The sequence below is a fragment of the Mustela nivalis genome (genome assembly GCF_964662115.1).
Source record: "Mustela nivalis genome assembly, chromosome: 1".
NCBI lineage: Eukaryota > Metazoa > Chordata > Mammalia > Carnivora > Mustelidae > Mustela > Mustela nivalis.
The window spans coordinates 118981600-119240541 of NC_139020.1; the positions used below are offsets into that span (position 1 = coordinate 118981600).

The following is a 258942-nucleotide window of genomic DNA, read 5'->3' on the forward strand; positions in this document are numbered from 1 at the left end:
AGATCACAACCTGGGCTGAACCCAAGAGTCGGATACTTTACCGACTGTGCCACCTAGGCACCCCAAAGCTATTGTTTTACAAAAGACAGTTTGAAGTATAAGGAGGGGCTGGGAATCGGGACAGAGAAAGTCTTTAGAGGTGAGATTCTGGTGAGAGAACTATGAAGATGCCAACTGTGCAGTGAGATTTGAAATGAAGGAGAGACAGGGCTGGTGATAATGGATACGCAGGAAGCAGGACAGGGTGAAGTCAAAGGTGCCACTAAAGGCCACATTTTAATATAATATAATATATGCAATATATTTAATGTAATATAACATAAATGTAACAGGTTTTACATTGTCTGGTGTTTTTCCAGGAAATAAAACTGAGTTTCCTCCTCTATGAAAGAAGACCTTCAAACAAAATGCTTCCTACAGTCTCTCAACACATATGCCAAGCAAACAAAGCTGCTGAGTGACGTGCTAGATCTTTTCAAGGCTCTCTCTGGCCAGGGTGGGAAGCTGCATGGCCCTGCATTGCTTCTTAGGGTGCCCGGCTTCCCTTTTTGTTCATCCTTACTAACTTCCCTGACCTGGGCTTGCATCTCCCCCCAAAACTGTTAACAATTGATCTTTTCCTTAAGGCTCTGTGCTTTGGAGGACTCAGGACCCCAATCAGTAGTAAAGGAAATTGTGCCCAACTCCCATAGGGAAATCAAAGCAAAAACAGTACTTATCCATAAGGTAAGTGTAAAGAAGCCCAACAGAAGGTTATGTTTTTCTCCTAAGGACTGCCTTAGTGCTCTCTGTATTGTGATTTATTGTAACAAATGTATATTTGGTGGTCATCCCTCTTTCTGGCACAGAGCTCCTAAAATCCTTGCAATCTCCTAACGGCTGAGAGTGATAAAGTTGTCTTTTGTTAGTGAGAGGACCTAAGGCTGGTTGCCAGAGGAATCAACTACATGATTAGACGGTTGGAACTTTTAGTCCCAACCCCTGACCTCTGGGGAGGTGGGGAGGGTGGAGGTTGACTTCAATCACAAATGACTGGAGATCTGATCAATCACGCCTACATTTTGAAGACTCCATAAAAACCTGGAAAGGATGGGGTTTGAAGAGCTTCCAGGTGAATGAACAGGTGGAGATTTGGACATAGTGGTTTGCTTGGAGGCCCGGAAGCTCCATGTCCTTTACCCACACCTTGCCCTATGCATCTTTTCCATCCGGAAATCAATGAGTCATATGCTTTTATAATAAACCAGTGATGTAATGAGTAAACTGGTTTCCTGAGCTGCTTTAGCAAATTAAGCAAACCCAAGGAGGGGATCATGGAGGACCAGAGATTTACAGCCATTCAGCCAGAATCACAGGTGGCATCCTATGCTTGCTTTTGGGATCCAAAGTAAACAGCAGTCTTGTGGGGATGCAGCCCCATTAGCCTGTGAAATCTGATGCTATCTCTGAGTCCAGTGTGCCAGAATTGAGTTGAATTATAGGACCCCCAACTGGTATAAGAGAATTGGTTGGATGTATGGAAGGAGAACCCACACATGGGAATTGGATGCAGAAGACGTCTATCTTTAAAAAAAACATGAAATATCTTAATTTCAATTCTCTTTTTCCTTCGGAGAGAAGGTGCCCTGATTTGCTGGTACCCAGTGAGCCGTCTGGGTAATCCAGCACTGATGTTGGAAAGGTGAAAAGGAAACTCTAGGAGCAAGGAGGGGACAAAGGCTATTTAATAGGGTCTGGCATCCGTTTTTCTCTAGAAGGAGAGAAGAGATGAATCCTGTAGCCTACTTTTATCTTATGATACCCTTTGTGTTAAGGAAAAAAAAAATATTAAGGATTGTGATTTTCACAGCTGAAATTGATGGTAGTGAAGTCAATCCTATTACATTTTACTGCGATACTACTTAGCAAATAGCTACACAGAAAATCAACAGCGGACATCTGCTCACATGGCATATTGCTGTACACTGGTGGTGGTGTACAGAACTCACAGAATCTCATCCCAAGGGAAGAGAAAGAAGGAGTACGGGGAGGAACATAGACAATCTGTTCCTCTATGGATATAACTTTCTTTCTTTGTAAGATTTTATTTATTTAATTAGTTATTTAATTTGAGAGAGAGAGCAAGCAGGGGGTGCAGGGGGAGGAGCAGAGGGAGAGGGACAAGCAGACTCCTTGCTGAGCTTGGAACCCTACTTGGGGCTCCATCCCACAACCGAGAGATCATGACCTGAGCCAACATCAAGAGTCAGACACTCAACTGACTGAGCCACCCAGGTGCCCTTATTTAAAGCAGATACAGGTGATAATACCTTCCACAGAATGAGAGCAGTAATCCAAAGGCTCACCAACCAGTCTCACCATGAAACTTTCCTTTGCACACACATTGCAGCCAAGGATCTGGAACTTAGCAGGACCCAGACTGTAGCTTTTCTGAAGCAAATTCAGCTAAAAGATCGTAGACATAAAACCATCATAACAGTAAAGACTTTAATGAATCACCGAAAACTAAATGTATAATCTGATTTTTTTAAAAAAATGACCTATCACTTAACTTAAGCTTCCTCAGCTCTCTGGATAAATGAAAAGATTCTGGGTTTTTAAATTCTTCATACAGGACGTCCTTGGAAAAAATCTACTTTGAGTACTGTGCAGGAATGCATTTCTGAAAGAAACGCAAAAACATGGGAATTCCTCAGCCAGCTCCAGGCAGAAGTCCCCTCTAGGAGACAGGGTGACTCTGTGCGGGGGAAGCCTTAGGGCCAGACTATCTTCTTCAAATCCCAGCACGTCTACTTTTAAACTATGTGACCTTTGTCAGCGTACTTACCCTCTCTATGCATAAGTTTTCTCAGTTACAAAATGGGGATAATATTAAAGTATTAATCACAGATATAAAGCTCTTATAAAGAGGACAAAATAAATCCATAATAAATATTAGCTACTACCATCTGATTAACAAATGCAGACATGTGTGTATGTGTATCTTTAGGAAAAGAAAAAGACTTCTTTTTCATCTTCTTTGGTGAGGGGCTGGGACATGGATAACCAGATAATTTGCTCGTATGATTTTCTTCAGACTTAGAGAACCACTTAAAAGTACGTTTTGACATGCTATATATCTCTAATAGTAGGCTCAACTACAACCTTGTCTCTGTCTACAGAGAGGATCATGGAGAGACTTTAAAGGAGAAAACAGGACTTGGTGGGACTTCTTAGTAAAAAGCATGGAAAAACTGCTACGGTGGAGGCTACACCACTGAGGAAATCATGGTCTATGGAAACTGAAACTAATTTATTTGTTGAACTGGAAGCAGGGAATACTTAAAAAGTACAGTAATATCCATAAGAAAAAAATGTTCAGAAACATTTTTGGTAGCATTAGTATGACAGGGAAAATGCACCCCATACAGCATATTTTAAGTCAGGAAGGAGCAAGGGCAAGTTAGAGGCTGGTCAACAACATTCAGAGTTGAGAGTTCAGAGGCTGAGTGGAGTAAGAAACTCAAGTTTTCCAAATGAGTGGTGAGGTCCCCAGAAATGGCTTCCTAACTCTAGCCTCTGTCAAAGGTTTAGGGAAATATATCCCTCTGTTGGGCTATTAGCAGCCTGGGCAGGCAGCAAAAAATTATGAAGCACCAACTGTGTATCAGGCTCTGTACTGTGAAAAATAGTAGCCTTACTCTATTTATTACCAAAGGTTGCCCAATCTCTGCTTCTTGCCACTTTTCTGGCCATGAGGGAGGGAGGGAAATGTGTGTTTCTACTTTTCCATAACCAAAGCCCCTCCCCCCAGGCCCCCTTCACACTAGGATTTTACTTTTAGGGTACTTAAGGAACAAAGAAAAAACCAAAAGTCTACCTCAGAGATGGCAATAAAAAGAGGATTGATAGACAGCTACTATTTCTTTCTTTTTTTTTTTTTTTTAAGATTTTATTTATTTACTTGAGAGAGAGACAGTGAGAGAGAGCATGAACGAGGAGAAGGTCGGAGAGAGAAGCAGACTCCCCATGGAGCTGGGAGTCCGATGCGGGACTTGATCCCGGGACTCCGGGATCATGACCTGAGCTGAAGGCAGTCGTCCAACCAACTGAGCCACCCAGGCATCCCGACAGCTACTATTTCAAATTAAGAACACAGAATATGATTTCAGAACCACAGCACTCCCTCTACCCTCACCGAAGATGACCCAAGAATGAGGCCTAACACCTACAAAATCACACAAATATTTGGAGCTTTTATCTTCCATTAAAAGTAACATTCCAGAAATGATAGACTAGCACATTCTCACTCTTACACAGACCACTTCTTGAGACAAACAAAATTTTTTTTAAGATTTATTTATTTGACAGAGAGAGAGAAAGAGAGAGAGAGAGAGCAAGCACAAGCAGGGGAAGTGGGAGAGGGAGAAGCAGATTCCTTGCTGAGCAGGGAGCCTGACTCAGGGCTCCATCCCCAGACACTGGGTCTTGACCTGAGCCTGAAGGAGATGCTTAACTGACTGAGCCACCCAGGTGCCCCATTGAGATGAATTTATTTATTTATTAAGATTTTTATTTGTATATTTGACAGAGAGAGATCACAAGTAGGCAGAGAGGCAGGCAGAGAGAGAGGAAGAAGCAAGCTCCCTGTCAGGCAGAGAGCCCAATGTGGGGCTCAATCCCAGGACTCTGGGATCATGACCTGAGCTGAAGGCAGAGGCTTTAACCCACTGAGCCACTCAGGTGCCCCAAGAGGAAATAATTTAAAAAGTGTTTCTTCAACTGTGTCTTTTGAAAGCTTGGCTCAAGACATCCCTTCTTACTCAATTCCTTTACTTTTCAGCTCCAATTTGACACGTTTCAGGTAATCTGGATCAGGGTAGCCATACCTGCAGAAGGAAAAAGCTCCTTAGTTTCTTCACAAACGGTCTTGAGGAATCTGTACAGTAGATCCCTGACATTAACATTCAGTGTTGCAAACATTCAAAAACAAGACTGCAAGCAAATGAATTACAATCACTTGTAAGTGTGCAGATGTGCGTCATTTAGCTGATAATTGAGCCTAGCTCTCTGCCCAGTATCTGCCTTCCAATAAGAATTTGTTTTTAATTTTCACCTCATGGTAAGCAATGACTCTCCTAAAGTCGTACTACACTATATATTATGAAGGGTAATCATATTCTATAGGAGAATTTTCTAATTTGGGAAACCTTCAAAATTCTCAGGGCACATTCCCTTTTGGACACTAAGGGTTTGAGGCATTCTGTTTGAATTTCATAAAGAGCAAGTAAAGACAATTGGATTACCTATAATACAACTTCCACCACCATTAACTGAGACTTTTCCTAGAGTACTACTGGCCAAGTGAATTTAGGATCTCTATGGACCATTGGGAAGGGAGAGTAAAATAAAGGGTGATTTTAAAAGAAGGCAAAGTAAATAACATTGCTAGGATCTATCTTCCAAACAGACAGGAAACCCCAAATTAAATCGCCTTAGATACCATTCATCCTATATTTTGAAGTTCCCTCCCTTTAATGCAAAATTTAGTAACTGTGTGACACTTTGTGGTTTGGAGGGTAGAAGGTGATAGAACCAATATTTCTGCTTTATATTATCATTCCAGACTAGCATCTCTCAAAATCTCAAAAGCTGGTAACGTCACAATTCCAGATTTACTGTAGTTAAGAAATGAATTCAGTAAAGTTGCATGATACAAAATTTATATATTACAAATCAGTTGTATTTCTACACACTAATAACAAAGCAGAAAGAGAAATTGGGAAAACAAGCTCATTTACAATTGCATCAAAAAGAATAAAATAACCAGGAATAAATTTAATCAAGAAGGTGAAAGAGCTGTACTCCAAAAACTGAAATCTGATGAAAGAAATTGAAGATGACACAAACAAATGAAAAAGTACACCATGCTCATGGATTGGAAGAATTACTACTGTTAAAATTTCCTTACTATCCAAAGCAATCTACAGATTCCATGCAATCTCTCTCAAATTACCAACAGTATTTTTCATAGAACTTCAACACTTAATCCTAAAATTTGTATGGAATGACAAAAGATCCCAAATAGCCAAGCAATCTTAAGAAAGAGGAACAAAGTTGGTAACGTCACAATTCCAGATTTCCAAGCTATACCACAAAGCTATAGTAATCAAAACAGCATGCTATCAGCACTAAAAAAGACCTAGATCAATGGAGCAGAACAGAGACTTAGAAATAAACACACATTTACATGGTCAATTCATCTACCACAAAGGAGATAATAATATATAATGGGAGAGGCAATCTCTTCAATAATTGTGTTGGGGAAACTGGACAGCTACACGGAAAAGAATAAAACTGGGTCACTTTCTTAAACCAGACACAAAAATAAATTCAAAGTGGATTAAAAACCTAAATGTAAGGTTTGAAACCAGAAAATTCCTCAAAGAAAACATAGGTAGTAATCTCTTGGACATTGGTCTTAGCAACTTCTTTCTGGATCTCCTCCTTGGGCAAGAGAGACAAAAATAAAAATGAACTATTGGGACTACATCAAACTAAAAAGCTTTTGCAATAAAGCAAAAAGGAAACCTACTAAATGTGAGAAGATACTTGCAAACAATAAACCTGATAAGAGGTTAATATCCAAAATATATAAAGAACTCATTGTAGCTCAACACCAAAAATCTCAAAAATAACCGGATTTAAAAATGAGCAGGGAATCTGCATAGACATTTTCCAAAGAAGACATAACATTTGTATGGAATCACAAAATGAATGGAATCATTTGATGGTCAACAGACACATGAAAAGATGCCCAATATCACTAATCATCAGGGAAACGCAAATCAAAACCACAATGAGATATCACTTCACACTTCATATCAAAAAGACAAGAAACAAGTGTTAGCAAGGATGTGCAAAAAAGGGAATGTGAATTGGTGCAGGCACTGTAGAAAACAGTATGGCGGTTCCTCAAAAAGGCAAAAATAAAAATACTGTATAATCCAGTAATTCCACTGCTGGGTATTTACCCAAAGAAAATCAAAGCACAGTTCTAAAAGATATATGCACCCCTATGTTTATTGCAGCATTATTTACAATAGTCAAGCTATGGAAGCAACTTGAGTGTCTACCTATAAATAAATGAGTTAAGAAGATTACATATATAATATATATATATAAAATATACATTTATATATATGTACATACGTGTGTGTGTATATATACGCACACACGGTCCATATAATGTAATAATACTAAACCATAAAAAAGAATGAATTCTGGCCATTCACAACAACATAGATAAACCTAGAGGTTATTATGCTGGGTGAAATAAGTTAGAGGACCAAAACCATATGACTTCACATATATGTGGAACCTAAAATACAAAACACACACACACAGAAACAGTCTCATAAATATAGAGAACAAACTGGTGGTTGCTAGGGGAAGGGGGCTAGAGGTTGGGAGGATAGGCAAAAGAGGGGAAGGGGACTAAAAGATACAAATCTCCAGTTGTAGAATAAATGACGGATGGTAACTACACTTACTGTGGTAAGCACTGAGTTAATGTACAGAATTGTCAAATCAACTGTTGTACACCTGAAACTAGTGTAACATTGTAGTCAACTTTACTTCAAAAAATACTGTATCCAATGCCACTGCTATAAAGTCTCCTTCTAGCTACCCTCTCAAACTGCAATCATTATGTTTCAGAAGTTTCTCACATTTGTGGTCCCCCAAACGGAGACGTTTTGTGGTGGATATCATTCCATGTAATGACATTGGAGATTCCTAGCATTCGAGAATCCCCCACTGTGAAAATCAGCTTTTGATCAAAGGCTCTACGAAGCAGTCTCAAAACCTCATTTCCTTCCTCATTATCAGGCAAGTAAGCTCTTCGTTGTAATCCATTGTATTTCTTTCCTGGGTTTGGGTGCTCTTTCTGTATGAAGACAAGAAAATAACACATGAAAACACTCAAGTCTAAAGTTTACTGTACAGATAGATGTGCTCATTTGCAGATAGGGCAAATAAAAAACAACAAAAAAAATTTTTTTGGGAGGTTTGCACTTATTCCCAATAATTCATATTTCTCTCTTTGCCTAAATTCATGCTGGAAACACTATCCATCTTCTAACTTGCCCTATTCTTTTTTTTTTTTTTAAGATTTTTTATTTATTTATTGAACACAGAGAGAGAGAGATCACAAGTAGGCAGAGAGAGAGGGGGAAGTAGGGGAAGCAAAGAGCCCGAAGTGGGGCTTGATCCCAGGACCCTGGGATCATAACCTGAGCTGAAGGCAGAGGGTTAACCCACTGAGCCACCCAGGAGCCCCTGACTTGCCCCATTCTAACACAAAATCATCACCTGCTCTTTCTCTGCCTTAACAGACACAAAAGATACCTAAGTTACAAGCAAACATTGCTGCCTTTACTACTGATATTATTCTTATTCCCATTTAAAGCCCTTGCACATGGAAATACACATGGAAATTATTCCCTGGGATATTCAGTAATCTGCACCAGAACAGTCTCATGAGTCTCTGCTCATTCTAGCATATTGAAAAGAAACGCGTGTACCTCAGAAACACTTACTGTTTGTATGCCTCCTTTCATCTTATAAGTAATCATAATGGAGCCACAGGATTCATAACCTGGAAGTGAGTCTTTTAGGACGGTAACAGTCATGGTTCCCTCTGGCTGATTGCCTTTCTGGATACCATAGCAAGTCTGGCACACAGGACAGACCGGCTTATAGGAAAAAGCTTTGTTAATACAAGAGGTGCAGAATGCGTGCTTGCACTTCGATAGCACTTGTTTGTCTCTAATGATGTCAATACAGATGCTACATATGTCCTCTTCCTTCTCCCCTCCTGACGCCCCGGAACTGGCAGAGTGCTGGAATGTCGAGAGAGCTACTTTTGAGTCATTACTATCAATGTCCACGCGTGTTTCTTGGTCCTCATTCTTTTGATCTCCAGCTAACAGGGACATTCCCACTTTTTTAAAGATATACTGCTTTGCCTTTGCAAGGTGATTTGGCAACCCAGTCAAAGTCATTGACTCTTGATTTAGTACAAAGTGTACATGCGGATGGTTTTCTCTGAAGTCATCTGCAAACTTGTTCTGATGTAAGTGCTTTCTCTCTTTGCCCAGAGGTTTCAGTGAAAGAACTTCTCTCATCAGCTGACTTGACACATATTGATAGGCATCGATGAAACTGGAATAAGCATGGGCAGACAGATCGAATTCCTTGTCCTTAGGTTCAAAGAGAATGTGGATTTTATTACTGTCTCCCCAAACCTCACAACGAGTATCGTACTTTTCTTCTAATTCTGTCATCTCCTGGAGTAATTCAGCTTTTACAAGCATATAGTGAGCTGTGTCAACTTCAATTCTATTCATCAGGCATGTGGGAGTCGATATTTTCACAGGTCCCATGACAAGACTTTCAGAGGCTTTTAGGTCAAAAAAATATCTGGCAGCGAAAATGTCATCTTGGGTCCCAAGGAGAGTTAATTCTCTTCCTTTCTCCTTTATAGGGAGCTTTGTAAATCGTTGATTCAGTTTCTGTTTGATCTCATTGGTCTGTTCAGTGTCTGCAAAAGCAACACATTTCTGCTCCAGAGATCCCACGGTTTTCTGAAATTCACTGATAAAAGACTCTCTAGCGGCTTGGAGATCACTTGATGGATTGGAGGTGAAGTCTAAATAGACAGTATTCGGAGAACTCTCCTGAGTTATTATTTTAATTTTTACACCAAATCTTTTCTGTATCGAGTCTATTTTATCAGGATAGGTATACTGGAAATACTCAAAGAAAGGCAAGGGAATTTCAAGACGGTTGCTTTCGTCTTCTGCCTTGGTTTTTGGTTCCAAGGGAGAAATACAGCTGTTCTTCTGGTTCTGCTGATGGAGTGGCTTCCTCTCCATTGTCAAAGGGGAAGATTCAAATTTGCACCCACTTTCTTGGAGTTGCTTATTCAAGAAGTGATATATTTTTTCAATATCTCTGAAGGTGCCGCACACCTTCTCAATTCCATCGTCCCCTTCCATCTTTTTGACCTTGGGGCATATAGTGGTTATGTGTTCCCTTTGCTCTTTAGAGAACAGCTTACAGTTCAGGTCTGCTGTGACACTAAGAAAGATCTGAAATTTTAAAAGGAACAAATAAAATCTCTCGGACATCAGTCCTCCAGTCTCTTATCAAGACAAAGTCTATTATACTGAGTGAAATAAGTCAAGCAGATAGAGTCAATTATCATATGGTTTCCACTTATTTGTGGAGCATAAGAAATAACATAGAGGACATGGGGAGATGGAGAGGAGAAGGGAGTTGAGGGAAATTGGAGGGGGAGGTGAACCATGAGAGACTATGGACTCTGAAAAACAATCTGAGGGGTTTGAAGGGGTAGGGGGGTGGGAGGTTGGAGGAGCCTGGTGGTGGGTATTATGGAGGGCACGTATTGCATGGAGCACTAGGTGTAGTGCATAAACAATGAATTCTGTTATACTGAAAAGAAATTAAAAACAAAACAACAAAAAAACCCACCTAGGTTTCGGGAGCTTGGGAGCCTCAGTTAGTTTAAGCAACTCTCTTTGGCTCAGGTCATGATCCCAGACTCTCAAGATCGAGTCCCTTGGTGGGGAGTCTGCTTCTCTTTCTGACCCTCCCCCACCTCATGCTCTCTCTTCCTCTCAAATAAATAAAATCTTAAAAAAAAAAAAAAAAAAAAAAAAAAAAGACAAAGTCTAGAGACCAGAGCAACAACCAGAGGGTGACTGCTTTCAAATCCTTTTGGCAGAGGATGCAGCAGGCTATAGCCTAGAGGTTCCCAGCTCCTTCTGCCCATTAGAATCACCTGGGGAATTAAAACAAAACAAAAGCAAACAAACAAAAAAGCCAAGGCCCAGGTCCATCTCTAGAGATTTTGTTGTAAATGCAGAGCCTGAGCATGAGCATATTTGAAAAGTGACGTGGACACAAAGTCCGGATTCTAGAGCTGTCCTCTATGTCCACTATTGGGGAATGGGGTGGAGGGAAGGTACATCGGCTTTCTGGGAAAGTTGCTACGGTTCTCAAAAGAGCCTATGAGCTTAAGGGGAGCCATAAATCTGAAAAGGATATGTTTTCCTATTTGCTGGCGTTAGTCCCCCTCCCCTTTTTAAAAAAAACTAAATACCTAACTGCATGCCATATTGCTGGGCTCTCTACGTTCTGACCTTTAGAAGCTCGCATAGAGGACAGAAACACCAGATTAGGCTAAAAAGGACAGATGCATACTGAATGTAACAGAAAAGCAAGATTTCTCTGGCTTTTGTACATGCTACTTCCTCTGCATACAACATCCTTCATCCAGATCATCCTTCAGATGTTGCCCAAATCCAGCCACCTCTCACACCTCCATCAGGACCACCCAGACTCCAAGCCCCTGTCACCTTGCTCCCCTCCTGCTGCAACCCCTCCTATCTGGGCTCTCATTTTGTTTTCCCTTTGGCCCCTTCCTACATTCAGTCCTCCACACAGCAGCCAAAGTGAGCCTCCAGAAGTATAAACCAGATCACCCCACTCCCTTGGCTCAAAACCATCAGATGGACCCCCTAAGATTGAAGTTAAAATCCTAAGTCCCTGCCTTCATCCCCCAAAGACCTGACTTCTGGCTACCTCTCCAAGTTCCTCTCCTGTCATTCTCTTCCCCCCCTTCCTGCCTTCTAGCCACAATAGTCTCCCTCCTTGAAGCCCCTGGGCTTCAGGATAGAAGCTCCTGTCTCAGGGCCTTTGCACTTGTACTTCCTTCTGCCTCAAACATTCTTACCTCACTTAGCTTGCTCCCTTACTTCATTCATGTCTCTACTCAGACAGTACCTCATCTGAGAGGTTTTTCCTGGTATGTTTAAAATAATGGTCTGAATAAAAATAAAACAATGATGTCACTGTTTATCATCTATCCTGTCTTATTTTTCTTCCTAGCACTTACCACTGGCAAACATTTTATTATATATCTATTTTTTTTTTAACTATTTTTATCTGTTTCCCTCACTAGAATGTAAGGTCCCTGGAAGCAGGGTCTGTGATCCTGGCTATATTCCCAGCTCCTGTGACAGTGCCTAGCACACAACTGGAAGTTGACATTCATCTGTCAAATGACTACATGGCTGGCTCCTTCTCATCACTCAAGTCTCAGGCCAAATGTTACCTCCTCAGAGAAGTTGTCTCTGACTTCTGGTCAGAAGCAGCACCACTCCTTCCCCTTCCTCACTTTGGCCCTGTCACCCTCTAAGGCCAAACCCTATCCTATTTTCTTCTTAGCACATATCACTGCCTGAAACTGTATCTTTTATTTTGTTTACTTGCTTGTTGTCTTTCTGTGTACCTCCCCATCCAGCAGGGACTTTGTCTATTGTGTTCACTTTTGTGTCCCCATGCCCAGAAGAGGGCCTGCCTCCTAGTACATCATCAGCAAGTGGTGGTCAGATCAATAGTGAAAGGTATGGTGAACGGAGAGGAAGGTGCAGGAACATACCCCTCCCAACTCCTTCTTTCAAACCTTACCTTTTGCAGACAGGAATCCATAACATCAGGAATATGTCCTTCGTTTTGATGCTTCTCACCAGACCTCACCCGTTCCTGTGACTGTGGCAAAAAAGATGTTCTGGGTCTTGCATTCTTCTCCATTGGATTCTTAGTGGGTTCCAGAAAAATAGTCACAAGTTTGTTTTCAACCATAATCTGATGATTTTCTTTCTTCAAGACTCTCTCTTTAGCTTTGGTGGAGACATTAGAGACACACATACACATGGGGAAGACTTTATGTTTATTTTTACTTGTTTACTTACTTTTTAATATTTTATTTATTTATTTGACAGACAGAGATCACAAGTAGGCAGAGAGGCAGGCAGAGAGAGAGAGAGGAAGAGAGGCAGGCTTCGCGCTGAGCAGAGAGCTGGATGTGGGGCTTGATCCCAGGACCCTGGGATCATGACCTGAGCCGAAGGCAGAGGCTTTAACCCACTGAGCCACCCAGGCACCCCAGTTTTTTTTTTAAGATTTTATTTATTTATTTGACATAGAGAGAGAGATCACAGTAGGCAGAGAGGCAGAGAGAGGAGGAAGCAGGCTCCCCGATGAGCAGAGAGCCCGATGCGGCTCTCAGGACTCTGAGATCATGACCTAAGCCAAAGGCAGAGACTTAACCTACTGAGCCACCCAGGCACCCCAGGAAAGACTTTAAATAAACCTCTTCCTCATGTGTACCCTGCCCCAGCAGCTTCCCAAGAAGGCAGTTCCCTGCATCCTGGAATAGTGGGTTGGGGACCAGCGGTGCAGGAACTATTCAAACTCTAATGTGGGCAGCTTATGCTTTTGTTTGTTTTTAAAGATTTTATTTATTTAAAAGAGAGAGAGAGAGAGAATGCACGCTCCCCAGCACGAGCAGTGGGGAGGAGAGGAGGGAGAAGCAGAGTCCCCACTGAGCAGGGAGCCTGATGCGGGCTGGATTCCAGGACCCAGGGATCATGACCTGAGCTGAAGGTGGATGTTGAGCTGACTGAGCCACACAGGTGCCCTGGCTTATGTTTTACTGTAGAAATGAAAAGCTCAGGATAAGGAAATACACTCTTTAAAAGTCACATTTCTGAAATTGTCTCCTGCTTCCCATTGCAGTGATATGCAATAATACTCATTATATAAAGTTAAGTGAAAAAAGCAGGAATCAAAGGTATAGCCTCAGAATTTTGTAAATATATGTTGATTGACTGACAGTCATAGAAAAAAGGCTGCAAAGAAGTATGTCATATTGTTTATCTCCAGATGGTTTTATTTATTCTTTTCCCACTTTGCTATAGTGATCATATATTACTTATGTAGTTCTCAAAAACAAATCAGTGTTGTAATTAAAACATAAAAATAGAATACCTTAATGACAAGAGTATACAAGTGTCTGGCGGGAGGGAAAGGTGTCCTTCCCAGAGCTGAGAAATTTGAGTTAGGGTCAGGATACCGGAAAGCATCAACTTTAAAATGTGGTCAGACCAGATGGCTGACTGGGCACTTCTGGGGTCTACCCTCCTCATCGGGCTGTGTCTTTGGGCAGCAGCAGCCCCCGGGTCCCAGCCCCATCAGACGGTGCCATACTTTCTCCCGCCCTCTCTCCTAGGTCAGCATGAGCTGGGTCTGCCTGGAATCCCGCGGGGCCAGGCGCCTTGGCACGCGCAGCCCCGGCCCACCGCTCACCTGCCCGTTCCGCGAACTTCACCAGGAAGGTGACCTGGTCCCTGTGGTAGAGGGGCTGGACGGTGCACTCCCCGCCGCCGGACTGCTGGCTCTGGAAGTAGATTTCCAGCTTCCAGCGTGTTCGACGGCTGGACTCGGACACCCGCACGAGCAGCGGGGACGGCGGGGAGAGGGCGGAGGCCATGGCTCCGGGCTTGGGGCTCCGGGCGTTGGGGGGCAGCGGGTCCGACCGGCGCCCGGCAGTCCTGGGCCCTCAGAGTTTCAGTTTCGCTTTCCCCGAAATCCCTCCCCGCGCCAGGCAGAGCCGCTCCCCTCCCCTCCCTTGGGCGCCCTTCCTGCGGCGGTCAGCCGGGTGAGTAGGTCCGGGCCCCCAGGCCCCTGACCCGCGCCCCGCGGCGGCGGTGGTCGCTGCCGCTGCCGCTTCTCTCCTGCGGGCTCCGGCGGGGAGGTGGGGGTGGGAGTGGGTGGGAGTGGGTGGGGGGGCGGATGAGAAGCGGGTTTCCAGGGCCGGCTGCCCCCTGTGAGGATGGGGACGGCTCAGAGGTCTAAGTCAAACTGTCTCCTGTCTTTATGATTCCTTTACTTTCTTCTTGTTGTTACTATTATTTGCAACGAAAATGTAACTCACATTCGGAATTCAGGTGAAACGCACTCACATTTGTCTTAAAATTTGAATTCGTTCACCTGCATTATCATAGGTCATCAGTGACCTCCCTCCAACCCTATCCTTTAGACTGGCTCTCGGGACTTTCCTCCGATCATGCCTTCATTTGGCTAACCGTGCCCCCTCCCCCCCCCACCTCCGTGTCTTAGGGAAGAAATGTGAGAGCAGAGGCCCTGCCCTCAGGGCTGGTAAAAGAAGGTGGACTTGTGAGTAAGGAAGCAAAATCTCTTAAGGCCTCCAAGAATTAGTTTGAAGCCAAATGTCAAAAAGCATGAGAGGTGGGGAGCGTTGGAGGGGCTAGAATCCCTGAGATCTGAAGCAGAGAAAAGCACTTGGCCTTGGAGGAAATGATAGGGGACCTAGGAAGGGTCTAGATCAGTGCTGACCATTAGTAACATATGTTACTTCAAGTGTTTTAGTAGCCATATTTTAAAAGTATATGCCCATTCTTCAGTTAACACCTGTGTGAAGTGACCTGTGTACACAGTTGTTCTTTACATCCTTTATTACAATAGCAGAAGATTGGAAACTCCTGAAATGTCCATAAATAGGCGGACCTAGAAGTTTAACAGCCTAGAGTGCATCTATACAATGGAATGTGAAGAGCAGTGAAAAGAATGAAGAAGCTCTTTATGTGCTAACACGGAGAAATCTCTAGGATGCATGATGTGAGAAAGGCAAGATGCAACAGAGTGTGTGAAAGAGGCTACCTTGTGTGTAAAAATGCCTCTGGAAGGATCCAGGAGAGGATAATGACAGTGACTGCATCTGGGAGGGAAAGGTAGTGAGGGAGGTAGAAGGGAGGCTTTCAAGTTTTTCTAAATTTGAAGCAGTAAACACTCTACTTTTCAAACAATAAGATGTAAAATTGAATACATTTCAATCCTTAAGAAGAATGTATGGCAAGAGGCTCTGAGGCCCTGAAATGAAATCGTGTCAGTACAAAAGGAGGGTAGGGGCATATTTGAAAGCGATTTAGGGGGAGCCCGGAGGCTCAGTCAGTTAAGCTTTCATCTCTTGATCTCAGCTTAGGAAGAGTGGAAAATTGAGGATCAGGAGAAGCATAGCCTAGAGAGAGGTGTGGGATTCATCTTGGCGGCTGGTGAGCTGGACCTTTGACCTAGGTGGGGCTCCGAGCTGAGCGTGGCCAAAGCTCAAGACTCTCTCTCTCCCTCTGTCTATGCGCACCGCCTCCATGTGCTTGCTCTCATGCTTTCTCTCTCTCTCTCTCTCAAAAAACAAAAACAAACAAACAAAAAAAACAAGCAGAAGAGACTGAATGGGGCACTATGCTCCTTTTTATTTTGGGAAGGTTAAATGAATGCTGCCCCCACGCTCAAGTCTCTCCCTGGGTCTTCAAGGAACATCCCCAGGTCTGAAGGAAAAAACAAGTGCAACCGCATCTAAAACAAAAGCCCATTGAACGCCCACAGCCAAGCAGGCAGGACCTTATCCTCCTTTTGTGAAAGCAGCAGTGCCCTCTGGAGGCAAAAGTGGGAGAAGAGGGAGAAGGAGGCTCCCCACTGAGCAGGGAGCCTGATGGGGTGCTCAATCCCAGGAGCTTGAGATCATGACCTGAGACACCCAGCCCTCCCCCAACCTTTTAATGCTGTGCTCAGTACCTCTTGGTATTCTCCTCCTCTCCTAGATATATAACAGGTTTGCTCCATCCTTCAAGCCTGGCTCTGCCCTCCGCTCCTCTCTAAAGCTTTCCCTGCTTTTGTCCCCGTAACTCTTTTCCTTCTTTGAACAGCCCTTCCGGTTTCAAGGGGATCTTCTTTGTAAAGGATGGAATGTAAACAGCAGTAACAACAACGTGTGCGATTTCATCAAGGAAACTGAAAATTACTCAACATCAGAAATCACACTTACTCTTCCCACAGTGTTTTCTTTCCTTTCTTTCTTTCTTTTTTTTTTTTTTTTAAGATTTTATTTATTTATTTGAGAGACAAAGATCACAAGTAAGCAGAGAGAGAGGAGGAAGCAGGCTCCCTGCCGAGCAGAGAGCCCGATTCCATGCGGGGCTCCATCTCAGAATGCTGGGATCATGACCTGAGCCAAAGGCAGAGGCTTTAACCCACTGAGCCACCCAGGCGCCCCCCCCCCCACAGTGTTTTCTTACCAAATTCCCAAAGACACTAGCCTATGCTTATTGCATCCTTTCTATTCATTCCTAGAAGCAGACAACCATACTGGGAATAACAGTTTACACTGGGAAACGCCAAATGGAGTGTAAACATTTAAAGACCCCAGGGACTTGGAGAATGGACTTTCCTGAGGTAAAAAACATTAAGTGTGTATAAATGTTGAACCATGGTCTTACGACCAAAGAGTTCTTCCTGTAACAGCTAGAAACCTGCGGTCTTTAGTTGTACTTGTCATTCTTCTTTGGTTTGAATAACCCAAGGGCAGTTTTTCTTGTGCACCATGTGGGAGATGGGAAATCACGAATATGCTAATGTAAGCAACAGAGTCTACTTGAGGATAGGTGATTTTTTTTTTTTTTTTAAATGTGACCGTGGTGTCATTTTGATTGTGTCTACTTACTCAACAATTCTGCCTTTGCAGGGTAAGGGGAGGAGTGGGAGGAATGAAAACAAGGAAATAGAGAAAAGGAACCTCATTTGTTTAAGTGGAAAATTCCACGTTCAGACTTATGTCTTGAAATAAGCAATTGAAAGTAGGTCCTATTGGTAGATGGGGAAGTATGGCTGATGAGGTTCCTGTTCCCCTGTCTCCTCTTCTGTCCAGAGAAACCCCACAAGCCTTTGGAGACTGAAGGCCTACCTGAGAGTTTGGGATCATTTTGGTCTTTGACCTTTGGGCCTTTTCAAGTGTTAATCTCCTACTCTTCATCTCATCCTGAATTAGAAGCTCACTGGCCTCCAGTGAAGGGCAGGGTAGTGTTTGCTGGGACATTGAGTATTTCAAGTCTGTCAGGTACACAGATTAAACAAACACGAGTTCCCCTTCTCCCTGAAACCTAGTGTATTTTGAAGGGTTGTTGTAGCTCTGTGTTTATTAGGCTGTCTTAGCTATCAGTACTCTGTAGTCATTCCGTTGCAATTTTTTTTAAACTGCTTTTATTTCTTGTAGGGTTCCTATGGAGCAGTGGCTCACCAAGAGACATCAGGTAGGATCATCTCACTCCTGTTTCAGAGGAGCTCAGGAAGGGGAATATAGAAGCAAAATGTCTGTCCCGCTCCCCAGGTGCTCAGGTGTGTGACTGCAGAGCATTGTGGGACCCAGTGCATAAAGGAGACTGCTTCAGGGGCAGTGGGACACCTGCAGATGTGCTCTCTCAGCACTCCCACTGATCCTTGCCTTTGCCCACTCAATGTGATAATCTTTTGCCTACAGCCCTAGAGCTGATACAGGCCAGAAGATGTGACTCTCGATGTCCCTTTGCTAACAAGGGTTCCATGAGCCAAATGGAACCCACCTAATCAAGTTGGTGACCAGCTTGGGGTTTTCAGCCAGAGCACGGGTCAGCTGGATCTGTCTGTCCAGGTACAGCTTCTTTTAGGTCATTGAGGCCATCAGAGATCTTTCTAGGTGGCTTAGATTAGAAATGGAAGTTGAAGTAAAATGTCATTAATGACCCCATTTTATCTATTTCAGGACTCCCGGTTTTTTCGCATCTCTGAAATAGGGCCACTCCTCCCTGTCAGTCCGTAGAGTGCCATGGTTTAATTGGCATAGTTTTTCCTCTCGAAGTAGCATATGATAATGATGCCCTAAGCTCCATGAAATACAGTGTCACAGGGTGGGTTCTCCAGGAAGCATAAACTGACCTGGAGTTGGGGGTACACAAGGTTTATAGTGAAAGGACAAGAGAAGAAACCAGATTGGGCAGGTGGAGCCATCAGACCATAATGAAAACCTGACAAAGTTCTGCCAGCCCAAGAGCGCTCATTTCTGGAGTCCCACATTGAACATGAATGGCCTTGCTCAGCCACGGATGAGGGCCACCCCTGAGAATAGCGTGACCTTGTCTGGAAAGCGGAAATAGACCCTGAGTGACTAACCACTGGACGCTGTTGCCTAGCGGTATTGCCCCTCATAACTGCATTGGGGTATGGGGGTAGGGGTCCAAGCAGCACACCTTCCTGTCAGCCACATGCAAGAAAAATAAGTTTTAGTCAGTTTTAATTCTACCAGAATTGTGCCATGAAACTGGAGTATGATGAAGAATTATTTACTGTAGCCCCATCAGTGCTCCACACCCTTGCTGGACCAGCCCAGTGACTGATGGGCAGTTGGAAAAATGGGCCCCAATTTTTTTACCCGCTAGTGGTATAGCTATGAGACATATGATCTGCACTGCCCCCTAGTGGAGTCAGTCAAAGCTTCATTTGCTTTGTAACACACCTTTTATTCATTTCCTTCCTTGTCCTGTCTCTTTCCCACTCCTCCCTCCTCATCCTCACCCACCCATAGTGTTTTCTAGGATCACCTCCCAAATACACTGACCCTCAAATCCTCATCTCAGAGTCTGCTTCTAAAAGAACCCCAAACCGAGACAATGACCAAAGGAAACAAGTTATGAATAAAACCTCCGTATATATTTGGGTGACCTACCATGAAAAACTCTTGTATATCCTTGGTCAAATTACACGTCCAGTTAAAAGGAGGATAGGGAAGGGGGTGAGAGGACCGTCATCTCACTTTTGCACAAGGCAAACAGTCTTCTGGTGTGAAGTGAAATGACATCCTTTTCAAAGGAACCCACGCTCATTTCTTTATTTTTTGTCTTCTCTCTTTTTCCAGAGATGGCCACTCCTGAAGAAGACCACAGTTGGCAGATTTTCATTAATCACAGTGACTTCACAATTTTAAAAAACAATAAGAGTCAGCTGTGTGAAGTCCTTCAGAATAAATTTGAGTGTGTCTGTACCCTGGTCTCTCCATCCGTGGAAGGGAACAGTGAGTCTCTGCAAGTCTTCAGAGAAATGCTAATTCCTGGGCTGGAGTTATCTGTTTGGAAGGACGACCTCACCAGACATGCCGTTGATGCTGTGGTGAATGCAGCCAACGGAGACCTCATTCACGGGGGAGGCCTGGCTCAGGCCCTGGTGAAAGCCGGGGGCTCTGAAATCCAAGAGGAGAGCAGAAGATTCGTTTCCAGGTTTGGTAAAATACCAACTGGTGAAATAGCTACCACAAAAGCAGGGAGACTTCCCTGCAAATTAATTATCCATGCTGTTGGGCCTCAGTGGATAGCGAAAGATTATCAGACATGTACCTATAAACTGCAGGAGGCCATTATAAATATTCTGAATTATGTTACCTTTCACAATCCAGGCATTGAGACAGTAGCAATTCCAGCCCTCAGCTCTGGGATTTTCCAGTTCCCTCTGGACTTGTGTACAGAGATCATTGTGAAAACAATCAGCTTATATTACCAAGGGAAGCAACTGGCCACTAATTTGAAAGAAATTCACCTGGTAAGCAATGAGCACCCTACTGTTGTTGCCTTTAAAAATGCTTCAGAAGTAATCCTAAGGACGAACAAGCTGGGATCCCGGATGAGTGAAGAAGCCACCCCTCCTTTCAAGACAGTTCTTGTGAACAATGTGACTCTCCAGATTGTCCAGGGTTACATCCAGTTGCAGGAGGTAAGTATTTGTTTCTGTCCTCTTGTACTGCCAAAGGAGGTCCCTGAACTGTTTATGACCTATCAGGTATTTTTAAAGAAATTTGTACTATTTCAGATGCTGTTTAGAAAGCATGTTGTTGAAGCTAAGAGTACAGACTTGAGAGAGACCCTCCGGGTTTGAATGCTGGCTTTGCCATTTGTAACTGGGTGATCTGAATCAAGTTATTCTATCTTTCGGACCTTGGTCTCCTCATCTGTAAAATAAGAACAATAAGATCACATGTATCAAAGAGCTGGAATCAATACACCTAAAGTGCTTAGAAAAGAGCTTGGCACATGGTAACTATTTATGGTGATTATTGCCACTATTCTTGGGCACCAGGAGGAAATAGAACAAGCTTCTATTCCAAGGAACTTAAAATCAATTAGACTTCTTTTATGTAAGAAAAAATTCTAGATTTGAAAAAATCCCATTGGGGAAGCAAACCATCTGAACATTTCTATCAAGAGTAAACAAAAAAGTCTTAATAAAAAATGAACTCATAGTATTTAAGAGTATGTAAATTTACAACAAGAGGGTAAGGCAGTGGACCAAGAAAGATTAATTCAGAAGCTAGGAGTTTGATTATGACCTCAAGTTATGATGGGTATGAACTGGGTGGTTAGAATGACTTGATCAGAGAGACACAAAAGTGGTAAGAGCCTGAAAATCATGGACTGGACCAGTCAGGAGATCTAGGTCGAGCTATAAGTTGTATACTTAGTATACTGCTCTCTGTCAGGGGTTGGAGAGATACAAAGGGCAAGTTAGGGTTTAGCCAGCACTTATGGAACACCAAGGCCAGAGCCCTGGCAAGGAGGGGAGAGAATCATGGTAACAGTGAACTTGGGAATTTCTGGGTTGGTGCAACTCTCCTGCTAGGCAGAGCACCTTAAGGCTAGGAATCAAGCCATGTTCATCTTTGTAGCTGCAGGCAGGGCCCTGTCTCAGCATGCATCTGGGTGTTCAGCAAATTATTGATGCCAAAGTGAAGGGGGCAGCAGGGAAGAGAAAGAATATAAGGCTATATTCTTTATATTTCTGCATCAGAGTTGTCACTCTTAAGCTTCTCCTATGGCCACAATCAAATAGACTTCATCATAAGTGAAAAAATGCCACTTCTTTTCTTGTTCTTTTTTTTCTTTTAAGATTTTATTTATTTATTTGAGAGAGAGAGAGCACTTATACACACATGAGCAGGGGAAGGAGAAGTAGACTCCCCTCTGAGCAGGGAGCCAGATGTGGGGCTTAATCCCAGGACCCTGGGATCATGACCTGAGCCAAAGGCAGACACATCACCTACTGAGCCAACCAGGCACCCCAAAATACCACTTATTTTCTGTAAGACACAATTAGAAAAGAAGACAGGGGACCCCACAGGATGAAACATTGGTTTAGTAAGTCATTAATACACCACTTTAAAATTAAGGTGGAAACATCCTAGTTGAATAACTTACCCTTTAACTAAACTTTCATTATATTTCTTTGTTGCCAGCAACATTGAGAACCTTAAAATTTTTCGAGGGTGCCAGTCCTCCCAAACTGGAAATTCTGATTGCACTTTCGAAGTGAAGCATTCATTAACGTCCATTAGAAGTACCTGGGTTGCCCTCAAAGGGAACCAAAGCAATCAGGATGACTTAGGGGTGTTTGAGCATGGGGCAGAAGCAAAAGGAGACCTTCTCCTCTAGCCCAGGCCTGAGGGCTAACTAGGAGGCGATACTACTGAAAACACAGCCCATGTGTATGCAGTCCATTTCCAAAGGGACAGATGAAGAACTGGTAAAAGTGGTTGCCCTCCAGACCCGTGAGTGCTTGGAGTATCCAAGGAACTCACCAAGAGGGAGGCCTATTTCTACTGAAGACTTTTTTGTCTCATTTGTATTTTCTTTGACCATGTACTGCATTTTTTTAAAAAACAAAAGCATTAGGAGGTAGAAATTTCCCAAGAAATTTTATTTCCACTCTCTTTAAACCAAACAGAAAATCCACACAGAAATAGCAAAAAGTGATAGCACTGGGGGAGGGGATGAAACCGTGTATTGATGACGGTTTAAACAAATCACAAGGAATGCCCAGAATCTTGGAATATGGAGGATATAAAGCAGCAAGAGGCTGACAGACATTTACAGTCAGAACTGTCTTATCCACACACTTTGCCTAATTTCTGAATAGGACAAATGACTCATGGCAATCAAATGAGATTATGAGTTTCTGTCCACCGCTAAATGATAACCTTGTGCAAAACAAAGACACAAACAAAAGATGTCTTGTGAATTTATGATCTTCAAAAGTATTTTTCAAAGCTCCTCAGCAAACTAAAGATTGAAGAAAAAGTAATTTAACAATGGATCCTCTGTTTTTTTTTTGTTTTTGTTTTTCCTCTTCAGACGGATGTAATTGTTAATTCTGTAAATCCGCTCTATGGTTTGGGATTTGGAGCTGTGTCAATATCAATTCTACAACAAGCAGGAAATGAAATGGAATTGGAATTTAATGAAAAAATTACTGAAATACTAGAGTCTCAGTTGGTACTGGTCACAAGAGGATTTCAGTTGTCCTGTCAGTACGTATACCATGTGTTGTGGGATTTAGGACATCACAAACTGACTGAGGTAAGTTCAACATGAGTTTATCTTTATGTAGCCCCATAGACTACATAGTCTTTATTGAATTTCATTATGTCATTACATTTATGAAAATTTGATAAGTGAGATAGTCCTCATTTTCTACCATTCTGAAATATAGGAAAAGCATTATTGTCACAAGTTATCTTAAGAAATTTAATTTTAAATATTACCTAACTCATGTCTAAATTTTAAGCAAGAGTACTGCAAACAGACCTGGAAAGAGTAGGTTCCCTCAGTCCACACATCTGTTCACCTTACCCCTCTGTGACCCTGTTGGCCTTTCCCTAAATGGACCTGGAATTCAGCCTCTCTGTATTTCCCTGCATCAGTTAAGTGCCAGGGGCACCTGGGACTTCCCTTCCAGTACTGCTCCAGGTAAATCTGTCACCTGTGGTGTCTTCCCACCAATGCCTGCGGTAGAGATTGACAGATTGGCTTTCTGGCCAACTCTTCACCCAAGACACATAAAATATACACATTAAAGAGTTGGGGGACCCATTCAAATGTGGAGAGAGGGAAAGAGTCTCCTTCCCTGCCTTTGTTTATCTTTAGTTTGTCACCATTTCTGGGCCTTCTTTGACTAAGAGCCCTCTAGTCCCAAACTGGCCCTCCAGTCACTCTCTGCCCCCCAGTTTTCCAAGGCCTGTCCACAGACAACTTTTCTGTACTTCAGTTTGGATGTTGAAATGTTGATGTAAAGTTTAAATCTGCCAAATACATTAGCACTTCCTGAGAAGAAATGACATAGGACATTAGGACATATCTTAAAGATGTTGGATAAAACTGCTTACTTATTTTTCCCTCTGTCTCCTTTGTTAAACTTCTGAGAGCTCTTTGTTTCAACCTGGAAGCAGCAGGTAAATGGGAATAAACTGATGGTTGGCTCATAGTCCCAGGGAGATGAACAAGGCTATATAAACTGGGAGAAATCATGGCACCCAAACAGACCCCTCAGTGACTTGTGTTTCTCATCATCTAACCATGTGGCTGTCATGGGCTCTCTAAGGAGGCATAACCATGACCCTAAGGGGGAATAGAGGTGGGCATTGTAAGATGTGGGCAGGATCGAGAGGTGAGGGAAATTTTATTTTGACTCAAAGGCTGATCTGTTTTTCCTACAGATACTGAGAACTGCAATCAAGGAATGTTTGGAGAAATGCCTTGAACTAAATAAAACTTCTATTTCCTTTCCTGCCCTTGGGACTGGAAACTTTGGTATACAGAAGAGTGTAGCAGCCGAGATTATGTTTGATGAAGTTTTAACTTTTGCCAAATGCCATTTGAAAAAGCAATTAATTGTAAAGTTTGTGATCTTTCCAGAAGAACTGGACACCTACGTGGTAAGATAGTATTTTAGAAATGTCCCATTCAGGGACGCCTGGGTGGTTCAGTTGGTGGAGTCACTGCCTTCAGCTCAGGTCATGATCCCAGGGTCCTCGGATCGAGTCCCGCATCAGGCTCCTTGCTTGGCAGGGAGCCTGCTTCCCTCTCCGCCTCTGCCTGCTTGCGTGCGCTCTCTCTCTCTCTCTCTCTCTCTCTCTTTGACAAATAAATAAATAAATAAATAAAATCTTAAAAAAAAAAAAAAAGAAAGGTGGCATTCTGTTACCTATCCATCTTAAAAAAAAAAAAAAAGGAAATGAATGTCCCATTTATTCATTCATTCATTCCATAACATCTGTGTAATATCTCCAATGTAAGACATGAGCTAAGCACTGGACAGCACGGTATTGTTCTAACTTGGTGAATTTATTGTTTTTTTAATTGCTCACCTCTGACCTAGTGAAGAATGTCATTAAAGCAGCCACGTTACCCTGCTCCCTACATTCTGTCTTTTCCTTTGTTGGCCTTTATTCTCCCCTCTGCTCCTCAAAGATAAGCAACCTTCCCATTTCAGTGTGGGCGTCCTCTGCTCCTCTGTCTTCTCTCCTGCTCTGAGAGCACAAGTATTCTGACAATTTCTGCAAAGTCCTGTCTTCTGAGCCACCTTCAGACCCATACACTTAATCCTGTCTCATTTCCACTTGGTTATCCCATTGTCATCTTAAAGCCAACATATTTAAAACAAATTCTTTGTCTTCTCCTCTCCGATTGATCAACTTCTTGGGGCAAGTTAATATACTTTTCCGTGCTTCAGTTTCTTCATCTTTAAAGCGGGATAGTAGGGAAGCTTGGCTGGCTCAGTCAATAGAGTACGAAACTCTTGATGTCAGGGTCATGAGTTTGGCCCCACTTTGAGCATAGAGCTTATTTGGGGAAAAAAAAAAAGTAGAATAAAGTGAGGATAATAACTACCATCCTATGGAGCTGTCGCGAGCATTAAATGAGTTAATACACATAAATACACTTAGAACAGTACCAGGCATGCAGGGAAGCCCTCCGTGAGGGCTAGCTGTTGCATCAGCTGTAATGAATTGTAATTCACAGAGTGCTGACCTAAAGAGGAAACCAAGTGACCTGTTTGTTATCTTTTCTTCCAAATTAGATTATTAATTATTTCACAGCAGAGGTATCTTTGACTACTTTTGCCATGTCCCCAGTACTGTCCCCAAATTCAGTCTATTGTTTAACTTCTCTGTGGGTGACCCCAGAGGGAGGTCAGTTGTGGTCTTATACAAAAACCAGTGTGTAGGGGCATGTGTCCGTGTGTCTGAATGCAGAGATCTGTGTGTCCATCTGCTTTAGTTTTCACTTCATCTCAGCTTTTTGCTTTAGAGTGGGCAGATTAAGTTGAGTTTCTAACATGTGAAAAGGTCCAGCATAATTAGTATATTGTGCTTTATCAAGTCCAGCAGGAGGTGGTCCCCCGTAGAAGGCACTGCTGACATCTGTCACTGTTATAACAAAGGCTGCTGTGGCCTTCCAGGCCGTTCCAGGAGGCTGTCCCGTCTAGAGAGAAGGGGGCGCAAGTCTGCGTCCCAAACCCGAAATCGCAGGCATGTGACCTAAGAAGCAGAGATCACCGTGGGGCCTCTGATCTTCCTGGGAAAGGCTGGTGTGGGGCGGAGGGGTCCACGTCCCCTCACGCCTCTGTGATGCTGGGCTTATATTGTTCTTCCTTTAACGTACCATCTCTGGGCTTTATGCTCACTTAACTGGCACTTCGAGAAGGAACTTGTCCTGATGTTAAGGAAGAATTAAAAAGGAAATGAAATAAGATACAGTGACTTAAAACAGATTTTCAAGACAGGTTTCTGATTCTGCCAGTAGCAACATCCAAGTGCTAGCACAGCCTCTCAGGCGTGGGTCCAGGTATTGGGTATAAAGAGCCTTGCTCGGTGCCTGGCAGAAAGAGTGGCTCTGAACAATAGTCCTCTGACTGCTTACTCTTCCACCCTGCAGCCTGTCTCCAGGTGGGTGGTTGCCATTTTCTCTCTCCCGACAAGAAAATGAACTTATTCTTGTTCCAGCTTGCTCTTTCCTGGAACAAGTATTAAGGTTCTTTTTCCTTTTGCTGCTTGACTAGGCACAAGGAAGTTTGTAGCATTTGCTGATATTCATTGCTGACATTTCTGAAGATGGAGTTGGGAAGAGATGCCCACAGTGAGCTCTCATTAGCCCATGTCAGCCAGCTCCACCAGGGACTTATAAGCCAGTTACCCCATAAAGTAGCTCACCTTCCAGACACAGGGAATCATCCAGTCTTGCAAATGAAGTTCTCCCTGAAGCAGAGCTCGATCGATCAATCGATCGGCGGGCCCAGGTAGGTGCTTCGGGCACATTCCAGAACAGCTCAGGAAAGACCATCTTCCTACAAGGGGAATGAACTACATGTAGAAAAGAAGGTTCATTCTCTTCAATACACAAACAAAAATGTACGTGGCAGTTCAAAAAACATAGAAAGATCAACCACAATCTGAGGGCTCCCCTAAGCAATGATAATAAAAACAGCTGCCGTGTGTTGCATCAACCAGGCCCTGGGCTAAGGCAAAGCTGCAGAACAATCCTCTCCAAATGAATTTCCATTTTATTAGCTAAAAGAGCACCTGCCTAGTTCTCCAGTGAAGTGTCCACAGACTTGGTTCAGTGCCTCACAGGCAATAACCAGAGCATTAATGTTTATGGAATGAATAAATGATTATATTTTGCCTTGGGATATACATATATATTCTCTTTATTTTAAGACCAGATTTCGGTTTTCTGTCTAGTTTTTCTATACTTGTTTCCCCTAGGTGTTCTAATAGATCGTGGTACTACATGATTTGGTGCTGTGATCGCTGTTTCTTAGGACTTTCCAAAAGGCTGCTATAGATTTGTGGTAATGAGGATGGAGACTGACAGAGTGGATGAGGCCAGGTGTGGTTTGTGCAGGTAGGAAGAGGGATTTTGAGGACTATGGCCAAAAGCCCCACTTATGACTCTGCTCTGTTTTGCTTCTTATAGGCTTTCAGCACTGAAATGGAAAAGACTAAATTCAAGCTACGTGGTTTCAGTAACTACAATGGTGAGTAAGAAATTCCCGGGTCTAAAAGTAGAGTCCATGGGACGCCTGGGTGGCTCAGTCAGTTAAGCCACTGCCTTTGGCTCAAGTCATGATCCCAGGGTCTTGGGATCGAGTCCTGCATCGGGCTCCTTGTCCAGCAGGTAGCCTGCTTTTCTCTCTGCCTCTGACTGCTTGTGCTTTCTCTCTGACAAATAAATAAATAAAATCTTTAAAAATTAAAAAAAAAAAATAGAAGTAGAGTCTGCTCACCAGAAGCTCATCCTCTTCATCATCTTAACTAATAGAAGGGACAAAAGGAAGAACTAAGCCCAGTATATTTTCTCCTGTTTGGATACTAACCGGCTTGGCATCTGAACATCATTCTGGTTTTGCCTAGTCCAGTTTCATGATATGAATAGAGAGAGGCTAAGCTGCAGTGGGTAATTCACAGTGTGGTTATTTACTTCACAAATAGCTCTCTATAATTTTTCTCTAAGAAAAGTTCTGTCCTTCATAAGATGACTGAGCCAGTTACTCTTTCTGCTCTGAATGGGGTCACATCTAAATAGTCATTTTAGAAAACATCTCAGTCATACCAGATAATAATAAATGGATTCACCTGATGCTACTCAAACCTGAGAATCACTAGGATCATAATAGAAACTTTAAACAAATAAACAAACAAAAATATGTATGGCCCCCAACCCTACATATTCTGACTCAGGACCTTTGGATCTGGGCCAAGCATGTGTATTTTTCAGTAGCTCCTAGTCAGTTTTGCTGCTGAACTAGGTTTGGGGATCCCTGGACTTAACTAACCATGGCCGATGTTGGAGAAAGATGAACTGTGTCATGTAACTCCTTTCCTTTAGTGGAGTTGGAGTTGATGGGGTTGGAATTGCTTCATGACAACCAGGATGCGTACTTGTGAAGTGGTCTTTTGATCTACAGTAGTGTATAAATGTCAAGAACACTTGACATTCAGTGAGGAATAGAAACTGTTGGGGTATTTCCCACTAGGGTCACAATGATTTGCTTATACCCTTTAACAGAACAGTTCACTTATAGATGGGCTATGGTCCAGCAGTGCTGGAAACAAAGGAGGGGTTACTTGGAGAGAGCTGTGGTCTGTCACTTTGCCTCTTATGAACCTCTTTATTTATCTGTAAAATGATGATAAAGACAGACTTTTGTCAGCATAAATAGAGATTATGTATGTAAAAATGTTCTGTTGCAAAGCATTGAATGAAGGCCAAAGAATAATGAGTGAGAGGATGGACAAACAACCCAGGGGAGAAACTGCCTGGACAAACTACCCAGAAGAGGCAGAAAGTCCTACTGACCTAAAAAGATCGAGAGTGGCTTCCTGGTCAAGTGGGTCTAAGTTGGGCTTTATTGAGGATGGCAGATTTTCAGTGGCTCGAGCTGCTGCGGTGGGGCACCCAATGTGAAGAAAATGCCTAGAAGCAAACAAAAGCAGTGCATGTGGGGGGAATCACACTGAACCAAGGGAAGGTAGACCGGAGTTTTAGGCGAGGCTAATATGGAAAACGAACATACAAATGTCTCTGTTTTTAGTCCAAATAATAGGGCCATGTGTTACCATTTACTTCGGTCATTTTATAGGACATCTGTAAAGGAATTATAATTATAGCGCAGGACAATAATTGACCTTAATGATGGTTAATGGTGATGATCTCAGATTATCAAGGAAAAGCTGAACTATTTAGGAAGGCAGGGAAATGTGTTTTCATTAGAAATATTTAACTAATAAACTAAGTAATCTAACTCATAAATATTTAACTAAGGTATTTGGTGCTAGAAGTGTATCCCCTAGTGATCTGAAAAATTAGTTTCCCAGAAGAACAATTTTTCCCCCCAGTAATGATGGGTAAATGAAGTATCACCATGTATTGCTTCTCTTTTCTCCTAAAAAGTAATATAAACTCCCAGGGAGAAAAAGGGTTAAAAAATAAACAAATAAACAAAATCCCCGTGTCTCCAGTTTAAGAACTTTTATCACTTCATTGTCCAAAACATTGGCTTTTTTTTTTTTTTTTAAACTCAGACCCTCTTCCTTCTGTCTCTCTCCTGGTACTGTTTCAGAGTTCCTGGTACCACTCAACTATTCCAGAGGGGAAAAGATGCTAATTACCACTACTAACCTCAGATCATTTATGGGGAGGCAGAATTATGTGAGTGCTAGAGTCAGACTGCCCATACCTAGTAGCTCCACAGCTCCTACTAGCTAGGCCTTTAACCATGGGCAAGTTACTTAATAACTTTATTTTTTTTTTAAAGATTTTATTTATTTATTTATTTGACAGAGAGAGATCACAAGTAGACAGAGAGGCAGGCAGAGAGAGAGAGAGAGAGGGAAGCAGGCTCCCTGCTGAGCAGAGAGCCCGATGTGGGACTCGATCCCAGGACCCTGAGATCCTGACCTGAGCCAAAGGCAGCGGCTTAACCCACTGAGCCACCCAGGTGCCCCTACTTAATAACTTTAAATAAGTTTCTTCATTTGTAAGATGAGGCTGTTATTAGTACTTATAAGGTTGTGAGGAGTGAACAGAATAATTTTTGTGAAGCATTTAGAAATGCCTAGAACATAGTAGGTGCTCAATTTACTTTTCCCCTTATGTTATGTATCCCCATATTCTTGTGTTTTTGAGATTCATCCAAATAGCTAAAGTTCACTCCTTTTCATTGCTTTAATAATATTCCAATGCTGAAGGACATTTGGGTCATTTCCAGTGGGTTTTGCTGTTACAAAGGAGAAGGTGAATTTTCTTGTATATATCTCCTGATGCACACATACAAAAATTTTTTACAGAACATAATTATGGGAGTAGTTGTTCCAGTTTTACACCCATCATAAATATATACAGAAGTTCTAGTTCCTCTGTATCCTCCCCAACACTTAATATTGTTAGACTTATTTTTTGCCGATCTGTTGGATAATTTTTCATATCCCTGATTGTCAATGAAGATGAGCATCTCTTCACACATATCTGGGCCATTTGTATTTCCTTTTCTATGAAATCTTTTGTCCAGCTGAGAATCTTGTCTATCAAGAAAAAGGTTCTTCCTTTTTCTTGATAATTCGAGAGAATTCTTTATATATTCTGGATACTGCTTCACCTATGAATTTCCTCAGCTAGTTCCCACAATTTCTTTCTTTCTTTCTTTTTTTTTTTTTTCAATTTCAGTTGAGAGTTACCCTAATCCATCAGAGATTCTAATTCTTTATATATATCTTTGCTCCTTATACACATGGGTGGGTTGGAATCAAGTTCCATGGCCTGTTCTGCTGGGATATACCATGTCAAGTAGTAGAAGCTGCTAAGCTGCAAATTCTGTGGAGATGTAAATTGTCCTGTTACATACAGATATGAAATCAAAAGGAATCCCAGGTAATGAGGTTATGGCTATTTCTTCTTTTCATTAAACTTGGATAATTTTCTAATTTTTCCAAAATAAATGTATTATTTTTATAATCAGAAGTACATATTTTTCAAAAGGAATTTTTGCCCTTTAAGCTCTATGGCTTTCAGAGATGTTTGATTTCAAACTCGATAGTAGTCTCAGTCAGCGGGACACAAAGGCATACCTCATTTTATTGTACTTTGTTTTATTGTGCTTCACAGATACCACTGGGTTTTTTTGTTTTGTTTTGTTTTGTTTTGTTTTGTTTTTCCAAATTGAAGGCTTGTGGCAACCCCGCATCAACCAAGCCAACTAGTGCCATTTTACCAACAGCCTTTGCTCACTTCATGTCTCTATATCACATTTTGATGATTCTTGGAATATTTCAAACTTCTTCATTATTACTGTATTTGTTAGGGTGATCTGTGTTCAGTAATTATGACTCATGGAAAGTTCAGATGATAGCTTTTTTTTTTTTTAAGCAACAGAGTGTTTTTAAATTAAGGCAGGTACATTGGTTTTTAGACATATTGTTATTGCTCCCCTAGTAGACCACAGTATAGTGTAGACACAAATTTTATATGCACTAGGAAACCAAGACATGCATTTGACTTGCTTTATTGCAACTGTCACTTGATTGCGGTGGTCTGCAACCCGACTTGCATCTCTGAGGCACGCCTATAATCATTGGTTAACATCCATGGTGATATCACAAGGTGAGCTCATCCATGAACTGACAAATGCAACATAGCAGGGGCGAGGCATGATAACACCAACCCCTCACAGGCTAAACTCTGCTCTCAAGGAGACTGTAAACCATACATTTAGATTTCCTTCATATCTGACACAGCAATCAGAGCTAGACACTTAATTGAAGCTGCTGCCGCTGGCAATGGTCATAATGTCCTCGGGACAAACATTGGCCTTGGTGTTTTGTTCAGCCCTGGTTTAAAACCCACCTGCCTTCTGTGGATGTTTATGACAGTCTTTTCAGTCCCCCAGTTGGCCAGAGAGGAGAAAAGAGAAAATGGGCTCCAAGCTAAGTCTCCTGCCATCAGTCTAATGGGATCCAACCTGGAAAAGATGAAGGAGGCCCAAGCGTGGATCCAAAGGATACTGACCCCCCAGGACCACCATATCATTGAGAATAATCTTATCCTCTACCTTGGGAAAAAAGAACATGACAGTTTGACTCGGCTTCAGAATACCTTGAGGGTCTCTATCTCAGAGATTATCAGTCTGGAAAAGGCAACTTTAGAGATCAAAGGAGCCCAAGCTGACGTCATTGAGGCTGTTATGAACATTGAACATATGTTGTGTGAAGTTCAAGAGGAAGTGGCAAGAAAAAAGGAACTAGCCCTTTGGAGCTTGTCAGGTGAGTGACTTTAAGTTGAAAAGTCAGCTCTTGCAAACTATTCCTTATGGGTGTGAGGATGTCTGTATTCATGTGGGTCAGAAATAGCATGGAAAAGAGAGCAGACCACGCTGCTTCTGTGTTAAGCGGTACCCTTTTATAACCGTTTTTTGGCTGTCTTTCTACCAGCAAGATTAATTAGTAAATGAAAACACACACACACACACACACACACACACACACACACACACACTCACATGCACCCATGTGATTGGATTTACTTACGATGACGTGGATTGCCTAAGAGGCAATTAAATAGAAAGCCTCCAGCTACACAAGCCCAGGCTCTGGGGGAAATTGTACATCTCTAATTCCACAAATGGAGCGTTCGAACATAGACACGTCCACTTGATCAATTCATTTCTTTGAGTTTTATTGCATTTATGTATTTATTGCTGGCAGCATTAGGAATCTTGAAATTACTTTGAGCTCTCTCATCACAGTAAATTATTCATTCACAGTGTGAAGTACACTCAAGTATCTCCCATTCAGTGGGGCAAAAATCATCACAATGACTGGGAATTTGGGTCTGGAGAAGTCTTTTCAACATGGCCCTAGAGCTAACTAGGAAAATTACACTGTTGCAAATGTCAGCTTGGGAAACAGAAGCTTCTTTCATTTATTTACTTGACTAATGTATATTGTATCCATGATATGTGTCAAGCATGTGATGGGTGCCTGGGGATACACTGATAAGGTGGACGTTGTTTCCACTGAAAATCTAATTGAGAATACTGAGCAGGTTATCTATGAAAGAGGGTGAAAATGCTCTGTGGGAGCACCTCAGACAGGCACTGTGATGTTGCAATTTAGAATATTTCTTCATTCATATGATCCAAACATATTTGTGATATATATTTGGTCTTCCTCCACATTCCTGGCTTACAGCTATCAAACCCTGTGGATTTCCTAAGTGTGGAGAGTGATAAAGTTGTCTTTTGTTACATTGAGGAGGTGACTTTGGAAAGCACCTAAGGATGGGGACTGGTCACCAGGAAACTTGACCTGTGATTGGAGGATTTGGGTATCCTCCAGTGCAACCTCTGGGGAGGGGGCTGGAGGTTGAATCAGTTGCCAGTGGCCAATGATTTAGTCAGCTATGACTAGGTAACAGACCTCCATAAAAATCCAGAAGGACAGGTTCAGAGAGCTTTCAGGTTGGTGAGCATGTGGAGAGCTAGAGAGTGTGATTTGCTGGGAGAGAGAACAGAAACTCCACACCTTTTCCCCATTCCTTCCCTGCCTTATTCATCTTTTCTGTCTGGTTGTTCCTGAGTAATATACCTGTATAACAAACCAGTAATCTGGTGAGTAAAATGTTCCTCTGAGTTCTCTGAGCTGCTCTAGCAAATAAATTGAACCCAAGGAGGAGATCATGGGATCCTCTGAAGTATAGTCAGCCAGTCAAAAGTACAGGTAACAACCTGAACTTGCAACCAGTGTCTGAAATCCAAGGAGAAGTTCATTGGAACTTTCAGTTTGTAGCTAGTCAGCCAGAAGCACAGGTAATAATCTGGTTTTTGACTGGTGTCTGAAGTGTGTGTATGTGTGTGTGTGTGTGTGTGAGAGAGAGAGAGAGAGAGAGAGAGTGAGCGAGCAGTCCTGTAGGACTGCACTCTTAACCTGAGAAAATCTGATTCTATCCTTGGGTAGATAGTAGCAGAATGGCTTGGTTGCATACATGAGAAACCCTCCTACTTACACAGACATTGGAACTAGGTCTCAGAATACCAGTTTAGACACCTAACCCAGACTTGGGAGGTCAAGGGGAGCCTTCTCAGAAGAGGAGTCATAAATGGAGAATGAGGAATAGAAAGAAATTAGTAAGGTAAAGATACTTTCAAGCAATCAGACCATGGCAGGGTCTAGATTAGGAAAGACTTAATAAATTCTATGAGAGTTCAGAGTTTTTCTTGAAACAAGGGAGAGCCTTAAAAGATTTTAGCAAAGATAAGGTCATTTTCACTGTAATGTTCATGGGTTTGGTACAAAAATTCAGATGCAAATTTTCAAAGACACCTCATTTTCACCTTGTGTTTATAAAAATAATTCAGGCAGACATGGTCAAAGTGAGTGGGAGTTTACAGTAAGTAAAAGCATGGGCAAAAATAATACATAAAAGGGGTACCTGGGTGACTCAAAAAAAAAAAAAACCAGTAAAAAAAATGGACAGGTCACCTGGGTGGCTCAGTGGGTTAAAGCCTCTGCCTTTGGCTCAGGTCATGATCTCAGGGTCCTGGGATAGAGTCCTGCTTTGGGCTCCCTGCTCAGCAGGGAGCCTGCTTCCTCTTCTCTCTCTCTACCTGTCTCTCTGCCTACTTGTGATCTCTGTCTGTCAAATAAATAAATAAAACCTTTTTAAAAAAATGGTCTCTCTCTCTTTCTCTCTCTCTCTCTCACACACACACATTCTCTCAATCAAATAAATAAAAAATATTTTTAAAAAATTAAAAACATTGAACATAAAGAAATAGAATTCAAAAGTAATACACAAGAATGAGACCAAAGATGTGATTTCTACTTAGCTTTTGAAAGGTAATGACTATGGATATTTAAACTGACACAAGAGTACACTTCCCAAGAGAACAAGAGACAAAGAAACACTGTTCTATAAAGCTTGTGGCATTGCTTTAAACTAACTGCATTCATAGGGTTGACCTATTCTCCCAGCTATTGACAGTTAGTCCTGTTAAGTCCCTGGTTCTGCTGCAAGATGGCACTTTTGATAGTGATGACTAAGCATATAATTCCACAGCTGTGTTTCAGAGGCTCCTACACACTCTCTCTCAACCAGATTGGGACCTTAGTTAACAAAATTAATACATTTTCTTTTTTCTTCTTTTTTTTTAAATTTAATTTAATTTTTTCAGTGTTCCAAGATTCATTGTTTATGCATCACACCCAGTGCTCCATATAATGCGTGCCCTCCTTAATACCTACCACCAGGCTTACCCAACCTCCCATCCTTCTCCCCTCCAAAACCCTCAATTTGTTTCTCAGAGTCCACAGTCTCTCATGATTCGTCTCCCCCTCCAATTTCCCCCAAATCACTTTTCCTTTCCTTCTCCCAATATGTTATTTCTTGTGCTCCACAAGTAAGTGAAACCATATGATAATTGACTTTCTCTGTTTGACTTATTTCACTCAGCATAATCTCCTCCAGTCCCGTTCATGTTGATACAAAAGTTGGGTATTCATCTTTCTGATGGAGGCATAATATTCCACAGTATATATGGACCATTTCTTCTTTATACATTCGCTTGTTGTAGGGCATATTGGCCCTTTCCACAGTTTGGTGACTGTGGCCATTGCTGCTATGAATATTGGGGTACAGATGGCTATTCTTTTACTACATCTGTATCTTTGGGGACCCAGTAGTACAATTGCAGGGTCATAGGTTAGCTCTATTTTTAAATCCTTAAGGAATCTCCACACTGTTTTCCAAAGTGGCTGCACCAACTTACATTCCCACCAACAGTGTAAGAGGGTTCCCCTTTCTCCACATCCTCTCCAACACTTGTTGTTTCTTGTCTTGTTAATTTTGGCCATTCTAACTGGTGTGAGGTATTATCTCAATGTGGTTTTGATTTGAATTTGCCTGATGGCTAATGATGATGAACATATTCTCATGTGTCTGTTAGCCATTTGTTTGTCTTCTTTGGAGAAGTGTTCTGTTCATGTCTTCTGCCCATTTTTTGATGTGATTATCTGTTTTGTGAGTGTTGAGTTTGGGTTCTTTATAGATCTTGATATCAGCCCTTTGTCTGTAGTGTCATTTGTGAATATCTTCTCCCATTCTGTGGGTTGCCTCTTTGTTTTGTTGACTATTTCCTTTGCTGTGCAGAAGCTTTTGATCTTGATGAAGTCCCAAAAGTTCATATTTGCTTTTGTTTCTTTTGCCTTTGGAGACACATCTTGAAAGAAGTTGCTGTGGCTAATGTCGAAGAGCTTACAGCCTATGCTCTCCTCTAGGATTTTGATACATTCGTGCCTCATGTTGAGATCTTTTGTAAAACGGATACATTTACAGTGAGTTATTACTACAAGGAATGTCAGCTATCCAGCAGAGCGATAAAATTTAAATACGGAAGTTAGACGTTTCCTCTTCCATGCTGCTATTGTAATCCTTCCTGGGGAGCACTTCTGACAGCAGGAGTTTGTGGATCTTTGAGTCTGCAGTGCTCAACCCAGGTGCCCAACCCAGTGCCAGCAGGTGATAGGAGCTCAGCGAATGGTTGCTGAACTCAAGTGAGCTGAACTCTATTACTATACCTTATATATGTCGGCTGTTGCTCTTGAGATTTAATTTATAATCTCCTCCTTTGAAATTTCCTGGCTCTGAAATTTCTCTGCTATGGAATTTTGTTCCCCCTGCTTTCCAGATTTACAGCTTGGCCCCTCTAGTGAATTTCTTTGGATTTATCATCTGCTTTCTGTGGTTAGATTGAGCACATTCAATTAAATAATGTGCTGGGAATTATGTCATTTTTGTTTACTTGGGTTTAAGTCAAACTGAAAATAAACTGAGGGGTGCCTGGGTGGCTCCGTAGGTTTATCCAGTGCTGCATCAGTCTCCCTCTGCCCTTCCCCCCTGCTCATGTGAGCATGCTCTCTCTCCCCCAAATAAATAAAATCTTAAAAAAAAAAAAAAAAAGAAAAAAGAAAAGAAACTGAAAGAAAAGAAGTCTTTTTGGGGTTTTCTGTTTGTTCACATGTATGTATATTTATTCCAACAAGCAGTTGGTAGGCAGTAACAGGTTGTCCCTTGAATTTATAAAGGAAGGTAGGAAAGTTAAGGAAGAAGGAAGAAAGGAAGGAAGGGAGGAAAGAGAGAACATAAACTCTTAATCTCCAAAGTTTGCTTTTTGTGGTTGGGTGCATTTGAGTGATGTATGTACCAAATATTCTGCCTTTCCACTTGCAGAGAGCACTGGTGAAAGCCAGGTTTATATTAGCTGTGTGATATCAGCCAAGTCACTTAACTTCTCCGAGTTTGTTTGTTTGTTTGTTTGTTTAAGATTTTATTTATTCATTTGACAGAGAGAGATCACAAGTAGGCAGAGAGGCAGGCAGAGAGAAAGGAAGAAGCAGGCTCCCTGCTGAGCAGAGAGCCTGATGCAGGGCTCAATCAAGACCCTGGGATCATGACCTAAGCCAAAGGCAGAGGCTTTAACCCACTGAGCCACCAAGGTGCCCCTTCTCCGAGTTTTAATTTTGTTTTTTGTCAAGGTGTGTGTTAGTTATTTCAGTGGCAGTGTTGTAATAGTCAAATGAAGTTGAGATATGAAATCTTTTTGAAAATCTTTAAGTTTTATATAAATGTCATACTATTTTTCATCATTCCTTAATGTTTTACTCTGTCTGTGTATTTTTGTTGATGAGCATCCTGGCCAGAAATATAAGCATTTCCTATTAGCAACATACTTATACATTATCTTACAACATCGATGGGGGAAATATATACTAATGCTCTTTTTTCTCTCACCCTCTCAGGCTCGTGATCTAAATCATGTGAGGACAAATTTATTAACCCCCTCTTCTATCCCTCTTCTATGTGTTCTCGTTATACTGCATTTTCCTTTCATGTCCTAAACGTATAAGGCATACAATTTAAACTGGCTAATCCTTTTCTTTAAATTTCTTTAATTTGTTTTATTAAATTTCTTTACAAATCTTTTTCCTCTCACAGAGCACTGAAACAAAGTTTTATGTTATTCATTTTTAGGGCAGTGGACTAATTGGCAACCCCCAAACCAGGATGAAATGAAAAAGAATACGTTTCTGAAATGCCTAAAGCTTTCAACGGAGGAAATTCAGGCTCAGAAGAAACAGTTTGAGAGCTGTGGTTTGCAGGTTATAAAGGTATACGTAATTGAGGGAAGGATTCTACTCGTCTTGCTATTATTTGTTTCTGTAACTGAGAGAAAAATTCAGCTGCTGAGGACTCTAAGCCAGCTGCTCATTGACCTGGACCCGGAGGATTAAGACTGAAAGTAGGGCAGGGGTGGGCAGACACAAAGTGTATAGTTGGAATCAGGAGGTAGGAATGATGGCAGGAGGTACAGAAGCACCCATCAAGCATCAGGGCAAACTTGTCTGCCGATCTCAAAGCAGTATGAAAAAAAAAAAAAAGAATAGCATTTATTACACTGTATTATAATTGTTCACCTATTTTTTACCTCTTGTTAAACCATTTGCTTTAAAGAAGGCAAAGACTGTCTACATAGTTGACCCTTTCATTACCAGTGCCTGGCACGTAGGGATTCACTCAGTGAATTTTTATTACATGGATTTATCAAAGAAGGGACAGGGAATTTTGAAGAGCCAGAAGTCAAAGTAGGAGAGGGGTGGGAGCCAGGAGGACTCTTAAAGCACTTTATATGAAAAGCAAGTTGCATGCCTAGTAATACACACAGCCTTTCTCTTGGAAGCAGAGTATCAAGCAACATACATCGCGCTTCTCACTTTTTTTCCCAGTTTTTTTTCAGTTTTTCATATCCTTGGGTCATAGGTGGAGAAAATAGACAATGAGGTTCTCATGGCTGTCTTCCAAAAAAAGAAGAAAATGATGGGAGAGAGAACACAGGGGAAGCCTGTGAGCCACAGGCTGTTTCAGCAAATTCCTTACCAGTTCTGCGAAGCCGTAAGCAGAGTTGGCTTTCAAAGAATGTACTCGGCGCCCTGCGGTAGGTGTCAGCTCCTCATCTTCGGGGTCTCTGTATGTGGGGAGTGGTGAGCAGACCCCAGCAGATGACTCACCATTTGTGGTATTTGTTGCTTTGGTGAGGGGAACCCTTGCAACTGGGATATAGTGATTGAGTCATTTGGAAAGGGTCATATTTTTTGTTTGTTCTTCTTGTTTTGTTGCTGATGGGTTTAATGCTGATGAAAGCTTTTGCGGTAAGATGTACATTTCACTGTTTTTCTCTTTTCTGTGGTTATGTGTTTTATCTGCCAAAGCTGTTTTTTTTTTTTTTTTATGTGTTTATCTGCTGAAGCTGTTGTTTTTTTTCTTAGCTCCACAAAATAATTATCGACACTACCAAACCTCATCCCTTAATTAAAAGGGCATTTTCCTGAGCTTAATAAAGTTGCTCTTTTCTCTTCCATCTTCTTCATTTCCTGTAGCCTGCTAGTGAATGAATTAGATAGCATCTGGCAGGTGAAGTAAACAATCCTTTAAGATCCTTTTCAGCTATGGGAGTTCTACTGTGTGTAGCTTCCATATCTCTTTTCCGTTGTACAACAATACTGCATACTTAATTGCTGTATTGTCCCCTCTGGATCTCTCCAAAGGAGGCAAAGAAGTTTAGTAATAATCATGGAGGATAGTAGCCATACAGCTTGATTTTGCCTGATCCATTGATTCTGTTCTTGATTTTTACCTTTCAAAATATGTAGCTTGATCCTTGCTGTGAAAGCCAACTCCAGGTCTTGATTTCTAGAAAGCAACGGGTCTGGAAATCATCATCTCTTTGCCCCCAGGGAGAACATAAAAAGTACCTGGAGTAAAAACTGAACATGGGAAGTTCCTGGGGGTAAAAAAATTTTAAATGGATCCCTACCAAGAAGTCTTTAGCCAGAAGAGTGATATTGGTTAAAGTCTTAAAAATTCACAACTTCGGTTTGCTCCCAAACCCGTCATAACTGGCTGCTTCTCTGCACTCCTCCCCTCCCACCCCTATATAATCTACTCTCACTAAGACCATCACTGTCCTCCTATTTATCAAAAATCCAGTAGTGCCTTCTTTTCAGTCCTGTGGCAGATGCTGCAAATTGCCTGACATTTGCACACATCTTTCTTCCTAAAAGGCACACACATCACCTCCCAAGGAAGAAAGCCCCAAAGTCTCATCCTATCTCATCAGCCTCGAGTCCAGAAAGTCCTCTTTTAAAGCTTAAAAGCAAGGTAATTGCCCTAACCCAATCGTTATATAATGGTAGGAAGAGCAGGAAAACTGCAATTAAAAAACTCCCATTTCTAGGGATGCCTGTGTGGCTCAGAGGGTTGTGTCTACCTTCTGCTCAGGTCATGATCTCAGAGTCCTGGGAGGGAGCTTCACATGCTTCTTCCTCCCCTTCTGCCTACCACTCTCCCTGCTTGTACTCTCTCGCTCTGTCAAAAAATAAATAAGCGCTTTAAAAACAAAACCAGGGGCGCCTGGGTGGCTCAGTGGGTTAAGCCGCTGCCTTCGGCTCAGGTCATGATCTCGGGGTCCTGGGATCGAGTCCCGCATCGGGCTCTCTGCTCAGCAGGGAGCCTGCTTCCCTCTCTCTCTCTCTGCCTGCCTCTCCATCTACTTGTGATTTCTCTCTGCCAAATAAATAAATAAAAATAAACAAACAAACAAACAAACAAATAAATAAATAAAAACCAAAAACACTTCCATTTCTATAGGGGAGAAGGAAAGTCACTGGTCCATACCACTAATTGCATGTCGCCGGACAGGGATAGTGAAGACAGTATTCCGGGAGTGGACTAACACCGTGGTTTTGTACTCTGGGAAGAATCTTCCCTATGTATTGCCATCTTCGGTCATTTCTGGACCCATTGGGGCCCGTGGCCTATCAGGGGTCCCTGGATTGCCTCAGGGACTAGAATGCTCTCAGGCTACTGACAGCCAGGCTTACAGTTTCTTCAGCAATATAGTTCCTTTAAAACCGTAGCAGGCATGAAGCCTGTTTACTGCTGGTCAAAGCCCAGTCAAAGGTCTTGTCTCCATCTAGTCTTTAAGCCTCAAGATTCTAGTCTTTTACCTACTGGCCTCGGTGCTCTGTCCACATTCCTAGCTCTTAGCTTAAAGCCACTGCCTGAGGCGATTCAAATAATAGATTCACTGGGGAGATACTGTCCAAAATGGGACTTGAGCCAACATGTCTGGTGAGCGTGGGTAACCAAAGGTGCTTGAGAAACCCAGGAGACATTTGATCACCGCTGAAGTTATTTTGCAACTCTTCTTTTTTAACCTAGTTTTCATTTGGAGTACAAAGGTTCTTGGCTTTATTTATTTATTTCTTTTTTACCCCTGCAAGTTTCCCAGTTATGGGATTCTCGGTCAATTTAGATGGCTAACTATAGGCAAAGTGGGCTTCTACATTTTCTGTCTTGGCTTACATTCCAGCCAGTTCTGATTTCATCTCTTGCTTGCAGGATTTGCCTAAATGTAGCAAGAAGGAGCCTCCATGCTTGCAATATGTTTTATTGTGTTCATTCATTCATTCTTGAGCACATTCTGTAAGTCAGGCCCTGTGCTCGGTGGGAGGAATACAACAGTAAACACAACACAGAGTTCCTGCCCTTATAATTTATAATCTAGTGAGTCCATCTGTTGGGTGTTTTCTGGAGTTTTAAAGGTAGCTTTTTATTTTTCCCAACCCTATGATGTCCCCCTGGGTGATTGCACCTATACCTATAGCTTCAACTCCTACCTCTGATGACTTACAGATTTGTAACTCGAAGCCCCTTCTTCTCTCCTGACCTGCAAGTCCATATCTCCAACTGTCTTTGGAATATTTCTGCCTAGATGTTCCATAATCACCTTGGACTGAACTTTTTCCTTGGCCATACTTTTCCCTAAGAAATAGGTGCTTTTTCCTTACCCCCCCCATACCCCCTATCCTGGCTTATACCATCACCATCTATATATGAGGTCTCCTAGCTGGAAACGTTATCTTCTTCCATTCCTCCTTCCTCTTACTCTAGGTTCAGGCAGTCACACAGCCCTGCTGGTTTCCTCTTGAAACATTCTCAGCCCAGCCTCACCTCTCTATTCCTGTTGCCTTTGTTCTTCTTCCCCTGGGCCCAGACGATGACCAGGTCCTTTCTTGCCTCAAAACCACAACCCTAGGGCACCTGGGTGGCTCAGTGGGTTAAGCCGCTGCCTTTGGCTCAGGTCATGATCTCAGGGTCCTGGGATCGAGTCCCGCATCGGGCTCTCTGCTCAGCAGGGAGCCTGCTTCCTCCTCTCTCTCTGCCTACTTGTGATCTCTGTCTGTCAAATAAATAAATAAAATCTTAAAAAAAAAAAAACCACAACCCTATCCAACCTATCCTTTTCTCTGCTTCCGGAAATTGTCATGCTAAAAACATACATGCCTGTTTAATATCTACCTACCTAGCTGCCTGCGCGGTAAAACTCCAACCCCACTGGCAGAGCATGTAAGGACCTAGGCTCCCCTGCTCCCCCATCATTTCCCCCCTCATCACTCACTGTGTTCATCCACACGTCAGCCAGAAACTGCTTGGAGTTTCCTAAATGTGCTTGATATTTCATGCCTCTATGCCTTTGCATGTGGAATGCCTTCCCCCCTCACCCATTTTTAGCCCTGCAAAGTCCTATTCCTTTTTCCAGACACAGCTGAAATGGCATCTCCTGGCTGACACGTTCCCTCACGCCTGCACCCAGGGAGTGCTCTCTGCTCTGTGCTCCCACATGTCCTACATTCCCATGTTACCGCATCTGTAACTCCAACGGGTGCAAAAATCTACAGTTCCACACAACTCAGCTATGGAGCCTATCTTCCTTATTAGCTCTAAAATGGAATTTTACCTACCTTTCCTGCCCCCATGTCCACAGATGTGGAAAAATCCCATCTTGACTGTTCGAGACGAACTCAGTCATTTTCAGTTTTCTCAGTCCTTTGGGGGTTTAAACTCAGTTCCTGCATGTTTTTTTTTTTTTTTCTCCTTCTTCTCTTCTAAGAGTGTTTCAGAGGGTGGGACAGGCATTGTGGAGAGAATGGTCTGGTTCTGCATCTGTCTGTTCTCTGTCTTCTGATGTCCTCTGCTAGAAAAACCACCCTGGGGTTTGGTCATTAGCGCCCTCCTATGCTTAAATTTATGATGCCCTTTGTTCTCAGTGTCTTCACAGGGAACTCCAGTTTTCATACCAAGGGAGTTCCTTTCTAGGCCATTGTCTGTGCCCCTCCTGCAAAGCGGGAAATGTTTGAGTGTGCACATGCTCCAAGCTGAAATGCAAGGTCTTGTGTGGCAGTCCTCACCTGTTGTGGACATCTTCTCTGGCCATCGCTGCTTTCCATTTAGCAGCCTGGCTAGCTGAGGGGGCTGCACCCAGTAGAGGCAGGCAATGGTTCCTTCTACTCTGGAAGTCCCCTACTCCCTGTTTTTCTGAGATTCTTGTAGTTCTTCCCTATCTTGACTCCTCAGGCTCTCTTGAGGGAGTGGGGCAGTGAAGTGAGTCCCTTCTCAGCGTCCCCAACAGCTCTAGTCATGTCCTCTCTGATTCTTATCTTTACACCAGGTGAAAGGAAGAACTTTTACTTATTTTGAAGTGAGAAAACTATTCTAAGAATATCTTTTATCCTTCTCTCCTGTTACATATGGCATAAACTCCACGCTCTGAATCCTTTAGTTTTTTAGGCTTCTGGTTCAGAAAACCCTTTTCCTCTCCCAGAAAGCCTTTCAAGACCATAATCTATGCTTTGATTAAAAATAATTATCGGGGCGCCTGGGTGGCTCAGTGGGTTAAAGCCTCTGCCTTCAGCTCAGGTCATGATCCTGGGATCGAGGGTCCTGGGATCGAGCCCCACATCGGGCTCTCTGCTCAGCGGGGAGCCTACTTCCCTCTCTCTTTCTGTCTGCTTTTCTGCCTACTTGTGATCTCTGTCTGTCAAATAAATAAATAAAATCTTAAAAAAAAAACAATAATTATATATGATATCTGGGGTGCCTGGGTGGCTCAGTCAGTTGAGTCTCTGACTCTTGGTTTTGGCTCATCTGACAAGCTTAGGATCCTGGGATCAAGCCCTCCCCCGCCATGATCCTGGGTTCTGTGCTCAGCAGGGAGTCTCCTTCTCTGCCTCTCTCTCCCTCTTCCTCTGCTCCTCCTTCTGCTTGTGCTATCTAAAATAAAGTTTTTTAAAAATTATATAATTGAGGGACACCTGGGTGGCTCAGTTGGTTGGACGACTGCCTTCGGCTCAGGTCATGATCCCGGAGTCCCGAGATTGAGTCCCTCATCGGGCTCCCAGCTCCATGGGTAGTCTGCTTCGCTCTCAGACCTTCTCCTCGCTCATGCTCTCTCTTACTATCTCTCTCTCAAATAAATAAATAAAATATTTTAAAAAATTATATAATTGAATGTGTGTGTGTGTGTGTGTGTGTGTGTGTGTATTCAGTTGACTTTGTTATAAGCTTTATCTTTTTTGCCCCAATATAATGAGTAGCAAGAACTCAATGGGTGGAGAAACCAAGAGCAAGACGAAAATTCCAGGAAAGAAATCTTTGATTTTTATCTCAAAATATTTTCTCTTTACATAAAACTGTGCTGTACTTTACCTGTTTACATGTGGGGATTTCCCTTTGTGAATTTTTGAGAACAGGGATCATGTCTTAGTTATTCTAGAAGCCCGAGAGCTGAATTGTTCAACTGGTAGCCATTGGCACATGTGGCTATTGAGCACTTAAAACGTGGTTAATCTGAATTGAGATGGACTTTAAATGCAATATATACACTGATTCTAAAGACCACTACCCAAGGAGAGAATGTAAAATATCTCCTTAATAATTTTTTATATTGATTACAAGTTGAAATGGTAACATTGGATAACACAGATTAAATAAAAATTACTAAATTAATTTTACCTGTTCCTTTTTACTTTTTTTATGTGGCTACTAGAAAATTTAAAATTACATATATGCTTACATTGAACTTTTGTTGTTCAGTGCTGCTCGTGAGCCTGCAACAATATTCGGTTAAATCCGAAGTAAATGTAAAGAAAAAAATAGGGAGGAAAGGAAATAAAAAGGGAAGTAGGTATATACACGTAAGCTTTTATTAGGCTGATGATATCAGTGATAATTTGCCTCAGTAGGACAACTTTAGGTGTCTGCCTCAGACAGGGACTTGAGACCAGGAGGTAGTGATTACTTAGAGGACTAGAGAGAGATTACATAGTAGTACCCACATAGGCAATACGATTCATCAGATCCTAATAATCTTTTAACTTCTTTTTCTCTTTTCAGACCAAAAATATGGAGTTGGTATATACTTCACCAAGAGCCTGAAAAACCTAGCATACCGGGTCAAGGAAACATCGGCCACAGACAAACTGATATACGTGTTTGAAGCTGAAGTACTCACAGGCTCCTTCTGTCAGGGTCATCAGTTACAGATCACTCCCCCACCATTGAGTCCTGGAGACACAGACTACCATGACAGTGTGGTTGACAATGTCTCCAGCCCTGAAACCTTTGTTATCTTTAGTAACACTCAGGCTATGCCCCAGTATTTGTGGACTTGCAGCCAGGGTCATGTACGGCCACGGTATTACTCGTCAAGACCAAGGATGCTGTCTTCACAGCAGCCTAGAGCAAGATTCTCAAGGGGTAGCTCTGTTGACTAAATTCCACATCATTTAAACAAGTGCCATGTGCTTGCTTTGGAGGAACTTTCCAAATAATGACCAGTAGTGAGTCAGAGAGTGGTCTGAATAGGTCAGATGGGTTGTCCATGTGGACCAATTGGGTTATTGAAGGGACCCAGCACAAACTAGCATCCTGGTTCTTTTATCTTTGTCTTTACCTCTTGGGATTGGGATGGGTAGATCCCAACCCAAACACTCTCAGGTCTGTTCGCTCTCCTTCAAATTGTCCTTTCATCTGTTTTACTATAGGTAACAGCAAAAATGTTTTGCATATGATGAAGGGGAATTTCTAGTATATAATCCAAGCCTTTTTAAATGATAGTGTAACACTTGGGTGATTTTAGATTTTCCAGAAAATCTTATATAGCATTTTACATATTAAAATACACAAACTTTGTCTGAGTAACTAGCTTTGAAAAGTTCTGTGTAAAATGACATTATTCAAAGTGGAAGGACAGCAAAAGGCTGATATTCTACTGATACCCTATTTGGATTCGACCATATCAGGCAATACCACTCAAGCATCATGAGGCCAAATTATTTATTTTTTTAAGATGTATTTATTGAGAGAGAGAGAGAGTGTGTGTGTAAGGGGGCAGGCAGAGGGAAAAAATCTCAAGTAGATTCCTCGCTGAGTATGGAGCCTGACGTGGGGCTCAGTCCCAGGACCTGGAGCTGGAATCAAGTCAGACGCTCAACCAACTGAGCCACCCAGGTGCCCCAAGGCCAACTTATTAATTCATCAAATATTTCTTGATCACTAGATGAGTTTCAGTCACTTTCTGGATGCTGGGGATATGATGCAGGACAAGACAAATGTCTTCAGAAAGTTTTCAGCCTGAATCATCAGAAAGACAGCTATGTGATTGAGTATAACAAAAGAGAAAGTACAGATTCTTTGAAAAAACTTAAGAGGGAGGGGATAAATTAATCAAGGGTTGGGAGGAAGAAGAGAGAGTGAAACTCTAGCTGAGATCTGAAGTATTTATAAGAGTTGTGTGAATGAGGGATGCAGAGAATAGTACTTATAAAGGCCGAATCCTCTGTGACTTTGCCCAAACTTTACATCAAAGTCCTATAGAGGCCAACAAATCTCACCAGGTATCTCTTGCCTATTCTGAAACCCATATTTCTCTATATTCCCCAAATTTCCTGACCCTCTTCTCTTTGCACAGAATACTTCTTCTGCCTCACCTTACTGTAACCAGTGTTCTTCCTCCTTTTTTTTTTTTAATTTTTTAAAAAATCCCCTTCATCTATTTTCCCACCCCACCTACCTCTCCTCTGGTAACCATGTTTATTCTCTATAGTGATATAGTCTGTTTCTTGGTTTCTATCGGTTTTTTGTTTTGTTTTGTTATGTTTCTTAAATTCCACATATAAGTGAAATCATATGGTATTTGTCTTTCTCCTACTGACTTTCACTTAGCATTATACTCTCTAGCTCCATTCATGTCGTTGCAAATGGCAAGATTTCATTATTTTGGGGGGCTGAGTAATATTCCATTGTGTATATATACACCACATCTTCTTTATCCATTCATCTCTATCAATGGACACCTGGGCTGCTTCCATAATTTGACTATTGTAAATAATGCTGCAATGAACATAGGGATGCATATATCTTTTCAAATTAGTGTTTTTGTATTCTTTGGCAATAGTGGAATTACTGGATCATTTGACAATTATATATTTAATCTTTTGAGGAATCTTCATACTATTATCTTTTTTTGTTCTCCATACGGTTTTCCATAGTGACTGTACCAATTTGCGTTGCATGAGGGTACATTTTCTCCACGTCCTTGCCAACAGTTGTTGTTTCTTGTGTTTTTTAAAAATTTTTTAAAGTTTTTACTTAAATTCCAGTTAGTTAACATACCATATAATATGACTTTCAGGTGTACAAATTGTTTCTTGTGTTTTTGATTTTAGCCGCTCTAACAGGAACGAGTGATAGCTGATTGTGATATTGATTTGCACTTCCCAGAGAAGTGATGTTGAGCATCTTTTCATGTGTTTGTTGGTCATCTGTATGTCTTTTTTGGAAAATGCCTATTCATGACTTCTGCCCATTTTTAAATTGGATTATTTGCTTTATTGGATGTTAAGTTGTATATATATGCAGCTTTATATATTTTAGATCCTGAGTTGTTATCAGATATGTCATTTGCAAATATCTTCTCCCATTCTGTAGGTTGCCTTTAAGTTTTGTTGATTGTTACCTTTGCCATGCAGAAGCTTTGCATTTTGTTTCTCTCCCACACCATGTCCTTGCACTTCATCCTTTCCTCGATGTGGCCTCTTCTCTCCCTCTAGTTGTGCAACTTGTTCTGTCAGTACTCAGGTCATTTTTACAGATATTCCAAATGATTTGATAGTTATCTGGTTGTGCTCTAGGAATGAGAAGAGCATAGGGTCCTCCTGCTATGCCACCGTCTTAGCTGCTCAGAAGCATCTAATGTTGATGGAGTCTCAATAGGTTATTTTTGCCCTCGTTTCCCTTACCTGAGGAAACATATCTAGAAAAATGTCAAAGAAATTACTGCCTATGCTTTCTTCTAGGATTTTTAAGGTTTCAGGTCTCACATTTAGGTCCTTAATCCATTTTGAGTTTATTTTTGTGTATGCTAGAAGAAAGCAGTCCAGTTTTATTTGTTTGCATTTTGCTGTCCAGTATTTCCCATCACCATTTGTTGAAGAGACTTTTTCCCATTGTATATTCTTGCCTCCTTTATGGAAGATTAATTGACCTTATAATTGTGGGCTTATTTCTGGGCTCTCTACTCTCTTCTGTCGATCAATGTGTCTATTCTTGTGCCAGTACTATATTGGTTTGATTACTATAGCTTCGTAGTATATCTTAAAATCTGGGATTGTGATACTTCCAGTTTTGCCCTTTTTTTTTTCAAGATTGCTTTGGCTACTCAGGGTCTTTTGTTGCTTCATACAAATTTTAGGGCTATTTGTTCCAGTTCTGTGAAAAATGCTGTTGGTACTTTGATAAGGATTGCATTAAATGTATAGGTTGCTTTGGATAGTATGAACATTTTAACAATATTTGTTCTTCCTATCCATAAGCATGGAATATCTTTCCATTTGTTTGCGTCATCTTCAATTTCTTTCATCAGTGTTTTATAGTTTTCAGAATGGAGGTTTCTCACCTCCTAGGTTTAATTTATTCCTAGGTATTTTACTTTAAAAAAAAAAAAGATTTTATTTATCTGTTTGACAGAGAGAGAGATCACAAGTAGGCAGGCAGAGGGAGAGGGGGAAGCAGGCCCCCACTAAGCAGAGAACTGGATGAGGGGCCCGATCCCAAGACCCCGGGACCATGACCCGAGCCAAAGGCAGAGGCTCAATCCACTGAGCCACCCAGGTGCCCCAATATTTTACTCTTTTTGATGCAAGTGCAAATGGGATTATTTTCTTGATTTCTCTTTCTGATACTTCATTATTAGTGTATAGAAATTTGGTGAATTTCTGTGTATTTAGTTTGTATTCTGCAACCTTACTGAATTCATTTATCAGTTCTAATAGTTTTTTAGTGGGGTCTTTAGGGTTTTCCATATATAGTATCATATCATCTGTGAATAGTTGAAGTTTTACTTATTCCTTACCAATTTGGATAACTTTTATTTCCTTTTCTTATTTGATTTCTGTGGCAGCATTCTTCCTCTTGAAAAAAGCTTGCTTCCTGTCTTATATAGTACTGTCTTTGGATATGGACAAGAGAGGCCCTGACCTGAACCTCTAGTTTGAGAGGGCCCCACTCTCGCCTTCCTCCAGGTTTTCTCATCTTTACAAAGTGAGTAGTCTATAGGATCAAGAGAATATATCCATTTGAAGCCTGCATACTTCACTTCTAAACCACCTACTAGGTAGCTGGAACCCCCCAATTTCCTGCCTAAACAGCTCCAAGTCTATTTCCACGGCCTAAATTGAGTCTTTCTTGGGTCTGTCCTCTTGAGGTGGATTATCCCACAGTCTGCATCAAGAATGGCCAAAGGGTGACTGTTTGCAGGGATGGAGCTTAGACATGAAGGCTGAGTTGGTCACAAGGCTGTGTGTGAGTTTGTGACATAAAGCTAAAATAGTGTTTAAATTATCTATAAACTTAAAGTTGTATTAAGAAAAAATAAAGGTAGAAATTATTAGCTAAGCATCCAACTTAAGAAAGTCAGAGTAAACTTGAAGGGTTAAAAACAGAAAATAATGAAATAGACACAAAAACATACAACAGAGAGAAATAAAAAAGTCAATAGCTGTCTCTTTGTAAAGATTCTTAAAAATAGACAAATCTTTCGTAAGATTGATAAAAAAACAAAAGGTCAAATAAAGAATTTGAGGAATAAAAAAGGATGTAACTAAAATACATTAGATGTAACTAAAATACCTTTAGATCTAAAGGTAACAAGATAATAGATAATACTAGAAACAATTTCGTGCTAATAAGTTGAAAATTTAGAAAAAATAGAGATTTTGTTAAAAAAATACAGACTGCCACAATTGACTGAGGAACTAGAAATCCTGAATTTTCTAATGTCTATTAAATAAGTTGAATCAGGGCACCTGGGTGGCTCAGTGGGTTAAGCCTCTGTCTTCGGCTCAGGTCATGATCTCAGGGTCCTGGAATCGAGTTCCGCACTGGGCTCTCTGCTCAGCAGGGAGCCTGCTTCCCCCTCTCTCTCTGCCTGCCTCTCTGCTTATTTGTGATCTCTCTCTCTGTGTCAAATAAATAAATAAAATCTTTAAAAAATTAAGTTGAATTGACAATTAAAGTTTTACCTACCAAGTAAACAAATACAACAGGCTAAGATGATTTTGCTAGTGACTTCTACCAAATCTTCAAAGAAAAGATAATTCCAATTTCATATAAAATCTTAAATCTTCATGGAAAATTTTAATAAATCAGAGAGAACATTCCCCAATGAATTTTTCAAGGCTAGTTTAAACTTGATAGCAAAAATGGACATAAAGCTCAAATCTCAAACTGTTAATAAATATAATTCAGTTCTGTATAAATAAGTAAATCATGGTCAAGTTGGGTTTATTTCAGAAATACAATGATTATTTAAGAACATCTACTAGTGTAACTCACCATATAAGTGTATTAAAGAGTATGCTCTCTTCAATATACAGAGAAAAGTTATTTAATAAGCGATTCATAAAAGGATATTGAAAACCTAGAGCAAGCATAATATTTCATGGTAAAACATTAGAATGATTCCCTACAAAATCAGAAGTGAGACAACAGATGTCTTCTATCACTACTAACCTTCCGCAATGAGTTAGGACACATGTTCAACACAGTAAAGAAGAACAAATGAAAAACATAAGTAGTGGTGGTAAAATAAAAATGTCATTAATCACAGGAAATATGATTGTTTATAGAAAATCCAAGGAAATCTGGAGACAAATTATTAGGATGAATAAGAGCATTCTGTAAGGTTATAAATAGAAGTTTTAAATAAGTCAATTTCATTCTTATACATGAGAATAAAGATAATGACTTTTTTACCATTACAATAGCAATATCAAAAAAATAGAGGGACTAGAAATAAGTTTAACAAAAGATGTATAAAACTTCCATTAAAAAATTACAAAATATTATTCAAAGGCAATAAAGAAGACCTAAATAAACATAGAGCTATACTATATTGTCATCAAAAAGAAGACTCAATATAATAAAGATTTGTATTCTCCAAAAATAAATCTTATCAATACACTTTCAATCAAAACCATAACATTTTCTTCATAGAAATTGATGGAGAAATTTTCAAATTTATCTTAAATCTAAAGGCTCAAGAAGAGCCAAGTTAATTTTAAAGAAGAAAAACAAAGTAGAGGTCATTTGACTATAACATATCTCTTTTTTTGTAAGTCCTTTATTTTTTTTTAAGATTTTATTTATTTATTTGACAGAGAAATCACAAGTAGATGGAGAGGCAGGCAGAGATGACTATAACATATCATGACTTGTATACATCTATAGTAATTATGATGTGTTATTGGTGCAGGAATAGGCAAACAGACCAACTGGCTAGAATAGAAAGCTCCAAAACAGACCTATGTCCATGTAGAAACTTGGGAATACTTGGATATATATCCACATACATATATATCTCAAATATCTCTCTCTCTAATAGATATTAGTTTAATATACATAAAATACATATAAATTTATAAATATATTTATTTGAGAAATATCTCTCAAGTTTATATATTATAAAAATTATATACTATAGATATATACTATTATATACTATTAAAATTATATATTCTGTAATATTTATGACATAACTTTTCACATTGCAGGTTTGATGGTGTCAATATTTTTATGGTACATTTATAAAATTTTGCAGCAGATATTTCCAATTAGAAGCTAAGTGCCATTTAAAAGTCAGAACTCAGCCTGAGTGACTCAGTCAGTTAAGCATCTGCCTTTGGCTCAGATCATGATCCCAGGGTCCTGGGATCGAGTTCTGAATCAGGCTCCTTGCTCAGCGGGGATGCTGCTTCTCCTTTCGCCTGACACTCCCCCTGCTTGTGCTCTCACTCTCTCTGACAAACAAATAAAAAAAAATTTCAAAAGTCAGAAGTCGCATGATACAGAATACAGTTGATTTCTTATTCAAGTTTTCCATATCAAGTCAAAACTGGCTATTTGAGGCTTACATTTTTGCTCACTAGTTCTTCTCACTTTCTAAGTATCATGTGACTACATACATACTTTTCTCAGAATAGAGCTCTGAGAGTGTGTAGATATATGAATGAGAGAGGTAAAAACTATGGATTTCTGGGAAAACAATGGACCAGTCTCAATAAATGGTCTTAGACAACTGGTTAAGAACATGGAAAACCATAGATTTGGATCTTGTTCTAGGTCTAGACAGGGCCTAAGATGGGGATTCTTGCTCAAGTGACTTATTGGGGGACTGCTTTCGGAAATAGGGGGTTAAAGGCAGCAAAGGGCAGGGGGAAAGCTAACAGGAGTATGGTTTCAGTTGAAGATGATCTTCAGTATAATTCCGAGGGAAATCATTAGGGCACAAACTGCACGGTTAAACTAAGTTGAACATTGTAACAGCAGTTGGTCTTTTGAAGTGATGTCAGTTATTGGCCTTCCTCTGTCCTTCCTCCGCGGGTAGGAGTAGGAGCCTTCTAGCAAGCTGGCTCCTGTGAGGCCTATACTTCTTCAGAAAAGGGGGCAGATGAAAGTTATCTGCCAGCACTCATATCAGGTTAGGGAACAGGGATACCAGCTAGATGACGTGAATTCATTTGACTTCAATACAGGTAGGGAAGAGTGACAAGTGTCCTGATTTGCCTGTCTTTCCAGGTTTTGGTTCCAAAAATTCCCACATCCTGGGAAACCCTTGCAGGACACACCAAAGAATCCTCATCCATGATGGGTGTGGAAGATTGGGGAGAAAGTACTAAACCCATCCATACAACAGCCCAAAAAATAGGGTCTGAAAGCAACCACCCTGCTTTGAGTGTCAAATAGATAAAGCATAGATTCTCTGATGTCTGTAGTTACTGCTGGTGTTTTTTTCCCCCTGGCCATTGATACTGGTAACCATGGTTTGCAGTTTATAGATATATACTATATATATACTATAATCGTCATCCACTGTTAAATCATTCTGAGGGATCTGAGTTAAGGGTGCAGTTTAAGTGCACTGTAATCAGACGCATCAGCAGTCTATCTTTGGCTTTGCCTGTGGGTTAACTGGTGTGCCTCATACAAGATGAATTTTTTTAAACATTGTCAATGTAGTGACCATATTTTATGGTTAAAGCAGGAGCAGCATGACCTAGACATCACTGCAAAAGAAAGCTAAACAACTCTGTAATGTTGATGACCAGTGGAAGACAGTATAACTGGATTAGGGAGAGAACAAACAGAAATAGGGCATACTGCGCACTACGCAGAGAAGAATTTCGGATTGGCTCTTCTGGAGAAGAGGCTGTGAAAGCGCATATGGAGACCGCATCTTCCAAATCTGGGATAAGAGAGACAAGGACTCCAGAATCAGTCAAAAGTTTTTAGCTTCTCAAAGACACCAATGCGCAGCTGAAAATAGCAGCTGCGGAATCAACTTGGGGTATCCCATGAACCAGTGCGCATGCATGTATGTACCTTTGACTGCTCTATGGAACTGAATAAGGTTACATTTCCTGATTCAAAACAAAATAAAACTCCCCTCTAGCTCCTAAGGCAATTTGACCTGAAAAATGGGAGCTTCAAATTGGCTTCCTAATGTTGATTAAGATTCTAAATGAAACCATACACACACAAAACAAATGGTGTTCTATTTTGTCCAAAGACAAAGTGGACTTGGCTCATTTATCTGTTTTCAGTACAAATGTTAATTTTGACAAATTCTATTCAGTCTCTAAACTTCCAAAGAAAATGAAACAATCTCATCTGCATAACACCTTATACACAACACTACCGGGAAAAAAAAAAAGAAAAAGAAGAAGAAGAAAGAAAAAAGGTGTGGTTTTCTTACCTGGGAAACAGAGGTTTCCATAATGGAAGTAGTTGGTCATTTCAGTTTCCTCAAAATGTGCAGAAACATTTAATTAAATTTTGACTTTATAGAAATGGAAGGAGATAGCTACCTGAAACATGGGCCTACAAGATGATTGTCAATGGGGGTTGCCTGGCTGGGTTGTGAGTTCAAACCCCAAGGTGGGTATAGAGATTACTTAAAAAAATAAGTCAGTAAATAAATAAAACCACATTTTATACATGCATACATATATATGTGCATATATATGTATACATATACACACATAAATACAAATACATATATATAATATATGTATATATAAAAGATGACTATCATTGTTGCTAGCCATAGAAAACATGTTAAAATCATGGCCTGCCATAAAATCTTATTTTCAAAGCATAAAACAAGAAGATTGTCCTGCTTCAATTTGGAAATATAATGAGGATGAGAATGGAGAGGACTACAGTGAAACAGAAATAACATGCTGGGGCGCCTGGGTGGCTCAGTGGCTTAAGCTGCTGCCTTCGGCTCAGGTCATGATCTCAGGGTCCTGGGATTGAGTCCCGCATCAGGCTCTCTCTGCTCAGCAGGGAGCCTGCTTCCTCCTCTCTCTCTGCCTGCCTCTCTGCCTACTTGTGATCTCTCTCTGTCAAATAAATAAATAAAATCTTTAAAAAAAAAAAAAAAAGAAATAACATGCTGGTTCTTTAAAACTGTCTGACAATCCTTGAAGAGGGCACGAGGAATCTAGCAAAAGGTGAACCAACTGCACCTGAGTTATTCAGTGTTATGTTAGATTGAGTCAAAACTCCAGCAGATAAAAAGAAAAAGATGAATTTGGGGGAAATAAATTATTTCAAAACTTTTTAAGAAGTCCCTAAAGAGGGGCACCTGAGTGGCACAGTTGATTAAGCTCCCAGCTCTTTCTTTCCTCTCAGGTCATGATCTCAGGGTCCTGAGATGGAGCCCTGGGTCTGGCTCTGTGCCCTGTTGGGAGGAGTCAGCTTGGACTCTCTCTCCCTTCCCCTCTGGTCGTCCTCCTTGCTTGCACACACACACACTCTCTCTCTCTTTAAAATAAACAAGTAAATCTTAGGGAAAAAAGAAGTCTCTAAAAAAAGGCAACCAAGTTTAGCAGAACGTTCGAAATGTCTTTATTGAAACTGTAAACTTACTTGGAAGCTAACTTCAATTTCACAAGTTTAAATTACTTTTGTGCTTCAAAATCATTTTCCCTAGGAAAGAGAGGTTTAACGTATGATGACATAAAATGTGCTTCAGAATGTTTTTAGAACAATGAGCATTTTGGATAGGGATAACTTACTTGGTTAATTTAGAGAGGCAAAGAACCTCACTGACAAACATCTGGCTTACCAAAGCAAGTCTGTAGATACGAAGTAGGTAGACACTTTAGGGAGCTGGAAACAAAACCCTACAATTTAGAAATGTGCAGTGCTAATAAATAAAATCCTAAGTATTCTGTGTTCAAACGCTTTCATTGAGAGAATATAGAATAATACAATGAATACTGTTACGCTGAAAAGAAAAAAAAAGAATATAGAATAATATAGCCCGCAAAATTTAAATATGCAAAAAAGAGTTAAAACAGTTAAAATAAATTGCTGTATCAGAGGACAGAAAAGAACATAAAGATAATCATGTTATAAAAATATTGGGGTGCATGGGTCACTCAGTTGGTTAAGTGTCTGCCTTCAGGTCATGATCCAAGGGTCCTGAGATCAACCCCTGTGTCAGGCTCCCTGTTCAGTGGAGTCTGCTTCTCTCTCTCCCTCTGCCCCCTGCCCTAACTTGTGCTGTGCATGCGCTTTCTCTCTCTCTCAAATGAATACACAAAATCTTAACAAAAAAAAAAGTAAGAAAAATTTTAAATGCCCAACTCTTGATTTCAGCTCAGATAATGATCTCAAGATTGTGAGATCAAGCCTCATGTCCTGTTCTGCACTGGGCACGGAGCCTGGTTAAGATTCTCTCTTCCTCCCTCTGCCCCTCCCCCTCTTTCAAAAATTGTTTTAATTTTCTCACATATGTTATTTGCTTAACTATATTTAGTCTTCCTGTTATTACTAGTTGCCACTTTCACCTAGTCCTATTGCTATTTTAAGTAACAGCATTAATGCCTCAGAAAAGAAATACAACAGTATATATAAATTTAAGTAAATACATGTTTTTATATTAAAGTAATAACATATATGTATAATTATACTATTATTTATTTTTACATCTACCAGATTGACAAAAAATTTTTAAAAAACCAGACATTTCCAAATGTTAGTAAGATGTTTAGAGAAGAGAATCTTAATATATTGCTTGTGGGATATAAATTGATAAAGCCACCTTGTAAAATCATCTAGCAGTATTTAGTATATTAGTGTTCTATTGTTGTGTAACAAATTACCAGAAACCTAGTGCTTAAAACATATTATCTCACAGTTTCTGTGTCCTAGGAGTCTAGGCACAGCTTGACTGTTTCATCAGCTCATAGTCTCACAAAGCTGCAATCAAGGTATAAGTCAGGCTGTCTTCTCATCTGGAGGCTTGCCTGGGGAAGAGTAACTTCCAAACTCTCTAAGGTTGTTGACAGAATTCATTTCCTCCTGGTTGTAGGACTGAGGGTCCCGGCTTCTTATTGGCTGTCAGCTGGAGGCACTCAGGTCCTAGAAGCCTGCCTTGTGACCCTCTTCTTAGGCAGCTCATAGCATAACATCTCACTTCTTCAAGCCCAGTAGGAGCATGTCTAGTCCCAGTCTGCTAAGATGAAATGTAATCAAGGGACTGACGTCCGATTATCTTTGCCATATTCTATTGGTTGGAATTAAGTCAAAGGTCCCACTCACACTTGAGGGGTAGGGATTAATACCACAACACTAGGGGACAAAGATCATGGGCCATCTTAGAATTCTGCCTACCACGGCTAGTGAAATTAAAGATGTAGTATCCTAGGATCTAGCAGTTTCTTTATACACACAAAGATGTGTATAAAAATGTTCATAGCAGTATTGTTTGTAATAGCAAAATTATTCTTCTACAATTTTAAAATTTCTCAAACTACAAAAAGATAAAGTCAGAGAAATATTCATTAATAAAATCTGTTGTGTCGTATGATAACATTTTTGTAGAAGTAACACATATATAAGAATTTTGCTTCATCAATGGCCTATTGTTGTCGAGCAAATCCTCCCAGCACTGAGAATAACTGGACAAAATATAAAAACACTAATGCATGGAGGAGCCACCAAGACAGTGAGAATTTGTGTGTCCCAGATCTGGAAGAAAACAGAAACCATTAGAGGAAAGCCTGACATTTGCCATCACTTTTCCACCTGAGGTGATTGTTAAGTCTGAAAGCAGTGGCTGAAAAACTGAGGAGAGCTTTTCGCTGTCTCATGGGGCTGTGGAAGCTGGGCCCAGAAAGAGAGGCGGGGCCAAGGAAGAAGGCCCCCAGGTAGGAGTAAGGGTGAACTGGAAAAAATCTAGTTTTCACAAAGACCAAAGCCCAGCTCTGAATAATCTTAGTTCTGACTGGAATAAAGTGATCTCTCCACAGTTTAGCTGTGGTCAGGTATACTTGCCCCCAAATTTCTCCCTTAGAACACCTTGCCTTTCCCCAGTCCCCTTTCTCACACTGAATTCATCCTAAAAAACATACCATCCACCAATGGAGAATGCTGATGCTGCAGGAAGAGATGCAGGACAAATGAATATTTCATAGCCTAGGATTCAGGTAGTCAGTGGTCCTCCCTCCCACACTTGTAAATGAATTAAGCTACCAGATTTCTTCCACGTTCCTTCTCTGCCAGTGTTTTAAATCAATCTGATAAACCATGTCACATGTGAGACTTTCTATTCTGTGACCTCTGTTTGGTTGGCTTCAGTCCTTCCTCTTTGGAAAGCAGTGTTCAAAAAGAATTCCATCAAATTTAACGGTAACATTATTTGTCCAAAATTTGTTTGCGAGCACTTGAAAGTGAAGCAACGATTTATGTTTTATTTAATTTCTTAATTATTTTTGATACTTCTCATACGTTATCAGGCAAAAGGGAAGGGAGAGAACAGCAACAAAATACCCAGAAGCCTTTTCACACGTGCTGCCTGTGAATGCTTTAGACACGAGGCATTGACTTTTGACACTTTTGCAATACTCCCTCAGCCTTCATTCATTCCATCGTTCATTCAATAAATGTGTATTAGGTACAAGCTCTGTTAGAGGCTAGTTATAGGCAGGTGAGGCGAGGATCAATTCACCTAGACATAATTGTAGACATAATTTTGCAATTCAACCTAAGTACCGTCCTGTGGTCACTCCACCGCGTTTCTGCAACCTTTGCCATTGACTGTCAATCTCCTCATAGAGACCTTCCCGATCCCCCGCTGTTCACCGGTTTCCCCCTAGCCGCTAGGACTTCCCGTGAAAGACGGGTGGAAAACTACAACTCCCGGCAGCCTCTGCAGCGGGGCAGCAGAAGAAAACGCGCAGGCGTGCGGGCCGGCCCCCGCGCGCAGGCGCCCTGCGAACGCCCGCTGAGCTGGGTCTCACTGCTGGGTGCGCGGCGGCGGAGAGCGAGGCCTGGTGAGCACCGGCGCTGGCCGGCTGTTGGAGCTTGTGCGCGGGAGAGGTACGGCGGGCCGGCTAGCGAGCGAGCGCCTCACCCCAGCATCGGCACCGGGATCGGTTGCCTTGAACCTGGTGAGTGCGGGGCCCCGTGGCTCCGGCCCCTCCCCCTCCCGCTGGCGGATCCGGCAGTCCTCGGCGGGACCCGGGAGAGGCCCCGGGGCGAGGGCGGGCGCCGGTCGGCCTCGAGCTCGAGTCCCAGGGCCCGGGCGCTCGCGGCTCGTCCGTGCGTCACGGGCCCGGCTGTCCTAACGGCCGCGCGGCCGGCGGAGGGGAAGGTGGGGGTGGGGAGCGCTGGTGTGATTGCCATCGGGAACGCCGGTCGAGGCGAGGCGGGGCGGGGCGGCGGCGGGGCTGGAACCGGCGTTGGGGACTGCGGGGCGTCGAGGCAGCGGGGCGGAGAGGAGGCGAGCGCTGAGTCTGCGCGGCGGCCGGGCGTGAGCGGGCGGGAGGCGGGGGTGGGCAGCGCAGAGTGCTGGGACTAAGGCAGAAGGGAGTGGGGGGCGCGGGTGGAAATCCTGATCGGGGCTGGAAGGGACGGTCTCGGGAATTCGCAAGTTAGAGCCCGAGCCGGAGCCGGTGGTTGGGAGGGAGAGGGGCGGGGGTGGAGAGGGACGACTGCAGTTTACAGATGTCATAACAACATGGGCCTGAAGCGGCTGACCGGGGTGTGGTAATTATAGGAATGACTGAACTTCGTCTGCTCAGAGTGTGAGGGGTGATGCGAGGGAAACAGCGAAGTAGGCGATGAAGCGCAAAATGGGAGGGGAAAACACAAGGATGACTGGAGTCAGGGAAGTCGTTTCGAAGGAAAGTATTTAATGTGCCACTTCTCAGGGAAAGATTTCAGAATTGTGGGGTTTTTAGGTTTTAAATTCGGAATAAACATTTTGAAGTTATTTTTTTAGAACAGGCTAATAAATTCTATTCTATTCTATTCTTAATTTTCCCCGTCCTCTTTTTCTTTAAGAAACAGTTTCTTCAAAACCCCTATTTCTCAGCGGTAGATGAGTAAGTGATTTTCCCCTCTCTTGTTGTTTCAAGGCTCTTTCTTGACAGTAACTTGTTCTTGTGTTTGTAATATTTTGAAACGGGTTCAGGAGTTATTCCCCCTTAAAAATTGAGGAGGTGAAATTTTAACTTTTTTGTTTTTTAATTTTAACTTTTCAAAGGAAAGTGATAATGAAGTCTGTTGTAGTTTTACTGAAATCATTTATTCTTGGAGGGCACTGTATATACCTGATTGTAAGATGGAGGACTTGAGAGAAAGGAATGAAATTTGCCCTCCTTTCCAGGTACTGTGCTGAATCCCTTAGGTATAGTAAAACATCTAATCCTCATGGTAACTTTGAAGTAGATGTTAATTTATTTGATTCTACCGATAAAACTTTGAAGGCCAGAAAAGTAACTTACGCAAGGTTATGTAGCTCTTGTTGGAACCAGCCTTAGAACCGAAGATTACTGCCATTTTAAGAATTATTCCTTAAAAAAAATAAATAAAAATCTCTCCTCTTCTTTCATGTTTCGTTCTGTTTTTTGTTTTTTGTTTTGTTCATTTAGTGAATACTTACTGACTGTGCTGAGACTAGGGACACAACTGGTCAAAACACTTTACTATGTCATGGAAATGATAATCTAATGTAATGAATATATGTATTAACTGCATGGCATTTTATCAGTCTTTATAATTGAGCAGAAACTATAATTTACTCTAGTAAACAGCAGAGGAAGTTCAGATGGAATCAGACATGAGCCTTGAGGAATTTACAGTCTAGTAGAGAAACAAAACATATAAAAACATAGAATAAACTAAATGACAAGTAAAAACCTCTCCTGAAGTCAGTATACTTGCATTTTGTTACTTAGGTCCTCTTCATAGACCTGTGATTTAATATTACAGGCATTGGCTTTTATCTAGGATTGGTACATAATAAAGGACAAAAAAAAAAAAAAAAAAAACTTCATTGCCATCCAAAACACTTTCTCATTTATTTATTGGTCTTTATAAAGGAGATAAGTTAGAGACAAATTCTTTTTAAGACAAATTGATACACTTTTTTATTTTAAACAAGTGACTGATTTTATTAGGTCATTTGTGTTTTGTAAGCCCTCCTCTTGCTCTTTACACTTTGGCTGTCAGGAGGTTCAGAGCTGTGTCCAATTTTTATAATTTTCTTTCTTCTTCTCTTTTCTAAGATTTTTATTTGGCAGAGAGAGAGAGCCCAATGTAGGGCTCCATGTGGGGCTTGATCCCAGGACCCTGGGATCATGATCTGAACCCACGGCAGATGCTTAATGACTGAGCCACCCAGGCACCCCTGTTTTTATAATTTTCTTTAGCCTCAACTGTTATAAACTATACCAGATAGTTTGGAATTTCTGTCAGTTGTTTCCTGGTCTATTTTCTTTGTTCTCTGTTGCTCTCAATTTAGTTTCTACCTTTTCCCTTTCATTTGAGATTAAGGATTATACCTTGTTTTTAGCTTCAGTTGTTTTAGCATAGTGTTTGTTAAATTAATGATTGTCATGATGATTTATGATGTTTGTGTTAAGTCTGTCACATTGTTTTTAGAAATATGTGAGAATACTTTGTATAAAATCAGTTTTAAGACTTTGGGTCATGCAAGTAAAAGTGACTGACCTAGTGATAAAGGTAATTCCCTATTATTCAAAATCTTTGTTATAAGATTGCTGTACTTTGCAGATATTATGAATTCAGCCATAATAATGGAAGAAAACGTTGGAAATGGTAAACAATTCAATTAGCTGATTGGGGCTGATTTCATTCTGTTCTTGCTGCAGTAAGCAGGAGGTGGCCCCTGGCCAATGGGGGGCCTGCATTAGAAACTTGAGGTCCTGCAGTGGAAGAGCAGGGATGAAAACTGATGGAACCTACTGTTCTGTTTTTTTTTTTTTTTTTAAAGCTGTTACAACTCCACAAAGAACTGTGAAGTGATAAAATGTTTCTGACCTAGTGAGGTAGATTAATTAGGACAGTTCTTGAAAGCAGGCAATAATCCAGAATGTGGATAATAGGGATAATCTTCTTCACATAACAAGAATAATGCTGCCCTTCATATACAAAGATAAGTCTGCTTACTCATCGTGATTGATTTTCCAGTGTGAGGAGGGATATGTGCTGAGTAGTCCATGAGTCTCTGTATTCTGACCAACAACGCAGCTTGGGGCCAGAATGGGGGCTTGTAGCTAGGGAACAGAAAGACAGGCATGAGGGACTAACATCTATTGATGGATCAGGCATTACATTAAGTATTTTCACTTAATTATCCTTGCAAAACCACTTTGAGGAGGTAGTTTCATGTACAGGGTGATTAGGTAACTTGCCCTATTTCACATAGTATGTGATGGAGCTGGAATTCAGACAGGGCTATTTGTACTATGTTCACATCAACCATTGAAGCTTGGTTTTTGTCTTAGTTTGCAGTTCACTCTCTAGAGCAGAACAAACTAGGTGTAGTTCTTTTAGCATCATAAAATGATACTGTGAAGACCTAATTTGCTAACAGGGGAAGAAAGACTATTCAAGTCCTTGTTATATTGCCATTAAAAAAATACAGGTTTTTAATTAGAATACTGTATGAAAAACAACTGTCCCTTGTCCCAGCCCCTGAACTTTTAGAGCCTACCCTCCCCCCCAGCCCCTTTTATAAAAAAGTAGGCTCCATGCCCAGTGTGGAACTCTATGCAGGGCTTGAACTCATGACCCTGAGATCAAGAGTCACATACTTAAATGATTGAGCCACACAGGTGCCCCTACCTCTTTTTTTTTTTTTTAAGCTGTTTACTTTCATATTAATTAATAATTTGCTTCTGTTTTTTTCTTGATATGGCAATTTCAGGCGTTATCTGTTGACTTTCCTCTGTACACATTGCCTCTCCCATCCTCCCAGTATAATTGACATAGTTCTTTATTAAGTCAATATTCAAAGTGTTTACAGTATTATAGCCATGTAAATATTCATAGTTGCACCATGTACTTTATTATGATGTCATTTCTTCTGTTAACCAGTCTGTGTTTTTCCAGGAGTTAATACCTTTTTTTACCCTCCCTTCATTTCCCGAGATAGCTGTCCTGGAACTTGCCGTGCTTTTATTGCTGTCTGGACTGGTTATTTTCTAGGCCTACTTGCCACCTGTTACCCTGGAACTTCTCTTTACATCACTCTTAAAATTCTCTTTGCCTTTCTCCTATAATGGGTCTTCTATTTCCCATATTTTCTTTAGCCTCCTGAGAAAGGATACCTGGGAAGTAAAAACTTTCTGAATGCATGATTGAAATAAATCTCCATTCTCTCTTACCATTTCATCAGTAATTTGGCTAGGTATAAAATTGTAGGCTTAAAAAGTTTGGAAGTCATAGCTTGTTTTCTTGCATTCCATTGTTGCTGTTGAAATCCAAAACTATTCTGATTATTTGTTTGTGACCTTGCCATCTTATAGAAACTTTTCGATATTATTTTTAACCCCTGAAATTGAATGATAATGTGCCTGCGTAGGGTTTTTTGGTTTTATTTTGTTTAATTTAAGGGAACTCCATGGATGCTTACAAATTGGAAGCTTATGTCCTTTAGTTCTGGAAAAACATTTTTTATTATGTTTTGGACTTTAGGTAAAAAGGGTTTTAAAGTTAATTATGCTTCTCAGTTCTTGATGTACTATCATGAGGCTGTACAGGGTTCTTTAAATTTTCCTTCCATTTCTTTTTTTTTTTTTTTTAAAGATTTTTTATTTATTTATTTGACAGAGAGAAATCACAAGTAGGCAGAGAGGCAGGCAGAGAGAGAGAGAGGAGGAAGCAGGCTCCCTGCTGAGCAGAGAGCCCGATGCGGGACTCGATCCCAGGACCCTGAGATCATGACCTGAGCCGAAGGCAGCGGCTTAACCACTGAGCCAACCAGGCGCCCTTTCCTTCCATTTCTAAGCCCTACTTCCCCATTGCCCTTTTTAGCAGGTATCCACTGCATTGTGATTGATATGTTTCTTGATTTATGTGAATCATTGAATCATTGTGAAATATGTTGTATTTTGTGTCTGTGTGTATGTATTTAGTTTATGTATTATAGACCTTGTTCTGTTTCTTATTTTTTTTATTCAACATTGTTTTGGAGACCTTTCTGTTCTTTTTTGTGTACATATAGTTGTATATAATATAATTCCATAATATGCATCTACCACATTTTTTTCTGTTCCACCTTGCTGGCATCAGAAATACACTGTAGTAAATATACTCTTAGTTGTATATTATTATGGACCTGTGTGAAAAGTTCTCTGGGGTATATATACCTAGGAGTGGAATTCCTGGGTCATAGAAAGGGAGCACTAATTTATGTGCTCACTAGAACTTCAGAAGGGTGTTGTTTGCCCATATCTTTGTCAGTACTTGGTTTTATTCAACTTTCTAGTATTTGCCAGTCTGATGGATATAAAGTAGGTGTCTCATTGCTTCAGTTTACCTTCTCTGATTACTAATGAGTTTGAGCACCTCTTGGATTCATTCAGGTTTTCCCTTTTGAAAACTGTCGGTTTTGCCCTTAGTTTCTTTTTCCTTTGGGTTGCTGTTTTTCTTTTTGGTTTGCAGAAATTCCTTGTGGAGGTTAATTTTGAGTGGTCTGTTGATTTTAGGCTTGGAAAATATCTTCTCTAAGATATTGTCTCTCTGTTAATTTTGTCTCTAGTGTCTTTCCTTGAATGGATATTCTAAATTTGATACCTTGTTTCTTTGATAGTATGTTCTTCATCAGTTCTTTTGTTCTCTGTTGGAATTTGTATTATTTGGGTATTGGAACTCATAGGTTGTTCTTTTATTTTTTTTAAAGTCTTTTTAAAAGATTTTATTTATTTGGTAGGGAGAGAAAGTACGAGCAGGGGGAATGGCAGGGAGAGGGAGAAGCAGACTCCCTGCTGAGCAGAGAACTTGATGGGGGATTTGATTCTAGGACCTTGGGATCATGACTTGAGCTGAAGGCAGATGCTTAACTGACTGAGCCACCTAGGCACCTTTCATAGGTTGTTCTTTTAATCCCCCCCCCCCCTTCTTTCCATCACTTAGTCTTTTTGTTCTGCTTCCTAAGAAATTTCCTCAGTGTTATGTTCCAACCTTTCTATTGAGTTTTTAATTTCTATCTACATTTTATTTCTTAGAACTCATTCTGTGTTATAGTATCTTTATATTGTTTCATAGACACTATAATTCTTTTGAAGATTTTAATGATAGTTTTTAAGTTTTGTTTTTTCTTCCCTCTTTGTTCTGTTTCTTCTAAGTTCCTTTTTTTGTTGTTTCTATTGCGGTCTTTTCTGCATAGAGGCTTTTCCCAGCCATAATCATATATGGCTGTCCATTCATATTTAAGAGTGAAGTGCCAAAAACTGAACTGAAAATTCTGCAGGTGCGGCTTATTAAAGATGGTCATTTATGGGAGGAGGGGACACCATTAGGTCTTTTACTTGGGCTGGTCAGTTTCCTTGAGAAAGAGAGCCTCCAGTCCCTTGAGGGGAGGTTATGTACACCTGGCTGCTATGTTTTGAGAACTTAGAGAAGGAGCTGGAGTTCTCGCTGTTCATTGTGTTCTTGTAATCCTGTTTTCTGTGTGGCATATCACTCCCAGTTTACCTGTACTGGAGACCTCCATTTTGGAGTCTCTTTAGTTTGGTTTCTTCAGAGTAATCTCCACAATTGTAGGGTTAGAAGGGATGGTTGCTTACTTCGGAGCAGTGGGGGAGGAAATCTGGCTGTGATGACTAGTTTGTAGACTTCCAGCTAACCTTCTGGGTTTTTTCCTCCCTAACCCTTCAGAGGGTTATGGGAGTACTGTGAGGACTCCTGCTTGTGGACAGTGTGAATCAGCTTCTTTGCAGGTGCTTAGGCTTTAGAGTTCTCCACTTTGCTAGTATAATATCACTTGACCATCTGTTTTATAGTTTCTGACAAGGTTTTGACATCTTATATGTGATTCTGTCCTTTTCTCTCTATCCCGTGGGTCATTCCTTTAAAAAAAAAAGTTAAAATTTTAGTGTTAATCGGTCTACCATATTTACCATTTTATTTCTTTATATAGACTTTTTAAAAAAAATTTGAGTTTAGTTGAAACACGGTACTACATTATACATAAACTTTATTTTCTGGAACGTTCATTCTTTTCATAACATTTGAGGGACTGCTATATGCCTAGTCTATACTTAATATTGAAGATTAAAATTTAAAATTTCTGGGGGGCACCTGGCTGGCTTGGTTGGTGGAGTGTGCAGCTTTTTGGAGGATTGTGGGTTCAAGTCCCATGTTGGGTGTAGAGATTACTTAAAAATAAATTTTAAAAAAAATGATCTTATTTATTTATTTGACAGAGAGAGACAGCACAAGCAGGCAGAGGGAGAGAGAGAAGTAGGTTCCCTGCTGAGCAAGGAGCTCAATGTGGGACTCAATCCCAGGACCCTGGGATCGTGACCTGAGCTGAAGGCAGCTGCTTAACCTACTGAGCCACCCAGGCATCCCTTAAAATTAAAATCTTAAAAAATTAAAATTTCTGAGCTTTGTTAATATATTTCTGAGTTGTTAATATATTTTGGGAAGAAGGTTACATCCTGTATGTGCTGCTTATTTTGAAATGTGAAAACCCTCATAAGTGCCCTATGTGGTAGATATGTTACAGAACTTACTAATTTCAGTAATGAATATGAATTGGATTAAGGCAGATTTGCAGTTTTTCTTTTTTCACATGAAGGAACGCTTTACATGCATTACACCATTTTGAGGAAAGATTTATTAAAAAAAAAAAAATCCAAGGTCCTGAGTGGCTCAATCAGTGAATGGAGTGTTAGACTCTTGATTTTGGCTCAGGTCGTGATCTCAGGGTCCTGGGATTGAGCCCCGCTTCAGACTCTACACTCAGAGAGGAGTCTGCTTTCTCCAGGATTCTCTCCTTCTGTCCTTTACCTTCCTCTGGCCCCCATGGGCATGCAGTTGCGGGCTCTCTTTTTAAAGATTTTTTATTTATTTGAGGGAGAGAGACAGCATGAGGAAGGGAAGGGGAAGAAGCAGAGGGAGAAGCAGACTAACCCCTGAGCAAGGAACCTGAAGTGACCAGATCTAGGCCCTGGGGTCATGACCTGAGTCGAAGGCAGATGCTTAATGTACTGAGCCATCCACATGCCCTTCTCTCTCTCAAATAAATAAACCTTTAAAGAAAATTTTAAAAATAAAAATAAAAATTCCAACTACATATATAAAGGAAGAGGTGGTTTTTTTTTTTTAAAGACCTAAAGTGTTCAATTAGAACTTTGATGAAATAGCAGAACATTGAGTTGATAAAATTCTAGCCGAAAGTGAAGAACGTAGTTTTCAGTGTTTTAGGTAGGCTGGGAAGCTTCACTGTAGTAAATAATATGCTTTCAGCTCTGCTGTTTGAAAGTATTTCTTATTGTATAAATAGTATATTGCTTACTGTAGAAAATTTGGAAGATAGAGAAAAATATGAACTTGCTCTTGAAATTTTTATATACCACTTTAAATTATGAATGTTTTTAAAGGTATGGAGAATAATATTAGTTGGGTTTTTGTTCCCAACATCCAGATTTTTTCATATGTTTGTATTATTTTTCTCATTTCTCAGTATGTCATTTCCTTAATATCCTCATTTTGGAATTTTTAGGTTTACAATTTTTCACTAATAATTACAGTGCAGCGAACTGTCTTATACTTACTGCTAATTTTATTTCCTCTTGGTATATTCCAAAAGTGGAATTACTGAATCCTAGGGTATGGGTTTCTAAAATCCTTAGTAAATATTTTCCCTTAAATGTTTTGCTATTGAGAAGGTCTTTGGAGAACACTGCAAGTTGGGAACCTTGAGATACTGGAAGGTGAGGTCAATATTAGGGTCAGAGGTTACAGTCAGCTCTTCAGTGGAAGAAAGTTTGAAGCTGGGACTTGAAAGAAAGTAGGTATTTCTATTAGATTAGTGGGGTTAGAACTCCAAGATGTAACCAGAGATGGTACAGTGAATCATGTCTGCAGCATTGAGGTCTCATAGGAGAGACTTAAGGCAATGTTTTTCAGACTTTGCCCCCACTAGAATATCTCTAAAATAAAGGAGCTCTTTGAATTATTTTATAGGAAAGGAAATGGGTTGGATATTTTCAATTTTACTTTTCTTCTCTAATTTATTAAGATCTTTTAAAAGGACCTGTTACCATTTGATTAGAAGTCGGTGGCAAATGAGTAATTAATAGTCGCAAATGAACTTAAAACCTTTTTATACTTAAATTCATTTATGCTTATATTTATAGGTCCATAACTTATTTTGTAGTCATACTTTCTTGTGGTCATGTATTCTAATACAGTTATGCTTGGTTTATATGTAAGTAAATTAACTGTATTAGCGTTTCATGGTGTTTCACAAAGAATATGTGAATGTTAAATATTCAGAATTTTTAGTGTGTGTTTGTGATTTACAAACTGGGTGGATTGACTCAGCACCCTAAATATGTACTATCTTGAATATAATAAAATATAAAAAGACATTCAGTGTGTTGGGTATAGATTGATGTAGAATGGAGAGTATTTATTGACTCAGTCAAGGCCAAGGGATCTTGTAGGACAAAGAAGTTCAAATTTGATTTAAGATGTGCTAAAGATTCATTCCTAGATCCTTAGGCATTGAAGTAATACAGTGAAAAAGGTGTTGAGATTAATAGAGAGCTGTGTGAAGGATGGCTTGAAGAGCAGAGAGCCAGAGGTTAAGGAAGGGTGGGTTAGAATTCTTGCAGTTCTGTGGATATAGGGTTGACAAGGACCGGGACTAGACTGGTGGCGGTGAGAATACACAGGAGCAGATAAAGTCAAACACTTTGGATAGACTAATAAGGAAAATTTGATAACTAAATGAACATGAAGAAGCAAGTGGAAGATTTCATTTCGGAAGAGAAATGCATTTATATTTACCACCAAGTTTGCATCTGGCTTTTAATTTTTTGCTTTCTTAGCTTTATTTCCCTAGAAAACATGGAAAATTAGGCATAATAGCTTTAATTTTAAAGGCTTCTTGTTCTTAAGAAGGTATTTTGAAAAGTTATTAACAGAAATTTAGGATTTTTAATTAATTGTCTAAGTGATAATATAAAAATATTTGATTAGGATTAGGAAAATTTTTATGCTATTACTTTGTTATTTCTCCTGTAATCCTCTGTAGATTTTGTTTCATTTCTTCGTTACCAAAGTTCCTTTCAATCCAACTTAAGCCCACATTTCAGCTGAATTTTGCGTTTTTGGTAAAGATTTTACTCCTTTATAGTGTTTTTCTTTTCTTCTTCTTCTTCTTCTTTTTTTTTTTTTTTAAGATTTTATTTATTTATTTGACAGAGATTACAAGCAGGCAGAGAGGCAGGCAGAGAGAGAGGAGGAAGCAGGCTCCCCGCTAAGCAGAGAGCCCGATGCGGGGCTCGATCCCAGGACCCTAGGATCATGACCTGAGCGAAGGCAGAGGCTATAACCCACTGAGCCACCCAGGCACCCCTATAGGATTTTTCAACTGCAGATGTATATCAGAATATATTTGGGAATCTTTGAAAGAAGAAGCAAAACACCAGAGACCTAGTATGTGCCTCAGGCTTACTAATCAAATTCTTTGGAAGGACAGTTGAGATATCTGTTTTTTAAAAAACTCTCCCATGTGACAGATCAAATCCCCTCTTGAACCCACAAGGAGGGGCAACCAACCAATCTCAGTTACCAATATGAGTAAATACATATTTAAGATTTTTTAATACAGGCTTTCTATTTTAGAGCACTTTTAGGTTCATAACAAAATTGAGTGGAAAGTAGAGTTCCGATGTATCCCACTATCTTCCCCACCATCAACATATGCATCAGCTTGTTACAATTATTTTAATGGAACCAACACTGATAAATTGTTATCATCCAGAGTCCCTAGTTTACATTAAGTTTATATTCATTCTTCATGTTGTACATCTATGGGTTTTGACAAATGTATTGTGACAGGTATTCACCATTAGAGTATCATGCAGAATAGTTTCTCAGTTCCCTAAAAATCTTTTCTGCTCTGCCTTTCATCCCTCCCACTCCATAAACACTTGGCAACCATTGATCTTTTAATAGTTTACATAGTTTTGCCTTTTGAGAATGTCATATAATTGGAATCATACCCACATGTTTTTTCAAAACATTCTCAATGTGACATATACCCTGTCTTCCACAAAAAGGCGGGCAGGATGGTGTTATTTTACATAATCTCATTTATGGATACTGGAAATTTTTCTTTTTCCTGGAAATTATGGATACTAGAAATTTTTCTTTTATGGGTTTTTTTTTTTAAATTGAAGTGTAGTTGACACAATGTTACATTAGCTTCAGGTATACAAGGTACTGATTCTATAATTTTATACCTGTACAGTGCTCATAAGTGTAGCTACTATATGTCACTTTATAACATTATTAGAGTACCATTGGCTGTATTCCGTAGAAGGTGCTGTACTTTCATCCCTGTAACTTACTCATTCCATAACTGAAAGCCTGTATTTCCCGCTTCCCTTAACTTCTTTTGCCCATCCCCCTACTCCCCTTCCCTCTGGCAAACCGCCAGTTTGTTTTTTATATTCTTGGATTGGTTTTGCTTTTTTGCTTGTTTGCTTTGTTTTTTAGGTTCCTCATATAATTAAAATCTTAGGGTATTTGTCTTTGAGTTATTTCACTTAGTGTAATACCCTCTAGGTACACCCATGTTGTTGCAAAGTCGCAAGATTCTTTTTTTTTGTGGCAGAGTAATATCCCATTGTATATATATATATACATACACACCATGTCTTTTTAATTCATTCTTGGTGGACATTCAGGTTCCTTCCATATCTTGACTGTTGTAAACAATGCTGCAATAAACATATGGGTGCATATATCTTTTCAAATGAGTGTTTCCTTTTCTTTTGGGTAAATACCCCATTGTGGAATTATTGGATCATTTGATGATTCTATTTTTAATTTTTGAGGAACCTCTGTACTGTTTTCTATAGTGGCTACACCAATTTGAATTTGCACCAACAGTACATGAGGGTTCCTTTTTCTCCACATCCTTTGCAACACTTGATATTTCTTATCTTTTTGATACAGATTTGATAGGTGTTAGGTAATATTTCATTGTAATTTTGATTTGTGGTATAGAAGTTTTTAAGAAAATACGAACATGGAGTTTAAAAGAATGATACACCATGACCAAGTGTGTTTATTTAAAGAATCCGTCTTTCAATATCAAGAAATCTAGTAATATTTCACCATATTTAATATGTCAAAGTAGATAAATTTGATCATTTTAATAACCACCAAAAAGTGATTTGATAAAATTCAACACACATTTCAGGTTTTAAAAATTAGTAAAATAGGGACGCCTTGGTGGCTCAGTCATTAAGCATCTGCCTTCAGCTCAGGCCATGATCCCCGGGATCCTGGGATTGAGCCCTGCATTGGGCTCCCTGCTCAGCAGGGAATCTGCTTCTCCCTCTCCCACTGCCCTTTCTGTGTTCTCTATCTTGCTGTGGTTTCTCTGTCAAATAAATAAATAAATAAATAAATAAATAAAATCTTTTAAAAAACCTAGTAAAATAGGTATGGATGGCTGGTACTTAGATGTCATTTTTTGTTTGTTTCAATTTTTTTTCAGTGTTCCAGGATTCATTGGTTTATGCACCACACCCAGTGCTCTGTGCAATATGTGCCCTCCTTAATACCCACCACCAGGCCCACCCAACCCCCCACTCCCCTCCCCTCCAAAACCCTCAGTTTGTTTCTCAGAGTCCATAGTCTCTCATGGTTCATTTCCCCCTTTGATTTCCCCCAACTCACTTCTCTCTTCCTCTCATGTCCTATGTGTTATTCCTTATGCTCCACAAGTAAGTGAAACCATATGATAATTGACTTTCTCTGTTTGACTTATTTCACTCAGCATAATCTCCTCCAATCCTCTCAATGTTGATACAAAAGTTGGGTATTCATCCCTTCTGATGGAGGCATAATACTCCATTGTATAGATGGATCATATCTTCTTTATCCATTCGTCTTTTCAAGGGCATCTTGGCTCTTTCCACAGTTTGGCGATCTGGCCATTGCTGCTATCAACGTTAGGGTACAGGTGGCCCTTCTTTTCACTACATCTGTATCTTTGGGGTAAATACCCAGTAGTGTCATTGCAGGGTCATAGGGTAGCTCTATTTTTAATTTCTTAAGGAATCTCCACACTGTTTTCCAAAGTGGCTGCACCAACTTGCATTCCTACCAATAGTGTAAGAAGGTTCACCTTTCTTCACATCCTCTCCAACACTTGTGTCTTGTTAATTTTGGCCATTCTAACTGGTGTGAGGTGGTATCTCAATGTGGTTTTGATTTGAATTTCCCTGATGGCTAATGATGAACATTTTTTCATATGTCTGTTAGTCATTTGTATGTTTTCTTTGGAGAAGTGTCTGTTTATGTCTTCTGCCCATTTTTTGATGTGTTTATCTGTTTTGTGACTGTTGAGTTTGAGAAGTTCTTTATAGATCTTGATATCAGCCCTTTGTAGATGTCATTTTCTAAAAAAGTATCTCAGAATAGCAGTGCAACACAACTGGAGCTCATTGATTGCTGTTAGGGATGCATGGTGGTACAGCCATTTTGAAAAACAGTATGACAATCTTACAAAAGTAAGCATATTGTTACCATATGACCTAGCAGTGTCATTGCAGGTTGTTACCCAAGAAAAATGAAAATACTTGTTCATACAAAAACCATATATGAAGGTTTATAGTGGCTTACTCATAATCACCAGAAAATGCAAACAACCGAAATGTCTATCAAGTGGTGAATAAAGTGTGGAATACAGTGGAATACAATTCAGCAATAAAAAGAATGAATTACTGCTAGATAAAACAACATTATGAATATTAAATTAGTTGATACTCACTAAAAGAAGCCACACTCAAAGGTTACATATTGGATGGTTCCATTTATTTTACTTCCTGGAAAATGCAAAACTGTAGGGACAAAAATAAATCACTAAGTGCTTTAAGTGTTAAAGAGTTAAAGTGTTAAGTGTTGGAGTGGATTTACTAGGAGGAGACCTTATAGAACTTTTTCATAGTAAAGAAAATATTCTCTGTTTGTGGTGGTATTTACTTAAATGTTAAGTTTTATTTTATGTAAATTATAAATAATACCTTAGTAAACCTGACTTTAAAAAAAATACCCTAGTTATCATGTTTAGTTAACAAAATATTAGACATAGATCAAAACCAGAAATGAGATAAAATTGCCTGCTCTAACCTTTGTTGCTTAATTAACATTGTAACTTTGTCCTGGAAGTACTAGTTAAATATTTTTAAATAGGAAGTGAAATGGAATACTAACTTTAGAATGGAGGAGGCAGAAGTTACAATTGTTTAGAGATATTAAATATTGAGAGTGTCAGATACAATTCAGTAGCTGATTTAATTCATTGGCTGGATTAAAAAATTTATGTATAGTAATTTTTTCATATATAGACAGTAACCAATTAGAATATATTGGAAGGAAATTTTACATTTATCATTGCAATAAAAAAGATAAATGTAATACATGTTTAATTCCTGACCAAGAAGACAGTATTTTAAAGATGTTGAATTTCCTTAATCTATGATTAGAATGTTATCTGAATGTCTAATGACTATTTTTTCCTTAAGACAAAAATGATTGGGAACGCTTGGATAGCTCAGTCGGTTAAGTGTCTGCTTTCAGTTCAGGTTATGATTCCAAGGTCCTGAGATCGAGTCCTGAATCAGACTCCTTGCCTGGCGAGGAACCTGCTTCTCCTTTTGCCTGCTGCTTCCCCTGCTTATGCGTGCGTGCTCTCTTTCTTTCCATCTCTGACAAATCTTTCAAAAAACCAAAAATGACTGGATTAAGGGTTCTTAAAGTTTTTGGCCTGGGAACTTGTTTACACTCTTAATTTACTGAAGACCCCAGAGAACTTTTGTTTATGTTGCTTTTTTGTATTTGTTACTATTTACTGTATTAGAAATTAAAACAAAATTTTTTTTTATTTTTTATTTTTTTAAAGATTTTATTTATTTGACAGGCAGAGATCACAAGTAGGCGGAGAGGCAGGCAGAGAGAGAGAGAGGAAGAAGCAGGCTCCCCGCTGAGCAGAGAGCCCGATGCGGGGCTCGATCCCAGGACCCTGGGATCATGACCTGAGCGGAAGGCAGAGGCTTTAACCCACTGAGCCAACCAGGTGCCCCAGAAATTAAAACAAAATTTTAGAACAGAAATACACAGCACACATTCTATTAGGTGTCAGAGTGATGAAGTCATCATGTAATAAAGCTTTTGAAAAGCTTAGGCGTGAAAGTAAAAAAAAAAAAAAACCATATATAAATCTTAGTATTACGAAAATCGTTTTCACGAGAAGCATTTTTTCACAGATGATACAGTCAAATGTGGAAAAGTTTGAATCAGTTTTGAGTTAACAGTAATGGTGGTGGGGAATTGATGCACTCATATTCACTGGTGTACATTGGCACACTAAGCACATTGTTTTACGGCGTACTTGGACTATCAAAATTTTGAGTGCACATACTTTAGATCTTAAGTTCCACTGTTTAGAATTCATTATTGGATATAATTGCAGAATATGTGCAAATACATGAAGGAGAATACTGGTTACGGCATTGTTTGTAATAGAAAATTGGAGATAAGCTTAAAGGTCAGTGATATTTAGGGTCTGGTCATTATGGTATAAAAACTAGTATATTAAAAGTAATTTAACTCTGTAGGCATTATATGGAAGATTGTCCAGAGTTAAAGCAAAAGTGCAGAATTGTGTTTCTAATTTCGCATCAGTGTACAACAAAAACCAAAAGGTTTTATAGTCGTATAACCAGTTTTTGAAAGGATATGCAGAGAGCTTGATGGTGGTTACCTTTAGGCGGGGGTACATTTTCATTTCTCTGTTTATACCCTTTTGTATTGTTTTTTTTTAAATGTGAGCCTTTCTGTAATTTAAAAGGGAAGAATATTTCAAAGGCACAAATGCACTATATGGATGATAGAAATTATTAGTTTGAGCATTAGAGCCATTTGTGAGTTCTTGGATACTGCAGTTTAGCAAAAAAAGAAAGAAAACGGGTGCTTGCTTTTCTCATGTCTGTGTACTTTTGAAGAGCAGTTTTTCTAATCCAGTCTACTTACTGCTGTTCTTTATCAGTTGTATTTTCTAACGTCTGTCCTTTAATTTGTACGCTTATGTTTTGTGGGTCTTTCTCTTTTAACTTCAACTGCTGAAATTTTATCTAACCTTCAAAACCTAGCTGAAACACCATCTCCTTTATGGAGCTATACCCCATCACTTTAGTCAGAAGAGGTTTTTTTTGAACCTTTAGAACTATTTATAGCCATTTCTTCATTACACAAATATCAGGTGTGAGCTATATATGGGCTGGACAGTGGGAGTATGCTTTCATCTTCTCTTCACCTTAGAAGGTAATACCCCCATTGTGCAAATGAGGAAACCAAGGCTGACAGAATTTAGTATTTTTTCTACATCACTGTGCTGAGAAGTAAATTTGAAAACAGGACTTCAAGGCCAGCCCTCTTCTCTGGGCTAGCTTCTTATGTCACTGTAATAAAAGGAAGCAAGTAAATAGTAGTTTTATATGAGCATTTCTTTCCTTTTAGATTTTTTTTAATTAAAAAAAATTTTTTTTGCGGTAATTTCAAGCTTATAGGAGTTTTAAGGAGTGTACAAAGGTCCTCTTTTTACCCTTCACCCCACTCCTCAGTTGTTCATTTTACCTTTAACTCCATCTGTTTTATCACTTACTCTTTCTCTCTGTATATGTGTATTCCTGACATTGCCTTCCCTTAATTATGTGCCCTTCCCGCTCCATGTTGAGTACAGGTTTGCAGTTACTGAAGCCCAGTTGTTTTTTGGTATTGTTAAACTTTATCTAGGTCTTGCCCTGTTGCCATAGTCTTTCTCCTTTCTTTGGCCTAAAACTTCTGATTCTTGAACTTGGGTCATCATTGTAACACTGCTATTATAATGCTATACTGTGGATACTTCAGAGCCAAAATACTGCTTGCATTAGGAATCCAGCTTTTTTCTCTAGATCATTTCTCAGCACCGTTAAATGATTCCTTCATAATTATTTTCAAATTCTCATCTGCAATTTCTCTGCCTTTCAAAAACAAAATACCACTGAATGTATGTATTAGTCTGCTTGGGCAGCCATAAAAAATAATACAGATTGGGTGGCTTAAACAACAGAATTCACTTTATCCCAGTTCTGGAGCTTAGAAGTCCAAGATCAAGGTGCCAACAGGGTTGGTTTCTGGTGGGGCTTATCTTCCTTACGTGTGGATGACTACCTTCTCCGTCTTTCCTCACATGCCTTTTTTTTGTGTGTACATGGCAGGGGGAGATGGGGGAAGGTATTGCTGGTGTCTTTTTCTCTTCTTGTAAAGACAGTAATCCTGCTGGATTAGGACCCCACTGTTACAAACCCATTTAACTTTACCTCCTTAAAGGCCATGTATCCAAATGTAGTCGTTATGGAATTTAGGGCTTTAGTATTATAGTTGGTAGGAGGGAGCACAGTTCAGTCCATAACAGTAGAACATCAGGTTTATAATCAGGAACCTAGGTTCATATCCTTGTTGTGTCTTAAGTGTGTAACCCTGGCTGAGTCACTTAACCTTTTTTAGCATCCTGAATCCTTAACTGTAAAGGATGAGAATAATTTTGCCTTGTATACTTGTTAATAGATTCAGGTAAAATAGATGTTGCAAAATAGCATGTTATAAATAGTCAAATGATTCTCAATCCAGGCTTGGAGTAAAATCATCTTAAAAATAATTGTTTTATGAATTCCAGCCTGACAGTACAGGGAGCTCTACAGCCTCACTCCGTAGTAAAATTGGGGGAAACTTGAAAAACAACTATTAAAAGCTTCTGGAAGTGATCCTAGGGCATACAGTAAATGAAGAGCTTCCAGTTGGAGAGAAGGTTTTCTTGGGAGGAGCAGGATATCAGGATTTCTTGTCCTATGCTTAGCTGCCTGGTGCTTAGGCTAAGTTCTGGGGATATGTGGTAGAGAGGCAGAGGACTACCTTCTATCCAGTTCCCACTGTGGAACAGAAGCTCTACCTGGGTGCAGAGCTGGTGGGAGTACTGGGGAATAGGTATCTTTTCTGTTTTCTAAGGTGGTGATTCCATGTCAGAAGAGGCAAGCTGGTAAGACCTCAGGCTGCCACCTACCCTAAACAAAATAACTCCACTCCAAAAGGGGAGCTCTCAGAGAAGTGTGCTGTTGCCTGGGCTCCCACATTGGGGTTCTGGGTCAGAGATTTGGTTGGTTAGTTAGGGGGAAAAGTCTGTCAGAAAATAGCTCTTAATCTCTTCAAGGAATTGACTTACCAGGGATCCCAGATAAGAGTAATAACTGACTTCTCAGCAGAAACAATGGAGGCCAGAGGCAGTGTAATAATATATTCCAAGTACTCATAGACAAATACATACAGTCAACCAAAAATCCTGTATATCCAGTGAAGCTCTCTTTTTAAAATGACAGTGAAATGAAGATTTTCCCAGATAAACAGGAACTAGCAGACCCTTGCAAGAATGCTAAAGGAAGTTCTTTAGGCTGAAAGCAGGTGATCCCAGATGGTAATTTGAATCCATATGAGGAAAGAATACCAGTAAAGGTAATTTTAAAAGAATGTAAGAATACGAATATAAGAATAAAAGAATATAGTATTTTTTTCTGCTTTTCACTTTAAACTGATTTAAAAAGCAGTTTTGGGGGTGTGTAGATGGTGCAGTTGTTTAGGTGTGTGACTCTTGGTTATGCTTAGGTCACAATCACAGGGTCATGAGATGGAGCCTTGTGTTGGGCTTGTGCTTCACCTGGAGTCTGCTTCAGATTCTCTCTCCCCATGCCACTCCTGCTTGTGCTAGCTTTTGTTCTCTTTCTCTCCCACTGAAATAAATAAATAAATCTTTTAAAAAAAGTTGTATAAAATAATATAATGTGTTCTTGGGCCTGTAAGGTGTAGAAATGTAGTATATTTGTAATGTATCTGTCAATAGCAGCACATAGGAGGTGAGTAGAGGCAAAGCTATGTCAAACTAAGAAAATGACTATAGGTGTTAAAGTCATAATTATAATGCATTGTTGGATTTGTAACATTAAATGTAATATATATCACCACAATGCCGTCAAATGGAGGAAAAGGCAATAGAACTATATAGCACAACATTTCTATATCTTTCTGGAATTAAGCTAGTATAAGTCTAAAGCTGCTGTAAGTCTGAAGTTAAAATGTGTATTGTAAGCCCTTGAGCAGTCCCTAGGGGCAAAAACAAAACAAAAAAATACAGTGAAAAGGTCATTAAAGAAATTTAAGTGCTGCATTAAGTAGTCACTTAATGCAAAAGAAAACAGTCAGAGTAGTAAAGGGACAAAAAAGACATGAGACACATAGAAAATGAAAAAACAGTCATAAATCAACTATGTAAGTAATATTAAGCATGAATTGATTAAACTATATAATAAAAGGCAGAGATGTCAGAGTGTCCAACTATATGCTCTCTACAAGAGATATACTTTAAGTTTAAAGATACAAATACATTGAAAGTATAAGGATGAGAATATATCTATTCAAACAGCAACCACAAGAAACGTGAAGTGGCTATACTAATATCAGAAAAAGTAGACCTTAAAACAAAAAATGTCACTAGAGGGAAAGGGATGAAAGAGCCAACCCATTAGAAAGGTGAAAGTTTTAAATATATATGGATCTAGTAACAGCACCAAAATACAAGAAACAAAGCCTGACAGAAATGAAGAGAAAAATAGACAATTTAGCAGTAATGGTTGGGAGACTGCACTATGCCACTTTAGTAATGGACAAAACAACTAGGCATAAGATCACCAAAGAAACCATACCACAAGCCAGCTAGAGCTAGGAGACATCTGTAGAACAGCACCAGCACCCAGCCACAATAGAATATACATTCTTCTCAAGTGAATGTGGGACATTTTCAAGGATAAACCATTGCTAGGTCACAAAACATCTTAAAAGGATTGAAATAATACAAAAGTTGTCCTCTCACTACAGTGGAAAGAAACTAGAAATCACTAACAAAACTTTGGGTAACTCACAAATATGTGGAAATTAACATACTTCCGAATAACCAGTAGGTCAAAGAACAAATGAAAAGAGAAATCAAAAAATAGTTTGAGATAAGTAAAAATGAAGTTACCACATAAGAAAACATGGAATACAGCTAAAGCAGTGCTTATAGGGAAACTAATAACAAGTAATAAATGCTTATATAAAGAAAGAAGATCTCAAATCATTAACTGTCCATCTTAAGTCACTGGAAAAAAGAAGAGCAAAGTAAACCTAAAACAAGCAGAAGGAGGGAAATAATAGAGTAGAAATTAACAAACTAGAAAATAGAAAAAAATAGAGAAGATTAAGGAAACAAAAACTGGTTCTTTGAAAAGATCAGAATTGGTAGGCCTTTAGCCACACTTACATAGAAAAAAAGAGGACTTAAATTACTTGAAGTACAAATAACAGATGAAACATTACTACTGGGATTACAAAAATGGAAAGGGTTGTAAAGGAATACTATGCACAACTGCATGGCAATAAATTACATAGCTTAGATAAAATGGGCAACTATGTAAAGATTTATTTATTTATTTTTGAGAGAGTGAGCACAAGGGGGAGGGAGGTAAAGAGGTAGAAGGAGAGAAAGAGAGTCTCAAGCAGACTTCCTGCTCTGGAGCCTGTCACAGAATTCGAGCTCACAGCTCTGAGATCATGAGACCTGAAACAAAACCAAGAGTTGGACACCCAGCTGTCTTGAGTTACCCAGGTGCCCCCCAAATGGACAAATTTTTAGAAAGATGGATACTGAAACTGACTTATATAGACAGACCGAATAGACCTAAATAGCAAGTGGAGAGATTGGATTAATCATAAAGCTACCCACAGAGAAAAGCGCAGACCCATATGGCTTCACTGCTAAATTCTGCCAAACATTTAAAGAAGAATTAATGCTAACTCTTCCTAAAAACTGAGAGGGAGAACACTTCTCAGTTTATTTTATGAAGCTAGTATTAGTGTTACCCTGATACCAGAGATATCACAAGAAGACTACAGACTTCACCTTACAAAGATGAACACAAAAATCCTCTAAATACTAGCAAGCCTAATTGACCACATATAAAAAGAATTTTACACCACAACCAAGAGGCATAATATCCCAGAAATGCGAGGTTAGTGTGAAGTGCACAAACCAATTAATATAACATATAACATATCAGGAAATAAACAAAAGTCACATTGTTCTCATAATAGAAAATAAATTTGATGAAATCTAACACCCTTTAATGATAAAAACACCCAAAAAACAAGGACTAGAATGGAACTTCTTCAACATGAATAAAGACACCTAGGAAATACTCAAAGACAACATCATACTTAATGGGGAAAACTGAACACTCTTCCTCTGCAATCAGGAATAAGACAAGAATGCCTGCTTTCTCCATTTCTACCTAGAGGTTCTAGTTATGGCAATTTTGAAAAAAAAAAAAAAAGAAGGAAAAGAAAGAAAAATACACAAAGACCTCAAGATTGAAAAGAAAGAAAACTGTCTCTGACAGATGATATGATTTTATATGAAATGACTTAGAAAAATCCTAAGGAATCCACTAAAAAATACTAGAATGCTAACACACAAGTTCAGCAGAGTTGCAGAATAGAAAATTGGTATACAAAAATTTATTGTAATCTCTATGGACTTGTCATGAACAATCCAAAAGTGAAATCAAGAAAAATTCCATTTGCAATAGCATCAAAAAAATTAAAATAGAAAAAAATTTAACAAAGAATTATGAAACACTGAAAACTATAAAATATTGTTGAAAGAAACTAGAGAAGATCTAAGAGAAAAATATCCTGTCTGTAGATTGGAAGATTTAACATTAAGATGGCAATACTCCTCATATTGACCTACAGATTCAGTGGAGTCCTTATCAGAATCCCAGCTTGCTTCTTTGTAGAAACTGACAAACTGATCCTAAAAATTATATGGAATTGCAGGGTGTCTAGAAGAGCCAAAATAATCTTGACTAAGATAGGAGGACTTATACTTCCTGATTTCAAAACTTACTACAAAAATGGTAGTCAATATTGTGTGGAATCAGCACAAAGATATACATACAGATCAGATCAATGGAATATAATTGAGTTGAGAAATAAAACCACATAGATGTGGTTAATTTGTCTTTCAACAAGGGTATCAAGACCATTCAATGGAGAAAGAATAGCCTTTTCAACAAATGGTGCGTGGAGCAAATGGGTAGCCGTATGTGAAATAATGTAGTTGGACCCTTACCGCATACCATGAATAATAATTAACTCAAAGTAGATGACAGACCTAAATGTAAGAGCTAAAACTTTAAAACTCTTAAAAGGAAACTTAGGGTTAAGAATCCCAAAGTATGACACTAAAAGCATGAGCAACAGGAAAATAGATTAATTTGTACATCATCAAAAGGAAAAACTATGCTTCAAAGGACACCATTAAGAAAGTGAGAAGAAAACCTGTAGAGTGGAAGAAAATATGTAAAGACTGTATATCTGATAAGGGACTTTTTTTTTTTTTTTTTAAAGCAGTCCATTATTTTTAGAGAGCACTTGAGTGGGGAAGGGGAAGCAGACTCCACACTGAGCAGGGAGCCCAATGCAGGGCTTGATTCCGTGACCCTGAAATCACGATAGGAGCTGAAACCAGGAGTTAGATGCTCAACCAGCTGGGCCACTCAGGCACCACTCTGATAAGGGACTTCAGTCTAGAATATATAAAGAATTTTTATAACCTTAATGATAAAAAAAAAAACAATTTAAAAATGGGCAAAGAATCTGAATTGACTTTTTAGGGAGGATATACAGTTAGAAAATATGTGAAAGGACAGCAAACATCAAAAATTATGATAATAGAGAAATTGGCAGCCCCTTTACACTGCTGGTAGGAATGTAAAATAGCTCAGCATTTTGGAAAAATAGTTTGACAGTTCCTCAAATGATTAAACAGAGTTACCATGTGACCTAACAGTTTGATTCCTAGGTATATGCCCAAGAAAAATAAAAGCATATATCTACATAAAATCCTGTCCAGAGATGTTTATGGAAGCAAGATGTTTATGGAAGCCCAAAAGTGGAAAGACCCCAAATGTCTATCAGTTGATGAGTAGATATAAAATATAGTGGGGTATATCCATATGATGGAGTAGTATTCAGTCATAAAAAGGAATAAACTATTGATACATGTTGCAACATAGATGAACTTTAAAAATATGCTAAGTGAAAGAAGCAAGGCACAGAAGATAACATGTATGATTCTGTTTGTATGAAATGTCCTGGATAGGAGTGATACCCAAGTGGTACACAGTTTCTTTCTGAGGTGATGAAAACGTTAAAAAATTGACTGTGGTAATGGTTTGCACATAGATGTGAAAATATGAAAGCTATTGACATGTACACTTTAATAAATCTCCTAAAAAAAGTAACGATTTCAGCTGTGCTGTTAGAATAACAGAACTCTTTACCATCAGCCAACCTCATTTGTTTTCTTCCTTTTTCTCATTTTTGTAGAAATCATGACTACCCCAGGAAAAGAGAATTTTCGCCTGAAAAGTTACAAAAATAAGTCCCTGAATCCTGATGAGATGCGCAGAAGGAGGGAGGAAGAGGGATTGCAGTTACGCAAGCAGAAAAGAGAAGAGCAGGTAAATCCTTTATCCTTATTAATTTATTTTAAAGAACTAAATTTTCCATTTTAAGCCTGAAACTACTTCAGTTTTGATTTTGTTAGATATGTATATGTGTGTAGATATGTGCCCCTGTCATAAAATCTACGTGTTTCGGGAATTGGGAAGAGGAAGTGATGAAAAGTCAAAAATAAAGAAATCTCTCAAGTTCTCATATTTCCAATACAACCACTGTTTAATATTTCAGCCTGTTTTTAGTGTATTTTATTTTTTTAAAGTTGCAACTTGCTTAAGTTTTATGTGCATGTTTGTTAATGAATTCTCAAGTGATCAGTAAAATGCTATTTTTCATTATCATCTTTAATATGAAAATTTGTAAACATACAAAATTAATAGTGAACTTCATAAATTCCCCTTTGCAATCAGTAATTGTCAGTATTTTGTTGTACTTGCTTTGTGTCTGTCTTTACATTTATTATGTAGTATTTTAAAACAAAAATCTCCAGGAATATGTCTTTTTACCCCTAAATTAATTCTGTATGATTCATTAGGACACTGATTTTTTTATTTTTAAACAAATTTTGGTCATTTTTAACTGACAACGTCTGAACATCTGCAGGAGGATTTGGGAGTCACTGTCACTTTACCTTCCTCCTAAAATGCCTAGAATGAATGGTATATCCCTTTTGGCAAAGAAATTTAAAGACACTTAGGTGACTTTTTTTTTTTTTGCTAAGGAGAGACTTCTGAGCTTGGAAGGACCATTTGATCCCCATGGTACAAAAGCTCCATAAAAGACGAATGAGTCAGAATTTTTCATACATGAGAAATAAAGTAATCTGTCATAAATATTTTGCATTTATAGTGAGCTGGTCTCAAAATACACTCTTCTTTTGGATAACACTGCACTGCAGAATCCAGTTAGTTAAAGTCCAAGAGTACATTACAACCCCAGTGTTTTTTTTGTTAGGGCTGTAGATGTTTGACTTAAACACTGTCATTATACTATTATTTTGGGGGCAAAGAATTTATAATATTATAATGGAGTTTATATTAAGTGGAGTAAATTAAGAGTAAATTAAAAGGATGAGTTTCTCTGGGTTTCTTATCTTATTTTTCATCTCTGTGTCTTATTTGAAGTGGAACCTTTCATTGAACTTTTGTAGTAGCTTCTATTGTGGAGGTAAACTTCAGAAATCATAATAGCATTGTTACGTATTTATATTCCCGTATGTGAATGTGAATACATGAATATATACACATGAGCCCAAGTGTAGGTCTGAATAGAACCACCAGCTTATGCATCATATTTGGCATAAAGCCATTTGAAGATGTGATAATGACCCTCTGCTATTAACAGTGTTCATTTTATTGTCTTCTTGGTGATAGGTGATGCCATGTTATATCAATAAAATAAATTTTTCGTATTCACTTAACTTGCCTGAAGACAAATGCTCTGTATCCTTAATATATCAAGTTTGGCCCCATATATTGAACTGAATATATTTGTAGTTGAAGTTCTATCATGTTCATTGTATGAGATCTAAAATTGTACTAAGGCTTTAATAAGTTTCTGGAATATTGCTCTATTTCAGATCTTAATTTTTCTATTTCATCCTTTATTATATAGAGAGAACTGGTAAAAGCAATCAGGCTTCTTAATATCATAACAGTACTTATTTGTTGCCTCATTTGTAAAATAGTAAATATTAGTAAAATATAGATTCATTTAGGTACTGTTTATCTTTCACAGTTGCTTTGTCATTTATCGGGAAAAGTCACAGGCTTAAGCCAGCTGACAAGCTAGATGTGAGGGTAGCGCAGGAGTTGATGTTGCCAAGTGCTCAAAAGATAACTAACTGCATCTTTGAGGGCTGTCCTTTTATCAGACTAACATTTAATTTTTGTTATATCTAGGCAACACTTACAGGATAGAACACTTAATGGATAGAGGATAAGTGACCTCTACCCATCTGGCCCTCACAGACCAATCTAAAATTTATTTTTGGCAAAAATTATACTAGTTGGTGTCATTCTGATTAAGCCAGTACTTGTAAATTTGAATTAAGCAGACTCTTGTTAATTCATAGTGAATAGGTAACCTAGTGCTGCTGAAAGTTCATAAAACCCATTATGGTGATGAATGGTGGTTTGCTTGATGTTTTTAGTTAAAAGAAATATTTTGTAAAGTGAGCAAGTTGATAAACGTGGATAGGCAACTTTCCACATTTATTAACTTGGTTGACAAGTTCAGTTAACATGTAGCCTGTAGTTAAGGTGTATAGATCATGATTGTTTTGGCAGATTTTTCTTTTTTATTATTATTTTTAAAGATTTTATTTATTAGAGCACAAGCAGAGGGAGAGGGAGATGCAGACCCTCTGCTGAGGAGGGAGCCCGATGCAAGACTCTGGGATCATGACGCAAGCTGAAGGCAGCTGCTTAAACGACTGAGCCACCCAGGCGCCCCAGTTTTTTCTTTTTTAAAACCTATTTTTCTCTGAGTAAGACATGCAGAGTTGAAAAAATTAAATAATACTATAATACTTGAAACCAAACCACCAGTGTTCCTGGTCTCATTCCCAAGGTAAACCACTTTCAATCCTCTTGACTATTTATCAATTTAAAATATTACCTATTGATGTTCTGTTATGATAGGTGAAGATTTAAGCTCTTACACTATGTTTCCCTTGCTGTATTCTCAGTATAGTTATACTACAGTATATAAATATTATTTATTGCTGAACTGAATAGTATACTGTGGTTACATTTCCTTTCTTTATACTTTGTTTTTACTGGAGTTAATTGTCTGATTTTTTTACCTGCTTGGCTTCATATTCCTAACTGTCTTTTTTGTTTGTTTTTTTCAATTCTCTTCTACAGCTCTTTCCAGTAATTTTTATCTAATTTTCTGTGTGGTTAAACTTCTCAGATAATTTATCAGCTCTATTTTTTTTTCTGCTAGAGACCTACACCCTACATTTTTTGTCCTCTTGCACCAGTCAGAATTGTTAATCCTCTGTTCTGGCTGGATAGCTGTAGTCTTAAGACTTCCCTCTGCTGAGTATTTCTCAGGTCTTATCATGTCATCATCCTTATAATGTACATGGTATGGTGTTTCCAATTTCAAATTCTAGTTGTTGATCTGCAGTTGCATTACAAATCATAATTGTATCTTGCCATATTAAAGACCACTACTTATGGATGTAAATTTTGCAATACAGGGGATGTAATTTTAGTTACTAGGTGTGATTTTGGAGTTATGCAAATGCTTTTAAGTAATTGTGAAACAAAAAAAAGTAATAATGAAGGAAGAAATCCTTAAAAATAAACGAGGAATTAAATGGCCCTAACTGTGTGTCATGCTTGTAGCTACCACACAGAGAGGCAGTACTTTAATACACTTTAAAATGTGGCAAATAATTAATTTTCTCTACTGGGCAGTATTTTAAGGACAAAAAGAAGTATAAACAAATCTTCAACTGCTTTAGTAATCATACAAGATTGATTCTGAACCATGTGTATTTGTTTTTCTTTCTTTTCTTAAGTCTTTTTTTTTTTTTTTTTTTTTTTTTTAATTTGACAGACAGAGATCACAAGTAGGCAGAGAAGTAGGCAGAGAGAGAGGAGGTAGCAGGCTCCTTGCTGAGCAGAGAGCCTGATGTGGGGCTGTATCCCGGGACCCTGGGATCATGACCTGAGCCGAAGGCAGAGGCTTTAACTCACTGAGCCACCCAGGTGCCCCAGAAACCATGTATATTTGTACATGGATATAGCAAATAACTATGTTAATATTAGGAGCCTAGATTTTTTTAGGTTAAGAAAGAATAAAAGTATAAAATCAAAGAAGTTAGGTAAATTTGAATAGGTAATATCAATAGGGATTCATGAGGTATTTTCTTGCAATACACATACACACACAAAACCCAGTTCTGTCCTAGTAAGTCTTAGAAATAGCAAAATACCTTACATCACTGAGCACTTTGAGCACCCTGAGATATTGGCCATTAGAGAATTTTTTTCTCAAGGGATCAAGGCTTCTTGGAAAAAACACCTGATTCTTGATTAGAGATAGGGAATATTCAAGGTGAATGTGTAGTATTTTTTCATAACATAGAGCAAGGAGGTTTAAGATTATCAAAGCTTATGTTGAATAGACTCAGGAGATAGCTTGAACAGGCTCCCATTAGCCGTAAGTGGGATATATTGAGTATTAGAAAGGGCACTTGGAGTACTTCTGCTTCCAGCCAAAGTGGAATAGCAGGGCCCAGATTTACTGTGCTACCTGAAACAAACTAGAAATAATCAGACAAAATGCATGAAACAGCAGTTCAAGACACAAGACATTAACCAGTGAAGGACAATGATCTCTAGAGATAGGAAACCAATGGAAGAGCCCTATGATTGTTAACTTCTTACTGCCCAAGAGAGTTTCCAAGTCGCAACACAAGGAAAGGGAACTAAAGAACACAGCCTTCTTGTGTTGAAGAGACAGAGCTGAGTCAGACGAGATCAGGTCATCCATTTACAGGAGGGAATACCAAAAGGGAGAGAACTGTATACAGAGAAAGAAGCCTGGAGATCTTCAGAGTTTTTCTTTGAATATTCAGCAGAGCACTGACCAGCAGATGTGCTTGAGGAGACTGCACAAGGCTAGAGAAACTGCCCTCCACAGTTGATAGATTAGAGGGAACACTGCCTGGCCCTTGCACAGTGCTGAGAATAGTGCCTGTTCTTCTAGCCAGACTGGAAAAAGTCATCTTCCACAGGACATTACATAGTGTATTCAGGAGACTCTTGCCTCAGTAGTGGAGATTAATTAGCCATAGACAAACTACTGCTCCAGACCTCCCTAACAGAGCATAAAAGCAAGATCCAAGAGGTTGATCAAACTGCAGTTTTTAGTTTTTCTTAATTAGTAATCAAATGAGGAAAAAGAAATACTTGAATTTCTTCATTTCCTCATTTTCAAAATAATGAGTTGGTTTCTTAGCATCCTCCAAAGGGAACAGGAATGTGTGAATTTTAATATTATTAGGAATTCATAGTGTTAAAATAGATGTATTGCAGTTTATTTCAGCTGTTTTTTTGTATGTTTTTAAACATTATGGCTGTATAGTTGACATAGAGTGTACAGTTTGTTAAATTTTGGCATATGTACCATCACCATAATTAAGGTAGTGAACATACTTACTGCTCTCAAAATTTTTCTGGTATACTTTGTAGTACCTTTTCCCCACTCCTCACCTATCTCCAAACAATTTCTATTCTGTTTTCAGTCACCACTGAATGTGACTGCATAAATGACTTATAATATATATTCTATTTTGTCTGGCTTCTTTCAGTCAGCGTAATCATTTTGAGATTCATTTATGTTGTGTGTATCAGTAGTTCATTCGTGTTCCTGTTGAGTAGCTATCTTGTAAAGATAAAACCACGAGTGGTTTATTCATTCACCTGTTGATGGCAGTTCCGATTGTTTCCAGTTTTGGGTGATTATCAGTAAAGCTGCTCTGAACATTCATGGACAGCTGTTTGTATGGACGTGTCTTTCCATTTCTCTAGGATGGATATCTAGGAGGAGAATGGCTGGGTTGTATGGTAGGTGTGTACACTATTCAGCTGTTTGCTAAAATGGGTTTATCTTCACATCAACAGTGTATGAGACTTTCATTTGCCCCTCTTGTGAGCACATACATACATAAGCATCACATCTCCATTTATTTAGACCTATAATATCTCTCAGGGATTTGTAGGTTTGCCTTTTTAAAAAGATTTATTTATTAGAGAGAGAGAGAGAGAGAGGAGGCGCAGAGGGAGAGAGCGAATCTCAAGCAGACTCTTTGCTGAGTGTGGAGTGTTCAGTCTCAAGACTCTGCGATCAGGACCTGAACCAAAACTAAGAGTTGGACGCTTAACTGACTGCGCTACCCTTGGTGCCCTGATTTGCAGTTTTTCTTGTGAGATTTGCTTCCCAAGTATTGTGTAGTTTTGATGCTTCTGCAAATGGTATCTTTTGAATTTCAGTTTTTGATTGTTCATTGTTAATATTTAGAATCCCATGGGACTCACCGGGAGAGATGGTTCCCCAATCTTGTAGCTCATCTGGGAGAGGTGACAGGGACAAAAGAGTCAGTGGGCACCATTTCCTTCCCTTACCCCTCATCATAGGTGCAGAGATACCTGCTGAGGATGACTAACTTGGACAATAGCTTTTTACTGTGCTTTATTTCAAATTCCATGCACCTGCAGTTTGGTGCAGACTGCTCCTCTGGGACAAACCCGCATCAGTCCCGGTGCAATGAGACCCTTCCCTTGAAGACCACAGGCCCATGCCATGCCAGGTCCCTAAAGTTTGGAGTTTCAAAACTCAGTACTGCCTGCTTGGGATAGTAGGTGCACTGCCGTCCAGACAGACCGATGGCTGGAACACACACAGGGTGAAAACAGCAAGCTGAGGGATGCCTGGGACATATGAGGGGAGATTGTTTGCTCTTCTGGGATGGCTTCCTGGATAGTGGTGTATGCAGACTCTCCTCTCTGGGGACTAGGGAGCTGGGTTGACGCCATTTTCCTCCCTCTTCACTTAGCATAAACTCACTTCAGTAAGCAGCACAGGCCAACAATAGTGGCCTAAACTGCTTACACCAGGCCCTAGAATAGCAGGCCTCTCCTCCAGAAGACCAGCACACACCCCTGCACACAACATGTCTGCTGACCATAGGGTTCTACAAAGCTTCGGCTCTAGTGGAAATAGCCTTAAGTGTCTTTAACAAGTGGACCAGACCACATCTAGTTAAAACTCACCACACTCTGGCCAAGGTCCAGACACTCCGCACTGCAGGCAAGGAGAAACTGCAGAGGACTGACCTGAGGAAAAGAGCAGCCAAAACACAGCAGCAGAGTGTACACAGCATATACCAGAGACACTTCTAAGTGCCAGACTCTGGACAGTATATGACCTTTTCTACATAAAGTCATTACTTATAGGAGCAGGAAACATGACAGGCCTTCCTAACACACAGAAGGAAACAAAGACCTACACAAAATGCCAAGGCAGAGGAATTCATCCCAAAAGAAAGAACAAGAAAAAGTCATGGCCAGGGATCTAATCAATACGGATAGAAATAGTATGTCTGATTTAGAATTGGAAGGAAGAATCATAAGGATGTTAGCTGGGCTTGAGAAAAGCATAGAAGACTCTAGGAAGTCCCTTACTATAGAGATAGAAGCCCCCCAAATTAGGCTGAAATGAAAAATGTAATAACGGAGATTTGAAGCCAACTGGATGTAATGACCACAAGGATGGAAGAAGAAGGGCTATGAATAAGTGATAGAGAGATTATAGAAATTAATGAAGTTAAAAGGAAGAGGGAAAGAAAAATATTACATCACAAATGTAGAATTAGGGAACTCAGTGATTCCATAAAGTGTAATAATGTTTGTATCATAGGAGTCCCAGAAGCAGAGAGGGAAAGGGGGGGGGGGAGCAGAAGGTTTATTTGAGGAAATTATAGCTGAAAACTTTCCTAATGTGGAAATAGACATCTAAATCCAGGAGGCACAGGCAACTCCCATCAAAATCAACAAAAGCAGGCCAGTACCAAGTTAAATTTGCAAAACACAGAGGTAAGGAAAAAAGTCCTAAAAGTGCTAAGATGGAAGAAGTCCCTAACTTACAAGGGAAGACAAATAAGGTTAGCAGCAGATCTCTCCTCAGAAACTTGGCAGGCCAGAAGCAAGTGGTATGATATATTCAACATGCTGAATGAGAAAAATCTGCAGCCAGCAATACTTTATCCAGCAAGGTTGTGTCATTCAGAGTAGAAGAAGTGAGAGTTTCCCAGACAGACAAAAACTAAAGCAGTTCGTGACAACTAAATCAGCTTTGCAAGAAATTTTAAAGGGGACTCTTTGGGAAAGAGAGATCGAAGTCAATGAAGATTAGAAAGGAACAGAGAAAATCTCCTGAAACAATGACAAAACAAGTAATAAAATGGCACTAAATTCTTATCTATCAATAATTACTCTGAATGTAAATGGACTAAATGCTCCAATCAAAAGACATAGGGTGTCAGAATGGGTTAAAAAAACAAGACCCATCTACATGTTGCTTATAAGAGACTCATTTTAGATTTAAAGACACCTGCAGATTGAAAGTGAGAGGATAGAGAACCATTTATCATGCAGTGAATGTCAAAGCTGAAGTACCAATACTTAACATCAGATAAACTGGATTTTAAAACAAAGACTGTAACAAGAAATGAAGAGGATCACTATATCATAATAAAGGGGTCTATCCAACAGAAAGGTCTAACAATTGTAAATATTTATGCCTCCACCTTCAGAGCACCCAAATATATAAAACAGTAACAAACATAAAAGAACTCATTGATAATTACACGGGAATAGTAGGGGACTTTAACACCCCACTTATGTCAAAGGACAAATCATCTAAGCAGAAAATGAACAAGGAAACGAAGAATGACTTTGAATGACACACTAGGCCAGATAGACTTAACAGATATATTCAGAACATTTCATCCCAAAGTGGCACAGTACACATTCTTTTCTAGTGCACATGGAACATTATCCAGAAGAGATCACATACTAGGTCACAAATCAGGCCTCGGCAAGTACAAATCAGGCCTCGGCATGTACAAAAAGATTGAGATCATGCCATGCATATTTTCTGACTGCAGTGTTCTGAAACTTGAAGTCAACTACAAGAAAAAATTTGGAAAGACCACAAATACATAGGAGGCTAAAGAACAGCTTACTAAAGAATGAGTGGGTCAACCAGAAACTTAAAGAAGAAGTTAAAACTATGTGGAAACAAATTAAAATGAAAACATGACAGTCCAAAACCTATGGGATGCAGTAAAAGGGATCAGAAGAGGGACTTATATAGCAATACAGGCCTACCTCAAGAAGCAGAAAAATTTCAAATACACAAACCTTTCTCTGCTTTTTTCAGCTAGGAAAAGAGCAACAAGTGAAGCCTAAAGCCAGCAGAAGAAGGGAAATAATAAAGAGTAGAGCAGAAATAAATGCGGTAGAAATAAAATAGTAGAACAGATCAATGAAACCAGGAGCTGCTTCTTTGAAAAAATTAATAAAATTGATAGATCCCTAGCCAGATTTATCCAGAAGAGAAAGGACCCAAATAAAATCATGAATAAGAGAGGAGATCAGAACTAACACCACAGAAATACAAATACTTACAAGAGAATGTTGTGAAAAATTATATGCCAACAGATTAGGCAATCTGGAAGAAATGGATAAATTCCTAGAAACATATAAAGTACCAAAACTGAAACAGGAGGAAATAGAAAATTTGACAGACTGATAGCTGGCAAAGAAAAATTAAATCAGTTATCAAAAATCTCCTAACAAACACAAATCCAGGACCAGATGGCTTCCCAGGGGACTTTTACCAAACATTTAAAGAAGAGTTAGTACCTATTCTTCTCAAACTGTTTCAAAAAAAAAAAAAAAAAAGAAATGAAAGGAAAACTTCCAGACTCCTTCTTCGAGGCCAGCTTTACTTTAACTTCAGAACCAGTAAAGACCCCACTAAAAAAGAAAATTACAGGTCAGTATCACGGTGAACATGGATGCAGATATTCTCAACAAAATACCAGCAAATCAAATCCAACAATACATTAAAAGAATCATTCGCCACAGTTAAGTGGGATTTGTTCCTGGGCTCCGAGGGTGGTTCAGTATTCACAAATCAGTCAATGCAGTACACAATATTTACAAAAGGAAGGATAAGAGTTATATGATTCTCTCAGTATTGATTCAGAAAAAGAATTTGACAACGTAAAATGATAAAAGCCCTTAACAAAGTAGGGGTAGAAGGATATATGTATGATACCTCAGTATCATACACAGAAGGTCATATACAGCAGACCTGTGGCTAATATTCTCAATGGGAAAAAACTGAGAGCTTTTACTCTGTGGTTAGGAATGAGACCTGTGATGTCCATTCACATCACTGTTATTTAACATAGGACTGGAAGTCTTAGTCTCAGTAATCAGATAGCAAAAAGAAAAGGCATCCAGATTGGCACGAAAAAAGACAAACTTTCACTATTTGCAGACAGCATGATACTTTATGTGGAAGACCCAGAGAGTCCACCAAAAAATTGCTAGAACTGATACATAAATTCAGTAAAGTCGCAGGATATAAAATCCCACATATGGAAATTTGTTGCATTGCTATATACCAACAGTGAAGCAGCAGAAATCAAGGAATTGATCCCATCTACAATTGCACCAAAACCCATAGGATACCTGGGAATAAATCTAACCAAAGAGGTAAAAAAAAGTCTGTACTCTGAAAACTATAGAACGAAATTTGAAAGAAATTGAAGAGGACACAAAGAAATGGAATGACATTCCATGCGTATGGATTAGGAGAACAAATGCTGTTAAAATGTCTATACTACTCAAAGCAGTGCACACATTGAGTGCAATGACTATCAAAATACCACCAGCATAGGGGCGCCTGCGTGGCTCAGTGGGTTAAAGCCTCTGCCTTTGGCTCAGGTCACAATCCCAGGGTCCTGGGATCGAGCACCACATCGGGCTCTCTGCCTGACAGGGAGCCTGCTTCTAACTTTCTCTCTGCCTGCCTCTCTGCCTACTTGTGATCTCTGTCTGTCAAATAAATAAATAAAATCTTTTAAAAAAAATACCACCAGCATTTTTCACAGAGGTAGAACAATCAATTCTAAAATTTGTATGGAACCACAAAAAACCCTGAATAGCCACAGCAATCTTGAAAAAGAAAAGCAAAACTGTATGCATCACGGTTGTGGACTTTAGGTTATATTATAAAGCTGTAGTGATTAAGATTGTATGATACTGGTATGCCTGTGTAGCTTAGTCAGTTAAGTGCCTGCCTTCGGCTCAGGCCATGATCCCAGGGTTCTGGGATTGAGTCTCACATTGGGCTCCCTGCTCAGTATGGAGCCTGCTTCTCTCTCTGCCTGCCACTCCTCCTGCTTGTGTGCACTCTCTCTCTCTCTGACAAATAAATAAAATCTTAAAAAAAAAAAAAAAAGAGATAGTAGATCAGTGGAACAGAATAGAAAACCCAGAAATGGACCCACAACTATGTGGTCAACTAATCTTCTACAAAGCAGGAAAAAAATATCTAATGAAAAAAAGTCCTTTCAATGAATGGTGTTAGGAAACAGCATTCAAAAAGAATGAAACTGGATCACTTTTTTACCCCATTCCCAAAAATAAATTCAAAATGGTTGAAAGACCTAAATGTGAGACAGGAAACCATTAAAATCCTAAAGGAGAACACGGGCAGCAACCTCTTTGATGTTGGTCGTAGCAGCTTCTTACTAGACATGTCTCTGGAGGTAAGGGAATTCCCACAAAAGCAGAAATGAAGTATTGGGACTAATAAGATAAAAAGCTTCTGCACAGCAAAGGGAACAATGAGCAACCTACAGAATGGGAGAAGATATTTGCAAATGACATGTATGGTACAGGGTTAGTATGCATAATCTGTAAAGAACTGATAAACTCAATACCCAGAAAACAGTCCTGTTAAGAAATGGACAGAAGACATGAATAGACATTTTTCCAAAGAAGACCTCTAAATCTAGATGACTAACAGACACACAAAAAGATGCCCAGTATCACTTATCATCACGGAAAGACAAATCAAAACTACAATGAGATATCACCTCACATCTGTGAAAATGGCTAAAATTAGTAATGGAGGAAACAACAGATATTAGTGAGGATGTGAGAAAGAGGAATCCTCTTACACCATAGGAAAGCAAACTGGTGCAGCCATTTTGGAAAACAGTGTGGAGTTTCCTAGGATCTGCCAATTGCATCACTAGGTATTTACCCAAAGGATACAAAAATACTGATCAGAAGGGATACATGCCCCCTGATGTTTATAGCAGCGTTATCAACAGCAGCCAAGTAATGGAAAGAGCCTATGGAAAAAGTAGTAGTATTTCTATACAATGGACTATTAGCCATAATAATGAAATCTTGCCATTTGCATGATGTGGATGGAGCTAGGGTGTATTATGCTAATCGAAGTAAGCCAGTCAAAGACAAATACTGGGCACCTGGGTGGCTCAGTGGGTTAAGTGTCTGGCTTCGGCTCGGGTTGTGATTTCAGGGTCCTGAGATTGAGCCCTGTGTCAGGCTCTATGCTAAGCAGGGAGTCAGCTTCTCCCTCTCTCTTTGCTGCTTCCCCTCCCTGTGCTCTCATGCTCTCTCTTTCTCTGATAAATAACTAAAATCTTTAAAAAAGAGACAAGTGCCATATGATTTCACTCGTATGGAATTTAAGAAATGGAATGGGTGAACATAGGAAAACAAGAGAGGCAAACCATAAAACACTCTTGACTATAGAGAACAAACAGGTTGATGGAGGGAGTGAGTGAGGGATGGGTTAAATGCATGATGGGTATTAAGGAGGGCACTTTTGTTGATCACTGGGTGTTATATGTGACGAATCACTAAATTCTACTCTTGAAGCTACATTACAGTATTATGTTAGCTAACTGAAATTCAAATAAAAACTTGAAACTAAAAAACAACAAACTTTTGGCCATTTTCCAAATATATTTTCCCCACCCCAGTTTTAGGGCTCCAGTACCTGTATAGTGGGTCACTTACATTTTGTACCTATTTTCTCACCTTTTTTTTCAACATGTCTTTAATTTTGGAGTGTTTATATTGCTATGTCTTTAAATTCAGTAATCTTTTCTTCTGCAATATATAATCTGCTGTTAATCCTACCCAGTGTACTTTTCACCTGAAAAATTGTATTTTTCACATCTAGGTATTCGCTTAGTCCTTTTATCTCTTCCTATCTCTCCTAGTGTTTATACTTCTACTTTTTGAACATGTGGAATATATTTATAACAACAATTTTAGTGTTTCTATTTCTACCGTTTTTATCATTTCTAGGTGATTTTGATTGGTTATTTATTTATTTATTGATTGATTGATTTATGTTTCCTTCCTCATGGATAGTCTTTTCTGCTATTTAATGCTTGGTAGTTTCCAGTTGAATTCCAAGCATTGTGAATTTTACCTTGCTTATTCTTAGAGTTCTTATATCTTTTAATATATATGTAATTCTGAATTTGTCTTTGGATTTAGTAAATTACTTGTAACCAGTTTGTTTTTATGTTTCATTGGGATGGATTTTTAATACCCTTTAACCTAGAGCTAATTGAGCCTTACTTCGGAATCGGTATCCTTCTTGAGTATTCTACTAAATGCCCTATATATATTAGGAAGTCTTTTTTATTGTATGGTTGAAACATGAATAATACTTGACCCATATAACTTCCAAAATTATTCTGCATGTTTGTTGGAGGTGGTTCCTTTCCCAGCTGTATTTCCCTTATACACCTGTGCTTTGTAGTATGAAGCTAAAGACTCATGGGGAATTTTCTGCCGAGCCTTAAGAGTTCCTTCTGTGTTTATCTCTTCTCTTCTTTACTTTACCTATGGATTCTAGTTGCTTTGGCCTCCTCATTTCTAAACTCTGTCTCCTCAGCTCAGGGAGCCTGTAGGCCCTGCTTGGGTTTTGCCCTCCCTATGCTACAGCATGGAAACTCTGTCCAGGCAATAATCTGAGCTAATCATAGGGCCAGTCTTATTTCTTTTCATTTCTGAAGGATCACTGCCTGGGCTGCCTGTTACCTATTAGCTAAAACCCAGTATTTTATGGATTTTGTCTGCTTTTAGAGTTGTGTAGAATGAGAGGATAAATTATTGTTACTCCGTCATTGCTTGAAAAAGTGAACTGTTTATATTTAAAGATAGAATGAAGGCACCTTAGTGGGCTGCCTTTGGAAGGAACTATTCTTTGCCTACACAAATTAATAGATGCTTTAAAGGTTGTGTTCACACAGTGGTCACTTGTTATCGCTCATTGCTGGGCAGGTTGGAAAGGTCCGGAAGTCTAAGTTCATAATCTTTGAGGGTTAAGAGGGAGTATTAAGTCATTCTGACATCATTTTTATCATTTCCCCTAATGTATTGGTAAGACTATACTATCACCAACTTAACATAGAGGAAAGAGGGGAATGGCCAGGCATACCCTAACTCCTTTATCAACCTTACCCTTCTTATGTGTCATGCAGTGTCAGGCTTCTCTCAGTAATTTTATCACATCAAGTGTTGGCAACAGCATATTGTGATAGTTAATTTCTTTAGATTATAAAATTGGAGAATTCTGAAATAGTTCCTCATCAGGAAAGGTCAAAGGTGGCACAGCCTTTAGAAGTTTTAAAATGATTTTCAAATAACTCCATCCTTCCTTATTGCCTTTTAAATGGGGTTCCTAGTGTTTGCATGTTGGACTTCTTTGTATTAGAATACTTGAGTCACAGTCTTTTGTTTTTCAGTTATTCAAGAGAAGAAATGTTGCTACAGCAGAGGAAGAAACAGAAGAAGAAGTTATGTCGGATGGAGGCTTCCATGAGGCTCAGATTAATAACATGGAGATGGCACCAGTAAGTAAGATAATGAAAGGAACTCTTTCTTAGTGTTTTTCTGAAGAAGACAAGGAGGTGTAGCTTGCTACTTTGGTTTTTTAAAAAGGTGTTAGTAGATGGTTATAGAAAGTACTTGGCATTTCTTCTTTTTAAGATTTTATTTATTTATTTGACAGAGATCACAAGTAGGCAGAGAGAGAGAGGAAGGGAAGCAGGCTCCCTGCTGAGCAGAGAGCCCAGTGTGGGGCCCAATCCCAGGTCCCTGGGATCATGACCCGAGCTGAAGGCAGAGGCTTTAACCCACGGAGCCACCTAGGCACCTTGGCATTTCATTTTTAAAAAGAAGCCATATACTTAATCTCATGGTTCATTAGATATTTGTTATAGTTTGAATAACATGCAATTAAACAGAATTAACTAAATTATGAAGATTAATTCAGCTATTAAAACTTAAAAAATAAAAAAAAAACTTAAAAAAAAACTTAAAAAATATAATTACAAAATTATTCCTTAAAAGTTAAATAACAAAGGATACTTTAAAGAAAATTCAGTTTGCTATTCATTTATCAAATTGGGCATGTTTGTATGATTTAAAAAATTGATTCCACATCACAGCTGTTGGAGTTTTCTATTATAACCCATTTTGTAACAGTTCATCTTGTTGACTTTAACCCTTCATGAAACGATGAGAACTTTATTTCATTATGACAAGTCACCCTGAGCAGGTTAACTTTAAATATTGGAGATGGGTTGTAGAAAATGGAAAAGTTCTAACAAAGCAAGAAAATAGTGGAAAACTGAGAAGTTTTAATAAAGAAAATAGAAATTTTAAATAAATTTGAGTCAGTAGAATTTGATAGTAGCTAGAATCTGTGATTTAGGGACGCCTGGGTGGCTCAGTTGGTTAAGCAGCTGCCTTCGGCTCAGGTCATGATCCCAGCGTCCTGGGATCGAGTCCCACATCGGGCTCCTTGCTCCGCAGGGAGCCTGCTTCTCCCTCTGACTCTGCCTTCCACTCTGTCTGCCTATGCTCGCTCTCGCTCGCTCGCTCTCTCTCTGACAAATAAATAAATAAAATCTTTAAAAAAAAAAAAAAAAAAAAGAATCTGTGATTTATACAAGACTATTCTATATTTACTCAGTAAATACTTGTTGCGCATCTGCTATATGCCAACCGTCAGTGTTAGAATGGGAAGATGGGCTGGGTCTTTGGCTTTCAAGAAGCTTAAATTATACTGGAGGAACCTGGGCCTTAAACACATAACTGAAAAAAAATATCTGAGAGTAAAAAGGGCTGGGAGAGGATTAAAGTAGGGTGATAAAGAGATGGAATGGCTGCTGTAGATTTAAAGGTCTTAAGGAGCCAGCCGCCTTTTAGAACCTGAATGACAAGGACCAACCGAGCGAGTGATGAGCAAGGGAGGAAGAGTAATAAACACCTTGTCTTAATATTTACTGCTAAGATTACTTTCTTATTGTCATGAGCTTCTTAATGATAGACAAAGTATTTGGCTTCATCACATTATTAATCATCTCAGACATTTTCTTCGTGTAAAGATTATCCTGCCTTTGTGTAACTCCTCTAGATAAATATGATTAACTTAATAATGTGGTCACAACTATACTGTCTTTGTTTTCCTTTGAATTAAAGTTAAAATTTTATAAATATGCTTTTGTTTGTGTTCCCAGGGTGGTGTTATTACTTCTGACATGATTGAAATGATATTTTCCAATAGTCCAGAGCAACAGCTTTCAGCAACACAGAAATTCAGAAAATTGCTTTCAAAAGGTGAGTTCTAAGTATCTTAAAGTACAGTTGGCCCCTGAGTGACAGGGCCCTGAGTGACTGAAGATCTTTTTCATTAAATTCAGTACCGTACTATAAGTGTATTTTCTCTTCTCTATGATTTTCTTAATAACATTTTCTTTTCTCTAGCTTTATTGTAAGAATACAGTATGTAATACCTAGACATACAAAATATGTGTTAATTGCCTGTTTATGTTATTGGTGAGGGTTCCTGTCAACAGTAGGCTATTAGTAGCTAGGATTTGGAGAAGTGCAGGGATTGGCACCCCAACCTTTGTATTGTTCAGAGGTCAACTGTGTATCTTTTCATTTAGTTTAAAAAATACTACTTTCCCATAATCTATTTTTCATATCAGAGATAAATTGCTTTGGAATGTGCCTATCAACAAAACAAAGGGACACACAAAGATATATATGTAATTATGAGCCGTGGTTAACTTCTGAATTTCTTTATGCAATACCAGGACCAGAAATTACCTTGTGCAATTACCAGGACCAGAAAGCAGCATTCTTTTCGTTTCTGGGCTATTTTAGAAAAGACCTTTAAAGTGATAAGAACAGGAGTCAGTATTTCACATTAATTCAGATAAATAAACTTTTTTTTAAGAAAAACTTTTTTGTTGTTTTTTTAAAGATTTTATTTTTATTTTTTAATTTTATTTATTTTTTAATTTATTTGACAGAGATCATAAGCAGGCAGAAAGACAGGCAGAGAGAGAGGAGGAAGAGGGCTCCCCGCCGAGCAGAGAGCCTGATGGGGGACCCGATCCTAGGACTCTGGGATCATGATCCAAGCCAAAGGCAGAGGCTTTAACCCACTGAGCCACCCAGGCACCCCAGATTTTATTATTTTTAAGTAATCTCTGTACTCTGAACTCATAATCCTGAGATCAAGGGTCACACGCTCTACCAACTGAGCCAGCCAGGTGCCCCAAGGAAAATTTTTTAAAATATCAGTAATTGTTAGTTTTAATGTTGTCATTTTATCATGAAATTTAAGAATGGATTTATTGGGGGTTAGGGTAATTACCTTTTTTCTTTCTTTCTTTTTTTTTTTTTTTGGTATGATTAGGGGTAGACTAGAATATGATAACTTTGCCATTCTGGACAAGTAAAAAGAACTGTGGAACTCCGAACCACATTAAAATGTCGATAGTAAATATTGACATTAAATTAGCAGCACACACCCCTCTCCCTCAAGGAGTAAGGTATTGTTTTTTGGAGTCATAAGTGATAATATATCCCTTGAGGGACTTGGAATAAGAGCCTATATAATATATAGACATAACAAAATTGGTGTGACATAACAATTATATTTTTTGTGTGACAAGTTAATCATTTGAAGGCCATTATCATGTACAGCTTCCCCATTCCCCTTGTCTCTTTTCAGCATGCTGAGTCTACTGCCTTTCTCATACCATGGGGCTTTTTAGGACCTTCCATTGCTTTCTACTGCTTTTCTGCCTGGATTGTTTGCCAGCCATCCCTCTTAAAAATATGATAACTAAAATACAGTGCTTCAGATGTGTTCTTACTACTGTAAGGTGTGGGGAGAGGTTGCCTTCCTGGTCCTGAGGCTATACATTCCAGGAGTGCACTCTAAGATACCATCGCTTATTTTGTTAGTCATGGCACAGTAATGGTTCACTTTATTTGCACCCATCTAAGCTCCCTAGAACCTCTTTTCATGTACTGTTTTTAGGTTTTGTCTGTAAAGTCTTATAAATTCTTTTAAATTGCTTTTTAAAAAATTCAGTTGCTCAATCCTGCTCTATCCCTGCCAACTTCAGGTTATTGTTCTTCCTATATGTAATTTCTATAATCTGGCATTTTAACTACTTCATCTTTATTACCATCATCAAATTTATTTGTTGTGTTATCTGACTGGTTGATAAAAACGTTGAACCAGATTGTTTTTCTTCTTTCTTCTTTCCTTTCATCTTATGGGGAGACAGAACCTAATCCTCCTATTGATGAAGTCATCAGCACACCAGGAGTAGTGGCCAGGTTTGTGGAGTTCCTCAAACGAAAAGAGAACTGTACACTGCAGGTACGAACCATTTTCAATTCTTGCCTCCTATTTTAATTCCCTTTGCAAGCTTGTATATAAATTTATATACAGATTTGTTGCTTATATTAATTTATACAAGGAATTCATTCTTGATACAGGGCTCATTTTTGATATGGTGTTCCTGACAACCACATTGCAAGCAGCTTTGGTAGCTTTGTTAACATCTAGGCCCTGGTTTTACTCTTTAGAATTCTTGTCATTTTTAGTCACGAGAAAGATTATTTTATGGTGATTGTGGATAATACTTATTTAATAGGTAATAGTGTGTGGTAGAGGAGTCCTTATAGGTAGAACCTAAGTGTGGGCTAGATAAAATTTGGTTTTGAAGAATTTTTAGATTGTTTTTGTTGGCTTTGCAAGGCTTTGTAACATGGGCTAGGTTAGAGACTCACTAATCCCCAAACCTGGTCCTAATTCAGTCCTTCCCCTTCCCCGCAAGAGCTGACAAGCAGATAGCTTTGTCGTGAATATTGGTGATCGGTGCTAGGTAAATTTAGTCTGTCAGTACTGTATTATATAGGGTTTCTAGGAGGAAATTCTGCAACTTCTGGGTTGTATAATTTTCATAGTAGAAAGAACCAGCTGTCAACTGACTCATCCTAGTGGTTACCTAGAAATTTAAAAATACGGTTTGGTTTTGTTTTTCTCCTGAATGAAGTTGGATTTTTAGTAAACTGGTAATTTTTCAGGAGCTATGCTTCCTTGGAGTAACCAATTTATCAGTTTCTGCATTACTTTTTAACCAGTACCTGTGATATCTAAATTCTCATTTACTGTAGGATCTAATCTGAAGGGCTCAGGCCCTTTGGAGAGACTACAACTATAAAAATGGGTTAGGTGCAAGGTAGATCACAAATGAGGTTAGCTTTCCAACTAAATTTGCCAATAACAAGTTAATCTTAAAGATAACTTTTGACCTTCTTGTTCTTTTTTGCCTTATTCTCTAAGGCTGTAGGGAGTGGGGCATTTTTGTAAATGGTAATAACCCCTCTTCCCAGGTTCTTTACTGTCCAGAGGATTGTAGATGATTCATAAGACCTGATACTTTGTCTTGATATTTTCTCTGCTTTCCTCCCACCCCATCTTTTTCCTCCTTTTACTCTCTTTGTTGCGGTGATGAGTTCTTTCCAGAAGAAAAACAAGAAATCCAGAAAAGGTAGAGTACTTCAAAGTCCCATCAGTTTTTCTTCTCCAGCTTGATATTTACTAATCCCCAAGTTCATTTGAATTAAGATTCTGTTTTGCTAGCTGCCTCTTGGATTGTAATTCTGGTCCCCATCTAAGGCCAGGATCGTCGGACACCTGAAAAATAATCAGGTTCACCTAGAGAGCAAGGAAAGAGACTTTTATCAGGAAAAAAAAAAAAAAAAGGAAATCCAGACAACCAACACTGCAGAGTACTGAGCCTGAGCCCTAAGCAACCTGCCAAGAGAACCAGAGGGACCAAATGAATAGCCTTACTGCAGTTTATCATTTGAAAAGCTTTGTAGGAAGAGGGAGGTAGGGAAAATTACCATTTTGGTCATGTGAAAATATGTTTGTATCCTATCTCTGACAATGAGAGTACTTGAGTGATACTGAATTTACTCCTGGATCTAGCAGTTTCTAGTAGGTGGTCACAGAGGTCCAGTTCCTTAATCTCTTAAAGAATGATGGTATAACCTCACTGGCCTAAAATGAAAAAGGTGAAATGGGCTTTTCCCCATCTTTGCATTTTCCAGTGCACCTCAGAGTGCAGTATGTTCTTTCAGACAGTGCCCTCTCCTGGCTACCACATGTAAATTCTACATCTTTTTGATTCTGTAATCCTAGAACTTGGATCTTCTGAAGGTGAAAGCCTTTGGAAATCTCTAATTTGCTTCTATCTAAAGTCTCAGATTCCACCCTTGTGTAAACTAATAGGCTGAAAGATTGAGAAGAGATTCCTCTGGAAGTGAGCATCTTATGATTTTCAACTTAGTTCTCCAAAGACTGAGAAATACCCAGTTTGTTTATTATCTAAAGGTCATCATCTCCAGCTTTTCTTCTTGCGTACATTTTAAGTACAATATGGTATTCTTTCTCCATTGTGATTAGTGGCCAACGTCAACCACTCCAGAAACAGTAAGAACAGATATATTGAGGGAGAACCAGGCGGCTTTGTGCCACATAATTAGACAATTAGACATGCTCTGGGAAGCTTGGAGGGTACTCCTTCCTCTATCTTTTTGGAGAGCACTAGGATGTAAGCTGTTCCTGATACTCTCCTACCTGCTTACTAGAAATATGAGTAGTGTGTTTTTGGAATGGGGCTTTTGCCAATTCTCTTCCAGAAAGAGTGTAATAATATATAGTCATAATAATAGCTTATGCTTATCTCATTGATAAATCCTGTGGACAAACTCAATCTCTTCTTTCCATAGATAAAAAACTGTGAATCCTAGTGAAGGCTCTCTTCACTTACGTTCTGGCTCTCTGTATGCCTGAATCAGTGAGGTACCTCACAACAGGGAAAAGATGCCTGTTTTGCTCATTTGCCTTCAAATGAGATGAACAGGGGTGGAATCTAGGATTTTGGCAGCAAATAATGCCATCTAGCTAAGAGCATTCTCAAGCTCAGTGACATGTAGGCCTCAGACAAATTCAACCTTTAATATGACATTGGTCTGCCTTATGGTGTATTCCCTGGGCCTGCTTTGTTGTTGTTGTTGTTGTTATTGTTGTTGTTGTTTTTGGAGTCTATTCCCTGTGTGTTTGTACTGTCCTTTGTAGTGCTGAGATGTTGCATTCTCACACCTTCCTATGGAAGCTTATTATGAAAATAGCTAGAAGTAAGTAAATTACATCCTAGTTCCATTCATTAGGTACTCCTCTTAAAATTGTAAATTTAGATTAAATTGGTGTAGTTTCCCCATTCTTGCCTTTCTTGTCCCATATAAAAGCTTAATGTGATAAACTGCAGTAAGCCTTCATCCCCCTGTGCCTTTTCCCATCCTCATTGATCCCTCTGCCTTTCTTGAAAGGTTGCTCAGATGACTCAGGCACTGTTCTCTGCAGAGTTTGATATCTGGGTTTATTTTTCTGATGTGAGCCTCTCTTTTCACTTGCTCTCCAGGTGAGCCTGGCATTTGCTAGGAGCCAGAGTGGACCCGGCAAAGTGGCCAGCAACAGAGTCCTGATCCAAATGGAGAAAGGGAACCAGGCGTACCTCAACCTGGAGTGGGAAACTTGATAGGAGGTCAGAAGTACTTCAGCTTTGGATTCTCATTTTCCTTATTTAAGGAACTGAGCACCAGAAGGTAGAGACTGAGAAAGGGAAGAGAGAAAATACCAAATCTCCAGTGTGACCTTCAGATTTCAACTGTAGCCTTCTTTAGCAAGTCTGGACAGTGAAAAATAATAGTGGAGTTACAATTTATAAGTAATCACAGCATGACAGGTTGTTTTCCTTGCATGGTACCATTCTTGGAACATTAAAAAACATAGTAGTTTAAAACAAAAAAGAGGAAGTAAGGATCATAGTAATTTTGGCTGCCATTTATTTACTTCAGGTGATACCAGTTCTTAGGCTTCATTCATCATGTTACCGATTTTTTGAGTCTCATGGTTACTTAAATTACTTTTTCTGGCCATTTCTCTCATAACCTTATGCAGTCGTTTTTGCTGTCAATTCTGGACTTTCACATTTCCTAGCTCTCTTGCATGTTAAATTCAAATCTGGGACCCAAAACCAAAACATTAACAACAACACAGTGATGGCAATAGTCTGAAAGAGAGGTTAGTTTGAAGTACACCCTGTTTTTAAAAAACATCCATATTAAACAACATTCGAAAGTTGTTTCTTTTAGCACTTTATTAACAGGAGCATGTATGATGGGGGGGATAGTTTCTTCCTCCCTCTCTCCTATCTACATATGTACATTTTACATAAATACACAGATGGGCGTACAAAATTGCACGAGTACAGCTTGATGAGTTTTTACAGGGTAAACATCAAAGTAAACACTGTGTATGTGTGTGTGTGTGTGTTCGCGTGCACACGCGCGTGCACGTGAAAGAGAGAATGCCTTGTTCATGCATGAATAGGATTTTCAGTGGCTCTCTGGTTATAAGGTACTCATCTGTTTCTGGCCCTGATGCTTTCTGATTTCTCTTCTTACCAGGGGAGGCCTTGAATCTTGCTTTTGGAGATTATCATCACTATGTACTTCTTAGTAATAAACATGACTCTGGTACATTCTTCTTTTGCTGAGATAGCCTAATTTCCCTTTTTCTTCCATCCCTTTTCACTTATTCTCTATTTTCTTACTCATTTTCACTCTGTTTTGCTTTTCCATTTCATTCTCTTAAGTAGCTTCTGGAATTCCCTCTCACTTCCTGTGAGACTCCTGGTACTAAACCTCATAAGAATGAGAGCAGCTTCAACTCTGGCAGCAATGACTATTCTAGTTTTATCTCATTGGTAATTTTTTAATAAGCCTTTATCCATGCAGGTTATTGTTGTCATTTCATTTACATCAGAATCTCATCGCAGTCTGTTTTCTCTTTGACAGAGACTGGTATGTATGCCCATCTCACTCATTCTTCGTACACAGCTTTTCCTCACAGTTGTCATTTCTTTGACTTGGTCTCTGCAGTATCTCATGATTCTTTGTTCAACTTGGAGCCTGCCGTCTGGTAGGAAGGTTTGCTTTTGTATTCACATCATCTGTCTCTTAGTTTTAACTCTGCTAGTTAGTTTTCCTAGAAAGCAAAAGAAACTGCATTTTAGGTGAACTGTTTTTTTTTTAGCATCCCCTAAATAATCTGCATATCATTATTTGAAATTTCTTGCATAGATAGCAAAACTCAAGGAATTGAAAGATTCTTGTCAATGTTACAGGTTTGTGTCTGAGACGAGACTATGGCTGGGCTTCATAAGCAATACTCTATTGGGAGGCTGTAATCTAGTTCTCTCTGAATGGCTGCATAACATAAATAGATTATTGGCCCTTTTTCTGATAGTTTCCTCATTCATAAACTACCCAAGCCAGACTTCTCTGGGATGTTGTGAGAAATATATGTGAGTAATGCTTTGAAAATACAAAGTACTGAACAAATGTAAGGTTTCAATTCAGACAGATTGAAAAGGCTTTGAGCATGGGTTTCAGGAGTGATTCAGTTATGAACATGGTATGTAATGGAATTTTTATTTTATGATATCCAGTGTTTAGAAGTCTCTTGAACTTCTTTTAACAAACTTATCAAAAAGAAAATATTTTCCCCTTACCTGTGGTGCTCCTGGTCTGGACCTCCTTGCTACTGTAATATCATTGTCCACTTAGGCTGCCTAACCTTTGTCCTCATTTGTGTTTATCACTTTCATAGGTTTCTTGGAACGTCCTCTTCTTTAGACATCTTCTCTTGTGAATTTGCTGTCATTCACATGCTTTGGATCATGATAACCAGATTGTCTTCCCATGTCTTCTGTTTTCCTTCCCCCAAATCCAATGACTGATGATTTAGTTTTCCATATGACAGCTGCCTTTCAGTTGACCCAAAAGCTTTTAGAAGAGTCACAGCTCTGTCTTTCAGTGACTTTTTATTGATCTCTCATTGAAGGGACATGCCTTCAATTAAGGGATAAATAGAAAGGGATAAATAGAAAGAACAGAAGAAGGAAACAAAACTAAAGTTTAGTAAGAATAAGAACTCTTTTAAGTAAATAGAATTTATGAGTTCATTCTTGGATTTCTCCATTTTAGGGTAGAATCAAATTACTGCACAAATGGACAGATTAGTAAAATGCTGTACTTTTTGTTGGCCATGGTTTCTTTCATACTTTCTGTTTACCAGTTTATCAGGCTTAAAGAATGCTCTTTTTTAAAAAATCTTACCTCCGGTATGGAGAGGGTGGTTAGGTTATGGACATTGGGGAGGGTATGTGCTATGGTGAGTGCTGTGAAGTGTGTAAGCCTGGCAATTCACAGACCAGTACCCATGGGGCAAATAATACATTATATGTTAATAAATATAATTAAAAAAAAATCTTACCTCTGTACTTTAGTTGGAGCCCTCTCATTTGTCAGAAGCTCTTATGCTCTAATGTTGCCATTTCTATTAATTGAATGCCAGTTAGCTCCTTTTGGCTCACTTATCATTTAAAATATCTTTGGCCTTTTTCACTGTCCTTATGTCTTACACATTTTCCATTAGTATCCTCTCAACTTTTCTCTGTGTCCATCTTATAGAAATTATTTACTTTTTTTTATTAGATAATATACATGGTTTAACCCCAAAATGATACATAAGGATTTCTTTCCCATTCACCCTTACCTTTCCATGTAGTTAACAAGTATTTGCAGTTTCTTATGACTCGTGCCAGAGATATTCTGTACCATAGGTAAATTAATGCATATATTCCTTCTTAACCCTTTTAGAAAATACAGTATGATGCTATCTTAATGTACACTATTAGGCTTTTTTTTGTTGTTGTTGTTTCCTTTTTTTCATTTGTTTCTTGGAAGATCATTTATGGCAGCATATGAAGCAGTCCCTCATTCTTTTTTTAGTGTTATGTCAGCTCTACTTTGGTCTGAAATTTTAGACTAAATTTTAGTTTGAATATTCTAGATCAAGGTTTTTGTACTGGGAATTCTTCATTTAAAATTGATACAGAATCCATCTGATAGATTGTATGTAAATAATGATTTCAGATTCTTTTCTTCACGTACAGAAAACCTTATTGTTATAGCTAAAAACAAGCTATTAAATGCTCATAATATAATAAAATTATTTTTATCTTTATAGTTTGAATCAGCTTGGGTATTGACAAATATTGCTTCAGGAAATTCTCTTCAGACGCGGATTGTGATTCAGGCAGGAGCTGTGCCTATCTTCATAGAGTTGCTCAGCTCAGAGTTTGAAGATGTCCAGGAGCAGGTAAAAAAATGAAGCAGAGAAGCAGATGAAAGAATACAATTTTTTCCTTTGGTCTTACATTCAGGGCCTGTTTCACCACCTGGCCTTGATAATCCATGATTCATCACAGGGAGCGTTCTAGAAATCTAAACCAAAATGGAAAATTTCATAGTGAATGTAGGCAGAATCTCTTTTTTTTTTTTTTTTTTAAGATTTTATTTATTTATTTGACAGAGAGAGAGATCACAAGTAGACAGAGAGGCAGGCGGAGAGAGAGGAAGAAGCAGGCTCCCGGCTGAGCAGAGAGCCCAATGCGGGGCTCAATCTCAGGACCCTGAGATCATGACGTGAGCCGAAGGCAGCGGCTTAACTCACTGAGCCACCCAGGCACCCGGCAGAATCTCTTCTGGAAACAAAACCATTTTTCCCTTCTGACCCTGAATTTTTAAAAAATTCCTATATACTTTTTATTTTTATTTTATTATTATCATTATTTTTAAAGATTTTATTTTTTAAGTACTCTGTATACCCAGTGTGGGGGCTTGAACTCATGAGATCAGCTCTTGCATGCTCCACTCACTGAGCCAGCCAGCCACCCTGAGCCCTATATACTTTTTATTTTTTTAAAGATTTATTTATTTTAGAGTGAGAGAGCACATGAGCAAGGGCAGGGGTTGGAGGAAAGGCGGGGATTGTGGGGGGAGAGAGAGAGAATCCCAGGCAGAGACTCCCTGCTGAATGTGGAGCCTGATGAAAGGCTGGATCCCAAGACCCTGAGATCAGGACCTGAGCTGAAATCAAGAGTCAGATGCTTAACTGACTGAGTCACCCAGGCACCCCAGCCCTATATACTTTTTAGATCATGTAAGCAGTTACTGAGCATTTACTTATAGGGATCTCTAGTGTTGATGGAAGGAGCAGGTCTTTGCCACATTTGCGTAGAAAAGGACCTAGAAAACATTTATTTTTTATTACGGCAAGCTTTGTCAAATTCATAAATCTAAATCATTGCTAAATGCGTATGATTTTCTTCTGCAGCTTGAGGTATAATTTACAGAAAACTGCATATATTTAAAAAGTACAATTTGATAAGTTTTGACATATGTATATACCCATAAAACCATCATCACATTCAAGATCTATATCCATTACCCCCAGAAGTTTGACAGCTTTCTGCATTTTGATTGCTTTTAAAATCTCTGTTCACTGTTTTCTTTTGTAAGCAAGCTTAAAATACATTTTTAACCAGCTGAGTATATAAGAACTGGTTCCTCCCTTTAATAAGTTTATGCCATGACTGTTCAAATACACACTTTATAGTATGATTGATCTTCTTCCCTCAATCCCACAACTATTTCATTTGATTCCCTGATAATGAACTTCTATGAGAAGTATTAATAGTGCTTATGTGTATGTTGATTAATTACTATATAATTTTGTAAAGAGTTATTGTGGTTGTTTTGACATCTTTTCTGAGAGATTACTACACAACCTATCATTAATGAATAATTCTTTCTCAGGCAGTCTGGGCTCTTGGCAACATTGCTGGAGATAGTACCATGTGCAGGGACTATGTCTTAGACTGCAATATTCTTCCCCCTCTTCTGCAGTAAGTTTATTTCTATTATTATTACTATTTTTTGAGTAGTAAAAATATGGAAGTTTCTCAGAAAGTAGTGCATCTTTAGAAATAATTTTGGATTTTCTGTTGTTATTTTTTATTACAGATACTTTCTTACTAACCTGTTCAGATCATTCTTCAGGCATTCTGTCTTACTCCAGTGCCAAAATTCGGGATTAGTGCTATTAGAATTAATTCAGCTTTATTGTTCTGGAGAAAAGCTATTTAAAGACATGTGTTGATCAGTAGCTCTAATATTTATCTTATGCTAGGAGAAAATTAATGTCCGTTATATAGTTTATCATTGTATCATGCTTACAGGTTATTTTCAAAGCAAAACCGCCTGACCATGACCCGGAATGCAGTATGGGCTCTGTCTAATCTCTGTAGAGGGAAAAGTCCACCTCCAGAATTTGCAAAGGTAAGGATTATGCTTGTGGGAAATGAGCAGAAAAAGTACAGTTAAAAGAATGTAGCAGTGAATTTTAATGTGAACAGAAAGAGATGATAATTTTTCATAAAATCTAAAGTGTTAGAATTTTATCTGTTTCTGGAGAAATGGGACTTTTTTTGGGGGGGATGTTAATTTGGGATAAATTTTCACTGACCATAAAAAGCTCTAAATTAATCTTAAAACCTAGCATTTTTTATTTATAGCAAAGTATCTAAAACAAAAATTTTTTTAGCTCTACCACTTTTTTTTTTTTTTTTTTTTTTTTTTAAGATTTTATTTATTTACTTGAGAGAGAGACAGTGAGAGAGAGCATGAACGAGGAGAAGGTCAGAGAGAGAAGCAGACTCCCCATGGAGCTGGGAGTCCGATGCGGGACTTGATCCCGGGACTCCAGGATCATGACCTGAGCCGAAGGCAGTCGTCCAACCAACTGAGCCACCCAGGCGTCCCTAGCTCTACCACTTTTGAAAGTTTCTTTACCTCTTTGGTCCAGAAAGAGTGTGTTTGAACAAGGAACCTCACTCTGAAAATTGGTATATACTTCCGTCTTTGAAATTATTTTCCTTAGTCTCTGACCACCTCATCAAAGTAAATTGCAGCGCACTGACAGCATTCCCAAAGATGGAAATGCAACTTGGCCATTTGCTACTCTATTTCTAGAAGTATTAATCACCCCAGAAGTTATCATCTGTGTGCCTGATTGCCTTTTGGAGTTTCTCTCCTCACTTCTAGCTTTTGTTCTGCTAAATTTTCATATTATCATATCATCTTCCCTTACAGGTTTCCCCCTGTCTGAATGTGCTTTCCTGGCTGTTATTTGTCAGTGACACTGATGTACTGGCTGATGCCTGCTGGGCCCTCTCATATCTATCGGATGGACCTAATGATAAAATCCAAGCCGTCATTGATGCTGGAGTATGTAGGAGACTTGTGGAGCTGTTGATGTAAGATATCTTAAAGTGTGTCTATTCTTTTGTCCATGTATTAGTTTATTAGTTTTCTAGATACTGATAAATATTAATACGTTATACTGATTTACTGTGCTTTGGGCTGCTCTCTTTTGTTACTTATATTGATATCAAGTCTGTTTGTTTTGAGGCTTATATAAAGAACAGCTCTTTCTTTTGCTGCGAACAGTCTTTCAACAAGAGCATTTGGAAAACTCATCTGTGTAATTAAGCTAATGTTTAATGACCTGAGCCCAGCCTCAGGATAGATGGCAAAAGGCATATTGCCACTTAAGAGTCGATCCTGAGGCACCAGGGTGGCTCAGTCAGTTAAATGGCCGACTCTTGATTTGGGCATAGGTCACGATCTCAGGGTGGGGAGATGAGCCCTGCGTTGAGCTGTGCACTGGGCATGGAGGCTGCTGAAGATTTTCTCTCCCTCACCCTCTGCTGCCCTCCCCCGTTTAAATAAGTAAAGAGGAAGTGAAAACTGTATTAATGAGAGGGAAAAGTAATAATCCAGGTGATTGAATACCTGGGAAAGATTATTAAGAAAGATTTGCAGTTTTTATCCAAAAATAATAAAGGCAGAGAGAGCTCTCCCAGGGAATACCAAACCCATCCTCACAGGGTTCCCTTGAGAACCACCACAGACAGGTACCTTTGTGCTCTAAAGTTACGTCGCATTATTTGGTTTGGATTTCAGCCCTAAGGAAAAGAGACTAAGGATAGAACTGTTGGATTAATATTTCTTTTTATGGTTGCAGGCATAATGATTATAAGGTGGTTTCTCCTGCTTTGCGGGCTGTGGGAAACATTGTCACAGGCGATGATATTCAGACGCAGGTATGAGTAAGTGGTAACTTTTTTTTTTCTTTCAGAAACAGTACATTGAACCCCATGGTTATGTTCCTATTAAGAGTATTTAACTCCATATTATTAGGGAGAATTGACACTGTTTCATTAATGTTTGTTAAAAATGTTGCCTTGGCTACTTTCAGTACCCTCACTGGCTCTGTTTTGACCTATTGCTATTACAGCAGTTTTAGGTTCCCCTTTGGTTATTGAGTTTATATGAGTAACATCTTTTCTCTGTCATCTTCATTTCGTCTTTAATATCTTCCTTTTCTTTGCACATGGTAAATCTCCAGTGTGATGAGGAGTCTTCCTTGTTCTTAATGTCACCCCTCCCCACTCCATTCAGCTTTTGTATCAGGATATATTCACAGTGGATTTTTCTAGGTATTTTTCTTTATCCCTCATATGCATTGGCCTTGTCTTTAACATTCTTTTCCTAGGCTTCCATGGTGTTTAAGTGTTTTGGGTCTCCTGCTTCACTGACCATTTCTCTGTAGCAAGCTCCTTTTCCTGTTCTTTCTTGTTTGTGGGATTATCCCCTGAAGGGGATAATTATTCATTGATCTTACTTATAACTTCAGCCATCACCCTGGTGCTGCTTGATTGAGAACTCAGACTCGGGTTTTCGCCTTAGCACTTAGCCAGTCCTGACTCGCAGGAAGGCAAATTTAATGCCTACACTTTTCTAATCCCTAAAATTTTGATTTGTACTTGAAGGTCTTCCAGTTCTAATACTTACTTTAAATTTATGCTGTCTGGAAGGGAACTCATTATTTTCCCTGGTCTATCTGGACCTCTGCTTATTTATGTTACCTCCCTCAGTGAATGAGGACACCAACAGTTGACCATGTCCAAAACCTGTACATTAGCTCTCTCATTAGTCATTAAGTGCCATCCTCCTCATCCTTTGCAGTGCTTAAGTTTAGACATTTTTTGTTCCATTCTTATATCACCAGAAGGATGCTTGCAAAATGCAAACTTCATCAGGTCATTCTCTTACCTAAAATCTTTTTATGGTCCTCTGTTGTTCTTTGAGGGTGTTTGAGATCCCTTAAAATGTGGCGCACCTGTTTAATGGAATGCTGTGTAACAGAATGAGGAAGCTCTTAAGCACTGATACAGAGATATCTCCAGGTTACATCATTTAAAAAGAAAAACAGGCAGAAAGTGCATAGAATCTGTTACTATTTATGTAAAAGGAGGCAGGGTGGAGAGGAGAAAAAACCCAACATATATGCTTGATTATAATTGCATAAAATTTCTCTGGAAGGAAACACAGGAAACTGGTAACATTGGTTATATGTGGAGACCTGGGTTGCTGGGTACAGGAATGGAAAGGAAGCTTTTGCCTCTGTAGTCCTTTATTTGCTGCTCATAGAAAGTTTGTCTTTCCCTCCCCATACCATGCTCTGTGCTTATGCCATGTTTATTCCTTGAATTCGCTATGACTATACTCAGCCCTAAGGTTGTTGGTTTTTTTTTAAGATTCTATTTATTTATTTGACAGAGCGAGATCACAAGTAGGCAGAGAAGCAGGCAGAGAGAGAGGAAGGGAAGCAGGCTCCCTGCTGAGCAGAGAGCCCAATGCGGGGCTCGATCCCAGGACCCTGAGATCATGACCTGAGCCAAAGGCTGAGGCTTTAACCCACTGAGCTACCCAGGCGCCCCTCAGCCCTAAGTTTTAACACACACTTGCTTCCCTCTGCAGCAAACATAGGCTTGCATCCCCATCCCCGCTCTTAACCACTCCCGCACATGAATCCACACTCTGCCACTAATGTCCTCTCTCATTCTTCAGATCTTCTCATTAATATTATTTTCTCTGAGAGGCCTTGTTTGCTACCAGACTCTGAAGTTAGGTGTGCCTTCTTTTGTTTCATCCATCATAGCACATGCCACATTGTATCCTAACTACCTAATTATTAGATTGTGAGCTTCTAGAAGGGGGGTGGTGTCTGTCTTGGTCATTTTTGTCCTTCTGTAGTCTTAATAGTTCCTGGCACAATGTAGAAGGACTCAAAAATTACTGAATGAAGGAAGTTCTATATCTATACATCTAGTTCTGATGTCCCTCAAGTACTGCTTCTGGGTCTCCAATAGCCTATTAGATATTTCTGCTTGCATGTCTCACATTTGTATCTCTCACAGTTTATCTTCTTCCCCACAGAAGTCTGGTAGCAAGTCTTTTTTTTTTTTTTTTTTTCTTTCTTTTTCCATTTCAGTTAATGAGGTAACTATTCAACTGCCCTCCCCACCGAAACCTTGCAGTCATATCTGGTGTCTCCATCTCTCGTTGATTCTTAGTGTCTCAGTATCTTCATCTAATTACCTTAGTTTGGTCTATGTTTTCTCATACACAAGGGTCACTGCTGTACCTACCTGATTTATCTTCCTAGTCTCCCCAGCATTTACCCCTCTCATTTGACTCTTCCTAGTAATAGTTTAATCTTTCCTACAACAACCTTGTTCACATTACCTTCTGAAAACAGTGAACTTCTTTAATGATTATGGGATAAAGAATCTTGAAAGACTAAAGAATTTGTACTTCAGGATTTTAGTCTCTTTCTTGTAGCCTACTGTTAATTTTGGGGTTAATGAACTCTTCCTTAATAAAGCCTTACTGCTCTATTCTTTCCTTATTTTGGTACTTTGTGGTAGCTTGTCTCAGTACTTTTTCATTGCCAGCCTTTCTTCTCTGCTGTGTCCTCCCTCTTCTTTGCTTATGAAATCCTATCTGCGTTTCAAGGCACTTCCCCCAACCCCACAAAGTCTTTTTTCCTGACCACTCTGAGAGTATTGTCTTTAACTGGTGACAGGTTTATTATTATTTTTTTGGCATGTGTATTTTCTAAATCACATCTTTGGTATTTAAAAAATTGCTTTGTAGTATCTTTTATACTGTTAAAATTGTGTTTCTTTAACCACATGTTTTACTATTTTTTGAGCTGTATTAGATAGGCAGAAGTGGTTTCGTTTTAATTTGCATTTCTTTCATTACTTGTGAGAGAGGTAATCTATTAAAATTGTTTAACAATTTACGTATTAAAGACAGCAATCCTTTTATCTGTTGAAATTTTTTTTTATGTAGTGTGCATTTTAATTTTTATATATTTTTGACATGCAAATATTTGATGAAGTTTTATTTTCCCCTGTAATTTCTTCCATTGTTTTTATGCTTGTAAAGTCCTTCATTATCCCCAAACCAGTTATTTACTGATATTTTCTTTGTTTTTTGGTGTGTTTGTATATGTACTCTTTAAATTAGTTGTGGGTTTATTTTGGTAATGGGTTAAGAATTGGACTTTCTAAAAAAATACTTTTTAAAAATAAAAAAAATGTTTTTCCAACTAGTTAACTTCTGTAGGAACTTTATTATATATTTAATTCCTTATAAAGACCTGTATTAGTTTCTAGACTAGATGCCTGTTCTTTTACTATTACTCAGTGATTGATTCTTGAGCCTACCACATACTCTTTCAGTCATTGTAACTTATGAGTTTAGTTTTGGTAGACTAGATCTCCTTCATGTGTCTTTGTCTTACTCTCCCTCCCCTTTGTAAGCTGTTTGAAAGCTGGAGACATATCCTGCCTTTCTGTCCTCTGAAGCACTTCGTGTACTTCAGTAAGTGGGTATTTGTCGATTGTGTTACCAGAAGACTTAAAAATCTGAGACCACTTCTGAATTTCTGGCCACTTGATCTATTTACCCACCCAAAAGACTTTTTCATTCCTATTAGGATAGGAAGGTGAAGGACTAATACATTATTATGCCTTATGAGCTAGCAGTTATACAATTGTAATGTGTATAACAAAACTGCTTTGATAATCTTAGAAACTAATACTTACTGGCACTGAATACTTTTTTACATGTATAAAGTTATTTCTTACTAAAATTTCAAGGGGAGACATTATTTCTTTGCTTATATTGTTCCTAAAATAAATGAGTTAAAGATTTACCTTTGTTTGGTCAGTAGAGAGTAAGTTTCAAACTTTTCTGTTTAGGTAATTTTGAATTGCTCAGCTCTGCAGAGTTTATTGCATTTGCTGAGTAGCCCAAAGGAATCTATCAAAAAGGAAGCATGTTGGACAATATCTAATATCACAGCTGGAAATAGAGCACAGATTCAGGTAATCCCATAGCATCTGTCTTTTTTCTTCTATTTTTATTTTTAGGTTTTAGTTTTTTTTTGTTGCCTTAAATTTTTTTTTCGTTACTACCTTGGAGACCATGAACTTCCAACACTGTTGTCTTGTTTAGTTTACTTCTTTTTTTTTTTTTAATTTTAACCTACCTTACAAAATTACAGAATTTTGAAACTTTGGTTTTTTCCCTTTGCCTTCAATATTTGATGACTTGCCGAGACCCATCAGATAGTGTCTTACATTTTCGAAAGGTTTTGATGGTCTTTATTAAACAGCTTGGCTTTACTCTTGCCAAATAAGATTTTTTTTCTAGTAGACCCATGTATTGGGTAATTTCAGTTTCTTATAAAACCTTTGGGTCCCACTTTTCTCTAAATGGTTATCTGCCTTTTCATTTTATTCTTCTATTAGGTGGGAAAGTAACCCCAGTGGAAGATAAAGCAAGCAGTGGGCTGAAGGTCACCATAGGTCCTAAGAAAGGCTAAACAACTGGTTATGAAACATAAAACACAGACCAATGGGACTTTGAGCTGAGTGGAATCAGAGAGGTTATCTCTTCCAGTATTCTCTTTTAAGGATAAAACTAAGGATCAGAGAAAGTGATTTGCTCAAGGACATCCCTAGTAAATGACAGGATTGAGATGAAGTGTCTTTCCACTAACTTTGCTGACTTTCTTCACCAGTATAACAGAGTTCTTGATCAGGAAACCGTGGTTGATGAATCATTAAATTCTACTCCTGAAACCAATATTACACTATATGTTATCTAACTAGAATTTAAATAAAAACTTGAAACAAACAAAACAAAAAAAAGCATGGTTAGTCATCCCCAGAATGCTGCCAGGCACTGAGATTGATAGCTATTTTTTTTTTTTTTAAAGATTTTATTTATTTATTTGACAGAGAGAAATCATAAGTAGACGGGAGAGGCAGGCAGAGAGAGAGAGAGGGAAGCAGGCTCCCTGCTGAGCAGAGAGCCCGATGCGGGACTCGATCCCAGGACCCCGAGATCATGACCTGAGCCGAAGGCAACGGCTTAACCCACTGAGCCACCCAGGCGCCCCGAGATTGATAGCTATTAACAGTACATACGAGGTGATTTAAGCTGTAGTTGATCGCCTGCTACGATTAGGCTCTCATGTAGAATTTCTCAGTTTCTTGATAGAGGAAATGATACAAAACCCATTTTAGGTTTTTTAACTTAGGAGAAAAATGAGGCAGATCGGTTTAGTATTCATATATGAGGGGGAAGTGAGTGAAAGTGCTCTGTCCCAACTACAGGCTATGCTGGTAATCTGGGTGGGAGGTGTAGGATGGAATAGGATCGGGATGTTTTAAATATAGAATGTAAAGGAGACTTAGTGACTGATAATATTTAGAATAAGTAAATACAAAAAGAGCCTTTGTAAATAAAAAAAGAGGTTTGAGAGGAGACCTTATGTAGAGGGTGGATGAGGTAAAGTGATTAGCAAATCTAAAGCAAGCTGTTGGCCACCATGGGCTGGGGCACCCAAAAGTGAGGACTGGAGGGTTACAATACACATGTCAGAGTTGGATGCTGTGAAAGAAATGAGACTAGCAGAGGAACAGAAAATTGAACTTTTGTAATTTATTACTGTGGGTGGAACAAGAGAGGACAATCAAAGAGAAAAGAACTCAAGGAAAAACTAAGAGATTATAAGATCCCAGACTCCAGGGAGTGTTACCAGTGATACCAAGTATGGTTGAAAGGTTATGGTAAGAGAATTTAAACTCCTTCCAGTTAATTTTTAACAGGGGGAGGGGTGTTATTAGTGAAGCCAGCTATAAAGTTAAAATTAGCATCATGAACATTTTTGAAATTTGTAATTTCCCTTTTCATTTAATTTCAGACTGTGATAGATGCCAACATTTTTCCAGCCCTCATTAGTATATTACAAACTGCTGAGTTTCGGACAAGGAAAGAAGCAGCTTGGGCCATCACAAATGCAACTTCTGGAGGATCAGCTGAACAGATCAAGTAAGTACTAGTTAGGTAGCATCTTGTAAATTAAAGGAAAAATCAGGTCTGCTAACTAGCTAACTGAATGCTCAGTTCTGACCTCTTAGAAGATTGTTCTGAGTTTCATAACTAGACTCAAATGTGTATTTAATTTTTCTCCCATTCCTTCCAGCTGAAATAATTCCAGGATAATAGAAGTAAGGCACAGTTGAGGTTTGAGAGAAAAGAAGTATTTATGGGGTGGCTTTAGCCTAATCTGGAGTTTTTTGATCAGAAAAATCTTAGGTAGTCTAGAAAGTTAGTAGAGTCCTTAGAGTCCAACTTTGGTATTTAACTTTTGCTATTTTAGTTTAGATGTCATAATAGATTTCAATCAGACTTTGAAAGAGAGGTATATCTGAGAATAAAATGCCAAATTCACTAGAGTCAGTGGATCCTAAATTCCTGTAATGTTCAGTAAAGGGAGAGAGCTGTAGTAGCTTGAGACTTAAATGGCCCCTTGGGTGGTTTATAATCTTAATGGCTAGAGAGGGCATAAATATGGACAGGAATCAGTTCCTCAAAGAAAACATCATATAGTTAAATGTTAAATTATGGACATTCAGTTTTTCAATTAAAAGATTAATGATGAATATAAGAATGGTACTTAGATTCTTCTTTAGCCTGCCTTAACTTTCTTTATGGGGAATTCAGATGAGGGGGAAGGTGAGTTTAAATGAACGTTGAAGTTATAACCCCTTCCTTATATATACTATCAGAACGATACAGCTACTTCTTGTATTGTTGCTTTGTGGGTTAAGTGTTGGCATTAATTAACCAATACTAATTTTTAGGTCTCTATAGGAATGTAAAAGGTAGTCCTAACATTTCAGAAGTTGATTAGGTAGAGAAGGTAGCTGTGTACCTAAGATAATAAAATAAATTAACACTGCAGATAGCTGTTTTGGTAAAGTTCATCATGGAAAGGTTTTCAAGGAAGACTAAGTGGTCTTCAGAGGCATTTTGTATGAGATTAAGGTCTTTTTTAACCTCCTAAGATTCTGGTTCTGGGGTACTATGATTTTAAGTATGCCACCACTGGTAATGACATTTATCTCAGTGATGGTAGTAGAAGTACTGTAGAAGTTATAATATGGTTTCTTAACTGAAGTGGTTAAACTATACACATATTTTTTTTTAATCTTTTTTTTTTTTAAGATTTTATTTATTTATTTGAGAGAGAGACAGTGAGAGAGAGCATGAGTGAGGAGAAAGTCAGAGAGCGAAGCAGACTCCCCATGGAGCTGGGAGCCTGATGCGGGACTCGATCCCAGGACTCCGGGATCATGACCTGAGCCGAACGAAGGCAGTCGTCCAACCAACTGAGCCACCCAGGCGTCCCCCTATGCACATATTTTTAAAACATTTTTAAAATACTGTAGTAGATTTCATCAGAAAGTGTTCAGGGGTATTTTGCTTTCTTAGAGAAGAATAGAAAGGCTCCTTAACTATTCCTTTTTAAAATTCAGCATAGCTGTTTATATTAATGAAGTTCATTTTCAATCTCCTAGCAGTTTCTTCTTAACCAGATGAAGAATTATCTTGAAAAATATTACAGTCCAAATTATAGAAAATAAACTGACTTTATCAGTGATAAAAGACATCTGTGTGGATTTGCTTATTCTTATTGAGTAGACAAGACTTAGATGCAAGAACCAACTAGAGTAACTTAGGAAATATTCATAATTTTAGGTTAAGTATAATTTTAGGTTAAATATAAAGAATAAATGTCATTCTTAAGAACCTGTAGATTAGCATTTGATTATATTTAGCCTAAAGATTTAAAGCTTTTGAACAAAAAGAATCTTTTTTTTAAAAAGATTTTATTTATTCGAGAGAGAGAGCTATCACAGAGGGACAGGGACAGGGAAAAGCAGATGCCCTGCTGAGTGGAGAGCCCATCATGGGGCTTGTTCCCAGGGCCCTGGGATCATGACCAGAAATGAAGGCAGATCCTCAACCCTGGGCCACCCAGGCACCCTTCTATAAATTGTTCTTTTGCAAGATGAGGAATTAAGTAATCAAAGGGCTTTGGAAACTGGGATGAAGGCCTTAGTCTTTTTTTTTTCTTTTTAAGATTTTTATTTATTTATTTGACAGAGAGACAGACAGACACCGAGAGCAGGAACACAAGTAGGGGGAGTAGTAGAGGGAAAGCAGGTCTCCTGCTGAGCGGTGAGCCTGATGTGGGGCTTAGTCCCAGAATCCTGGGATCATGACCTGAGCCGAAGGCAGAAGTTTAACCGCTGAGCTAGCCAGGCGCCCCAGAAGGCCTTCGTCTTGAGTATTGGGAAGACTCTGTCTTTAGCCTTGAGAGTAATATGAAGAACATAATATTTTGAGGAGGAAAGAGCAATTAAGATGCCATTACAATAGTTAGTGTATGGCCAGGATTAATGTAATAGTTGTAGCATGAGATAATGAGTCTCAGTGCAGGAATGAAGGATCTGTAGGACTTGCTGGTAGGCTTTAAGTAGCAAGGAAAAGGAAGAGTCCAAGGTAACTAGGGAAAATGGTAGGTGTATTTAATTAGGACATAGTAGGATATAATAGTGGTGGTTAATCTCTGTGTACTTTTTATGCTTTTCTGTTTTTCAAATCTGTAACTAACATTTATAATTGTAAAATAGGCTTGGTTTTTTTTTTTTTTTTTAAGATTTATTTATGTGAGAGAGAGAGTGAGTGCGAGTAAGGGGAGGGGCAGAGGTAGAGAAGGGCAGAGAAGCAGACACCCCACTGAGTGCAGAGCTTGATGCAGGGCTTGATCCTGGGCTTGATCCCAGGATCCTGAGATCCTGATGAGTTTAACCGTTTTTGTGTTCTATACAATTTTTGTGTTGTGTAATTCTATAGGTATTGGAATGGTAGAAATAGGACAGAATAGTTCTATACTTTTTTTTTTTTAAACAGATTTTTTAAGATTTATTTATTTATTTGACAGACAGAGATCACAAATAAGCAGACAGGCAGGCAGAGAGAGAGGAGGAAGCAGGCTCCCTGCTGAGCAGAGACACCCCCCCCCCACTCGGGTCTCAATCCCAGGACTCTGGGATCATGACCTGAGCAGAAGGCAGAGGCTTAACCCACTGAACCACCCAGGCACCCCAGAATAGTTCTACTTAAAAAAAGAAAAAGAATAGTTCTACAGTAGGATTCCGTCAGCTTCACCTATTCCTCACTAGTCCTCTACCCGCATAGCTCATAACCTCTGGCAACCACTATACTTTTTGTTTTGTTTTGTTTTTTTAAGGGAGAGGGGCAGGGGGTGAGGCAGAGAAGAAATCTTAAGCAGGTTCCATGCCAAGGGAACCTGGCCCAGGACTGAGCTGAAATCAAGAGTCAGATGTTTAACCAACTGAGCCACCCAGGGTTTTTTATTGTCTTTATAAAAGTTTGTCTTTTCCAGAATGTCATGTGTTTGGAATCATATAGTATGGAGTCTTTTCAGACTGCTCCTTCATACACTTAGCATGTCTAAGTTTTCTTTCATGTCTTTTCATGGCTTGATAGTGCATTTCTTTTTATCATTGACTAATAGTCCATTGTCTGGATGTACTACAGTTTATCCATTAGCCTGTTTAAGAACATCTTGGTTGCTTCTGGTTTTTTATAAATCTGTTATAAATATCTGTGTATAGGTTTTGGTGTGGACCTAAGTTTTCATCTCAATTGGGTGAGTGTCCACAGTATGATTGCTGGATTATACAGAAAGCTTTGTAAAAAAACTGCCAAGCTGTCTTCAAAAGTGATTATCCCATGTCACATTCCCACCAGCAAGAAAATGAGAGTTCGTGTTGCCCCTCATTCTTGTCAGCATTTGGTATTGTCCATTGTTTTGCATTTTAGCCATTGTAAAAGGTGTGGTATCACTGTTATAATTTGCAGTCCCCTGATGACATTTATTAATGATGTTGAGCATCTTTTCATATTTAATTTGCCATTAGATCTTTGGTGAAATGTATGTTCATATCCTTTGCCCATTTTTAAATTGAGTTATTTGTTTTCTTGGAGTTTTAAGAGATCTTTGTACAAAATAGAATTGGCCTGTTGGGCCTGTGGTGCCTTTAGCACCTGTTTTAGAGGTGTGGTTCTATAGAAACAAAGATGAAATTAGTCAGAAGTATACTGTTTTTTGATGAGTTGCTCATATTTCAGAGTAAGAGGGTATTCAGTTTCTTGGAATCCAGTAATTGTGGAGGGGGAAAAATGGGAGATGGTGTTAGAGAATTGGTTTTGTTTAATTTATTTGTAGCTTTGTGGTAAGATGTGGCCTATATGGTTGAATGGGTGCTTATTTTTATCGCTACAGTTTGAGGATGACCCACTTCATGAAAGTTTTATGAAATTAAATGCTTTGTTTGACTAAATTATTCTATGTATTAATTTAGGTACCTCGTAGAACTTGGTTGTATCAAGCCACTTTGTGATCTCCTCACGGTCATGGACTCTAAGATTGTACAGGTTGCCCTAAATGGCTTGGAAAATATCCTGAGGCTTGGAGAACAAGAAGCCAAAAGAAACGGCACTGGCATTAACCCTTACTGTGCTTTGATTGAAGAAGCATATGGTAAGATAGAGTGTTTAGTAGATGTCCTGAAATTATATTTTTCTTCTTGGTTTTCTGACTTGTCCATATCTGTCCATGAGCACAAACTCATATGAAAAATTTATTCTCTTATGAATAATAACATTTAGTAGGTAGAATGATTATAAAAGAATATGCATTAATTATGCAGAGAAGTGAGTACCCTTCAGTTTAGCCATTTTTACACTGGGCTTTAAAGGATCTTCCCAGTTCCTAGACTCAGCTTGCCCTTATGGGTCCTCTTATATTCTTACAAGTTCATCTGAGCCTCAAGAACATCTGTATCTACTGTAAAGGATTCTACTCCTTTTCTCTTGTAAGATTTAGAGGTCTCATTTTGAAGAGTCACTATTTGCCTTTTGGTTTCTTGGTTCTTCCAGTCTCAGTGTTAACTTGGTTACTTAAGTACATTTTTGTTCCTTAAGTGATTTTAATACCCAGGGTTGAAAACCACCACTCTAGGGTTTGTTTATTCCTAAAGTTGGAATTAGGGATCATAGGCTATGTTTGTCTTCCCGTTTATCAGATAATACAGAACTGATTGTATCAAAGTGATTTTAACAAATTACCATTAAAAAAAAAAAAACCTGACAGTTCCTGTACCTGGAGATGTTTCTCCACAGAAATAACTATTGTTAATCTTTTGAAGTATATATATTTTAACATGGTGATGTGTATGAATATGTATTTTTTTTCTTTGAGCAATATTAACATTTATTTCCAGTATTGCTCTAGCGATTAGGTTGCTTATGGCTGCTTACTTAAGTAAAAGAAAAGCCTAGCTCAGATGGGCTTAAACTTAGTAAAGGGAGTATGTTGGCTGGTTGGTCTAGTTCGACTTCTTAGTTTAAGTAGTAGAAATTGACTCTGGCTATTTTAAGGGTATTATATACATTTGTTGACATATTGGATAGCTCAGAATTTAGGATTAGAGCCAAGAATTAATTAGGTCATAGATACAGGTCAAAAGGAACACTTCTGCTACTGGCCTTAGCCACTGGGTGATATGTGAAGACTGTTAAGGAAATTGCTGCTTCTGGGGACTGATTGTTGCTTGCATTGTTTAAGATGCCATTTTGTAATAAGAGCATTCAGATATAATCCCAGTGATACTTTCTATGCTGTTACAAAATACTAACGAGATATAGAGAAGAAAACCTTCCTTTACAATAAGGAGGCATGGCAAAATACAGTTTCATTGGCATTTCCAACAGATACATACAAAGAATATGTATGTACACAGACACAGATTCTTCTTTATTCTTCATTCTAGGTCTGGATAAAATTGAGTTCTTACAGAGTCATGAAAACCAGGAGATCTACCAGAAGGCCTTTGATCTTATCGAGCATTACTTCGGGACCGAGGATGAGGACAGCAGCATTGCGCCCCAGGTTGACCTTAGTCAGCAGCAGTACATCTTCCAGCAGTGTGAGGCTCCTATGGAAGGTTTCCAGCTTTGAAGCAATACTCTGCTTTCATGTTCCTGTGTCAGACCAGGCTACCCAGTCAAGTCCTCTTGTGGAGCCCACAGTCCTCATGGAGCTAACTTCTCAAATGTTTTCCATAATACTGTTTGCGCTCATTTGCTTGCCTTGCGCACCTGCTCTCTTATACACATCTGGAAAACCTCTGGCTCTCTGTGGTGGAATACCCTTCTAATAAAAAGGGTAACCAGAACGGCCCACTCTCACGGAAAATCCCTAGGCTTTGGAGATCCGCACTTATATATTATAAGAGTCATGGGATTATACACATATTAATGTGGCTCCCTGTCTTTGTGGGGGAAAAAGAGGACTCCTCCTCATTCCCTTTAAAGTGGGGAAAAACACTGATATTAAAAGATGAGACTAAACCTTTATCTTGAATTTCACACAACTACTTGCAACAAGGGGAGATGTTTAGACCTGTTGTGTACACTTCAGAGTACTTCTCGTGAGTTCTTCCACAGTGAACCCTTGGATTACCTGGTGGCTTTTCTAGCCAAATTTGCATTAATCCTTACTGAGACTGGATGGTTTTCTTTCCTCTATTGGCGCCATTCTTCACAGATATTAAAGTTAAACCATCCGCTCCCTCACCTTCAGCCTTCAGTGAATGTGCTTTCTAGTTGTCAGGAATGCTGAAGAATTAACACTTTGACTCTTAAATGTGATACTGGTTTGAAGATTCCCTTAGAGCAGAAAGGAGAGGGGCACATTAATTTGTATGGCTCTTGCTTCTCTTTGGTCTTATGTGTCTTAGGATTTGGAAGTGGTTCAGTTTTAATGCTGGTATGAAGATTTAGAATCCTTAGTAATCAAAACTATATCCTGTAATTCAGTATAAAAAGTAAAAACAAACAAACAACCCTCCCCCCCCCCAAATCCCTCCAATTTCCCCAGACTCAACCAGTGTGACTAGAGGCTGTGTTTCTGCATTAAAACAAATGTTTCAGGCTTTGTGGTCCTGATCAAGGTCCTCATTAAATTGGAGTTCACCCTAGGTGCTTTTCCCCACTGTGACTGGCAGATAACACATACTTTTAAAAGTTACTTAGGGAAACCTTTTTTCATAGTCCAGTGCAGCTTGATTTTAATATATTCGTGCTACACACATGATCCTTTTAATGTAGCATCCTTTCTTAAACAAATAATCATCTTCTCAACATGACCTGTTCAACCTAAATAAGGGCAGGGATTTTTTTTTTTTTTTTTAAATAACCTAATTTTTCCCTAATCATTTCATCTACTAGTACTGCCCAGTCAAGTCCCTCCATAAAATGAAAAGTTTCTACCTTCTGGCTCATTTAATGATAACTGCAATGTACCTGCAAATGGCGCTTCCAGTACTGTCTTCAGTGATCCACATTTGTGCTTGGACTGGAATGAAAATATAAGCTTAATTGCCAAGAGAACTGCAACTGAGTTCAATATGACTTCTTGGTGCTAGTTGGCCATCTTGGCTCAATGTTGGGACACACTATCAGAGAAGATTTTTTTGTTGATATGCTGTTCAAAATGAATTCTGAAGGAAAAGTTGCTAACTTGTTTCAGAGAAATATCCTTTTAAGCCTCTTTAATCTTGTCCTCTTCTAGAATTCGTTATAACCCCAAAATGTAACTATTTGGAAGTTCCCCTGACAGGTTATTATGCATCTCTGGTAAATCCTGCTGAATGTTAGGGATATTCAGAGCTTTCATACCTCATCATGTTGTTATTTAAACAGCCAACTTACGTGACCTGATTTAAACTTTAAAAAAGTCCACTTCATTCAAAGTAGAAAGATACAAAGACAAAGGACGTTTATCAGCCAAGTGTGTGACGCATTCTTCGCATCTAGTCTGTAGTTGTGTCTGTGCTCTGGATGGATACCGTCTGCCTGTTACTGATGGAGCAGCCACTGCAAAACTAGTCAACTCCCATCTATAACTTTTTCTAGTGCTGCTTTGTGCTGAAAGGACATTTTAGTTTACTGCACTTGACCTGTAAAAGACTTTGATTCTTTGTAATTTTAGGGACAAATTAGGTGGTTAATTTAAAGAAAGACTTTAAATTTTGCCTTTACATCACATTAAAATATAACTTCTTTCAGAAGGGTAATAGAAGCACTGATTCATAGTAAAAATCTTGTTTTTAGCTTTGATTTTTCTTGTGGCTGAGTTTTTTTAACCTGTACATCGCTGGTAACACACCATTTCTCTAGGATGTTTTAAATTATGTACCTTCTGCTGGATAATTTTAAAAATTTCAATCCATTTTTGGTAAACCAATTTGAATGGAAAAAGGATAAAGCACACAAAGTTGTTTCCCTGGGTTAGTAAGAAGAGTGTACATTGGGAGTTTTGCATTTGCGGGTGTCTCAGTGAATGAATTAAAGTCCATTTAACTATTTTGGTCTGTTTTCTATTGAAAACAGGAATTTATCTTGTTCCTGTCCTGGAAGATCATGAGAGATTAGCTATTTTTTTTTTTTTTTTGCAATAAAATACTCTTAATATAAAAATTGGAATTAACTGAAAGTTAAATCCCAGCATAACAGTTTGAACTGATAAAGCAGCCCTTTTATTTACAGAAATGAGACTTTAGGAGGTAACTGAGTCCTAATTTTAGTTCTCTGGCTGGCAGATTCTATTAATTTACACTGCATTTATTGAAACCCTATCACTAAGATGTTACCTATAACAAAAGTGTTAATTTCAACACAGGAAAACTCTTCTGCAATATATACTAATCTGGGGGGAAAGTAGCTTGTTTATCCACCCCCCTCCCTTTTTCCTCCTCCACATTTTCAAAGTATATTCTTTGAAATGAAAACTTAGGTGGGGGATAAAAGGCATTAAAAGCATTTAGGATATAAAGGCACCCTGTATTTGAAGGACCAGCAGGGTAGATATGGTTAGATTGAGAAATACCAGGAAAGGAAAAGAGATTAAGGAGAGAGTTTTTTGTGTAACATTTTAACTCTTCTTCTTGTCACTACATAGGGCGCCTTTTAAAACCTTTGTCAGCTACACTGTTTTTGAAAACTATTGCCATAGGATTGTCTAGTGCCAGATAAAGCTAAATGGGCTCTGAGCCATTTTTTCATATTGTTACAAATACAAGCAATGGCAGTTACCCCACAGTAAATTTGAATTATTATACCAGATTGTTGCTGATTTTGCCCGAGTATAAAAGTATGTAACATATTTTAGAAACCAAATTTTGTCAGTTAAATCCTGTTTTATGTGGCCACTCACAGGCAACTTTGAATTTACTTTCCAGTGCTAAACAAACATTTATTTATAATCCCTCAATTTGGGGTTGCATTATAAAAGGGTTTTCCTCAAGTTGAAAGGTTTTTCTTTCTTGCTTGATTCGTTTTGTGACATTTTTTCTATCAGTAGGCAAGTCATTGCATGTTGATGTTTTAGGGCTTGTGGACACATATATACACACATATGTGTGTGTGTGTGTGTATAAATATATATATATACATATATATATGTATATATATATATATATATGAAATCTTGATGTGTAAGAATGTTTTTCAGTGAAGAAAAGGGATCCACTTTTAGAAAGGGGCATTGTTTGCTTTTCATATTTATATACTATGTTCTACCTCCTACATTCCAAAATTTGCTCATTTGAGAAACAGGTGTACTTATCTATATATGAAGTCTCGAATCTGAATTTTTTGCCACCTGAAACTAACAGTCACTTTCATCTGTTGTTAGGTGAGAAGAGTAAGTATGTATCTGCCAACCTGGGAAATATTTTTGGCTACATTTCTCTATCAAAAGTTAAAGTTTTTATCAGGAACCTGGATGGGTCAGTGGGTAGAGCATGTGACTCCTGATCTCAGGGTCCTGAGTTCCAGTCCCATGCTGTTGAGTGTGGAGCCTACTCAAAAGTTATCTTACTTTAAAAACAATTTAAAAATGAAAAAGATTGACAAAAAAAATTTTTTGCTTCCTCATGGGGTGCTTGGCTGGCTCAGTCAGTAGAGCATGCAACTCTTGATCTTAGGGTCATGAGTTTGAGCCCCACGTTGGGAATAGAGATTCCTTTAAAAAAAAAAAAAAAATATATATATATATATATATATATATATATATATTTTTTTTTTTTTTTTTTTTTTTAAAGTTCAACTAGTGGAAGGCCAGATGGGACACCAGTACCATTAGTCTACGCTAACACAGAGTATTTTGTAATATGCTTATTTCAGAAAAGGATAGGTAATAGCAGTGAGTACCAGGACATCACAAAAATGTGTCATGAAGTAAAGCAAATATATGCTAATTTTAACAATATCAAATTGCTACTGGGTATAAAATTTGGAAGTGTGGGGCAAGAAGAAAAGATTATGGGTAGATTCTCATAGGTCAAAAAGGCATCTAGTCTTTCATCCTCTGTTGTATGCCAGGTGCCTGGGTAAGGGCTTCCATTTTTTCTCTTTTAATCCTCCAACTGCCTTTGAGGTGGATAACTGTCACTACAGATGACAGAGTCAAGACTTAGGAGAGTTTACTTTGCCCCAAGGTCATAACCTCAGACACTGTCTAGTGGTGGGACAGAGCTATGCAGTTTGTGTCTGGAAGAAAGCAGCAGTCACGGTGGAGGTGGTGTTCTGGGCCAGGAACTCCCAGAACTAGACTTACACAACAGCCAGAGTTGGTCCAGCTTTTTGTCAGACCAGTTTTCCTGGCTCTTTCTCAAGAGCACCCTTAAAGTAACTAAGGTATGAAGTTACATAATTTGGTAAAGTAGAGCTTCTCAGCCCAAACTTCTTTTTCCCTTCTGTGGTGCTAAAATTCTGTATATAACCTGACAAAACAACAGAAGTCAAAAAAAATATGCAAATGATAGATTTTGAGTTTAGTAGCATAATGGATAAACATGTTTCCATTCAACAAACTCAAATGTAGAAGGTACTGACAAAGTGAAAGAAAGGCTTTGGAATGAAGAATTCTGCCTTAAAAAGCAGTGCCATCCATGGACGTGAATTTAACACAGCTGACTTCCTAAAGGAGTACTGTCCCCAGGAATATCAAAAGTTAGAAAGATCACCTTTTAATGTATGTTGAGTATGTTCTGCTTACTTCATCATTATGACCACTCTATGTTGTTGTTCAAAGTGTTCTTACGCTTTGATTTGGAATGGATCTGATGATTCTTTGTACTTGAATGTGGTCTGTCAGGCCATGGGTGAGTGCCTTGCACATAGTAGACTATTCAATAAATACTAAATGACTGAAGGAATATGCATCGATGTGATATTAGTAAAGGGTACTTGGTTACAAAAGAAAATTCAAAGGAATTCTTTTATGCTGCTGTTTGAAGCCAGAAATTAACAGCTCTTAGACTTAGTGTCTCAACTTGTGTTTTATATGTGGTTATCTTTCAGGAGGACATTAATTTGACCTTTAGTTTACAAAAGCAAGACACTGTCATAGCAATTCATTATATAAAAACAAAAAACCTTATGCCTTCTGTGAAAAGTTATGGATATATTTTACAGGATAACTTATATAATCAACCCCATGTGTTTGTATTATCAAAAATAGCACACTAATCTCTTCTGACCTATTCTAAAGTTAAGAAAAACAACTTTGTCAATTATATCCAACTTATGTGGAAGCAGGTGGTTGCCTTAGGCTATTACATAGGTGTGTTTTCCTTTCTCTTTTCTTTCTTTCTTTTTTTTTTTTTTTTTTTAACATTTTTACTATTGTACATATTGCTGATTCTACTGGCCAGGTATTTTTTTCTGAAAAGAATCTTAAAGCAAATAGAATTAGTTCCTGCAGACTACACTGCCATCTATAGTACAGAATGGCTGAGTTTACAAATTTATTAAAGCTAGCATAGATGACTGTTGCCCCTTTTTTCATTTGCCAATTTGAAAAAGTCTTTTTTTTTTCTTCTGATTTTAAAGGCAATATATGGTACTATCTGTGATCTTGAATGTTTCTGCAGAGAATAGAATTACTCTCTAAATTCCTTTAGATACTCATTTCACCTGAGGAAGCCCATGGACATCCACAGTTTGGACCACTGCCTTATCTAAACCACTTGTGCCTAGCATTATTTAGTGTTGGGTGAGGAGAAAATAGAAACCCAGGAGACTACAGTGGTGGGGTAAGAGCACAGGGTTATCACCATATGGAGTGTAGAATTTTCCAAAATTAAGTTGTGATTTGAGGAGAGTCCTCCAAAAGTCAGTGATTATACTGGTTTGGTACAGTCCCGGGTTTTAGATCAATTAACATCAGCTGATTATTTTAGTGTCTCCCCCTTTCACTTTAAAAAGGTCTCAGTTTAGATAAATTCTGCACCATTCCATATTTAGTCCAACTAGACTTTTATAGATTTAAATGGCTAATCGTCCTAAGCAACTATACATCGTTCTGCTGTGCTTGATTTTGAGGACTGGATTTGGTAACTGGAATTGCAATGAAAGCAGTCAGTCAAGACAGTCCTTAAAATAGGACTTAATTTCAGTCCTGACATACATTACAAAAAAAAAAAAATTATTAAAAAACAAATGACCTAAACTTGTGGCATTTCTGTTTATAATTTCTGCAAATTTGACTGAGAGGAAGGGAAATAAACCTTTCAACCATTGAGGACTTTCAGTTCTAAAAGTTTTGTGGGAAATCTAAAGAAAACAAATTGGTTTCTACAGAGAGGGAAACTTCCAAATCACCTATCTGGTAATTAGGAACAGCAAAAATAGTTAAAAACAGAACCGTGTGAGGAACTCTGCTTGACAGCAGCAAATGCAAAGCTCTAATTATGGTTTCTGCCACTTTAGGTTTACCCGTATCAGTATTTCCTACTCCTGTGCACTCCACATTGCTGATGCTCCCCTCCTCCCAAGGACCTATGCCACAAAATTCTTAGGCCCAATTTATAAGGACTACAGTATCAGGACTACATATTAGAACATGATAAAAAGATTTTATATTCAGAGCTTTAATTTCTTTACACAAATTCCTGATGCTATTTGTAAACAAAAAATTCTGACATCTAGAAATGGATTTTAATAGTGGAAATTTCTTCACATTCTGGGAAAATCTGGAGAAAAATTTCTAGTTATTCCTATCAACACTTTTTTTTTTTTTTTTTGTAAAGTAAACTCTACCCCTAATGTGGGCTTGAACTCACCATTCTTAGATCAAGAGTGGCATGCTGTACTGACTGAGCCAGCTAGGCGCCCCCTTCCAAGACATTCTTGACTGTTCCTCTCATTCGTGTGATATTTCTAGTGGGTTACTAAAACATACCCCAGCACCAACACCCCGTCCTAGCCCTCACGTCACAAATTGTCTAATTTCCTTCTTTACTCTCCTACTGTATATAAGAGTTATTGGAAAAATACAAATTAAAATCTTTGAACCAACGCCTACACTTTGTTCTCTACAGCACTTTATTTTTTCTTTTTAAAGATTTTATTTGACAGAAGAGGTGACAAGTAGGCAGTGAAGCAGGCTCCCTGCTGAGCAGAGACCCGGATGCGGGGCTCCATCCCAGGACTCTGGATCATGACCTGAGCCAAAGGCAGAGGCTTTAATCCACTGAGCCAACCCAGGCGCCCCTATTTTTTAATGAGTCAATAAAAATGAAAATAGTCTCAACTGATGCAGAATTTTAGAGTGTTTCTAAGCTTCCCAGTAAAAATGATAGCAATTCAGGCTAACAGGAAGAAAGAGAGGGAAATGGCAGAGTTTAATAACAACTGACCTTTAAGATATATAAAAGGGAAAAGTTCTTTTTCAAATGTTAGAGGGAAAGGTCCATGTGGCCTTGCCTTAAAAAAGATCTAAGAAGAATCCTAATTTAATGTATATAAATGGGTGTTTCAAACCACTTAAAAGATCCTCTTCCTACTTCCAGCATCTCGTTATCATTACACCATTAATTTGCACTACCTAAGACTGAAGCTTTTGTCCAATTCCTGTCCAAATTCCAAACTAGATAGTAGGGTCTTAAGGTAATGAGGTTATATTATTATACGATTGTTATAGGTGATTTAATTATGTCGTTGTGCCTCATTTAAAGGCCAGACTTTCAATTATCCCTAATAAGTATAGGCTAAGAGAATTCGTTCCCAAATGCTTTTAACTGCTGGCTAACAGAAAACGTCATTAAGAGATACTTGCGGCGGGGAGCCTGGCTAAGTGGTATAGCACGTAACTCTTGAGTTTACGTTAAAAAGAAAAAAAAAGCAAAAGAGGTACTTGCCTCTAGACTCTAGCTCAGCGAAAGGGGAAACCTTGTAAACAACAGCATTCTTGAGCACTCTTTATTGAGCAATTACAGGTAAGTAGAAATTTATCAGGCTTCCAATTTTTTTGGTAAACTTTTTTTTTTTTTAAGTTAGCGCTCTTCGCCCCCGGTGGGGCTTGAAATCGAAACTCGATCAAGAGTTGCATGCTCGGACGCCTGGGTGGCTCAGTTGGTTAAGCAGCTGCCTTCGGCTCAGGTCATGATCCCAGCATCCTGGGATCGAGTCCCACATCGGGCTCCTTGCTCAGCAGGGAGCCTGCTTCTCCCTCTGCCTCTGCCTGCCTCTCTGTCTGCCTGTGCTCGCTCTCTCCCCCTCTCTCTGATAAATAAATAATAAAATCTTAAAAAAAAAAAAAAAAAAAGAGTTGCATGCTCTAGGGACTGAACCAGACAGACACCGCAGTAAACCTATTCTTGTTTAAAGACAGTAACTTACCATCTGAAAAGCATACATCTTTACATAGCACTCTCAGGGCCATTAAACAGGTCTTAAAACTTCAGACTCTCTGCAGCCAATTAACTTTACACCTTTCTCAATCACGTCCCAGCAACTTCTCTTTTCCGGTCTCAAGCACCTATGCAGATTTGACCTGTTCTCTTAAAAAAGTTTAAGAAAGCGCAAGGAAATGCTAAAACAAACGTTTGCTCGTTTCCCCGGCACTACCACGTCCTAAGCACTGGCTTCTGGAGGCCCACAACACATTCCTTCCCGAAATGTTTACCCCAAACTTTTAAACCAGAAGCTTTACAATCTGGGCATAAAGTCAGTGAAGCTCCCCCTTGCCTATCTGCAGTCTTAAGCACACGCCACCAGCTCTGTTCCACCAGAGTAGAGAGGAGCAGAAGCCGCCGTCACCGGCGCCTGGGGCGGGGGCTCGACGACTAGCTAGTGCCAAATGTGAGCTAACTCTCCACTAACGGAATCGGAAAATTCCGTTCTTTCTTGTGACACGGCTTCCAAAAAGAAATGAATGTTCTTTGAAACATTCACTGCTACTGACGCTGGTCAGTCAGGTCCGGGATAAGACCAGTCAATCTACCCACAGGCCAAACAAGGAAGTCCTGCGTTTGCGTGCGGCCGCCTCCGGCGAAGAAGACCGGAAGGAACGCCAGCGCCTTCCTTTGCGCAAGCGCAGGCCGACCTCTCCCATTGGTCATCTCAGCTCGAAGTTGGCGTGCTCATGCGCTCCGCTGTCCTGCCGGCTGGGTTGCATTGACGTGGACGTGTGCCCTAGTGTTTATCCGGCGACTGCAGCCCACAGGCCCGCCGGGCCGCAGTTCATGATGCTTACGAAGGTTTTTTTGTTTGTCATTATTATTTTTTTTAACCTTCTGAAATCGTTTGTTTAAGCCGGTGATTCATTCATGCTCAAGTACCGAAAGTCTGACTGGTAGGCTTGCTTAGTGTTCTAAACGTTTCGGGGGAGGGGGAGGGAAGGGGAGAAAATACTTCCTGTAGGTCACCCACGCCTCTAGTCACTTTGCACGGCTTTATACGTTCACAAAACACCCAAAACATACCTCACGTGCCGACAGAGCATTGGACCCTTTTAATGTTTTTATCAAGTATTTGTTGACAAAGGTGACAAAGGAGGAAGAGAGGAAAAAGAGGTCCAAGCCGTGCTGCTGAATCATTGTATAGAGAAGTTTAAAGACAGTCCGGAAATTATAATCACTAAAAGGCTGTTTATTTTTGAGTCTGATGTTTTTATCTTCATTTTGCTGGGCAGAAAGAATATTGAGCTTCCTGGTTCAGGGCCGGACGCTTACCTAACCTACTGACTTGGGAGCTTCAGAACCATGGGGACAAAGGAGGCAGGGGATGCTAGAGCAGCAGAGTTGGGCCTCCTCCCCTCATCAACCAACCCAAACAAGCAAATGTCTGAAAAACCAAACTATGCTCTTAAATTTACTCTCGTGGGACATACGGAAGCAGTATCATCGGTTAAGTTTAGTCCTAATGGAGAATGGCTAGCAAGTTCTTCTGCTGACAAAGTAATTATAATTTGGGGAGCCTATGATGGAAAGTATGAGAAAACACTTCATGGTCACAATCTGGAAATATCAGATGTTGCCTGGTCATCAGATTCCAGTCGCCTTGTTTCTGCCTCAGATGATAAGACGCTAAAGATTTGGGATGTGAGATCTGGAAAATGTTTGAAAACGCTGAAGGGGCATAGTAGTTATGTTTTTTGCTGTAATTTCAATCCACCATCCAATCTCATCATTTCAGGATCTTTTGATGAGAGTGTGAAAATATGGGAGGTGAAAACAGGGAAGTGCCTTAAGACTTTGTCTGCTCATTCTGACCCAGTTTCTGCTGTTCATTTTAATTGTAGTGGGTCTTTGATTGTGTCAGGTAGCTATGATGGTGTCTGTAGAATTTGGGATGCTGCATCAGGTCAGTGTTTAAAAACACTTGTTGATGATGATAACCCTCCTATCTCTTTTGTAAAATTTTCTCCAAACGGAAGATATCTTCTAATTGCAACTTTGGACAATACTCTTAAACTGTGGGATTATAGCAGAGGCCGATGTCTGAAAACATACACTGGTCATAAGAATGAGAAATACTGCATATTTGCCAATTTTTCAGTTACTGGTGGAAAATGGATTGTGTCTGGATCAGAAGATAATCTGGTTTACATTTGGAACCTTCAGACTAAAGAGATTGTACAGAAATTACAAGGTCATACAGATGTTGTAATCTCAGCAGCTTGTCATCCTACAGAAAACATCATTGCATCAGCAGCATTAGGAAATGACAAAACAATTAAACTGTGGATGAGTAACTACTAAACCCTTTAGAAATCAACTAGTAGAGCCAAATTGGCAAAAAAAAAAAAAAAAAAAAGGTATTTAAAAAGATGGTTTCTCTTAATTTTGGTATGGTTTTGTGTTTCTTTTTAACATTGTCTTACTCTCTCTAACAAATAAACAAATAAAATCTTTAAAAAAAAGAAAGGGGGGTTGTGGTGGAATGCCTGGGTGGCTCAGTCAATTAAGTGCCTGCCTTCGGCTCAGGTCATGATCCCAGAGTCCTGGGGTCAAGTCCTGCATTGGGCTTCTTGCTTGGCAGGGACCCAGCTTGTGCTCACATGTTCTCTCTCTGACAAATAAATGAAATCTTAAAAACAACCCAAAAACCCATTGTCTTAGATTAAAAGATTTCAGACCTATAACCTAAATTTACAAAGCAGGACAACTGGAAAAGCAAGTCTAGAACTTAGGGCTTCTGACTTTTAATCTTCAGGTCTGGTATTAACTCGTGTCTATTCCTGAATAGGTTCCCACTCTGTTCCTCTGAGTGTATTTGAGAAATATTTGAAAGTAAGGTTGACAAAACAGGATGACTGATTAAGTGAGGGGAGTCAGAGTTTGGCATAACTCCAGTGCTCCTGATTTGGGAGATCAGATGAGTAAGAACATAATCCTGGGATAGTGATGGAATGGAGATGTATGGCAGATGCCACTCACATGTGAAATGGTTCCATGGAATCAAGTCTATAAATTGGGAAAAATAAGTCATTGGTTCTGTCTGTTAAACATCTTAAGTTTTGTATCGAGATAAAAACTGTGAAAGTAAATCAAAACATTATAAATGGCATTTTGCTGAGGGACTTCTCACTACCCTGGTCAGACTGTGCCTCATGATGATCAAGCAAACTAAATGTCTAAATGGTGTGGCTATTCTCTTTCACTATGTGTCTGGCCTAGTAACTCCTCTCCATGCTTGAAACAGAAATCACCACTTTGTGGACCAGCACTGCCTGCCTGACTGGAACCACAACTGACAGCTGAGTTAGGTTTTGTTTCTTTCTACAGCGACTGTTATATAAAGTTCAGAATATATCTTTTACCAGTTTGTATTGTAGCCGTTTCATGGGCCATATTTCCATAAATTATGAGCTCTGTAAAGAAGTATGTTTTACTCATTTTGTATTCTCAGTATTTATATATATAAGGGATTAAGGTAATGTTTGATGAATGACAATGAATTATACCATGACTTTATTCACTCCTTGCCTACTTTCAATAAACATTTGGAATCATGTCCCCATACTATTTTTGTTTATTAAAATAGTATCTGACCATAGGCTTGTCTATTAACTTTATTCAGATAGGGCTTATAGGAAATAAAAAGTGGGAAATGGTTTCTGCCCACTTTACCTACAGAGACATGATAAACGTGAAAAAAAATACAGAAATTAAGCAAAAAAATAGTAAAACAATAATTGAAAGTAATAGGGGTAAATTGCCTTTTTTTGTATACTTTAGTATCTTAAAATAGCGCTCATTAAGTCTGATTTGCTTGACAAGTTCTGAGGAATATAAGGTATTAGGGTTATTAATAAGGAATGACTGTCAAGAAGGTGTTATGTGAGGGTAGTGAGAAAACTTGGATTGGACAGAGACAACTCCAAAATTCTGGCCAAGAAATTTATATTTAACCCATAAAGTAGTAGTTACTCTAAGTAACTGAATAGGAAAATGAGACAAAATGAAAAATGATTATGAAAATTCTTGCTGTACAGTAACATTTGTGAGTTTTGGTTTAATGAAACATTTTTTTTTTTTTGCAATAAATCTCCAAGATAACACTTTAAAATACTTATTTAGAAGTTAAAAATGATAGTGTTATATGAAGAAAAATTACTTATTTTTAAAAGAAATAGGTTAAAATCAAAGAAGTTGGTATCTAAAAAGCTAAGGTCCAATTACTCTAAAAGTGTATCAAGAAATATCACCAACATCATCAGATAAAGAAATCAAATATGGTATATTCCATTTCACTTTATTAAGTCAAGTTCCAATGCAGATGCATATATTACTTTCTATCAGCTATACTCCTCTGGAGACAACTGGCTATGCAGACTTGTCCATGTCATCCATTAATATGAGGCACGTGAGAATATATGAAATATATAAAATAGAATATTTAAAATAGAATCCAGCATCCAATACCTAAAAATGAAATGGCTTGGCATCCCAAAATGTAAATGAAATATATAACCATGTGCAAATGCTTATCTTTCAAAACTTGTTAAGAAAATGTATTTGAAAGATATTCATAATTGAGAAATTCAGTGTAAAGGCAAAAGGAAGAGGACCAATTGGAAATTCTAAGCTATGGAGTAGAAAAGGTGACTGATGGCCCCAAGCAACTTCATGGTGCTGGGATTTCAGAGTTCTCAGAAACTTGTGGCCAGACCACTGTCATCACCTTACAGGAACCTTTTACAAGACTGCTCTCTGACATGCCTCTGTCTGTCAGCATGCCCGAAGATGGAAGAGTCTGATCAGGCTGCTTTGCAGGACTCTCAGAAGCACCACTGCATTTGGGGAGGTTAGCTCTCCAAGATGCACCTAGGCAGTGTACACAGCTGGCCTTCCTTATCTCTCTAGAAATGAATACACAGAAATATAGAACTATAAGCCATTTAGCTTCTGCAGAGAAAATCACTTTGGTAATGGAAATTAAAGATATGGTATCTGACTCTCTAAAGAGTTAATACTAAGGTTTAAATAACTTGCCCCATTTTTCATTCATTTCCTCCAAAAAGCTGAAAGGCTGCATTTAACCTGGATCAGAGCCACAAAAATATAAACAAGTCATTTCTTTAAAGAAATTTATTTGTCCCACTGTATCAGGAATGGGGAAATTACAAATCTGTGCAAACCATACTTTCATAAAATGGATCCTCATACCGTATTTTTGAATACAGGCTAATTGCTGCAACATTATTCCTGCAATTTCAAAATCCAGCCAACACAGATACCTCTGCTATTCTGTTTTGGCCTTCAGAGCTGCTTCTTCTCTCAGGCGAGCTTTTTTTTCTAAGTTCAGGCTTGTTAAAGACTCGTTTCTTTTGACAGCCTAAAATGAAACAAATTTGAAAAAGGGTTTGGGGAGGATGTCATTACCCCTCACTTATGTCAGCAGATTAACTAGGCCAGTGCAGTCCCAAAACGCTCTGCCATGGGCACACTGAGCACGGAAGCCCCCCTCTGTGTGCCTTCTGCTTCCTCTAGAACTTCACAGTCCAATAGCCCATCCAGTCAAGCATAAGAGAAATGCCATACCCTCTACCTTTTTTCTGGCCTATTTCTTTAAATCCAGCTTCTTCCCTTATAATTTCTTCCCTTATCTTTTTCCTTTCCCACCCTTTAGTATTGAATACCTTTTTATTTCCATTTCTATCTTTTTTTTCCTTTCCCTGTTCTTTATTGCTACCATTTCTCCTTTCCCAACTCATTTGTATACTTTCATACCCTTCTAACTCCTTATTCCTCTTTTACCAAAAATATTCAGCTCTGGGATCCCAGACTTTACCAAATACTGTGATTAATGAATGAGTCTCAGCAGTATCTGTATCGCACTACTCCATTCTTTGACAGCAAACAGGAGTGGGGGAGAGCCAACTGTCCTCTTCCCGTTTACCTCCCTGTGAGCTGTTACATGCTGGTAAGTCTTACATAAGCAGACCAGTTTCCAAAGTTTTAGACCAAATAAATGAAACTAGCACCCTATATATAAGGTGAGATTTTCTTTTATCTGTGTAATTTCACATATAAAGAATTAGGTATGGGAAGGAGAAAGGGAATGGTAAGTTGATGGTGAGGACAAAACACAATGGCTAATTCCTCTCTTTTAAATAGCACTAAGTCTAAAAGTTCTCCACTCTAGTAGCACTTCCCTACTTGTAAGGAATGGATAGTTCCATGTCAAACAAATGAGATGGTTTTCTGGCACATAAAGGAGAGAAACTCTCAAAGGTCATGGTATATACCATTAGATGAGGCTAGAAGAAGTCTCAAGGGTAACTCGTTTCTAGAGTATGTAGACTCAGCTTAGTACAATCAGGTATACAAAAGCAATGCAGACTTCTTGGAATTCTAGAAGTCCCTATGTCCTGTCCACATGCTTCTATAAGTTTCAGTCTGAGAACTAAGCATGAGAAGTCAAAGAGGAAGCCAGAAGAAAATCTGAAGTGGGGGAGAATAGAGATGTCAAAAGAGCTTCACTCAGTCCTGCACACTCGTCTTTCATGCTCCCAACAGGTCAATCTAAATGGTATTTTCCACTCCTGAAGTCTGAAGAGAGCCAGAAGTGCATTTCCTTTTACTCTGCACTCACTGGAGATAAGGGAAGTTAGTTACTGCTAGGTTGGTAGGAGAACCTTTTTAATATCTGATAATAGACACAAGGCATCTCTTTGCACATGGAAGCTGTGATTTATAAAATTAGACATGGTATTAAAATAAGGGTTTGGGGGCACCTGGGTGGCTCAGTGGGTTAAGCCACTGCCTTTGGCTCAGGTCATGGTCTCAGGGTCCTGGGATCGAGCCCCACCTCAGGCTCTCTGCTTGGCAGGGAGCCTGCTTCCTCCTCTCTCTCTGCCTGCCTCTCTGCCTGCTTGTCATCTCTCTCTGTCAGATAAATGAATAAAAAATCTTTAAAAAAATAAAAATAAATAAGGGTTTGATCATTGCTGCTGCATATAAAAGAACCCTATATTTTAAGCACAATATATTATTATTGAGAGTTTGGGAACTTGCAAACTTGGCTCTAAATTTTTATCCTGCCCAGCTATGTGACTTTGGGAAAATGACTTAGTATCTCTAAGCTTCAATTTCCTCTTTTATTAAGCACGGATAATAAGAGAACCTACTGCTTAGGTTCTTAGGATATTGTGATGAGTTTAACAGTGCCTGCCGTATAATGAGCCCTTAATAAGTGGGAGCAATTTTACTATCGCCTCATTTAGGTCTAGATTCAAACTGTGGCTTTGCCGTTGAGGAGATGTGTGGCCTTGGGCAAATTAGCAGCGCTTTCTTAGCTATGTTTCCTCATCTATAAATGAGGTCCTAATAATAGTACCTATTTTGTCATGCTGCTGTGAGGTTCAAATGAAAGAAAAGCCAAGTGCTTAGAAGACTGAGTATTCAATTAATGATAGCTATTAATAATAGTCTAGGTTAAAACAAAGATTTCTAGACTTGAATGCCTATGTACTTGTTTAGGAGCTATTGTCCTTACACATATGGCTCCATGTGGCCAAGCTTCAAGTCCAGAGCACTGACTAGAATGCTCACCAGGGCTAAGGCAGCTGGAGCATGGATAAAGACGCTCACTTACTGGGAGTGCTGTATAGACATGCCAGTGTCATCATTAGATACACCAGGGACATTTTTCTGGTTTCACATTACTTACGACATCTGTGATAACTAAACACTTTCTCTTTACTTTGTGTGAAACTAATTTAGTCCTTTACCTTGCCAAAATTAGGATTTGCTATTTATCCCCAGGCATGACATCCCAGGTTTGCCCCTACTGTGCCTCATTTCTTATCATTGTTTGTTTCTTATCATTTCTCATGTAGAAAGTAGCCCCCTCTTCTCAAGAGAATAAATAAAGGGTCAACCCCCTGATTTCCTGTAGATCCTTTGTAGAAAACAGCGGCAGAGAGGAAGTTTGTGCTCACCTTCTTGCCCTCAATAACCATCCAGATGCATCCTGCCACTGTCAGGGCAATCATTGCATAGCTGACCTTCACTCGGATCTTGTTTTTTGCAGCATCAAGCATCTCAAACCTAGTAACACAATGAGATTATGAAGGAAAGTTAACTTTTCTCTTTCTGAAGTTGCCAGTAGGAAATAAAACTCTGTAACACAAGTCAGAAATGGAGTGGTACCACAAATAGAAAAAAAAAGATGTGGGCCGGGGCGCCTGGGTGGCTCAGTGGGTTAAGCCGCTGCCTTCGGCTCAGGTCGTGATCTCAGGGTCCTGGGATCGAGTCCCACATCGGGCTCTCTGCTCAGCGGGGGGCCTGCTTCCCTTCCTCTCTGTGATCTCTTCCCTTCCTCTCTCCTACTGTGATCTCTCTCTGTCAAATAAATAAATAAAATCTTTAAAAAAAAAAAAAAAAAAGATGTGGGCCTGGAAATCTTGCAGGATTTGGGGAAATGTAAGGGGGAATATGAGGCATTTTCACAACTCACCTTAAACTTATTAATAAAATAAAGTAAGATAGCACGAACTTTAAAGTAAGAAAAAGAGAAGATAGCATGAAGACAGGAAGTAGATCGAGGAACAAAGGGGGAAAAAAGGCAAGGGGTATTACTCTATGCTTGCTATTGGCTTGGAAGTCAATTCTGGCTTCCAAGTTTCACACTAGCAGCCAATGCTAAAGTGAAAACAGGAGCTGTTTCTCCTGGGGGGTTCTTAAGAAGATGCTACATGATACAGTGACTGTTTAATAATAAGAGATACTGCAGTGAACTTCATGAGTTTTGTACATTTCAACACAAATCACAGTTCAGAAAACAAATGTGGGAGAAAGTCAAACAATATGATCTTTATACCTAAGTTTTTGCTCTCTGCCTTGAAGCAGGAATAGTTTTAATAATCTAAATCTAATGCTTAGATTTAAAACCAGGTATAGATTCCAGAGACTATCTGAAACAGCAGAAAGATTCTTTAAGCAATACTTCCTCGGTGTTTACCTTTTAACTACATTTTGCTAAAATTGCATGACAGTGAACTTGAGACCGTGCTCTTTGGAAAGTTCCTCTTTGAACCTGCCCACTGAATAGAGACCCATGTGCCTTAACAGAAAATTGAGGGTTGGATTATTGTTCTTGTGTGAAAGTGAAGAGGTCCACCAAGGGAGAGTCTAAAGGGAAGGCCACTGCACCCTTGTGAGTCTGTCTGTAGCCAGTGAGTTGTGGTTCTGTTACATGAGTCTTACAGATGATCCTCAGGGCAGGGCATGAAGAGTCCAAACAGAACCTTGAGAGAGCACCAGCCTACTCCTAGGGGTGTGGATAGGAAGTGATTGTCTCGAGATGATGGGATTCAAGTGCTAACTTCCTTCTTTCTTTTTACCCCCGGATTTTTATCACACAATACTCTTTAAATCAGGAGGGAAAAAGTACTTTAAAAATGCTTGGAAGGAGGTATAGGGTCCAGGCATGGTAGGAGAAGCCTGAAAGGATAGATGTTGTGATGTAAGAGGGGACCCAGGGAGGTAGCCATGTGAACAGAGTTCTCCAGGCACTGAAGCTGGGCCTGCAGCAGGGTGAGAGGAACCGAGGACAATTGCTAAGGACAATGGATTGCTCTATTAAGAGCATCTAAGAGTCCACCAACCACAAACTACCCACGTTGACAGTATTTTATGTGAACTGGCATTTCCAACTAAAGTGCTGTGATATTCCTGAAAAGTAATCTATTTTACGTTTCATTAGAAGTATTTTACATTCGGGGGCACCTGGTGGCTCATTCGGTTAAGCAGCCAACTCTTGATGATTTTGGCTCAGGTCATGAGCTCAGGGTTGTGGGATCAAGCCCTGAGTCGGACTCCTCGCAGAACATGGAGCCTGGTTGGGATTCTCTCTCTCTCTCTCTCTGCCCCTCCCCAACCTGCTCTTACGCCAGTGTGCTTTCTCTCTAAAAAATTTAAACAAGTAAGTATTAGGGGCATCTGGGTGGCTCAGTGGGTTAAGGCTCTGCCTGTGGTTCAGGTCATGATCTCAGGGTGCTGAGACAGAGCCCTGCATTGGGCTCTCTGCTCAGTGGGGTGCCTGCTCCCCGTTCCCCCTCCCCACCCGCCTGCCTCTCTGCCTACTTGTGATCTCTGTCTGTCAAATAAATAAATCTTTTTTTTAAAGTATTATACATTAAAAATATTTTACATTATAAAAGTAAAATACATTTAAATAAGGTCATGAGATTGCCCTCCATTCTATAGGAAGCAATCAGAATGGGCAAGTTAAGCAGCGCCTGTTCAGAACTGCCGGCATAAGGATGAACACTTGCCCAGGCTCATAGCAGAACATTCTAGGGTGACTCAGTAGGTAGTACTTTAGGCCTGAGGGGGATCCTGGAACCACCCGTAAGGCAGACTGAGGAAAGTATTCCATGGCAAAAATCTACATAGCACCTATTAGGGCCATGGGTATGCAGCAGCTTGTTTTCTCCTGAAATGCTGTGGAAGAAATTAAGACACAGGCAAGAACTTAATATTAGGGGTGCCTGGGTGGCTCAGTCGGCTGAGCATCTGCCTTTGGCTCAGATCATGATCTCAGGGTCCTGGGATGGAGCCCCAAGTCTTGCTCCCTGCTCAGCAGCGAATCTGCTTCTCCCTCTTCCTCTGCCTCTTCCCCTGCTCCCGCTCTCACTCTCTCTCTGTACCTCCATCTCAAATGAATAAATAATATTTTTTAAAAACCCCACCTTAATATCATTGCTATTTCCAGCTTGCTCTTATTTCCCAGGAGAGCACACTGTCATTTTGACCAGCAGAAGTAGAATGGCTATTAAAGCCCTTGTAAACAAAAAAAGCAATTAACACTTCTCTTCCTGGGAAAAGATAACCCTGAATGAACTCAGATTGTTTAAAATCGTGCCTTGAAACCGAAGCCAGAAGTTCAAGGAATAGGTTCTTACTAGAAGGAAATGTCTATGAGCTTTGTCTCAAGTCCCTATCTCCGAATGATGGTGCCCCACAGGGGAGATGGCACCTGCTTCTCAGAATCTCTCTTGGCCAAGATGCAAACCAGTCAGGGTCTTTAAAATCAGGCTAGAGCAATGGTTCTTAAACAGGGTTTTTTTTTCTGTCCCCTCAGGGGACATTTGACAAAGTTTGGAGACCTTTTTCACTGAGTGTTCCTTGCATCCGCAAAATGAAAAGGCCAAGCGAGGTGCTGCTAAACATCCTACCATGTACACAACAGCACCCACCAACAAAGAACTATCTGGCCCAAAATGCTGATAGCACTGGGGTTGAGAAACCTTGGGTTAGAGGAATCTACACTCGTCCAGACTCTGAAAAAGTCCCAGGATCCTGGGAGGGCTGGGTTTAAGGAAGTTGGTGAGAGGGATAGGAAAGCATGCTTTCTGGGATCTCAGTAAGAGAATATGTTACTCCTAAATACTTCTATGCTATTATGAATAAAAAAACCCCTTTATTCAAGTATTGTTGAATACCTGAGTGGATTTTATAGAATATAACTATTAATTATTGTCAATGGTACCTAACTGATACACCCAGATTAAAAATAAGCTAAGAAATGTGAACATTACTGCTTAGTCACATTCCTGTAGCTCAGGAAAGAAATCAGTCAATTGACTTCAGAGTACCCGACAGCTCTCCAGTAGGCACAACACAGCGTATCAATGAGATACAAGATCTTCCAGCACTGTTTTTATTGCAGGTATTTGCCAAAGAGGAAACATTTTGAGATGTGACAACTATTCTAAAATTTGATTGAAAGTTCTTAGTGAGATTCAAAGGAAATGCTTTGCCTTTGAAATCAGCAAGGAAGAAAAGCTGCTTATAACCCCTATGTTCGGCACTCACGAGATAGTCTCTGGGATATCATCCTCCTTTTTGAAGCGGCCTGACCATATCAGGATCTTCCTCTCCCAGTTTGTAGGTTTGTGTAATGGCACTCTGTGGCTGTAAGTGTCTATGAGAAAAAACAAGACAAGGAATCTTATTTGAGGTTATGACTCTCAAATTTAGCAATTAAAAAAAATGCTATTTGTGCTTTTTTAGCTATTCATGAAACAGAAGCATTGAGAAACCTCAAGCTAATTTGAGCTTTATTCAAATGGGATTTCTTAGGATGCCTCATTTCTCAAATAAGGTTCCAAAATTCTGTGGGGACTGAGGTAAAATAAAAATATTTCTTAGCCATTGAAAGTTGAAAGAACACCAGAAACAAACGTAAAGGTAAAGATGAACTAAGAAGGGAACAATGAGAAGCTTATTTGACTTCAGTAGAAAAAGAGAAAGGTTATAAGGTAAAATAAGATAACAAAAGATCTTGAATGCCAGGCTACGCTTTTTAAACCTGATTTGGGAACCACTGTACACTTTGAAGCAAGGAAGAAGTTAATGTTTTAGAAGATTAATCTGCATAATAGACAGAAGAGAGAAAAGAAGGATAGAATAGAGTGGGCAACAAGTTCAAATGGGAAGCTGTAAAGAGAATGACGTGATATGTTCTGAACTGGAGTTGTAATGGTGGGAACAGAGACAAAAAAGTCTACCTGAAGAAGACTGAAAGGAGGCTGATTTAATTAAGACCAGGAAGGGATCAAAGAAGAACCTCAAACGTGAATGAGTAAGACAACAGCAGTACTGTTAACCAAGACAAGGAGACTGTGAAAGGAACCAGTTAGGGAAAGGAAAAAGCATGTATGCCTTTTTATATAATATTGAGTCTAAATTTATGCCATCCGAATAGGTCTCATTAATGAAGTCAGAGTCGAGATAATCAATGGTGCAAAGGGAGAGCCAGTGAAGGTGATAAAGACCCAAGAGAGGGGACAGGAGAAAGGGGCAGCAGAGGAAAATGCAGTGGCAAAAGAGGGAGATGAATAAGAAAGGCACACAGCCACAGACTGTAAGAGAAAGTCTTTCAAAAAAAGATGTCACTGAAGGAACAGAAAAGTTAGGGAGTCACAGAATGTTAGTATTAGAAGGGACCCTGAAGATAATTTCATCCAACTTCCATGTACTGCCTACATCTCGTGCAGACAGACCCTCTCCTTGACTTTGCTGCCTACATGACACACTCATGCCCACCTCCGCACCTTTGCTTGTGCTGTTCTTTTCGTTTAATCAGAAGGCAACAGCAAAGGAGCTGGAAAGTCCCTAGGAGAAAAATCCATAAAGAACTGAAAGTGAGAAAAGAGGTTTAAAAATATAGAAATAGTATTGCTCTAGTTTTATCTTTTAACCCTTCCAGCACTTAGCACAGCTCTATAGTTATTGTTTTTTGCTGCGTTCATTTTAAGTACATTAAAGACAATTTGGAAAGTACAGATGTAAAAAAAGACGATAAAAACTATCCCTAATTCTCCTGCCATAGCAGAATCACTGTATTTTTATTTTGGTAGTGTTTCCTAAGTCTTAACCCCATAAGTATGGGGGTTTATATGTCTCTTTATATAAATTTACATATTTATATGGGTACCTGCTACACATGATATAAAAGTCTGTATCCTGATTTGTTCACTGACATTATGACAAACATTTCTCATGCCAGTACATGGTATTTATAAGCACCATTTCCTACAGCTGCACAATCTCATCAAGTAGATCTAACATACGGTTTAATCATTCCCAGATTATCTGACATTTAGATCAGTTCTCATTTTCCTATTATATATAAAATATGGGAATAGCTTTATATTCAGAGCTTTTTTTCATATATAGGGATTATTCCTGAAGACAGATCCCCAGAAATGAAATACCAGGTTGAAGGGTATAAACATTTTTAAGCTCTTGATAAATATTCTTTCCTATTTACCAAGACCTGCCTGATGCTAGTATACTCCCATGAAGAAGTAATAAGCAAATAGCTCATTGGAGCCCACAATTTATATATTATTCTCCTTGTCTCCACAGTGGACAGTGACAAGTGTTTGAGTTAAGAATAAGACTAATGATGGCTGAAATTAATGCTTAAGCCAGAGGCTAGCCCTAGTTTTATTGTAGCTGAAATACCGTCTCCCAATTTGGTTCATCTTTGGGGTTCCTTGAAAGACCATTTCGAGATTTCTACTTACTTTGGTGCATCTATTCTCCAACAAAAAGCTCCAATCTAATCCTGGAAATAAGAGGTAAAAATGACAGACAAGGAAAATGAAGAAAACACTGCTTCACGTGAGCCAATGTAAGTACAATCTGCGAGGCATGGACTACAAGATTGGGAAGGAGGTAGGAACCCCTGGAACAACCTGTCTTTTAGGGTCTTTTAATTCCAAGTTGTTTCACTCTTTGGGAACTGCTTCATCTATATCTGGAAAAATGAATAAAAACTTACAGGCTGGAGCTTTTGGACTTTCTTGTGGCTTGGCACAATATCCATTTATTCTCTTCAAATCAGAGTTTCTGGTAAGTCTTAGAGATGAGGAAGAACCGCTTTCATATAACCTAAAATAACTTCCTAGAAAAGACAAAGAAATGTTTCAGAGAAAGAAAATCTAATGTCTCAAAATGAAAAATGCCTATAGAATATATATTTCACTTATAAAAATTAACTCATTTAAAAAGTGCATATACTACTCTCTATGTAAGACAAACATATTTAAGATATGATACTTGGTGCTGTTTTAAAGTATACATGTTGGGGCGCCTGGGTGGCTCAGTGGGTTAAGCCGCTGCCTTTGGCTCAGGTCATGATCCCAGGGTCCTAGGATCGAGCCCCGCATTGGGCTCTCTGCTCAGCCGGGAGCCTGCTTCCTTCTCTCTCTCTCTGCCTGCCTCTCTGCCTGCTTGTGATTTCTCTCTGTCAAATAAATAAAATCTTTCAAAAAAAAAAAAGTATACATGTTTATATTATACATTAGCAATTTATACTATAAACATTTTATCAGCTGTAAGCTTTATAAAAGTACTTCTCACATGTATCTTGTCCTAACAATGGTTCTGGTGGAAATATTACAGATTATAGCCCTGGGCAGTTAAACCAGATGCCAAGATGCCAGTACTAAAGTCTGGGTAGCCTGTAATGGCCAGCAAGTGGCTCTAGAAAGCCTTCTTCCACCCAAGCTGTAATTCTCCAACTGGAAATCAACTTTAGGTGTAGTCATGAATTGTGTAAAATTTTAAAACTATATATTTAAAACTGTATAAAACTGTGTGTATAAATTTTGAAAATCTAAGTACACATAGGGATCAATATTATAAATCTCCACGTACTTACCACCCAGTGTCAACAATTAAGCCAATAAATACGGTTTCATCTGAACACCCCTAACTCTCAACTAGATTATTTTATTATTAAAGATTTAATTTATTTATTTTTGAGAGAGATAGAGGGAGTTGGGAGAGAGGGAGGGAGAGGAAGAGAGAGAATCCTCAGACTCTGTGCTGAGTGCACAGCCCAACCCAGGACTCAGTCTCACGACCCTGAGATTATGACCTGAGCCAAAGTGAAGAGCTAGATACTCAACTGACTGAACCACCCACGCAACGTTTGATGAATTATTTTAGAGCAAATCCCAAATATCCCATTAGTTCATCTATAAATACTTCAGTATGCATCTCAAAACAGCAACTTTTCAAAACCACTATCCAGAATACCATTAGCTTAATTAAAAATATTAGCATGTGATGATCAAATAATATTAGCATGTGATGATCAAATCAAATTTCCCCAATGGGCTTGTAATTTTTTTTAATAGTTGGCTTATTCTAAATAGGTGCACACTGAATATGGTTGATGTGTCTCGTGTAGGTCTCCCCCTCCTTTCTTGTCATTTGTTAAAGAAGCTAGGTCATTAGTTCTACAGAATTTCTCTCATTTGGGATTTTGCTGATGGTGTCCCCTTGATGTTGTTCAACATATTCTTCTAAATTCTTTTCCTTATAAACAGATTTTTGAGGCTTCATCAGATTTTGAATTTTTAGCAAGAATATGCCATAGGCAGTACTGTGTATTCCTACTGTATCCTACTGTACTGATCCAACTCTATCAGTCTGACTCCTCATACTTTATAAAGACCACCACCACTGTTGACCTTTCATTTGATGTTTTTTAGCAGACAATGATGATGTTACCTAGATCTATTATTTCAAAATGGATTGTAAAATGGTCATATTCTATATGAACTATTTGACTATCCTAAGGTAAAAGTCCACAAGAAATGTGGAATAAATTCTTGGTTCTTCCAATTTGCCAGTTTTCAAATTAATGGATTGCTTTCCTTGTAGCCGCCACAGGTGATAATTTGTTTAAAAATAAGATAAAGGTGGGGTGCCTGGGTGGCTCAATCGATTGAGGTTCCAACTCTTGGTTTTGGCTTAGGTCATGATCTCATGGGCTGTGGGACTGAGCCCCATGTCCAACTCCATGATCAGCAGAGGATCGGTCTGCTTGAAGATTCTCTCCCTCTGCCCCTCCCCCCATTAGTATGCATGAGCTTGTACATGCGTGCTCTCTCTCGGATTAAGTGGAGAAAAGAAACAAAGAAAACAAATAAAAATAACACAAGGAACTCTTGCATTTTAACACATGTTCCCCAGCCCATTTGAGTCATTTTTATTTTTGATGCTCAGATAATCCCATTTTTAGTCACTAGGGACCCTTCTATGTTGGCTTCTGAGTACTTTCAACATGTGCTCAGTGATCATTGATACCTTCCTTACTTTCTGACATGACATTCCAGATTCATTTTGAATGCTTCTTGCCCCTGATTTGGAATCAGACATTCCTTTAGTGTGCTCTGGTTCCTTTAAAGAGGAAGTATTTTTATAGGTGCCTTAGGAAGGCTCATTATTAGTGAGTTTTTCATTGTTTCCATGCTGTCTCACTGAGCAAAACTAGGAAATTAATTCATCCTTAAAACAAAGGTATGCTTAAGAACTTAGTTTCGGGGGCTATGGGGCACAGTCAGTTAAGCATCCAATTCTCGGTTTTGGCTCGAGGTCATGGACTGAGCCCTGTGTTGGGCTCTGCACTCAGCTTGGAGTCTGCTTGAGATTCCCTCTTCCCCTCTCTCTGTCCCTCCTGCTCATGCTCTCTAAAATAAAAATAAATGTTTCAAAAAAATTTAGTTTCTGTTAGCCATTTTCACTTTCAGCCTTAGCATAAAAATTTTTAAATCAGTCATAATTAATCAGATTTCAAAGCACAGACAGCCAAAAATAGTTTGGAAGAGGATGAGAGAAAAGGGGGGGTGTGATTCTAAGTATGGGGGTCATGGTACGGAGAGACCAAGGCTGGTATAGGATTCAGAATCAGAATTGCCCTACAATCCTAGAACATGGAAAAAGTGGAGCGCTATGAAGTACAATGGAACAGAAAAGACAGTTGGAAAGGCACCAGTGCTAAATCTGATTACTGTCCTGGCACTGCCTGATGCTCCATGTAACCAAAAAAGGAATGCACAAACCTTGCCTTTAACGCAACAAGAATGTGCTCTCACAGCTATGTGGATAAAAGCTCACAGGAAAGTTCAAGTAGTTTTTGAAATACATTTGTTAATAGACAAATGGTCTGTTTGGTCCAAACTCCAACTTGGATATTTTTGTAGCTTCAGAGTTGGAGCAATAAAGGGAAGCAAAAGAGGGAATAGGAATAAAATATGGTTAGAGGTAGACTTCCCAAAGCTGGTGAGAAACATGATTTCTTCACCTTTTTTCAATTTAAAAGATATTTCTATAGACTTTATATGGACATATGTTTATATTTGTATAAAGATTTTAAAAATAACTTATAGATATGTAACTCTGTATCATAAAATCCATTTTTTAAAAGATTTTATTTATTTATTTGGCAGACAGAGATCACAAATAGGCAGAGAGGCAGGCAGAGAGAGAGGGGAGGGGGAAGCAGGCTTCCTGCTGAGCAGAGAGCCTGATGTGGGGCTCGATCCCAGGACCCTGAGATCATGACCTGAGCTGAAGGCAGAGGCTCAGCCCACTGAGCCACCCAGGCAACCCTAAAATTCATTAAAAAAAAAAAAAAAATATATATATATATATATATACATATATATATATATGTATATATATATATATATTTATTTATTTAATGGGGGGGGCAGAGGAAGAGGCAAAGAGAGAATCTAAAGCAGACTCCCTATGACCCTAAGATCATGACCTCAGCTGAAACCAAGAGTTGGATGCTTAATTGACTGAGCCACCAAGGCACCCCAAATTCGTCCTTTTAAAGTGTACAATTCAGTAATTTTTAGCTTAATCACAAAACTGTGTACTGATCACTACCATCTAATTCCAAAAGATTCTCATCATCCTAGAAAGATGTTTCAGATTTCGATGAGGTCCAACTTAACCCTTTCTTTGGTTGTTGCTTGAGCTTTTGGTGTCTTACACACGGTCACAAAAGCTAACTTCTATGTTATCTTCTTAAAATGTTATTGTTTTATTATTAACATTTAGATCTCACCGATTTTGAGCTAATATTGGTATATGATGTGTGGAAAGGATCCACCTCCATTCTTTTGCAGGTTTTCAAAATTCAGTTTTCCTAGCTTCATTGGTTGAAAAAAACACAAACAATTCTTCTCCCTGTTGAATTATTTTGGTACAAAGCAGAAAAATCAACTGACCATAAACGTGAGGGTTTATTTCTAGACTCTCAATTCTGTTCCATTAGTCTATATTCCCTTCTATTCTATGATGTATTAGCTTAGTGGTTACCTAGTCATTGGACAGAGATGTCCTCTGATGCTTTCCACCAAGTTGTTTGCCAGCCTTTGCCAAAGGGCTTCATGTGCCTGTTGTAGCATGCTCTGGGGTGGGTCGGGGAGAAGCTGTTTCCACTGAATTAGCTGAGTCAGGTGAAAAATAGGCAAGCCCGGTGAGTGGGAATTTCCAGGGAAGTGCCCCAGATAAGCTAATTGTAACAATTCTTGGGGGCTGGGGACTTTAGGGAGCTCCAAATCCATTCTGCCCTCTTCAGTGCTTGCTAGAACTGCAGGTTTTCATTGAGAGGCTATTCATTTTCAAGCTACTGGGAAGCTGACAGGTGACAGAAAACTGTTAAAGCTATTAAAAATTTTGCTATTCTTACCATGATTAAGTCATTTTTCTTGGGTAAATGCTACTCAGATTGTCACAAGCCTCTGGTTATTTCCTAGTTCTGAAAAAATTTGATTTTAAGGATTTTTGGCAGTGTTTTCATTGATTTTACTTTTTAAAGATTTATTTACTTGAGAGTAAGAGAGAGAGTGTGTGAGAGCGTGCGTGTGTGTGAGCAGGGGAGGAGCAGAGGGAGAGGGAGAAACAGATTCCGCGCTCGGCACCGAGCTATACAGGGCTCTATCCCACGACCCTGAGATCATGACCTGAGCTGAAATCAAAAGTTGGACACTTCACCAACTGAGCCACCTAGGTACCCCTCATTGTTTTTATATAGGAGTGGATTTTCAGAGGTCCTCTTACATACTAGAAATTAGAACCTGTTTATATAAAGATTGTGGTTATTTGTCATCTGATTTCTTTCATAAGGGGCTACATTTATTTCATTTTCTAAGTCTGTAATCCCAGAAGGCCTTACCCCAGTCTGGGTTAACCATGCCACCACTGCCACCTAGTGACAGTTAAGTGTGCAGCAGGAAGAATGAATCACAGTGTAATCGATCTCTGATTCCTTCCTCATTTTAAATGTGGATAGTGTAGTATTTACTGCTCCAGCACTGATTTGAGGGATAACCGGAAAAATAACGGTGAGAGCATTTGGCAAGATGCTTGAAACACGGCAGGTCCTCTAAATTTTCAGTTTGTTTTTGAAGCATGACTGAAACCGGTAATTTTCAAAACATTGCCATAGCACTTTTCAATTTTACCTTTAGAATAGTCAGAATTTCTCACCGAGGTAATTTTATGCAGTTACCAGGGCATGAAGATATTCTATAAAACTTTACAACAGTTCTTCATAGCTCTTGGGATTAAAACAAAATGCTGTAATGTTGTGAGTCTCAAACGTGAGTGTGCCAGAACCACCTGAATGGCTTGTTCAGAATCAACAGTTCTGGGGTGGAGGATGGGAATCTGGATTTCTAACAAGTTCCTAGGTGAAGCCGCTACTAATGATTTGACACTACCGTTTCAGAACCACTATGCTTCGTTTTATTTATTTATTTATTTATTTGACAAACAGAAATCACAAGCAGGTAGAGAGGCAGGCAGAGAGAGAGAGAAAGAGGAGGAAGCAGGCTCCCCACTAAGCAGAGAGCCCGACGCGGGGCTCGATCCCAGGACCCTGAGATCATGAACCAAGTTGAAGGCAGAGGCTTTAACCCACTGAGCCACCCAGGCGCCCCTGTTTTTTTTTTTTTTAATTTTGGTAAAATATACATAAAATTTACCATTTTTGCCATTTTTAAGTGTACAGTTGTGTGTCATTAAGTATATTCACACTGTTGTACACCATCACCACCATCCATCTCCAGGACTTTTTCATCTTCCCCAGAGAACCCCTTATTTACCATGACCTACAAGTCCCCATCTCGCACCAGCCGGCCACATTCCCTTCTTGCAGGCACAGAGACAGAAAGGAACAAGGTTAACTGGCAGTGAGCTGCAAGGTCCACAGGAAGTAAGAAGAATCAGGAATTATTTCCTTAGGTATTGCCCTTCCCCATCCCTCTTAATTAGAACAGAGACAGCTTAGGAGGAGAGAAGACAAGATGCCTCTCAGCTCAGTTTGGGTAATACTGACAAGGCAAAAATACTATTGTGTACCCGTAATTACTACCAGTCACATAAATGCATGTTTGGAGATATTCATTCAACAAATAATAACTGAGTACCTACTATGTATCAGACATTGTTCTAGACAATATACAAAAAGACAAAAATCTATGCTAGTAAAACTTGTGTTTTCTACTGGAGAGAAAATATACATACATATGCACACATACATGCATATATACATATATGCACATAGAGAGACACACACACACACACACACAGAGTTAGACAATAAATGACCGAGAGAGAAAATGAACACTGGGAATGTGACATGCAGAAGTGTTTGTGTGCCTGGAATTGGGTGTGTGTATGAGATTTTAGGTAGACTAGCAGGGTGAGCTTTCTTTGAGAATGCCACTGTCAAAGGAAGTGAAGGAACTAGCTATGCAGATATCTGGTGGCAGGATATTCCAAACAGAAACAACTGTTAAGTGCAAAGGCCCTACAGTATATTCTAGGAACCACAAAGAGGAGGCCAGTGTGGCTGGAACAGAGTAAGGCAAGTAAGATTTGAAGTCATTGAAGTATCTGGAGTGGAGGTAAAATTAAGGACTTGAAGGCATGAGAGGTTTACCTAGATCAGAAAATATCTCCCAACTTTTTTTTTTTTTTTTAAGATTTTATTTATTTATTTGACAGAGAAATCACAAGTAGGCGGAGAGTCAGGCAGAGAGAGAGAGAGAAGCAGGCTCCCGCTGAGCAAAGAGCCCGATGCGGGGCTCGATCCCAGGACACCGAGATCATGACCTGAGCCGAAGGCAGCGGCTTAATCCACTGAGCCACCCAGGCGCCCCTCTCCCAACTTTTTTCTTACTACAACTCATACTGGATGCCAATAATTTTTACCTCCCTAAAGTAGAAAGGTTAATTAAAACATACAAATATGGTCATATTATATATATTAGAAATAACAAATGTAAAAAATTTAAAAAGCCTGAAATCACTAAAGAAAATTGTGAAGTACTTAATGTGATTTCAGTTATTTTGCAAGTACAAAAAAACAAAAGCACATAAAAGTTTTAGTGTCATTAAGACTTCCTTTTCTGTCTCAAAGAGATAACATATCCTGCCCTAGAGACATCCAAGACAGAAATTTTCCATCCTTGGTGGATCCCAATTAAGAACAAACATACAAACCAAAAGAAAAAGAGCCCTTTAAGCCTGTGGCTGCACTTGCAGCCTGCCCCTGGCTGACCGGTTCCGGATCCCCCAGGGACCTAACAGGAAGTCAAGACGAACCCTCACTCCTGCCTCTAAGGATGTCACTGAGGAATGTCTGGTTAACCTAGTGTAGAGGTTCTCAAACTTTATTGTGCCTCAGAATCACCCAGAGGACTTGTAATAGATTACCAGAATCCAGTTGCAGATTTTTTGATTCAGTGAGTATGGGTGGAACCTGAGAATTCCTATTTCTAACAGTTTCCCAGGTGATGCTGCTACTATTGTTCTGGGGGCTCACAATTTGAAAACCAGTATCTTACAGGTTTTCCTAGTAGCGGGAGACTGAAATGGGTCAGCTGGGATGAGTCTGGTTCAAGTACTGGCTTTTGTCTTGTTGCCCCCTCCTTTCCATAAAAAGCCTTTCCAACCTCATGATGGACAGTGCAGAGAGGTGGAGATGCTTTTTTTCTCAGAATCTTTCAACACTCCTGGAGAGAATCATCAGTGATGTGACCTTAGAATTGATAAATCAAGGTTCAGTGAATGCTATGGGAGAAAGAGGCTTTTAGATTATCTAATTTAGTGTTTTATAACCTGTGTGAAGACCAGTTGCCAAGTGTGTTTTAAGTACATTGCTAACTATGAAGGCCCTAATGATTTGCTTAAAAATAAAATCATGGCATTTGTCAAAACTCTTAAACTCTTAAAACTGTATATCACAGATAGCTTTAATATATGCAAATTTTTAAGTATCAAGCAGGATGTTGGGACAATCTCAGAATGGAATGCAGATTGTGACAAAAGTATCAAACTGTACTAGAAATGTATAACATGACCTAACCCCACAACCTTCAAGGGGGAAAAAAGAAGCTAACCTAAGTTAACTTTGGAAACATCCTTTTGACCAGAAACTTTAAGACTAAAGATAAAAAGAACTATACATAAACACTGCACTCTAGTTGGCAATTTGTTTCTTGCAGGAGTATGGGTTAACAATCCTGAAACTACAAGTATTCCAGGCCTGAACAAATAAGTAAATAAATGGTACATAATGACAGCCCAGAGAAAGAAGTTCCAAAAGCAAGGGGAGAAGGCTAGAATGAATGAGGTGCTGGATCAGTCAGAGAATTCAGAATAAATAGTTTTACATTGCTGTTTATTAACATATATAAATAAACATATATTTATTTATAGGTTATATGTTATTTGTATGTATTATGTGTATGGACAGTTGATAGATGTAAGACAGATACAGACATAATCCTAAGTATGTGTGTACACACGGGTTAGTATACATACATGTATTTCCTAGCTCTACCCAGTGGGAGAGCCTGGAATCAGTGACACTTCAGTGGGAACAAGCACACTCAGTGCCCATATCTTGATTTCTAAATACCATTATCTAATAAAGGGAACTAGGGCTCCTTGGAGAAAAATGGCTGGTTCTAGGCTGAAGCCGAGAGAATACGAGATGAGTCTAGAATACCCTGTAATGCCAGAAAGGAAATATTAAAAAAACACAACAATGTTTTTGGATAGGGACAAGGGGACATAAGAGCTGATCTGATACAGCCTAACCTGGAATAATTTAAGCAATAAAATAATGTAGTAATAGATGACAACTTAAGGTATACAATATACAAATCCATATTAATATAAATAATAATTGAATAAAAAAATGAGGGAGAAGGGACAAATCTTGCCTTTTGAGAAAAAAGATTTTCTTTCCTCCTGGATTCCTTTCCCCTTGTGGGAAAGTACAAGTTGGACTTTGGGACTTGTTTCCAAAGAACAGAGTATGGAAAGAGAGAAACAGTAACTTTACAAGGAAGGAACAAACTGACCAAGGTTAAAATCACCAGTCATGAATCATTTGGATACTGTGTACCGTCAGAAAGACACTTGACCTCTGTGCTAGTTCTTCTGTCGTCAAACCCATAACCCTAGTCTCATCATGAGAAAACATCAAACCCAAACTGAGAGACATTCTACAAAATATCTGACTTTTATTCTTCAAAAGTATCACGATCATGACAATCGAATGTGAAGCTGTCACAGATCAGAGGAGGCTAAAGAGACATAACAATTGAATGTGATGTGGCACCCTGGAACAGAAAATGGGACATCAGTACAATAACCAGTGAGACCCGAATAAAGTCTGTCCTTTAGCTGACAGTAATATACCAATGTTAATTTTTTAGTTCTGACAAATACACTAGTTTTACAAGATGTTAACATTAGGGGCAACTGGGTGAGAAGTATACAAAACTCTTGTACTATCTTTGCAACTTTTCTGTAAATTAAAATTATTCCAAAATAAAAATATTTTTAAAAACATGAGTACTGGGGCGCCTGGATGGCTCAGTGGATTAAAGCCTCTGCCTTCGGCTCAGGTCGTGATCCCAGGATCCTGGGATCGAGCCCTGCATCAGGCTCTCTGCTCGGCAGGGAGCCTGCTACCTCTTCTCTCTCTGTGCCTGCCTCTCTGCTTACTCTGTCAAATAAAATAAATAAAATCTTAAAAAAAAACAACGCACGAGTACTTGACTATTTAGTATATCTTGTTTTTACTTTTTACATGTTTTATAAATATTTTATTATTTACTTGATATTTATTCCTTTTTAAAATTAGCAAGATTTGATGTTATCTCTATAAAAATGTCATTCTCACTCATTTGCACTCCAATATGCTTTTGGAATGAGACAGAAAAAGAAAAAAATAGGATATAGTCGGGAATGTGCTCAATCCAAGGTAGACGAAAATGAAGGTCATCTGACTAATGTACACTGGTAGAAAAAAGATGAGAAAATTATACATGTTGGTATGTATCTTGTCACACCTCGCTATTCTCAAATGTGCCTGACATTGCCTGGGAGCTTGTTAGAAATGCAGATTCTTGGCCCCCCAGCCCAGACCTACAGAATCTGAGTCTGTATTTTTTACTTTTGTTTTGAGAATCGGAACAATTGTAAGTCTCAGGAGGACAAAGCTAAAGGTATGCTTATCCTGACAACTGCAAAGCTCATACACCCTTCAGTGAGACATCCAAATGATTCATATGAACATTAAATTTTGAGAAGCAAATAGATACCCATATTCATTCAATAATTAACGAGTACTCACTATGTGCCAGAAACATGGAGACTAATACCACATATTCTGAAGTCTAGAACAGTACTATTTATTCAGCCTCAGCTGGGAGCTTCATAGAAATTCAAGTTCTCATCTCAGACTCCACCCCAAACCTTCAAATCTCCTGGAGTATGGCCTAGGAAAATGTTTTAATAAGCCCTCTAAGTTGATGCTTATGCACACTAAAGTTTAAGAAGCAGTGTTCTAGAAAAGTGAATTTCAAATCGTGCATAAAAGAATCACGAAAGTTCTAGAAATTGTGCAAAGAAAGAATTGTGCATAGAAGAATCACCGAAGTAGCTTTAAAAAATTTAAACAATTAAAAAAAATTTTTAATATTTTTTTAAAAATTAAAAAAATTTTTTTTTAAAAATGCACAAGTCCATCCAATTAAATCCCAATGTCTGGGAGTAGGAGTCTGGCATAAATATTTTTTAAAATTCTCCAAGTGATTCTAATGTCCTGCTATGTTTGAGAATCACTGCTCTTCAACACATCAGTGGGAGTCCCTGGAGCACAGGTCACGTGGATGACCAGGGCACCTCCAGAGCTCAATACTGGTCTCTGGCAGAGTTCAAAATCCCTCTTTTCAACAACTCATTTACTGAAAAGAAGTTCTGTTTTATTTCTAACTTCTGCAGATCAGTAACATATAGCTCACTACATTACAAGTTTGGAATCTCTGTAGAGTTGTATACCCAACTTTCAGATTTTACAAGAGCATGTTAGACTCCTACACTACTCAGTACTTAACGGCATGCACTGTCCATTGTTCTACAGTTGTCTTACATCCTCATCCCCTTTGGAAAAGGCTCTATTCATATCCCTCCTCCAGCCTCCACAGCAGCTGACTACCCCTCATGGAGAAAAGACCACTATCTGACTATCTCACAATGAATGATCAGAGCCCACCAGGCTGATCCTACTATGCTGCTATGAGACTGTTTGCCCAACCACCTTCTCTTTTCCTAGTGTACCAGAAGGCCAGGAGCTACCATGACCCTGCCTGGGAAAAACAGCTTGTTTCTGGGGAACAATGTTCCCTTTTCATGTCCTATGGAAAGATTTTTTTTAATCTAAATACTTAGGTGAACGGTTCTCATGTTAGCCCACAAATGCCTATTTAATCCTCCTAAAATTCAAATAGGATATTGCTAGTCCTAAAATGTTTGCTATGATAGGGAAGGGCAAATCTGAGGAAGGAAAACTGAAAGGTTGATTTGAGAATCAAATCATTTTTTTTTAAAGATTTTATTTATTTATTTGTCAGAGAGAGAGCAAGCAAGAGCGAGCACAGGCAGACAGAGTGGAAGGCAGAGTCAGAGGGAGAAGCAGGCTCCCTGCGGAGCAAGGAGCCCGATGTGGGACTCGATCCTAGGATGCTGGGATCATGACCTGAGCCGAAGGCAGCTGCTTAACCAACTGAGCCACCCAGGCGTCCCGAGAATCAAATCATTTTTAAGTGTCAGGAGGACAAAGCTAAATGTATACTTATCCTGACAACTGCAAAGCACATACACACCCTTTAATCAATACTATATTTTATATCATTACAATGAAACTGTATGTCAAATGTTTGTAGCCACTCAGTAGACCTAGAAGGAAGAATGACTAAGTGAGGGTAATTATCTTGCTTAGAGAAATTACAGATCTTATCTCTACACATTTAAATTAGAGAACTCATTTAAATTAGAGAACCACTGATTTCATTTCCACATTATAAGCAAAACTGGGCTACTCAGTTTTGTTGTGAGCTGGCCACAACAAAACAAACAAATGAACCTGAGATATTAACTTACTCTGAGCTTTTTCAATGATCAGGTTTGATATTTCCTATCTGCAATTATTCTGAAAAGGATGGAATATTTTGGCTTCACACTCTGATTTGCCCAGCTCTTGTATGCAACAAAGATTTCCAAATCTGCCTGCCGGGCTCCCATCACTCACAAACCTGCCTTCTTCTATGAGGTCCTTGCTGATGTTCTATGGCTTCGAATTTAAGTTAAGACTCTAGCCTAACTCACTCTGAATCTGGGTACTGTGCTTATCCATGTTTCCCCCACAGTAAGATTCCTTTTGTCTGCCAAACTCCCAAAAGGATTTGGGAAACCGAGCAGTTTTAGGCAGGAAAAAAACAATAACAATGGTGATTTCATAAAGTAAATCTAAGTGCAGGATGCAGGATGGGCCAGGGGCGAGGAACAAGTCGGGGTAAAGGGAGCAGGAGTAGCAAGGCGTAATTATGGAAACCTCCTTTTTGGTGGTGTCACAACACTGTAGTTCAAGTGGGTTGTATAAAGGAAATAAGACAGCTATAGGTCCTAACAGAGAGGACCTAACAGATGACAAAAATACTACGGAGGAAAAATGGCAAGAGAGATTGACATTATGAACTTTTGTGGGCTGAACAGAACCCTAATCACCATTTGTAACATTTCTTCTATGGGAAAAAAATTTAGAGTTCAAAAAATAGATTTAAAAATAAACCTCTGAAACCTGGCCAGTTTTTAAGTGGGGAGGAAACTATCTGGTGGCCAAACTTTAGTGAGATGGGGCCATTTCTTGGTGATTTTTTTCACTCCCATTAACATTCCAGCCCATTCCCAAGAGTGGTTATTTGAAACTCTCTTGGCCTTAGCTGTTGACCTAAATCTGCTTTTTGACAGAAACTGATTCCCTTCTCCATCTATTTCTCATCCTTCCCTTCAGGTTTATAAGAACACTAGGCCTTCCTTCACTCTAAACTAGTGAACTGTTCCATCTGTGATCCCTCTTACTAAAGGATGTTGTACCAAACTTATCTTGCCACCTCTAGATCCTTCCCTCAGCCCCTTTCCTGCCAAATGTCTCCCGGCCCTTAAAAAAATAAACTTTAAATTACAAAAGTAACACTTGCTCATTACAGAAAATTTCGAAGCTTGAAAAAAGGTATGAAGAAAAATAAAAACACCTATAATCACATCATCCAGGGATAACACTTGATGTATCTTTCCCAGACATTTTCCTATGCTTACATATAATATACACATTTTTCATAAATAAGTACTACTACATCTTGCTTATGTCAAAATACTTCTCCAAGATATTAATTAAAAATTGCTTTTGACAGCTATATAACAACCAACATATGGATATAAGCTGAATTCAATCATTCCCTTGTCTTTATGTTTCCCAATTTCACTACTACAAATGAGCAGTTTTATACATAAATCTTTGGTGATGTTTCTGCTTATTTTCTTATATAGAATCCTGGTAGTGAGGTGTTAGCAAATATGAACCTTTTTAAGAACAGAACTGCTTTCCAGAAAGGCAGAACCGGATTTACATTTTTACCTGGAGTTGATGAGAATTATCTCATTATACCACGGTGGCACTGAGGGCACGCTATCTTTGACAAAAAACAAAACAAAAAAAGAACAACAAAAAAACCCAATTAATTATTCTGAACAGTTTCTATAAATAAAATACTAATCTCTTTCCTTTCAAAGTCAAATGAATGAATAAGTGGCATGTATTTAACTTATTACCTTGGCCTCACTACCCACACATTTTACTGTAATGTTTCTTCCCCCACTCACTTTACTAAAATTGCTCTATCATTAGTGATCTCTTTCTAGTCCCATGATTATGTTTTTTAGAATCTCATCATTAGCTCATTTGATTCTACTCTTCCCATCTTTAAAGCCATTTGACTCTACTGACCTCAGCCTTCTGCAAGGCCTCTGTCTCTCCTAACATTTTACTGCCACATTCTCTCCCTTCAACTCTGAAGGGAGTTACATTATATCAGGCCTTACATTATATCAGACCTCCAAGACTCAGTCTTTGCCTCTATCCCACATTCATCTGCCTCGGGGAAGACTCCCTCCTTTGTCCCCTGGTCTTTGACTAAGAGGTCCCATATTCACCTATAACTCAGTGCCACCTACCACTCAATAACACATGACCCTCTCTGCCACAGCAGTATCCCTTCTTACCTTCCTTACTTCAGACAACAGGGCAATACTCTTTCAGCTCTCCACACTCAAAAACTTCAGTCTCCCTTAAATCACCCTATGTCTCACAAAGCCGCACTGATTTCTTCAGAAACACTTCCTAGATATATTCCCTTTCTGGCACTTCCATCTTCAACTCACACATGGATTTCTGCAATATCTTCACAGGATGTAGCTATTCATGTTGTATGTAGCAACCATGATAATTTTTAAAAAATGTTTCTTTAATGACTTCTGCTGGAAGACTTCCTTTTGCCCAAATTCAAGTGGTTCAGAACCCTCAAAGGCCACACCTTATCTATTACCTCCTGACTGAAATCCAAGGTAACCCTTCCTCCTTACTATATTTTCTCCTTCCACATCCTCTCCAGACTCATTACTGCCCCTACCTTTGCTCCTGTCTCTCTCCTATGCCTTCTGTTTCAACGAAGCCTTAGGTAATTTTAACCTATACTTCAATTCCTTTCTCAAAACCAGTGCTATGTTGGGTCTTGGGAGGAGAAGCTCAGTGGGGAAAAGCCCTGATTTGTAGTGTTTGTCAATAACCCTCACCACAATAGATTTTAAGCTACCAATATAACATGACTAATTGGGAAAAGATGTGCACAAAGCCAATAGGAACTGGCTCCAAGGCACCAGAGCAGCACTTAAAATCTGTTCTGCAATCCAGAACTTAATATACTGTCATGCATAAGCTCTCCAGATGTATTATACAGGTATATTTGTTCACTGCAACAAACTCCAGCTCTAGGAAGAGTGGGAGTCCACTCATTTTAGAGCTTTCATAGTGTACAGGGCACATAGTGTGTGCTCAATAAAAACCTGATGACAAGACCTGGTGGGAGTGAAAGCCAAAGAGCAGTAAAAATGGGCATGTACTCATTTAGGGTTGGTTAGGAAGAACCAACAGAAAGGTCAATGAAGGAGTAGAATGTAGGTGAAATAAAATCAGAATGGGAGTCAGGAGATATTGGTTATGTCCCAGCTTTGTACCTGTATGACTCTTCTGAAGCCAAGTTAATTTCCCTCTGAAGCCTTAAGTTTCCTCACCTATAAAACTAGGGGGCTAGACTACAAGACTTAAATGTTATCTGATTCTAATGCTGTGGAATGTCAGTTAAATTGACAAGGATGCTGTCTATGGTGCACTGTATTGGTATAATAATGATAATAACTAAATCATTTAAAAATCTGTTGGTGGGTGCCTGGGTGGCTCAGTGGGTTAAAGCCTCTTTGCCTTCGGCTCAGGTCATGATCCCAGGGTCTTGGGATGGAGCCCCGCATCAGCTCTCTGCTCAGCGGGGAGCCTGCTTCCTCCTCTCTCTCTGCCTGCCTCTCTGCCTACTTGTGATATCTCTCTCAGTCAAATAAATAAATAAAATCTTTAAAAAAAAATCTGTTGGTAATCCAGCAAAGTTTAGGACAAAAAAATTTTTCTGAAGGTATGAAGAAACATTTTTGTAAAGTCATTCCATTCTTTTGACTTAATAATTATTCTGTAGATAGTAATAACTTATTAAAAAGAATAATTTTAAGTTAATATTAAAAAAATTATTAGTTATTTAAAATAACTAAAAATAATTATCCCAAAGAGGGGCGCCTGGGTGGCTCAGTCGGTTAAGTGTCTGCCTTTGGCTCTGGTCATGATCCCAGAGTCCTAGGATGAGCCCCACATGGGCCTTTCAGCTCAGTGGAGAGTCTGCTTCTCCCTCTACCCACCTCTCCTGCTTGAGCGCATGCACTCTCTCTCTCATAAATAAATCTTAAAAAAAAAATAATTATTCCATAGAATATTACTGCCTGTCAGTGAGCTGGACACTGATAAGTGCTAAGCATTTAGTGAAAACAGTTTAGTCTCTACCCTCATGCAACCCACAGGCGTATGGGTCAGTAGCCATGTAGGTCCAAATCATGTATCAGTGCCTTTTAACTTAAAGAGCACAGACTGCTCTAAGGAATAGATGCAAGCTATGGATCTCTCTTCCCAAAACATAAAAAATGAATACAATTTTCAGAGGTTCACAGGACCACTCATCTGTGAAAGGGTCCAAGAACCACAAGTTAACAACTCTGACCTGTACCTCCAGCTACAGCCGCAAAATGAGAAACAAATTCACGCTCATAAAAACCTGTACTGTTTGCTAAAAAAATACAGCACAGATTACTAACAGGAATAATTTTTAAAAAGGTTCGTTGTTTAAAGGATTAAGCTTTGGCTCTTTGAAATTTCACTCACCTAGAGTATCTTATTCCATATAATATTCTGGATAAGTGAAGCATGCCTAGATTAGGTTTCTATTTGATCTGCCTTTCCTTTGGTTAAGGTTGCCTGATAAATCAGTCTTCTTAGGTGAAAATCCATTTGCATATAAATGTGTGCTTCCATTTCACAAGTAAATCTATTTCATGACTCTTACATTTCATATCAGAGAGACTCAATTAACCATGACAAACACATACACAATACACACATATCCTGAATAAGCATCTTGAATGAAATAAAGAGCACAAGTTCTTGAATTAGAAGGCACTTACTCAACTCCTGGCTCTAACATTTTTCGGCTAAATGATCATGAACAAGTCATTTAACCATCTGACCTACGTTTATTCACTTGTACATTGGAAAACGGATGATAAGACTTACCTAAGAAGGATACTATAAGAAATCAACCAAGTAAAATAATGTATGTCAAAGTATTTAGCTATAAAATGGACACAAGTAGGTGAAAGGGCAGATTGCTTAGAGTTGCTCACAAAACATCAGACATTCAAAGAAGTTCCTTTGGAAAGAGTTCTTCATAAAACATTCTTAGTGGATCTAACTGGAATAAAATAAATTGTTCTTAAATTGCTCAAGGAATTTTGTTTTCACTGAATGCCCAAAAGTGAGGTTCTTAAATATCAAAAGTCTGCAGAGAGGCTTTGGAATCTTTATAATGCTTAAATATATTTTCAAGGCAGGAAGATAAACTACTTAAAACCATAGGGGCTTAGTTCCTTTATAGTCTAAGTCCCTTCTACTCAATATATTTTAGCTTTTTTATAAAGCATTGGTTCTTTGATTTACCTTGTTAATAGTTAACAGATCAAAAGGATGTACACAAAAGATTTTAGGGTAAATTAGTTCAACAGAAGCTAAACAAATCAATGAAATCAATCTCTTTTTAGCGGAGGAAATGTTTATTTTAAAGGAAGTAAAAAATATTCTCCAGTTTGAGACATGTTTTCCAGTCCACTCTCCACTGGAACACAAAATAAGGATATAAAAGGTAACTTTACACAACTTTACATAATTCATTTACATATGCAGTGTACATTTACATTATTTCAATAGGCAAGTCTGGGGTGATTCTTCCTTAAAATTTGAAGTAAACAAGTTTTTAATAATTTGTTACCAAGAAATAAAATATCAGTCATTACACCTTACCAAAGTTCATAAAGGTGACCAAAAGTGTTTCACGCAGGTACCTAGAAAAGAGCCAAGCAGCAAACATTCTGATTTCTCAGCCCCTACTAAGCAAAGGCTCTGCTGGTTCCCCAAGAAGACAAATTAAGCTCTGACTCCAAATACTCATTATACAAATGTCTACTAGAAAAATAAACTGCAGATTCTACGTAACACTTAACTATGGAATTGTTTAAAAGAAATGTATCCCCCATTTTAGGAAAACAATTAGTATTATTCGGTAATACTTTAAATCCCTTTCCTAAACAGATACAAAGTGAGTAGGAAATTCTAGACTCTAAGTTTTCTCTGAGAGCAGGTATAATAAGCTCTTGAGATGGTGGAGGCAGGGGAGACTCAAGACTCCAGTAGAGCTACGGACAGGAGAGGTAAGGGTGGAAAGTTGAATTAATCAGGAAACGGGGGAGTTCCAGGGTGGCAGGTGCATTAAGCACTGAGCTCAGAGGACACTGGGGATGGGGGTTCGATAAGGATCGGGGAGCAAGGGCTCGTCAAGTTGGTGGGGGGGTGGGTGGATGGAGAGCCAGGCGCGACGGTCACTCTGCCAACCCCTACTACCTGCTTAGCAGTTGCTCGCTCAGGCTTGGCTCTCTCCCGTCACTCCAAACAACTTCGGAGTGTGCGGTAAAACCGAGCAACTACCAGACCTGGGGAAGCTGCACGATTCCTCAATCTCCAAACTGGCTTCCCAACCTCCCCAAGCCCGGCCCGCTTCTCACCCGCTGCCTGACGCAGGCCGCGCAGGCTCCCCATGGCCGCCTACTCCGCTGACCCGACAGCGCCTCCCGGGCGGTGACAGCGTGTGCGCATTCAATGTCACCGAACGCCCGCAATGGGCAAGAGGCGGCGGGCGCAGGCGGGCGGGACTTGGGCTATTTGAGGGCGGACCGAGCGGGTCGGGCGAGACGCGGCGGGGCGTGTGGGCGGGGCCTGCGTGGCGCGCGGAGCGTGTGGGACGTGCGTGACGCGCGGACTATGCGGGCGGTGAGCCCGGTTCAGCCCCGCACAGTGCCTGACGCATCTTTAAAGAATGCCTTTGTGGGATGTGGGTAGCCCGGGCCTTTGCAGTCGTCCCTGAGTCTAAGAAAGCGCCCTTTAAAATAGAAGAAATGTGCTCACTGTGAATTGTAGACCCTGGAATCGCATTGCCTGGAAAACCAGTATTTAAATACTGTTTTTCCAGCATTTTCAATGGATATGTATCAGTTTGTCAAAACCACACAGTCGGGCTCCTAGTAACTGAGCGACCCCACGTGTTACTGGCTTTGAGAGTGTTTCTCAGTCTGAGAAATCAACACACATGCTTTCCTATTTCTTTGCTTTGCCTATTTTTATAAACCAAACATTTTATTTCCACACCTGAACACCTTATTCAACTCTTACCCCAAAGTCTTTTCTAAAAACTTTTCTTAGTTGTCCCAAGTTCTTGACGAACAAAGGCTCCTCTGCTCAAGGGACGGCTGGTAAATAATGAAGTGGGAGGGCTAAGAAAAATCTCACTTCTACTCTAGATTTGCTACTGGAACAACCAGGTAGCTGCGGCCAAGAAACCGTTTCCCTTTGTGTAAAAGAAAAAAAAAAAACAAAAAAACAAAAAAAAACGGGATTGGAGTAAAGATTCCTTCAAGTTCTAAGACTCTCCGATACATCTAGCCGGGTTCCAGGAGGCCGTGTTAAAGGGGTAGGAGCGAAAGGAAGGACAACAGGGTTACAGGTTTGGATGTAGATAAGGACCAGGGAAAAGACAAACCTTAGCTTAGCTTACTTTAGGTTCCTCGCTGATTGCCTTTGGAATAAATTTTGTTAGGCGGCGGCGCGGACACCCTTGCTCAGTGGTGATTGGTTCGCGGCGGGGGCCTCGCGTTTGTCCAATATGGCGGCGCCCAGTGGCGGTGTGAACTGTGAGGAGTTCGCCGAGTTCCAGGTGATGGGGTTTTCCTCATGTGGCAGGCGTGTCCCGCCGTTTGTCCCCGTACTCTATTCCCTGCTGTGGCCTGGGAGGGAGTGCGGACCAATTGTGGAAGAAGCGGGCAGTTCAAGGCTCCTTTTTCCAGCCATTGGAGGTCACGGGGGCGCGGGCTTGGCCGTAGAGAGCGAGGCAGCTCCGTGGGGGTCATGGTTCTTTCTGCAGCGCCCAGACCTTGAGTAGCGTTCCGAGGTGGTAAAACCGAGCTTGGGCCGGGTGGTAGGGATTGTAACCATCTTTTAAACCACTCCCTGAACCCAGTTCTTAGCCTCTTCGGTACCCCTCCTACTTAAGTTGAGCATTGGTAGGAGAGGGGAAAGTGAAGAACTTAATTGCTTGATAAAACAAAACGAACTTGGTAAAAGTTTTACTATTTTAGTGGGGCAGAACGTATGGAGCCTTGGAGGGGCGATTAATTTTAGTACCTGCCGTAGTGCTTCTGCCTTCCTAACAATTAGAGGAAATGTAACATGTAAGGAAAAGGCTGTCTCTTTTTCATATTCAAATACCAGAGGACTAGGGCTAAGATCAGGCTATAAATTAAAGAACAAGGGTCTAGATTCTAAGTTGCTATAAAAGTTTTGTTCCAATGTAGGCATAAATGTGCTGCTGTCTAAATAAAGATTTGAATAAAAAAAATGACCTTACAAATGTATGTTTAATTAAAAATAATGAAAAATAATTTAAAGTAACGCTGATCTATCTGTAGGAAGTTTTGTGATGTGAGCCATTTTGTAGAGAGTGGTATTCTTGAAGATAACCTCAACAGACCGAATTATTTGACAGATACTATTTGGCCAAAGAAATTTATATGGGGTCTTTCCACCATTGCTTGCACCCTCTTCACCCTTCAGCTGCTCCTGAGATTAGATCAGCACAACAGCAGCCAACTTCACATGTGATCAAAGTGCCTTACAAATACAGATACTTGTAAAAATCTTAAATGAAATGGAAAAAGACCATTAGAGTATAAAATGTATGGAATATTTAACAGGCCCGTCTGTGGCCTTGGTTTTCCCATTACTGCTATGAATTGATTTGAGTTAATGAGCTCAAATAACTGAGCCTTGGTAACTTTAAGGTTTATTAGAATGAGCACTGGTTAGGGAGTTAGATAATCTGGGTTCTAATACTGCTTTGGCCTTTAACAGCTTTGGAACTTTGAGCTAATTGCTTAATATTTAGGAATTAACTTTTGAATCTGTAAAATAAGATTATGTTGTGTAACATTTAAAACTGCTTCCATCTCTATAATTATTTGAATCTCTAAAACGGAATTTAAGATTTTATTTACTTATTTGAGAGAGAGATTGTGCACAAGTGGGGGGAGGAGCAGAGGGAGAGGGACAAACAGGCTATGCGCTCAGCACAAGCTTTGGCTAATGGGGAAGCTCAGCCCCACCACCTGGAGATCATGACCTGAGATCATGATCATGACCTGATCTAAGATGGACATTTAAGCAGCTGAGTCATCCAGATGCCCCTCTAAAACTAAATCTCAAAGGATCTCTGTTAAAATACCCAGCAGTGCTTTAAAAGCACTTGTATTTTTCTTTTGGAAGTCACATAAGATATAAGGGGAAGAAAAGCTAAACTCTGATTGTAGAACCATTCCATTCACAGAAAAATGTAAATAAAAAGATCATAAAATGAGTTTCATGGTTTATAATAGAGAATACCATGGATAAAAGTCAGATCTGGTTTTCCAGAGCTGCCTTGGCATATCATTTAACCTCATTGTAAATAAGTATAAGAACATTTGCCCCAACTATGTCAGGCACACGTGAACATAAGTGAAGGTGCTGTAAAACTTAAAAATTTAGTATAACATTTAGGTTTAGGTGAATTGGGTAAAATTAGAAGCTGTGGTTAACTGACATACTCACAGATTATCAATTAAAGTTAGTATTTTTTTTAAAGACTTTATTTATTTATTTGACAGAGAGAGATCACAAGTAGGCAGAGAGGCAGGCAGAGAAAAAGAAGAGGAAGCAGGCTCCCTGCTGAGCAGAGAGCCCGATGCTCTATCCCAGGACCCTGAGATCATGACCTGAGCCGAAGGCAGAGGCTTTAACCCACTGAGCCACCTAGGCGTCCTAAAATTAGTATTTTTTTAAAGCTATGAAACCATTGCATTTTGTATGTAAGTACCCTAAATGTGAAAAGCACTGCACTCAATACGGTGGAAGAGAAACAGGAAATCATGTATTTTTATTATAAAGATATAGGTATTTTAGAATTTTATTATGAAGATGTTCAAACACTATAGAAAACTTGAAAGAATCTTGCAATGAACACCTCTGTACATCTAGATTCTATAATCAGTGATTTGCTGTATTTACTGTTACAACATATCCCTCTCTCAATATAGTCATCAATTCACTCTTTTTATTTTTAAAAGATTTTATTTATTTATTAGAGAGAGAGAGAGGAGAGAGTGAGACATCACGGGTGAAGGGCAGGTAGGAGGAGAGGGAGAAGCAGACTCCCCGCTGAGCAGGGAGCCTATAGGGGGCTCGATTCCTCGACCCTGGAATCATGACCTGAACCATAGACAGAGGCTTAGTTGACTGAGCCACTGAGGCACCCTGCCTTTTTATTTTATTTTATTAATTTTAAAAGTTTTTTTATTTTTAAGATTTTTAAGATTTATTTTTATTCATGAGGGAGGTAGAGGCAGAGGGCGAAGCAGGCTCTCCATGGAGCAGGGAGCCTGATGCAGGACTAGATCCTAGGACCCTAGGATCACGACCCAAGCCGAAGACAAACGCTTAACCAACTGAGCCACCATGCCCCGCCTTTTTATTTTTTTGATGCATTTCAAAATAGGTTGCAAACATCCATATTACTCCTAAACATGTCACTATTCATATCATTTACTGTAGTTCAATATTTGTTCACATTCATTCTATAAAATTTGTATGTGGTGAAATGCACTAATCTTAAGGACACCATACTTTTAACATTTGCATATACCTCTATCAAACAGAGAGAGTAATACCATCACCCTCAAAAGTTTCTCATGCCCTTTCCCAGTCAATCCCTGTTCATATATCCCTCCTTCTCCCTTCCTAGGACTACTTTCCTGATTTCTTTCCATGTGCGTGTTTTTTTTTTTTTTTTTAAGATTTTATTTATTTGACAGAAATCACAAGCAGACGGAGAGGCAGGCAGAGAGAAAGAGAGAGAGGGAAGCAGGCTTCCCTCTGAGCAGAGAGCCCGATGCGGGACTCGATCCGAGGACCCCGAGATCACGACCCGAGCCGAAGGCAGTGGCCCAACCCACTGAGCCACCCAGGCGCCCCTCCATGTGCATGTTTTAAAGCTTAAGAATTTTTAAGTTATTTTAAGTTTTTATAATTTTTATTTTTCTGCTATAAAAGTTGGACTTAACACTCCTGGAAAACATACTGTTTCTAAAATGACATAAAATCCATAAAACATTTAAAACTGAGTTTCTAGGATTCCATTTGAACACTCATTTAGCAAGAATTTATTGGATATTTTATTAGTCTGCTAGGGCTGCCATAACAAATTCCACAAACTGGGTGGTTTAAACAACAAATTCATTTTTTCACAGTTCCGTTCCAGAGGCTCAAAGTCCAAGATCAAAGTCCTTTCAGAGTTGGTTTCTGGTTCACCGTCTCTTACTGGCTTGCATATTATAGCCTCATTGCTGTGTTCTCATTAGGCCTCTTTGTGCACAGAGAAAGAGAGATGGCTGGTGTCTCTTCCTCTTATAAGGACACCAGTTCTGTAGGATTAGGGCACCACCCTTATGACATCATTTAAGCTTAATTACCTTCCTATAGGCCCTATTTCCAAACACAGTCATTTTGGGGGTTAGGGCTTCAATATATGAATCTGGTGTGTGGGGGGACACATGTCTGTTCATAACAGATACTGTGAGGTACCAGGCACTTGGGAATACTTAGTGGACAGAATATAAAATAAGGAATGTAATGCAAGCAAGGATACAAAACATGTAGAAGATACTGAGAATGTGAATAAAGTGCTCTAACAGGTCAGGGAGAAATAAATCTAGAGGTGGCAATTAAGTTGGGCCTTAGGTGGGCAGGACCAGGGGAATTCTAGGTAGAAGGAATAGTAGTATGTAGGCAGAAAATTTTATGTATTTTACATATGTGGGGCATTCTTTGAAGTACATTTTTATTTTACTGTCCTGTAATAGACCTTTAACCACTCCCTCGATACCCTAGAAGCTGCCCAAAATAACAAAAGGCATTTACTGAAGGATTAACCCTAGAGGTAGTGTTGTAGTATAATTATAGGGGCGATAGAAAGTTTTCTCTACCCTTCCCTATTAAATATGGACATTCCTTTGATACCAAAATTGCTTCTCAGTGAATGAGATTTTCACCCCACAATGACAGATAAGACACAAAATGGAATTCTAAGATAAGTGTCTGAATAATTTTTAAGGGCCAGCCTAAAATTAGAGATTCATGATTTATCAGAATCTGGTTTATTGTGTATGGTGTCTACTCAGGGTTTTTTTCTGTATATTTTCTTAGTGAATTTGTGAGAGAAAGGGAGGGGAGGGTGCCATTGGAGCCAGGCATCAGATAGGTAGTCCGTAATTCCGTATGAATAATAACACGTGATTTAATGGCGGCATTGTGGTGTCAGCGTTAACTTTGATTTCCTCTCAGTCTGTGAAGGCTACTCCAGCTTTTCTTTAGACCCTTCTGCAGCTGCCTTAAGAGCTCTGGCACTTTTTACACTGTTAAAAAACCACCTAGTGAAGTGGTTTATAGTTCTTTTCTTTCTCCCTTAGTGGTTTTGAAAGAAATTCCTTTCTGAATCTTACCTCCCCCCTTTTCCCCTTTATCTTTATTTTTTGGGTATCTTTTCTGAGACATTTAAAAATAGCTTATAGTTTTCAGCAATCCCTGGACATGTACATTATCAGTTCAGAAATTGTCATTCTATATTCTTGAATTCTGCACTGTCCACCACCACTAGAACTGTGGTGGTGGAAGTTTGTGCCATCTACCAGCAATATATGGCTCTCGAGCGCTTGAAATGTGGCAAGTGCAACTGAGGAACTAAATTTTAATTTATTTAATTTTAATTAAAATAACCTCATAGCCAGTGTCTGCCATATTAAAAGTCAATCTCTAGATCATATATTGATGATTCTCTAGAACACTGAGAATTGGTATATTTGAAAATCCACAGTTGTAGGTTCCATTGGTATGACTGTGAAATTACCTAGTTTAATGCAGATAAATTCATAATTTATCTTAAATTTATCTTAAACTGTTATGTTAAAGTAACATAACAGTTATGTCCACATTGTTTTAATGGAGAGGAATTTGGCTATATAGCCAGTGTTCAGACTCAAAACTGGTTAAAGTTCTGAGTAAATAAAAATCCCATAGAATGTAAGCTTTATAATCTTTTACCTGGATTGCTGTATTTATCTCTTAACTGATCCTTTTGCGTTTACTCTTATTCATTTTCTGTATTTTAATACTTTAACCTAAGCAATCATTTCAGAGTACAAACTTGATCATGTAACCCCACCATACTTAAACATTTATTTGGTTCTCCATTCTCTCAGAAAAAAGATTAAAATCCTATAATGTGACCTGTAATGGTGGGCTTCATTTTATACCTTGTTTTCTCTTACTCTCTCTACATAAGCCACATTAACTTTCAGTCCATTAAACATTCTATTCAGATGACTCTTATTACGATCACCCAGGTTTCCATGCTGCTAAATCGAAAGTTAATTTCTGTTCTCATTATTCTTTGACTTCCTAGTAACATTCAACACAGGTGACCATTCACTCCTTGCAGCCTTTCTTCTGACTTGTTCGATATCACAGTTTTTCTCCTGTACTTTAATTGCTAGAGTTCTTTCTTGACACCCCCCTCCCATTCCCTACAGTCTCCCAGTCTCCCTCAGTGATCTCTTCTCATCACGTGGCTTTTGATAATACCAGTGTGTTAATGTAACTCTAGCCTGGTTCAGTGTCACACTGGTATTTTCAACTTTCTCTTCAACTTGTCAACCAGATATTTAATAAGCATCTCAAACTTAACAGAAAGAAAAACTTTTGTGTGTGCAAAATTTCAGTCCTGTCCAAAAGGAGAGTTCCTGCCATGAATTGCTATGTATCCAACCCTTAACTTCAACAATCAATTCATGGCCACTGTTGTTTTCATTTATATTCTACTACTAACCCCATTCTATCCAGATTATTTTGCAGCAAACCCCAGATAGCTTATCTTTTTTCTGTAAATAGTTTTAGTCTGTATCTCTAAGAGATTGTAATTTTGAACACAATACCAGTATCACATACAATTAACAGAAATCCTAAGTATCGTCAAATATCCTGTGTGTCATGACAACCTTGATCTTCTCTTTCCTTACAAATCTTCCTCCTCCAGTCTCTCCCCAACATATGTTAATGGCACTACTGTCCATTCAGTTGCTCGGGCCTCATACCTAACAGTCATCTTGTTTTCTTTTCTCATTACCCACCACCAGTTCATCAGCAAGTCCTATCTACTCTTATTTTCAAAATACATCCAGAATCTAGCTTCCTCTCCTGAACTCTACTGCTACCTCCCAAACTATCTTTATCTCTTGCCGAGACCACCACATTAATATAGTCACCGTATTTCCATTCTCTCTATAGTCCATTTTCCACATAGAGGCAAAGTTATCTTTTTAAAGAACTAATCATGTTAACAGCATTCCCTTGCCTAAAACTCTGTTTCCTTTAGAACAGAATCCTTAATTGTTTCCCTGGTCTCTGTTGTTCCTCATTTTCTGGTCTCTCTGGCCTCACCTAACACCACTTTCTCCCAGATTCACTCCCAGTCCACTTGCCTTGTTTTAGTTCTTCATAGACCCCAGTTTGTTCTTGCCTCATTGTGACTTATTTCCCCAGGTGTTCTTCTAAGTTGGCTCATTTCTCTCATCCATTTCTCAGTTCAGATGCTGCATCCTCAGGCCTTTCTTTCTTTCTTTCTTTTCCCCAAAGATATTTATTTATTTATTTATTTATTTATTTACTTACTTACTTATTTATTTATTTGATAGAGACCACAAGTGGGCAGAGAGGCAGGCAGAGACAGAGAGAGGGGGAAGCAGGCTCCCCGCTAAGTAGAGAGCCCAATGCAGGCTCGATCCCAGGACTTGAGGATCATGACCTGAGCCGAAGGCAGAGGCTTTAACCCACTGAGCCACCCAGGCGCCCCCTCAGGGCTTTCTTGATCTCCTTGTCTTAAGTGCTGGCCTCTCAGCCCCACTGTCATTCTTTATCCCATTACCTCAGTTTGTTTTCTTTTTCATAGTATTATTCAGTACTAAAACTATTTTGTTTATTGAGGTACTTGCTTATTGTCTGTCTCCCCATATGACAATTTTGTTCCCAGAGAGTAAGGACCTTTTCTGTTTTAGTGACCATTGTGGCCCTGGTGTTTAGAATGGTGCCTAAACCATACTAGACAGTACCAAATGTTTTTTGAATAAAGTTGAGTTAGTAAACGAATTGTGCTATGTTCTAACTGCTGCACATGTTTAAAGAAGAAAGATTTCGAGGACTCTCAGCCAAGGAAAGCTTTATCTGGAAAGTGTAACTTAAAGAAGATCATTTCTATTCAGCTAGGGGAAAAGAGATTTTTAAAAGAGGTAGTGCAGCAGCTACTGTTGCTGCTGCTGCTGCTGCTGCTGCTGCTGCTGCTGCTTTTTGAATAGTCAGGTTGTAGGTGCTGAAGTTTCAACGAAGGTCCCTGTCTGCTAATACCGCTACTTACCTGGTATTTAACACCAAATGGTGGTGCTGCCACTGTTTGTTTGGAATTTGCCACTCAGACACATGTATCCTCCACTGTACATAAAACAATTAATGTGGTGGTTTCTTAAGGAGTATGTTGAGATTAGCCCTTAAGAATTCTGTTTTATAGAGAATACTACTAAATAGAAAGATACAGGAAGAGGGGGTAAGATAGTGAAATTGGTTTTAGACCTAACATTTGCATATGTTTATTAGTCTAAATTATGAGCTTTCTATAAGCTGTTTAACTTCTAGATTGAGATCTAAAAAAGGCCATTAAATTACTAATTAAAGATTAATAGACCAATAGGAACAGAATCTAAACTGCAGATTTAGACTGGCTGGCTTAAATAGTTATTATAATTGGAAACACTTAAGTATTCATTATTGGGGAAGTGGTCTTAGGTGTTGTGACACCTCCACAGGATGTTCATGCAACTATTAAAAATGTCTTCACGGCACTTTTAGTAAGAAAGGCAAAATGCTAATGGCATAATGTCATTAAGCAGGACTTTAGAGTGTTACAAAGAACCTCAAGTTTATAAAAATATAAATATGTACAGAAAAAACTAAAGGTACATCTTATAATATTAATAATGGTTAACTGTAGATGATTTTTATTTATAAGTTTTTCTAATTTTTGTAAAATGACTGTTTAATCAGTTTAATCATAATAGTTTAATCATAATAAAAGGGTTTATTTTAACAAACAGATGAAGAAAGGAATGAAGAAGTTGGTTTCAGTCATGGATTTCAGTTTGGCAAAGGAAAGAAATGGTTTGGTATGTTGAAGGAGGCGAGGCAGAGGTTCAAGCAAAGTTGCTTTTAATACACTTCAATATTGACTCTTAACTTGTTGGGGCTTTTTAATAGATATATTTCTAGCATTATATACTTCAGTTTTCCTTACGATTTTTCAGTCATTATGTTTTGCTGGGCTCGGAGGCAGAGAGGAGAATTTAAGAAACAAAAAGAAAAGAAGAGGGTATACTCGTAGAAACTGGTTGTAGAGTTTGTGTTTTCTGGAGACAGAGTGTAGCTGATGCCCAGCCTTTCTCTAGTGACAAGTGAAAAGAAGTACCCTAATCAAAATGTAGAGCAAAGGCGCTAACCTGTGTAGGTATACTTACCAGAGTCTTTCCAAGTCCTCTGCCCTTTTGGTATTATTTTTCTTTTGGATGGTTTTTTGAGAGTCGGAGCCTTTTCAGGAGTGGCAGATCCTTGGGAAATCTGGGTAGGGTCATTAAGAAAAGATAAAACTAATTGCTGTTTGTTCTAAGAACAAGAAAACCATGAAGAAATTTGATTCATTCTCAAGCAGCATGCTTTGTTTTACTTATTTTTGTTACAAAAATAATGCACAATCATAGTAAAAAATTAAGAAAAACAAAAAAACTAAAAGGTTATAGGTTAATTTCTACAAGTGAACCACAACTGAGTTTTCTTGTATATCTTTACAGAATTTTTCTATCTACCACCACATTTTAGAACAATAGACAAAGAGGGAATAGAGCAAGCAATTATGCTGGATTGTCTGGGACAATTTGAGGTAATTGAGTTCAGTAGAACCCTTTATTTTCTGTGTGCTGGGAATGGAAAGAGCACACACAGTTTGGGAAGCACTATGTTAGCATGTGGGGTTTAAAAGTGAATAAAACAATCTTGACCCTTGAGATGGTCACATTTGAGCTGAGGAAACAGTGTTGGTGCCCATTCTTAGAATTACTATTACATAACGTACCTATTCTTGTAATAAAGATTTTCCTGTGGTTGCACTAAATTTAGCATGGTTTTTCTACTCCTAACTTAGAAAGTTGTAAAATATCCAAGAGCTTTATAATTTTTTTTGTTTAAATGTTTCTTTTTTATCACTTAACTTTCCATTCAGGTTATTATTCTTTTATTTTAAACATATATAGGAATTACTCAAGGTGATGAGGACGATTGATGACAGAATAGTACATGAATTAAACACTACGGTTCCAACAGCTTCCTTTGCAGGGAAAATTGATGCAAGCCAAACCTGTAAACAACTTTATGAGTCTGTAAGTGTATCTTTTGAGTCTTTTGTGCTTCCTTTATGCCTTTCTTTGCAGGCAAAATAAGAACCCAACTGACATACAATTAAACTGGATAAAAGTATGACATCTTCATGTTTTTTTGCCTACATCTAGGGGTGTGTATAAGTTTTGGTCTGGTTGCTACAAACTTAAAGAAAATGTGTGATCTTGTGCACAAGTCTGTGAAGAGACCATTCTAAGGAATGAGAGCAGTAGTTGTTTTGGCCCCATCCAGGGTGGCCTTTAACTTAAGGAAATCTTATGCACCAGGCAATGAAGGAGAGAGTGAAATAGTCAAGTAAAACAGTGAAACAAGAGCAAAGGCTTCGAATGAATCAATCCTAGGAACCCAGACATCTGATACAATGAGGAATTAAAAGGTTTCACTTTTTCCATATCTTTTTCTTCCCTCAGTCATCAGGAAGGGGAATAGAAGCACTTAGCAGTTGGGAGAGAAGCCACAGATAAATTGTCCTTTCCTGAGGCGTTGGTTTCTCAAGTACATATTTTTTCATTGCCTCTTAAAGATCCCCTTTATGTCTCTTTATAATATCCAAAAGCAGAAGGAAATGGTAATGTAGCTAAGGAATTTTTTTTTTTTTTGTAATTTACTTAACATCTTTTTGTTAACTTGGAAGCTGATGTTCAAATGGCATTTGCTTCTTTAGCACAAGATTACTATTTGGATTCTTGTAAAGAAGATATTACATAAACATAAATTTTTTATTTGTCGGTTATGAAAAAAAGTTTTGTATAAGCTTATTCATATCAGTTAAATTCAAAGCATTAATAATTGCTGATATTTTTATTCTGCTTTTATGTGAAAGTATGTTACTTCATTGAATAGTCAGGTAATTCTTGTGGCTTGAAAATTCCAGGGTTGTAGGCATTAATGAGTAAAATCCAGTATTGGAAGTAGGGAGCCAGAGTCCAAACCCTGGTTTATTTTGAGATTGTTTTGACACTTCCCTTAGTTTCTTTGGGTAGTTCTGTCTGAAGAATGGGAAATTTATGAGCTCACTAACTATAAAATCTCTATAATCTACTCACTTGTTTCCATTTACAATCTTTTATTAACTTGAAAATTTGTAGTGTAGGGATTAACAACATGGATTCTGCATCTAGATTAAATCCAACCTCTGCTACTTCCTAGCTGGTACCCTTGAACATGTTACAAAATTTTTTGCCTCAGCTTCCTTATTTGTAAAATAATATCATAATAGTTCCTAGTTCATAGGGTTGTTAGACACCTAACTGAGGTAATGTGAAGTGCTTACTGTACTAAATGTCTTACATATAAATGTTTGCTGCTTCTATTACTGTCGTTGTTATTTCTTATCGCTTTGTTGGATGAGGATAATCTTGCACACTAGAACCTTTTGATTTGGATATTTAGGATCTTTCTGTTTTGGATATTATGTATGTGTTTGGATTTTGCTCTGTCTGAACCCTAAAGGCCTCCAGTGACATGACCATCAGAGAAAGGATTGTTTATCTAGTAGTTTCGTGCCTGTGATCGAGCCTGCAGCAGAGCGCCCATGCTAAGAAGTCTCACTGAGTTCCTTTAAATGTTGTTGCAGTTAAGAGTTGAACTCTTAAGTAACAAATGTCCAGGTTACTTAAGGTTACCTTGACTTTCTTTAGCCCCAACCCTTCTTTCCATAGCTAAGGAAGGAATCTAATGATAATACTTCTTCATAGCAGATGATCAGCAAAGTTATTATGAAGCACTAATTGTAGAAATTCCACATCTTAAAAGTATACTCTTAATAAAAATAATTTTAGTGAGATACCCCTAATAGAGCATATTCCCTTGAATCTATGAAGTTTTTCTAGTTGTGCATTGTTTATTGTTTATTCTCAAGTTAAATATAAAATTCAGTACTGAGCCTTAAAAGGTCTATGAACTTGGAACAGTGCTTTACAAATGCAAAACTATTATTGGTGTCACAGTGATTGATTTAGGGTAATTCTTAAAGGTATCTCTTTAATATAATGAAGAATTTTTGGAACTATGTTTAAATGGTATGTTTCCTCTTACATCTTTTTGTCAGAAGTTCTAGAGGAAGATTTAAAACAAAGTGCCATGACAAAAACTTAGTAGTTTTTATTTTGTTTTTGGCTTTTTTTTTTTAAGATTTTATTTATCTATTTGACAGAGATCACAGGTAGGCAGAGAGGCAGGCAGAGAGAGAGAGGGGGAAGCACTCTTCCCACTGAGCAGAGAGCCCGATGTGGGGCTCGATCTCAGGACCCCGGAATCATGACCCGAGCCGAAGGCAGAGGCTTTAACCCACTGAGCCACCCAGTTGCCCCTTTTATTTTGTTTTTAATGATAGTTAAACCAAGGATCATTGTCAGGGTTCTAAAACAAATGATGTTTGGGAAATTAGAATTTAGTGCAGAGTTAATTTAGAATCAGCCTTTGTTCTGGAAAGAAAAACACCAAAAAAACTATAGTCAGAAAAACTCTAGGCATTGTTTCCCTTAAAGGCAAAAGGCATTGTTATAAAACAGTGGTTAAAAGATAAAATAGGTGAAAATTTGACTAAAATAAGTTCTTAGCATTTTGGTAAAGTAAAGTAAAACTTGGAAGTCCTAAATAGACCCCTGTTAGACTAGTTTTGAATCATTTTCCTGCCCCATCCCAAATGCCTTCATTTCAGAATTGCTTACCCCAAATCAAAGGAAGTTTGGTTATGATAATGGTTATCATTCAGGAATTTTCTCCTCTAACAAAGGCCTTGCCTTTTACCTTACCAAGTTTCTTGAGAAATTTTATCTTCGTTCCTTTGACAAGCACTTTGTATAACAGAAACAATTCTCACGTGACCCAACTTCTGAAACATCTGAATTACCGATGAGCTAGTAAGTCTGATTTTGTGCTGTTTTTCTCTGGTAGGTTTATGTCACACAGTCTTATTACTAGTTATCAAGCGTCCTCATTTCTTTGACATATGTGCACAGAAGTCCATGCAAAGTCCTCTTGCCAATGTCTCTTAATTCTGAATTTTGTTGAAGGATGGTCATGACTGCTAGACTAAAATAATTGATAATACTGAGTAAAAGATGATCTGATCAGTAACTTCTGTCCACAGGGGAGTGGGTTCACAGTGGGGCTAATCTGAAGGAAAACTATGCAGGCGAGGGTAGGAGGGTGATGTTCAGCTAGAAGTGTATCCACAGGAAAGGGGCCAAGTTAAAGAGGGGAACAGTGGATGAAAGCCCAGCTAAGGGAGGAAGCTCTGTGGTGAGAGAGGCTAGAAGGAAAACCTTGAACATTCTAACAAAATGTACACAATTGGAATTTGATTTTAAAATGCAGATAGAAAAATGAAAATACTGTGACAGACTCCTAGTTGGTCTTAATGTGACTTCACCAATTGTTGGGGGTTTGGACAAAATATCAGTCATCTGAGCAGTGTATTGAGTTGAATTACCCTTAAATTTTAGGGGTAGAAAAGATGTTAGCGATGATTTACTCATAATCCATAGTTTTGCAAAAGAGGAAGCTGAAGCCTGGAAATACTAATTATTTAGCCAGTCTCACACAGGGAGAGCTCTTAACTCTAATGATGGTTCTTCTTACTCTATTTAGGGAAGTTTCCTACCCTCAGTGGCTCCTTCCATTTTCTGGAATTATACCTTAAGGAGGAAACAAGTAACAGAAGCAGCATATTAGTCAATGAAATATAGGCCTTGGGCTGTCCTTGTGAATCCTAACTATTATGATGGAAAAAATTAGCATATTAGAGAAATTTACTGTAAGTGGGGCTAATGTCTATCGTTTTAATTTCCTTCTCTTCACATAAGTATGGTTTATAACCAATACACTTTAAGTAATATTGCACTCTAGAAATGCAAAGGTTTTTTTTTTTTTTCCTGGTGCATATTAGACCAGTAATTCTTAACTTCAGGGTCCTCAGATGATCATTTAAGAGATGTGTTTCAGCTAACTTATGAAGAATGCTTATAGAATGGTTTAGTCCTAAATTTTGTATAAATATATGTATAATGGTTAGGTTATCCCTAGTATAACTGTCACTAGGGTAGCATTAAGATACTCTCTCAAGAGGGAAGGAGGAATGATTTAACATGATTACTTGGAGCAAGTTAATACCTAAATTTTAGTTGGTGGTGAATCACCTTTTTTAATGCTCCATTAGTTATAATGGCCATTACATATATTTTAGTGCTTTTTTATTCCTCCCCCACCAGATTATTGGGGTGTTGTCATCAGAATTTGGTTATGATCATGGGAATGTATTTGAGTCATGGCCATCATATTTTGTGAATCAAGGAAGAAAATAGATGCAAATTGTTGTATTGGATTTGTTATATAAAGATGAAAGTTTAGTAAAGAATTGCCCTGCCAGATGTCCTTTCATGGAACCAGTAGTCTGCCCCTCATACACAATTTTTCCATATTAATACTAGAACTTTGAAATCTTGGAAAGGGCTCTGTGTTTCATGGGTAAATGTAGCATTCTTTGTTTTTCTTCATTGTAGTGAATTGCTTCTCTACATCACTTACTGTATAATTTCTTACACCTAGAAAGAAATTATACAGTAATCACAGAAAGTGATAAGTCCCAGAAGCATATTGAGGAAGAAGGCAACCTGACCACATACTTTCCACCAGGAGAGGTGCTTCCTTTGATCTGTTTTTAGGTGTTTAGCTGGTTCAGCAAAATCTTCGCTTCCAAAGATTGAATTTTTAAAAATTGCTTAGAAAGTATTACATTTCTGTAACCTAAAAATGGGATTTTTTAAAAAAACTAAAATGTAAAAAATTAGTATGATTTTTCTCTTTTGTTCCTTTGTTCTTTTAGTTAAGGGAGGCTCATGCCAGCAGGGACAGAGTCATAAAAAATTGTATAGCTCAGACCTCATCAGTAGTAAAACAGCTCCGAGAAGAGAGAGAAAAGAATTTGGATGATTTAACGTTATTAAAGCAACTTAGAAAAGAACAGACAAAGGTAAGTTGAACAAGATTTATATTTCTGAACCAAAGATTTCCAAATTTAAAGAAGTCGGGTTTTTTTTAAAGATTTTATAAAGGCAGTTTTTAAATATGAAAATTTTAGAATAAGAAATGGTCATTACTTTTTTCACAAAAGTGACCGGGAGAGTAATACTTTATTTTTAGTGGGCTTTATTTTATTACATTTAGGTATTAGTTGGTAAGTTAATGTGCATTTCATGCATATATGCCGTGTAGTAACTTTAGCTTAAAGAAGCATGTAGTCATATTTTCTTTCCATTTCTTTATATGTTATACTGTTAAAGATAAAAGGATTAGTATTGATCCAGCACTACATCAGAAAATCTAGGGAAATACATCTGTATCAACGTTTAAAGGCTTGACTTGAGAATAAACTTTTAAAAATATATTTACATTTTGAGATAGTTTTGAGGTTTCATGTGTAGGAATTTGCTGAAATGCAATACAGATATTTCAGAATAGTACCCTCTTCAGCCATAAAAATATAGTACTATTTGAATATAACCAGATACACTAGAACCTCATTATAATTTATTTCTCTACTGCAGAGAAGTTGCTGTGGGTCTTTGGCCCTTTTTGGACACTTTTTTGTTTCCACTTCATCTCCCATCCCTGCAGTTTTTGCTTTTAAGAAAACAGGTGTCCACTGAGTGATGTGTCAGAGGAAGCCGTATTTTCCCAAAGTCAGCTAATGTAGATAGGGTGTAGACAGACCTCAGAGTATGATAAATGGAAAAGAACGGTTTGTTTATAGCTCTTAATGATGACATATCAAAACAGTTGAGATGTGTACCAGATTTTATTAAGTGGAATGCATTGCTGTCTTCCTTTTGGGAGTGGTGTTTAAAGAGTAACTTTTTTATTTTGGTATAATTTCAAACTTACAGAAAAGTTGCAGGAGTAGTACAAAGAACTCACATGTACCCTTTACCTATATTCACCCATTGTTTACATTTTGCCCCACCTGCTTTGCAATACATTATCTCTACCCCTCCTTCTCCCTCTTTCCGTCCTTTCCCTGTTTTCCGCCACTTCCTACTACAGGTAGGCATTTTTTTTCCTGAACCGTTTGGCAAGAATGTTGGATACATGCTTCCTTTGACCCTTACATATGTTGGTCATTACCTAAGAAGAGGGGCTTTTTTTCTACATGACCACTGAGCAGTTATCAAAATGATGTCTGTGTTTTATTTTTTTTTAAAGATTTTTTTATTTATTTGTTTGACAGATAGAGATCACAGGTAGGCAGAGAGAGAGAGAGAGAATGAAGGAAGCAGGTTCCCTGCCGAGCAGAGAGCCCGATGTGGGGCTCGATCCCAGGACCCTGGGACCATGAGCTGAGCCGAAGGCAGAGGCCTCAACCCACTGAGCCACCCAGGCGCCCCAATGTCTGTGTTTTAAATGGCACAATAGGTGACTTACTGATCCTTGCATGTAGTCACCTTTCAGGTGATTGAAAATCCAGTACTTATCATTACTAAACAGTCATGAAGTCTGCCCCTTGTTTAGTAATGTAGCCAAACTTTGAAAAGGGGACCTTATCTTCTCTCCTAAGCCTTTATTCGTGTAACTGCCCACCAGTGAGTATGCGCACTTGCTCAGTCGTCTGAGTGATACAGCATGTCTTGCTGGGTGTGGGATTCATCCCGTCTTCACTGCTCTTTGTTCATGATGTCTGCTTCAGTCCTGTATCCCATTCACCAGGCAGTGGAGGGTTCCTCATGTGAACTTGTGCTGTAATGGTCATCTTACTCAGTGTTCATGAAGTCTTATCGATAATTTATATAAAGCAGGATAAAATCTAGTTATTTTGGATTTTGTATTTTAACAGACTTTTGAAGGTATTGACAAAGGAAACAGCAGGGCAGGCCTATTATATCTGAAATGGAAAACTCACTATTTGAATGTTAAGTCAAACAAAGACTAAAATGACTCTTGTTAGTGGAGAGCAAAGTTCAGAAACCATTGAGTACTTGGGAGTGACATATCACATAATTTGGTCCACCCTCATTTCTGCCCTTTAGCCTTTAGGGCCCAGAGAAAATCACCAGGATGACCATTGCAAGGAGTAATTTTAAAAACCAGTTAGCAAGTTATAAAAGGTAGCTTTCTAGACCGATACTTTATAGAGCTAGAGGGTGACTAGGAATAGTACTTAGCCCAGTAAGGAAGCTTGAATTATTTTTTTAAATTTTCAAGTTTGTCGTGAAGCTTAAGGAATCAGAAAGAGAACTCTTAGAGGTGATCCAGCTCTACCTCTTCCTTTTCTGAATGGGGAAACTGAGACTCAGAGATACTGACATCCCTGAAGCGATAGAGCTAGGACTTTAACCTATCTCTTCTGACTCTGGATTCAGTGTTTGTACATTAAATTGTTACTGATAGTCAAATTCTGATAGTTAAGTGAACATATTTATGTGCAGAAACACTAGTCGAAAAGTCCCAGTTCTTTCCCTGAGTTCTTAATGCAGAAAAAATACATTCCTTGCTGAAACTATGTTACTGTAGTCACCTATTAGTGGCCTTTGAAAGGAAGTTTACCAGTTTAAGACCTAGAGCCTCAAAAACAATCATCTCAGAGGTAACATTTTGTCAGTAGCACTGAAATTGTATTAGATGTTGGTCATAATATCTGCAGCATTCAAGAATAGAGAAAACATGGGTTATAAAGGCAGATAGCTCAAAGGAATAAATCCCATCCACCACATGGTGGCTTTGTACACTTATAAATTAATTGCCCTGAAGTAATCGGATTTTTAGTTTGTAAAATGGAATTGAGACTTTCACACTTTCATTTTTAGGGTTTAGGATTAAATTATATAATGTATGTAAGAGCTCACATATCCCTGATACACTTAATAGTTGCTTTCCTTTCCTTTTTTAGTCTCTGGGATCTATGTTTGTTACATTAATCCTCCTTACAGTATCTCCCAACCAGTGGTTTCTACCTTTTGTTTAGCTACTACTTAAGGGGGCAGGGGAGGAGGAATACTGGAATCTTCTGTAGCAGTGTATTCTCTTTTTGGATGGTTGTAATTATTCAGAGATTTTCTTATATATTGTGAAAATCTGCCTCCCTATAACATGTGATTACTACTCCTTACTCTTCCCTCTGTGGGTGTATAGGATAAGTTGAAACCCATTTCTGCATGACCTCCCTTTAAATATTTGAGAGCAGTTATGAAGACTGCCCTAGTGGCAGTAAACTTTTTATTTTATTTTTATTTTTTTTAATTTGAGAGAAAAAGCATGAGCAGGAGGGGCAGAGAGAGAGAGAGGGAAAGAGAATCCCAAGCATGGGGCATCTGGGTGACACAGTAGGTTAGGCCTCTGCCTTCGGCTCAGGTCATGATCTCAGGGACCTGGGATCAAGCCCCGCATAGGGCTCTCTGCTCAGTGGGGTGCCTTCTTCCCCTGCCTACTTGTGGTCTCTCTCTGTCAAATAAATAAATAAAATCTTTAAAAAAAAAAAGAGAGAGAGAATCCCAAGCAGACTCTGCGCTGAGTGCAGCTATGCCACCTAGGCGTCCCATGACTCTGTTTTTTGACTGAGTTTGTTAATTTTTTTTTTTTTTTTTTTGCCTTCAGTTCGGGCTTTGACAGAGAGCAGTGAAACTTTACTGATTTCTGGTCCATGTAGCCTATCATAGTCTGAAACTGTGGTTGCTTTGATATAAGCAGGGGGGCTTCTTCAGGTGCATTACTATTTTATAGCATGATACTGGTTATCAGAAATGCAGTTCTTCCTCTCATTCTTGTTTGAGTCTTTTATGCCTGTCTATACTCCGGCACTGCTTCTGAGTCTAGCAAGGGAGTTTACAAAGAGCCACTGAAACAATACCAAGTTCCTATCTAATTAGTGTTATATGCTCATTGCTTAAACATCCCCTGAGCTCTGCTTCTGACTTGTCAGGTCCTTTGGTCTGGGTGCCTAACTCATGGTTGCCTAGATCTAGTCTATTTCTCTGGCATTTTGTTCCCAAGTCTCCTGGCCTGAGAGTTGAGCCTAAGGAGATCATCCTAGTTTTAATCTCTTGGCTGCTTTGACCTATAGCTCATGTTTTTTTCCGCCTTATTTTCCTGAATATTTTCAAGCTTCCTTCCTGGAACTAGCTAGCGTTTTTAAGTTTTTGTGACTAGAAGAGACTCTGAATATGGTGGGCCCTGCCATCTGGGCCTGGCAGTGGAATTGGCTACTTTTCTGGTGGTGTAATTAGGTTGGCAGTTGTCAAGAAACTTAGAAAGACTTTAGCATCTTTAGTCTCAGACCTCTGCCTGTATGCTCAAGGTGTGGAAAGCTCATGCCTTTCTAGATCTTTTGGGCCTTATGGTCTCCCCTTCTCTTCTCTGTTTTTCTTCCTGATTCTTTTTTCTTCATCCAAATTAGATTGCCACCTCTTTCTTTTTATTCCTCTGTGCTGTCTTTGCAAATCACTATTATAGGATCAGTAACTACAACTGAAATTATTGAGTTCAAGGACATGTGAATTTGTGTTTTTATAAATCTTACCAAATAGCCTTCCATGCTAAAAATGTGTATGTGTATCTTTTTCCATACCCTCACTGGTAGTAGGTTTTATCAGATGTATCCATTTTTAAAAATTTTTGTCATATCGTGGCTTAATTTGTGTTTCTTTATATACAAGTAAGATTGTACATTTAAAAAACGTTTATTGGCCATTTGTATTCTTTTTGTGAACTTCCTGGACATCTGATTTTTTTTAATGACCCTTCAAGGTGATTATAATATGCTTGAGAACCATGGCTTCAGAAGGTTTAATAGCTGATTAGATATGGGGAGAATGGGCTGTATCCAAGATCCAGCCCAGGTGATACCATTAACAAAGAGTGTAGCAGCAGGAGCTCCTTTTATTAGGAAACTATAAATAGAATTTGGTTTACCAAATTGCCTTTTTTTGTTTTTGTTTTTTTTTTAAGATTTTATTTATTTATTTATTTGACAGACAGAGATCACAAGTAGGCAGAGAGGCAGGCAGAGAGAGAGGAGGAAGCAGGCTTCCTGCTGAGCAGAGAGCTCGATGTGGGGCTCAATCCCAGGACACTGAGATCATGACCTGAGCCGAAAGCAGAGGCTTTAACCCACTGAGCCACGCAGGCGCCCCAGGTTTTAGTTCTTTAATTTGAATTTTCCTAACTCTGACTTTTTTCTTTTCCTTTTTACAGTTGAAATGGATGCAGTCAGAACTGAATGTTGAAGAAGTTGTAAATGACAGGAGCTGGAAGGTATAAAATAATGCTGGTTCAACTTTGAAGGAAACTGAACTAGCAAAGGGAAACCAAGGGAGGGGGAGTAAGGAGTGCCTTCAGCCTCTTAAGAAAAGACATGTTTCATTTATAAGTAACTGAAGGTTTTAATTTTGAGAAGGGGCACAGTTGGCATCCAAATAGAGCCAATTTATAAAAACCAGCTTTACAGTCATATGGTAGATTGTATGACCTGTCATGGTAACAGAACTGGAGACATTCTGTATGTTTCTTAATAGTAATTATGGGCTTATTTGTTATTTGGGTTATTACTAGTTAACTTAGAACCTTCAGTGGTGTTATTTGTTAAAATTAAACTTTTTGAGCCCTATTACTTTGCATAAATTTTCATATCATTAGCTACCCGTTACAGTTGCTTGCTTTCTAACATAGACTTGTTTGCATATAACTTTTCTCATATCTGACAATAGGGCTTCTTATGGCTCCCAGGTTCACATGTTCCTTATTACCACCTGCATAGTTCTGAATAGGAATGAGATTGGAGGACCAGGATTCCAGGACTTTACCTGTAGTTAAAAATTATAAAATGCTGACTTCAGCTGTATGAAATGGTGTATTTTTATACCCTTCTCTAAAAGTTCAGAGATTTCTGAAGGGAAGTAATCTATTAAATCTGAAGGAATGAACGGAAAATTCTGTTTCATCCTTTGAAATTGACCAATGGAATGAGGTTAAACACAGAGAGGTTAATCGAACACAAACTAGAATGACTCAGCTTGCAGAGTATGAATAAATTGCAAAGTACAAATTGATTTTCTTTGCCTTATCACTTTTCTTTATTCCGTCCACTTTGCCAGTGTTTCCTGTTCCTGCCCTTTCTACCATTATGAGGAGGTGTTTGCTACTTGAAAGATTCTGGTGTTACTTGTTCATTTATGTTCTCCAGAGAGAGAATATTTACTCATGGGATGGGATAGGGGAGGAGTACAATGAATATCTGGTTTGAAAAGCCCAGTGGAGGGCACTTGGTGGCTCAGTGGGTTAAACCTCTGCCTTCAGCTCAGGTCATGATATCAGTGTCCTGGGATCGAGCCCCACATTGGGCTCCCTACTTAGCAGGGAGCCTGCTTCCCTCCTCTCTCTCTGCCTGCCTCTCTGCCTACTTGTGATCTCTGTCTGTCAAATAAATAAATAAATAAATAAATAAATCTTTAAAAAAAAAAAAAGAAAAGAAAAGCCCAATGGAGAGGTTGATACATGTCAAATGTAGTGGGACAAGGGAAGCATTTTTATTTTATTATTATTATTATTATTTTTTAATTATTTTTAAGTAGGCACTGTGACTAGTATGGAGCTCAAAGTGGGGCTTGAACTCACAACCCTGAACTAAGGACCTGAGCTGAAATTAAGAGTTGGCCGCTTAACTGACTCAGCCACCCAGGCACGCCAAGTGAAGCATTTTTAGATTTGACCTAGTTTTAAAGAAAATATGCTTCATCCAGTCTACAAAAACTCATGTTCCCTACCTGATATTATAAAAAGAAAATGTGACTATGGTACAGTAGGTCAGCAAAAGTGGTTAGGAAGGCGTTTAGGAAAAGGATTTGGAGAAGTTCGGCCAAGTCATATGTATCATGCCACCCAGGGTTCCAAGGCCACTAATCCGAAGCCTTGGGAACTTAAGGGAGATATCAGGGCTGGGAACTGACAAGAGATGAGCTATAAGATAGAAGGGCCAGAAAGAGTCTTGTATAATTTCTACACTCTTTTAATTATGAGATAGCACATATTGAAGAGTATGCAACATATAGAATTTAAGGAATATTAAGCTCCCTGTGTAGATTTTTCTTTTATTTTCTTATGATAGTTCATAGTGGCCAATATAGGTTGTTTTTTGTGTTTTGTTTTCTAACCTTAAAAATAGTTTGTTCCTTATGTCAGTGAAGTATGAGGGTAAATTCTAAGAAGAAATTCTTTCAGATTTTTATCTTGAACACAAAATTTTTTAGGAATGATTAAAATTTTTTTTTAATATTAAAATGTAAAAATTCTACTTCTCACTCCTCCCTTTCAGCTACCTCCTTCCCCTTACTTCTAAAACGATGGTACATGCTTTTTTAGATATTTGCACCTTTTCTGATTTTATGTATGTGTGTTTCCCATTTATCACCTCTATGAAAGTATACTATCCACACTTTTTTTTCTTTAATATATCTTGGAGAGCTTTCTAAATCAGAACATACAGAGCTTCCTTATTCTTTATGTTTACATTATATTCCATTGAAGGGCTGTATCAAAATTTTTATTTAACACAGTCCCATACTAACAGACACTGAATAATAGAATGTTCTTTTAACATTTATAATGTGTTACTTGTTTAGATTTTTAGGAAGCAAGATATATAGCACAATACATTTTGTAAATTTATACAGTTTAGCAAAGACCTGATCTCTTTTCAAGTATACTTACTTGTGAAAAGGATCCAATACTCATTTAGAAAATGACAACAGATAACTAAATAAAATCCACATTATAAAAAGAGGGGAAAAAGCTTTATCTTAAACCATTTTAGATATTTTTGTCTAACTCTCCAGAATATGTAATGAAAATGTTTGTTAGTTACTATTACTAAATAAGCTAGCTTGTGATGATTTTTTTCTTGAATAATATAAATCTTATTAAAAAAATCAAAGTTGTCTTATAAATGGATATCAAAGTCTTTTGTATTCTTAGTGCCTGTAAGTCATTTTGAACTCCTAAGGAAAAATCTCTGTTCCCTAAATCTGTTGACTTGGGATAAAAATGGTTATATCCTCCTGAACCATGCTAAATTTAGTTTAGTTCCAGGCTCGATTTATATAAGATGACTCAACAACATTTATTTCTGTTTAAATACCTTAGGTGTTTAATGAACGCTGTCGAATTCACTTCAAGCCTCCAAAGAATGAATAAAAAGATACTTTAAAAAAAAAAAAAAAAAGGACCGGGACATCTCATAAGAGCTAAGCATGACAGACATCAACAAGGTGGGCTTCCTAGGATGATTTCTGAGCCAACAGTCCAAGACCTTTTGTTGATTTCAGCCCCACTTAGCCAAGACCTTAAGTACAAATAATTCTGATAATTATGGAGAAATCAACTGCTATTTTATACTGATTCTGTAAAAAAAAAAAAAAAAAAAAGATGTTTTGTAACTATTAAAATAATTTTCTGACTCAGTGTACATATTTATTTGATTGTTTTCCAAGTTGAGATAATAAGTTCTTATAACAGAATTTGAATATAGTTTTAGTATCTGATTTGATTTGTATTACATCTTACTGATTTTTACAGATTTATTGGTAGGAACATGGACCTTTTTGGGTCACTGATGATTTTATCCTTTTATTTATCTTTGTGGGGTTTATTGATCCTAATAAGTAGGAGGGTAATAATATAAGCTGGATACTGTCCAAAGAAACTTTCTCTTGGTACCTTAATTTATCTTATTTTCATATGCAAAAACTAATTTTGGGTGGAATTTTCTTGGACAATATTTCCATGGACAGTGAAAAAGAAAACAGTAAAATAAATTTGGGAAAGGCAGAGGAGGGCTTGATGATAGTATTCAAATGAGTCAGTAAAAAACACATCATTGCAGAATTCTGTCATTGCAGAGAAAGTACTTTCTAGGACAGGATGATCATATTAATTTTCTATTCTTCTTAACAAATTATCACAGTTGAGCAGCTTAAAATCACACATTTATTGTTTTAAAGTTCTGTAGGTCAGAAGTCCAAGACTGGGTTCTCTTTTTGGGGTCTCATAAGCTGAAATCAGGTCAGCGAGGCTGGGCTCTTGTCTGGCACCTCAATAGAAAGAATGTGCTTCTTGGCTTATTCAGTTTGTCAGCAGAATTCAGTTCCTTGTGCTTGTAGGACTGATGTGCCTATTCCCTTGCTGTTAATCAGAGGCCACTCTAAATTAGAAGCTACCCACATTTCTTGGCACATGGCCCCTCCTTCTAGCTAACAGTGTATTGAATTCTTCTCATGCTTGGTATCCGACTTCCTTTTCTGCTATAAAGCAGACAAATTCTGCTTTCAAAAAATCCGTGTGATCAGATTAGGCCTACCATGACAGTCTTCCTTTTGATGAACTCAAAGTCAAATGATGATAGCCTTAATTACATCTACAAATCCCTTTTGTTGGGTAATGTAACATCAGAGATAAAATGTCTCCTAGGCACAGTCTAAGGGATTACAGTGGGATATTTTAGGATTCTGCCTACCATGATGATTTAAACAAGCCACCTGGCTCTGGCACAGATTGACCAAGTGGGTCATAGGTTGGCCTATGTTTCAGTATGTGAACCCTCACCAGATTATGCATTTAGAAGTGAGCAATAAAAGTATAAAATGTACACCATTCTTTCAACAGATCTTTTGAGCACTTGTGATCAAGTACTGTCTTAGTTGTTGGGGATATTGATACATAAAACCTACTTCTGTGGAGATTATAATTTAGTCTTCTTAAAAAAGGAAAAATCTCTTAGGGCAAGCAGTAAACAAGATTTTCTGTAGGACTTAAAGTGAATGGTGCCTGACAGAAAGTTGATATTTTTTTTTCTTGCATATGTCCTTTCAGTTGAAAGGACTCAATAAAAAAAAAGACTCAATAAATAAAAATCTCCCTGATGATCAGGAGGAAATTGAGAAACAGTCATTGAAAAGGATTTGTAACAGCTTTTCCACAATTTCAGGTCTGCTAAAATACTACCTAGCTAATCCAATTATGGTAGTAGGATGCCTGAATCCTCCCAATGTAACATGAAAAAGGTACGATTGCGGCAATCAGTGACTTATAGTATAATGAATATTAGTATATTTAGTTTGTGATCAATAGCATTTAAATCCTCACATATGAAGAGAAAGGGAGGGCATACTATTGAAAGTTGATTCTGGAAAGTGTCTTGCATATACTTGCTGCCTTAACAATAGTTGTTGATTTTGTTGGCTTGAAGGACAGTCAGGGAGAGAGGGAGAAGAAGCAGAATACAAAAGTTCAGAGGTGAGTTTGGCTCTTCCTTGGCAGGACAGAAGATAGCCATAGAAGAAACACTGATTTTTAGAAAGCGTTTGACTGTCTCCCATATTCTAGGCACTGTTACCCAATACTAATACATCACTGAACAAAACATTAAAAAAAAAATCTACTCTTGAAGAACTTGTATGTGGTGAAGAGAGACAGTAATAAGTAAAGCATATAGTATGCTTAAAGGTAATAAAGCTACACGCCAAAAAGAGAATCTGGAATGGGGACTGGAGAGTGGATGGCAAATGACTAATTTCAGCTGATTAGAGAATATTATAATGCCCTCGCCTTTGAAAAACCCTAAATAGAGACAAATATACAAAATAAATGCAGTAATAAAAAGGAAGTGTCCTAGTAAGTCATTCTCTCTCTCTTTTTTTTAAAGTAGTAGGTATACCCAACGTGAGGCTCAAAACCCCAAGATCAAGAGCACATGGTCTACCAACTGAGTCAGCAAGGCGCTCTGGTCATTCTCTTTCTGAGTCGTGCTTCAAAAGATACCAGTTTAGGAAATGGTGCGATATTGTACCCAGTGCCGTACAGTAGTCTCTGCTGTGCCGTGCTACCTATTTAAGATCTTCCAGGGATAACTTGTAAACTGGAAGATTAGTCCAACATGTGGTCTCCCTGCAAAGCAAGAAAAATGCATATTCTGCCTGGAGTTATGTGAACTAATCAAATGTTAGAGATTACTTAGGTTACTCATGATATCTGTATACTTAGCCTAAAAGTTAAGCCTCGATTGTTACTTAAAAACACACACACACACACACACACACACACCAAAAAACTGCTGCTTACATAGTTGAGCATGAATGTTGAAGAATAAAGAAAGTAGTCAAAAAATGATTCTTCTGATGGGGGCAGCATTACTAGAAGAAGCCTAATTTACACCCCACGGAATTATTTTGGGGGGAAGAAATGCAATGTTAGTGAGTTTTAAGCAAAGATAGCTCCCAGGTTCTGGCCTGCTGAGGGTAATCCCTATAAGAGGGAAGAGGTCTTAGCTGAGATGAGTTTGTGGATCTCCTGATGCATTAAGAAAGGATAGCGAATCCACTGACACTTAGTTGCTGCAGATGGAGTGGTTTTTCCACTCTAATTGTAAAAACTAGCAGGCAAAATTTGACTCGTGCTGGCTTCTCCCCAAGGATAAGTACCGAGTTCTTAAAATGATGTTTGAAGTCTTTTTTGTGCCCTGGCTCCTGCTTACCTCCAACCTCATCACTCTCTACAAAGTACTCTGCCCCCCACTAGTAGGAAACTACGTCTGTTTCCTAAAAGACCCAGCATTACCTCGGCACTTCAGCACGTGCAGTCTCTTCCCTGGCCAACTCCTACCCATCCTTCACATCTCAGCTCTTACTTCCTTCAGCCGGCCTTTCCTGACTTTTCAAATACAAATTAGATGTCTTTATGTGCCCACATGATAAACACCTCTTTCATGTTCTTTATCATGCTGTTCAATTGTTGGTTTCCCTTTACCCCACCAGGTTTTGAGGGCTGGCACTGGGGTACTCAGTGCTGGGGATAGTTAAGCCAGAGACACTGCTAATTTTCTACCCTATATCCATTTTCCTCTTCGTGGTCAATAGAATCCCTGATTTTGTCTATAGTAGCAGTGTGCCCAGCTTCCCTTGCAGCCCCAGCTTAGCAGTGAGGTAGTTTTTGATAATGAGATATAAGCAGGAGACTGTTGGGGCATTTTGGGGAAACTTTCCTGGTACGGGCATTGTCCTTTCCTCCTTTCTCCCTGGAGTGATTAGGGTTGCTAGGAACAAGAAAGATGCGGACTGTTTGCTCACTGTGGTGGTGAACACAGATAAAAACCACATGTTGAGGATGACCGAACAGAAAGACGGAAGGAGACTGGACCCTTGATGGCATTGAGGTTTGCCATCCCAGCCCTGGGCTATCTGTTTCCAAACTTGTTATTAAGTGAGGGCAGGGATTTTTAATTTATTCATTCAGGGATATAGTAGGACTGTTTCACTTGTTTAAGATTCTGTTACATGGAGCCAAATGATGTGTTCAATGAACAGTATATTACTAATAGCTCATTTTTTTCAGGGCTTACTACAAATTAGGTAACATTCTAAGTATTTGCATGATTGCCGTATTTGGGAGTTAAAATTTGGGAAAGTCTAATAGGAAAGACTAGAGAAGACCAGGCCAGAAGGGTATGAAGGAATTTGGGGGAGATTCATCTTTCTCCAAGAATGACTTAGCTTTAAGAGCTAGTCAGTTAGGATCTTTTCATTTCTTAGCACCTAAAATGTGGATCATACCTCATTCAAATATTGCAATGAAAAAATGTGGAGGTTTTTGTTTTGTTGTTGTTTTTTTTTTTTTTTTTTTTTGCTCAGTTGTGAAACCTACATTAAATCTCTTTCTCTCCTAATCAATCATGCCCTACTTCTCTAAGAGCACAATATTCCTATCTGTCCACCCATCTACCCATTCATCCATCCATATGTTTGTCATGTGGATCAGATACTGGCCATACTACAGCTCTTTCTAGGAAAGATTCTTTGGCCCACAGCTCCTACTGAAAGAACACCCCTTGGTAGCCCATTTGCACTATTCTCATTCAACCAGGGCTGGGCAACTGCCCTAGAACTGCTAGCCTTAAGTTGGCCAGTGTCTTAAGACATGTCCTGCGGCAAGAAGATGATCTGGACAATCAAATTCAAGGCTTTGAACCGAGAAATACTGAGGAAATGACATAATTAGCAGTGGAAAGTGAAGCTTGAAGGAAAGTGCCAATGAGATGCAATAGGGGACCATGACAGTCCAATGTGCTGAGAGAGCAGGACCCACGAGGACACACAGCATGAAGCAGTGAAAATTATACAGAAGAAAGAATGCTAGTTGGAGCTGGCACAAAAGTGGACAGAAAGGGGTGCCTGGGTGGCTCAGAGGTTAAAGCCTCTGCCTTGGGCTCAGGTCATGATCCCAGGGTCCGGGGATCGAGCCCCGCATTGGGCTCTCTGCTCAGCAGGAAGCCTGCTTCCTCCTCTCTCTCTCTCTCTGCCTGCCTCTCTGCCTACTTGTGATCTCTGTCTGTCAAATAAATAAATAAAATATTAAAAAAAAAAAAGTGGACAGAAAGAGATGCAGACAGCTGCTTGGGGGAATAGCTGAGCCCATTAATAATAGAGCTCTAGAATAAAAACCCACATCCACAATTCCTCAGGTTCTTGGAGCTGCCTTGCATTCTGGTTCTTGGGTCTCCAGCTGTGAGACCCAGTTCTGTATGGCCTTCACAAGACCTGGTTGTTGGACATTTCCTGGATTCCTAAGCAGATGCCTCTTTATGATAAATCTGTGCAGTACATAAAATAAGTTCTCTTCAACAGGAGGAGTCTATCGAGAACATTCCCAATGAGTCAAGTGACCAAGCAATATCTCCTTATTTAAATTATGTATTGACATTAGGACATTTTTCCCCATCCAATACCTCCTCATGTCATTTAAAGCACCAGGTATGTGCTTGGATAGTTCCTTGGGAAAAAATCCCCACTGTCTGAACCAAGTTCCAGCAGGAAGCCTCAGAAGCCTCCACGGTTCAGGATGAGTCTTTGGCTCTCTCCTAAAATAAGAAACCAGGCAGAAAATCATAGATTCACTCCCTCAGGCAAATGAAGAAACCTTTTTCCCAAAACAGAACAGAAAAGGCCTTGCCTGCAACGCTGAACAGAATCACACCCTCTGAGTTGTCACTTGGCCCAATACTGCTCATTTAGAAACTGTGGCAAAGAATTTGGGAGGGCTTGACAGATGCTGGGGTTGAGTCCTTGCAAGGCAAGGGTACATTCTCCCAGTTTTTCTCTTGGGTTAAACAAGACAATTTTTGCAGTAGAGTACAATTCTTGCTCCCAGATTCCATTTCAAATTTGATGGGGGGAAATGCTTCAGAAATGCAATTTTGCCTTTGGTTGCAATGATACTGTAAAGGAAGGCAAGGATTTTTTGTTTGTTTGTTTGTTTGTTTTTTGGAGAAATTGCTCCTTGATCTGGATAAGCCCTCAATGACCAACGAACTTTTAAACACCCTTTCCATCACCACGATGGCCTACAATTATCCAGTTCTTGATCAATTTTTTGTTTTCTTGGAATCCCAACAGTTCTTGGAAAACAAGTCTAATTGTTCAAATACCACTTCCTTATTTTTTAAAATAAGTCACTCCCTTTAAAAAGTTGTCTTCCATGTTAAAATTGTTTTTAAAAGGAATAATTTAATTTTTCAACATAGTGTAAATCTTCAACAATAGTGTAATTTTTCAATAACATTTAGTAAATGAAAAATTATTTTCACACTTTATATTTTACCAGGACTTAACAGATTTGGGTTACATTTTCTGACATGCATTTTTTGTTTTATTTTGTTTCATCATCTTGTTTTAGGCTGGTTTCAGCCTATAAATAACCAATATGACTGGATCAGCACTTGAGGTTCTTATTATGAATGCAAGACACCCTTCAGCCCTTCAGCAATAACTATCAAGAAATGTTGGAAGGGAAGCATTATTACTTACAAGACCTGGACATTACAAAGCACATCTGAGGCCACAAAGTGAAGTCACAAGGAGAGAGAAAGAGATTGTACCGGCCAGGAGTTCTGCTTTTATTGGGTTGAGGGTGGGGGAACCTAGGGGTTTGCAGGCTCACTCTTTATTGGTGAATTTAAAATGTAAGAGTGGAAAGTTAAAGCATGGGAAGAGAGAAAGAAAGGAAGTGGCCCAGATGGTTAGTTACCTAAATTAACCAAGATCTCTAAAACAAGGGAGCCCACATTTGGGGGAGGTGACTTGGTTCTTCATTTGGCCTGTGGGTGGCGCTGTGTTTATTTGAGACAGTTAACTGCAAAGAGGATAGGTCTTTGCAAGATGCCTCACCAAAGCTTAAATGAGGCACTTGTATTACAAAAGCAAAACAAATAAACAACTGTCAGGGTTTACCCTACACACCTATTCTGTTTTTAACCTAATATCAGAATTTTTTTGTAATATTTTAAGCTTTGAAATATATTTTCAATTCTGTTAGGGGAAGTATTTCCATTAAACTTTTCCCTCTTTCCTTTATATCACTCTAGTACTCACCGCTGGGTGACATTAGAATCATCTGGAATCTATTTCAGATTCTTATTCAATTAATCTGGGTGAGGCCTGGGACGCCTGGGTGGCTCAGTTGGTTGGGCATTTGCTTTCCGCTCGGGTCATGATCCCGGGGTCCTGGGATCGAGTCCCACATCAGGCTTCTTGCTCAGTGGGGAGTCTGCTTCTCCCTCTGCCTGCTAATCCCTCTGCTTGTGTTCTCTCTCCTTCTGACAAATAAATAAATAAAATCTTAAAAAAAAAAATCTGCGTGGGGCCTGACTTGGGACTTTTATTTTATTTTAAAGATTTTATTTATTTCTTTGCGGGGAGAGAAAGCATAAGCGGGGGGGAGGGCGCAAAGAGAGGGAGAAGCAGACATCCCACTGATCAGGGAGCCCAGCTCTGGGTTCCATTCTGGGACTCCTGTATTATAACCTGAGCCAAAGGCAAATGCTTAACGGATGGAGTCACCCAGACGCCCCCTGACTTGGGACCTCTAAAAAATTTATAAATTAAGTGACCCTAATATGCAGGGATGATTGAGAATCACTGCACACATTACTTGATCTTCTTTCCTACTTATTCCTATTTGCTACTATGTTCTCACTAACAGGAAGTCTACTTAACCAGTGATGGGATATGTTTATCCATTTATTCAAGTCTCTTATTTCTGACAGTGAAGTGCTGTAATTGTCTTTGCATATGTTCTGTATGTCCCTTATTAGATTAATTCTTAAACATGTGTTATATTCAGTCTTCTATACCAAAATCAGGATAAAGTACAAATAAATCTAATCAATCTGATTATAGAGTTTTGTGTATCTTGCTCTGAGTTTATAACTACAGATGTTTGTGTCAATGTTTGCATTGCTCAGAAAAGGATTCTTATTATTAGGCGGTGAGATAATTTCTGGTAGTCTCTGTTACCTAAGAGCCCTATGGCATTAATATTAGCCAGCCAGTGGAGATCTTTTAGTTCATCGATTGAACTTAATATCTATGTGCTAGGAGCTGAAGGCAGATGAATAGGACAGTTTCTTTATTATGAAGCATCTAGCAGGAGTCATTACATACATATATATCACTACACTATTTCAAGCTCTCCCTTGCCTCCTCCAGGGGTCAGAATAGCTGAGCAAATGAATTCTGACCTTGTGTTAGTAGAGTGTAGGAATGAAGAACATTGGTCCTGGAGGCAAATAGCTTGGGATTATATCTTCACTTTATTAACTAGCCATGAGGACCTGGGCAGTAACTTAACCTCTCTTTACTCAGTCTTCTGTAAAGAGGGGATAATAACAATATTTACTCATGAGGTTGTTATGGAAATTAAGTGAGTTGTAGGTGTAAATTCTTTAGAATACTACCTTGTATATAATAAGCGCTTAATATATAGTATTATTATTTGGGGATGGGAATTAACAAGTGGCACTAATAGGGTGATGAACATAGTGCAGAACACAGAGGGAGACATTATTTAGGGCATCTTTAAAACAAATTTCTTTTCCCTCCTCTCATTTCTCTGTCCATTCCTTCTACTTCTTCCTTATACGCCTTCCTAACAATCCAATCCAAAATCCATTAGGTAGGCCCAAGGAAGGAATGCAATGAACAATTATATGCCAATAAATTAGATAATGCAGATGAAATGGATAAATTTTTAGAAAGACAATACCAAAACCATCTTAAGAAAATCTAAATAGACCTACAACAAGAGATTAAATTAGTAATCAAAAACTTCCCATAAAGAAAAGCCCAGGCCCAGATAGCTCCACTGCTGAATTCTACCAAACATTTAAAGAATAATAAATACCAATTCTACACAAACTCTTCCAAAAAGTAGAAGAGGAAGACTTTCCTACTCATTCAATGAGACCAGTATTATACAGATACCAAAGCCAAAGACATCATAAGGAAGCTACAGATCAATATCTCTCATGAATATGGATGTAAAAATCCTCAACAAAATGCTAGCAAACCAAATCTAGCACATAAAAAATAATTACACACCATGACCACATGGGATTCATTCTAGGAATGTGAAGTTGGTTTAACATTCAAAAACCAATTAATGTAAAGCATTATAGTGAAAGAATAAAAACAAAACCACATGAACATCTTAAAAGACACAGAAAAAAAAGGCATTTGACAAAATCCAATAGCCTTGGGTACCTGGATGGCTCAGTGGGTTGGGCCTCTGCCTTCAGCTCAGGTCATGATCTCAGGGTCCTGGGATCGAGCCCCGCATCGGGCTCTCTGCTCAGCAGGGAGCCTGCTTTCCCCTCTCTCTCTGCCTGATGCTCTGCCTACTTATGATCTCTCTCTCTGACCAATAAATAAATAAAATATTTTAAAAAAATCTTTTAAAAAAATCCAATAACCTTTCATAATAATGATAAAAAAAAAAACCCTAAAAGAAAATGTCACCAACTTGATAAAGGGCATCTACAAAAACCCCACAGCTAATAGCATACTAAATAGTGAATGACTGGATGCTAAGATCCTGTTCTCTAAGAATCCCTTAGGGATCCTGATCCCTAAGATTAGGAACAAAACAACAATGCACACTCTCACCACTTCTATTTAACTTTATACCAGAAGTTCTAGACAGTAAAGACGAAATAAAAGATACTCAGATTGGAAAGGAAGAAGCAAAACTCTCTCTTTGTAGATGGCATGACCTTGTTGTATAGGAAAATCCTGAGAAATCTACCAATAAACAAGTTCAGCAAGTTTGAAGAATACAAGGCCCAATATACAAAAATTGATTGCATTTCTATACATATGCAATTAACAAGCCAAATGAAATTAAGAAAATGATTTCATTTACAATAGCATCCATAAGAATAAAATCATTAGAAATAAATTTAACAAATATGTGCAAAACATACTCTGAAACGTATAGAACACTGTGGAAAGAAATTACAGAAAATGTAAATATTTGAGGAAATATCCCATGTTCATGGGTTCGAAGGTTTCTTGTGTTAAAATGGCATTACTCCTCAAATCTACAGATTTAACATCCTAGCTGACTTCTTTGTAGAAACTTAGAAGCTGATTCTAAAATTCATACAGAATTTCAAAGGGCCAGAAGAACCAAAACATTCTTGAAAAAGAAGAACGAAGTTGGAGGATTCCAACTTGTTGATTTCAAAACTTACTAAGAAGCAACAGTAATCAAGAAAAGTGTGGTATTGGGCACCTGGGTGGCTCACTCAATTAAACATCTGCCTAGGTCATGTTCAGGTCATGTTCCCAGGGTCCTGGGATCGAGTCCAAAATTGGGTGCCCTGATCAGTGGGGAGTCTGCTTCTCCCTCTTCCTCTGCCCCTACCCCCCTCTCATGCTCGTGCTCTCTCTCAAATAAATAAAATTTAAAAAAAAAAAAGCGTGGTACAGGCTAAAGAAAGATATGTAGATTAATGGAATAGAAATGAGGGTCCAGAAATGAATTTATGACTGTGATGTTTTGACAAGGGTGCCAAGACCATTCAGTGTGGAAATGAACAGACTTTTCAACAAATGGATAGCCACACAAACAACTAGGTAGCCACTTACAAAATGATCAGGTTGGATCCTTACCTCACACTATTTATAAAAATTAACTCAAAAGGGATTAAGCGCCTAAAGGTAAATATTAAAACTACACAACTCCTGATGATTCACAGACCTGTACCCCTGGGACAAATAGTACATTATATGTTAATTTTTAAAAAACATTAAAATGTTTTTAAAAGTGAAAAAAAAAAAGATAAACAACTCTCTAAGTTTTCTTAAAAAAATAAAACTATATAACTCTTAAGAAAACATAGGAGTAGGGGCACCTGGGTGGCTCAGCGGGTTAAAGCCTCTGCCTTCGGCTCAGGTCATGATCCCAGGACCCTGGGATTGAGCCCCGCATTGGGCTCTCTGCTCAGTGCAGAGCCTGCTTCTCTCTCTCTCTCTGCCTGCCTCTCTGCCTACTTGTGTTCTCTGTCAAATAAATAAATAAATAAAAATCTTTAAAGAAAAAAAAAAAAGAAAACATAGGAGTAAATCATTATGTGCTTGGATTTGGTAAAGGATTCTTAGATCTGACACCAAAAGCACAACTTAAGAGGAAAAAAACACAATTTGGATTTCATTAAAATAAAAACCTTTTACAATTCAAAGGACAGCATCAAAAAGTAAAAAGAACCACAGAAGAGAAGAAAATAATTACAAATCATACATCTGATGAGGGACTTGTATCCCAAATACGCAAAGAAATCTTATAACTCGACAATAAAGACAAATTGATTTAAAAATGGGCAAAGGATCTGAATAGACATTTTGCCAACTAGGAAGATATGCAAATGGATATTAAGATCATGAAGGGGGGGGTGCCTGGGTGGCTCAGTGGTTTAAAGCCTCTGCCTTCGGCTCAGGTCATGATCCCAGGGTCCTGGGATCAAGCCCCACATCAGGCTCTCTGCTCAGCAGGGAGCCTGCTTCCCTCTCTCTCTCTGCTTGCCTCTCTGCCTACTTGTGATCTCTGTCTGTCAAATAAATAAAGAAAATCTTAAAAAAAAAAAAAAGATCATGAGGGGTACTTGACATCATTTGTCATCAGGGAAATACAAACCAAAACCATAATATGATACCACTTCATGCCCACTTTGATGGCTAGACTCAGAAAGGTAGAAAATAACAAGTGTTCAGTGTTCCTACACTGCTGGTGGGAATGTAAAATGGTGCAGCTACTTTGGAAAACAGTCTGTAAGTTCCTTGAACAATTAAACATACAGAGTTGCCATATGAAACAGCAATTTCACTCTTAGGTATCAGTCCAAGAGAAATGAAAACATGTATGGACAAAAAAGAAAAGTATGCAGATGTTTATACATTTCCATAATAGTCAAAAGGTGAAAGCAACCCAAATATCCACCAACTGATAAGTGGATGAGCAAAATATCCATAAAACTGAATATTCTTTGGCCATAAAATGGAAAAAAATATCAGCACATGCTTCAACATAGATGAATCTCCAAAATATGCCAAGAGGAAGAAGCCAGTTGCAAAAACCCATATGTGATTTCATACATATGGAATGCCTAGAATAGGCAAATTTACAGAGACACATAGAAAGTAAGTAAATTAGTGGTTGCTTAGGGGTGAAGATGTGGAGGAAGATGGGGGATGATAGCTATAAGGTATGGGGTTTCTTTTCGAGGTGATGGAAATGTTCTCAAATTAGCTAAGCGACAGTTGCACACATTCTTAAATATACGAAAAACTATTGAATGGTACGGTTTAATTGGGTGAAGTATATGGTATATAAATTATTTCTCAATGGAGTGTTAGAAAAAAGAAAAATAGCAACTAAATGAAACATGTGGTTTTGGATTGGAGCTCTTAGCAATTAAAGACATTTTGGGGACGACTGGGGAAACTGAATGGTGTCTGGGGACTAAATGTTAGTAAATGTATCAGTGTTAATTTTCTGATTTTGATGGTTGTATTTCAGCTATTCAGAAGAAAATGCTGGTTCGTAGGAAATGCACCCTGAATATTAGTGGTCATCACTGTAGGTAACTTACTCTCAATGCCTGGGAAAAAAAAAGTTTTTTTGAGACTTATCTGTAAGTTTGAAGGCATTTCAAAATATAAATGTATTTTGTAAAATTCCTGATTTAATTTTAAAATGTGAGGCTAGGGGATGGAATAGTGGATTCTCCTCAACCAGAGGGCACTGCTAGCACATGATCTAGCCTGCCTATGGTGTGTGGGAATGGTCGTGGTGGTAGTCTTATCCTTTAGCAGGTCTCATTGGGCCTGACCAATTTCTCTGTAAGATTTCCAATTGACATTAAGTTGCACGGAATTTCTTCTCTAAAACAATAACGTTCCCTTTGAGAAAGAAAAGGTAAATACTATTTAGTACAATAAAAGAGAAATGGTTGTAGAAATCAATTTATTTGAAAAGGAATGCTTCTTGGGGTGGGATTATGGACATTGGGGAGGGAATGTGCTTTGGTGAGTGCTGTGAAGTGTGTAAACCTGGTGATTCACAGACCTGTACCCCTGGGGATAAGAATATATGTTTATAAAAAATAAAAAATTATAAAAAAAAAAAGGAATGCTTCTTTATTGATAGTTACATTTATTAGCAGGGAACATTAATCAGTAGCCAGTGGAAAACATGAGACCACTTCGGGAACATGCTGCTAAAAGCCTGTGATCTCATCGTCCTTGCTTTTGTCAGTCTGGTAAGCAGTAAGTGTCAAAGTAGAATTTTGTTGAGGAAGGCCTTTGAATACTTTCATGTGAATATAACTATTATCACCTACTCGCACCTAAAAGATAAACAAAGAAAAAAAATGAAAAGGAGATTCATTCAGATGGATCTATGCCAAGGGAAATAAGCTTTTCAGGAACAGTATTTCTAGATCAGAATTTTTAGACCTTGATTTTCATAAACCTACCACCTTATTTTATGAGAAAGGACAGGCTAAAGGCATGGCAAGAGGCATAAGCCCTTATTTTATTTCATTATTTTATTTTATAATTTCCTACTGCTTGGGCACAATGAAAGTGTATTTCATTTTCAAAGATGCACAGAGCAAGAAAACAAGTGACAGTCTCCTTATTGATTCTGTTTTCTGACTTCCAGACTGGGGTACTTTATTAGCCACATGATTTGAAAAGGGAGGAGAAAATCAGAATTGTCCTAGAAAATTTGGGAGGTGTGGTTCCCATATCTATATTAGCACCTACATTATAAAAGCCCACTGATAGGACTGAGCAGAGAGCAGGGGATGGACAGTCTATAGTGTCCCTTTAAAGTAAAGGGATCTTGCTGGTTAGTCATTGGTGTGAAAATTGAAATGGTAGTATGGGCATGAACCTGAAACCTAGAAAATCATGATGAGAATTTCTACTTTTGTTTTTGGTTGGGACAATAAAAATTTTGTCTTAGAATAATATTTTTTATGTTCTGACGTCCCTTCCTAATTAACAAATGCCATTCAGCAAATGTTTACTATGATTCAAAGGCTATGATGAACATTGTATATACTTCTTACTATAGGCCTGAACAAAGGTAGAAAAATAACAGTTTTACAAATGGAGAAGCAGATTAGAAGAGATTAAATAATTTTCCATAAATCTCTCAGCTAGTAAGCGACAGAGTCAAAACCTAAATCTAGAGTCCAACATCGATGTTCTTTTCACTCTATAGTGTAACCACTTTTTTTTCAGTAGGTTCCACACCCAGCATGGAACCCAGTGCGGGGCCTGAACTCACAACCCTGAGATCAAGACCCAAGCTGAGAGCAGGAGTTGGATGCTCAACGAACTGAGCCCCCCAGATTCCCCTACAGTTTAACGTTTTAAAAGTATTCTGCGTTTGGACAGGACATCAGCCTTTGCAGACATTATTAGAAGCAGCACAGCCAGTAGATAAGAATCAGACCACCTGGGTTCAAATCCTGGCCCTCTCTTATAATTGTATGACCTTTGTTAGTTACTTCATCTCCCTGAGGCTCCATTTTCTCATCAGTAACACAAGGGAAATGATCATACTTATCTCATAGATTTGTTGAGAGGATTAAAAGAGAATACATGCTCAGCTCTTAGAGCCTGGCACGTTGTAAATTTCTAGCTCTTTTATTTCACACAACACCTGGCAAAGTAGGGTTTTTTTTTTTAATTTTAATTTTTTATTTTGTTAAGAGATTTTATGTATTTATTTGGCAGACAGAGATCACAAGTAGGCCGAGAAGCAGGCAGAGAGAGAGAGAGAGAGAGAGAGGAGGAAGCAGGTTCCTTGCTGAGCAGAGAGCCCCATGCGGGGCTCGATCCCAGGACCCTGGGATCATGACCTGAGCTGAAGGCAGAGGCTTTAACCCACTGAGCCACCCTGGCACCCTGCAAAGTAGGTTTTTATCTGAATCGTGCAGATAAGGGCATTGTGGCTCAGGGAAGATGAGGGGCTGTGATCACACAGGGACTGCTAGTGGAACAAGTTGAATAAGGTTCCAACCCGGAACTGTCTGACACCAGAAAGCCTGCAGCCCTTCCATTCCTCCACCTGCCTCTTAATAGATAGATACTTGGGAAAGAACACAGAAGGTCACTTCACCAGAAAGACCTTAAATGTAGAGAGTGGTTCAGAGCAGAGATCAACTAGACAGCCAGGAAATAATGAGGGAACTGGAGTTAGGAGTTGTAATCCAGTAGGAGAAATTTGACTAGGCAGGTGGTCTCTCTCTCTCTCTTTTTTTTAAATCCTTTTAGGTAGGTGGTCTTAAGGGATGGAATTTTTAAGTTTTCTGAGGAGTTTTTTAAGAAATGCATCAGCTGGTTACTATATGAAATTCATGAACTTAGACTAATTATAATTATTAAAATAATGATCCCAATTTTGATGGAATGTTTCTTGTCTTCGAACAAAATCATTTTTAACTGGAAAAATGTTTTTCAGCTGTGAAGAAAGCAGATTGAGAAAGGGGGAAACAATGTTGCTGCTTTCTAAGTATCAGGCAGGATCTCATTCATGTGAGCCACCCCAGGACCTGGCATATACGAGGAGCTCAAATTTGGTAGGACTGGGCTGATCCATTTACATGACCCAGTGTTGTCATTTTCCTATGCTGAGATGGTTAGGACCTCTTACTTTATTGTATTTTACTTTATTTTTTGCAGAAAGCATTAAAAAATATTTCATTTATTCATTTATTTCTCTGAGAGGGAAAGAGAGAGCACAAGCAGGGGGAGCAACAGGTAGAGGGAGAAGCAGGATCCCCACTGAGCAAGGAGCCTGATGTGGGACTTGATCTTAGGACCCTGAGATCATGACCAGAGACCATGGCAGACACCAACAGCAGACGTGAGCCACCCAGGCGTCCCTGAAAACATTTTTTTAACATTTTATTTCTTAAGTAGCTAATTGTTAAAGAGGAATAAGCCAGACTGTGCCTTGGTCAAATGGTTTTGTAAATCTCAAGTATATGTGTTTGAATGTCTGTTGTTATTATTTATTTATCTGATTTATTAAATCAGAATTATCATCTCAGTGCGAAAGAATGAAGATGGGTCTCAAATATCGATGGTTGACTAGTTGAATTGTTTTCCTCTTAACTTCACAACCATTTTCTTCAAATAGAACTGGATAGTGCATCATTTAGTTTAATGATATAGTTATAAAATTAATCTTAAAATTATTTTAAATGCTCCACTGTTTTAAACTATACCTACAGTGTCACAAATTGAATCCACTTACTTGAATTGACAAATGATTTTAATTTTATTAACCAGAATACTGTGTAAAGAACAACAGTAGCTTCAGTTATTTTCCAACCCAAAATTACTTTAAATCATTCCTAAAATCCATTTAATTTAGACACATAGATTCACAAGGATTCCATAAAGAGTGGAATAAGTTTCAAGATAGCATCTGGTCCAGCTCCAGGCCTTCAGGCAACCGAGATATCCTCTCATTTCACACAAAAAGCGCCACGGCCACAAACTAAGCATTCTTGGAAACGTTATGAAATTTCTTTCTATACAATTTCCAAAAATTGTAATTTGTAAATTCTAATTGTAATTTGGAAGGAGTCAATTTGGAAAGCTTTCTAAATTCACAGGAAACAGATGGTGGCAATATATCATCATCTGCCAAATTTAAAAGTCTAACACTTGGGAAATTTCATTTAGGACAACCAGAAGGGACAAAATATACGGTCAGGGTAACAGGGAACATCAACCAAAGTGGGAAATGCAGTATCTTTTAGTACTGATGTGAACCCAGTAAGGATGTTGAACTCTAACCTTAATGTAGTAATTTATTCCAGCAACTACTTGAGTTTTATACTCTACAGCTTCAAATTCTTCATAAGTCTCGTTTGTTTTTTCTTCAAGCTGAGGTTTAACCTTAGGAGGAAAAAAAAAAGAAACACATTATATCAAAGCTATAATGGATTCCACTTATGTGATTTTCAAGTCTGGGAAACTCGTGCTTCTAAAGGTCCTCAAACATCATAATAAGAACTATTTTCAGTATTTCAAAGAAAAGAAAAGATCTGCCTTTAATAAGATTACATGAGCTAGCTAAAATGTTAAATTTTGTGGCTTTTGGCTGAATTTGCATCAAGTCAGTGTGGTAATATGGCAACATGGTAATATTTTCACTAGTAGAACTCTGATATATATGGCTTTGATTAATAAAAATGGGAGAGCAATAATTACTATTTCACCTGAATTTTTTTTATTTTGAAGTAATTTCAGACTCAAAGTTACAAAAATAGTATAGTATACCTCAAGATCCTTGATCTAATCACATCTGTAATTTCCTTTGCCATGTAAGATAGCACATTTATAAGACTCAGGGATTAGGATGTTGGCCACCATTCTGTCTACAACAGAGGGATTATAAACTTTGGTGGCAGCATGCCTAAACCCTGACATGACAAGGGAATGGTGTGTCTCAAATTCATTGTGTGAACTTTTACTGGATTTACCAGTTTTCAGTATCGGTCTTTCATTCCTTCTCTCAGCTGAGGCTGATACGCTAGTTGCCACTCTGTTCTCTCTGACTCACTCTCTGTGAAGAGTAGGGCTCCAGAATTCTGCCAGAGCTTGAGATAAATGAAAGGGAAAGATCTGGGGGTGGCCTAACTGCTCCTGATACAGATCTGCTGCTCTCAGTTTTCCCGGCTTTAGCCCCGTGCCTCACTCTCATTGTCCTACGTTTCTGGCATTGCTCGTGTTTGAGCCGTTTGGAATTCTGCACCACGAATCCGCTTGCTGCTGGCTCATCACTCCCATCTGGGGTTGGGCTCCATCTAAGTGGCCAGTCATTTTCCATTGTTCATCTGTTTCCCATCTTCCAAGGTTTGGTCAGTATCTTTGAGGTGGTGTTTGCCTATCTCCATTGTCTCTCTAGGTGTGGGTTTGTGCCTTTTCCCCCTCATTTTTTTCCTGTCATCTAGAGGGAAAAGAAAATAGATGTGTATGTTCAATATACCTTGTTTCTTGGATAGTTGCCTCCCTGCTATTCACTCAAGCATTTTACATGTTTCAGGCTGGTCTCCCATGCATCTAGGTTCTCCCAAGGCCATTCAGGCCTTCCCATCTGTGGGCGGACATATTGAATTCCTTTTCTATCAGCCCCTTGGTTTGGGTGCCAGAGTTGGTTTTCAAAGATGTAAATGTTTCCCAACTTTTTGAGTTCTTAGACCACTTTTGAGGGTAAAACACTTCACGGACCACCACCCATTTCTCCTGTGACCTTCAGAATAGATGGGAAGAAGGTGTTATTGCTTTCTTGAGATGGAAAATGAAGCTTCAGAGTGGAGAAAGGAAGAAGACAAATTGTGAGGAGGAAAAAATCAGAAATGGGAAGTGGGGAATGAGAGAGGGGGAAAAAGATAGAAGTGCAGAGAGAAGTCAAGTAAGGAGAAGAGTTACTGTTTTCTTGCTTCTCCTATCTAATACTTCTGAGTCAATGCTGGGTACTGGTCAAGTTAAAAGCTGAGTTGGAAAGGGTTAATCTCCAAACCCAAAGTTATCCAGTTAAATCTTATTTTACAAACGAGAGGCCCAAGGCTATGAAGAGACCATGACTGCTTAAGGCTGAAAAATTATTAATTACAGTTACTTAAGGTTTTCAATCCCTTGCCCGATAGCTTAAGTATCTGATTTATCTGTTGTAATGATCTGTATTCCTTCTGGTTTCCAGTCTTTTGGTCATTGTTTTTTTTAACCACATATCAGAAAATTTTATTTCTATTTGTCCTTGTCTTAAAAAACATACAAAATCTATAACATTTTCACTGCATCTATGCAGTTTACAAGTCCAGAGTCTTCCATAAGCGAGCTGATTTCCAGTGTCCTGGTTTGTTTTGGTAAGTACACGGGCACCTGTCAGACTGTGTGCCGTGATTTCAGGTTTATGGCACTTAGAGCCTGTAGCCTTGCTCTCTCTTCCCAGTAGAACAGGCTGGTATTCTTCTAATGTCGGATGCTATGAACCAGGGGTGGGAGGGGTGGAGGTTGAGGTCGAAGCTGAGGAGCAGGAAAGGGGCAGAATAAGAAGGAGCTGGTCAGTGAAACCTTAATTTTCAGAAGGCAAGCTTGGTACTGAAAGACCCCCCCCAAGGGATGGGTGCTGGGAGGGTGGATGTCAGCTGGGAGTGGTGGTCTGGGACCTGCTGGAACACAGACAGACCTTGAGCTGAACACAGTTGGTTTTCCCCTTCCCTAGCCTTCCATACACAGTCGTGGCTGAGATGATGGAAGAAACAGTATGAGCCCAGCCACTGTCACTCGGGCCCCAGCCTGGAGAAGGATGCTCTCAGGGAGGAGCGGCTGGTAAAATACAATTACCCTAGGGTTGTTCATATATTTTTACTGTTGTAGGGAATGAATCTTGGTGAGTTGTTAGTCCTCTGGGATCTGAGGATTTGAGCTGTGTTGCACCCAACAGACCTAGGCACTTTCCCTATCTATAATCATTCTGCAAAAACTTTAGACTATGCATAAAATAGGGAAGAATGGATAGAAAGGTAATAGTGGCAACATGGGTAGGCCATATTTTGGCATGTTTTCCAGAGAAGGAAGGAGAGTTTGGGTTTAGCATGAAAGTGTAGTAGGGCTGATGAGAAATGACCTACAGACATTTGTCATCTGTTTGTTTTTGAGGGAAGGGCAAGCGTGGGGCAAGGCACCTAGTATGCAAGAAATGATGGCACCCCACATAAGAGAGGAAGGGCAGAGTCTTTGACTAGAGGGAGGAATGAGATCCAACAAGGGATATGGAAATTGGGAGTGTTCTTGTACCAGCTGACTGCAATCTTTAGGAGACGGAACTGAGACACAGGCTGGAGGGGCCATGGGGATGGGAGAGATTGAGAAGCCAAGAAGAGAGAAGGCCCAGGTCCACCTCTCTGGGGCTCTAGAAAAAGGCCAACAGGATGTGACTGACAGGATGTTCCGGCAGCCCCAGGTTCCTGTTGCAGTTGTTCGCTGGCATACATTCATAAATTTGTACTGAGCGAGTTTCTGTGGTTCTGCAACTTCCTTGAGCAAAGTTCTCTGAACCTGGAGCAGAAGCTGAAGAGGAAGTGGTGGCAATGGGGGTGATGTGTAATTGAGGACTGGAATGCCGGAATTTCACAGGGTCAACAGAAATCAAGGGTGGAAGAATGCCTGAAGCCAATCACGGTCCAGGCTGGATGAGCACTCAAGTGGGCCTGAGCATGTTCTGTTGATGAAGATGGGAGGGTGAGGGCCTGAAAGACCGTGGTGTGGCTGAATGGCAGGTTCTCTGGGTGTGGGGCAGTGGCAGAGGTGATTGATGGGGAGGCGCCGGTCAGAGAGGAGAACACAAATGTGTGGGTGAGTGACAGCGGTGACACGCTGAGCTCCGGGGTGTGGTATCCATGATGGTATGCAAAGGGGGTGTTTGTATGGTGTATGGTCTGTGTGGATGCCAGGAATGGCATTCAGCAATTAGGTCTGACGTAGGGGGTGTGTGTATGTGTGCGTGTGTGTGTCTGTATCTACCTGTGAGTGCGTAATAGTACCCTTCATTTCCCAGAGTAATTATTGAAATAACAGTTCTTTCCTGCAATAAACGTGCTCAGAATTCCCATCCCAATTCTCAGGTCAAATATAACCTTTATTGCCTTGAGTGTATCCCCTTTCTAAATTTCTCTGAAGGCAAGAACCATCTTCCCTGCTGTCCCTATAGCAATTCACACAGTACTGTGTACATAATGTTTTCTGAATGAAGAAACCAGGGCTGTTTTTCTTCATGGCACCTTGTCTTCCTAGAAGGAATAAGAGGATATAGGAGAGGATAGCAGAGACGCTCAACTAATACAGAGAATCCTGGGAAAGGGGATTTCTTTCATGTGTACTTGGGAACAAGCTCTATTTGCATCCTTTAGTGGTATGTGATACATAACTACCATTCAGTTCAGTCTCCTTCATCTTCAGAATGGGGACTCTTTTCTCCTGCCTTCAGAAATGTTCAAGGCTCCTCAACCTGGAACTCTTTGTTTGATTTTCTTCTCTTTCTGACCTTATCCAACATCCCTCTTTCATTTTTTTTTTTTTTTAAAGTAAGCTATTTATTTATCGGAGAGAGAGAGAAAGTGGGAGCACAAGCAGGGGAATTGAAATGGCAGGCAGAGGGAGAAACAGGCTTCCTGCTGAGCAGGGAGCCAGATGTGGGACTCTATTCCATGACCCGAGCTGAAGGCAGACACTTAACTGGCTGAGCCATGCAGGCATCCCTCCCTTTTTCATTGTGACGTCAAATTCCTTAAACCTGCAGTTCCCACTTTTTCTTTGATGCTTTCACCTCTCTGTGAGATGGCCTCCCATTCCTTCCCTTGTCTCCCAGATGGAGTTCTTCCTTCAGCTGGCATTCCACTGAGAAAACTCTCTGTTAAGGAGAGCGAGAGCCGATAAACTTAAGCTCCTCTAAGAATACCTGCATTTTAAAAAGAGTGGCAGTATCGTAGCCAATGCGGTTTATCCGAGGCGTGATTATTGCTAATTAAAAAGTGAGTTAAAAAAAAATAGAATACATTAAAAAACAAAGGGATAAAATGACAAGGGAAACGACAGGTAGTGGTGGTCTTCCTTAGGACCACCTCAGATCAGACTAAGTGTATAACTCCCAACACCTGCCCATTTGCCTGACTCTGACTGGGCACCTAACTAACTCTGTAATCTTGGAGAAGATGTTTGATTATATTTCTTCACCTACAAGTGGTTTTGGTAATACCTGACTCTTGGGGTTGTGTGTGGGGAGATTAATTTTATCCTTCATGGGAAAGTGCTTCCTAAACTGCCCATTCTTCTGCCTTCTAATAGTTATTTGGGAATTGCCCCCTAAGGTTCTCCTGGGAGAGGGAAGCCAAATGATAACTGGGAGCTTAATACCTGAGAAGCTGAACTACTACACAGTAACTATTCACTTGAAAGTTAGGAGCTTTGATGGGCAAACTCTAATGTCCTTCCTGGTCCCAAACCTATGATTTAAACAATGTTCCTAATTGGAGATTGTTTTATTATGTTCCAGTTATCTTGGCTTCTCTAAATGGACTCTAAACCCCTTGAGGACAGGGGCCATGTCTTAAAGTCCTTATGTATCTTTTGTAACATTTAACACAATGCTGGACACCTAAGAGATAGTCAAGAAATGATTCATTGGTATTCATTTCTCAAATTGATTGAAATCCGAGGCTGGCTGCCCACACGGATAAGGCAATTTGCCATACCACATATTTCCCTCAACCTCCATGCTTCTCCATGTTCCTGCCACTGTATAGTGGAAAAGGCAAGTGGTCAAAAATCTGAAGATAAGCTAGCTTCTTAACTAGACAGGTATTAACCTCTTTGAATCTCAGTTTGAAATCTCATCTGAGATATGGACATGATGATTTCCTTCCCTGTGCCGGGGGTTATAAAGACCAAAGGAGAGGTCAAATGGAGGACAAGGCTTTTAAAACCACAGTGCACCTTTCTAAGAGTGATATAACTATTGTTCATACCTATCTCTCATTCTGCCTCCTTGACAGGGCTGGAGCCTGAGGTAAGCAGCAAGAAACACACTTTCAAATTAGTTTCATAATTTAAGATGTGGCTCACAGATGGTTTTTTTTTTAAATGCAAGGCCTTCTTATAGCTTCTTACTAAAAAAATTATTCTTGCTAACCAAGATAGGCTTTTTAAAAATCATTGAAATTTTCTGCACACTCTCTGTATGTGGAATCTCTGTTATTCCCCCATTTCTCTTATAGCTCTGTTTCCTGGAAAATCTCAGGGGGATTTTCCAAGGTCACGGGTAACTTTGGGCAAAGATTTGAAGCAAATAACTGTGAAGCCTCACCTATGCATATTTTTTTCTTGTTTTCAGGTCATTTTATGCACATCACCTTAAGTAGTCCTTACAGCTCTGAGATCAGCAGAGCAAGAGGTGTGATCTTCATCTTACAAATAGAATTAAGAATTTTTTTTTGCAGGGCTCTGCTTTTGTTTTTTATTTATTGTTTAAAAAGATTTATCTATTTATTTAAGAGAGAGAGAGAGCAGGGAGTGAGGCAGAGGGAGAGGGAGAGAGTCTTAAGCAGACTGTGTGCTGAGCGTAGAGCCTGACACAGGGCTCGATCTCAGACCCTGTGATCATGACCTGAGCTGAAACCAAGATTCAGAGGCTCTACAGGCTGCACCACCCAGGTGCCCCCAGTGTTCTGCTTTTAGAAAACCCATCTCCCGTAGGCCTCTTGGATTTACGTATCTCCAGATCTGTAGCCAGTGAGGTCATGGACAGCAGCCTGGGTATCACCAGGGAGCGGGCTAGAAATTCAGGTTCTCAGACCCACCCTACCCCAGGTTCTGAGTCAGAATCTCCATTTTAACAAGACCCCCAGGTAATATATGTATACATTGAAGTTTGTGAATACTGAAGATTGAGAATTCTGACCTCAAATAAAGGTACTAATGACTTAACATTATCTTTGGGAAGAAGAAAAGCTACAAAAGTATCTTTTTTCAAAAAGAACTCTTGAAAGGGAAACATTTATCCCCAAAGAATGAGTTGACAGAAATCCAGGCATCGCATCTCTAGAGAACATTCCAGAGCCTTAACATAGAAATCCTATCTCTTTCACTTACACAAGTAGCCAGTCTTATTTGCCAGGGTCATAGAAAGAAGTTTCAGAGAGAAAAAACAAGGAATGATACAAGAAAATAGGGAAACAATTTACAAACCTAACATGATAATTTATATATATTTTCTTTTCATAAAATAAACAGTATAATAAAATTTTATCATATAGATGATAGCTAATCAAACATGTAAAAAATGTATCAACTTGCTAAAAACATTGAGTTCTGTTTTCACCATCATCAGTTTCAGAATCAGCATAGACTATGCCACTCCCCTTACTCCCCTTCTAGTTTAATCATATTCTCAATATGATGAGACTATAATTTTTTCTATGTAGTCAAATTGGCAGGAAGTGTGGAAGTGGATTGTCTTTGCAATGTTGCTCTTCATTTAACCCATTTAAAAAAATTTCCCCGCAGAGCGTGCGAAGTCTAGTTTGTTAAATTGTTAAAAAGCTGATTTAATTACATGTTGGCTCCATTTGGTAAGATTAGAAGCTTCATCAGAAACTGAATTAGTAATCCTGGACTCATACATTGGAAGCCTATAAAGATGACCCAATATAAATTCTTTTATAAATGGGGAAACTGAGGCTCTGAGAAGGGATGTTACATGTTCAAGATCACTCTCGTGGTTGGGATTATTAGAGGTTTCAGCCGAAAAGGTTTTTAGTTGTAAGGAAGCCTGAACAAAACCGCACATTTCCCAATGTTCTGCTGGTTTTCATGTTCACCCACACGCGTAACACGGCCCCCCTAGGAACCAAGATTTTGGATCAATCCTCTTCATGAGATATACCAACTCACCTCATTAGCAATCTCCTGGATTTCTGGAGTGGCCGGTTTGGCTTCAGTTAAGCCTCCAGGTATCATTTTGGCTAATTGCTTCTTTGCTAGGCAGGATGCTGGAACTGAAGTGATCAAGGAAGCGTGGAGACTCTGGTTTTTAAAGAGGGTGTTGCTCAACAAGCTCCACCTCCAGAAGGTTCTCTTTTTCACAAAGAGCAAAAAGGCACAGGGAAAATGAATATTTCTCAAAGCAAGCCATGCTGCTTCCTCAACAGAATAGGCCAGTAGGAATTGGGGAGATTGAGGGCTGAGGATGAACAAATGGGTGTGCCCCCCGAGTCACGTCCTCACAGGGAGTCAGACTTCCCCGCGTTCTCTTTGACGTTGGTTCCATCCTGTTGCATCTGAAGAATGAAAGCTGGAGCCACGACCAGAGTTTCCCAATGTGTAAAACCTCTAATACAAAGTTTTATACTTTAAAGGTATATGTATTAATAATGTCAAGGTTGATTGTTTAGAATTTATTTGACTTTATAAAGAAAGTAAAAGAGTCTGTCTGGAGAGCCTTGGCTGGACACTTGAATTTTACTGTTTATTTGTGTGTTTGTTTTATACTTCTAGAACTACCGAAAAACACAAAGAGTAAAACAACAATCACCTATATTCCAATCACCCAGATTTAAAACTTTTAACATTTTATCTTACCTACTTTCCCTATTTTCTTTCTTTCCTTCTCCCCTTCCTTCCTCTCTCTCTTTCTCCCTTCCTTCCTTCTTTCATAGTTGTTGTTAAGAAATACAGTATTACTGGTCTCCCACTCCCACCCCCGAGCCCCCAACTTTGGCCTCTGCAGAGATAAACTACACTGTGAGTTTGGTATCCTTCTAACCCATTTCATACATTTACCTAGTGTGTTTTTTAAACAATTTACTTATGTTATATGATAAACATGTACTCTATATATACTTTTTTCTGTCTGGCATGTTTTTGAGATTTTCCATGTTGACACACAGATAGATCAGTTTGGCTTATTTCCTTTAATTGTTACTTGATGATTGATTGATCTCTATCTATCTACCTACCTACTTACCAACCATCATCTATTCTATCTAACTGCTATATGCTATTCCACATTTTACATACTTCTTCCCCTACCGATGAAGACTTGGGTTTTTTCTAGCTTTTTACCCTTATAAACAATATTGCGGGACGCCTGGGTGGCTCAGTGGGTTAAAGCCTCTGCCTTCAGCTCAGGTCATGATCCCGGAATCCTGGGATCGAGCCCCACATCGGGCTCTCTGCTCAGCATTGAGCCTGCTTCCCTTCCTCTCTCTCTGCCTGCCTCTCTGCCTGCTTGTGATCTCTGTCTATCAAATAAATAAATAAAATCTTTAAAAAAATCCAATATTGCATCTTTCCCTTTTGTACATATGTGACAGCTTCTGGAGGTAAATTATCTTGAAGCAAAATTGCTGTTTTGAGTGAATATTTACCTGCATTATTTTATTCGGTTTTTAGAGTATATAACACACACACATGATAAAAATGTTCAAAAGTAACAAAAGAGTTTCCAGTATAAGGAATTCTTCACCACTCTATTCCTCAGCCACCCTTCTGTTTTCTGTCATCAGCTTCTGTATCCTTCAGAGATATTCTTTATATGTACGAATATGTAAATAATTAACTACACACATGCATATATGTCTGTATATACTTTTCTTCTATAAATGGTACAAATGGTACCCTACCGCATAATCTATTATATGCTTTGCTTTATCCCTAACAATATATTTTGGAGGTTGTATTATATTATTATATTATATATATATTTTGGAGGTTGTATTATATTATTATCTATTATATAAAAATTATTATATAATATATAATATATGTATTATATCATATATTTAATAATATAATACAACCTCCAAAGTATATTGTTAGGGATAATAATATAATATATAATATTATTATATATAATTATTATTATATTATTATTATATATATTATATAAAATATATATATTTTGGAGGTTGTGTTATATTATTGTATTATATTATATCATATTATAGATTATATATTATATTGTATTATTATATAATATATTATACATTAATATTTTCATATTATAATTGATTATATAACATATATTATATAAATTATCTATTAGAAAGGTGCTTCATTCTTTATAAAGTTTGGCAGGTACTTGAAAATTTTTGGAGATAGGTGGGTGTCTTACAGGATAATCTAAGGCTTGCTATGCAGATGGATATCCATGGAATGCCCTCATCCATGTATTGAGAGAAAGAGCAAATGTGAATGACATGGTACTCACTCAAGAGGCCACGGGTCATCTGATGACTTAGCTCTGGCCATAGATAATCCTTCACATCTTCCTGTGACCTTTCTAAGTCAGGTTCTCTCATATTTAGGCCTTCAACTTTTTCTCAAGGTCACGTCCATTTCTGCCTTTCTGTTTACCAACTAGTTCAGGCGATACTTATCTAATCTCCCCAGTGGTCAGGCATGGGGTAAGCAGCATATCTTCTGTTCTCTTTCTAGAGTCTATGCCTGTTACTCTTGGATATTCCCTGTTGAGACTCAAAAATTTCTTTTAGAATCAAAAACTGACACAAAGTAAATATTGCTTTTGTCTTTACGTTTCTACTATGTCCTAGCTCTTCTCAAGGTAGTATGGATGCCTCTGATAGGGGAAAGTCACACACATGGAAGTGCAGAAAAGAAAAGCACAAAAATTAATATCTCTGTTAATAAAAATTAAAGTGACAAAAACAGATCAGAGGTTGCCTCTGGCTGGAAGTGAGAGAAAGGATCTAATACAAAAAGGCGCAGGAAATATTTTCAGGAGATGGTACTGTTCTATATCTGGATGGTGGTGGTGGTTATGCAATGGTGTCAATTACCCAAATTCATGAAATTGTACACTTAAAATGGGTGGACTTTATTGTATGTAAGTTACCTCCCCCCAAAAAAAGCTGAGGTAAAAAAGCACTACCTTTTAAACACCTTGTTTATGTGTCTCTTGTTCTTGCTTTTATATATATATATATATTTAAATATTTTATTTATTTATTTGACAGAGAGAGACACTGTGAGAGAGGGAACACAAGCAGGGGGAGTGGAAGAGGGAGAAGTAGGCTTCTCGCTGAGCAGGGAGCCTAACGTGGTGCTTGATCCCAGGACCCTGGGATAATGACCTGAACCAAAGGAGATGCATAATGACTGAGCCACCCAGGTGCCCCTCGCTTTTATATTTTATACTGCTTCCTCTAATATCTTCCATTAGAGTCTCAGCTACCACTGCATCAACACATTGCCTTAAAAAGGGTTGTAAAGACCCCATTTGAAGTGTGTGCCCCAAAGGAGGACAAAGTTATTCCTCCTGGCAATGCTCATGGTGAGGCGCAAAGTAAGAGGTAAGGTTGATTGAAGATCGGTCATAGAAACAGGTGAAAGATTTTAAACTTGAATTGTCAGGTAACAGAGTTCACTAAAATTTTTGAGCTGTACAGAAACCATGTGTGCTTTTGAAAGATAAAATTGGAAGCAATGTGTAGGCTGGATTGAGGGACAAGATCTTAAAGACAGAAAGATTGATCAGGGAGTTTTCGAAGTGGAACAATGAAAAGTTAATCCTGATCCAATGTTGTCTCAAGTGAATTGGAGAGGAATGGGTATGACAATTTATAAAAAGAGTATTGGGAGGGAAGTGGGGACAAGAAAAAAAGGAATCAGTGTTTCATGGAGGTATTTTGTTTGGATGACCAGGAAGATAACTGTACCATTAAATAGAATTTGGATATGTAGGAATGAAAACATATTTAAACAAGTTGGTCAATACTGAATATATAAATGTATAACTGGGAAAAGAAAACCATCTCTCCCCCTTTCCCAGGCAAATCCTAGGGAGAATGAAGACCTTGGCAAAAGAATTTAGTCAAACGATTGCTAATGTAATGCAGAAATGAGATATAATGAGTCTTGATATTTCAGAGGCCTTAGTTATAAAAATTTGATTTTCAACCATATTTCATAAAACGTCTTGTGGAATAAAAAATAATGCTAGACTGGACATTCTAACTCCGTGAAAATGAGAAAGGAGAGAAGTCGAAGGAACTTAACATACCAATGATCTCTGGCGCAAAACAGGAGTGCTGGGTATATGAAGATCTTGCTTAATTTGAATTTATTCCATCTTAGTAAGTCACCAATAATTTAAACTTCTGTCTTGTTACTTCACTAAGAAGCACAAGAGTCTCTCCCATAGTAGCCAGATGTTAGCTTCCATGAAATACAATTATTTTTCAAATATGGTCTAGGACCGAACCTTTTTTGTATTATATAATTTATAATCTCTTTCTGAGAAGAAAGTAGCTTTCTTGATAACATACTTAAATTTCTGATGAACTTTGACAGGGATAAGACTCGTTTGGCAAACCCAATTATTTTCTCATAAAATAGCTACTTTTTATAAATGATAAGAATAAGTTTCTCATACTTTTCAGAGGACTATGAAGCTTGGGCTTTCCTTGTCATCATTAGGGCTGGACAAGGGCCTTGTGGAGAACTGCAGAGAACTGCAGAACCAGCCTTCAAGGAGGTGTTGGCCAACACTGGAACTGAGGAAAGCCATGTCAGTCCTGCCAACTAAAATCATGGTAGACCTGGAGGAGGGGCTAAGACCGTGGGAGGTGGGAGGAAGAGCCCAGGGGAAGGTGAGGAAGCATCAGTGGAGGGGAGGAGAGTTGGGGGTCAACAGCCCCTGTTCAGCAGATATTATGTTAGAGATGCACGTGGACTGTTGAGCTAGTTGGTGGGTGGCAGCCTGTGACCATGGCAGACCTCAAAGGGCCCAGTGCTATCAATACTCATGGAACTAGAATCTCTGCTCTCGCTCTACTCCAACTCCATACACGGGAAAAGTGTAGGGAGTGTCTCTGACAAACTCAACTTTTGTCAGTCTTTCCTCACCCCATGTTACTACAGTAGTTTTCAAATTGCCCCTAAGGGCTCTAAAGGTTTCTCAGAGCTCCCCCAGGGCTTGGAGGGGAGGGGGAGAAGATATGGGGGAGGGGGAAAGAGGACTTAGCTACAAAGCTTTGCCTCCATTCTTTGCTTCAGCCAGAGCGGTGTGGCTAAGCACAGAGAAGAGGGAGTTCTCTGAAAGAATTTTTTTCAGAAGGAGTGCTCTGTTCTTACGAAAGAATTCCTTGTCCAGACTTTTTGGGGACAATGTTGTGACTCTGTGATCTGGGTGTGAAGGTTGGCATCTTGTCTTTTTTTTTTTTTTAAAGATTTTATTTATTTATTTGACAGACAGAGATCACAAGTAGGCAGAGAGGCAGGCAGAGAGAGGGAGATAGGAGGAAGCAGGCTCCGTGCTGAGCAGAGAGCCCGATGTGGGGCTCCATCCCAGGACCCTGGGATCATGACCTGAGCCGAAGGCAGAGGCTTTAACCCACTGAGCCACCCAGGCGTCCCGGTTGGCATCTTGTCTTGAGAAAAGCAGCTTTTATTCTGCTTTTGGAGAGAAGGGGAGACAGTTCAGCTAGCCAGGTTTCAAGAGGGTCAGCCTGTGCTTTAAGATGAGACTGTTCTCTGTGACTTTGAACCGCAAGCTTAAAAAAGTTGCCTAAACTTACAAAATGTTTGGTAGGAGTGGATTTTTTTTTTTTTTTTTTTTTTTAAGGGAGCTCGTTGTCAGAGTTTCATGCCTGAATTGCTGTGTAGCAAAATAGAGCGGACAGAAGCGAATAAGAGAGTGAGCCCTTAGAGCTCGGCCAGACCCCTGGGGAGGCATAGTTTCCTCCTCTCCAAACTGGTCTCTTTGGCTGGGTAGTTCCCAGTTCCCATCTGGATCGCACATATTTGAGGTTTCATGTGGGATTCTCCCCCCCACACACACTTCTTTTAAATTGAAGTACAATTTATATGTGGCAAGATGAACACATTTTTAATGTATACCTCAATAATAGGTGCTTAAGTTTTTATAGTTGTATACACCCACATAATGTTATAGGATAGTTTCATCATCTCAGAAAGTTCCCTCATATCCCTTCCCAGTCACTACAGTCTGCTCAACCAGTACTTTTCCAGTTTTTAAATTTTATACTATTGATTTTCTTTTTTAAAAATTTAAATTCAATTTAGTTAACATGTAGAGCATTATTAGTTTCAGAGGTAGAATTTAGTGACCTGTCAGTTGCATATAACACCCAATGCTCCTTATATCACGTGCCCTCCTTAATGCCCATTACTCAATTATCCCTTCCCCTTACTCACCTCCCATCCAACAACTTTCAGTTTGTTCTCTCTAGTTAAGAGTCTCTTCCGGTTTTGCCTTCCTCCGTGAAGTTAAATTCCACATATGACAGAAATCTCATACTATAGATATTCTTTTGTGTTTGGCTTCTTCAGCTCAGCAAAATGATTTTGACATTCACCCATGCTGTTGCTTATATCAAATAGTCTACTTCTTTATTTCTGTATGGTATTCCATTATATGCATAAGCCATGTTTGTTTATTCTACTGATGGGCATTTGGGTTATTTCTATTTTTGCTTATTTTGAATAAATCTACTATAAATAAGTCATTTCTCTTGAGTATATACCTAGGAGTGGAAATCCAGGGATATAAGGAATGGGGAAGGTTTAACTTTATTAGAAACTGCCAAAAAATTTCCAATGTAGTTTTACCATTTCAAACTCCAATCAATGATTCATGAAAGTTCTGGTTTCCCCATCCACTTCAAAAATTTGTATTGTTATGTTAGTCTTTTTAAATTTTAGACATTTCTGTGAATATATAGTGTATCTCCCTGTGATTTTAATTCGCATCTCCTTGAATGAGTAATAATTTTTAGCACCTTTTCATGTGCTTATCAATCACTTGGATATTTTCCTTTTTTATTTTAATTCCAGTTAGTTGACATACAGTGTTATGTTAGTTTCATTTGTATGATATAGTGATTCAATAGTTCCATACGTCACCCAGTATGCATCATGACAAGTGCACTCCGTAATACCCATCACCTATTTAAGTGATGTTTCTGGTAAACATCAGTTTGTTCCCTATAAGGAAGAGTCTGTTTCTTGATTTCTCTCCCTCTCCCTTTTTTTCCCTTGCTCATTTGTTTTGTTTCTTAAAGTCCACATATGAGTGAAATCATATGGCATTTGTCTTACTCTGACTGACTGATTTTGCTTAGCACAATACTCTCTAGCTCCATTAATGTTGTTGCAAATGGAGAGATTTCATTCTTTTTTATGGGTGAATAATCTTCTATCATATATATACCACATCTTCTTTATCCATTCATCAATCAGTGAACACTGGACTACTTCCAAATGCCTTTGAATTAGTGCTTTTGTATTCTTTGGGTAAATACCAAGTAGTACTAGTACTACTATGGTTGTAGGGTAGCTCTATTTTTAACTTTCTGAGGCACTTTCATATTGTATCCAGAGTAGCTACACCAATTTGCATTCCCACCAACAGCGCATGAGAGTTCCCCTTTCTCCACATCCTTGGTAACACCTGTTGTTTCCTGTGTTGGTAATTTTAGCCATTCTGACAGGTGTGAGGTGAGATCTCATTGTAGTTTTGATTTGCATTTCCCTCATGGTAAGTGATGATGAACATATTTTCATGTGTCTGTTGGCATCTGGACTAATGTCAGCTCATTTCTCCTGTTCATTTTTTAATTGGATTTTGTGTATTTTGAATGTTGAGTTGTATAAGTTCTTTATACATTTTGAATACTAACCCTTTATCAATAGGGAACAAACTGATGTTTACCAGAAACATCACTTAAATAGGTGATGGGTATTACGGAGTGCACTTGTCATGATGCATACTGGGTGAACGTATGGAACTATTGCAAATATCTTCTCCCATTCTGTAGGGTGTCTTTTAGTTTTGTTGATTGTTTTCTTTGCTATGCAGAGCTTTTTATTTTTAGATAGTCCCAATAGTTTATTTTTGTTTTTGTTTCCCTTGCCTTAAGAGACGTATTTAGAAAAAAGTTGCTATGGCTGATGTCAAAAGGTTTCTGCCTGTCCTCTCTTCCAGGATTTTTACAGTTTTCTGTCTCACATTTAGGTCTTCCATCTATTTTGTATGTGGTGTAAGAATCATTTCGATATTTTCTTTCATGAAGCCTCTCTTCAAGTCTTGCCTCCTCCTTTTCTTCTCTATGGAAAAGTTCTTTATGTATTTTGGATGTGAGTTCTTAATCACACATGCATATATTTATATTGCGAATTTTCTTCCAGTCTGTAGCTTGTCTTTTTTACTTTCATAATGGGTGTGTTTTGATGAGTTAGACATTTTTAATTTTGATGAAGTCCACATTTTTCATGGTTATTGCCTATGTCATGTTTAAAAAATATTCACTGACATTAAGGTTCAGTAATATATCTTCCTATATTTTCTTTTAGGCATTTTATGATTTTAGCTTTTACATTTAAATGTATGATCCATCTCAAATTTACTTTGTATGGTGTGTGAAGGAGATCAAATTTCCTTTGTTTTTCTTTATGGATAGCTAATTGTTCCAATATCACTTATTAGGGGGAAAATCCATCTTTCTTTCACATTGAATTTTCTTGATGTCTTATGCAAATAAGTTGACTATGTAAATGTGGGCTTATGCACTTATTAAGGCCTTTTCCCTGTCAGGGCCTGGTAAGCCAAGAAAATGGGGAAAGACAGCAAATATCAGGTATCTTGCCAAGGAAATCTAGATCCAAAGAGTAAGAAATATGGAAAGAAATGGTATATGGTTGTTAAGTTTGTTTTATTGCCTCTAAGAACAATGTTCCTATTGTGTATGTAGGTCTGCTCTTGGTAAAGGCCCTAAATGCCAACAGCTTATAACCAGTTACATGAACTTAAGCAGTGCTGTAGCCAAAATTGTGAGGCTCTCAGATTTCCGTCACTCCCTCAATACCCTTAGGTGTTACTGTACTCACCTATTTTTCCTATCTCATCTATTAAAAATTACTCTTACAAAAGAATCTGCAAATCTTTCACAAAAAAGTATAGATGACTAACAAAAATCACCCATGAGTGTTGACATTTGGCTGAGATGAAGAAATGTAATGGTGAGTTTTATGCATGCAATGAACAAATAAGTTACAGGAAGTAGAGTGTTCATAGTACCTATCAATCACACCAGTTTGGTGTTCACCTACATTGTTGACATGTTAAAGCTGGTGTTTCCTTGCTTCAAAAACTTGTTCTAACTTTGTTAGACCCCAAGTGTTTCTTCTACCTCCATACTTCCTCAGGGACCCATCTCTATCCATTCCAACAGTCTAAAGTTGGCAAAAGTTGCTCACAAGGAAGGAGGTAGTTTTATATTATGGAAAACAACAATGTTGGATTAAATAATTCTAGAGAATAGTTGAAAACTTAATGAAAAAATGTATCTAATTGTCCCCAGGTGTTTATATTTACTTACATATTCTCTAGATTATAAACTTTATTTAAATATATAATTTAGTGACTGGTAAGTGTCTGCATTAAATCTTCTTTAGTGATTCTTTTAGTCTTGTTGAGGTATAATTGACAAAATTATAATATATTTAAAGTGTACATTGCATTGTGGCTTTGATTTGTATTTCCCTGATGACTGATGTTGAGCATTTTTCACTTGTCTGTTGGCCATCTGTGTGTCTTCTTTGGATAAATGTCTGTTCATGTCTTCTACCCAATCCATGACTGGATCATTTGTCATCAAGGAAATACAAATCAAAACCTCAAAGAGACACCACTCTACACCAGTCAGAATGGCTAAAATGAACAAGAATAGGAAATAACAAATGTTGGTGAGAATGTGGAGAAAGGGGAACCCTCTTACACTGTTAGTGGGAATACAAGTTGGTGCAGCCACTCTGGAAAACAGTATGGAGATTCCTCAAGAAGATAAAAAATAGAGCTATCCTATGACCCAGCAATTGTACTACTAGGTATTTACTTCAAAGATACAGATGTAGTGAAAAGAAGGGGCACCTGCACCCCAATGTTCATATCAGCAATGTCCACAATAACCAAACTGTGGAAGGAGCCAAGATGTCCATTGACAGATGAATGGATAAAGAAGATGTGGTCCATATATACAATGGACATCAGAAAGGGTGAATACTTACCATTTATAGTGACGTGGATGGAACTGGAGAGTATTAGGCTAAGTGAAATAAGTCAATCAGAAGAAGACAATTATATGGTTTCACTCATATATGAAGTATAAGAAACAGCACAGAGGATCATAAGGGAAGGGAGAGAAACTGAATGGGAAGAAATCAGAAAGGGAGACAAGCCATGAGAGACTCTTAACTCTGGGAAACAGCTCATCTCTGCTGAAAGGGAGACGAGCGGGGAGATGGGATAAACTGGCGGGTGGGCATTAAGGAGGGCACGTGATGAGAAGAGTACTGGGTGTTATATGCAACTGATGAATTATGGAACACTACATCTGAAACTCACGATGCACTGTATGTTACCTAATTGAATTTAAATAAACAAAAAAGTGTATATCACTATGATTTGATGTACGTATACATTGTGAAAGAATTCTCACAGGGGTAATGAATACATCTATCTCTCCATCACCTCACATAGTTATCTTTGTGTATATGACAACACTTAAGTTCTACTCTCTTAGCAAATTTCAATTATACAGTATGGAATTATCAACTATAGTTACCTTGTTATTTATTAGATCCTCAGAGCTTATTTGTATTATAACTGAAAATTTATACCCTTTACCAGCCTTTCCCTATTTTTCCCAGTCCCAAATTCTAACAACCACCTTTTTTAAAAAATTTACATATATATTTTTATTTCTTTTCAGCTTGACAGTATTCATTGTTTTTGTACCACACCCAGTGCTCCATGCAATACATGCCCTCCCTAATACCCACCACCTTGTTCCCCCAACCTCCCACCCCCCGCCCCTTCAAAACCCTCAGGTTGTTTTTCAGAGTCCATAGTCTCTCATGGTTCACCTCCCCTTCCAATTTCCCCCAACTCCCTTCTCTTCTCCATCTTCCCATGTCCTCCATGTTATTTGTTATGCTCCACAAATAAGTGAAACCATATGATAACTGATTATCTCTGCTTGACTTATTTCACTCAGCATAATCTCTTCCAGTCCCATCCACATTGCTACCAAAGTTGGGTATTTTTAAAAAAAGATTTGCTTATTTCTTTTAGTGAGAGGAGAGAGAGATAGAGCAGGGGTGGGGGCAGAGGGAGAGGTAGAGAGAGAATCTCAAGCAGACTTGCCACTAATTATTGGGCTCAGGGCCTGGTCCTACAACCTTGAGATCATGACCTGAGCCTAAATCCAGAGCTGAATACTTAACCAACTGAGCCACTCAGGTGTCCCATCTAGAAACCATCCTTTTGCTCTATTTTTGCACGTTAGACTTTTTGTTGTTGTTAGATTCCACATATAAGTGATACTCTGCATGTTTTTCTCTGTCTGGCTTATTTCATTTATCACAATGCCTTCCAAATTCAGCCATGTGCAGGGTTTTCTTCTTTTTTAAGGCATAATAATACTCCTGTGTGTGTTCACATTTTCTTTGTCCATTCAGTTGTCAACCGACACAGATTTTTTCCATACTTTGGCTATTGTGAGTATTATTGCAATGAACATGGGAACATAGGTATCTCTTCAAGATAGTGATTTGTTTTCTTTGGATATATATCTAGAAGTTGGATTGCAGAATGATATAGTAGTTCTATTTTTAATCTCCTGAGGAACCTCCTACTGTTTTCCATAGTGGTTGTACCTTCCTACCATTGATAGCTTACCTTCCTAACAACTGTATAGGGTTCCTTTTCTTCACATCCTAGCCAGGATTTGTTATCTCTTCTCTTTTTTCTCTCAGCTTTATTGAGTTATTATTGACATATAATACTGTGTAAGTTTAAGGTGTGGTGATTTGACATATGTACATATTTCAAAATGAGTATCACAGTAAGGTTAACACAACCATAACCTCTCATAGTTACTTCTTTTTTATGGTGACAATTTTAAACATTTTCTCTCAGCAACTTTCAAATATACTATTAACTATAGTCACCATGCTGTATATTACATTCCCAGAACTTACTAATCTCATAACTGGAATTTTGTACCTTTTAACTACTCTCACCCATCCATCCACCCCTTCCCCCAGCAACCACCCACTCACTGTTTCTAATGAGTTCCATTTTTTTAAGTTTACACATATATTGTCTCTCTCTGTCTGACTTATTTCACTTAGTGAAATAATGCTCTTGAAATCCATCCATGTTGTCACAAATGGCAGGATTTCCTTCTTTTTTAGGGCTGAATCATATTCTATTATATCTATTGTCTTAAAAAAATTTTTTTTTTAAAATAAGCTCTATGACCAACATGGGGCTTGCACTCATGACCCCAAGATCAGGAGTCACATGCTCTACTGACTGGTCCAGCCAGGTACCTCTCTCTCTCTCTCTTTGTGTTTTTTTTTTTTTTTTTTTTGATAGTAGACATCCTAACAGGTGTGAGATGTTCTCATTGTAGTTTTCATTTGCATTTCTCTCATGATTTGTACCTTTTTGAGTACCTGTTGGCTATTTGTATGTCTTCTTTGGTCATTTGCCCTAAAAAAATTTTTTTTTATGCTATTAAGTATGAGTTCCTTGTGTATTTTGGTTATTAACTCCTTACTGGATGTGTGGTTTGCAAATATTTTCTCTCATTATATAGGTTACCTTTTCATTTTGATAATGATTTCATTTGCTGTGCAGAAGCTTTTTAGTTTGATGCAGTCTTACTTGTTTATTTTTGCTTTTTTAACCTTTGTTTTTGGTGTGAAATCTAAAAAAATCATCACTTAGACCAATGCCAAGGAGTTTACACACTGTGTTTTCTTCTGGAAGTTTTATAGCTTCAGGTCTTATATTCAAGACTTTAACACATTTTTATTTGATTTTCACATAGAGTAAGAGATAGGGATCCAATTTCATTCTTTTGCATGTGGCTCTCCAGTTTTTCCAACGCCATTTATTGAAGAGAATATTTCCCCCCATTGTATATTTTGGATCCTTTGTCAAAAATTAATTGACCCTATACATCTGAAACTAATATTATATTATGTTAAATAACTAGAATAAATAAAAACTTAAAAAACAAATTGAGCATATTTGCATGGGTTTATTTCTGAGCTCTCTATTCTGTTCCATTGATATGTGTGTCTGTTTTTATGCCAATCACATACTGTTTTGATTATTAGCCTTGCAATAAAGTCTTTAATTAGGAAATATGATGCCTCCAGCTTTGTTCTTTCTTTTCAAGATTGCTTGGGCTATTTGGGGTCTTTTGTGGTTCCATACAAATTTTAGGTTTAAACAAATCCTGTGAAAAATGCCACTGGAATATTGATAGGGATTTCATTGAATTTGTGGATTACTTTGGGTAGCATGGGCATTTTAACAATATTAATTCTTCCAGTCCATCAAAACAAGATATCTTTCCATTTGTGTCTTCCTCAATTTCTTTCATCAATGTTTTATACTTTTCAGGGTGCAGATCTTCCACTTCCTTGGTTAAATCATTACCCAAGTATTTTATTCTGTGTGATACTATTGTAAATGGGATTGTTTCCTTAAATTCTCTTTCTGAGAGTTCATTGATAATGTATAGAAATGCAACTGATTTTTGTATACTGATGCTAAATCCTGCAACTTTTCTGAATTTATTAATTGTAACACATTTTTTGATGGGGTCTTAAGAATTTTCCTATATATCATATCATCTGTTCATTCTCAAAGAGAGACAATTTTACTTCTTCAATTCCAATTTGGATTCCTTCCACCCACCACCCCGCTGATTTCTTTGGTTAGCACTTCCAAGATTATTTTGAATAAAAATTGGTGAGAGTATGTACCCTTGTCTTATTCCTGAGCTTATAGGGAAAGCTTTCAACTTTTCACCACTAAGTATAATGTTAAAGGATTATCCTTTATTGAGCTAATAGTAATTCTTTTAAAAAGTAAAAGGTACAGGGGCACCTGGATGGCTCAGTCAGTTCAACGTCTGCCTTTGACTCAGGTCATGATCCTGGAGTCCCAGGATCAAGTCCGAGGATCATCAGGCTCCCTGGTCAGCAACGGAGTCTACTTCTCCATCTCTCTCTGCTCTTCCCCCTGCTCTCTCTTGCTCAATCAGTCCCTCAAATAAATAAATAAATAAAATATATTTTTTTTAAAAAGTAGAAGGTACATATGAAAGCATTTCTTAGCTAATCACATCCTAATTATTGGATTCATGGCATTCTAGCTTCTTGGAGTTTCCTCGACATCCTTGTCTTCTCTGTCCGTGGAAAATTCTTGAAACTGCAAGAAAAATCTTTCCATTGCAAAGGTTTCAAAAATTCTAGCCAAGACAAGGCAAAGGAAAAAAAATTCTGGCCACAAAGGGCTTTGGCTTTCCATTGGTGGTGTTGCCAGTAATGAGCAGAGAGTGAAGCCCCCAAGGAGATCCCCTGTAGAGAGCCAGACGGAGTCACTATGGTCAAGCAGGGACCTGTGTCAAGCAATGACTCAAGCAGCTAAGGGCATTGCAGCTAACACCAGGTATCTCTGAGACCAGCATCAGCTGATGATACTCTCAGAACTGATAACCAGCAGAAACAGAGGAGGTCTGCAAAAGCCCAAGACTGATTAAGTCCCTTTAAAAAGAGAGGATTTTTACAAGTCAAACTCCTCAGACACTGATCCCTCTGTGTCTGACCACTTCAGAAAGGGAGCTGCTGCCAAAGGCTCTGCCTGATCAATCTCTGAAAAGAACAAAGATCTTTCACCGCTTGAACATAAGAAGCAGTAAGTGCCAAGACCTGATCCGTACGGGACTGCCTGTTCACAGACTGACTTTGCATTTGATTTGTTAACCTCCTACCCTCTGTTCTATCTTGTTTGTTGTGTGACTTGTCTTGTGCTTTGCTTTGTGCGACATGTACGAAGCCAAGTTAAACACGTAGTGAAATGTCCCTGAGTTTAGCATCCTGACCTACTTAATCATTCTGTCAGCTTTGCTTCATGACTAAATAAAGCAGACATTGTTGAGAGACACAACTCATGTCTGTGCCTTCATAGTGTGTTCATGATGTTCCCTAAAGGTGAGTTCTGAACTTCATGAGTTAGAGGTGCGTACCTTGCAGTGGTTAGGCATGGAGACGCACTAGGGGTAGGGAAGGACGGGATGGGGATATAAGGTGGGTTTTTTTTTTTTTTTTAGATTTTATTTATTTATTTGACAGACAGAGATTACAGTCAGGCAGAGAGGCAGGCAGAGAGAGAGAGAGGAGGAAGCAGGCTCCCTGCCGTGCAGAGAACCTGATGCGGAACTTGATCCCAGGATCCTGGGATCATTACCTGAGCTGAAGGCAGAGGCTTTAACCCATTGAGCCACCCAGGTGCCCCTATAAGGTGGTTTTTAACCCACAGCTGCTTTAATGGTCCCTGACTTGCCTAACTTTGAGGAGATTTATCCATGTATGCTGAGACTGGAGGTGGGACTAATGTACTTAAAGCCAACAAGTCTGGGTGCCATGCTGGCCCCAGGACACCCCTCTTGGTGCCAGGACACTAGGTGAGATTGGGAACATAGTTTGGAGGGTTGTAGAAACAACCAGGTTGTCATCCTTCAAGAATAAATCTTTCAGGAACCTACAGTTTCCCTCAATTCTAAAGTGAGTGTAACAGCAATCATTCGCCTCCTACTCCACCAGATAAAGTAAATGGTGTTCTCAGCAACCCTGGTGGCTTTTGGGTAGTCTCCAAGGCAATGCAGAAAAGCTTGTATGACCTTAGGGATCATTCAGACTTTAGCTCAGCAGCCTGGTCTATGAGTTGGGTTGCACGTTTACTCTGAGTGGAGAGGGAAGTGAATTGTAAGGTCTACCCACATAGAATGCTCGTAAAACAAACTGGCAATACTGGAGTTGGCTCAGTCAATTTATATGACTAATAATAAATGCCAGGGTGGAGTAATATTAAGCAATCAGTGTTGCTGCACCTCTCCCTAGGGAGAAAATTCTGTCCCTGCCCAAACACACACTGGGATCACAGGCATCTTCCAACACGACTTTGTGTCAGTTTACACCCTGGGAAAAATCAACTCATGAATAAGAATAGGGCCATGCTCTCAAAGGATTCTTGGGAAATGGTAATTTATGAGTTTTAGCTTCGTCGATGTATTGCTGGGTTCAACTTAGCAGTACTTCCCAACATATGATCTAAATCCCCTGGGATGCTTTCTGAGTTCTATCCCATATTTATTAAATTCACGTTCCATGGGGGTGAGTCTTAGAAACTGCATTTTAAAGAAGCTCCCTTGATGATTCTTGCACGTACTAAATTTAGAGGCCTAGCAACTTATAATGTTGGTGTCCTGAGTTTATGGATGCATTAGGGAGGTGCACAGTTGGAAATCTGAATTCATTGCTAGAAGGCAGCCATTTTTACAAAGAGAAAACAAATGAAAACAGCCCAAGGAAAGAGTTAAAGCAAATGCTGGTAACACGTGGTATTTACTTCAATTACATGCATGGGTTCTGGGTTTGTGTTGTGGAACATCCAATGTGGGCCATGTAATGGGCTGGAACTTAAAAGTGTTTGTCTTAGCTCAGTGACCACACCCCCGTTGTAGCTGAGGATTCTGTGACTGGGCAAGTGGAGCTCTTTAATCAGAAGGACACAGATGGTAAGTATAACACTACCACATCATCTATTGAAAACCAAGCTGATCAATATTTCTACACAACCTGTGGAGTCCCTTTGCTTTCTCTGTTATTTCCATTTGTTTTTGTGCCCTATAGATAACCAATGTGTGGCTGGACCAGCCTTGTGGTTGGTTTTCTTTTTCCTTTTTCTTTTCTTTTTTTTTTCAGCCTGTGGTTTTTATTATGATTGCAAGACACCTTCAGCAACAGTATACTTTGGGTGGGGGGTAGTATACTATTTCCATGTCCTGGAAATTACATGATGCACGTGGGGCCGCACAGCGAAGTCACAGGTAGAGAGGTAGATGAGGGAGCCTGAGAGAGTGCAAGTGTGTGCCTGCGGGTCTGCTTTTATTAAGGTCGAGGGTGAGGTTTTTCAGGGTCATTCTTTATTGGTGAATTTAAAACATAAGAGCAGGAATTTAAAGTGTGGTAAGAGAAAAAAATAAATAGCCCAAACGCTCAGTTGTTGAAACCGACCAAAATCTCTAAAACAGAGGAGCTTTGGTGTGGGTGAGAGGGGGAGGAGTGGTCTGGCTCTTTATCTACTCTTGTGGCTGGCAATAAGTTTATTCAAGATAGCCATTTCTGAAGTGGATGCTTCTTTGAAGTGGATGTCCCGGTAATCAAAGCTTCTGTCATACATTTGCATTACAGAAAAGAAAAACCTACCTTGGGCTTAAATTACACCATTTTAACCTTTCCTGTGTTCCTTTTCCCTTCCACGGAACCAGCCACCCTGAGAAGGAAGGGAAGGCAGAGCTAAACTTTAAAACTCTTATGTCACATTCACTGATATTTGGAAATACTCTATTTTTATAGAGGGACCTTCTAAGGACTGAAATAGAATATTAGTAATATAAACCTTACATTAAACTGAATAAATGAGGTCTTGGCATTATACTTTTGAGACACTAGAAAACTCTAACCTCAAGGCTCAGTGTATGGAAATCCAGGGGCAATATTGCTCAGATATACTGCAGTTCTGATTTCATAAGTCTCTCAAATTCACCCTTCCTTGCTGTTTCACAGGTGCCACTTCAACAAAACTTTCATCATACCCTTACCAGATTATTGCTGACACTTCCTGGCTGCATCCCACCCTTCCAGCTCCTCCGGAAAACCAAACTCTTTCTCAAATACTTAAAAAAAAAAAATTGTTGCTGCACAACTTGGGAACTTGTTGATTGACTGGATAAACATGGTTTATCCAGTCAACACGTTTATCCAGTCAATCACTTTGCCAATAGGTTGGAACTCCTTCTGGAGTCCATCTGCATATTTGTGTCTCTCTAATGATAAAACACAATTTCACAGAGGGAAGAAGGGTAAGGGTCATATTTTTCTTTTCTTTCCCTGCTTTCCTTTTCTTTCTACAGATAAGCTGGGCTTATATTTTTCAGATAAGTTGAGAAATATTTTCTGTATTTTCAGACAGAAAAAGGCTGTGCTCCAGAGAGACAAGCAACTTCCTGGCAAGAAAAACAAGGCACCCCTGCCAATGGTGGGTAGCCAGAACCTTGGCAATCTCTGTTATGGGCAACAACTGTGGACAAGCCAGGGACCTGGCCAGAATTGAGAAACCTGTGAAACAACTAAAGAGGGGTTTATAGTTGCAAACAGAATCATTATTTGGCCCTGGTTATTTTCTTTAATGTCTGGGATTAAATATAATTCACACAACCTAGACTTTCTGTCTTGAAAGCATTTTCTGTTTTTACCCTGCAATATGCTAAAAAGGATTTGAATCAGCATGCCTAGGTACTTTAAACACAGCAACAAAATGAACTTGTACTGTATGTAATTGGGGAAATCTGGAATGGAAGGAAAATAAAAGTAAGAAGAAAAAAAATTGAAACCAAGGTGTCGTTTTTACACTAAATGGTGGCTTTTCTAAGGTAGGGCTAGTTGTCAGAGGCAAACTACAGATTTGGATTTTAAGGTCCTTGAAGCCAAAGCAGAGAGGGAAAACAAAATTAGTTAAACAATTCATGGAGACGAGAAAATAAACCAGTTTCTTTTGATTAGCACATCTATTCCCTGATGGCAAGGCCTGATGGACATTTCCGCCATAGTCCTATAAGAGGAGATTTGGAAAGCAGTGACAGAGCTGCCTTCAACATATCACTATGGTACATGCAAGTTCCACAAGACTTAGAAATTCTGTTTCTTTTATACTGGCTGAAGGGCAGTTCAGCAAAATCAATTTTGAGTAATAAAATGATCAGCATGAAAATCCCTTGAGCTCACTTAATTCAAAGTTAAAATCTAAAATATCCAGAACACTAGATTCATTGGATTTCCTTTAAACATTCTTCCATAATCATTTTTCACAGATGGGCAGCCTTGACAATCAGCTGGGCTTCAGATTCTCTGCTCTGCTGGCCAAGGGCTGGTCCAGATATTTCAACAGTTTGCTCAGTCACTCATCTAATCTGTTCTTATAAATGAGTTGCTTGGCAGTCTGTATGCCTGTTCTGAATTTAGGCTGAAGGCCTTGTAGTTTGATCTAAGCTGGTACAGATATGAAGATATTGGGTTACACAATTCCAGGGGCATTCTTTGCACTATATTCTAAAGTGGAGCTCTAGTCTGTGGGATGTTTTTACTAAGGACAGTTTCCTATTTTTCAGTAAAAATGTACATAATGAGCAAGAAGGCTTTTATGAGATTTAAGTCATTCATGTTCTCAAGGGAGAGGTCACTGAGGTAGAAAGCATAGTGGTTAATACAATGGGCTTCAGAGTCAGAGATGGCTGGGCTCAAGAATCTGTCTGGTTCTGTAACCCTGGGCATGTGACTTTGCCCTTTTGAGCACTAGTTTAATTGTCTGTGAAATATAAATTATCATAACCACCTCACAGGGCTGTGAAGGTTCAATAGAGAATGTGTGTGGAGCATTTCACCCTTTGTCTGGCATATGTAGTGTCCCATAAATGGAAGCTAGTTATATTTTCATTTCCAGATAGTCTAGCGAGCATCCTTACATTTTGCATCCTCAACTGCATCTTTGAAGGATCTAGAAATATACAGAGAAATAAAGAAAATAAAACATATTGGAAGAATGCATTTGGGTTTTGGATTAATTTTCTATATTTGAGATTGGTGAGATTAAAAAGCCTCATTATTATTATTAACCATATCAGGCTGAGTACCTAAGTATTTTTTTTTCTTTCTTTTTCTGATATAACGTGTGGTCCTTAGTGGAGCTATTGGGTAGGTCATGATGGATGGTCTCTTGGTTGCAGGGTCTATCTACCTCTGATGACCCCCTTCATTTTCTGTTTCTTCTCCTTCTGTGTTCCATGTCTTGGTCCTCTCATTTCCCAACTTGGAAAGATGGGTGTCACTCTTCACTCTTTGCCCACTCTCAGCCCCCTCTTGAAGTGATCACCATCTACTGTCAGTTAGAATGGACTCCATCTGCTTCTTTCCATTGGGATTGCACCACCCACATTCAGGCCATGATTATGTCTCTCTTGAATAACTGCAGTAGCTTCTCCAGTCTTCCCCTTTTGACAATGCTCCATCCTTACACAACAGCCAAATATGTCTTCTAAAAAGCAAATACGATCATATTGTTTCCTTAGTTAAAACCCTTCAATAACATTCTATTGTTCTCAGGGTACACTTGTCTCCCTTTAACATGGCTTATACGAACTTCCTGATTTGGTTCTTGCTAAATTCTCCTAAGGTACCCTTCTCTTTGCCTCTTTGCTTCTGCTGGGAACCCCTCTCTGTGCTTCCATTTGCCTGACTCCTCTTTATCTGTCAGGCCTGTTATGGGCTACATTATGTCCCTTCCTCCCAATTCATATTGAAGCCCTAATCCCCAGTACCTCAGAATGGGACTGTATTTGAAGATTCGGCATTTAAAGATGTGATTAATTTAAAATGAGGTCACTAGGGTGGGCCCTAATTCAATATGACTGGTGTCCTTACAAGAAGAGGAAATTAGGACACAAACATACTGACAGAGACCATGGAAAGACAAAGCGAGAGATGACCATAGAAAAGCCAAGGACGGAGGCCTCAGTAGAAATCAACCTTGATCTCAAACCTCCAAGCTATTACCTACTCCTGTAGTACTTTGTAATTTCTCTATCAGACCTTTTACTACAGTGTATTATAATGTCCTGTTTTTTCTTTCTTTTCTGTTTTTTAAATCATTTATGTTGCTTTTATGTTTTTGGTCTGTACTGTCTAAACCAAAAGCTTCATAGGCAGGAATTGTGTCTGTTTTGTTCAAGATTTTATCCCTGGTGCCTCACATAGTCTTAAACTTCCTGGCATTCAATATATAGTTGAATGAAAGGAATGAATGAATTGAGGATAATCAAAATCCTGGAGGTTAAACTAATGTTAATCAAAGGTCAACTAGACCTAAATACCCGGGATGTAATTTTGAGTGTCGGAGTTGATTAAAAGACTGTTAACCATGGTGGGGCACCTGGGTGGCTCAGTGGGTTAAAGGCTCTGCCTTCAGCTCAGGTCATGATCCTAGGGTCCTGGGATCGAGCCCCGCATCGGGCTCTCAGCTCAGTGGGGGGCCTGCTTCCTTCTCTCTCTCTCTCTGCCTGCCTCTCCGCCTACTTGTGATCTCTCTCTCTCTGTCAAATAAATAAATAAAATTTTAAAAAATTAAAAAAGAAAGAATGTTAACCATGGTACAGTTCTCAGCACGAAGATAGAAACCATCCCCTTTCTACCACTCTAGTTACGAAGCAATGCTAAAATCAAACAAGACAGTGGAAGATGACATCGCTGAATGAAGCAAACCACTTTATAACTCCAAAGGGAGCTAAAGATCACTGATTCAGATATAAGAAGAAAATAAAGTGGCTGTAGGTTGAAATTAGACCCAAATTCATGGTGACAGGTGGGTTCTTATCCTTCACATTCATAATTCTTCACCAGACATGCTTGGATCAAGTTCCAGTCCTCCTTCTAAATACCATTGCTCCTCCTCATCTAACCTGCAAGCCTATGTGAGTAGGTGGGGCTGTGGAACAGCCAGACAGAGCCTGGAGACAAAGGGTGGAGTCAGGAGTTATGAAGTCCAAGACAAGTCGTCAGACCAGAATTTTACTCAACGGATTCTTGATGACTCACTTAACCTGTGAACCAGCACACTGGAAATCTGTATGACATATTCAAGTTACTTCCTATTTCTGAAGTGAACTGTGGAGAGACAGTACTCTTGTAGTACAGTCTCTTTGGATCAGCAATTAGTGTGCCCATGAATTGCAGAATGGTTTTACTAAGCATATTAATATCTGAGAATTTAAAAAAATCAGTACTATATTTTCTATGGGCTAGCTAAGAAATTTAATTATTGTAAAACATTTCTTTAGTGAGCAAGGAACCTAACCAGGGCTAAGATTATCTCAGCAAATATTTCTTTTCTTTCTTATTCTTGTTGAAGATCTCTGCTCTTGTTTATTTATTTATTTTTAAAAATATATTTATTTGAGAGAGAGAGAGTGCATGAGTTGGGAAGGAGCAGAGGGAGAGTGACAAGCAGATGCTTTGCTGAGTGCAGAGCCCCAGGTTTGATCCCATGATCCTGAGATCATGACCTCAGCTGAAATCAAAGAGTTGGATGCTTTACCCGCTGAGCCACCCAGGTGTCCCTGCTCTTATTTATTTATTTATTTTTAAAAAATCCTTTTGTAGGGGCACCTGGGTGGCTCAGTCAGTTAAGCATCTGTCTTCAGCTCAGGACATGATCTTGGGGTCCTGGGATCGAGTCCCAAGTCGGGCTCCCTGCTCAGCTGGGGAGTCTGCTTCTCCCTCTTCCTCTCCCTCTGCCCCTGCTCATGTGCCCTCTCTCTTGCTCACTCTTTCTCTCAAATAAAATCTTTAAAAAATTCCTTTTGTTGATATATAGCATCTAGATGGTGCACAAATCATAAGCTCAATAAATGCTTTTGGTTTTTCAAATAACATTATTTCTCTGATTATGAAAAAATATATGCACATTGTAGAGATATTTTAAGATATGGAAAGAAAATAATTATCATTAATAATCTCACTCATAATACCAACACACAAGGATCATTTTTAACATTCTGGTAAGGAAATTTCCAACCTTTTTCTATAGGTGCTATAGGTACTTTATATAAAGTTGTAATTGCATTGATTGTACTAGCTTTATTATTTTTATTGTGAATATTTTCCTATATCATCAGATAGTCTTCCACATTTTGACATTTAACAGCTGCATAAAATTTTATCCTGTGATCTTCGCTATTTAAGCAATTCCTGGGGCGCCTGGGTAGCTCAAATGGTTAAGCATCTGCCTTATGCTCATGTCATGATGCCAGGGTTCTGGGATTGAGCCCTGCATTGAGCCCCCCATTGAGCCCCACATCGGGCTCCCTGCTCAGTGGGGAGCATACTTCTCCCTTTCACTCTACTGCTCCCCATCCTTAGGCTCTGTGGCTCTGTCAAATAAATAAAATCCTAAAAATAACCCCAACAAACCACAATTCTCTAAAATTGGACATTCAGGTTGTTTCTAATTTTTTTGCTAATATAAATAATGGAGCAAAACCATCATGCTATCTAGGCTCCTGCCCACCTATATGATAAATCAATAAATGATTAGAAGATGTTACTCTTCCCAGTTTCCTTAGTGCAGATGATCAGATGCCCTGATTTTGTGGGTCAGGTTTAATTTATCTTTTCAAGTCCTGTGATTCTTGGTATTTTGGAAACATAGAGACACAGCAGAGAAATACTCAATTGAGGAAAGTGGGGTTAAAGGTAAAAATGAATTTATTTATTTTAATAGGGATGCTAATAACAGTTACAAAAATGTTTTGGAAAGATATCTGAGAACCCATGTAAATACTGAAAAATAAAAGTGTGGCCAGATAATATTTCAGGTACTTACTTATATTTTTACTTTTCTTATACTTTTCCCCTGCCTATTCAAGTTATCTTAGTGACCTATCTTAGTGGTCATCCTGTGCTTATAGTTTGAGATTTATACCCACTAGAATTTCTCTATTTTCTGAGAAATTAATAAAATTTTCAAAAATCCTAACAAGAGTACTAATGGGAAACAGTTTCATTGCTTCAAATTAACGTATATATTTTTATGAGGCATAAAGCTTTATGGGGCAGAGTTGTAGGATATAATTCATGCAAATTCTGACAGTATCATGAAATTATTTAGAAATACCTGAAATTTCTTTATACTGTTTCCAAGGAATGAAGTAGTGAATTGAGCACTTTAGGAATTGATTTATAGTATTTAGGAACTTTAGATTTTGCTTGAGAACTTTAAAAGTAGACTTTAGCTTTTTATATTAGCTTTCAGTGCAGATTAATGACGTCACATGTTTTACAATTCAGAAAAGTCAAACAGAGGCTGAGTCTCTAATCTAAGAGTTAGATTAATCTTAGATCTAAGTTAATTAATCTTAGATCTAAGAGTTAATTAATCTTAATCTAAGAGTTAAGGTTGTGGTAATTAGAGCATGAGCTCTATTATCCCTAGTTATCCTTCAAAAATCACATTTCTCATAACTGGATTTGTGCTAAAGATTAGACAGAAAACACTACAGGTTATTTTACCTAGTAAATTCTCAGTGGGCAAGCCTTTCACTTTCAAGCCTTTCAATCTAATTTGATTGGCCAAATGACTCTTAGGGGACTTTAATTACTCAAACATAAGTGACCTAATGCTTTATAGGGAGAGAGATCTGGAAGTGAGACAGAAATAGAGATAGAAGAGGCAGAGAGACAGACAAACAGAATGAATGGATAAATGGATAATTGCTTTTTTGGGAGGTCTGAATTAGAGTCCTAGCTTGACCTTGGTATCTAAGGGACTTAAGAGACCTGGGGTAAGTGGATTAAACTTCTAGGCCCCAATTCCTCATATACCCCAAGGGTGTGAATAGTCTCTAGTGACTTCAGAGGGTGAACAGGAACTTCCTTTCTTCTTCTAAGCCTCCTTATCAGCGAAATACTTCTATATGGTAGATGGGCGATTTTATAATCCCTGTCTCCTCCCAGAAGTGTGTTTTTTGTTGTTATTTTTCATTTTTTTTTAATGTGGCAGAAAGATAGTTTATTGAGCCTCCTCAATCCTATTCATGTTCTCCTGCATTGTCTTGGTTTCTCTGAGATGCCCAGTCCCCTGGGCAGTGAGGAGATCCATTTCGCAGCTGGTGGGGGCATCTCTGAGGATGGTACCAGGTTTGCTCATGAGCTGGTAGTTACCACCTCTGAAGAGATGCTCCACAGGGTTCATGATCACATCCTGTATGCATGGTGCATCCTTATACTTGTGGTAGGCACAGTGGCCTTCAGGATGGGCTTTTAAGTGCAGCCACCTCAGGCCACTACACAGACCACAACTCTGCTGGCTGAGGAGATGACCTTGGAGCCCGAGGGCAGCTTCATTTGGGTCTCCTTGGTTTCAGGTTGGGTAGGTGACAATGGCGTCGTTCATGAAGGCTTGGGCCAGTTTGCCTCTGTCACAGGCTTCTCCTCCAGACAACACACGATGGCACATTGTGCATTTAGAAATGGTGTCCACTGGGGGCACATGGCCCATGCTGAGCTGGGCCTTCTTGCCGCAGGACAGGAACTAGCTAAAGTGGATGCCCTCAGCTGGGAAGAACAGCTCTGTTTCTCACAGGGTAGGGATCTTGGAGGACACCCTTTAGCATCAAGTGTGCCCCAGCCTGCAATGTGGATGACGTCCTTCCTGATGACCTTCTTGGACAAGTGTGGCGCAGTGAAGGAGGTGCGCAGGCGCACAGCACCTTTCAGAGCTACGCATGTGTGTCACGTGGGCCAGACAGAGACTTTCTGGTTCCCGGTAGATATATGCTGCTGGGCATGGCTTGGGGGTGCTTCACGGGTATTCCTGGCTGCCCAGGCACCTCGCTGTGGCCCAGGGACCATTGCTGTTCCTCCGGAGATGTTTCAAGGCTTCTTTTAGTCATGTATGGATTTAAAAGCAGGTAGCTTCTTTCTTTGCTTCTCTATACAGTTTGAAGATATGGTTTTTAAAGATTTTATTTATTTGATAAAGAAGGAGATAGAGCATGGGGGGGGGGGGCGGTGTAAAGGGAGAAGGGCAGGGAGAAGCAGACTCTTGCTGAGCCCGGAGCCCAAGGTGGCTGATCGCAGCACCTTGAGATCATGAGCTGATTCGAAGTCAGACGCTTAACGACTGAGCCACGCAGGCACCGCCAGTTTCAAGATGTTTTGTACAGACGGACCATACTGAAGGTTCCCTAAGTTTTGTTCTTGGAGCTATTGTAACCAATTATATAGTTTCAAGTTGATCATATCTGGTCTCATGATCTTGAGTGGACAGGGGAGAAGGACAAATACAGGGATTCTTACTCCCTCTCATACTTTGGATTCTGACCAGGTGGAAGAAAGGACTGAGAGGAAGTCAAGTGGAGGTCATGCCTGGAATTGGTAGTTCCACGAAGTAAGTGTTACGTTTAGCCACCATTCTTTAGTGTTCATGGAAAACTGATGTTCTTTACTAGCAGAAAGGAGAAGTGAGGTTTTTGGAGGGCTTTCCAACTTGGAATTTTCAAGTCTAAGCATCTAAAAGGCAGTGATCTTCAGATGTGTGAAGACAAGTCTGGGAATCTCTTTGTGGTAAGAGGAGGAGAAGGACATGTAAAGTTTGAAAACCCAGGGTTGTATATATGTTTGGAACACCAAGCATTACTATTTTAAATAATATGAGTTTTATGAGAGGTAGTATTTTTTTTTATAATAGATCTTTTTTTCAGTGTTCCAAGACTCATTGTCTGTGCACCACACCCAGTGCTCCATGCAATACGTGCCTTCCTTAATTAATTCTTATTTAATGGGTATGTGAGTAAATACAGCTTGAGAAAATGCTTTAGGCTGTAAAAGAAGGTGCCAAAAGGTGTAAACGAAGTTTAACCCCAGAATTAGGTTAAAGTAGGGAATCAATAGAAGTTTAATTAATAGAGACCTAGCCAGACCTGAGGGACAGACCGTCCAGCACAGGGATTGCCAAAACCATAGCTCCAGGAGCCAAGTCCAGGCTGGCAGCTGATTTTTTAATGACCTGCTAGCTAATAATGGTTTTACCATTTTTAAATGGTTGAAAACAAAAGAAGAATATTCCATGACATGTCAAAAGTATGCGAAATTAAAATTTCAGTGTCCATCAAGTTTTATTGGAATAGAACAAAGCTTAATTATTTATGTATTCTTATTTGCTGCTTTTATGCTGCAGGGACAGAGTTGAGTAGTTGTGACAATGTATAGCCCATGAAGCTTAAAGCATTTATTACCTGACACCTCACAGAAAATATGTGCTGATCCTCTTGATCGTGCTCAGAAAGAAATTAAGTCTCTGTAAAAGTAACTGGCTTGCTCAAACTCAGATGGTCAAACAGTAGTAGGTTCTTAATATTCCTCATATCTCTTTTCAGCATATCTTTTTAGTTATCATTACTATGTCAACACTTCTCCTCCTTTTCTACCTCCAAAGATCTTTCCTGACAGAATTTTCTAGGTCATACCCACAACTATATTTTTGACAAAGACAGCACATGCTGTGCTTTGCTTCTAAGGCCCTTTTAAAGGATATTCAGCATTCAGCTGACCTCTCCAACTAAGTCAATTTGTGACCTGCCCGAAATGTCTTTATAAGTTAGTTTCTAAATCAATTAGAAAGCTGTTTGTACCTTTTAAGAACTTTGCAGGCATTTAGGAGTCTGTTGCCACCAAGTGGCCAATGGCATATTGATTATGCTTGCCAGACTGAGCAGTCATAGAATTATCAGTATCACAGGTTCTCATGGCTGGAGGAGACCTGAAATTCCAACCACTTAGCAATAAATTGTTAAGGAGATCATAACGCTATCTAGTCAACTGTTAGAAAGAAATAAAAGTAGTTTTTTTTTTTTTAAAGGTAAGCATACATATTTACTCACTTTTTAAAATTCACTCACTTTTTTTTTTTTTTAAAGATTTTATTTATTTGTCAGAGAGAGCGAGCGAGAGCGAGCACAGGCAGACAGAGTGGAAGGCAGAGTCAGACGTTGAAGCAGGCTCCCTGCGGAGCAAGGAGCCCGATATGGGACTCGATCCCAGGACGCTGGGATCATGACCTGAGCCGAAGGCAGCTGCTTAACCAACTGAGCCACCCAGGCGTCCCTAAATTTACTCACTTTTTAAATAAATTTTTATATGTTTAAAATTTTATTTATTGATTGATTTTTACTTACTCACTTTTTTTTTTTTTTAAAGATTTTATTTATTTGACAGACAGAGATCACAACTAGGCAGAGAGGCAGACAGAGAGAGAGGGGGGAAGCAGGCTCCCTGCTAAGTAGGGAGCCCGATGGGGGCTCGATCCCAGGACCCTGGGATCATGACCTGAGCTGAAGGCAGAGGCTTAACCCCCTGAGCCACCCAGGCACCCCTACTTACTCACTTTTAAAGTCAGATATGAAGACTTACAAAATGCAGATATACTTTGGTGTTATCCTCAGTCCTCAGCTGTCATTAATCATAGATAAAACTGACCCTACTGTTAGACTAATGACAACTTTCTAATTCATTCTATTATTTTTAATTAAATGGTCCTCAGAGGTGTTTTAAAACAGCCTGATATTTAAAGTAACCCTTGTGGCTTGCTAGTATTTATCCTTCTTTTAAAAGAGAAGTTGGTGGCTTCTGTAACTGCGTATGGCCAACAGAACAAGAACTTGTTCATCTTCACAGCCTTTTCCTCTAGCACATGAGGGTGAATTATGTATTCATACTTTTTGCCCATTTTTGTATTGGGTTTTTGGTCTGTTTCATTTGATTTATAAAAATAATTTACATGTAAGGAGTATTGCCCATTATCTGTGATACATGTTGCAGGTATTTTTCTTGCAGTGAGTTATTTGTAATTTGACTTTACTTTTGGTGTTCTCTTGTGACAGTTTTTAGTTTTTTTTGTAGTCAACTTTATCAGTATTTTCTTTTACTGAATCTGGATTTTGAATCAGAAAAAGCCTTTTCCCATATTAAAGTTATAAAGGAATTTACCATTGATTTTATATAGTATTTATATGATCCTCCCGCTTTTTAAATAGGATTTTATTTATTTATTTGAGGGAGAGAGTGAGAGAGAACATCAGCAAGCCAGGGGAGAGGGAGAAACAGTCTCCCCCCCCTGAGCAGGGAGCTCAGTGTGGGGCTTGATTCCAGGACCCTGGGATCATGACCTGAGTCAAAGTCAGACTCTTGACCAACTGAGCCACCCAGGCTCGCCTGATCTTATTTCTTAATTTTAGAACTTCTGATCCATTTGGAGTTATTTTTGTGTATGATTTGAGGTATGGATCAATTTTATCTTTTTAAAAATGGTTATCAAGTTGTCCTCACACCCTATATATGCCCCAGTGATTTTTTTGATACCACTTTGATTACATTCCAAATTTCCATATGTTCTGAACTTTGTGTTCCATTACATAGATCTATTTATGTGCCAGTACCAAACTATAATTATAGAAGTTTTATATTTTGTTATCTAGTACAGTTACTTTCCCCTTTTAGCTCTTCTTTTTCATTTTTTAAAAAAGCTATTCTTGCATATTTATTTTTCCACATGAAATGTATTATCAGCTTTCTAATTCTAGAAAAAAGCTTATTAGTATACTTATGAAGAATCTTATTTAATTTTTAAGTTATCTTAGAAAGAACAGACAACTTTTTAATATGAGTGATCATATTTAAGGACATAAAATGTCTTTTTTCATTGGTTCAAGTCTATTTGTGGGTGTTTCAAGAATGTTTCAAAGTTCTCCTTATGTTGATTTTGCAAATTTATCTTTTTTGGTTGCTGTTGTAAATAGAGCCTTTTTCCCCTCAATTATGTCTTGAAACTGATTATTGTTAGTATATCTAAAGTATATCCTCATGTTGATTTTGCATATTTTTTATGTTTATACCTTAGAATTTATCTTTTTTGGTTGCTGTTGTGAATAAAGCATTTTTCCTTCAATTATGTCTTGAGACTGATTATTGCTAATATATCTATTGCTAGTATATCTGTATGTTAGTTTTATATCTTGCTAACTTTAGAATTCTTTTATTATTTGGTTAGTTTTACCATGGATTCTATAAGATTTTGTGCATATGTAATAATGTCACCTGTAGAATGCTGGGCTCAGGACTGAGGTGTATACATTTTATTATCTGAAGGAAATATCCATTAATTCCTATATTTTGAGGTATTTTTAAATTTAAGGAATATATTTTAAGTTTTGTCAAATATTTTTTTCAGCTTTTGTGGGATCATCATATGATTTTCCTTCTTAGATCTATTAATATGGTTAACTATAGTAATTGATTTTCTAATAATGAACCACTCTCGTAGTTCCTGAAATAAATCCACTGGACATGCTATGTTATTTTCTTAATGTGGCATTGGATTCTTTATCTTAGAATTTTTGCATCAATATACATAAGTTGTATATTTCTGTTATTTTTTTTTTAAGATTTTTAAAATTTTTATTTTTAAGTAATCTGTACACCTGACATGGGGCTCAAACCTACTACCCCGAGATCAAGAGTCACATGCTCTACCCACTAAACCAGTTAGACACCCAGTTCTTTCATTTTTTAAAAATAAAGATTTTATTTATTTATTTGAAAGAGAGAGTGAGAGAGCGAGCAAGAGAGGACACAAGCAGGGAGGGGCAGAGGGAGAAGGAGAAGCAGGCTCTCTGCTGAGCAGGGAGGCCAAGGCAAAACTCAGTCCCAGGACCCTGGGATCCTGACCTGAACTGAAGGCAGATGCTTAAACAACCGAGCCACCCAGGTGCAACTGTCATTTTCTTTATGCAATTTTTTGTCAGGTTTAGGAGTCAATGTTATGCTTCAGCTCACGGAAATAATTTGGACGTTTCTCTTCTTTAGAACAATTTATGTTGTATTAAGATTATTTGGTCTTAGAAGACCTATACAATTTTTCTTTGAAACTGAGCCTGAGGGGTGGGAGAGAGGAATGGTGCCACCCAGCTCTCTTGAGTCTGGCCCAAGGCACCTCCATGTACACTGCCTCTCAGCGAAGCACTTTGAGAAAAACAAATAATCTCTCCATGTGTGTCCCAGATAATTTTCAGATTGCTGTTTCTTGGCTGAGGTGTTTGCCAGCATTTCTGTAGGAGCAGCACAGTGCCCTCTGGGCTCTGCCCTGGCCAAGCTGGTGACTTTTAAAAGAAGATATGCAGATGGCCAACAGCCACATGAAAAGATGTTCAACATCACTCATCATCAGGGAAATGCAAATCAAAACTACAAGGAGATTACCTTACACCAGTCAGAATGGCTAAAATTAATAACACAGGAAACAAGCGTTGGTGAGGATGTGGACAAAGGAGAACCCTCTTATACTGTTGCTGGGAATGTAAACTGGTGCAGCCACTCTGGAAACCAGTGTGGAGGCTCCTCAAAAAGTTAAAAATAGAACTACCCTGTGGTCCAGCAATTACACTACTAGGTATTTACCCAAAGGATACAGAAACACTAATTTGAAGGGGGTACATGCACCCTGATGTTTATAGCAGCATTATCAACAAAAGCTAAATTATGGAAAGAGCCCAAATGTCCACTGACTGATGAATGGATAATATTCCAAACACACAGTGGAATATTACTCAGCTATAAAAAGAATGAAATCTTACCATTTGCGGCAACATGGTTGGAGCTAGAGAGTGTTATGCTAAGTGAAATAAGTCAGAGAAAGACAAATAACATGATTTCACTCATGTGGAATTTAAGAAAGAAAACAACAGGTTATAGGGGAAAACAAGAGAAAGGCAACCTAAGAAACAGATTATTAATTATTGAGAACAAACTGATGGTTACTAGAGGGGAGGCAGTGGGGGAGTGGGTTAAAGAGGTAATGGGTATTGAGGAGAGCACTAACTGTGATGAGCACGGGGTGATATATGGAAGTATTGAATCACTATATTGTACACTTGAAACTAACATTACACTGTATGTTAACTAACTGGAATGAAAATAAATACTAAAGAAAGAAAAAGAGAAACAGAACCTAGTACTTTTTTGTGAGTAGTTATTTGGCAACTTTTTCTTTTTAAAAATATGGACATTGGTTTGTTAAAGCTTTTTATCTCTGCTGGAGTCAATTTTGATAGACAGTATTTTAGTAGGAAATTCTCCATTTCATCCAGCTTTTGAAATGTATTTGCATAGTGAGGTACAAAATATAGCTTAAGATTTAAAATATTTTCTGTTTTAATGGTTATGTCCCTTCTGGTAATTTATTATTACTTTTTCTGATTTTTAAAAATTTTCAGAGAACCAGAATTTTGATTTATTGGTTTTGCAGTTTTTTTGTTCTTTACTGTATTAATCTTGGTTTTTAGATTTATTAGTTCCTTCTTTATCCTTTCTTTTGGTTACTGTTTATATTTTTCTAGTTTTTTGAGTGTGAATTTAATTCACTTATTGTCGTTATTTAATTGTAATTACTGTAAGTGTTTAAGACTATGAATTTTCCTCAGATCACTTTTAAGTGGATCTCATAGATACTAATATGTAGTGTTTCAGTCTCGTTATTTTTTGCAAACTCAGTAAATTTCAGGGAAAACTATTAATATTTTTCCTTCCACCCCGAAGGTGTTTAATAGAAAGTTTCTTTTCTTTTTTCAAACATACAGTGTTAAATCAGTTTCGGGTATACAACATAATAATTCAACAATTCTACACATTGCTTAGTGCTCAAGGTTAGTGTATTCTTGATGTCTTTTATCTATTTCACTCTTTTTCCCACCCACCTTGCCTCTGGCAACCACCAGTTTGTTTTCTGTATTTAGGAGTTTTTTGTTTATCTCCTTTTTTCTTTGTAAATTTGTTTCTTAGATTCCACATATGAATGAAATAATATGGTATTTGTCTTTCTCTGAATGAGTTATTTCATTAGCATTATACTCTCTAGCTCTAGCCCTAGCCATGTTGCTGCAAATGGCAAGACTTCATTCATTTTTTTTGGCTGAATATATATATATATATATATATACATATATATATATACACACACACACACACACACACACATATATATTTATGTATGTATATATAACACATTATCTTCATTTACTCATTGACACTTTGGTTGCTTCTGTATCTTGGCTATTGTAAATAATGCTACAGTAAACATAGGGGTACATATCTTTTCAAATTAGTGTTTCTGTTTTCTTTGGGTAAATACCCAGTACTGGAATTATTTGATCATACGGTAATTCTCTTTTTAATTTTTTGAGGAAATGCCATACTGTTTTCCACAGTGGTTATACCAGTTTGCACTCCCACCAACAGTGCACAAAGATTTCTTTTTCTCCACATCCTCACCAACACTTCTTACGCCTTGTATTTCTTATTTTAGCCATTCTGACAGATGTAAGGTGATATCTCACTGTGGTTTTGATTTGCATTTCCTGGATATGTGATGGTGAGTATTTTTTTTTTTTTGAAGATTTTATTTATTTATTTGACAGACAGAGATCACAAGTAGGCAGAGAGAGAGAGAGAGGAGGAAGCAGGCTCCCCGCCAAGCAGAGACCCCGATGCGGAGCTCGATTCCAGGACCCTGGGATCATGACCTGAGTCAAAGGCAGAGGCTTTAACCCACTGAGCCACCCAGGCACCCTTTGAGTATCTTTTCATGTGGCTGTTGGTCATCTGGATGTCTTCTTTGGAGAAGTATTTATTCATGTCCTCTGCTCATTTTAATCAGATTATTTATGTTTTTTCAGTGTTGAGTTTTGTAAGTTTTTTTTTATATACTTTGGATATTAATCCCTTATCAGATTTATCATTTGCAAATATCTTCTCCCATTTTGTTTTCTTTTTTTAATTTGTTTTTTCTTTATTTTCAGCATAACAGTATTCATTATTTTTGCACGGATTGCTCCATGCAATCCGTGCCCTCTATAATACCCACCACCTTGTACCCCGACCTCCCATCCCCCGCCCCTTCAAAACCCTCAGATTGTTTTTCAGAGTCCATAGTCTCTCATGGTTCACCTCCCCTTCCAATTTCCCCCAACTCCCTCTCCTCTCTATCTCCCCATGTCCTCCATGCTATTTGTTATGCTCCACAAATAAGTGAAACCATATGATAATTGACTCTCTCTGCTTGACTCATTTTGTTTTTTTAATGGCTTCTTTTGCTGTGCAAAGCTTTTTATTTTGGTGTAGTTCCAATAGTTTAATTTTGCTTTTGTTTCCTTTCCTCAAGGAGACATCTAGAAAAATGTTTCTACGACCAATGTTAAAAGAAATTACTTTCTCTGCTTTTTTCTGAATGTTTTATGGCTTCAGGTCCTGAATTTAGGTCTTTAATTCATGTTGAGTGAATTTGTGTGTATGGTGTAAGAAACTAATCCACTTTCATGGTTTTGCATGTAGATATCCAGTTTTCCCAGCACCATTTGTTGGTTGACTATCTTTTCCCTATTGTATAGTCTTTCCTCCTTTGTCATAGATAAATTGACCATGAGTGTGAGTTTATTTCTGGGCTCTCTATTCTCTTCTATTGACCTGTGTGTCTGTTGTTGTGCCAGTATCATGATTTTTTGGTTATTACAGCTTTGTAGTATGTCTTGAGATCTGGGAGTGTAATACATTTAGCTGTGTTCTTCTTTCTCAAAATTGCTTTGGCTGTTTGGAGTCTTCTGTGGTTCCATATAAATTTTATTATTCTTTGTTTTATTTCTGTGCAAAATGTTGTTTTGACTCTGTAGATTGCTTTGGGTATTATGGACATTTTAACAATATTTGTTCTTTAATCTATGAACATAGTATATCTTTCTATTTGTTTATATCCATCTTCATTGTCCTTCATCACTGTTTTATGGTTTTTGGAGTACAGGTCTTTCCCTGCCTTAGATAAGTCTATTCCTAAGTATTTTATTATTTTTGGTACAATTGTAAATGGGTTTGTTAATTTCTCTTTCTGCTCTATTTAATAAAAGGTTTCTTAACTTCAAGGTGGAATGGCCTTTTTATATTTGGTTTTGCCATTAATATCTAGTTTTCTTTTACATTGTGATTATTTTATGAAACTGACAAGCTACCTACTGCGCTAACAAGGCACCTACATTGTGATTATTTTAAATCTCTTTTCAAATAGTATCCTTCTTTTTCTCTACTGATTTATTGGAGAAACCAGGTCATTTATCTCATATGTTGTTACATATCTAGGATTTGGCTGCTCGCTGCCTCATATTTTCATTTAACCTACTTTCTTATATTCCATATTTTTTGTAAATTGCTAATTACACCTCAGTCTTGATTAGATTGTTCAATGTTTTATGCAGTAATACTTCATGGGGATGCTATATACCTCCCTTTGCAATTGATCATGAAACATGTTATGTCTTGTTCCACTTCAGTGATACAGACATTATTCTCTGGGTTTAGGTGAGTAAGCCTGGTCCTCCATTAGAAACCTATCAAGCTTTAGTATAATAGTTTTAACATTCACCGATGTCGTACCCTTAGCCTATTAATGTATTGGGTGTAGGAAAACGATGATTTTCTTCTCATTTCTTTTGCTATTTTTGGTTGTGATTATGTTTATTTTTTGATAGCTTTATTTATGTCTAATTAATATATCATAAAATGTACATTTTTGAGGTATACAATTTAATTAGTTTTTGTGTGCTAATATACTTACACTGATGATTATATAATGCATTATTATATATTGATAACTAAATTGTTCTATAAAGAAGAATTTTTCAGTAACTATTTTTCACTAACTATTAGATTACCCTGAAATTCGGTTGGTTCATATAGGAAAAGTCAAACTAAATGCTGATTCTTTCCCTTAATTTATCAGTTAACAGATAATGATTTGATGCTCTGGAAACTTCCACTGGTAACAATTAGTTTTTTTTTTTCCAACGCCTTTTTTTTTTGGTGGGGGGGAGGTTGGAAGGGTATTATTATGAACTCATGCATTTTTATGTATCTGAAATGTTTCAGTCAGTAACTGTCATTGTCTTTTCATTGGTGCTTGTGTTATGCCACTGTAGGCTATTGGGAGCCTCTTTGAGTAGGCTCTTATATCTTTTTGATGGAATTTCAGTAGTCTTTAATAGTTTCTTTGCTTTTTTGGCACAAAAAGATGTCATAGATTGATCTTGTATATTTTCTACCACAGACCTGGAATCAACCATTTTTCTATAAGCTTTTCTTTATGTTTTCATTTTTAATCTTTCTAAAATGATATATTGGTTCATTACTAATGGTATACATTAATGACATACATCATTTAATTAATGTTTTTTATATTGTTTAAGCTTATAGTATTTAATTAGGCTTGTTTTTAAATATCAGAGCTAAGAAATAATCTATGGTTATTTAAAGTAACATTATTATATCTTGCCTATTACCTTCCTCATGTAGTCAGATTTTTAAAAAGATTTTATCTATCTATCTATCTATGTATCTATTTAGAGTGTGCAGGTGGAAGGAGCAGAGGGAGAGAGAGAATCCCAAACAGAGTATAGAACCCTATGGGGTGCTTGCTCTCATGACCCTGAGATCATGACTTGAGTTGAAATCAAGAGTTGGATGCTTAACCAACTGAGCCACCTAGGTACCCCTGTAGTCAGATTGTACTTACCACAAAAACTATATAAAAAGGGCCCTGGTACCAACAAGTTGGGAGACCTGGGGACTCATGCTCACTCTATGGGTCGTATAAACTTTAATGAATCACCAGCTCTCTTAAATTTCTGACTCCTCTTTACCTATGCAGGGGCAAAGACAATGGCCTGCCTCTGAGGACAGCTGATGGCTCTAAATGCTATTGGTATATATTATCCACTTATTGACATTGACAATCACTTTAGCCAGATGAGTGAAGGCAGCCAAGAGAGGATGATACGAGTGGCCAGATAAATTAGAGACACTTGTTACTTTTCACTTTTCAGACCAAGAAGAGGGAGAGGGGTAGGAGTGAAAGAACAGACCATAGCTATTTCTCATTCTGAGTCTCTCAAGCCAAGGTTGGCCTGCTGATGGGATGAGGAAAAGGTGTGATCATTAAATTGGATTTGAAATTCAAATTTTACTAATACTAGAATTTTTAATAAATAAAAGTGACCGGAAAGACTGATTCTGCCCAAAATGTTGTTAAGGGATGGGAAAAAAAAGATTCAGCAAAGCCTGGTCAAAGATAGTGAGGATGGGAGAAAAGCAAAGCTATTTGAGTATGTAGCCTATTGTGTTCAGAATGTGCAATAAACCGGGTCTATTTGGTAAACATAATGGGAAAAGTTAAATTTTTTCGTGCGTCAATATAAGAAACAGAGATTCTGGAATAGAAATTTTAGAAGGATTTTTCATGCTTTAAACTAGATATTGGTAATCTCCCCTACGTACTTATCGCAGGGTTTTCCTGTAATTCAGTCATTTCTCCACTAGGTGACAGCAGATATCTTCGTTATGCTATCCAAGAGCTCAAATTTTTAATTTTCTGCTCAGATTTCATTGTAGATTTTAGCTATACATTTTTCAAATAAAAATTAACAACATCATGAGGAGACTGGGTGGCTCAGTGGGTAAACGCCTCTGCCTTTGGCTCAGGTTGTGATCCCAGGGTCCTAGGATTGAGCCTCACGTCAGGCTCTCTGCTCCGCAGGGAGCCTGCTTCCCTTCCCCTCTCTCTGCCTGCTTCTCTGCCTACTTGTGATCTCTGTCTATCAAATAAATAAATAAAATCTTTTAAAAAATTAACAGCATCATGAGTATTTTTTTTTAAGGAAAGACCTTTTCTTAAATTTTTTTTTTTAAAGATTTTATTCATTTATTTGGAAAGAGAGAGAGCACACTGGAGAGAACAACAGAGGGAGACGGAGAAGACTCCCCAGAGAAGGGAGCTGGATATGGGGCTCGATCCCAGGACTCCGGGATCATGACCCGAGCCAAGCTGAAGCCATCCTTGTGGATGGCAACCAACTGAGCCATTCTGGTGCCCCTCATTTGAGAATTTCAATAAAAACTTTTATTGCTTTAATACAAATAGGAAATGTTTATCAATCGTATTTTTAAAGTGTAAGAGACAAACTACATAGAAGTATTTTTCATTGTTTTGCTAACTAATCCTGTACTTATCGCTACACTGACTAGAATGGTATTTCTTAATTCTCTCTGATGTCGTTTTATAATAATATATCAATAGGAAATGGCTGGCACAGTTCTGAGACTTCAGTTAAATTGGTAACACAAATTCATTGTAGTTTCCCTCTGCTACTGGTTTTAGGATGTTGGGTTTAGGGAATAATTTTTGTGTTTGTCTTTTTTTTTTTTTTTAACTTTCCATAAGTTTCCATTTCTTATTTTCAGAGTTTCATTTTTATCCCTTGTCTTGGCAAAAGCAAGAAATGAAAATCTCTGAACTGCTGAGACCAAAAATCCCCATTCTACCAGGTTACTTTCCTCAATTACAGGGCAGTAATTTTCCACTGATTCATAGAATGACATCACTTTTTTCCCATCAGCTTTCTAACTGGAAACTCACTTAAACTACTTTACATATGATAGTATTTATCTTGCCATAGCCTAGCCACAACTCTAAGTTCCTACAAATAATTTTAGAAAGTTCTACACTCAAAAGGCATGTTAAGATAAAATGTAAAGTTTCTAAGCAGTAGTTCAACAAACATTTAAAAGCAGTTCTAAAAAATAAATTTCAAAAAAATTCTCAGCTTTTTATTACAAAGTTGTTAAACATACAGGAAAATTGTGCAATAAATACCTGTATACCACCACTCAGATTAAATAATTAATATTTTGCCACATATTTAAATATATATCTCTTTTTGGTGAAACATTTTAAAATTACAGATACTGTGATCATTTACTTAGCCCTAAAGAGTATCCCCTAAAAAAGAGGACGTTCTCTGACATAACTGTATTATTATCCCTGAGAAAATTAACAGTACTTCCTTAATTTTATCTTATAACCAGTCCATATTTATACTTCCTAAATTTCCCTCAAGTTCAAATTTAACACATTACTTTAGGCGCTGTTTAGAATATTATAATTTAGAAAGATTTAAAAAATTTTTGTGTGTGTGTGGAAGATAAAGTTTTATTTATCTATTTATTTATTTGTTATGTTAGTGACCATACAGTATAGTTTTTGATGTAGTGTTCCATGGTTCATTGTTTGTGTATAACACCCAGAGCTCCATGCAATATATACCCTACTTAATACCACCCACCAGGCTAACCCATCCCGCACCCCTCACCCTCTAAAACACTCATTTTGTTTCTCAGAGCCCATAGTCTCTCATGGTTCCTCTCCCACTCCGAATTCCTCCCCATCTTTTTCCCCTTCCTTCTCCTAATGTCCTCCATGCTATTCCTTATGTTATACAAATAAGTGAAACCACATGATAATTGGCTTTCCCTGCTTGACTTATTTCACTTAGCATAATCTCCTCCAGTCCCATCCAGGTTGATGCAAAAGCTGGGTATTCATCATTTCTAATGGCTGAGAAATATTCCATTGTATATATGGAGCATATCTTTATCCATTCATCTGTTGAAGGACATCTTGGCTCTTTCCACAGTTTGGCTATTGTGGACATTGCTGCTGTGAACATTGGGGTGCGTATGGCCCTTTTTGCCACTACATCTGTATCTCTGGGGTTAATATCCAGTAGTGCAATTTCTGGGTCATAGGTTAGCTCCATTTTTAATTTTTTGAGGAACCTCCACACTGTTTTCCAAAGAAGCTATACCAGCTTATATTCCCACCAGCAGTGTAAGAGGGTTCCTTTTCTCCACAGCTTCTCTAACATTTATTGTTTCTTGCCTTGTCAATTTTTGCCATTCTAACTGGTGTAAGTAAGGTGGCATCTCAATGTGGTTTTGATTTGAATTTCCCTAATGGCTATTGATGATGAACATTTTTTCATATGTCTATTAGCCTTTTGTGTGTCTTCTTCGGAAAAGTGTCTGTTCATGTCTTCTGCCCATTTTTTGACTTGAATATTTGTTTTTGGGTATAGAGTTTGAGAAATTCTTTGTAGATCTTGGATATCAGCCCTTTGTACTGTCATTTGCAAATATCTTCTCCCATTCGGTGTGTTGCCTCTTTGTTTTGTTGATTGTTTCCTTTGCTGTGCAGAAGGTTTTTATCTTGATGAAGTCCTGAAAGTTCATTTTTGCTTTTGTTTCCCTTGCTTTTGGAGACGTGTCTTGAAAGAAGTTGCTGTGGCCAGTGTCGAAGGGGTTACTGCCTATGTTCTCCCCTAGGATTTTGATGGATTCCCTGTCTCACACTGAGGTCTTAAATCCATTTTGGGTTAATCTTTGTGTATGGTGTAAGAGAACGGTCCAGTTTCATTCTTCTGCATATAGTTGTCCAATTTCCCCAGCACCATTTATTGAAGAGACTGTCTTTTCCATTGGATATTTTTTCCTGCCTTGTCGAAGATTAGTTGACCAAAGGGTTGAAGGTCCATATCTGGGCTGTCTATTCTGTTCCACTGATGTATGTGTCTGTTTTTGTGCCAGTACCATGCAGTCTTGGTGATCATAGCTTTGTAATAGAGCTTGAAATCAGGCAACGTGATGCCCCCAACTTTGTTTTTCTTCTTCAACATTTCCTTGGCGATTCGGGGTCTTTTTTGGTTCCATCCAAATTTTAAGATTGGTTGTTCCAGCACTTTGAAAAATGCCAGTGGTATTTTGATCAGGGTGACATTTAAAGTGTAGATTGTTCTGGGCAGCATAGACATTTTAACAATGTTTATTCCTCTGATCCATGAGCATGGAATATTTTTCCATCTTTTTTGTCTTCTTCCATTTCCTTTATGAGTGTTCTGTGGTTCCTAGAATATGGATCCTTTACCTCTTTGGTTAGGTTTATTCTAGGGTATCTTATGATTTTTGGTGCTATTGTAAATGGAATCGATTCTCTAATTTCTCTATCTACAGTTACATTGTTGGTGTATAAGAAAACAACTGATTTCTGTGCATTGAGTTTGTATCCTGCTACGTTACTGAATTGCTGTATGAGGCCTACTAATTTGGGCCTGGAGTCTTTTGGGTTTTCCACATAAAGTATCATGTCACCTGTGAAGAGAAAAATTTGACTTTTTCTTTGCCAGTTTGAATATGTTTAATTTTTTTTTGTTGCCTGATTGCTGTTGCTAGGACCTGTAGTACTATGTTGAATAATAGTAGTGAGAGTGGGCATCCTTGTCGTGTTCCTAGTCTTAAGAGAAAGGCTTTCAGCTTTTCCCCATTGAGAATGGTATTTGCTGTGGGTTTTTCATAGATGGATTTTATGAAATTGAGAATGTTCCTTCTATCCCGATACTCTGAAGAGTTTTAATCAGGAAAGGATGCTGTGTTTTTGTCAAATGCTTTTTCTGCATCAATTGAGAGGACCATGTGGTTCTTCTCTCTTCTCTTATTAATATGTTCTACCACATTAATTGATTTGCAAATGTTGAATCACCCTTGCGTTCCAGGAATAAATCTCACCTGGTCGTGTTGGATAATCTTTTTAAAGTACTGTTGGATCCTGTTAGCTAGGAACTTTTTGAGAATTTGACATCCATATTCACCAAGGAAATTCTTCTTTTTGATGGGGTCTTTGCCTGGTTTGGGGATCAAGGTAATGCAGACCTCATCGAGTCTGGAAGTTTTCCTTCTGTTTCTCATTTTTGAAACAGCTTCAGGAAAATAAGTATTATTTCTTCTTCGAATGTTTGGTAGAATTCCCCAGGGAATCCATCAGGCCCTAGACTTTTGTTTTTTGGGAGGTTTGTTTGTTTGTTTGTTTTTGTTTTTGTTTTTGTTTTGTTTTTCCTTAATCGTTGCTTCAATCTCATTACTGGGTATTGGTCTATTCAGGTTGTCAATTTCTTCCTCTTTCAGGCTTAGAAGTTTATAGGTTTCCAAGAAGGCATCCATTTCTTCTAGGTTGCTTAACTTATTGGCATATAATTGTTGATAATAATTTCTGATGATTGTTTCTGTATCCTTAATGTTAGTAGTTATTTCTCACCTTTCATTCATAATTTTATTAATTTGGGTCCTTTCTCTTTTCTATTGGGTAAATCTAGCCAGTGGATTATCAATCTTATTAATTCTTTCAAAGAACCCACTTCTAGTTTTGTTGATGTGTTCTACTGTATTTCTGGTTCCTTTCTTTCTTTCTTTTTCTTTCTTTCTTTCTTTCTTTCTTTCTTTTTTTTTTTTTTTTTTTTTTTTGTATTTCTGGTTTCTAATTCTTTGATCTCTGCTCCAATCTTAATTATTTCCCTTCTCATGCATGGGTTAGGTTTAATTTGTTGTTGATTCTCCAGTTCTTTAAGATATAAAGTTAATTAGTGTATTCAGGATTGTTCTATTTATTTGAGTGAGGCTTGGAAATACTTCCCCCTTAGGACCACCTTTGCAGTATCCCAGAGGTTTTGGACCAATGTGTTTGGTTCTCATTGGTTTCCATGAATTGTTTAAGTTCTTCTTTGATTTCCTGGTTTACCCAAACATTCTTGAAGAGAATGGTCTTTAGATTCCAAGTGTTTGAATTTCTTCCAAACTTTTTCTTGTGATTGAGTTTTAGTTTCAAAGCATTGTGGTCTGAGAATATGCAGGGAATAATCTCAATCTTTTGGTATCTGTTGAGACCTGATTTGTGACCCAGTACATGGACTATTCTGGAGACAGTTCCATGTGCACTCGAGAAGAATGAGTATTCTATTGTTTTAGAGTGGAATGTTCTGTATATGTCTATGAGGTCCATCTGGTCCAGTGTGTCATTCAAAGCTCTTATTTTTTGTTGATTTTCTGCATAAGTGATCTGTCCATTGCTGAGAGTGGAGTGTTGAGGTCTCCTACAATTAATGTATTGTTATCAATATGTCTCTATTTTGATTACTATTGTTGGCTTATGTAGTTGGCTGCTCCCATGTTGGGGGCATATTATTAATAATTGTTAGATCTTCTTGTTGGGTATACTCTTTAAGAATGATATAGTATCCTTCTGTATCTCTGACTACAATCTTTGGCTTAAAATCTAATTTGTCTGATATGAGAATTGCTACCCCAGCTTTCTTTTGTGGTCTGTTGGCACAAAAGATGGTTCTCCAACCCTTCACTTTCAGTCTGGATGTACGTTCTGATCTTTACGTTCAGAATGAGTCTCTTGTAGACAGTATATAGATGGGTTCAGTCTTTTTATCCAATCTGGAGATATGTGTCCTTTTATGGGAGCATTTAGGCCATTGACATTGAAAGTGATTATTGAAAGATACAATTTTATTGTCATCATGTTGCTTGTGAAATCCTTGTTTCTATAGATTGTCTCTGTAAATTTCTGTTCAGCATCACTCTTGGGGTTTTTCTCCTTTTATAGAACCCCCCCCCTTAATGTTTCTTGCAGGGGTGTTTTAGTGATCATATAGTCTTTCAGTTTTTGCCCGTCTTGGAAGCTTTTTATCTCTGTCCATTCTAAATGAGAGTGTTGCCAATAAAGTATTCTTGGCTGCATTTTCTTCTCATTTAGTGCCCTGAATATGTCTTGCCAGCCCTTTCTGGCTTGCCAGGTCTCTGTGGACAGATCTGACATTATTCTAATGTTCTTCCCTCTGAACATAAGGAATATCATCCTCCTAACTGCCCTTAAGATGGTTTCCTTGGTTTTAAGATTCACGAATTTTAGTACTATATGCCGGGGCATTGGTTTATTCTCCTTCATCTTGGGAGGGGGGTTCTCTCTGCCTCTAGGTCACGATTGCTTGTTTCATTCCCTAGATTAGGGAAGTTCTCAGCTAGAATTTGCTCAAACATATCTTCTAGACACCCTTCCCCACCTCAGAGATCCCAACAATTCTGACATTGGATTATTTCATGGTGTCATTCATTTCTCTAACTCTGTGTTTATGGATTCTAAACTGTTTGTTTCAGGCCTCCTCTTGTTCCTTCTTTTCTATCAGTTTGTCTTCTGGATTCCTAATTTATTCCCCTGCCTCGTTTATCCTAGCTGTTAGAGTAACTAGA

General features: G+C 38.7%; 7 protein-coding genes and 1 long non-coding RNA gene across 13 annotated transcripts; 4 read left to right on the forward strand and 4 right to left on the reverse strand.

Annotated features, from left to right (window-relative positions):
• Positions 1-4548: 4548 nt before the first annotated feature.
• On the reverse strand, positions 4549-14656 carry DTX3L (deltex E3 ubiquitin ligase 3L). Of its 2 annotated transcripts, none has more exons than XM_082740360.1 (5): positions 14218-14656; positions 12538-12666; positions 8580-10133; positions 7710-7927; positions 4549-4868 (listed from the first exon to the last, which is right to left on the reverse strand). In XM_082740360.1, the coding sequence occupies exons 2-5, from the start codon at positions 12658-12660 to the stop codon at positions 4799-4801; spliced, it is 1965 nt and encodes a 654-aa protein (XP_082596486.1). In that variant the 5' UTR covers positions 12661-12666; positions 14218-14656; the 3' UTR covers positions 4549-4798. The 2 variants fall into 2 exon arrangements, with proteins under 2 accessions (XP_082596486.1, XP_082596485.1); XM_082740359.1 differs by having other exon boundaries at positions 12538-12749; positions 14218-14620.
• A 32-nt stretch (positions 14657-14688) lies between these two features.
• Positions 14689-47435, forward strand: PARP9 (poly(ADP-ribose) polymerase family member 9). The gene is made up of 11 exons (XM_082740333.1): positions 14689-14760; positions 17059-17160; positions 17978-18014; positions 19652-20565; positions 22911-23135; positions 24272-24490; positions 27534-27594; positions 31994-32374; positions 38139-38275; positions 38925-39099; positions 45399-47435. Exons 1-11 carry the CDS (start codon positions 14704-14706, stop codon positions 45776-45778), a joined length of 2688 nt encoding a protein of 895 aa, XP_082596459.1. The 5' UTR covers positions 14689-14703; the 3' UTR covers positions 45779-47435.
• Positions 47436-58790: 11355 nt separating this feature from the next.
• On the forward strand, positions 58791-126277 carry KPNA1 (karyopherin subunit alpha 1). The gene is made up of 14 exons (XM_082740635.1): positions 58791-59023; positions 82653-82786; positions 97180-97287; positions 98959-99058; positions 101032-101126; positions 107916-108047; positions 109547-109635; positions 109969-110068; positions 110882-111045; positions 111816-111894; positions 115909-116034; positions 117921-118048; positions 122458-122636; positions 123928-126277. Exons 2-14 carry the CDS (start codon positions 82658-82660, stop codon positions 124113-124115), a joined length of 1617 nt encoding a protein of 538 aa, XP_082596761.1. The 5' UTR covers positions 58791-59023; positions 82653-82657; the 3' UTR covers positions 124116-126277.
• Positions 105700-133520, reverse strand: LOC309869518. Of its 2 annotated transcripts, XR_014314223.1 has the most exons (4): positions 133449-133520; positions 125462-125513; positions 108106-108172; positions 105700-105869 (listed from the first exon to the last, which is right to left on the reverse strand). It is a non-coding gene; the product is annotated as an uncharacterized lncRNA (long non-coding RNA). The 2 variants fall into 2 exon arrangements; XR_014314224.1 differs by lacking the exons at positions 105700-105869; positions 125462-125513 and having other exon boundaries at positions 107888-108172; positions 133449-133507.
• A 71-nt stretch (positions 133521-133591) lies between these two features.
• WDR5B (WD repeat domain 5B) lies at positions 133592-136468 on the forward strand. The gene is made up of 2 exons (XM_082740693.1): positions 133592-133799; positions 134139-136468. Exon 2 carries the CDS (start codon positions 134209-134211, stop codon positions 135205-135207), a length of 999 nt encoding a protein of 332 aa, XP_082596819.1. The 5' UTR covers positions 133592-133799; positions 134139-134208; the 3' UTR covers positions 135208-136468.
• A 1556-nt stretch (positions 136469-138024) lies between these two features.
• On the reverse strand, positions 138025-166395 carry FAM162A (family with sequence similarity 162 member A). The gene is made up of 5 exons (XM_082740807.1): positions 166123-166395; positions 147251-147373; positions 144775-144883; positions 140895-141003; positions 138025-138286 (listed from the first exon to the last, which is right to left on the reverse strand). The coding sequence occupies exons 1-5, from the start codon at positions 166154-166156 to the stop codon at positions 138194-138196; spliced, it is 468 nt and encodes a 155-aa protein (XP_082596933.1). The 5' UTR covers positions 166157-166395; the 3' UTR covers positions 138025-138193.
• An 837-nt stretch (positions 166396-167232) lies between these two features.
• On the forward strand, positions 167233-190697 carry MIX23 (mitochondrial matrix import factor 23). 3 transcript variants are annotated; one of them, XM_082740826.1, is made up of 6 exons: positions 167263-167327; positions 176644-176732; positions 177103-177228; positions 182076-182222; positions 187433-187492; positions 190376-190697. In XM_082740826.1, exons 2-6 carry the CDS (start codon positions 176706-176708, stop codon positions 190424-190426), a joined length of 411 nt encoding a protein of 136 aa, XP_082596952.1. In that variant the 5' UTR covers positions 167263-167327; positions 176644-176705; the 3' UTR covers positions 190427-190697. The 3 variants fall into 3 exon arrangements, with proteins under 3 accessions (XP_082596951.1, XP_082596953.1, XP_082596952.1); XM_082740825.1 differs by lacking the exon at positions 176644-176732 and having other exon boundaries at positions 167233-167327; XM_082740827.1 differs by lacking the exons at positions 176644-176732; positions 177103-177228 and having other exon boundaries at positions 167247-167327.
• Positions 190698-203564: 12867 nt separating this feature from the next.
• On the reverse strand, positions 203565-215394 carry CSTA (cystatin A). Of its 2 annotated transcripts, XR_014308546.1 has the most exons (4): positions 215095-215394; positions 207436-207537; positions 203748-203960; positions 203565-203595 (listed from the first exon to the last, which is right to left on the reverse strand). XR_014308546.1 is itself a non-coding variant. In XM_082719573.1 (3 exons), the coding sequence occupies exons 1-3, from the start codon at positions 215158-215160 to the stop codon at positions 203832-203834; spliced, it is 297 nt and encodes a 98-aa protein (XP_082575699.1). In that variant the 5' UTR covers positions 215161-215394; the 3' UTR covers positions 203737-203831. The 2 variants fall into 2 exon arrangements, 1 of the variants encoding a protein (XP_082575699.1); XM_082719573.1 differs by lacking the exon at positions 203565-203595 and having other exon boundaries at positions 203737-203960.
• Positions 215395-258942: the final 43548 nt, after the last annotated feature.

Excerpts from the sequence above, each read along its gene's own strand:
- DTX3L (XM_082740359.1), bottom strand. The coding sequence starts at position 14,401 with ATGGCCTCCGCCCTCTCCCCGCCGTCCCCGCTGCTCGTGCGGGTGTCC. Across the intron at positions 12,750-14,217 it reads GAAGTTCGCGGAACGGGCAG|CTAAAGAGAGAGTCTTGAAG; the intron begins GTGAGCGGTGGG and ends TCTCCACCAAAG. Across the intron at positions 4,869-7,709 it reads CCGTTTGGGGGACCACAAAT|GTATGGCTACCCTGATCCAG; the intron begins GTGAGAAACTTC and ends TTCCTTCTGCAG.
- PARP9 (XM_082740333.1), top strand. The coding sequence starts at position 14,704 with ATGAGAAGCGGGTTTCCAGGGCCGGCTGCCCCCTGTGAGGATGGGGAC. Across the intron at positions 18,015-19,651 it reads GGCTCACCAAGAGACATCAG|AGATGGCCACTCCTGAAGAA; the intron begins GTAGGATCATCT and ends CTCTTTTTCCAG. Across the intron at positions 27,595-31,993 it reads TGGTTTCAGTAACTACAATG|TCCCCCAGTTGGCCAGAGAG; the intron begins GTGAGTAAGAAA and ends CAGTCTTTTCAG.
- KPNA1 (XM_082740635.1), top strand. The coding sequence starts at position 82,658 with ATGACTACCCCAGGAAAAGAGAATTTTCGCCTGAAAAGTTACAAAAAT. Across the intron at positions 110,069-110,881 it reads CACCTCCAGAATTTGCAAAG|GTTTCCCCCTGTCTGAATGT; the intron begins GTAAGGATTATG and ends CTTCCCTTACAG. Across the intron at positions 122,637-123,927 it reads TTTGATTGAAGAAGCATATG|GTCTGGATAAAATTGAGTTC; the intron begins GTAAGATAGAGT and ends TCTTCATTCTAG.
- WDR5B (XM_082740693.1), top strand. The coding sequence starts at position 134,209 with ATGGGGACAAAGGAGGCAGGGGATGCTAGAGCAGCAGAGTTGGGCCTC.
- FAM162A (XM_082740807.1), bottom strand. The coding sequence starts at position 166,156 with ATGGGGAGCCTGCGCGGCCTGCGTCAGGCAGCGG. Across the intron at positions 147,374-166,122 it reads CGGCCTGCGTCAGGCAGCGG|GAAGTTATTTTAGGTTATAT; the intron begins GTGAGAAGCGGG and ends TGTCTTTTCTAG. Across the intron at positions 141,004-144,774 it reads GATATCCCAGAGACTATCTC|GTTTGAGATGCTTGATGCTG; the intron begins GTGAGTGCCGAA and ends TTGTGTTACTAG.
- MIX23 (XM_082740825.1), top strand. The coding sequence starts at position 167,277 with ATGGCGGCGCCCAGTGGCGGTGTGAACTGTGAGGAGTTCGCCGAGTTC. Across the intron at positions 167,328-177,102 it reads AGGAGTTCGCCGAGTTCCAG|GAATTACTCAAGGTGATGAG; the intron begins GTGATGGGGTTT and ends AAACATATATAG. Across the intron at positions 187,493-190,375 it reads TAAATGACAGGAGCTGGAAG|GTGTTTAATGAACGCTGTCG; the intron begins GTATAAAATAAT and ends TAAATACCTTAG.
- CSTA (XM_082719573.1), bottom strand. The coding sequence starts at position 215,160 with ATGATACCTGGAGGCTTAACTGAAGCCAAACCGGCCACTCCAGAAATC. Across the intron at positions 207,538-215,094 it reads TCCAGGAGATTGCTAATGAG|GTTAAACCTCAGCTTGAAGA; the intron begins GTGAGTTGGTAT and ends TTTCCTCCTAAG. Across the intron at positions 203,961-207,435 it reads GAATAAATTACTACATTAAG|GTGCGAGTAGGTGATAATAG; the intron begins GTTAGAGTTCAA and ends TTTATCTTTTAG.